General features: G+C 45.7%; 10 protein-coding genes across 30 annotated transcripts; 6 read left to right on the forward strand and 4 right to left on the reverse strand.

Annotated features, from left to right (window-relative positions):
* Positions 1–15,079: 15,079 nt before the first annotated feature.
* Positions 15,080–47,192, forward strand: jarid2b (jumonji and AT-rich interaction domain containing 2b). 2 transcript variants are annotated; one of them, XM_061267019.1, is made up of 19 exons: positions 15,080–15,664; positions 29,237–29,363; positions 30,488–30,602; positions 34,502–34,758; positions 38,325–38,552; positions 38,704–38,897; positions 39,598–40,924; positions 41,325–41,545; positions 41,623–41,895; positions 42,152–42,244; positions 42,323–42,441; positions 42,527–42,597; positions 42,794–42,908; positions 42,992–43,097; positions 44,333–44,515; positions 44,608–44,738; positions 44,822–44,990; positions 45,383–45,490; positions 45,564–47,192. In XM_061267019.1, the coding sequence occupies exons 1-19, from the start codon at positions 15,617–15,619 to the stop codon at positions 45,792–45,794; spliced, it is 4,116 nt and encodes a 1,371-aa protein (XP_061123003.1). In that variant the 5' UTR covers positions 15,080–15,616; the 3' UTR covers positions 45,795–47,192. The 2 variants fall into 2 exon arrangements, with proteins under 2 accessions (XP_061123003.1, XP_061123004.1); XM_061267020.1 differs by lacking the exon at positions 15,080–15,664 and adding an exon at positions 20,239–26,095.
* A 6,163-nt stretch (positions 47,193–53,355) lies between these two features.
* Positions 53,356–55,099, forward strand: LOC133144732 (nuclear transport factor 2-like). Of its 2 annotated transcripts, none has more exons than XM_061267630.1 (5): positions 53,356–53,497; positions 54,016–54,136; positions 54,205–54,276; positions 54,371–54,469; positions 54,830–55,099. In XM_061267630.1, exons 2-5 carry the CDS (start codon positions 54,032–54,034, stop codon positions 54,917–54,919), a joined length of 366 nt encoding a protein of 121 aa, XP_061123614.1. In that variant the 5' UTR covers positions 53,356–53,497; positions 54,016–54,031; the 3' UTR covers positions 54,920–55,099. The 2 variants fall into 2 exon arrangements, with proteins under 2 accessions (XP_061123614.1, XP_061123613.1); XM_061267629.1 differs by having other exon boundaries at positions 53,357–53,497; positions 54,797–55,099.
* Positions 55,100–65,684: 10,585 nt separating this feature from the next.
* LOC133144104 (protein LYRIC-like) lies at positions 65,685–77,061 on the forward strand. 5 transcript variants are annotated; one of them, XR_009710597.1, is made up of 11 exons: positions 65,686–66,132; positions 66,544–66,648; positions 68,825–68,936; positions 69,016–69,174; positions 69,255–69,494; positions 69,579–69,644; positions 69,808–69,905; positions 71,192–71,285; positions 71,472–71,544; positions 71,618–71,669; positions 76,879–77,061. XR_009710597.1 is itself a non-coding variant. In XM_061266525.1 (10 exons), exons 1-9 carry the CDS (start codon positions 65,779–65,781, stop codon positions 71,495–71,497), a joined length of 1,254 nt encoding a protein of 417 aa, XP_061122509.1. In that variant the 5' UTR covers positions 65,686–65,778; the 3' UTR covers positions 71,498–71,544; positions 71,618–73,596. The 5 variants fall into 5 exon arrangements, 1 of the variants encoding a protein (XP_061122509.1); XR_009710596.1 differs by having other exon boundaries at positions 65,685–66,132; positions 71,192–71,544; XM_061266525.1 differs by lacking the exon at positions 76,879–77,061 and having other exon boundaries at positions 71,618–73,596.
* A 58-nt stretch (positions 77,062–77,119) lies between these two features.
* fabp4a (fatty acid binding protein 4a) lies at positions 77,120–78,058 on the reverse strand. Its single transcript, XM_061266526.1, has 4 exons — positions 77,899–78,058; positions 77,613–77,788; positions 77,434–77,535; positions 77,120–77,319 (listed from the first exon to the last, which is right to left on the reverse strand). Exons 1-4 carry the CDS (start codon positions 77,969–77,971, stop codon positions 77,266–77,268), a joined length of 405 nt encoding a protein of 134 aa, XP_061122510.1. The 5' UTR covers positions 77,972–78,058; the 3' UTR covers positions 77,120–77,265.
* Positions 78,059–78,673: 615 nt separating this feature from the next.
* mrpl53 (mitochondrial ribosomal protein L53) lies at positions 78,674–89,045 on the reverse strand. 3 transcript variants are annotated; one of them, XM_061266527.1, is made up of 4 exons: positions 88,925–89,045; positions 88,512–88,624; positions 87,018–87,106; positions 86,835–86,925 (listed from the first exon to the last, which is right to left on the reverse strand). In XM_061266527.1, exons 1-4 carry the CDS (start codon positions 89,017–89,019, stop codon positions 86,863–86,865), a joined length of 360 nt encoding a protein of 119 aa, XP_061122511.1. In that variant the 5' UTR covers positions 89,020–89,045; the 3' UTR covers positions 86,835–86,862. The 3 variants fall into 3 exon arrangements, with proteins under 3 accessions (XP_061122512.1, XP_061122513.1, XP_061122511.1); XM_061266528.1 differs by lacking the exons at positions 86,835–86,925; positions 87,018–87,106 and adding an exon at positions 78,674–78,852 and having other exon boundaries at positions 88,925–89,034; XM_061266529.1 differs by lacking the exons at positions 86,835–86,925; positions 87,018–87,106 and adding an exon at positions 78,674–78,880 and having other exon boundaries at positions 88,925–89,034.
* Positions 89,046–91,722: 2,677 nt separating this feature from the next.
* pag1 (phosphoprotein membrane anchor with glycosphingolipid microdomains 1) lies at positions 91,723–123,010 on the forward strand. Of its 7 annotated transcripts, XM_061266631.1 has the most exons (9): positions 91,723–91,934; positions 92,331–92,410; positions 107,757–107,953; positions 110,257–110,482; positions 110,602–110,656; positions 111,150–111,246; positions 111,322–111,494; positions 111,793–112,185; positions 121,061–123,010. In XM_061266631.1, exons 4-9 carry the CDS (start codon positions 110,301–110,303, stop codon positions 121,358–121,360), a joined length of 1,200 nt encoding a protein of 399 aa, XP_061122615.1. In that variant the 5' UTR covers positions 91,723–91,934; positions 92,331–92,410; positions 107,757–107,953; positions 110,257–110,300; the 3' UTR covers positions 121,361–123,010. The 7 variants fall into 7 exon arrangements, with proteins under 7 accessions (XP_061122615.1, XP_061122616.1, XP_061122614.1 ...); XM_061266632.1 differs by lacking the exon at positions 107,757–107,953; XM_061266630.1 differs by lacking the exon at positions 92,331–92,410.
* A 973-nt stretch (positions 123,011–123,983) lies between these two features.
* Positions 123,984–204,695, forward strand: znf704 (zinc finger protein 704). 4 transcript variants are annotated; one of them, XR_009710601.1, is made up of 10 exons: positions 123,984–124,895; positions 141,546–141,700; positions 185,747–185,850; positions 186,016–186,284; positions 188,935–189,035; positions 189,104–189,386; positions 189,464–189,631; positions 189,696–189,787; positions 189,874–190,081; positions 202,969–204,695. XR_009710601.1 is itself a non-coding variant. In XM_061266626.1 (9 exons), exons 1-9 carry the CDS (start codon positions 124,620–124,622, stop codon positions 189,986–189,988), a joined length of 1,563 nt encoding a protein of 520 aa, XP_061122610.1. In that variant the 5' UTR covers positions 123,985–124,619; the 3' UTR covers positions 189,989–201,157. The 4 variants fall into 4 exon arrangements, 2 of the variants coding, with proteins under 2 accessions (XP_061122610.1, XP_061122611.1); XR_009710600.1 differs by lacking the exon at positions 202,969–204,695 and adding an exon at positions 194,739–201,157; XM_061266626.1 differs by lacking the exon at positions 202,969–204,695 and having other exon boundaries at positions 123,985–124,895; positions 189,874–201,157.
* An 858-nt stretch (positions 204,696–205,553) lies between these two features.
* Positions 205,554–210,050, forward strand: LOC133144152 (voltage-dependent calcium channel gamma-4 subunit-like). The gene is made up of 5 exons (XM_061266628.1): positions 205,554–205,689; positions 206,142–206,399; positions 206,583–206,666; positions 207,327–207,467; positions 207,539–210,050. The coding sequence occupies exons 1-5, from the start codon at positions 205,659–205,661 to the stop codon at positions 208,330–208,332; spliced, it is 1,308 nt and encodes a 435-aa protein (XP_061122612.1). The 5' UTR covers positions 205,554–205,658; the 3' UTR covers positions 208,333–210,050.
* Positions 210,051–210,223: 173 nt separating this feature from the next.
* LOC133144154 (voltage-dependent calcium channel gamma-6 subunit-like) lies at positions 210,224–232,242 on the reverse strand. Of its 4 annotated transcripts, none has more exons than XM_061266639.1 (7): positions 232,040–232,242; positions 229,320–229,762; positions 229,140–229,250; positions 228,974–229,049; positions 211,757–211,846; positions 211,544–211,681; positions 210,224–211,458 (listed from the first exon to the last, which is right to left on the reverse strand). In XM_061266639.1, the coding sequence occupies exons 2-7, from the start codon at positions 229,524–229,526 to the stop codon at positions 211,247–211,249; spliced, it is 834 nt and encodes a 277-aa protein (XP_061122623.1). In that variant the 5' UTR covers positions 229,527–229,762; positions 232,040–232,242; the 3' UTR covers positions 210,224–211,246. The 4 variants fall into 4 exon arrangements, with proteins under 4 accessions (XP_061122623.1, XP_061122621.1, XP_061122624.1 ...); XM_061266637.1 differs by having other exon boundaries at positions 228,974–229,082; positions 232,040–232,236; XM_061266640.1 differs by having other exon boundaries at positions 211,757–211,831; positions 232,040–232,235.
* A 5,764-nt stretch (positions 232,243–238,006) lies between these two features.
* LOC133144864 (immunoglobulin A1 protease autotransporter-like) lies at positions 238,007–242,764 on the reverse strand. Its single transcript, XM_061267844.1, has 15 exons — positions 242,673–242,764; positions 242,042–242,133; positions 241,886–241,918; positions 241,786–241,818; positions 240,562–240,597; positions 240,249–240,284; positions 240,152–240,181; positions 240,029–240,070; positions 239,918–239,941; positions 238,998–239,450; positions 238,772–238,897; positions 238,506–238,679; positions 238,380–238,423; positions 238,248–238,274; positions 238,007–238,166 (listed from the first exon to the last, which is right to left on the reverse strand). The coding sequence occupies exons 1-14, from the start codon at positions 242,681–242,683 to the stop codon at positions 238,269–238,271; spliced, it is 1,140 nt and encodes a 379-aa protein (XP_061123828.1). The 5' UTR covers positions 242,684–242,764; the 3' UTR covers positions 238,007–238,166; positions 238,248–238,268.
* Between the last annotated feature and the right edge of the window lie 43,605 nt (positions 242,765–286,369).

Below are 286,369 nucleotides of genomic sequence, written 5' to 3' on the forward strand. Positions count from 1 at the left end.
CGGTTGAAAAATGTAGAAATGAGAAGGGAAAAGGAAATTGGGTGTGAATTTCAAAATAAAAGATGTGAAGTTTTTGGTAAGTGGGAAGTTGTGGAATAGGTAGAAAAATGATGAACAGTTGAAAGTTGGAATGGGTTGAATCGGTTGAAAAATGTAGAAATGAGAAGGGAAAAGGAATTGGGTGTGAATTTCAAAATAAAAGACGTGAAGCTTTTGGTAAGTGGGAAGTTGTGGAATCGGTAGAAAAATAATGAACAGTTGAAAGTTGGAATGGGTTGAATCGGTTGAAAAATGTAGAAATGAGAAGGGGAAAGGAAATTGGGTGTGAATTTCAAAATAAAAGATGTGAAGTTTTTGGTAAGTGGGAAGTTGTGGAATAGGTAGAAAAATGATGAACAGTTGAAAGTTGGAATGGGTTGAATTGGTTGAAAAATGTAGAAATGAGAAGGGAAAAGGAATTGGGTGTGAATTTCAAAATAAAAGACGTGAAGCTTTTGGTAAGTGGGAAGTTGTGGAATCGGTAGAAAAATAGTGAACAGTTGAAAGTTGGAATGGGTTGAATCGGTTGAAAAATGTAGAAATGAGAAGGGAAAAGGAAATTGGGTGTGAATTTCAAAATAAAAGATGTGAAGTTTTTGGTAAGTGGGAAGTTGTGGAATAGGTAGAAAAATGATGAACAGTTGAAAGTTGGAATGGGTTGAATCGGTTGAAAAATGTAGAAATGAGAAGGGAAAAGGAATTGGGTGTGAATTTCAAAATAAAAGATGTGAAGCTTTTGGTAAGTGGGAAGTTGTGGAATCAGTAGAAAAATAATGAACAGTTGAAAGTTGGAATGGGTTGAATCGGTTGAAAAATGTAGAAATTAGAGTAGAAAAACGAAATTTTAGAGAATTTTGGTTGAATTTCAAAATAAAAGATGTGAAGTTTTTGGTAAGTGGGACGTTGTGGAATAGGTAGGCAAAAGATGAACAGTTGAAAGTTGGAACGAGTTGAATCGGTTGAAAAATGTAGAAGTTAGAGGTGAAAAACGAAATTTTGTGAAAATTTGTCGGAATTTTTAACGTGAAAACGTGAAATTTTCGAATTTGGGAATTTTGGGAATGTCGAGAATCCTTCCGAATGTGATTAGAATGTGCTGAATGATGTGAATTTCAAATTGGAACGACGTAAATGTGAAATGTCGAATGTGCCATTAAGAATGAATGGGGAAAAATTTGTCGGAATTTTGGGAATTTTGCGGAATCGGAAAATTTTCGGAACGAGAAAAATACAAGCGCTCGTCGCGTGAATATTTGGAATACGTGAAAAGTGGAATGGAGTGAATCGGATGAATTATGTGGAAGATGAAACGTGTCAAAAAAGTGTGGAGAATAAAAGAGAATAATAATAATAATAGAGAATGGTGTAGAATAACATATGTGTGAAGGCCTTCGCCTTCACACAATAATAATAATAGAGAATGGTGTAGAATAACATATGTGTGAAGGCCTTCGCCTTCACACAATAATAATAATAAAGTAAATGGAGTAGAATAACATATGTGTGAAGGCCTTCGCCTTCACACAACTAGAATTGCAATTTCGGAAGAAATTGCGTGTGAAGGCGAAGGCAGATGTTAATTTACAAACGTTAAGCGTTAAAAATGATGAGCGGGAAGAATACAAAGGGAAAATAGATAATTGTGAAATAAATGGGAAGATGTTACAAATACATGTTACAAAAAGGTACAAATGATAAGCGTTAAAAATGAAACGTTACAAATGTTACAAAAAAGGTACAAATGATAAGCGTTGAAAATGATAAGGGGGAAGAATAAAGAGTAAAATAATTTATGACTCCCAATGTGGGAATCGAACCCACTACAGGAAACTGGCTCGGGTTGACATTTCCATTGTGTTTCCGACTGAGCTAATGAGGATCCTTCCTTCTTGCTGGTTGAATTTGGTTAATGTAATGAATGTGTTTGTTGAATGCGAATGCGTAATCAAAGTGGTGGAAATTGCTTAATGTAATGAATGTTGGATGCGAATGACAAAAGTTACAAATGATAACCGTTGAAAATGATAACCGGGAAGGATAAAGAGTAAAATAAATAATGACGCCCAATGTGGGAATCGAACTGACGCGGGTTTTGATACCACTCGGGAATGATGCTCATGTACTGGAATCACTTGTGTTTCCCACGAGCTAATTGAGTCCCTTACTATGTCGTGGTTGCAATTGGTTAATGTAATGAATGTGTTTGTTGAATGCGAATACGTAATCAAAGTGGTGGAAATTGCTTAATGTAATGAATGTTGAATGCGAATGTTAGTTACAAATGATAAGCGTTGAAAATGATAAGCGGGAAGAATAAAGAGTAAAATAATTAATGACGCCCAATGTGGGAATCGAACCCACTACAGGAAACTGGCTCGGGTTGACATTGCCATTAAGAATGAATGGGGAAATAAAAGGCACAAATTTGCTAATTACTTAAAAACGGTAAATGTTATGAACGCGAAAAATACTGGCAAGCGTGCCATGAATTTTTGGAACGTGTGAAAGGTTGAACGAGGTGAATCGGTTGAAGCATGTGGGAGTAGTTAGATGTCAAAAAAGTGGGAGGAATAAGTTGTTTAATAATAAAGTACAATATCAATGTGTGAAGGCCTTCGCCTTCACACAATAAAGTAAATGGAGTAGAATAACATATGTGTGAAGGCCTTCGCCTTCACACAATAAAACCACCCTTGGAAACCAAGACTTGCCCCTCGTCGTGACTCGGAGCCGCAACAAATGTTTCGGATTTGTGTAGGGTATATTGTGACAGCAAACAAGCAGGTGTTTGAGCAAGCGTCTGATACGAGAGCATTGCGTTTGTATGGAGCGTGTTTGAAGTGAACAGCAGAGACTAAAGGAACAAGGCAAAGTGTTGTGAAATAAAATATTACCCGTAATACGCATTTTGTTATTTGCTGATTGTATTAAACTATCACATTCATTGTCAGTCAAGAAGAGAAGGGGACTTTTCGCATCGGATCCATAGTGCGCATGCGCAGTGATACTGCCTCCGTATGACGTCCAGTCCGCTATGGAGATTAATAACAATATTTGACAATAACACAGGTTTCTGTTCCTGTCTTTGGTAATGTCACCCTGTCTTTTTGTTCCACGTCTTTGTCGGTCAGTCCTGTTGTTGGTTTTGTTAGAGAGTTATGTTAGTTTACCAAGTGTGTGTTTTGAGTTCCTCCAATGAACCCTGGTCCAAGCTGCACTTGGTCGCCCTGCTCCTTTCCACACTCCATCCGTGACAAGATTTTCTTCAAAAATTGTCGTACCATGATTCTCTTAAAAAATATATATAAAAAAAATTAAAAATTAAAAATTTTTTTTTTTAAAGAACTGTACCCATGTATAATAAGCACCCCAGATTTTAGGACAATAAATTAGTTAAATTTTGCGCATTATACATGAAAAAAAGAGTATATCTTTTTCTTTCCAAATCTCTCCAAAACCCATCCATCCATTTTCTATGCCGCCTGTCCCCACGGGGGTCGCGGATGTGCTGGAGCCTTTCCCAGCAGTCATCGGGGAGTATGCAGGGACCCTGGACCGGTTTCCAGCCAATCGCAGGGCACACAGTGACGAACAACCATTCACACTCGCACTCAGACCTAGGGGTAATTTGGAGTGCTCAATCAGCCTACCAAGCATGTGGGAGGAAACCGGAGTGCCTATAGAGAAAATCCACGCGGGTCCAGGGAGAACTTGCAAATTCCACAGAGGGAGGGCCGGAGGTGGAATCGAACCGCCACCCTTCTAACTGTGAGGCGGTAGTGCTAACCAGTGCCCCACCGAGCCGCCTCTCCAAAATCCTGACCATTAATTGTCTGGCTCTTGGTGAACGCACGATTGACGCTCGTGCGTTTATTTCGCTCAAACAGGCGCGCATGTAAAGTGGTGTAATCAATGCAGGAAAAGGCGGCGCAAGCGTACACGCAAGCAACCGCCCGGCCGCCCGTCACGGACGCGCCATTGAGCATAAACTTGCTGACGGATTTCTTTTACAGGCATGTTTGCTGGGGTGATGGAGTGTGCTGTGGAATGTAGGGGTTGCTAACTCTCCCCCATGGGGCAGGGTATTCCCTTTCACACGCTGGTAAAAAAAAAAAAACGAGGGCTGTACGGCGCATGTTCCACTGGTCTATTTTTACTGCGGCAAAATCCAGTGACTCGGCCTCGGTTCAATTTGGACCTGAAATCGAACTTCCAATCGTTGACATGGATGTTTTCTCATAGTGGCTACAAAATTTTCATCTTTTTTCCTTAAACTGCTGAAGTTAAAAGAGCATCACTTGAATTTATTTTTTGTGTAATCATGAGGATTAAGCTGCCGATTGCTAATCCCCACCCCCCACGCCATCCCTTCCTTCCTCAGCACCAAATGCTTTTCATTTGTCATGGACGGATGACGGAGAGGGTGGGGGCGGGGGGTTTACGGTGTCAGTGGGAGGCACTGGCTCGGGGCGCCTTTGAGCCGGTGCCAAGCTCCCGCTTGCATTGTGCTGCCTACAGCTGGACTCTCCCTCCTTCCTCGCTCGCTCCATTCTTCCCTTTCTTTGCCTAGGTCGCCTTTTCTCTTCTGTGGATGGGCTAGTGGGGGGCAAGGGGTGGGTCACTTGTCACGGGGCAAACCTTGGGGGTTTCCATTGCGCGCATGCACACACAAACACACGCCGGCTCACAAAGCCTGTTAGGATCCTGAACTCTCTCCCCCTTTCTGCGTAGCGTCCTATACTTTGCGCTATGCTTACTGTCTACTGTATGCACACTGGCTCGGTTTTGCTCCTCTTATTTATTGTGTTATTTGTTTATTATTTATTCATCACTCATATTATTTATTATTTATTGTTTGTGCCTTCTTGTTTTTATTTTGTGTCGTCTACTTGTATGTCTATTGTGTACTATGTCTCGTCACCGTGGGATAGAGGAAACGGAATTTCGGTTTCTTTGTGTGTTTTGACAAATGAAGGGATTGACAATAAAGCAGACTTTGACTTTGAAAAAAAAAAAAAAAAGACGGGACGCCAAGCGCTTGTCGTCATTTCCTTAACTTCTTCTCCACTCGTCCTTTGTTTCCTCAATGGTAGGACATTTTGCCATCCGTGGTGCTAACAACTTGATTTACTTTCAGCAATATTGTGATTGGCCTTTTAGCCAGCAAGGGACTTTAGCGATCCCTTCGAGACTTTTTGGTCCACTATTTGAGCAAATCATCTGAGAGCTGAGTTGATGACACAGCAGCATGACTTCTATACAACATCATCAAACAGGCCTAGGAAGCAAAATCAGGGGTGACAATGTCATTTGAGGACAAGAGAACGGGCGCCCGCCCGGTCAGCTTCCAATGTAATTGCGACCACAGCGCAAACATGACTTCTGCCGCCATGTGAGCACTCCACTCACGTGTCCTCCAAAGGGGAGCCCCGCGGAATATGCTCCAATACACGTACGTGTGGGTGTGTTGCGGGGGGGCGTGGCGTCGCTGATGGAAATCATGTCCGAAAACGATGACTAAGCAATTTCTTGCGAGGATTGTTTGATACTTCCCTGATACTTACTTTTTTGGGGATTATTGTTTTTGGAATATACCCATACTTGCAGCTGGGATTGGAGTTTGAATGGCCTCAGCTGTGAACCCTGGTGTGTCCCTGTATGTTTGTGACCTTAGTTTGTGTAAAACAGAGATGCTTACAACCTGTTTTGTTGTTTTTGTTGTTTTTTTCTAGATGAGAAAAGAAGGAGGCATGTCTCGGTTTGAGACCAGCTCAGTGGTCTAGGGGTAGAGTGTCCGCCCTGAGACTGGAAGGTTGTGGGTTCAAACCCCGGCCGAGTCATACCAAAGACTATAAAAATGGGACCCATTGCCTCCCTGCTTGGCACTCAGCATTAAGGGTTGGAATTGGGGGGTTAGATCACCAAATGATTCCCGCGCGCGGCACTGCTGCTGCTCACTGCTCCCCACTCCCCCAGGGAATGGATCAAAATCACACGGGGATGGGTTAAATGCAGAGGACAAATTTCACCGCACCCAGATGTGTGCGTGACGATCATTGGGACTTTAAAAAAAAAAAAAGGCACACTTTGAATTGGTTACCACCTCCGTCAGATTACGGCGTGCGCATTTGAGTTGGGCAAACCCAGTAATTAGATTTTCTGGAACAACCATTTTTTTCCCGCCAGTTATTTCCAGAGAGCGACGAATCAAAGGCCGGTGGTCGGGCCATTCGGTTCAATTTCCATATGAATGTGCCGCCATGTTTGGCGGCAGTGGGGGTAGTTTGACAGAAAGAGTGCAGGTTAAGTGTCGGGGCCGAGCGGCTTTATCCAGCAAGCCTTGATTTAGTCTGCAGCCCGGGGCAAAGCTATCATTAGGAGCTCACCGGCCTCGCCACCGCCACTGGGCAAGGATCGCGTGGAGGTGTGGCGGCACGAGACGAGACGGCGGCGCTTGCTATGTGTGTTGAATAGGGGTGTAACGATTCATCGATACACATCGATAAATCGATATAATGCTCTACGATTTATTGGCATCGATGCTAAACGTAAACATCGATTTATATCGCCGTGTTTGACCTCGGACATTAGACGCGATTTTATTTTGAAATCCAGTTCATTGTTGCTTGCTTCCTCTTTCCGGGAGCAGGGAGCAGTGCGCGGCGTTGTGTTGTGAGCAGAGCAGGCACGTGAAAGGGGAGTCGACAACTAGTACGCGGCTCCTGGGCTGGTGCTATGGCTAGTGTCCGAAAAGACGAGGAAATTTGCTCCCCTTTAGGCTTCAAGTCATTCCTTTGGAAGCACTTTGGATTCCAAAGAAAAGATGGCTCAACGGACAAGACACGTGCAGTTTGTAAATCCTGCCATGCGGTGATCAAATATTCAGGGAGCACAAATCTCGCCGCACATTTAAAGAAAAAACACGACATCAAAGTTCAGTGTTAAAATACGCACTTTGTATACTACAATGCTCTTGTAATGTCTTAACTAAAGAGTTTGCAGTACCTTGTTGATTTTGCGTATGAATTGTTATAAATCAGGATATTCTATATTTTTTATTTAGAAAAAAAAAAATCGATCGTAGAGCACTATATCGCGATATATCGTGAATGAATCGCAGCAGGCTTCAAGGTATCGGCAAATATCGTATTGTAGTTCTTTGTATCGATATGATATTGTATCGTGACAAAACCCGCGATTTACACCCCTAGTGTTGAATGCTAACGTTTTTAGGCATGGCTTTATCATGAGAAAAAAACATTTCTCTTTCAAAATTTCGACTACACTAGCGTGTCTTTGAATATTTAAAATAAAATATTTGGATAACATTTTGGCTTTTTGGACACTCGGGATTTTGCAGTCAGGTGCGTGAGACGGAAGGAAATGTCAACAATCTGAGTCAAAGTGGCTCATATTTATAGGTAATGTTTTCTTTTGGGGAGGAACAAAGCGGCTCTGATGGCTGGATTGTCATAACAAAGTTCAACAAACAACAAAGTTCAAAGTTTCAAAGTCTGCTTTATTGTCAACGTCTTCACATACCGAGACACACAAAGAGATCGAAATTACGTTTTCTCTATCCCACGGTGACAAGACATATTACACGATAGACATACAAGTAAACGACGCAATACAAAAAACAAGAAGGCACAAACAATAAATAATAAGAGTAATAATAAATACCGTTTTTTTCCGTGTATTATGCGCCCCCATGTATAATACGCACCCTAAAAATGGCATGCTGATGCTGGAAAAAAGCCTGTACCCATGTATAATACGCACCCAATTTTTATGAATTTAAAAAAAAAAAAAAAAAAAATTATTTTTTATTTTTATTTTTTAAGTCCCAATGATCGTCACACATGCAGGGAGGCAATGGGTCCCATTTTTATAGTCTTTGGTATGGTCTTAACTAGGCTGGATGTAATTTTTTTTGTTGGCGTTGATTTCTCCGACTGCCCGTAAACGCACCACCGCGCTCCGTGCGCGCATGTGAAAAAGGCGTGCGGACGTGAAAAAGGCGGCTCTGTATGGGAGAGACGTTGAAGAGGAATAAAAACACCCTTGGAAACCACAACTTGCCCCTCGTCGTGACTCGGAGCCGCAACAAATGTTTCGGATTTGTGTAGGGTACATTGTGACAGACAGCAAACGAGCAGGTAATCGAGCAAGCGTCTGATATGAGAGCATTGCGGTCGTATGGAGCGTGTTTGAAGTGAACAGCAGAGACGAAAGGAACAAGGCAAAGTGTTGTGAAATAAAATATTACCTATAATACGCATTTTGTTATTTGCTGATTGAAACTGCTAATTAAACTGAATTGAAACTAATAGGAAGAAAACAACTCTCGCTCTTAATATAGCTGACGTGTCTTGCGCATCCGTTCTGCGCATCTGTAATGGCGGCCTCCGTATGACGTCCGGTCCGCGATGGAGATTAAAAAACAAACAATATTTGACAATAACACACCATCAAGGATTGCACCATCGCATCAAACGATGTGTCGTCAATTATGAATTTTACTGACTAAGTGTGTTGGGCAGGATTGCTGAATGCGATGCGCGATTGACAACAAACAAGAAGAAAGGTGATTTCAAGTTTTATTTCGGGGGAGATTTGTCATGTCTCGTCCCCAGTTTTGCTATGTGTCTAGGTTGCCATAGTTTCTGTTCGCGTCGCCCCTCTCTTCCTGTGTCACCTCAATCGATGTAACGTGTTTTGTATTTAAGTCCTGTCTGCCCCTCGCTCACCGTCGGATCATTGCATGTGTTACTGTCATGATGTGGTTTCTGTTCCTGTCTTTGGTAATGTCACCCTGTCTTTTTGTTCCACGACTTTGTCGGTCAGTCCTGTTGTTGGTTTTGTTGTACCATGACTTTCTTTAAAAAATAAATACCGTTTTTTTCCGTGTATAGTGCGCAAAATTTTACTAATTTATTGTCCTAAAATGCGGGGTGCGCATTATACATGGGTACAAAAAAAAAAAAAAAATTTTTTTTTTAATTTTTTTTTTTTTTTTTTTTTTTTTTAAGTCCCAATGATCGTCACACACGCAGGGAGGCAATGGGTCCCATTTTTATAGTCTTTGGTATGGTCTTAACTAGGCTGGATGTAATTTTTTTTGTTGGCGTTGATTTCTCCGACTGCCCGTAAACGCACCACCGCGCTTCGTGCGCGCACGGGACAGCAAACGAGCAGGTGATCGAGCAAGCCTTGTCTGATACGAGAGCATTGCGGTCGCATGGAGCGTGTTTGAAGTGAACAGCAGAGAAGAAAGGCAAAGTGTTGTGAAATAAAATGCACAGAACGGATGCGCAAGACACGTCAGCTATATAAAGAGCGAGAGTTGTTTTCTTCCTATTAGTTTCAATTCACAGTTTAATTAGCAGTTTCAATCAGCAAATAACAAAATGCGTATTACAGGTAATATTTTATTTCACAACACTTTGCCTTGTTCCTTTGGTCTCTGCTGTTCATCCTAAAACACAAAGGCGCTCTTTAAGCAATGCGACAGTGAGCGCCCGGCGCGCTGCGGTTGCGCGACCGCACCAATTAAGCTCCCTGCGCAGTGCGCACTGAGGTCCACTTAAATTTTAGAAAGTACATCAGGACTTTAAAAATATCTTCTAAATTTCAGCGACGGCTCTGTCACAATAATCGGCCAGCCCGGTGCAGTTGGGCGGTCGGCGGCGCGCTACGGTTGAGCGTTCTCTCGCACGCTCTCTCTCTCGCTCTCTCTCGCTCTCGCACACACGCAAACCGGATATCATACGGAGGCCGCCATTACAGATGCGCAGAACGGATGAGCAAGACACGTCAGCTATATAAAGAGCGAGAGTTCAGTTCTCTACCTAAATCCTTATTACAGGTAATATTTTATTTCACAACACTTTGCCTTGTTCCTTTCTTCTCTGCTGTTCACTTCAAACACGCTCCATGCGCACGGAGCGCGGTGGTGCGTTTACGGGCAGTCGGAGAAATCAACGCCAACAAAAAAAATTACATCCAGCCTAGTTAAGACTATACCAAAGACTATAAAAATGGGACCCATTGCCTCCCTGCGTGTGTGACGATCATTGGGTCTTAAAAAAAAAAAAATAATAATAATAAATTTTTTTTTTTTTTTTTTAAAAATCATAAAAATTCGGTGCGTATTATACATGGGTACAAGCTTTTTTCTAGCATCAGCATGCCATTTTTAGGGGTGCGTACTATACATGGGGGCGCACTATACACGGAAAAAACGGTAAATAAATAAAAAAGAAAATTAAAAAATTTTTGTACCCATGTATAATGCGCACCCCAGATTTTAGGACAATAAATTAGTTAAATTTTGCGCACTATACACGGAAAAAAACGGTAAGAGTTTTAAACTTAGCTTGACACGTTGGTTAGCTGTTTACCTGCTTAACTGGAGCCACACAGCGGGGGAACATTGCTGTTCTCGCTCACTTGTTGTTGGCCGCCAGACGCTTGCTAATGGGGGAAGAGATGAATAATATATCATCATGCATCATTTTTCAAGCGCAGGAGCCAAGCACTTTTGGTCAGCGAGCCTCTCCACAATGCGCTCGTGTTTCTCGTTATCAATCACAAAGATAAAAAACCCAAAGACAGACTGGCGACTTTCCGAGGGTATCCTGGTCTCCGCCAGGACCTCTGCCGGGGCCTCCGCCAGGCCCCGCTGCACTGTTCATTAGGACGTGAGTGCCTTTATCTTGACGCTAAGTGCTGCTTCCTGTTTATGTGACTTGTACAGTCCTTTTTTGGGGGGTGTTCTAGTGTTTCCCTCCGAATGTTTTTATTTTTGAATATGGAAGCAATCAGATGACACCTTCTTGCCTCATTTCAGGGAGGTATGAAACTAATTTTTTAAGGTGTTTAAAGATGGCGGAGGGAGGAGGGGCGGGCTTGCTGGGGGGGTCATTAATTCATACGATGCTTTTCCTCTTGGCCGAGCTGAGAACCAATGTTAAATTGAGATAGATTGGCTTTGATGTGCGAGATAACAAAGTGGGATTAACACACGTGTTGTGTTGCGTGAGTAGAAGTTGATTTTTTTTAATTATAATACGTAACGCTTGAGTCAGTCCAGGCTGTTAGAATCCTGAACTCGCTCCCCCTTTCTGCATAGCGTCCTGTACTTTGCGCTATGCTTACTGTCTGCTGTATGCACACTGGCTCAGTTTTGCTCCTCTTATTTATTGGGTTATTTGTTTATTATTTATTCATCACTCATATTATTTATTTATTATTTATTATTTATTATTTATTATTTATTATTTATTATTTATTATTTATTATTTATTATTTATTATTTATTATTTATTATTTATTATTTATTATTGTTTGTGCCTTCTTGTTTCTATTTTGTGTCGTCTACTTGTATGTCTATCGTGTACTATGTCTCGTCACCGTGGGATAGAGGAAACGGAATTTCGGTTTCTTTGTGTGTCTTGACATATGAAGGGATGTCTCTGTGTGCCCTGCGATTGGCTGGCAACCGGTTCAGGGTGTCCCCCGCCTACTCCACGATGACGGCTGGGATAGGCTCCAGCACGCCCGCGACCCCCGTGGGGACTAAGCGGTACAGAAAATGGATGGATGGATGAGTGAAGCAATTTGGGAGTTTAAAACGGGATACAAGCATTTTACACCATCTTTCTAAAAGTGATGAAGTACAATGTGCTGCGGACAGCCCAAAAGCCTGAACGTGCTCGCCGTGTCACATCGCAGGTCATTGCTAGATGTGATCTCACAATGTGTGGGCGTCGTTCAAGATTTTGTAACAAACCAGTCCGAGTCGGTTTCCTTTTCTAGTCCATTGTCGGCCTGCCCAAACAGGTCTAGGCCGGAATGACTAGATGACTCGTGGGGCAAGACCTGCCACAGGTGGGGGAAGAACTACTCTCTCTGGCTGAATAGAGCAGGGACACCTGCACGGGACACAAAAGCTCCCCCAATTCTTCAACACAAACTGGAGCCACAGCAGGGGAACAGCTGGAGTCTGCAGCGGAACCTGGGTGGTCTGACACACAAAGACGATTTTTCCCCACGTTTTGCCCAATCAGTTCCCGTGCCCACTGGAAGCGCACACTTCATTCCAAACCAGACCACGTTTGCACTTGAATTATCCTTGGCAGGATTTTTTTGGACACCTTTTGACCAAAGTTAATAAAAACACAAATGTGACAACCTGCTCACAAAAGACTCCCCCTCCCCCCGTTAGCATATCACACCAACATGTTTAGCATGATAAAAACCAAGGTAAGTCATGCAGGAGGTCCTGCTCATTTGCATAACCCGCCCGCAAGCACACCGTAATTTAGCAACTTCCGCAACGCCTTGTGGCTAATCGGCTGGATGTTTTGTTTTTTGCTTGATTTTCAGATCTGCTTTGATGGTAGTCAAGCGACTTCAACTGGGCGTCGAAACAGGAGCACTATTGGAAAGGGGGCAAGGCAAACCTGCGCAGAGATGTCAGGTGATCACCACGATGTGCGGCTGGTTAGCCAAACACAAGGCTCGGCGCCGGGCGCAAATCAGGCCTGGTCTGTGATCTTCACACGCTTGCACGTTTACCTTCCAGATGGGTCACCTCGTTCACCTTCTATGCCCCCGAGGACACTTTTGAGGTTCGTTAAGGAGTCTCTGCGAAAGGGGGGGGTCCTGCTTGCAGACGCTCCGCTCGCCGTGTCGATCATCGACGGCCTCAGGCCGCAAACGTGCTACTTAAAATTTCATAAGCAAACAAATGAGGGTAAAATTGGAGGAATTAAATTTGACACATGGAAACTTGAGGGTCAAAGCAAAACAAAGCCCACATCGTTTTGGGAATTGTAGATTCTTATTTTTTCTCCATTCAATTTTATTCTTCCACCCACTCTCGAAAACTCCTTCGGGCTTTATCAATCCACAGTGGTGTGAGATATTTAAGCATTCCATCTTTCAACATTAAATGGAGAATTCTTGGCCGCTTATCAATGGGGCCTCCATAACACACACACACACGCACACACACACACGCACACGCACACACGCGCCCATACACACACACGCACACACACATACACACACTCACACACACAAACTGACTGCCCCTCCTCTTGGATAGCTGACATCAATCTCGCCAGCACCGTCTGCTAAGCCTCACTGGGCAATTAAGCACATTGAGAGTGAAAGCTTTAATCAATTCCTGGCTCTTTCCACTACATACACACATACACACTTCCTGAAGCCACACACACTTTTAAATTTGTTGGTGTTGCCTTTTATACCAGTGTCCAAAATAGCACTTTTAAATTTACAAGTCCCTTGAAAGAGCAACAAAAAAACACGAGTCCATCCGGTTGTTGATGTGCGACAAATCGTCAAGTTTATGCAATTATGACTGAAGATTTCAAGGCGTTTTCGAGCTTGTCGCTAGCAAAACAAGGGTGGCCCTCGGCGCTGTCTTGGCCTAGCATTTGCGCTAACAACGCTTCCCTGTCAAGATCCCTCGGCAGCTCATTTCATTGATCGATGCCGCCCCAAATGTCAGCGGCGGCCGGTGGGGCCTGAGACCCTTAAGCAAACCTTCAACCGAGGGACGCGATGCTAGGGGGTGGGTCGGCATTTAAGGGGAGCAAAGGCAGCCTTAGAATCACCCGCGGGCCTCCAGAGGCTGTCGGGACAGACGGACATTGATCGAGGGGTAAAATGAATAATAATTGGACACATTAGGACACTGTAAATAACTCCTGCCTTCAGTTTCAGTCTGCAAATGGCGTGAGGGAGCAGTTCAAAAAATAAATCAGTCTTTCTTTGATGTTTTCTTCCACCTCTTGTGCTCTTCGGTTAGCAAAATTAGCATGAGGGAGCAACTTGGGGGTCAGTAGAGGTCTGGCTTTTAAACCTCGTACCTTGATGCGGGGGGGGACACACGATGCTGGGGGTTGGTTGTGAGTCGAAGTCGGGGCGGGGGTTGGGCTCAATTTCCATGAACACTAAGAAGTCCCTGACTTTCCTTCTTTTGTCCCTTTGTTTCTTGTTCAACTTCTTAAACGGCCGATGTGATTGTGTTTAATGCTGAGAGACAAGCATTCACGCAAGTGCTACAAGTATTTAGCCTGAGTGAAAGCATCGCCGTTCTACTTAGAATTGCGGCAATGTCACGGCGATGCCGAATAAGCGCACTAAACATCCAATCAGATTCCTCAGATCACGCTACATTCGAGATTGCTGGGACGTAAGAAAGCTTACATGGCGCTCACAAGGCTCAACATTCAAAAAGCCATCCAATTTAAACTGAAACAAAAGACACAACTCAAGAGTTCTCAGGGGTTTCATCATTTTGGTCAAGTTGGCTTTGCAAGTAGGGACAAAGTTTTCTGAAAGACACTGTCCAAAGGCCTACTGAGGTTTGAAAGTTTCTGATTCTTTTGTTTTCTGAAATGCGGCATTAGCATTCCTCTAGAGTCGGCAATCAGAATGTTCAGATTTCCTAGTTTTGTGGAATATAGTATTAGTTTTCAGGTAATACCATTCATTATACATACAAGGGAGCCCAGACCCCAGCCACTTTGCCTAGCTCATTCCCAAGCTAGCCGAGACATAGCCTCTCCGGCGTGTGCTGGGTCATCCCCGGGGCCCCCTTCCGGTGGGACATGCCCGTAACACCTCATCAAACTCATTTCGGCTGCTAGTATCACGTTTCGGTCGCTGCCCACAGCTCGTGACCGTTGAGGGTAGGAATGTAGATCAGATGGTAAATCGAGTTTTGCCTTTTGGCTCAGCTCCCCTCTTCACCCCTTCTCTTTTAGGAGCATCCCCTTGTTCCCTGAATTCTCAGATTTGTCAGCTTTTCTGCTGAATGGCATTCAAATTTCTTGGAGAGTGTATCGTGTGGTGAAGGCGTAGTGCAACTTGACCCCACGCACGAACAGCTCAAGAGCTGCATGGGGTCGATTTCGGTGCGGTTTCTCTGCGTGGGGCCGCCTCGGAGACATTTTAAAGTTGCCGCTGCACCCCTCGCGTCGTGATAGGCTGACGCCGGCGAAGAAAGGAGCTGGTCGGATTCGACTCGCCAGTGCCGCTGAAGCAGCTCTCGCGACGACTGCAGCAGCTGCGAAGCTCAGGCGAGAGGACACAAGACGCATTCTTTTTTATTTTTATGTTGTTGGTCTTTTTTTAAGTCACCTTATTTATTGTCTCCCGGAGGAGGGATTGGAACACTAAGGCGGCGGTGGCGGACGATGTTGAAAGAAGAACCAGGAGCCGAGCCTGTGCAGCTGAACGGAACTTATTGTTATGTTGCGATTGTTTGGGCTATGTTACCCCCGAGTGAGTTCGGCTTCGCTCCGTTGTCGGTTCGGAACGGGAACATTCTGCCGGGTTTTAACCCATTTTGAAGGATAAACGCCAAGGAAAACAGGAAGGATTGTGCTTTTTGGGGGAGTTTTTTTCTCTCTCTTCTTCTTCGGGGATTTAAATTTGCTGGTGCTCCTCGGGGGAGAGACATTCATGTGGCCATTCTCTCGTTTCTAGTTTTCCTTTTTGGGGGTGGGGGGGGTGGTAGGGGTGGGGGGAGAGAAAGTGCATGATGAGCAAAGAACGACCCAAAAGGAATATTATCCAGAAGAAATACGTAAGTGCACCTTCAAGTTTGTTGCCTGAAATGCTTCAACTTTCATCTGGAGGCGACGAGGAGGAGGAAGAACGGGGGTGAAGCTTCTAGCAGGCAGCTTGAGCCTTTTTATAAACACGTTTGACTCCATTTGGTGCAAAATTGAAGCATTTCCTCATTGTTAAGTCGTCTTTTGGAGCTTCTAAGGACATTTTTGTCGCAGAGGTCGTTTCGCAAGCGTGCCTGGGTACGACGTGGCCAGTCTTTGTGCGAATTGGCTTCAATTATGTTAAACTGACACAACGTGGCTTAAATTTCGGACCGAAATTGCTTTTTGTGGGCTTGCCCTTCAGCGAAGGGGGAGCCGATGAGCCGAGTCGTCGGCATCGGCGGCATCGGCGGCCATGGCTCACCCCCCGCGCTCACAGTGTTGTCTCACTTTGTGGAGGGTTAAAATGCTGATGAATAATAATAGTGGCTGGCTGAGGGGAGCTTTAATTCCACGGGAGCGTGCATACACACCAGTGTTGTCTTCTGTGGTCCCTTTAATTATCGCCTTCCTCGTCAGAGTGAGCGAGCAAAGGAAAGAGGGTCACGCAGCATTTTTGCTAGCTTTTACACCCCACTTAAACGTGTGTTGCGTCGGGGGGTACAGGGGGCTCATGCCCGTGAACTTCCCACTTTGGTAACCCCTTTGGGCGGGGGTGGAGGTGCTAGTTAATTCTCCAGGTATCGGTGACCTTCTGCTTAGCTAGCTAACATAGAAGCAAACCCTCGCGCGGTTAGCCTGCTAGCGTCCTTTTCCATCTTTTAAAACGGCGACAGAATTGCGTCTTTTGAGCGACAAGTGTTCTTTTTTCGAGGGAGGTGCTTGTTTAAACGATTCGCAATGCAAGGGATCGGGCGAGGGGGCACTTAACATACGTGATGAGAAGCGACCATTTTCTGTTGACGTACAACGCCCCCGACGTGTCGCCGCGACTCTGCTGGCCATTTAAAGTTTGCTGCACACACAAACATTGTCGTTGTTGTGCTACGTTCAGGTGCACGCTCGTTTTCAACAGTCAAAGTTGTCCAGCTTCTCAGCAACAAAACAAACGATATCAGAGGGACGTTTTGTTTTCGGCCTTCCGTAGACTATCATAGTTCAAATGAATGGATTGTTCAAATATTACTGCTTTCAAACAGAAATATGGTGAAATTTCTCTCACAGATCAACCTAGGATGACCAGATTTGGATTTCTGAAAAAGAGGACACCTTTTTTTTGGGGGGGGGGGGGGGTCATTTGTGTCATATGTTATGGCACTAATCACATGGTGACTGTATAGCAATTGCATTTATTGGCCCGAATAACACAAAACATTAGGGGTGTAACGATACATCGATACACATCGATTAATCGATATAATGCTCTACGATTTATTGGCATCGATGCTAAACGTTTGACCTCGGATATTAGACGCGACTTTATTTTGAAATCCAGTTCATTGTTGCTTGCTTCCTTTTTCCGGGAGCAGTGCGCCCGGCGTTGTTGTGTTGTGAGCAGAGCAGGCACGTGAAAGGGGAGTCGACAACTAGTACGCGGCTCCTGGGCTGGTGCTATGGCTAGTGTCCAAAAAGATGAGGAAATTTGCTCCCCTTTAGGCTTCAAGTCATTCGTTTGGAAGCACTTTGGATTCCAAAGAAAAGATGGCTCAACGGACAAGACACGTGCAGTTTGTAAATCCTGCCATGCGGTGATCAAATATTCAGGGAGCACAAATCTCGCCGCACATTTAAAGAAAAAAACACGACATCAAAGTTCAGTGTTAAAATAAGCACTTTGTATACTACAATACTCTGATACTACTGATCCCCCGGTGCCCTGCCTCAATTAGCGTAAGACAATTATGCACGCTCGGCTTAACCATTTCCCCCTCAAACACGAGCCCGCCACCCTCCCTTTGTCCTCCCTCCGGACTCCAATAAACACCATTGCGTCTTTATTGGTAATGAAATCATTGATTAAGCGTAATAAAAGCAAACCAGGCAAAGCTGATCCATTGGAAGGCGCCCCACCTCCATTTTGTCCCCCAGACGGGGGAAGAAAATGACTAGGTTGTGGCCCAGCTTGGTTTTGGTTTTTGTGGCTCCTTGATCACAGCAGAGTGAGTCCTTTGAATGAGGTGGCAGAAGTCTTAGGTGCCATGCAAACGACGTGTGCGATTGGTCATTTGAAAACTCATCTGATGACTTGTACGTTTCAATCATACCGTTGGCGTCATTGTTTTTGCTTAGGGTTTCCTTAACATTGATTGACGGTGGAGGTACCGTTTTTTTCTGTGTATAATGCGCAAAATTTAACTAATTTATTTTCCTAAAACCTGAGGTGCGCATTATACATGGATACAATTTAAAAAAGTTTTTTTTTATATATATATATTTTTTAAGAAAATCATGGTACAACAAAACCAACAACAGGACTGACCGACAAAGACGTGGAACAAAAAGACAGGGTGACATTACCAAAGACAGGAACAGAAACCAAACAGACATCATGACAGTAACACATGCAATGATCCGAGCGAGGGGCAGACAGGACTTAAATACAAAACACGTTACATTGATTGAGGTGACACAGGAAGGGAGGGGCGACGCGAACAGAAACTATGGCAACTTAGACACATAGCAAAACTGGGGACGAGACATGACAAATCTCCCCCGAAATAAAACTTGAAATCACCTTTCTTCTTGTTTGTTGTCAATCGCACATCGCATTCAGCCATCCTGCCCAACACACTTAGTCAGTATAATTCATTTGACGACACATCGTTTGATGCGATGGTGCAATCCTTGATGGTGTGTTATTGTCAAATATTGTTTGTCTTTTAATCTCCATCGCGGACCGGACGTCATACGGAGGCAGTATCACTGCGCATGCGCACTATGGATCCGATGCGCAGAACGGATGCGCAAGACACGTCAGCTATATAAAGAGCGAGAGTTCAGTTTTCTTCCTATTAGTTTCAATTCACAGTTTAATTAGCAGTTTCAATCAGCAAATAACAAAATGGGTATTACAGGTAATATTTTATTTCACAACACTTTGCCTTGTTCCTTTCATCTCTGCTGTTCACTTCAAACACGCTCCATACGAACGCAATGCTTTCGTATCAGACGCTTGCTCGATCACCTGCTCGTTTGCTGTCACAATGTACCCTACACAAATCCGAAACATTTGTTGCGGCTCCGAGTCACGACGAGGGGCAAGTTTTGGTTTCCAAGGGTGGGTTTATTCCTCTTCAACGTCTCTCCCATACTTCACGTCCGCACGCCTTTTTCACATGTCCACACTGATCGCGGTGGTGCCTTTACGGGTAGTCGGAGAAATCAACGGCAACAAAAAAAATTATATCCAGCCTAGTTAAGACCATACCAAAGACTATAAAAATTGCCTCCCTGCGTGTGTGACGATCATTGGGACTTAAAAAAAAATTAAAAATATTGGGTGCGTATTAGGGGTGTAAATCGCGGGTTTCGTCACGATACGATATAATATCGATATAAAGAACTACGATACGATATTTACCGATATCTTAAAGCCTGCTGCGATTCATTCACGATATATCGCGATATAGTGCTCTACGATCGATATTTTTTTTTTTTTAATAAAAAATATAGAACAATATCCTGATTTACAACAATTCATACGCAAAATCAACAAGGTACTGCAAACTCTTTATTTAGGAAATGACAAGAGTATTGTAGTATACAAATTGCTTACTTTAACACTGAACTTTGATGTCGTGTTTTTTCTTTAAATGTGCGGCGAGATTTGTGCTCCCTGAATATTTGATCACCGCATGGCAGGATTTACAAACTGCACGTGTCTTGTCCGTTGAGCCATCTTTTCTTTGGAATCCAAAGTGCTTCCAAACGAATGACTTGAAGCCTAAAGGAGAGCAAATTTCCTCGTCTTTTTGGACACTAGCCATAGCACCAGCCCAGGAGCCGCGTACTAGTTGTCGACTCCCCTTTCACGTGCAGCAACGCCACGCACTGCTCCCGGAAAGAGGAAGCAAGCAACAATGAACTGGATTTCAAAATAAAGTCGCGTCTAATGTCCGAGGTCAAACACGGCGATATAAATCGATGTTTACCTTTAGCATCGATGCCAATAAATCGTAGAGCATTATACATGGGTACAGGCTTTTTTCCAGCATCAACATGCCATTTTTAGGGTGCGTATTATACACGGGGGCGCATTATACACGGAAAAAAACGGTAGTTGTTTATTCCAAAGTATTTTTGTCTGTTTGCAGGATTTTGTTCTTGTGAACTCCTGCCTCCACACCAGTGGCGAACGTTGCATGAGATTTGCGGGCGTCGCTAACGACAATGTCTCGGCTGACAAGTAGCAAGCAGTGTTGATGTGGCGCTGGGAACAGAATGGCGAGAGAAGGCCTTTGCCTTGCTGCCCTTGTCCTGTTTTATGCGCCTTGTTGTCATTGCCACCGCTGAGGCCACTCCTTCCTTTAGGCCCCAGCTGGAGCCTTGCACTCCCAACTTTGCGTGTGAGCGTGCGTGCATGCGCCAGTGTGGTATGAGCACAGCTGCCGCAGACGCCTTTGCAAATGTAAAGAGGCTGTCAGGCTCTGTTTCATCAGGCGCGATGCCGCTGAGGAGGACGATGGGCCAACTGCGAGTGTGAAACCAAAATCGAGCAAGCAGGGCCGGTAGGGTTGATGAGTTGCAAAAGGCCCGGCCCCCTGTGCCACCCTCCCCCTTTTTACCTCCCGGTCAAAAATGAAATGCGGGGCCTCTCAGCGCAGGCTGGTGGGTCAGTGGGTTGTTTTCCTCTCCCCCGAGCCTTGCCTCGCTTCATTGAAGTTTATGTTTCAATGCAAACGTGTGCGCAACATGGCGAGAGGGGCGCTGGTGCTGAAAAGCCCCCAGCCCCCTTTGGTAACCACGGTGACAGTCCCAAACCAAAAGCGGAGCGCTGCGTTATCGCCTGTTCATTTGACTGGGCCGCACTCTTTACGTTCACTGTTGACTCAGCTCGTTTTTGCTGAACTCAGCTAGTGCTTCTGCCGCTTCCATATTTGTGCCTTGCTCTTTGCTAGCATGCATCTCCTGTATTTTTGTGCCTCCAAATGACCTCAAATGAGTAGAAAGTTTTTTTACGTCACTGAGAACGAAGGCTTGTTTTGTTTTCCTGCAAACGTGATGACGGCGCGTCGCCGTTCATTCGCTGACTGCCAAACATTTTCAAGCGGACTTCCCGCTCTTGTGGCTGGAAGAGAAGCTTGCCAGAACTGCCTTTGTAAATGGAACCCAGCAAATGCGGCAACCGGATGATCTTAGTCATTCACCACTTTTACACAGAGATCCTGCGACGTTTTTGTTTAGGCGGCCATTTTGGGGGTGGCTATACGAGCCACCCAACAAAAGCTTGTTGTGCAACGCAGCCTTCTCTCCTTATCGGCCGTATGTGTGCGACTGTTCCAGTCTTTTCCAAACTCGTTTTTACTGACGTGGGCAAAGGTCTTCAATTGCACCTGTGTTTGGGAGATAAAGTGGTTCCGAAAGCAACTTCGGCGGATATAATCACACTGGGCAAATGGTGGTGTGGGTGGGTGTCTTTGTTCAAAGGTGAGCGTGGTAAAATGGTGGCTGAGGTGTGGAAGGACACTTTTTGTGTGCACGTCACACACAACTGTGTGATTTATACGCTGCTGCTCCCGTGGTTGTGGATGGAGATTGGGGGGAGTGTAACAGCTGGTCGGGCCCTGAGAGGCTGTGTGTGTGGCTGTGTTTGCTACAATTCTGTGTGTGTGGGTGTCTGTCTGTGTGTTTACTTCAGCTTAGTATTCACAACGTCTCAAAGACATTTGACTTTGGTCAAAACAATGATTTTCACTCATTTACAGCAAGTAAATTGTACCATCCAAAATGTGTTAGGCACATTGGTTAGTTGCAGCACGTTGCTACAAGGCCAACGCTGCATCACTTGTTGAATTGTCGGCTACATGGAAGTCATTGCCTGATATGAAAGGCGACTAAAAGGACGCTTGAGTTTTTAATCCGACTTTAGCCTCTTTTGACCTTTACGCCCCTCTTGGCAACAAAGCGCTCGCCGTCGTGCCGCATATGTTTACTAAACAGCCCCTACCTTTTCACCTCAACGTCTGCTGCACGTTATTGTGGCACAGGCAGGCGTCGGGCCAATTAAGTCTCGGGGGACGAGGCGACGAGAGGACGGATCGATTTACCGCCGTCTCTCATAAAAACAGCGAGCGTGATGCTAAAACACTGACAGTTCAGACTTTAAGTTTAGCAATGGCATGATCCTTGATGACATCACGGTTTATAACAGAGTCACACTTTCCTTTGCCTCCGCCAGATGACTTTTTGTCTCTTCCTTGTCCATCAGATTAATAGACATTTTTATCAAGAAAAAAAAGTCCATGATGGCAATTATTTTATTCTTGACTTGGGATGATGGTATTTCCTTAGAACGTCCAACAAATTCCAAGAAATGCGGGTGTGCTTGTTGAATGTTTACAACTCACTGCGTCTGCGGAAGTTGCAAGCGTCGTCGCATGAGTCACACAAGCGAGGCCAAGTGGGAAAATAGTACCCTTAAAGGGGGCTTTCCTGTCGTCAATTTGACCGCTGTTTCCGATAATTGTTTCCTTTTGAGCTAAAGCTGCCAACACCAAGACAGCACCTTGTCACGGACGCCCATTCTTTCTACCTTTCCACCAACAATCACATACACACATTGTTTGTACCCTTCCGTCACATCCGACTTGCATTCGCTTATTCCACAGTCGTTTTTACAACACGGTTGTAAAGTCGTCATACATTAGGTTGCGCTCAACCTAAATCAAGCCAAGCCTGCGTGGTGACAGGTTACGGAATTTAATGAAGCCAAATCGGCATATTGAATTAGTGTGACGGATACGAGCAAGGTGGAGAGTCAGCTGCTGATTTTTCCAAGTCATTTCAAAATTATTTTCTCTCATGACTTAAACCACAAAGACTGGTCCAAACATGAAAGCGTCCGTCTTTCTACCCCCTTGGCGCAATACGTAGAGGAGGGGGCAAAGTTATTGAGGTTTTTACCTCGGCGCTGAGAGGTGACAGTCATTCCTTGAATTATTTCTGCACATTGGACTTGGGAGCCCTCGCTACAAGTCCCTAAGCATTGGAAGGCGCCGCCTAAGTCCCCAGCTTTGTCTCACGGCCTTCTTTGCCTACGCTGTAATCTGCAGTCACACCGGCGCACACAGCACGGCTTTCAAAGGCTTAAGATTGTCGCACACGGCCCAATGCGGAGAAACTGGGATAACGCTACGGGGGCTGGATGAGGGCTAGTCGAGTAAATGAAGGCGTTGCACCTGGCCAGCTGCCTGCCGTGAGCGATTCCGCAGGAAGTGATGACAAATGCTGCCTCGCTTCATGCTGAATTCTGCGATTTGGCAATCCCCTCCCTATAAAAGGTGACCTCGGGCAGATCGCTCCTTTCAACGTGCGACATAAGAATTTTAAGCGCCTGATGCTCGGCCGTAGATTTAGGCCCTTCCGTCGGTGCTTTTTCCTGTCTTTCCTGTTGGCTGTCTGCGTTGGCGTCCATTCTCATCTGGCTGCCTACCTGAAGCTTAACCACTTCTGAATGCGGGAAGCTGCCAAAGACGTGACAACTGTCAAATCTCGGCTCGACCGATTGGCCTCGCGTTACGGGAGAGTCCGCTTGAAGGCGGCTAAGCCACGGACGTTCTGGCGTCTCCGGTGTATTGTGTCCCAGAGAAATTCCCCAAAAAACCGCATCCTGTCAAGAGTGAGCTCTGGATTCTGATGGCCCGTCTTTGACGTTTGTTATGCTTTGGCGCCTGGAGTGTACCGTTAAAGCAGCAGCCCGGGAATTCCTCGCAGCACCTCCGCCCGGCACCTCGTAAAAGACTTTAAATTAATCTCTCGCTGCCGTTAAAAAAGCCAATTTGAGATTTATCCTGCCTTTTGGTTTTGAGATGTCACTGGAATGGGAATGTGATTTTTCAAGCGGATTGAATCATGGCGCAGCGTGTCACTCGCCGTCTTGATTAATGGTGGCTGATTCATCTGGCTCTTCTGCTGCCTCCGTTTTGTGTTTGCCTAACATTTTTTCTCGGAAATACCTGGTTGTTTTGATTTCACACGCGACCAAGCTCAGAGCTTACTTGACCTCAACCTGCACTGTAATCTCACACCGTATGGATCCAACCATACCCGTAAATCACCTGAAAGCCCCGCCGCCTTTTGAAACCTGATGACGTTCTGACCGTCAAAACATTCAAAACCGCAGTGCTGCGTGGAAGTGCTGATCCAAAAGTCTGGTTATCCAGCATTTAGACCCCCCCACCCCACTGTCAAAATCGCAGCTCTGTAATACGGGAGGTCTTTTTTGGGGGCTGCAGCATTGCGTCGGGAGGTTGGTAGCCAACAAACCTTGAGCAATTGCTGCGGCGGTATTTGTCGCGTGAGCTCAGCGCTTGGCAAAGAAATAGGTCAGCGGAGGGACCTCGTTCAACCCGAGCTGAGCGAATCGTGTGTGTGCCCTCGTGTTTGTGTGCGCTCGTGTGTAAATAGCGCTTTCAGTGAGAACTTGGCTGAACCCTGCCAAATCTCTGCGGAATCCCAGTCGGCGTCACGGCGAGTTTCAACGTCAGCACTCGACTGACGGCAGGGGGGAGAAAGGCAAGAAGAAAGGGGGACCCATCGCCCTCCAGGTGAGGATCCCGAAATGGAATGGCACACGTAAGCAGGAGAAAGAATTACGCTCACGTGGCCGCTATTGTTAGAGCACTGCAAACATCCTCAACCAATCCGAGGTGGTGTCCCCGCCCCCCCTGCTGTCGATTGTCGGCTCAACTCAGAATGCGATTGGATTGACGGATAATCCGCGGCTCGATGAGGGTGGAGAATAAATAAAATCAAAATATAGGCGGGGAGTGGGGGGCACAGCACTCAGTAGAAGCTGTAAATTTTCCCTCCGATCCGCTGTGGCCTGATATTTTCTTGTCCTGACAAATATTTGCGTGCTGATCCCAGATTTGAAAAATTAACATTTAATCAATCAAAAAGCTTCATTTGGAAAAACATCCCAGAGTGCCGACTCCACAGGCCTACAGCTCTTTGCGAGTGACTAATTCGAGACCTCGCCTTGGCACAGGCTGGAAGCCGAGGTCCCCGAGCCATGTGTTCGTGAAACGAGCACGTATACACAGTCAGATGGGTTTAAAGAGCGAGGCGTGTACGTGTTGAGAACACGCCGTCAAATGTGCCCTGCATATGGTGCACCCCCCACCTCTGTTTTACCCCAATGCGCATTTGTGAGCGCCCAAAAATTCACAGCCAAAAAACTCACAGCCCAAAAACTGAGGAGGAAATATTCCCGTTCTTTGCCTGCCAAGATATTGCTTTTAGCGGGTAGTGTTAAGCGGTAGCGTTGTTTTCCTACATGTCGCCTGGCGTTCCAGCAGCCACACAAACCCCAGTGGGTTTCTTTTCCTCTCCTAAAGAATTCCCCTCTTAAGCGATTAGCATCAAGTGGGAACACGGCAGGATTGACAGTGTGGCTAAACAATGTTGTATGTGGGAAGGCACGACAACACAGAAACATCCTGGCGTTCTCCTCATGTGGTTTGTGTGGAGGCTCTTTGCAAGTCCAATGAATCCCTGCTGCCTCCTTCACCACACAAAGCCACCACTTAGGAAAAACGGGGGGGGGGGTGCGCCAAGAGGCAAAATATTCCAGCCTGGTGCTGGTCCAGCTGCTCACTGGCGAGGCATTGAAGCCGGTGAGCTAACGACAGGAAGAAAGGAGCAGGTGGAACGAGAGATGGAAGGCAGGCCAACAGATGTTTGTGTGTCAAGCTAGCGGGAAGGTTCCCAAATAACTGATGTTGCCTGGTAGCGACTGCTCACTGTACTCGCCGTTTACGGTGGCGTGAAACCCCCTTGGCTTCTAATATGATCAGAATCCAAGACACTTTAACTAATTATTAGCCTTGAATGCTAACATAGTGAGAATGCTAATGTGGCAACAAAGCAGCAGGTGGTGGTGACGTTCCTTTGTCTGGTAATTTCCTTCCCGGTTTGCTTTGCGCTGTATTAATTGGAAGAATGTCGTGGAGCTGGCCGTATGTGCATAAACAACACCTATGCCAGCACCATTGTCAAGACGTTTTACACCTCGATTGATTTAGCCGTCCTCCAAATCACGGCGTCAACACCAAAAGGTTACATTGTCGCAGGCGGTGAAATTGACGTGCCACCACTTGCTATGGCTTTTCAGCAAGCCGCACACTTTTAAGATTCCTGCCATCAGTGACTCAGATGACGACTAAGGCGTTTTTCACCGCCCTCCTCCCCCCTGCTTCGTGGGAAATTTTGATGACTGTTGCGTGGCCACCAACTCTGTTCAGGTAAGTCCCAAGTCCATACGTGAGACAAGGAAACCCCTAGATGTATTTCTCAGACTGGCGGTTTCTGTTAGGGGAACAAAGCAGGCTTGAGTTCAAGTGTTCAAGCTGTTATTATTAGCCTTCCGCTCTTGACTCAGTGGACTGAATGGATCAGAGCTGCGGCCGGTGGGAGGGAGGGATGAGAAAGTAAGGTTTTCCAGTGATCTTTGCACATTAGCTGCATATAAAAACGCTACTTGCGGTTCAGACGGCTTAAGATTCTCGTCGCGGATTGACTCGACTGTCAGTCTGTCTACGAGACGCGCCACGAGAGCTCCATTGTCTTGACGTGAGAAGTTGTTACGCCCCGGCGTGAGTCAGACGTCCTCGTGGTCTCTGCTTGTTAGCTAAACCAACTTCAGATCTCCAGGAGCGGGATAAGTTTCAACATGATTGAATATTCTCTGAAGAAAGAAAAACAAACAGCCAAAGCAGCTTAAGCAGTGCTTCTTCCAAGAATAGTTTTCTGAGCTTCTCTTTGATACCTTCATCATCCTCTGCTTTACTCAAAGTGGAATGATCCACCTCAAGCACAAACTCACACAGCACAGATCCTGATTTTTGTACGGATCCCTTCATCCGGCCAATTTATTCTTTTGCCAAACCTGTAATACCCACCAGTTAGGACGTTACTCGGCACGTCGTCATTATCAAAGCCATAGCAAGCTTGGAAACATTCCAGCAGTGTATTCTGTGTCAACAAAATACCTCGTCGACCAGGGCCACACCAGGGGCTGGACGTTATGAGAAAGGCAGTTTGTTCTTCTTTTTAGTACGCGCCTGACCAGCAATCCGCCGTCCACTCCCGGTTTACACAAATAGATGCTACATTGCACACACTCGGTTGCAACATATATCAACCTTTTGTTCTCTCCTGCTAAATGCACACAAGCACGCACATGCACCTGCTGTGTCCACGCTGACCTTTGCAGCTTCTCTGAACGAGACTTGATTTCTAATCGGAGTTAGTCTCCAGCCGTCCATCAGTTCTCAACTCCGTCTTAATGTAATTAGGTGTCTGCGCCTGCTGCTTTCTCTCTTTTTGTGTTTCTCCTACCCCTACCCCCGTTGGTGGTTCCACGCCATGGGCTCCCCCCCCAAATCCGCAACCCACTTTTCCAATTCTGCTCACTGCGACGCACCGGCTGCTCTCCTTAATCTAGTGCTTCTCAAATAGTGGGGCTATACCTGGGGGGGGGCGCGTGTGACCCTGGGGAACAGGCTTTTTTTTTGGCAGTACTAGAATAAAGTGTAATTGGGCATCTTCACAGCAGAGGGCAGTGGCGCTCTCATTGTTACTTCTGTGACGTTTGCGATAGTGCAACATTTTACGACTTACAAGACAAGTTAGGATAGTCACGGTGGGGAGGGGGGGGGGGGCGCGAATAGTTTTCTTCTTGCTAGGGGGGGGCGTAACAGAAAATGATTGAGAAGCACTGCCTTAATCCAATCTCGCTCGCTCCAAATTCTTGTTCTTTCTTCCTCCCACTGAGAAACATTTCTTACAATATCAAAAGAGCAATATTGTAACGTAATATTATAGATTTTTGAGGTGTTTCCTGATCTCTTCTTGCCGTGTTCGGACTCGCAAAGGCACATTTCTCTTCAGGCGCAGTTGAACGCACTGATTCCGCTCAACTCGGATTCCTTTCTTGTTCAACTTTGGAAAGACGCTTTGGGTCGACGTCAGAAAGCGCCAGCGCCATTGCCGCTGTGATTGCACCCCCATCTGAAATTTGCAGAGTCGTTGAACAAGGACCACGTGACTCCTCCGGTGCAAGGGATCCCTTCCGCTCTTCGTTGTCCTTTTTCTGCCTCTGTCCTCGTCCCATTAAAAGAGGCCCCCGAGCTGTTAGCTGGCCGCTGGACGGGTCCCAGAAGGGAACCGGGGGATGTGAAATGCAAGCGTGTGATTGACAGCTCCTTTTGGAGCTTGAGTGGCTTTTAGGCCCGCCATAAGAAGGTCAACTTTGACTCTGGCCAGCCACCCACGAGACCTCAATCCGAGTCCAGATGGCAAATCTCAAGCGGGAGCATCCGAGGCAAAGTTGCCCCCGAGGGTCTTCCCTCACGGTGGCGAGCTGGCTTCCATGTTAGCAGGGACGCCGCCGTGGCTGATTTTGCATCGCCCAGCCCCGCAGGCCCTTCCTGTCAAGACACCGGGCTAACAAGGTTACGCTCGATCCTGCTTCGGCGGTGACCTCGAATGGGATTGAAATAACGGCTAACGATCAGTGCGCCTGGGCTGCATGTGTTGGCAGGAAGGAAGCGCTTCATTGTCGGCCAGACGTTTGTTGAAACAACATTTCCCCCGCTTCCGTTTACCCGTCCGTCTTTTTTTGTCTTACCTCTGAGTGGAAAAGTCTGTTAGAGTAACGCATTTTGAGAATTGTTTTTTCTTCATGTGGAAAAGCGCACCGCAGTTGGCTTGCAGCCCACATTCCCGCGCCGTGACATCCGCAAGAGTCGGAGGAAGCGGTGCAGCGCTGGCTTATTTTTAGCCCAAACTGCTTGCGTATTCTCACACGTGCGCACACACACGCACGGTCGGTCTTCACGAAGAAATGTTAGCTGGTCATTAAGAGGACAACACAAATTAGTAAGCAAAAAAATCATTTGTTCAGTTGTGAAGGTGAAGTCAGCAGTTTTCATATGGCGCAAAAATAAATGGGTCAATCCTCAAATTGGGCTGAGTGAAATTGTATGAACAGTAAGTGACATGCTGTCATGTGTAGTGGTGCTCCGATCAGCCGCCGAGCATGATTGGTTGATTTCGGTGTACGTGTGTGTGGGGGAGTACTATGCACAGTGCGTGTGTGTAAAAGGAGCCGCACGTAAGGGTAAACAGCCTGATGGGGGAAATATGTCGTTTCTGCTTGTTTGATGTCAAAGTAATGACTTGAGGAAACGAGCTTGCGGCAACGAATGAATAATGCAAAGCCAAATTAGCTGCGAGCGAGCACGCCTCGGTGGCAGCGGCAGTGATGTCAGCACGCCGAGTCGGTGCAAGATGTGAATGTAATGCCATCAAGGGCCAACGTGCTCCGATAAAAATGAACACAAAGTGTCAACATGCAAGTGATCTTGTTTTGTTTTGCGCAGGACGACAGCGATGGTATTCCGTGGTCGGAGGAGCGGCTGATGCGCAAGGTGCTCTACCTGTCCCTCAAGGAATTTCGCAGTACGCAGAAACGGCAGTTGGACAGCCATGCCGACGACAACCGAAACGGTAAGCGACTCTTGGATGCGTGCCGCGGCCACACAACCGTCCCGACAGCGCTCGAGAAAGTTCAAGATTTGTTCTCAAGATCTTAGTGTAGGTGTTAACCCAGGGCACGTTACGTTGGTATTTTTGAGCAGAATGTTATGTGGCCTGCCTGCTAGCCCCCCACTCTTCCTCTTGCTCATCCTGCGACTGTCACTTCCTATCTGACGCTAGCTAGCAACTTTGGGCTCTCTGCACATGATCACCAGCAACTGTGTGATTCTACTTTTATCGCTCTATCAATTTCTATCCCCCCCCAAATCTACGCCGATTTCCTGTCCTCGAATTGGATTGACAGCCTCAGCAGGCACACTGCTCATTGTGTTCCTAAGATGACGCTTGGCCTTTCTGGAGAATTTGAGGTACACGTCACGAGGCGACAAGCTCAGTTAAGCACACATAAATCTGATTAAACTCAAAAGCTATCAGGATGCCACTTAGCGCATCACTTCCTGTACGCCCCCTCCCCCATCCAGCCCGCATTCAGCCCCCATCGCCCGTGCACCACGAGCAGCCTATGTCTCCCACCTTGTCGTAACGTCTCCGGCGCTGCCCCTCACACGGGCGCTCATGTGCAACATGTCATACACGCCTTCAGTGAAGCAAGAGAGGAAGTAATGAAGGGGCCCGTGCCTGCGCCTGCTCGCTTTTTTTGTTTGCCTTCTTCAGGGACGGCAGGCGTCACTCATTTGCTCCCACCCACTACAATTAATGAGCTCGCGCCGGTGCCTTAGTCTTACTCATCTTTCTTCCCGCCCGCAAAGGCGCTCGCCCGATGACTTGGCCATTCCTCACGAGCGCAGACTTGTTTGAGATGGCATCTCCAATGTGCGTGTTCTACCATCGATGCAATTCCAATCAGGACAATAGAAAATCAGTTTCCATCCATTTTAGCTCAAATATGAAAAGAATAAAAGAGTGAAATGTTTAAGAATGAAATTAAATTACAGTTTAGCTAAAATATGAAAAGAATAAAAGAGTGAAATGTTTAAGAATGAAATTAAATTAAATGGATTTTCATTCCAGTGTGCCAAGCAGCGCATGGGTGATCAGGAACAAGTTTGCTAACTTTTTGGCCCTCATTTCAGGCTCCTTAGCCAACGGCTCCGGCTTGATTGCCGGCCACAAAGACGGTGGCTCGCTGCACGCGTCGGGCCTGGGCGAGGGCGGTGACCTCTGCAAGCACGGCCCGGCAAAGAAGAGGTGAGACACTGGCGCTGGCCGTGACAGGTGTGCGTATTGTTGTTTTTGTTACGCACGTTGACAGGCCATCAAGGCGAGGGGGGGGGGGCTGCTGGGGGCACACTAGCAGATGTCCTTGGGTAATGAGGAGCCCATTCAGCAGCACCTGCCCCCTCCGCCACATGATAGTGAAAATGGAGTGCCTCCCGCCCATGAGACGAAGCCACTTGAGGGACATGGCAATTTGTGTGTAGAGCAGAGCATGATAGAAAACACACATCATCAAAAACTTCCCCAAGTTTTTTTTCTTTTTTTTTTTTTTAAATGCAGCTCCTGTCGCCAGCCTAACCTAGTAACGTGAAATTTTGCTTAACTTTTCTATCATGCGTTTACCTCCCAAAAGAAGCCAAACCAAGCATCCTTCAAGTCTTTCACTTTGGTTCCAAGTGGCCATTTTAGGGAGACTGGACAGATGGACTGCTGTAAATTGCATGGGATTTGATTTTGCGGCTCGCTGTCAAACCCGAAGCCCTAATAACTGAGCTCCACAAGGTCCGAGCCTTGTCTCCTGGCCACGTCTGACTAAAGACCAAGTGACCTGGCAGCAAAGCATAAAAAATCCATGGAAGGTGCATTTTGCACACTGGTGCGTTCAGGTTTAGCCGGAGTGCAACCCGCTTCACGTTTTGTTTGCGCATGTGGAGGCTTTTTCCGGCCGATGCTAATAAAACGATGGCCGAAGCAGCGCTTGGCAGCCACAAAATGTGAAGCGGCGAGTAATTTTGACTGCACCAGCAGTTTTTGCACCTGCCAAAGCAGAAGGACAGGTGCGAAAGAGCGTCAACGCTGGCCGGCCGGCCTTTGGCAGTCGACGGCAAGCTTTGGAAGTCTTTGAGAGTCATCGTGTGTTTGCCTTCCCATGCTCCAGACGAGCGCCGCGAAGGGATCTTTTCAACACGAGGGGGGGTTTGCCTGCCGGCTGCCAAAACACCGTCTCAGCCCTTCTGATGTGATTTACTGACTTTTGTTTTGTTTTTTAACCCGCCTCGCTTTCTTTTCTTTTTTTGCACCGTCCGCTGAGCCAACGATTGCATTGCATCGTTGTCGTTTTGCCAACTCGCAAATTACGACGGCGGCCGACTTTGTCTTTGGCTTCGAGGTGATCTTTCGGCAGCGCAGGCTTCTCTGCTCACTTGTTTGAAGCAGCACGAGTGGCAAGTTGCCCCCTCCTAGTAGGACTTTCGTCCTTCTGTGTTCCCACCGCCACTGAAAATCACTTTTGGCTCCCTGCACAGCCAAGACACGCACACACACACGCGCGCATGATTTTGCTCAGCTGCCGCCTCTTGTTTTGTTTCCACTTAATGAATGCCAAGTGCACACACACTCGCTTGTCTAGTGCGAGCAATATCTCTCATCGCTAATGCATCATTTCCATCAAACGCGACGAGGGCCTTAATGCCTCTCTCCATTTACCGGTTTTTTCCATGTATATTGCGCCCCCATGTATAATACGCACCCTAAAAATGGCATGTTGATGCTGGAAAAAAGCCTATACCCATGTATAATACGCACCCAATTTTAAGTTTCTTTTCTTTTTTTTTTTTCTAAAAGTCCCAATGATCGTCACATACGCATCTGGGTGTGGTGAAATTTGTCCTCTGCATTTGACCCATCCCCGTGTGATTTTGATACATCCCCTGGGGGAGAGGGGAGCAGTGAGCAGCAGCGGCGCCGCGCTCGGGAATCATTTGGTGATCTAACCCCCCAATTCCAACCCTTAATGCTGAGTGCCAAGCAGGGAGGCAATGGGTCCCATTTTTATAGTCTTTGGTATGGTCTTAACTAGGCTGGATGTATTTTTTTTGTTGGCGTTGATTTCTCCGACTGCCCGTAAAGGCACCACCGTGATCAGTTTAAAATGAAAAGAGAGGAAAGTGACGTGCGGACATGTGAAAAAGGCGGCTCTGTATGGGAGAGAAGTTGAAGAAGAATAAAAACACCCTTGGAAACCAAAACTTGCCCCTCGTCGTGACTTGGAGCCGCAACAAATGTTTCGGATTTGTGTAGGGTACATTGTGACAGCAAACGAGCAGGTGATCGAGCAAGCGTCTGATACGAGAGTATTGCGGTCGTATGGAGCGGGTTTGAAGTGAACAGCAGAGACGAAAGGAACAAGGCAAAGTGTTGTGAAATAAAATATTACCTATAATACGCATTTTGTTATTTGCTGATTGAAACTGCTAATTAAACTGAATTGAAACTAATAGGAAGAAAACAACTCTCGCTCTTTATATAGCTGACGTGTCTTGCGCATCCGTTCTGCGCATCGGATCCATAGTGCGCATGCGCAGTGATACTGCCTCCGTGTGACGTCCGGTCCGCGATGGAGATTAAAAAACAAACAATATTTGACAATAACACACCATCAAGGATTGCACCATCGCATCAAACGATGTGTCGTCAATTATGAATTTTACTGACTAAGTGTGTTGGGCAGGATGGCTGAATGCGATGCGCGATTGACAACAAACAAGAAGAAAGGTGATTTCAAGTTTTATTTCGGGGGAGATTTGTCATGTCTCGTCCCCAGTTTTGCTATGTGTCTAGGTTGCCATAGTTTCTGTTCGCGTCGCCCCTCTCTTCCTGTGTCACCTCAATCGATGTAACGTGTTTTGTATTTAAGTCCTGTCTGCGCCTCGCTCACCGTCGGATCATTGCATGTGTTACTGTCATGATGTGGTTTCTGTTCCTGTCTTTGGTAATGTCACCCTGTCTTTTTGTTCCACAACTTTGTCGGTCAGTCCTGTTGTTGGTTTTGTTGTACCATGACTTTCTTTAAAAAATAAATAAATAAATAAATAAATAAATACATTTTAAAAAAATTGTACCCATGTATAATGCGCACCCCAGATTTTAGGACAATAAATTAGTTAAATTTTGCGCACTATACACGGAAAAAAACGGTAGTTAAATTTTGCGCATTATACATAGAAAAAAACAGTACTTGAGGTGTGACTTCATGGAAATGGAGTGTGTGAGTTGCCACATTTCATGTTTCTCTATTAGCAGCAGTGGTCACCTCAGAGATGCTGGGGTTGTGTGAATGATTGAGGAGCTCAAAAATCAGCAAAGTGGGACTCGTTGAAACCCGCAGATTAAATGAAAGCCGCGCGTGAGCCGGAGTGGGCTTGGGCGGTTCAAAGTTCACAAAGGTCGGCCGATGTCAGCAAATAAGTGGCACCGACCTTGATGAGCGATGTGTGTCGATCTGGCTCCAATCTTTTTTTTGTCCCGCCCCCTGCATCTCTGCTTTCCCCTCGTCTGTCGCGGCGCCTCTCAGACTCATCCGGCCACGGCAATTGGTCTCATTCGAACACACCCGACTCGGCGACCCGACATCAGGCACTCGCAAGTAATTCTCAAGTAATTGTCAAGAGTTGCTAAGTGCTAATGTTAGCCTAACTTGTAAGTGCGTGCACAGCTCCCACCCGGTGCAACTGTCCTTTCCAGCAGGCTGGAAAATTGTCAAGATTGACACAGCGGCACTCTGTGATTGAAGCCTAATGGGTAGTTTGGCACCTTTTGGCAGGCGGAGGCCGCGGCAAATGCGATGTGTCGGCCCTCCGCTCACGATCGCAGCGTTCCCACTCGTGCGCTTTTCTGCCTGGCGGGCAGAAAATTGATGGAGATGGATCTCATTTCTGCCGCGGTTACGCCGCTCTGCAGCTTGACAAAACCAAATGGAGACCCCGTAAATGTGCCGCAACGGAACATTTATCTAGTTTGGATATTTTTTTTAAACACAGAAAGCGGAATACCACAGAAGAAATCAGAGCAGATGGGAAAAGGAGTTGGCGGAAATCAGGAACATGGATGTGAATTAACGCACACTGGTGTGCTGTTTGTATTTTTTCCAGGCCTCGGCTGCAGGCGCAGAGGAAGTTTGCGCAGTCGCAGCCCAACTCGCCCAGCACCACGCCCGTCAAGGTGGCCGAGCCTGCCGCCGTCAGCGCGGGCCAGGCTGCCCCCATGGCGGGCGTCGCCCCCGCCGCCAACTCTTCCTTGTCGTCCTTATCGCTGTCGCTCGCCGCTTCGTCGCCGTCGTCGTCCATCCAGGACCTGTCTCGACGAAAACCCAAAACCGAGGACTTCCTCACCTTCGTCTGCCTCAGAGGTACAGAAACAATGCTTACACGCTAACAGCTGTTTTTCTACCGGGACTGGTGTTTTGTGTTGTCGCTAGGCGGATTACATGTCTGGTATGATCTTATCACTGATTACATTCTGGTGATGCCAAGATAAAGAACGCAGTGACTCCCACATCAGTCTTTATTCTCATGAGCATCATGCAAATTTGACACTGCTAAGCTATTTACATGTTATTTCTTACTTTCCGTGAATGGCGACAATTGCTCCGAGAGACGACGAACCTGGTTTTTCGGGTATCAAAATTCCCCACCAATTTTCTGTCACCGCCTTTCCCACAGAATCGTAATGAGCGAGCTTTGCATTACTCAAAGTATTGTGGCTGCATGTGCGTGATGTCCTTTGGGAAGATTTCCCCCGTGCGGCTGCCGTCGCTGGGGTTTTCCTGGGGGGCTTGCCGGTAATTGGAGCTGTTTTGTCCTGATGCAGCGGCGGCGTAACGGGAGCGCACCTTCCCAAAGCGGCTGTGTCTGTGTGACACAATGTTTTATCGAGGCCATATGACAAGGATGGGCAAGCGAGTCAACGTGTAACAGCGTACACCTTACATAAGAGAGGCTGCCATTTTGCGCATCAGCGTCAGGTTCAACCAGAACGTTTTTGCCAAATGCGGCCGCCAACCAAGCACGCATTTCTACTGTCAGCTTGACAGTATTTCTACTGTCAGCTCGAGGCCGCAGGCGCTATTTGATTAAAGCCACAGAACGGGTTCTGGTGGGGTACCACCAACGTCACCTTTTGCATGCTGATTCCAAAGTTGAAGTTGGGCTTCAGCATTCTGACAATTCCGGAGCATGTTTTAGCAATACACCTTGATGCTTGCCAATATTACAAGCCCGCGCCGCAGAGCTGTGAAGGCGACGTCCGTCTGCTCAATGACCTTAACCGCTTCTTTGCTCGCTTCGACGCTCAGAACAGCACTTGCCCGCTGAAGGCCACTCCATCTTCACACGGGCTGCCCCTGTGCCTCTCCGCCGACAGCGTGAGGAGGGCGCTTGCTGCTATCAACATCCGTAAGGCGGCGGGCCCTGACAACATCCCGGGTCAAGCGCTGAAGGACTGCGCTGGTGAGCTGACGGGTGTCTTCACGGACATCTTTAACACTTCCCTGCAACAGGCCATCGTCCCGTCGTGTTTCAAAGCTGCCACCATCGTACCTGTGCCGAAGAAACCCGCTCCGTCCTGCTTCAATGACTACCACCCCGTGGCACCTACGCCCATCATCATGAAGTGCTTTGAGCGGCTTGTCATGGAGCACATCCGATCCGTTTCCCCCCCCCACCACTGACCCCTTCCAGTTTGCGTACCGAGCCAAACGGTCCTCTGAGGATGCCATCTGCTCTGCCCTCCACTCGGCCCTCACCCACCTGGAGAGAAGGGACTCGTATGTGAGATTGCTGTTTGTGGACTTCAGTTCTGCCTTCAACACCATTGTGCCACAACGCCTCATAAGCAAACTTGACACGCTGGGCCTCAGTACCTACCTCTGCAACTGGCTACTGGACTTCCTCTGTCAGAGGCCACAGGTAGTACGTGTTGGCGACAAAATCTCCGCCAGCATCACGCTGAGCACAGGGGCCCCCCAAGGCTGCGTGCTCAGTCCGCTGCTCTTCACCCTCCTGACGCATGACTGCACTGCAACCTACAGCGACAACCGTATAGTGAAGTTCGCTGACGACACGACTCTGGTGGGTCTCATCACCAAGGGAGACGAGACTCAATACAGGCTGGAGGTTGACCTTCTGACTACGTGGTGCAGGGACAACAACCTCCTGCTGAACGTCGACAAGACCAAGGAGATTGTTGTTGACTTCCGGAAGGGTCACACCCTACACCTGCCACTGACCATCGACGGTGCTGTGGTGGAGAGAGTGAGCAGCGGCAGGTTCCTGGGGGTGCACATCAGTGAGGATCTCTCCTGGTCCACCAACACCGCGTCACTGGCGAAGAAAGCCCAGCGCCGCCTGTACTTCCTGCGCAAACTCAGCCGAGCGAGCGCTCCTCCGGCCGTCATGACTACATTTTACCGCGGCACCATTGAGAGCGTCCTCTGCAGCTGTATTGCTGTTTGGGGTGGCGGCTGCACTGCCTACAACTTGAAGGCCCTGCAGCGCATAGTGAACACTGCTGGTAAGATTATTGGTGCTTCACTCCCCTCCTTGAAGGACATTTACATCTCCCATCTCACCCGCAAGGCGACCACGATTGTGAGTGATGTGAGTCACCTCGCTCACTCTTTGTTTGATCTTCTGCCCTCTGGGAAGAGGTACAGGAGCCTGCGGTCCCGCACCACCAGACTCTCCAACAGCTTCATACTCCAGGCTGTTAGGATCCTGAACTCACCCCCCCCTTTCTGCGTAGCGTCCTGTACTTTGCGCTATGCTTACTGTCTGCTGTTTCCACACTGGCTCAGTTTTGCTCCTCTTGTTTATTGGGTTATTTGTTTATTATTTATTCATCACTCCTTTTATTTATTTATTTGTTATTTATTGTTTGTGCCTTCTTGTTTTTATTTTGTGTCGTCTACTTGTATGTCTATCGTGTACTGTGTCTCGTCACCGTGGGATAGAGGAAACGGAATTTCGGTTTCTTTGTGTGTCTTGACATATGAAGGGATTGACAATAAAGCTGACTTTGACTTTGACTTTCATATCTTGATTCCCCCCTCCCTGCAAATTTGAATTTCAAATAAGATTTTTTTTTTTTTCCTGCATCTTCTTTCACTTTCCACTGTCACGGCAACTACTCAAAAATTACTGACATGATGTCTTAAAAAGATTTTCCCATTTTTCTTTTCACATTTCTGCCCAGATTTTTTTTTTATCACTATCATCCAATTAAGCGAAGGTAGCCAGAAATAATAGAAGGTTTTTAATCATGCCACCCCCAGTCTCATTAAAAATGACAACCTAATAGACTCAGGCTAAGGATTTGTCCACCACTGCAAGGAGAAAGGATGAAAAGCCGCCGTAATTGCGGGGATTGCGCCGAATGTCCGCCCAAGATTGCAATGAAAGTCTTGTGCTGTTTGTGTGTCTCTCTCTGTGTTGCTACTCGACATCTTGCGGTTGTTTCGGCAACTCTACGGTGCTCAAGCCACAGGCGTGTCTAAACAATGTTAGATAAGACAAATACGTTTGTAAAATTGATGATTGCTGGTCACTGGCAGAGGCAGATGTCGTTAATCAAAAATTGTTGTCAGACAAATTAACTGAAATTGGTCCCTTTGTGGCCACCACTGTTTGCCATTGACCTGCTGACTCCGGGTCAGTGCACTAAATTACAAACATTCAGCTAATGAAGCCAATGATTGGGTCAGCGTGCATGCGTGCGTACGAGAAACAAAAACGAGGCTTAAACACATCTTGTGCGGTTAATATTTAAAATGGACGCACAATCCTCAAAGTCTCGACTCAGCAAGTTTTGCTATTGGGGATTCTGCCCGGCAACCAGTGACCGCTAAAGCAGGAGATGCAATCCAGCCAATCAGATGGTTTGCATGATCGCTCGATGATTTATTGTCCGTTTTGGCAGGTTCGCCGGCGCTGCCCAACAACATGGCATACTTCGGCAGCTCCCAGGAAGAGGAGGAAGACCTTGGGGAGGTGGAGGACGATGCAGACGAGGAGCTGAGGAATGGCGGCATCAGCGCCACGTATTGGCACGGTGTGGCCCGCGGCGGCCAGGCTTCCGCCTCCTCCTCCTGCCAATCCACGCCACGCAAGGGCAAGCCCCTCACACGGCATCCGCTTAACGGCCACAGTAAGGAAGGCGCATACGTACATGATCCATTACAAAAAGAAGATGCGTCCTCACCACTACTATTCTGAGTGTTTTAGAAAAAAGGAACAAACTGAAGTTGTGTCAGGCTGGACTTTTGGCTAACGAGCGCGTCTGTCGTCCCGGCGGGTAGTGTTGAGTGGCCATAGCACGATGCGGGAGAGCCCTCGGCCCAAGGCACCCCCGCCGCCGCTGCTGAGGGAGCGCAGCGAGCGGGCCGAGGCGCGGGAACACGCCCGGAGGTTGCAGCCCAACGCTGCTAACGCTAGCGCCACCGCCGCTAAAGGCCTGGCCACCAGAAGGGCTGCCGCCGATCTCCGCAAGCAGGTCAGACGAGTTGATTATTATCATATGTTGGGTGTTTTTGCATCTCGCGTGTCAATTTGTGCTTGTAGCTTTGTGTCTCTAGCCTCTGTTGTAGTATTTGTGCAGATGTCCATTTTGTGCGTGTTAGTCAGTCGTGTGCACGCCTCGAAAGCATCCCGCTGTTCTCCTCTGTGAAGCGTCTGCGTTCTTTTTCGTGGTCGTCTTTTCCTTGTTCTTCTTTGTGTGCTCTTGCACATGTTCCCAGTCTGCCTGCCAGGTGTCAGCTGGGGATAGCAACACATGATGTCATCAAGACCCGCCTCCTTCTTCCCTTTACTCGTCCAGGACAGCAGAGCCGCCTTGTGGCGGCAGGAATTTCAAGTTTGCTCTGCAAAAAATGTCATCTAGCTTCTGGATTGTCAAAGTTTTTGGGGCCCTTCACAGCGATCAGAATGTGTGGGGACATTTTGGTGTCCAACGTGTGTGTGTGTGTGTGTGTGTGTGTGTGTGTGTGTGTGTGTGTGTGTGTGTGTGTGTGTGTGTGTGTGTGTGCGTGTGCGTGTGTGTGTGTGTGTGTGTGTATTTTTAAAGTGTAGGCAAATCCATATTGTATGATAATGAGGTAATCTCTGACATCCCACTTTTTGTTCTTATATTCATTGTCTTTGGGGCACAACTGACTGGTTCCTAACCATGGCTCCCCGCGCTCCTTCTTGGTCAGGTCTCTAGAGTGAATGGGCTGACGCGTCGGAGCGCCCTGCAGGCGGCCGCCAAGAGGAGTCGCGACTTCCGTCTACCGTCCAAAACTGTGAAGAAGTACACGGCCACCGTGTCCAAGGGCCACGTCACCTACACCAAAGCCAAGCAGAGGGAACTGGACAAGAGAACCAAACTCAGCAGCAGCAGCAACATGGCGAACAATCACAATCAGCACAGCCAGCCAGCAGCCAGCAACGGGCTGACCCACTCAGGAAAAGCAGCTGCAGCAGCGGCCTATCACAGCAATGCAAAAACCCGCAAACAGGTGCTACTAGTCAACGGGCTGCACAGGCGGGCCGCCCGCCTCAACGGGAGGCTGAACGGCCAGCGGCACGAAAACAGCGAGGACGGCGACTTTCCGGGGCGGGAGGGTCTGCGCAACTCCAAGCGGCGCTTGGAGGTGTCGCTGCATTCAGTGGTGGAGGCCAGTGCGCCCAAGGCCGGCCTGGATCCCAAGAAGGCCAAGCTGCAGCCGCAAGCACCACCAGAGACGCGCAGTGGCAAGAAGGCCGTCCCCATGCGCTCGGTCACCCCCACCACGCCGCTCGCTAACGGACGCCTTTCGGAGCCGCCGCCGCCTCCTGAGATGGCTCCGCCCGCGCTCCCGTCCCCCTCGCCCCTCGCACAACAATCCTCTTCCACACCAGCAGAGTCGGTCAACCAGCGACCTAAGCGGGCGTCGGCCGGCAAGCTGATGTTGATCCGACAAGCACAGCAGCAACTGAGCAGGTCTCACAGCCGCGCTGCCGCCGCTTCCTTCCCATCGTCCGGCCACAATCACTCCCACAGCCCCGGGCGCAGCACTACCTCAGAGCCCCGACAGGCCGCCGGCGCTGCCTCACCGCTCGCCAACCGGCCGGCACCACTCGGGCCCCCGCTGACGGGGCGGCCGATTGACCGCGACAAGGAGTGGGAACGTGAGAAGGAGCTGGCGCGGCAGAAGGAGCATGAGCAGGAGAAGGAGTGGGGGTGCCGGCGGAGCCGGCCCGAAGGGTGGGCCGCCCTGGGCGACGTGCCTGTCTTCCTGCCGGAGGCGCGCGAATTCCACGACCCCATGGTCTTCCTGGAAGTCGTGCGGCAGCAGGCGGAAGCTGCCGGTGTGTGCCGCGTGGTGCCGCCGCCCGACTGGAGGCCCGAGTGCAAACTCAGTGAGGAGATGCGCTTCGTCACCACCGTGCAGCGGGTCCACATGTTGGGGCGACGCTGGGGCCCCAACGTGCAGCGACTGGCCTGCATCCGGAAACACCTCAAATCTCAGGGCATCGCCATGGACGAGCCGCCCGTTATCGGTAAGACGCGATTTGCTGTATCCGTTTGTACTTCGAGTCATGTTTGGGAGCGTGCCGAGGCTCGTTAGGGTCCCATAAAGCGGCGGTGAGGAATAGCAAGTGACAGGACAATATGCGGGAAATATTGTCGGGCCGGGGACCATAAGCCAACCACTCCTCCCGCAATCGTTATTGTGGGCTATAAAAAAAAAAAGAGACCTCGTAAAAACACAATGCCGCTGTGGCAATCCAAAGAGCAAACATCGCCCAAACCTTATAAACACTCAGGCTCTTATTTTTTACACTCGCACGGGGGCCAAACGAGTCGGGGAACTGTATACCCAAGCAGGAGTATGGGCAGAGATCGAAGGGGGGGTGGTCTGACTTATGGGCATGCTAATGGTGCGGTTGTGTGGCGCAGGCGGCTGCGAAGTGGACCTGGCGCGCTTCTTCCAGGTGCTGAACGACATGGGTGGCATGCAGCAAGTAATGGACCTGAAGAAGTGGAGCAAGCTGGCCGACCTGCTGCGCATTCCCAAGACGGCGCAGGACCGGCTGGCCAAGCTGCAGGAGGCCTACCTGCAGTACCTGCTGGCCTATGACTCGCTGGGCGCCGACGAGCGCCTCCGGCTGCACGATCAGGTGCCTCGGAAACACCAACGTGCAGATGCCGCTCTTCGCTGGCAGCGAGAACAATTTCAATATTCCTTTCAATCCAGGTGCTGCAGGAGAAGCGTCAGCTGGAGGCGCGGCGTGGCCCCCTGGAGGCTCTGGCAGACTCTGCCGCGCCGGCGCTGCCCCGCTATGAGCCCAAGAACGGGCTGGCGGGCGGCAACGGCGCTGGCAACGGCGTCTACCAGCATCTGAAGGATCTGGAGGCTCAGGTCAAAGCGGGCCGGCGCCGCCTCTTTGCTCAGGAAAATCATGGAGGGCACGTGGCCGAGTGCCGCGACGACGGCGTCCTCGGCGAGCAGCACAAATGCATTTACAAGGTGAGGAACCATGTAGGATCAAAATGTAAGATCCTTTTCTAAAGTTGGCTCAATATTTCTGTCGGCTGTTAATGATCAGCTTTTCCACAGTCACTGCTTTCGTGGTGTGTGGCAACTCGCATTATAGTACTTAAATTTCACATTTCTATTTTACGAGGAGAACGCTTTGTTGTTGTTAGGCGTTGCATTGTCATTTTCCAGAAGTGACGCTTTGGCAACTTTTCTTGCATTGACGCCGAGTGTGAAACTGTTGCAGGGCAAGTCGGTGTCGTTGACTAACTTCTTCCGGATCGCTCGCAACACCATGACCATGTGCTTCAATAAGGAGCCGGCCGCCAGCGAGGTGGAGGTGAGCATTGCCGCCACCACTACCTCCGCATTTGTGGGATCACGTGATCCCAACTGATGAGCGCGCTTGCGGCGGCAGCAAGAGTACTGGCGTATCGTGGAGCAGCGCGACGGCCATGTAGCCGTGCACTGCGGCAAGGTGGACACCATTACGCACGGCAGCGGCTTCCCCACTGGCAAGTCGGAGCCCTTTGCCAAGTGAGTGACAAGCCCCCCCACACACACACACACACACACACACAAAAGACAGTCTGATTTTTGTGTGGCGCCCTCTTGTGTGCAGACACGGGTGGAACTTGACCGTCCTCCCCAACAACTCGGGCTCTGTCCTGAGGCATCTGGGCGCCGTGCCTGGTAGGTGACCAACTCGCTTTCCACAGTTCACACTAAATTCAATTGTTTCATCTGCTCTCGTTTTCTTGTGCTGTCGTTGGCACTGAAATCACATTTATTTTGAAGTCCTGCAAAAATCAGGCGTTACCTGAAAAGATGCTAAATGTGGCTGTACCTCGAGCAAGCTCTGATACCCAGTGTTGTTGTCTGCCCGCAGGGGTGACCGTTCCCTGGCTGAACATTGGCATGGTCTTTTCTACCTCATGCTGGTCTCGAGACCAGAACCACCTTCCATACATAGATTACCTTCACACTGGCGCCGATTGCATTTGGTGGGTGCGGGTGCCAAAGCAACTTGACTCATGCCATCACCACGTCTGCATGCACCCGTGACATGTGGCCAATGTGTGCTCAGGTATTGCGTCCCTGCTGAGGAGAGGTCCAAGCTGGACAAGTTGGTCCACACGCTGCTGCAGGCCAACGGGACGCCCGGACTGGAAATGCTCGAGAAGAACGTCATGGTGGGGGCAGCACGCATGTTTGCCATTTATTCTAAATGTGGCAAACATAATAACAACAAATATCATCTTAAATTGAAATCAGCTGTGCGAGAATTGCCTCATCAAGTTGTATCATTTGAGCGGATACTTTTTCAATCATCATTTCTTGCCCTCAGTTCATAATTAGTTGGATTTAGTTGGAATTAGTTGTTTCCATGGATTCATCTGCAGTAAAATTCATGTGGAATTACTGATTATTTTTATTTTATTTTACTTTTTGGTTCTATTTTTAATGAGCTGAATTTTTTTTAATGAATGAACTGAAATAATGAGTACCGTATTTTGCGCCCTATTAGGCGCAGCGGGTTATAAGGCGCACCTTCAATGAACGGCCCATTTTAAAACTTTGTCCATATATAAGGCACACCGGACTATAAGGCGCATAAAATAGAAGCTATACTGCAACAAAGTGAGGTTGACTAGGGTTGCGGTATGCACCCACTAGCCAATAACCAACGAGCCCTCTGTAAACAATCGCGTTTCTCAAACGATCTCCTATAAAATTATCACAACTGACTAAAGTTCGATCTAACGCATTGGTACTACTTACCTATGTTTCCCTTCCATATCGATCCGTAGATTTACTCGAAACATTAACAGAGCAGCCTATTTTGACATGAAATAGCTTGCTGCGTATAGCAGCTATCGTTATAGCATTAGCCATCCGCAAAATCCCATGAGCCTCAGCTCGCAATATCCCATGAGCCTCAGCAAAGTGTAAACTATCGCGTTTCTCAAACGATCTCCTATTAAATGATCGGAACTGACTAAAGTTTGATCTAACGCATTGGTACTACTTACCTATGTTTCCCTTCCATATCGATCCGTAGATTTACTTGAAACATTAACGAAGTAGCCTATTTGAAATGAAATAGCCTCACGGGTACAACAGCTATTCGGTGACGCCCCCTGACTACAGTTACCGTAATGTTGGGAAGCGATGCGACCTTGTAATTTACTAGTCGTACTAAAACGTACTAAAACATTTCGGCAGAGCACTGTGTACAACCAGTATGGATCAACAAATTCATCAATTGATCCATATATAAGGCGCACCGGACTATAAGGCGCACTGTCGACTTTTGATAAAAATTTAGGTTTTTAAGTGCGCCTTATAGGGCGGAAAATACGGTAGCTTCCAACGTGATGGTACATCCGTCTCAGGTTTTCGATTTTGTTTTACTTTGCTGTCTTAGATCTCGCCAGAGGTGCTGTGCCGTGAGGGCATCCGCGTGCACCGCACGGTGCAGCGCAGCGGCCAGTTTGTGGTCTGCTTCCCGGGTGCCTTCGTGTCCAAAGTGTGCTGCGGCTACAGCGTGTCCGAGACGGTGCACTTTGCCACGCCGCACTGGATCGAGCTGGGCTACCAGGCCGCCAAGGTGGATGCCGTCGGATGTGGCGGAAGGACGGCCGACGGACAGACGGGCGCCACTCGCCACAGCTGAGTAATTTGCGCTTTGGCCCCCGACAGGACCTGAAGTGCCGGCGCATCGCCAAGCCCTTCTCCATGGAGAAGCTGCTCTACCAGATCGCCACATCCGAGTCCAAGCGTGACAACGGGCTCCTGCTCACCACCGTCGCCGCCCTCCTCAAAGACCTCAGGTGGGCCAAGTCCCTCAACAAACATGTGGCTTGTCACATGTTCCCCAAGCACATCATGCCGATTGGGATCGTTGTCTCTGCAGGAACTTGGAGATGCGCCAGCGCTCGGAGCTGTTCTCGGCGGGGCTGCACTCGGCGGCCCGCTACGGTGCTCGTGATGAGGGCCGCAAGAAGCCACGCGGCAAATGGACGACGTTGGAGTCCTCTGAGAGACGCTGCCAGATCTGCCACCACCTCTGCTACCTCTCCATGGTCACCACTTTCATTTTGTCTAGTAATATTTGAACTTGAAGATGCAAAATCTTGCAAATTTCAAGCCCAAACCCAATTTAGCATTTTTTTTAAACTGTCATTTAAAACTTAAACTAAAAATTACAATCTGAAATTGATATTAAAAAAGTAATTATTCTAATTATTATTTGAAATGATCAGATTAAAAAAATCCAATTGAAATGTTTTTTAAATTGCGTTCTTTTATTATTGATACTGCAACTTTGTGAATACAAAGTCAACAATGAAAAATGTATAATTAAAAATTAAATCAGAATAAAGCAAATGGAAAGGAATGAGTATAAAATTAGAGTTGCAATTTGCAGTTGAATAGAACTTTTGAACGAAAACATCCAAATTTGTTGTTTTTGCAGGTGGTGCAGGAGACAGACAATGTGGTGTTCTGCCTCGAGTGTGCGCTGCGCTACGTGGAGAAGCACAAGTCGTGCCGGGGCCTCAAGATGATGTACAGATACGACGAGGTTGGCATCAAATCGTGGCGCGCCATTCCCAAAAGTGGTGCAAATTCAATTGTGTCTTTTTCTTCTGGGTCAGGAGCAAATCAACAACTTGGTGAACCAGGTGTGCGGCCGTGCCATTTTGAAAAGTGGCGGGGGCGTGGCGAGCGGCGGCCCCGTGCCAGCGGTGAGTGGGGGCGAGGCCTGCTGCCGCCCCATCAAAGCCTCGCCGGCCAAGCGCGGCGCACCCCGCAAGCGCGGCGCCGCGGAGGTATCACTGGGCCGCCTGCCATCGGGCCTCCTGCCCAAAGCGGCCGCCGTGTCCTGATGTCGGCCCCGAACACTTCCCGGCGCTCGCTTTGGCTTTTTGTCTGCTTGACGCCCCGCTCCGCCAAATAGAAACCCAAAGTTGTTCCCTCCGATTCCCGATGCAGCTCCTGCAGTATCACTTTGGAAACACCAGGGGGGGCGCTCTAGTAGCGAAAACTTGAAGGACAATAATCTTGCTCTTTTGTCACTATTCTTTTGGAAATTTTCTTTGATTTTTCACCTTCTGTTTTGTGGAGTTTTGGTGAGGAAAACGTGTGCCTCAAAGTAAGGAGATCCGCCTTATTTTTTGGTGCTGTTGCTCTCCGACATACTGTATCATGACAAATTCAAAATGGGCGTCATAACGTAAGCCTTGGACTAGCGCTAACATTGCGGGAAAGCTTTTTTCTCTTGCCCCGCGCCTCCTTTGTTTGGAGATGTGCAATGATCATTCCATTTTTCTTCCAGTCCTTCATTCGACTTCATTTCTCATTTGTAATTTGTGTCTTTTTTTTTTTCCATTTTTAATGGATTATCAAGTAGACCCACTTGTGTCAAATGTGAAAGGTTAGCTATTCTTTTGTTTTTTAATTGCCCCATTCTTTTAATGTTACTCACCAGCATTTTTTTTGTACATAATACATACTTGAGCCCGGTGAGGAAGGATGCCAGGAAAGAGTGATGAAAATTATGAAGAAAAAGCCTTACAATTCCCTTTCTTCATTGGTGTGTGTGCTGACAACAGGGTCGCTCATGTGTGTAAAGAAAAAAAGAGGAAACCCCCCACAAAAAAATCAACGTTTAAGTGCTGCTTATATCGCTAAACAAAAGATGACCCCTCTGCCCATTCCTGAGCCAACTCAGCCTACTTTTCTTCCTTTAGCTTTACTATTTTTAAAAATGGGGAAAAACCCCAGGTGAGAAGTTTTTGTTGTTTTAAGTCAAGTCAAGTTTATTTGTATAGCCCTAAATCACAAGCAGTCTCAAAGGGCTTCACATAGACAGAAATTGACAATTATTCTCAAAGCATCCCCTGATCTTAAGCTCCTTAAGCTTTTCATGTGTCAAACTTTCACTCAGAGAAAGAAAGGTCTCTCTCTCTCTCTCTCTCCACATGTTGCACTGAAAAAAAACGTTGTTTTGTTGTTGGTCATCATCTCGACTACACAGAAGACTGAAACTTTTTTAGGATTATTTAAGGCAAAATGCTGATGTCAATAATGGAATAAAAAAAAAAGGTGGTTAAGTTTTTATTGCCTTAACCTTGTTTGGTTTTTGATACAAACGTCTGAAAGTGCTCGCTGACTAAACGCGAGCCTCTTAATTTATTGGTCCAGAGGCTTGTTGATTTGTTCTTGTTTTTTTCTTTTGCAGTATGTTTTTACCGGAGGTTGAATAAAAATTTGCCAACAATTCACTGGCAAGCCTTTGCACCTTTCTCACAGCCACAACCCGTTTCTCCCCTCATAACTGTATTGACCCAATTGATTTACGTACACCAGATACGGCCTGCCACATCATTTTATGTGGCCCGCAAAGACAAATTGTGCATCGAATTCGTGTCATTACTAGAATTGCAAATTGCCTTCACTTTTGATATATATATATTTTTAAATATATTACTAGGTTTTACTCATCTGATTTGAAAACGAGTTATTTGTCAGTTTGTTTTGTAGCTTTTCCTGTACAGGACTCTCAGAAAATTTGAATAGTGATAAAGTTCTTTATTTTCTGTAATGCAACTAAAAAAACAAAAGTGTCTGGAGTCATTACAAATCAACTGAAATATTGCAAGCCTTTTATTCTTTTAATATTGCTGATTATGGCATACAGCTTAAGAAAACTCAAATATCCTAACTCAAAATATTAGAATATTTCCTCAGACCAAGTTTAAAAAAAAGATTTATAACAACAAAACAAAATCAAACATTTGAAAATGTCCATTAATGCACTCAGTATTTGGTTGGGAATCCTTTTGCACGGATTACTGCAACCAACCCGGCGTGGCATGGAGGCAATCAGCTTGTGGCATTGCTGAGGTGTTATAGATGCCCAGGATGCTTCAATAGCGGCCTTTAGCTCATTTGCATTGTTGGGTCTGGTGTCTTTCAGCTGCTTCTTCACAATACCCCACAAATTCTCTATGGCGTTCAGGTCAGGGGAATTGGCAGGCCAATCGAAGACAGTATTGCCATGGTCAGTACACCATTTACTGGTGGTTTTGGCACTGTGGGCAGGTGCCAGATCATGCTGGAAAATAAAACCATCTCCATAGAGCTTTTCAGCAGACTGAAGCATGTAGTGCTCTAAAATCTACATTTACTCTGGACTTGATGAAACACAGTGGATCAACACCAGCAGCTGACATGGCTCTCCAAACCATCGCTGACTGTGGGAACTTCACACTGGATTTCAAGCAACTTGGATTTTGCTCCTCTCCAGTCTTTCTCCAGACTCTGGCGCCTTGACTTCCAAATTAAATACAAAACTTGCTTTCGTCTGAACCACTTTGGAACTGTCCAGTACTTCTTTTCCATAGCCCAAGTCAGACGCTTCTTCTGTTGTCTTCTGAGTTCAGAAGTGGCTCGACCATGGGAATAACCCTATTGTAGGCCATTTCCCAGATACGTCAGTGAACAGTGGCTTTTGATACCTGGACTCCAGCTTCAGTCCACTGTCTTTGAAGCTCCCCCAAATTCTGGAAGCGACTCTTCTTCACAATGCTGTTAAAGGCTGCGGTCATCTCTCTTAGTTGTGCAGCGTTTCCTGCCACATTTCCCCCTTCCAACAGACTTTTTGTGGATGTGCTTTGAAACTGCACTCTGTGAACAGCTTGCTCTTTGAGAAATTTCTTTTTGTGTCTTACCTTCCTGATGGAGGGTGTCAATGATGGTCCTCTGGACAGCAGTCAGATCAGCAGTCTTCCCCATACTTGTGATTTAGTTTACTGAACCAAGCTAAATGTATTTCAAGGCTCAGGAAACCCTTGCAGGTGTTTCGAGTTAATTAGACGATTCAAGTGATTAGTTGAATATCCTACTAGTATACTTTTTTAGGATAATCTAATATTTTGAGATTGGATATTTGAGTTTTCTTAAACTGTATGCCATAATCAGCAATTTTAAAATTATTAAAGGCTTGCAATATTTCAGTTGATTTGTAATGAATCCAGAATGTCTGACTTTTTTTTTTTTAATTGCATTACAGAAAATAAAGACCTTTATCACAATACCGTTTTTTTCCGTGTATAATGCGCAAAATTTAACTACCGTTTTTACCGTGTATAATGCGCCCCCATGTATGATACGCACCCTAAAAATGGCATGTTGATGCTGGAAAAAAGCCTGTACCCATGTATAATACGCACCCAATTTTTATGATTTTTTTTAAAAAAAATCTTTTTTTTTAAGTCCCAATGATCGTCACACACGCAGGGAGGCAATGGGTCCCATTTTTATAGTCTTTGGTATGGTCTTAACTAGGCTGGATGTAATTTTTTTTGTTGGCGTTGATTTCTCCGACTGCCCGTACAGGCACCACCGCGATCAGTTGCGGACATGTGAAAAAGGTGTGCGGACGTGAAAAAGGCGGCTCTGTATGGGAGAGACGTTGAAGAGGAATAAAAACACCCTTGGTAACCAAAACTTGCCCCTCGTCGTGACTCGGAGCCGCAACAAATGTTTCGGATTTGTGTAGGGTACATTGTGACAGCAAACGAGCAGGTGATCGAGCAAGCGTCTGATATGAGAGCATTGCGGTCGTATGGAGCGTGTTTGAAGTGAACAGCAGAGATGAAAGGAACAAGGCAAAGTGTTGTGAAATAAAATATTACCTGTAATACGCATTTTGTTATTTGCTGATTGAAACTGCTAATTAAACTGTGAATTGAAACTAATAGGAAGAAAACAACTCTCGCTCTTTATATAGCTGACGTGTCTTGCGCATCCGTTCTGCGCATCGGATCCACAGTGCGCATGCGCAGTCATACTGCCTCCGTATGACGTCCGGTCTGCGATGGAGATTAAAAAACAAACAATATTTGACAATAACACACCATCAAGGATTGCACCATCGCATCAAACGATGTGTCGTCAATTATGAATTTTACTGACTAAGTGTGTTGGGCAGGATGGCTGAATGCGATGCGCGATTGACAACAAACAAGAAGAACGGTGATTTCAAGTTTTATTTCGAGGGAGATTTGTCATGTCTCGTCTCCAGTTTTGCTATGTGTCTAGGTTGCCATAGTTTCTGTTCGCGTCGCCCCTCCCTTCCTGTGTCACCTCAATCAATGTAACGTGTTTTGTATTTAAGTCCTGTCTGCCCCTTGCTCGGATCATTGCATGTGTTACTGTCTGGTTTCTGTTCCTGTCTTTGGTAATGTCACCCTGTCTTTTTGTTCCACGTCTTTGTCGGTCAGTCCTGTTGTTGGTTTTGTTGTACCATGATTTTCTTAAAAAATCCAAAAAAAAATTAAAATAAAAAAAAAATTGTACCCATATATAATGCGCACCCCAGATTTTAGGACAATAAATTAGTTAAATTTCGCGCATTATACACGGGAAAAAACGGTAATTTATCGTCCTAAAATCTGGGGTGTGCATTATACATGGGTACTAGGGGTGTAAATCGCGGGTTTGGTCACGATACGATATCATATCGAAACAAAGAACTACGATACGATATTTGCCGATATCTTAAAGCCTGCTGCGATTCATTCCCGATATATCGCGATATAGTGCTCTACGATCGATATATATATTTTTTTTAATAAAAACATTTGTTGCGGCTCCGAGTCACGACGAGGGGCAAGTTTTGGTTTCCAAGGGTGTTTTTATTCCTCTTCAACGTCTCTCCCATACGCCTTTTTCACATGTCCGCACTGATCGCGGTGGTGCCTTTACAGGCAGTCGGAGAAAAAAAAAATTGGGTGCGTATTATACATGGGTACAGGCTTTTTTTCTAGCATCAACATGCCATTTTTAGGGGGCGTATTATACATGGGGGCGCATTATATACGGAAAAAAACGGCATTCAAATTTGTGCGACGTCAAATCGTCAACAAACGTTCGCTTCTCTTCCGGGGGGGCTAATCGGACAAGCGCTTTGTGTGGAAACTGAGAAGTGCTCAAGCTGTTGTGCGGGCCACAATCAATTATGTTTTCAGAATTTGCTGCGGGCCAATAAAAACTGGACCGCGGGCCGTAGTTTGGACACCACTATTCTATGCGAAAATAATGAGTTTGACACTAGGGGTGTAAATCGTGGGTTTTGTCACGATACGATATCATATCGATACAAAGAACTACAATACGCTATTTGCCGATATCTTAAAGCCTGCTGCGATTCATTCACGATATATCACGATATAGTGCTCTACGATCGATATATATATTTTTTTTTAAATAAAAAATATAGAACAATATCCTGATTTATAACAATTCATACGCAAAATCAACAAGGTACTGCAAACTCTTTATTTAGGAAATTACAAGAGTATTGTAGTATCCAAAGTAGGGGTGTAAATCGCGGGTTTTGTCACGATACGATATCATATCGATACAAAGAACTACGATACGATATTTGCCGATATCTTAAAGCCTGCTGCAATTCATTCACGATATATCACGATATAGTAGGGGTGTAAATCGCGGGTTTTGTCACGATACGCTATCATATCGATACAAAGAACTACGATACGATATTTGCCGATATCTTAAAGCCTGCTGCGATTCATTCACGATATATCACGATATAGTGCTCTACGATCGATTTTTTTTTTTAAAATAAAAAATATAGAACAATATCCTGATTTGATAACAATTCATACGCAAAATCAACAAGGTACTGCAAACTCATTATTTAGGAAATTACAAGAGTATTGTAGTATACTAAGTGCTTATTTTAACACTGAACTTTGATGTCGTGTTTTTTCTTTAAATGTGCTGCGAGATTTGTGGTCCCTGAATATTTGATCACCGCATGGCAGGATTTACAAACTGCACGTGTCTTGTCCGTTGACTCGTTGAGTCATCTTTTCTTTGGAATCCAAAGTGCTTCCAAACGAATGACTTGAAGCCTAAAGGGGAGCAAATTTCCTCGGCTTTTTGGACACTAGCCATAGCACCAGCCCAGGAGCCGCGTACTAGTTGTCGACTCCCCTTTCACGTGCCTGCTCTGCTCACAACACAACGCCGCGCACTGCTCCCTGCTCCCGGAAAGAGGAAGCAAGCAACAATGAACTGGATTTCAAAATAAAGTCGCGTCTAATGTCCGAGGTCAAACACGGCGATATAAATCGATGTTTACGTTTAGAATCGATGCCAATAAATCGTAGAGCACTATATCGAATAATCGATGTGTATCGATGAATCGTTACACCCCTATTTGACACCCCTGACGTACATATTTTTTTTCATGTAGAAAAAAAAAGCCTTGATTATTTTCTACGAAAGAAAAGCCTTTCTGTACGTGGTAATTTAAAAAAAAGAAGCCTTTTTTAATTTAATAATTTTGAATTAATCTCTACATCTACACATATGCCACCATGGAGTGGAGACGGATGGATACAAACACGCTTTTATTTAATTATACAAAAAGTAAAGTTTATTGCAACTTGTCATGAGCAAAGCGCAACCTGCAGTACAGTCAGACGATAGCAAGATGTAGCTGTCGCAAGACGTGCCTCTACGCCACGCCAACACCTTCTGGACTGCATCCTTTCCTTCATGACACCCAGTCGCTCAACAAACAAAACGCCACGAGATCGCAAATAGTGGCAGGATTATTTTGCACATTGTGAGAACGAAGTTCATTAAAAAACAGCTTTGACGTTCAGACGTTTCGAAATCACGTCATATCCTCCTTTTAAAAATACTAATTGTATTTCTAGCTTTTTGTTTGTCGGCATATTTGTCTGTTAAAAAAGCGTATTGATTATTATGTTAAGTTTGGCTTGATAGTGAATCAGTGCCTGAGCCTTTTGAGTCAAAAGTTTTGACAGAGAAATGGACCTGATGGGTGTGACGTCACCCTCATTATTGATCACAGTGAGCAATGCCTGATTACTAAAAATAAGAAGTCTCGGGGGGGGGGGTTTTGCTCATATTTATGACATAAAGTATTAAAGTTCTGTACGATGTGATGTCGTTATTTGTGTCGGTTTCTTGTGACTACGTATTTCAAAACGTTTGACGCGTATTAGAAGATCTAGGAAAGTCAATATGGCCCGATCAGATCTTGGGATCAGGTTTGCGCAGGCGTAGAAGCCAGTTGCTATGGCAACATCTGCACACGCGGGCTTCCATTTTACGGTTCCCCGCAATAAACAAAATTAAAAGCTTCCCTCATTCTCCAAAACTAATTATTTTACCGTGAATCCAAGAATGACTTAACATAAAGCACGATATTTCGGACCACGGAAGTCTGTTTTCTGCGTTCGCAATGCATCATGGGATATTTTGTTAAACAGTTTGAAACTGTTTCCTGTAGCGCGGCCGGCCAATCCAGCCAATCACATCCAGTTTGAACGTCACTTGTTCTTTTGAGGAACGAATCAGCGAGCCGCATGAAGTGCGCGTGGTGCTCTTTACGCATTCCCATTGGCCAGTGTGCGACGTCACTGGAAGAAGGCCGAACGGGAGTCGGCCATTTGCCTCGGCCCTCCCTGTTTCACTTTAATGCAGTCCTGGCCCGGCTATAGTCTAAAGTGGCTTAAAACTTGTGAGTACGATATTAGCATCTTAGAAGAGACACTCTTTAACAAAACTTGCATTATACAGTCAAATTCGGTGTATTGTTGGGATTAGTTTTTGGCTAAAATGCGGAAACGTCATGTCATCAAGGCATGAGTTAGCATCCGATGCTAAGAGTTTGGGCTTGTTTTTAGCAATGCTAAATAACCGCTTGAACGGAACAAACGTCTTTCGGGGAAATAACATCTGTCCAGGAAGTTCTAGTGCTTATCCTCATGAGGGTTGCGGTTTTGCTGGAGCCTTAGCCTCCTTCCCAGCTGTTGTAGGGCAAGAGGCGGGGTGTAACACACTGCACACGTGGTAGCTCTTCCATATATGGACCGTCAAATCCGTCATGGTCTCGTTTATTTTTTCTATTATTTCAAGTATGTGATGCAGGTTTTATGTTGAAATCCATTCAAAAGCCAAATGCAGCATCACCCACTGTTTTGCTCTGCACTTGGGTATACTTTTGTCTGTATTTTTTAATCCCCTTCTATTTTGCAGTTCCGGTGTGTCAGTCATGCAAGGGGGGGATATCGACTGTCAAAGAGTTGGTGAAGGTTTTGTGCAGTGGTATTACAACCAGTTTGATCACACCAATAGGATGGAACTGGTCAACCTTTATGTGAGTTTGCACCATCCATGTTGCTCGTCAGTAACTGATTGTGGAACTTCAATGTGGTCATTTCTTAGGCTGAAGGTGCAACTCTGACATGGGAAGGAACCCTCTTCCATGGGAGAGAAGCCATTGCTGGAAAACTGACTGTAAGTATTGGACCTGTTGGTTGAGAGTTCTCATTTTGCATGGACTTCACACCAAAATTGGGAAATGTCTGCTTTTGCATTTGTAACCACACAGGGCATGCCGTTCCAGCAAATTAAGCACATTGTCACAGACCAAGATATCCAGCCCACAGTCGACAGCAGCATCCTCATCATGGTCTTTGGACAGTTAAAGGTAAGCAAGCAGCATTGTGCACAATAGTGCTTAGTCTTGGAAAAAGAAAAGTTGTTCTATCTGCTCAGTACTGTACAGTAGCGCTGTAACTGGCAACTATCATAATCATTTAATCAACTGTCAATTCTTTTGCCAATGAGCTGATGTTTTAATTTCCATTCAAAAACAGGACATTGTATCAACTTGGCCATGCAGAAACAAAATTATTAAAAATGTAGTCGCTGGTTTGGTCTGTTACATGTCAGTAATTCGAAAAGGCCAAAAAGGAGACATCTATTTGAGGGAGGGGTTTAGTTGTCTTGATGCATTTATTTGGTTTGCCTTCAGACGGACAACGATCCACCTTTGGCCTTCCACCAGGTGTTCATGCTGAAGCCACAGAACTGCAACTGGGTGTGCACGAATGACGTATTCCGGCTGGGTATACATAACATAGCCGTGGAGCCTTAATAGCCAACAAGACTTCAAACTAATTCCTCAAAGTCATCCCAATTGCTCATCCTGCCTTCCCCTTCATATGTCCTGTCAGTTTTTCCCAAGAATGGAAAAAAAAAAAAAACATCTGAAGACTGAAATCTTCTGTGTCTTTTGTTCATTTGTTGGCATTGTGCAATAAAATTGGGAAATTTACAGCACTGGTCCTCTCAACCACCTACAACAAAAAGTTTTGGAAGAACTGCTACAACTGACTTGATCTCAAATTTAAAGTTCCAATGATGGTCACACACACACATCTGGGTGTGGTGAAATTTGTCCTCTGCATTTAACCCATCCCCGAAAGAAGAAACACATTAAAGAGTATTAGAAACATTTTATGTTTCATCTGTAACATCTGGAGACACCAGAGCTCTATAGACTTCAAACGGACAAAGTTTGAAGTTGTCGTCTGGCTGTCTGAAATGTTTCTGTTGCATATCTTGCACTGTGCTGTCCGTCTTTTGCCGTCATAAAGGTAATTATTAGGGGTGTAAATCGCGGGTTTTGTCACGATACGATATATCGATACAAAGAACTACGATACGATATTTGCCGATATCTTAAAGCCTGCTGCGATTCATTCCCGATATATCGCGATATAGTGCTCTACGATCGATATATATATATTTTTTAATAAAAAATATAGAACAATATCCTGATTTATAACAATTCATACGCAAAATCAACAAGGTATTGCAAACTCTTTATTTAGGAAATTACAAGAGTATTGTAGTATACAAAGTGCTTATTTTAACAGTGAACTTTGATGTCGTGTTTTTTCTTTAAATGTGCGGCGAGATTCGTGGTCCCTGAATATTTGATCACCGCATGGCAGGATTTACAAACTGCACGTGTCTTGTCCGTTGAGCCATCTTTTCTTTGGAATCCATAGTGCTTCCAAACGAATGACTTGAAGCCTAAAGGGGAGCAAATTTCCTCGTCTTTTTGGACACTAGCCATAGCACCAGCCCAGGAGCCGCGGACTAGTTGTCCCCTCCCCTTTCACGCGCGTGCTCTGCTCACAACACAACAACGCCGGAAAGAGGAAGCAAGCAACAATGAACTGGATTTCAAAATAAAGTCGCGTCTAATGTCCGAGGTCAAACACGGCGATATAAATCGATGTTTACCTTTAGCATCGATACCAATAAATCGTAGAGCATTATATCGATTAATTGATGTGTATCGATGTATCGTTACACCCCTATTCCAAACGAATGACTTGAAGCCTAAAGGGGAACAAATTTCCTCGTCTTTTTGGACACTAGCCATAGCACCAGCCCAGGAGCCGCGTACTAGTTGTCGACTCAGAAGCCTGCGCTCCCGCACCACCAGAACCTCAAACAGCTTTATACTCCAGGCTGTTAGGATCCTGAACTCGCTTCCCCGTTCTGCGTAGCGTCCTGTACTTTTACTGTCTGTATGCACACTGGCTCTTATTTGTTGTGTTATCTGTAAAGTTCTTATGCTCCTTAAATAAGGCTTCAGTTGAAGTTTATGCTAGCTTCAGCTAGTTGTTTATTTAATCACTCCCGTAGTCTCAAGCTAACACTCTTCTTCTACTGCCTGTGCATACATTCCGTCCTACAGAGTTCCCTTGAGGCTATACAGCCCTCTGTGGGTGATCGTCTGCAACCACATATCATTACATCCTCCTTCCAAACAGGCAAACACAACATGACCATATCGTGCAACACAAAATGTCGTCTAACCCATATACTCGATATGATGACAACATACCATTAACTTTTCTGGATCAAATCCAATGAATATCAAACACTGAATTGTTCTTCACATTTACACCACTGTAAAAGTCAATAACACATTTAACATACCAAATTCAGTACAAGTATGAACCTTTTCTTTCTTTTTTTTTTTTTTTAATGTAACAGTGCCTAGTGCAGGGGTGGGCAAACTTTTTGACTCGCGGGCCGAACTGGGTTCTAAATTTGGACCGGAGGGCCGAACCAGGAGCAGATGGACGTAGTGTTTGTGTGAAGTAATATAAGCGACCTGTAAAGGTCATTGCATAAAAGATTTTGGCCTTTAGTAGGTAGTAAAGCATGGATATTCCAAACAAGTTTTTTGAAAACAAATGCATTTATTAACAGCATTAAAAAAAAAAATCACTAAAAAACTGCTATCGGTGGTTCTCATAAAATAAGACACTGTTATTATGAATAACAGTCTCCATCACTTCAGTGCCTGCAGGTCAGATTAATGAAAGATGTTTATCTTATGAGATCACATCAAACGGCAAACATTCTGACCAAATATATCATCTTGAAGAATCGGTGAAAGCATACATCCAAATAAAGTAATCAAAACTGCAACACGGTGAGGGGTATGTGAAAATCAGAGCAGAGTTTTAACTCACAAACATCTGGTAACAGAGGTGAGGACGTCGCGAACGTCGAGCCAAATTGGTCACTCTTTTTTTAACATTCGGCACTCACTTCTTTTCTTCGGGCCACTCATTTTAATGGAAGGATTCCAGGGGAAGGTTTGTGGGTGGCTTTAGCGTAAAACGGTATCTGAAAGCTCAGCGCGCAAATTGCAGGAACGCCGTCGTCACAGCCCTCGCTCTAAATTCGGGGCTGATACAAATAGAGCGCGAGTGCGCCATGTCCGTACTACTGAGTACGTACACGCACTTGTGAGTGTGCACCGAGCTTTCCGACACGGCTTCCGGTAGTAAATGCGCAGGCGAGCGCTTCCCCATCTACTGGGGAAACGCAGTCATTGCAGGCAATATGACCAAAAAAACGTTTTAATAATACAATTTATTCAGGGTTGGCGGGCCGGATTAAACGGTCCCGTGGGCCGGATGTGGCCCGCGGGCCGTAGTTTGCCCACCCCTGGCCTAGTGCCAACAACTTTCTTTCACTTTATATTACCGTATTTTCCGGCCTATAAGGCACACCGGCCTATAAGGCGCACCTTCAATGAATGGCCCATTTTAAAACTTTATCCTTATATAAGGCGCACCGGACTATAAGGCGCACCATTAATGCATCATGTCAGATTTTTAATCCAAATCAAATCATTCTCCATTTTATCTTTTTTATTTCAACTTCAGACGGAAACAAATTACTTTATAATCATAAAATAATGATCCATAGTCTTTTTGAGTCATGATTCATAGTCTTCAGCGGGCCACTTATGATTGATTTCATGACACAATGCTTTGGACCAGTTTAAATTTAGGAATTTGGTCCATATATAAGGCGCACCAGGCTATAAGGCGCACTGTTGGTTTTTGAGAAAAATTGAGGTTTTTAGGTGCGCCTTATAAGGCGGAAAATACGGTAGTTGAACAGTTCACTCTTGTTCTATGAGCCTCCCAGGGGGCTTTCTAGGTCTAGTAGACCTTCTGAGTGTCACAGTCATTGAGGGAGGTGAAGGAGGCTCACTGTGGTGCACATCTGGAGTAGCACCTTCTGGCTGTTCAGCTCCAACCTCCTCAGCTTGATTCTCCATGTCCCGAGTCTTTAACAGACTCCTCCTGTTTCTCCTTAATACCTGGCCATTCTCTGTCTCGACCACAAAAGACCTGGGACCTACTTCACTGAGGACTCTGGCTTTTCTGTCCCAGGACTCAGGACCCTTAATCCTCACAACATCCCTTTCCTGAAGAGGTTCCAGTTGTGTTGCGGTTTTATCATAGTTCATTGTCTGTCTGTACTTGAGTCTCATTCGTTTGTCAGTCAGTCCATCTGTGTTTTTGTTATCATTGTGCCTTGAAATGTGTGGAAGTGTGGTGCGCAGCTTGCGATGCATAAGTAGTTCAGCAGGTGATGCACCACACTCCAGAGCTGCGGACCTGTAGCTTAGCAAAGCCAGGTAAGGGTCAGCTTTACAGTCTTTTGCTTTTTTCAACAGTCTCTTTAGATTTTGCACCCCTTTTTCAGCTTGTCCATTAGCCTGTGGATACAACGGGCTAGAGGTGACATGTTGAAATCCATATACCTGTGCAAACTCACTGAATTCCCCACAGTCATATTGTGGACCATTGTCACTGACAACACATCGCGGAATTCCATGTCTGGCAAAAAAACCTTTCATGTGTGTGATGACAGACTGTGCTGATGTACTGGATAATTGTGCAACTTCTGGATAGTTAGAATAATAGTCTATCACCAGAAGATAGTCCTTGCCATGCAGATGAAACAAATCTGTTCCCACTTTTTGCCATGGTGCAGTGGGTGGGTCTACGATTAGCATCGGCTCTTTTGTTTGTTTGTAATGATGTTTGAGACACGTTTCACACTGCTGTATCATCTCCTCAATGTCTTTGTTGATGCCCGGCCAATAAACTGCTCCTCTTGCTCTCCTTTTGCATTTCTCCACGCCCAGATGTCCCTCATGTATACGCTGAAGCATGTCCTGGCGCATGGATTGTGGGATGACAATCCTGTTTTGTCGCAGTAGCAGCCCATCCGCCACACACAAGTCCGCTCGCACAGGGTAAAACCCTGAGCAGACTCCTCTCGACCATCCATTCTGTAGATGGTGTGAAACTTTCTGCAGCAGAGGATCTTTTGCTGTCTCCTGTACAATTTTCCGTAGCATACCATCTGATGCTGGGAGTGAAGCAGTCACCATGTTTATGTGTGTTTCAGACTCATCAGTCACCGGGGTGACCAGCATGTCACTGTTTGGTGCTGGTGCTCGAGATAAAGCATCTGCCAGTACAATATATTTTCCAGGTGTGTAAATAAGTTCAAAGTCGTAGCGCTGCAATGCCATCATCATGCGCTGAATTCTGGGTGACATGTCGTTAAGGTTCTTTTTTCTGATTGTGATGAGCGGTTTGTGGTCGGTCTCTGCTGTAAAGGTTGGCAGTCCATACACATAACTGTGAAACTTTCCACATCCAAACACCAACCCCAAAGTCTCTTTTTCTATTTGAGCATAGCGCTGCTCGGTCTCTGTCATTGATCAAGTTCTAGACGCATATGCTACAGGTTGCCATATGTCCTCATTCATTTGTAGCAGTGCTGCTCCCAAACCATCTTTTGAGGCATCAGTGGAGATCTTTGTGGGTTTTGACGGGTCAAAGAATGTGAGGACTGGCTCTGTAGTTACAGTTTCCTTTAATTTTTTCCACTCCTTCTCATGTCGATAAGTCCATTCAAATACTGTGTTGTGCTGTAGTAACTCCCTGAGGCATGCCGTCTTAGAGGTAAGATTAGGGATGAACTTGCCCAGGAAGTTGATCATCCCCATGGCTCTCAGGACACCTTTTTTGTCAGTGGGGGCAGGCATATCCAATATGGCTTGCACTTTTGACTGGTCCGGTTCCACACCTTCACTCGTGACTTTGTCTCCCAAAAAAGTCATCTCTTTGACACCAAAGAGACACTTGTCTCTATTCAGTTTTAGTCCATGCTTTTTGACTCTCTGAAAGAGTTTCTCCAGTCTTTCATCATGTTGTTGTCGTGTTTTTCCCCAGACGACCAAGTCATCTATGTAAACTCTGGTGCCGTCCAGACCCTCTATCATGGACTCCATTGCTCTGTGGAAGATCTCTGGCGCTGATTTAATGCCAAATGGGAGTCTTAAGAAACAGTAACGTCCAAATGGTGTGTTAAAGGTGGTGTACTTGCTGCTTTCCGGGTCAAGCCTCAGTTGCCAGAATCCGTGAGAGGCATCTAGTTTACTAAAAAACTTAGCACCAGTCATTTCACTAATGATCTCTTCCCGTTTTGGGATCTGATAATGCTCTCTCTTTATGTTTTCGTTTAAATCTTTGGGATCAAGGCAAACTCTTAAGGCACCTGTGTTCTTCTTTTTGACACACGTGATTGAGTTGACCCAATCTGTGGGTTCTTCCACTCGTTCAATGACCGCCATTTGAGTCATTCTTTCAAGTTCTTTTTTCAAGCCAGCTCTGAGTGATGCTGGCACTCTCCTTGGGGCGTGCACAACAGGCTTGGCATCATCTTTGAGTTGTATTTTGTAAGTGTAAGGTAAAGTCCCATGTCCTTTGAAGACAGAAGAAAACTTCTCCACTATGTTTGCATTTCCCTCACACCGTTTTTGTTCCTGTCCTTTGTCTTGCATGACTACTTTAATGTTGTCAGTATTAATCTGATAGATCCTCTTTACTAGACCTAGATCCTCAGAGGCTTTGCCTCCTAAAAGAGACTCGTGTCCATTTGGCACAATGGTGAATAACAGGTTATGCTGTTTGCCTTTTGCCATTATTTTAAGTCTGCATCCACCTTTTGTCTGTATTGGCTGATTATTATTGGCTTCAGGGGTGTGACTCTTTCTGTGAATTTTTTAGGCTTCTCAGTCAGTGCATTTAAATCTTTCTCACTGATCAAATTAGCTTTAGCCCCAGTGTCAATTTTAAATGTTACAATTGTCCCATTAACTAACAGTGAAGCAGTCCATTTGTCATCTGTTACTGTATTTACAGCCTGATCTGAACCATTAATTCTGGAAGACACTGTCTTAACATCTTCATCGTATGACACCATCTTTATGAAAAATGTGTCACTCAGATCATCACTGTCATCTGATTCTTCCTGCACTGTGTGCACACCCCGTCCCTTCTTAGAGAGACACATTCTGGCAAAATGGTTTTGTCCTTTGCACTTTACACATGTTTTTCCAAAGGCAGGACATTGTCTTGGTCTGTGTCGCTCACCACATCTCTTGCAAGTGAACATCTCCTTGTCCTTGTTTTTATTCCTGGTGTAACTGTTCTTAAATTTGCTCTGTGGCTTTCCTTTCACAAACACAGCGTTCACATCCTCGTTATCTTGGTGCGCAGCTCCGTGAGCAGGCTCCCTGAAAGTCAGTACCTGTTGTCGTGCAAGCTCACTGGCTTGACATATTTTTATGGCACCGCTAAGTGTGAGGTCTGTCTCCCTCAACATTTTCTCCCGGAGCTTCTTTTCATTTGTTCCAAAAACTATTTGATCTCTTATCATAGAGTCTCTGAGTTCTCCAAAATTACAGGACTGAGCTTTGATCTTTAGGTCGGTGAGAAAATTATCAAAAGACTCACCCTGGCGCTGCACACGTGAGCGGAATACGTATCTCTCGTACGTTTCATTCTTCTTTGACATGCAATGCTCGTCAAATTTCTTTAAGACCTCTTCAAAGTTCTCTCCGTCTTCGGGTTGAGCAAACACAAAGGTGTTGAAGACTTCAATTGCCTCTGGGCCGGCGATGGTGAGCAGCATTGCTATTTTTCTTCCCTCCGCTCTTCGATCCACTCCGACCGCGGCGATGTACAGCAGGAACTGCTGCTTGAATGTCCTCCAACTTGCATCTACGTTTCCAGTTAGTTTTAACTGACCTGGCGGTTTTACTGCATCCATTGTGTTGCTTCTTTTTTTTTTTTTTTTTAACCCCGTCCTGGTACCATGTAAAGTTCTTATGCTCCTTAAAATAAGGCTTCAGTTGAACTTTATACTAGCTTCAGCTAGTTGTTTATTTAATCACTCCCGTAGTCTCAAGCTAACACTCTTCTTCTACTGCCTGTGCATACATTCCGTCCTACAGAGTTCCCTTGAGGCTATACAGCCCTCTGTGGGTGATCGTCTGCAACCACATATCATTACATTATCTGTTTATTTATTATTTATTATTACTCTTATTTATTGTTTGTGCCTTCTTGTTTTTTTATATTGCGTCGTTTACTTGTATGTCTATCGTGTAATATGTCTTGTCACCATGGGATAGAGAAAACGTAATTTCGATCGCTTTGTGTGTCTCGGCATGTGAAGACGTTGACAATAAAGCAGACTTTGACTTTACTCCCCTTTCACGTGCCTGCTCTGCTCACAACACAACAACGCCACGCGCACTGCTCCCGGAAAGAGGAAGTAAGCAACAATGAACTGATTTCAAAATAAAGTCGCGTCTAATGTCCGAGGTCAAACACGGCGATATAAATCGATGTTTACGTTTAGCATCGATGCCAATAAATCGTAGAGCATTATATCGATTAATCGATGTGTATCGATGAATCGTTACACCCCTACTTTGTATACTACAATACTCTTGTAATTTCCTAAATAGAGAGTTTGCAGTACCTTGTTGATGTTGCGTATGAATTGTTATAAATCAGGATATTGTTCTATATTTTTTATTTAAAAAAATATACCGTTTTTTTCCGTGTATAGTGCGCCCCCATGTATAATACGCACCCTAAAAATGGCATGCTGATGCTGGAAAAAAGCCTGTACCCATGTATAATACGCACCCAATTTTTATGAATTTTTAAAAAAATTAATTAATTAAAAATTAAAGAGCGCCTTTGTGTTTTAGGATGAACAGCAGAGACCAAAGGAACAAGGCAAAGTGTTGTGAAATAAAATATTACCTGTAATACGCATTTTGTCATTTGCTGATTGAAACTGCTAATTAAACTGTGAATTGAAACTAATAGGAAGAAAACAACTCTCGCTCTTTATATAGCTGACGTGTCTTGCGCATCCGTTCTGTGCATTTTATTTCACAACACTTTGCCTTGTTCCTTTCTTCTCTGCTGTTCACTTCAAACACGCTCCATGCGACCGCAATGCTCTCGTATCAGACGCTTGCTCGATCACCTGCTCGTTTGCTGTCTGTCACAATGTACCCTACACAAATCCGAAACATTTGTTGCGGCTCCGAGTCACGACGAGGGACATGTTTTGGTTTCCAAGGGTGTTTTTATTCCTCTTCAACGTCTCGGTGGTGCGTTTACGGGCAGTCGGAGAAATCAACGCCAACAAAAAAAATTACATCCAGCCTAGTTAAGACCATACCAAAGACTATAAAAGTGGGACCCATTGCCTCCCTACGTGTGTGACGATCATTGGGACTTAAAAAAAAAAAAAAAAATTAGAAAAAAAAAAAATTAAAATTTTTTTGTACCCATGTATAATGCGCACCCCAGATTTTAGGACAATAAATTAGCTAAATTTTGCGCACTATACACGGAAAAAAACGGTATATATCAATCGTAGAGCACTATATCGTGATATAGCGTGAATGAATCGTAGCAGGCTTTAAGATATCGGCAAATATCGTATCGTAGTTCTTTGTATCGATATGATATCGTATCGTGACAAAACCCGCGATTTACACCCCTAGTAATTACAGTTCAAATTCAAATTATTGTCATATTTTTCAAACAGGTTAGACACACTGGACAATGCTGGTTACTTAAAGTTACTTATATCTTGTCTTTTCATGTTACTAAAATCAGATTCTGCGGGTAAAATTGCAATAATAAGGTGACTTGACTTGGACTTGACCTATTTACGGACTTGACTTGACTTGCCCAAGAAAAAAATGACTTGGGACTTACTTGAGACTTGAAGGTTAAGACTTGAGACTCACTTGAGACTTGCACATGTGTGACTTGGTTCCATTTCTGGATAATTCTAGTGGGATACAGTCGGTCATCTATTATTTTTAGGGTGAAGAAATTCTGCTTGGACAAGGAATTGTCCAAATGCTTACTGTCTGCTGTATGCACACTGGCTCAGTTTTGCTCCTCTTATTTATTGTGTTACTGGTTTATTATTTATTCATCACTCATTATTTATTTATTATTTATTGTTTGTGCCTACTTGTATGTCTATCGTGTACTATGTCTCGTCACCGTGGGATAGAGGAAACGGAATTTCGGTTTCTTTGTGTGTCTTGACATATGAAGGGATTGACAATAAAGCAGACTTTGAATTAATATGCACCTCAACATCATAATAATGCAATAGGGGTGTAAATCGCGGGTTTTGTCACGATACGATATCATATCGATACAAAGAACTACGATACGATATTTGCCGATATCTTAAAGCCTGCTGCGATTCATTCACGATATATCGCGATATAGTGCTCTACGATCGATATAATTTTTTTAAAATAAAAAATATAGAACAATATCCTGATTTATAACAATTCATACGCAAAATCAACAAGGTACTGCAAACTCTTTATTTAGGAAATTACAAGAGTATTGTAGTATACAAAGTGCTTATTTTAACACTGAACTTTGATGTCGTGTTTTTTCTTTAAATGTGCGGCGATATTTGTGCTCCCTGAATATTTGATCACCGCATGGCAGGATTTACAAACTGCACGTGTCTTGTCCGTTGAGCCATCTTTTCTTTGGAATCCAAAGTGCTTCCAAACGAATGACTTGAAGCCTAAAGGGGAGCAAATTTCCTCATCTTTTTGGACACTAGCCATAGCACCAGCCCAGGAGTCGCGTACTAGTTGTCGACTCCCCTTTCACGTGCCTGCTCTGCTCACAACACAACAACGCTGCGCACTGCTCCCGGAAAGAGGAAGCAAGCAACAATAAACTGGATTTCAAAATAAAGTCGCGTCTAATGTCCGAGGTCAAACACGATATATATACGGTATACATCGATGTTTACGTTTAGCATCGACGCCAATAAATCGTAGAGCATTATATCGATTAATCGATGTGTATCGATGAATCGTTACACCCCTATAATGCAATGAGTTAATGTGTTGATAAATATGCGACCAATTTAAAATGTGCTTGATGGTATTGTCATTCATAATTCCAACTTTGTAATAGTGCACAAATACAGTATGTTTAGGGGCTTTGAATATGGGGATGACAAAATATGAGTTTCTAAATTTCTGCACCTTCACCTCCTCTCAGTTAATACTCCAGTGCAGACAGTGGCGGTAATGCAACATCAAACCGCACAAAAATACCGCAGAAGAAAAGAAGAAGGAAGCGGAGACCTGACGTCACATTTCTGTTAGCATGCGACTGCTAACAGCTACCAGCTAACTGGCTAACCGCTAGCCGTTCCGGTTTTCCGCTTCATTCGTAGCCCACCATGACTGGAGGAGACTGGCGAGGCTTTGCGCTGGAAGAAGCCGAGTTCCTTTCCGGCCGCCTGAAGGACCTGCTGTCCTACGGGCAAGCATACCTCGGAAGCCACCTGGGCTTGGACTTGGGTATGAAGCCCGAGCTGTTCCCGACCTGGCTCATTCTGACCACGGCCACCGTTAGCGCGCTGCTCTTGCTTGCCGTCACCTGGGCCGCCGTGTGCGGTGGCAGGAGGAGGAAGCGGAGCATCCCGGTGGTCACTTCCAGTGGCGGTGGGCATCCCGTCGCCAAGACCACGGTGACCAAGATGGTTAAATTGGAAGAGACGAAGAAAAGACACTCCAAGAAAGGGGGACAGAAGGTCTGACACTTTGAGTCGTTGAGGAAGAGAGGGTCGGTTAGCTTGTTTAGCTAAATTGAATTGAATTTGTTGATTTGCAACAATAACGAGAACGCCGTTTTGTCTTAATTCAGTAGGCAAGGCATATAGTTGAGCTAATGACATGTCGCGTTCAAAATTATTCCGTTTCGATATCCAAAACCACGAAAAATCCCAATGTATTGCCATTACAGTAATAATTTATTCGCCCAAAATTAATTTGCCTGCTTGATAAACAATTGAAGCTATTTAGTATTACTGCAAATATATTGCTCTCTTAACGCTGCTGTGCCGTTTAACACCCTTGCCAACTATAACCAGAACATCATTTTTAAACTAAAAGTCTAATCATTGTAAAGATGTTTGTAACATGTTTATGTCACATTTCAACAGAAACTTCAACCCAACGGACAGCCTGCTGCTGCTGTGCTAATGCAACAGGATGTGCATCCGGATGTGCTTCGCAAGCTGCACCTGCCTTCTATCAAAACCCGGAAGGTACCGTATTTTTCGGAAAATTACGGTATGTATAAAATAATAATATAAACAACAATTTTATCGAACCATCCGTGTCACTCTAAATCAATAAAGCCATCAGAATCTTCGTCTTCTGTGTCACTTGAAAAAAAAAAAAGGCAAGACGTGGGTTTGGTAACCGGTAGGGGTGTAACGATACATCGATACACATCGATTAATCGATATAATGCTCTACGATTTAATGGCATCGATGCTAAACGTAAACATCGTTTTATATCGCCGTGTTTGACCTCGGACATTAGACGCGACTTTATTTTGAAATCCAGTTCATTGTTGCTTGCTTCCTCTTTCCGGGAGCAGGGAGCAGTGCGCGGCGTTGTGTTGTGAGCAGAGCAGGCACGTGAAAGGGGAGTCGACAACTAGTACGCGGCTCCTGGGCTGGTGCTATGGCTAGTGTCCAAAAAGACGAGAAAATTTGCTCCCCTTTAGGCTTCAAGTCATTCGTTTGGAAGCACTTTGGATTCCAAAGAAAAGATGGCTCAACGAACAAGACACGTGCAGTTTGTAAATCCTGCCATGCGGTGATCAAATATTCAGGGAGCACAAATCTCGCCGCGTATTTAAAGAAAAAACACGACATCAAAGTTCAGTGTTAAAATAAGCACTTTGTATACTGCAATACTCTTGTAATTATTAAATAAAGAGTTTGCAGCACCTTGTTGATTTTGCGTATGAATTGTTATAAATTAGGATATTGTTCTATATTTTTTATTTTAAAAAAAAATCGATCGTAGAGCACTATATCGCGATATATCGTGAATGAATTGCAGCAGGCTTTAAGATATTGGCAAATATCGTATCGTAGTTCTTTGTATCGATATTATATCGTATCGTGACAAAACCCGCAATTTACACCCCTAGTAACCGGCTCTTTATTTCACAAATCAAGAGCTCAACATGTGAGCCAACTAGGGGTGTAACGATTCATCGATACACATCGATTAATCGATATAATGCTCTACGATTTATTGGCATCGATGCTAAACGTAAACATCGATTTATATCGCCGTGTTTGACCTCGGACATTGGACGCGACTTTATTTTAAAATCCAGTTCATTGTTGCTTGCTTCCTCTTTCCGGGAGCAGTGCACGCGTGTTGTGTTGTGAGCAGAGCAGGCACGTGAAAGGGGAGTCGACAACTAGTACCCGGCTCCTGGGCTGGTGCTATGGCTAATGTCCAAAAAGACGAGGAAATTTGCTCCCCTTTAGGCTTCAAGTCATTCGTTTGGAAGCACTTTGGATTCCAAAGAAAAGATGGCTCAACGGACAAGACACGTGCAGTTTGTAAATCCTGCCATGCGGTGATCAAATATTCAGGGAGCACAAATCTCGCCGCACATTTAAAGAAAAAACACGACATCAAAGTTCAGTGTTAAAATAAGCACTTTGTATACTACAATACTCTTGTGATTTCCTAAATAAAGAGTTTGCAGTACCTTGTTGATTTTGCGTATGAATTGTTATAAATCAGGATATTGTTCTATATTTTTTATTTAAAAAAAAAAAAAATCGATCGGAGGGCACTATATCGCGATATATCGTGAATGAATCGCAGCAGGCTTTAAGATATCGGCAAATATCGTATCGTAGTTCTTTGTATCGATATGATATCGTATCGTGACAAAACCCGCGATTTACACCCCTAGAGCCAACACATGCAATGGCCCTGGATCGCTCTTCCGCTCCCCCCCTCTGCTGCCTTCACGGCCTCCCTAGAAAATCGGAAACTACTGAAGTCTAACAACATACACGTTGCTACTCTAAATAAACTACATGTCTAATAACTATAACATAAATAAGTTTATCGAATAATCTGCGTCACTCCAAATCATTAAATCTCCCGACTTCGGAAGTCAGTAAATAGAACTCATTGTCAGTAAGGCTCCAATTATTCCACCGCCATAGTGCGCCCTCATGCACTTTAAAGTGAAAATAACATGTAAAGTGATCAACTATACTAGTAAGTAAAGTGTGAATGATCAAGTAAAAACTAGTGAAAAAAATCACATATAAATCGCCCCCCCCCCCAAATTATGAAAAAAAACCCACGATTTATAGTCCGAAAAATACGGTACATTTACCATCGCCTCTTTTAGCTCAAAAATATGATGCTTTTGTTTGCGTACTTGCCTGCAGGCGCCCAATGCGCAGCTGCCCGCTCAAGTGAAAAAAGACAAGAAGAAAAAGGAGACGAGTGTAAAACTGGCGCAGCAAGTGATTGCGCACGACGGGAAAGAAACTGACGGAGGTAATGGCCACCGACATTGTGAAATAGAAGCGTACACATGTTGCAAAGATATGGCCTGAAACCATTTGTTGGCTGCCAGGCACGTGGGAGACCAAAGTGAGTAACCGCGAGAAGAAGCAGCAGCGGCGAAAGGAAAAGGGTGCAGAGCCCTTGAGTGGCTCAGAGGTGACGCACCCTGCCAAAGGCCATGTGGACTCCACCAGCAATGTGAAAAAGAAGAAAAACAGAGCAGCTAATGGTATGCTCCAGCCGAGGGACATCGATGCTTGTACACTTTGAGGTGGCATGGAAGCCCATTTTTAGAGCTCTTTGTTTCAGAGTTTCAAAACTCCAAATCAGCCGCCAAAGGAGGCAACAGTGTAAACGGCGGAACCTGGACTGACTTTTCCGCCAAGGTCCCACCAACCCAAACGGGCTTCACCGAGATGAGCAAGTGGGGTGCCCCCTACTGCACCGGAACCGAACCCCGGTCCTGGGCCCTGGAGTCACAAGGCGCCAACATGAAATCGGATCTGGACCCAGCGTCTTTGTCTGTGCTACGACTGAACGCGGCCGCAGGTAGGACAGATGACTGACACCTCGTCGCACGTCTCGTCTCAAGGCCGTAGCCCATCCCTCCTGTTGCGTCTGTCTTGTCTCCAGAGCCACTGTCTAAGTGCATGGAGCCGCAATGGATGCATCACGCCGATGGCGAATGGGCGGGAATGAGTGAGTGTGGTCAATCTGTCCTTTTCACACGCTGCAAACCAGAGCAAAATTGACCTATCACGCCTTCACCTAATGTGTAATCTGTACATAAAAGTGCTTGTCAGATACAGTCTTTCGGTATAGCCCCAAACGCTAATGCCAAGTAAACGCGTCTTTGCCACAGAGGGCGAGGACGCCGGCACCGACTGGAACGCCCCCGTCGAGCACTGGGGCAATTATGAGGAGCACCCTGTAGCGAGGGAGCGGACCCCTGCCAACAAGGTCTGACTTTCAGATTCCTCACGATGCCACAATGTCATTTTGCCTTTGAGACGTCCACCCATCTATTATGCACAGACGTATCGGGGAAAATCCACTTCTTTTGCTCTTATATTCATTTTATTGTGTACTTTATAATCTATCCCTCCAGGTGCTGCAGAGATATTTTTATGATCTGTTTGGGGGCTATTTTTTTTACTTTGTTCAGTTTTCTCTTTTTTCTATTACGTATTTTTATCTATTACATCACATCCATTTAGGTGGGACTACCAAAGAAGGTAATGGGTGTGGACAAACGGCTTTGAAAATCCGCCATCTTTATTACTCGGAGAGACTTTAGTAGTCTAAACAACTCAAGGATGCCGAAGTGGAGAGATCATAATATTCCCTTGTTGGATGCATCAATCCACACAACTCCTTGCACCGTCCCCCAGCATCAGAACCTCAAATAAGTGCCTGGTCAAATTTAATTTTTCAAGCAGTGTTCCCATATCTGTGGGAAAGGTCCTGCTTGTTCAAGGATGAGTGTTTCAGAAATCTTTTGTTAGTATAGAGAAGGTTTAAGCGGCAAGCTTGAGATACAAAAATAATAACACAAAAATAATATTGCACTTTCATATTATGTCACTGTCTCTGATGGACTCGTTTTCATGGCATTAGCGTCAGTCTTTCTGCTGATTTTAGAGCTGTGCGCTCTATGTTTTCACTTCTTGTGGGTGTATTTTGAGTTGTTTTATCTGGTGAATTGCATTGAAGGTGCTGTATTATTCTTGGGTGACAATAATGTGTTAAATGCATTTGTTAGCTTCTCACTAACGCTAGTATTAGCTTACTGGTTAGCTTGACTGCAGTGCTTGTTTACAAGACGTGTTCATAGATATTGTGAGGGGATTTATTATGCTACATGCAAAGTATGTATGGACAAGTCTTCTGCGGTTGACATCTTTTAATCAATCAAAAAGTTTGCGGCGCAAGTAAATGCTACCTCGGCTTAAAAATTACAAATATGTCGACTGGAAAAGGAGGGACACATCTTGCGGCCTGGAGGGAGTGGCGTGTGAAGTATCATTTGTATTTAAAGAAGCCGCACCAAAACCGCTTGCTCTGAGCTGCACCTCAGAACAAAGAGAAAAGAAGGACCTGTGATGCTATCAAAACGAGGAATTCAGACAAAAGCATCGCTGTTTGTTCCACTTTATATAAATCGCAACGGAATGAGTAAAACTTAAAACGGAATTTTTTTTAAACGTGATACATAAGCTTTAAGATGTACACCGGTGTTGTCGTAGGCGTCGGCAGGCAAGAAGGAGAGCGAGGCTCCGGCATGGGGTGCTGGAAAGCCCAAGAAGAAGAGGAAAAAGACGACAAGAAGAAGCGGCTCAGGCAAGACTTGTTTTGCTTATGTCGGCACGCCAGATTATGTGACAAAATATTTCCACGTATGCGTGCTTTGGCAAAATTACAAATGTGGTACTGACGTGGTTATGAAATGTCTTACTGTCTCTTTAATGAATTCCAGTCTTGCAGAAAATGTCTTTCATTGAAAGTGTTGTGATTGAACGATATTAGGCGGTAATCATGGCACCCAAACCTGAAGATCTTTCCATCGCTGCCTCCAAAAAGCCGATCATATCATCTTGGGGTAAGTCTGAATTCTTCTTGCAAAATCAAACATGAGCAAATGAGTTTGTTCAAATTAGTTTTGTGTTTGGTAGAGGGACCCGAGCAAAAGGCAGCGCGGCAACAGCAAACAAAGACAAGAAAAAGGTCAGACGGGAAACCTAAAAGTCACCTGACGACTCTTTTTCCAACCTTTGTATGCAAACGATTGTGGAATTTGTCAATATGCAATAATGAGCAGCTTCCTTCTCAATAGGGTTTTAATCCAATTCTTGCTAATATAAGACAAAAATGACTGACGTAATGTGATGTAATGTGGTGAGGAGGAGGTCCTCTGGACTTGAGTCTTATTTGCACAGATTTTGCTGCCCACTGGACTTTTATCATTGAGGTTCCATTCTTTTGAACTTGTTGAACTTTTATTGATTGACTTTCCTGCTGTTTGAACAAATCCATTTACAGTTGCAATTTAAACAATTAACAATTTCGGATCAAATTAAAGCCACAGCAGGATACTTTAATGTGGAAAAATATAAATTCAATGCAATTTAATAGGGGTGTAAATCGCGGGTTTTGTCACGATACATTATAATATCGATACAAAGAACTACGATACGATATTTGCCGATATCTTAAAGCCTGCTGCGATTCATTCACGATATATCGCGATATAGTGCTCTACGATCGATTTTTTTTTTTTTTAAATAAAAAATATAGAACAATATCCTGATTTATAACAATTCATACGCAAAATCAACAAGGTACTGCAAACTCTTTATTTAGGAAATTACAAGAGTATTGCAGTATACAAAGTGCTTATTTTAACACTGAACTTTGATGTCGTGTTTTTTCTTTAAATGTGCGGCGAGATTTGTGCTCCCTGAATATTTGATCACCGCATGGCAGGATTTACAAACTGCACGTGTCTTGTCCGTTGAGCCATATTTTCTTTGGAATCCAAAGTGCTTCCAAACGAATGACTTGAAGCCTAAAGGGGAGAAAATTTCTTCGTCTTTTTGGACATTAGCCATAGCACCAGCCCAGGAGCCGCGTACTAGTTGTCGACTCCCCTTTCACGTGCCTGCTCTGCTCACAACACAACAACGCACTGCTCCCCGCTCCCGGAAAGAGGAAGCAAGCAACAATGAACTGGATTTCAAAATAAAGTCGCGTCTAATGTCCGAGGTCAAACACGGCGATATAAATCGATGTTTACGTTTAGCATCGATGACAATAAATCGTAGAGCATTATATCGATTAATCGATGTGTATCGATGTATCGTTACACCCCTACAATTTAACATTGGAATTTAAATAAACAAAAAGAACAGCACGGGGCCAACAATTTCACACCTTGATTGAAAATCAACAATTAAGATTTAATCAAGCACTTCGATGTGTTAGCGTAGTGTAGAAATGTTTTAACCGAACTAAAAAAATATGAATTGAAAATGTCAATTGCCTTTATTAAACAGCCACTAGGGGATTGCAATGCAAAAAAATGAAGTCACTGTAAAAAGACATTTTAAATCGTTGAATCTTTCAAGTCGACTGTAATCTAAATGAGCGCAAATGCTCATTAAGCGCCATCAAGTGGTGACAAAAGAAATTGATTATCTCCGTTTGTTCCACTCTTGTCACCCTTTGTCATGCTGATAACAACAAATGAGCGATTGTAGCTGCTGATGTGGTCTAAAAAAGAAAATGCTCGCTCCCACCTGTTGGAGGACTTATTTATTATTATTTTTTAATCAGCTTTAAGTGGAACATGAAAAACAACCAGTCGCGGGAATTTGATTCCGTTGCCTTAACCTGTCGTCAGTTGTATGTAAAAGTGCTCCGGCGACCTGTTTTGCTCTTCTGTGTGGTTTCCTTCCAATTGTAACTTTTGATGTCAACTGAGTCTTGCATGACTTTGTAGAAGAATAAGAATTGTGACATTTGTCAATGGAAAGCAGCAAGCAGCTTTGCCTGTTTGGCCATCTGGTGTGTTAAATTGATTTTTTTTTTAAACTAAATAAAAACATGTTTGCATGTTAAAAAAAGAACAAAAATAAATGTAACAAGGCAGGGATGGGGTCTAGATTATTACTAATGTTGAATCCATGTATTTCTATAATTGAATAACTTGTCTGAAAGATATTATTTTTGTTTATTCAGGTGATATAAATGATGTTTGTATGTATCAAAATGTATAATGCTTGATTTTACCCTTGGAAGTTGATGAATATTTCTCTTATTTCCATCAGCGATCAGTTATCTAGTGAAAGAACATATGATTTGTCAGCCGGCAGTTACGATAAAATACAAATGTTATGTTCAGGTCATAACAAAATCCTCCATTGCATCGTTAGCTAGCTGAATGCCTCCTTGACGAGAGGCCTTTGAATGAGCTTCCTGTTGTCACCACTAGAGGTCGGCGAAAGCCAATTCATTCATTTTGTCAAAAGTCAGCCAAGTTTGGACACATGTTCCTTTCTTCATCTTGATTTATATGCTGTAGATCACAAATTTGGTCAATATGCGCCAACTCTGCCCCTTTCTGTCCGCATCCAGCCCTTCGCTCTCGTTCTGCCGTAAATGCTGACCGGGCTTGTGTTGCATTTAAGTGTTCGGTATGCTGTTCGTAAAAAGGATTTTGCCCCCCGCCGCCCCTATGAATGGAGGCAGCGAGGCGGACGTCGATGCGTGGGATCCCGGCGGTCGGCAAACGCTGACCACCGTAAAACATGACCGACCTGCAGGGATTACAGTACAGATGGCTTGGGGGGGACAACACAAGGTGGCCAAAGTTCTCTTTGTTCATTAGTCAGTCAGAGCATTGGTCGGTTTGTCTGTCCGGAGGCACATGTGGTTTGTCAGTCCTTTGGTCATGCCGCACTGATGTCTATGGCGCACATCTGCGCAATCCTTGACGTACTCTCTAAGGAACAACGGCATTCCATCATCACTGTCGCAAACCTGTCTGTTTTGTCTTCACAGGCTCTCTCCAACCACAAATTTCTCCTTGAACGCCTTGTTTTCCCCCCCTTTTTTTTTCTTTTATATTCACAGTTATGTAACCAACAGGTTGGCTAAGAACGTGGGGGTGAACTTAGTGAGTCTCAACAAGTCATTTTTCATCCGCTTTAATAACGTCCAAGTGTCAGAAGCTCGTGGGAATTCTTTGGCCATTGTCCAGGCCGCTTTTCTTGCTTCCTTGTATAAGCAGCCAGGCTCGGCTATAGCTCGACGGGAGGCTCGGGGTTCAAGGAATGCGTGTCGGGCGGGACAAAAGGAGGGTCACTAACATCCCTTTCCTAGCGGCAGGGCATCATGTGATTGTTAATTGCTCAAGCGGGTCAAATCCAGACTTACCTTGTGTCAAAATCCTTTGCCATCTCCAATTAATCCTGAGATGTTACGCCGGGATCAAAGGGATTGGCTGGATTTGGAATTTATTGGCTCATTTCCTACTACCTTGTCATTTTATAGAGATTTATTTTCAGGGGGGGTGCCAGTGGTCAGTCAGTTAGTCAGCCTGTCTATTGGTTGCTCTGTCAATCGGAAGGGTTTTGTCTGTCCATGGGTTGGTTGGTCTGCAGATGGTCAATCTATCAGTCGGCCTCCAATCATTGGTCTGTCTTTGTCTTGGCCAACCTGGCGGTCTGTCTGTCCGTCCATCTGTTTGTCCCGCCCTACCTCCCTCCCTCAAAAAAACAACTCTTTAGAAGTGTTTGCTTTTTTAACCCGCAGTTGTGTGTGTCTGCCATCCAGCTGGATGGCATCCCGTCGATTTTCACACGGGCGTCGGCTCAGTCTTCCCTTCTCGACTCTCGGAGCCCCTCAAGGCCGATAAGTCCTATGAGCTTTAACAAGGGGCCGTTCAAAGACCTGTTTACAAGAGTAAACAATCGCTCATCCTGTGCCTTAATGGCTTCTCAGCCTGCCCGTTATCGCCTAATGCGCACACGTCACCTCACCAAAAAAAAAAAAAAAAAAAAAGTGTGCAGGAGGTCAACCATCCTTTGCTAATAGCGTAGCGGGTCAAGGCCGCCGAGCCGTCTGTAGCGGGAAAGTCCGGACGCCAGAGAAGGAAAATGGGATCATGCCGGAGAAGTTTCACGTTCCAAACAGAAACGGCAAGATCGCGCCATCCCTGGAGAGGAAACTGGGGGAGGTAGACATGATAACAAAACAAACAGCCCTGAAAACAATCTAATGTAGCACAGGAGGTGAAAGAAGTGGGGAAGCAAAACAAATGTAGAAATGAATCACTTGCATTCAAATATCATTTGAAGCTCCGAATGTGGTCATGTTGTTGATTGCTGACTTGTAGAAGTTGCAGACGCCAGATGTTTGGTCCCCTTCATGCTGCGTCCATACAATGCTGACAAATAAACATTTCAGCACACAGGATTTAGGTCAGTCTAATTTATACGCCCGTAGCTTATCTGATTTTTCTTGCATAAACGCAAGATTAGCGAAAGAGGGCCTGAAGGCCATTGTCTTGCATTTGTTTGTGTAGCTTCCCTTGAAAGATTTCCATCATCCTGACAGGGGACAAGAACGCATGCGGTGGGGGGCGCTCTTGTTTTTCTGCCTGGAAAGTTGAGTGGGGCGTTGTGAACTGTCTGTTCTTTCACAATCGGAGAATGTTTTGGCAAGATTTGTACACGTTTTAAGCGTGCAACTGAAGTTGGAAATCATACAAACACTTGGCCTTGGCTGTTTTTAGGTTGCGAAAAGGTCACGTTGTATTGTTCTTAAAGGTCTCGTCAAACTTAAGACAAGGACAACCAGAGGAAGGGCGTCCACGCTCCTGCTCAAGTGGAACTTTCCAGATGTTATGCCGAGGACGTGACCGAGAGCCCTTCAAACGAAAGCAACCCCCCCTTCCCCTTTGCACCACCTCTGGACTGGCTTGAAGTGAGCCTACTGTGCTTTTTATCCGGGGATGGAGCACACACGTGTTTGCAAAGCCTGGCTGGGTTGACGGAAACAACACCAAACGGCTGCCGACAGCCTTGTGACTATTCCATCGCTTCCTGCGCCGCTTCCCTGTTTGCGCGGCAAACCTTCCCAGAAAGCTCCCTCCCGCTTCCAGTAGAGATCAGGTTCAAACATGGGAAGGAAAACAGCAGTCAAAACATTCGGTACGCCTGCTCCGCCGTGTCAGCGCTATTCATTGAACACGTTCCCTTCGGGTATGGTCGCCTTTCCATTGTTCGCAAACGGCGGGCTGCTGTTATGCACAGCACAAATTCAAAGTTGGATTTGTGCAACATGGTTAATGTGACTGACTTCTCTTTCATTTCAGGATGGAGAACAAAATCTGTCTTTGGGACCTCAACTGACCCCTTTTTCATTCCTTCAGCTTGCTCGACATGTGGAACGGGAAATGTTTGAACTCTTGCAAGGAGGGAAAAAAGAAGACATTTCCTCTGTGATGCACCGGCCAGAGCGGATGTTCCTGCTGCCGGAGGGGAATCGGACATCAAGCTCGCTGACCTTTCAAGTGTTTGCTGTTTGAGCCGCGGATGGAGCGCAAGCAATCAAAGGCAGGAAGCCATTTTGGTTCCGTCCAGGCCGATTGTTATCGGTAGTAAAAGGCACACTTTGACAAATGAGCTTTATTGAAATTTGCACAATTTTCAGGATTTTGGAGTAAACACACCAATACAAAACTAGACAAAATGGACACTCATGAAACTGAGCCTGTCATGGGTCCGGCACGGTGGTGCTAGCGGCGGTGGCCACGTCATCACGCCTCCCTCACGTATGTCCTCACTGCCACCACATCTCCCATGATGCACCTCTGCGCAAAAAACAGTGAGCCCAATGAGGTACATCTCTGGAAATTCATTCCATCCTACAAATGCGGATCAACAGTCCAATCACAAGACTCGGATATGCTGAAGCAAATGCTCACCGCTATTAACTTGCCATCAGTGACCTCTCTTTCGATGCGGGTCTCTTTGCTGTCCCAGGTCTGCTTCTGCACGAGTTTGCCGTTCTCCAAGCTGACGACGCTCTGCGCACAAGAGCGAGTCATTCAGGTCAGCGGCCGAAAATCAACAGAGAAAGGCAAGGCGAGTGTGGGATTCGAACCCGCGTCTTCCTGTCGTCAGCGGTGGTCTCTTCGAAGGGCTCGTCGAGCTTGAACTTGATCTCGGACGTCTTGAACGTGCTCTGCGTCTTCATGCTGATGGCGCCCCGGTCGTCCACTGTCACGATCAAGTTGGGCTTGGTACGGTTGCCCACCTGCCGGATGGCGAAGCCGACACCTGCGCGCCACCACGAACACACGGTAGGGGGGGTCCAAAGGGGATTCCATGCACAATGGTGGCTTTGTGTTTAAAAAAATGTACAGTAATCAACAAAGATTTTATCCTACCAATGGCTTTCATGTAGTCGTCAAAGTTCTCGCTGGAAACCATCTTCCACGTCCCGACAAACTTCTCGACCATGGTTACAAAATTCTTTGCTTTTTTGCTGGTATTCCAAACTTGTTTAAGCTCCAAAGTCTGGCAGCGGAGTAAGCGCTCTTGGTATTTATGAGGCACGCAGGTCCAATCAGAAAAGGGGACGGGGGTGCAAAACCCCGCCCCCGGCTTCACTCACCCTTCTTGCTATGAGCATCTTTGCCTAACACTACTAAAAGTCATGACGGGATATTAACTTTTCATGAAAGTCATTGTGGAAAGGTTTTACAAACAAGCGTACGGCATTAACGTAAGCGTTTTGTCCATATAATGTGAAAATAAGGCTCTATTTTTGGGTGGAACAATTGTTTTACAATTCAACATAAAATGAGCTATCACTTAAAGAACTTTGCTTTGAGAAGTGAACTAAAATTTATTGATAAAATTGCTGACTGGAACACGATGCATTTGTTAATGTTACTTGAACCAAACCATCTAGTCAATTCTTGGGTATTTTAGGCGCACAAAAGACACTTGACTGGGTGAAAGGTTTGTTTGGTCATTCTTTTCTGTGCTTCAGAAAAAGCACTTGTGTATTAAAGGTCATCGGTTGCCAAATATCCTCCCTACATAATCTGAGTAAAGATCCCGCCCTGCAACCATTCAGGCAGATTACGTAACATGGCCCTCTGTGGATCGACTTTTTGGAGAGGATTGAAGTTGTACCCACACGGTGGCTTATAAAAATCAGATGATACATGTTTTATTATAAATATCCAGTCCTGTACACAGCAGTATTGTGATTGTTCTTTATTTGGCCGCACCCTTGGCTTGGGGGTCCTTGGACGTGCACCTAGCCTGGAAGGCGCTGAGCATCTCGCTGCTGGTCAGGTTGGCGCCCTTCATCAGCAGCCTCTCGCCATCCACTGAGGAGGAAGACAAAAGCGGGAGGATCTGCTCACAACAATGACACAAAGTCCGGATGGAAAACGGGAAGTGTGAGTAAAAGTCAAGCGGCGCGCACACAATGGGACGGTGAGGCGCTCTTGACCTATAGTAGAGATGCATGTGTTTGCACTCATAAAACGGATGAATGACATGTGGCAGGAGCGGAAGCAAGCAGGCTTTGTTCAACCTCCGTCATACTTAATGCTTTTGCACCATCTTGTGGCATCTTGGTGATGTAACGTAAATTGAGGAGCTGCGCTGAGAATACTGTATTTTTCAGACTAGAAGTTGCATTTTTGTCATAGTTTGGGTGGTGGGGCGACTGACACTGAGGAGCGACTTATGTGAATTTTTTCACAAAATTCAAAAAAGAAAAAAAAAATTGAAACCGCGATGTAGCAAGGGATTACTGTAATTTGAATTTCAAGTGACGTCAGCGCCGCGGCGGTTGTTTACATAAAGGACAAAGATTCGATCACGGGATGACGACGGGCCCCACATACTACCGGCATCATTAGTGGCTTTGTTTGTAAGTGACACGGAGGACGAAGAGTTTGAAGGATTTAATGATTTGGAGTGACACAGAAGGTTTGGAAAAACTATTATGGCTTTTACGCACGCCTGGTCCTACTCTACGGACCTCTCTTTCACCTCCGTGGATGGAAGTCGGGGTCCGGCACTCGGCCGGGTGGCTGTCCGGGAACGGTGGATGGGGCTCGGACATGGCTTTTGCGCACGCCTGTCCTATTCTATGGAGCTCTCTTCCACCTCTGCGGCTGGAAGTGCCACCTCCGGGGATGGAAGCCCACGCCGCCACACGCCTGGAAGTCGACGCTGGTGCTTGGGGCCGTGTGGCGGTGAACTATTTATGTTATAGTTATTTGACAGAGATGGGACCAAGTCACACGTGTGCAAGTCTCAAGTGAGTATCAAGTCTTAACCTTCAAGTAAGTCCCAAGTCATTTTTTCTTGGGCAAGTCAAGTCCTTAAATAGGTCAAGTCCAAGTCAAGTCACTTTATTATTGCAATTTTACCCGCAGAATCTGATTTTAGTAATGTGAAAATCCAAGATATAAGTAACTTTAATTAACCATCATTGTCCAATGTGTCTAACCCAGAGGTGGGCAAACTTTTTGACTCGCGGGCCGAACTAGGTTCTAAATTTGGACCGGAGGGCCGAACCAGGAGCAGATGGACGTAGTGTTTGTGTGAAGTAATAAAAGCGACCTGTAAAGGCCATTGCATAAAAGATTTTGGCCTTTAGTAGGTAGTAAAGCATGGATATTCCAAACGAGTTTTTTGAAAACAACGGCATTTATTAACAGCATAAAAAAAATAAAATTAAAACACTAAAAAACTACTATCAGTGATTCTCATAAAATACGACACTGTTATTATGAACTAGAATTTTGCAATTTCTGGAGAAATTGCGTGTGAAGGCGAAATGTATGAATAACTTCTTCGGGGAATGCTGCCGAACGATGTTGAAACGTGTTGAATTACTTGAAATATGTAGAAAATTTGGAGAGTTTGTGGTGAATTTCAAAATAAAAGATGTAAGATAAGATAATCCTTCATTATTCCCTCAATGGGGAAACTCCTATGTTAGCAGCAGTACACTTAACATATACACACACACACACGCATGCGGGGAAGGGGGTAAAAGATTTTAAATAAGTAGAAGGTATATATAATTAAAAAAATATGGACAGTGTATACAAAATACACAATACACAATATGCAGTGGAGATAAAAAAAAATATTAGATAAAAAAAATAGTGCAAAAAGCAGGTAAAAGAGTGTGAGGTAGATAGATATTGCACATAGTGTGATTGCACATATGGTTATTGCACGTTATTGCATGTTATTTTGTCCGTGAGCTACGGTGATCGGCCTGGTTGTACAGTCTGATGGCAGCAGGGAGGAAGGACCTGCGATGCCTCTCGGTGGTGCATCGTGGGTGACGAAGCCGGTCACTGATGGAGCTCTCCAGGGCTCTGACAGTCTCATGAAGGGGGTGGAAGACATTATCCATGATGGAGGACAGCTTAGCCACCATCCTCCTCTCCCCCACCACCTCCACCCGGTCCAGACTGCAGCCCAGGACAGCGCCGGCTTTCTTCACCACCTTGTCCAGCCTCTTCCTCTCCGCTGCAGTGATGCCGCTGCTCCAGCAGACCACCCCATAAAAAAATGGCGGACGCCACCACAGAGTCATAGAAGGTCCTCAGGAGGCCGTCCCTCACTCCGAAGGACCTCAGTCTGCGCAGCAGGTGGAGTCTGCTTTGGCCCTTCTTGTATAGGGCCTGAGTGTTAACAGTCCAGTCCAGTTTATTGTTCAGGTGAACACCCAGGAACTTGTAAGAGTCCACAATCTCTATGTCCGTTCCCTGGATGTTCACCGGCGAGGGGGAGACTTTGCGCCGGCGGAAGTCCACCACCAGCTCCTTTGTTTTCCCAGAGTTAATCTGGAGGCGGTTCCGCCGGCACCAGTCCACGAATCTGTGATTCAGTTCTCGGTACTCCGTCTCGTCTCCGTTGTTAATGAGACCAACGATGGCGGAGTTGTCCGAGAACTTCTGGAGGTGGCAGGTTGATGTGTGGTGGGTGAAGTCAGCTGTATAGATGGTGAAGAGGAGGGGGGCCAGGACGGTCCCCTGTGGAGCTCCTGTGCTGCCGACCACCGTGTCAGACACACGGCCTCCTGTCCTCACAAACTGCGGTCTGTTTGTGAGGAAGTCCAGGACCCATGATGTCAGCTGCTGGCAGGCTCCAGCATGGTGCAGTTTGTTCCCCAGCAGTTCTGGCTGGATGGTGTTGAAGGCACTGGAGAAATCATAAAACATGATCCTCACAGTGCTTCCAGCCCGCTCCAGGTGAGCCAGGGACCTCTGCATGAGGAAGATGACGGCGTCCTCAACCCTGATGCTCGGCCGGTAGGCGAACTGCAGGGGGTCGGCGGAGGAGCTCACCAGGGTGCGCAGGTGGTGGAGGACCAGCCTCTCCAGGGTCTTCGCCAGGTGGGATGTCAGGGCCACCGGCCGGTAGTGGTTGAAGTCACTGGGGCGAGATGACTTGGGCACTGGTACCACGCAGGACGTCTTCCACAGCTGTGGTACCCTGTGCAACCTCAGGCTCATGTTGAATATGTGCTCCACGATCCCGCACAGTTGCCCGGAGCAGGATCTGAGCAGCCTGGAGGTGATGCCATCTGGACCCGTCGCCTTCTTCACCTTGAGCCTGGCCAGTCCTCTCTCCACCTGGGCTGTGGAGAGCACCATGTTGGTTGGGGGGGGGATTGGGGGTGGGGTGGGGGGGGTTGCAGGGGGGATGGTTGGTGGGTTCGGTGGAGTTGAAAATGGGCTGGGGGGTCTTGGAGGGGGTGTAGCAGGGGGCGGGGTTGAGGTGAGAGTCCTCGGAGCAGAAGAGGCTCCAGTCGGGGGAAGTTGCAGCAGGGCTGGGTGGGTGGGGGGAGGAGTGGATGTTTGTTCAAACCGGTTGAAGAACCGGTTCAGGTCATTCACCCACTCCTGATCCCTGTCCAGCGCAGGTCTGGAGTTGCTACGTCCTGAGATGGTGTTCAGGCTCCTCCAGACCCCGCTGACGTCGTCCCGCTGCAGTTGGTCTTCCATCCTCCTCCTGTAGTTGCTCTTCCCCTCCCTGATCTTCTTCCTCAAGTCCCTCTGCACCGTTTTCAGCAGGTCCCTGTCTCCCGATTTAAAGACCCTCCTTTTGTCCCTGAGCAGGTCTTTGATCTCAGGGGTGATCCAAGGTTTGCTGTTTGCAAAAACTCTGACTGTTTTGGTGGGTATGGTGGAGTCTACACAAAAGTTAATGTAGTCCGTGACACAGCTGGTGAGACCGTCGATGTCATCCCCGTAGTCCTCACAGAACACGTCCCACACCGTGGTCTCAAAACAGTCCTGAAGAGTCTCCAGAGATTCTTCAGACCAGATCTGTCTGGTGTGGGTGACTGCTGGTTGCCTGTGCACCAGAGGCTGATACAGGGGGAGAAGGTGGATCAGATCGTGATCAGATCTTCCAAGGGGGGGGGGGGGGGATGATGTATATGCCTCCTTAAGGTTGGCATAAAAAAGGTCCAGTGTTTTATTTCCTCTGGTACTGCAGGTGGCATATTGGCTGAAAGTTGGAAGCGTGGATGAAGGAGAGGCATGATTGAAGTCCCCGGTAATAAGGAGGAGGGCATGTGGATGCTGTGTTTGCAGCCTGCTTACACTGCTGTGCAGGACATCGCGGGCTGCGTCGGCATTAGCATTTGGGGGGACATACGCAGTTATCGCGATAACGTGCGAGAGTTCCCGCGGCAGGTAGTGTGGCCTCAAGCTAACGGCTAGCAGCTCAAGGTCCGCGCTGCAGAGTTGCTCCTTGATAGTGATGTGCCCAGGGTTACACCATCTATCGTTCACAAACACAGCAAGCCCCCCTCCTTTCCTCTTACCGCTCTCTCGTGTCCTGTCTGCCCTTATCAGGTTGAATCCGTCCAGAGCGACGACAGAGTCCGGTGTTTGCTCCGTTAGCCAGGTTTCCGTGAATAGCAGCATGCTACATTCCCTCTATTCCCGTTGGTGCCGTGCCAGCGCCGTTAGCTCATCCATTTTATTGCAAATGGATCTCACATTCCCGGTGATGATGGTGGGGAGTGTGGGCTTGAAGCGGCGTTTCTTTTTCCGGCACATAACACCCGAGCGTTGTCCTCTTTTCCTCCTCTTCAGCTCGGGGGAAACATTGGGCTTGTAGCCTGTTAGCTTCCCTTGGCTACAGAGGGCTAACAGCTGACCACGGGTGTAAACAATGGAGCGTTTACTGCCTGCTTCGGCGGTTGCTGGGGTGATGAACCAGGTGAAAATTAGATAAAATAAGACGGCCAGCCTCACTGTTTTCGCAAACATGTTTCTGCCCGGTAAAAAGAAAAGCACAGGACTGAAAAAAAAGAAGAGTAAAAAAGAACATATAAAACGAGACAATATACAGACGAGTCGACGGAGCTGCTGCAAACGTGTCGCCACTACCGCGGCGCCAACAAGACAGAAGTTTTTGGTAAGTTGTGGAATAGGTAGAAAAATGATGAACAGTTGAAAGTTGGAATGGGTTGAATCGGTTGAAAAATGTAGAAATGAGAAGGGAAAAAGGAAATATTGGAGAATTGGGTGTGAATTTCAAAATAAAAGATGTGAAGTTTTTGGTAAGTTGTGGAATAGGTAGAAAAATGATGAACAGTTGAAAGTTGGAATGAGTTGAATCGGTTGAAAAATGTAGAAATGAGATGGGAAAAGGGAATTGGGTGTGAATTTCAAAATAAAAGATGTGAAGTTTTTGGTAAGTGGGAAGTTGTGGAATAGGTAGGCAAAAGATAAACAGTTGAAAGTTGGAATGGGTTGAATCGGTTGAAAAATGTAGAAATGAGAAGGGAAAAAGGAAATGGGTGTGAATTTCAAAATAAAAGATGTGAAATTTTTGGTAAGTGGGAAATTGTGGAATAGGTAGAAAAATGATGAACAGTTGAAAGTTGGAATGGGTTGAATCGGTTGAAAAATGTAGAAATGAGAAGGGAAAAAGGAATTGGGAGTGAATTTCAAAATAAAAGATGTGAAGTATTTGGTAAGTTGTGGAATAGGTAGAAAAATGATGAACAGTTGAAAGTTGGAATGGGTTGAAAAATGTTGAAATAAGAGTAGAAAAACGAAATTTTAGAGAATTTTGGTTGAATTTCAAAATAAAAGATGTGAGTTTTTTGGTAAGTGGGAAGTTGTGGAATAGGTAGGAAAAAGATGAACAGTTGAAAGTTGGAACGAGTTGAATCGGTGGAAAAATGTAGAAGTTAGAAGTGAAAAACGAATTTTTATGAAATTTTGCAAAATTTTATGCAAATTTTAAAAGTGAAAACGTGAAAATTTTGAATTTGGCAAGTTTGGGAATGTCCCCAATGTGATTTGAATGTGTTGATTTACGTGAATTTCAAACTGGCACAACGTAAATGTGAAATGTTGAATCTGCCATTAAGAATGAATGGGGCAAAATTCGCCGTAAATTTGTGAATTTTGCGAAAACGGAAATTTTTTGGAAGGAAATTTATGTGAGCAGACGTGCCATGAATATTTGGAATAAGTGAAAAGTGGAACGGAGTGAATCGGTTGAACTATGTGGAACTAGTTAAGCGTCAAAAAAGTGAGCGGATGTCGATTAATAACTAGAATTTGCAATTCCTGAAGGAATTGCGTGTGAAGGTGAAGAAGTTGAATAAATATTTAAGGAATGTTGCAGAATGATGTTGAAACGAGTTGAATCGGTTGAAAAATGTAGAAATGAGAAGGGAAAAAGGAATTGGGTGTGAATTTCAAAATAAAAGATGTGAAGTTTTTGGTAAGTTGTGGAATAGGTAGAAAAATGATGAACAGTTGAAAGTTGGAATGGGTTGAATCGGTTGAAAAATGTAGAAATGAGAAGGGAAAAAGGAATTGGGTGTGAATTTCAAAATAAAAGATGTGAAGTTTTTGGTAAGTGGGAAGTTGTGGAATAGGTAGAAAAATGATGAACAGTTGAAAGTTGGAATGGGTTGAATCGGTTGAAAAATGTAGAAATGAGAAGGGAAAAGGGAATTGTGTGAATTTCAAAATAAAAGATGTGAAGTTTTTGGGAAGTTGTGGAATAGGTAGAAAAATGATGAACAGTTGAAAGTTGGAATGGGTTGAATCGGTTGAAAAATGTAGAAATGAGAAGGGAAAAAGGAATTGGGTGTGAATTTCAAAATAAAAGATGTGCAGTTTTTGGGAAGTTGTGGAATAGGTAGAAAAATGATGAACAGTTGAAAGTTGGAATGGGTTGAATCGGTTGGAAAATGTAGAAATTAGAGTAGAAAAACGAAATTTTAGAGAATCTTGGTTGAATTTCAAAATAAAAGATGTGAAGTTTTTGGTAAGTGGGAAGTTGTGGAATAGGTAGGCAAAAGATGAACAGTTGAAAGTTGGAACGAGTTGAATCGGTGGAAAAATGTAGAAATTAGAGTAGAAAAACGAAATTTTAGAGAATTTTGGTTGAATTTCAAAATAAAAGATGTGAAGTTTTTGGTAAGTGGGAAGTTGTGGAATAGGTAGGCAGAAGATGAACAGTTGAAAGTTGGAACGAGTTGAATCGGTGGAAAAATGTAGAAACTACAAGTGAAAAACGAAATTCTGTGCAAATTTTACAAGTAAAAACGTGAAAATTTTGAATTTGGCAAGTTTGGGAATGTCCCCAATGTGATTTGAACGTGTTCGCCTTCACACAATAACAGTCTCCATCACTTCAGTGCCTGCAGGTCAGATTAATGAAAGATGTTTTATCTTATGAGATCACATCAAACGGCAAACATTCTGACCAAATATATCATCTTGAAGAATCGGCGAAAGCATACATCCAAATAAAGTAATCAAAACGGCAACACGGTGATTTTCAGTGGGAACAGTGTTGTTGGTCTCTCTTTTTTGCTAGTGCGTCATAGTCTGGAGTAAAATTTGTTGTGGCAATTCTTAGGAGAGATCCGAGGTGTTGGTCCGTTTACCTCGATCTGTGACAGGCTTTGTTGACGTTCATGTGGCTGAACCTCACGTCGCATACGTCGAGCCAAATTGGCCACTCTTTTTTAAACCCTCGGCACTGTGTCCACCTTGCTTTTCCTTGGGCGACTCATTTTAATAGAAGGATTCCAGGGGAAGATTTGTGGGTGGCTTTAGCATAAAACTGTATCTGAAAGCTCAGCCCGCGAGTTACAAGAATGCTGTCACAGCCCACGCTCTAAATTCGGGACTGATACAAATAGAGCGCGAGTGCGCCATGTCCGTACTACTGAGTACGTGCACGCACTTGTGAGTGTGCACCAAGCTTTCTGACACGGCTTCCGGTAGTATATGCGCAGGCGAGCGCTTCGCCATCTACTGGGGAAACGCAGTCATTGCAGGCAAAATGACCCCAAAAAAAATCTTTAATACAATTTATTCAGGGTTGGCGGGCCGGATGTGGCCCGCGGGCCGTAGTTTGCCCACCTCTAGTCGAACCTGTTTAAAAAATATGACAATAATTTGTATTTTCACTGTAATTACTGATATTCAGTAAAATACACCAAGGAATCAAACAAAAAAGAAATTACCTCATACAATGGTTGACAGCTAAATCTAAACAAATTAACGTCTGCCGACAGTGTCTGACACATTTGAGTTGCAAATATGAAAAAATAATCTGAAAGAAGAAACACATTAAAGAGCATTAGAAACATTTTGTTTCATCTGTAACATCTGGAGACACCAGAGCTCTATAAACTTCAAACGGACAAATTTTGCAGTTGCCGTCTGGCTGTCCGAAATGTTTCTGTTGCATATCTTGCACTGTGCTGTCCGTCTTTTGCCGTCATAAATGTAATTACGATAGCCAAAGGTGATGACTCGCGGTACCGCTCCCGCTGACATGTTTGTGCATGTCTGATATAAAGGGGCGTGATTCTCCAATAAACACGTTAGGTAGGTAGAGAGGGCACGACTGATTGATTGACAGGGTAGCGATCCAATCATGACAACGCCATTCTCATCCTGCGCTCCTACCGTGTTATCGATATTACTTTTTTAAATGTATTATTAATTTTATATTCAAACTGAAAACAAACTAAATACACTTAAGTCATTCAAGTCATCGTGTCCCAAGTCAAGTCCTGAGTCTTTAAATTCCAAGTCAAGTTTTTTTATTTTTGTCAAGTCACAAGTCATCAAAACAGCGACTTGAGTCGACTCGAGTCCAAGTCACAGTGACTCGAGTCCCCATCTCTGTTATTTGATATATTTTATTCCGTGTCGCAACTTGTATATGATTTTATCGTTACAGTTCAGTAGTTGTTGGCTCATTGAATTCTTGTTTTGTTAAATAAAGAGCCGTTTACCAAACCCACGTCTTTCCTTGTACTTTGTTAACACTACAATATATACTAGATCTGTGGAATAATGACGAGGCTGACGTCAGGGTGCACGCGCGGCGTTGTTGACAAAGGACGAGGAATTTGATCGATGGATTTGTTGATTTGGAGTGACAGACGGTTTGATATTATTGATTATATAATAGTTATTTGATAAATAATTTGTATCTCGTTATATGGGCCTGTGGAATATTTTGAAGTGCAAGCGCCGTCAGCAGTGTGCACCCAGCCGGCATTGTTGACATAAAGGACGATCGATGGATTTAATGAATTGGAGTGATACAGATGGTTTTATAAACGTGTTATTTATGTAATAGTTATTTGAATAACTGAATGTTACGTCAGGCCCGTTCTCAGCTTTTTGTTTGTGTTTACGTCACGTTAGCATACCTATCGTTTAGCCTGTTGCTCGTTCATGTCTGTTCTTGTTGGATTTTGTTGAATAAATTTCCTCTAAAATGCGACTTATACTCCGGAGCGACTTATATGTTTGTTCTTCATGTTATTGTGCATTTTATGGCTATTGCGACGTATTCCGAAGCCACTTTTAGTCCGAAAAATACGGTAATGTTTTATTGTCATTGTGCAACAGGTACACAATGAAATTGGACAAATGTTGTGCCATCGATGGGCAATTCGATTTTCATCCTTTATCATGCAAATAAATGAGCTGACCCTTACCATAAGTGACATCCACAACTGGTTCTGACTTGTCGTGTTTCACCATGGATATCACCTCGCAGTTTGAATTGGTCAATCTGGCCTTCTCCGAACCCACCACGACCAGGAATTCCCTACAGGAGGCGACGAAGACACATTCCAGATGCCTTATATACAGTCCGTTGCATTTTAAACACATCTGGCCTTTGTTAAGCTATCAGTGTAATTTAGCAAACGTTTCTTGCATGCAATAGTTTTTTTCGTCCTGATAAAACGCCTAGGACTAAAAATCGCAAATGACAAACATTTTATTTCCATAGTGTTAAAAGGTGTGGCTAATTAGCAACATGCTAATGCGACGACCCGTGTAAACCGTAAAAGCGACCTTTTAAGCACGGCGTAAAATACACCAAATGAATCGACAGTAGTCCTACCGCGTCGAGCGAACATTAGCTTCGAAAGGACAAAAGTGGATGGCTATTTTCTTCACCACCTTCAACATCACAGTCGCTCGACGGGGGGCCGCCATGTTTGTTTCACCTTTCACCCGGAAATGAAGAGATGCAACGATCGGCGCGTTATTCCTAAGTGGCCGCCGGAGGACGCCACGCGACAAATCAAATCATAGAAAAAAAACGCACAGCCAATTGAGGAAAAGTGAATAATAATATCTTAGGGGAAAATGTTTTTTTTCGGGGTTAATAATACAGAAACGCTGGTTTGTGTTAAATATTTGATTCATTAATTTAGATATATTTCCCCAAAATGGGTTGGTTAAAATGTATTCAAAATTATTGTTCATCATAAACAAAATAATAATTTAAGAATTATATACTTAAAAAATGATTACATAATTTGATTTGATTTTGGGGAAATGTAAAATCAAACATCTTTCTTTGCTGTTTATGTGTGCGTGTGCGCGCGCGCGTGTGTGCGCATGAGTTTGTGTATGTGAAGGAAATGCTGTCTAAATTTAGCTGGTATTTGGTTCCACTGTTGCAGGCGGCGGTCACATTTGGGTTTCAGGAAGAAAGCCAGAGCCACGATAACACATCGGTTTGTTCATCATTTACACTCGGAAAAAAAATGCGCGCAAGAGGAAGTGAAAACTCATTCTGACTTCTCAGTCAGTGCGTAGCCAAGCCGGGGCAAGCCGGGGCAAGCCGGGGCAAGCCGGGGCAAGCCGGGGCAAGCCGGGGCAAGCCGGGGCAAGCCGGGGCAAGCCGGGGCAAGCCGGGGCAAGCCGGGGCAAGCCGGGGCAAGCCGGGGCAAGCCGGGGCAAGCCGGGGCAAGCCGGGGCAGCGCCCCTGTTTGGACTCCCCTGTTAGGACTCCCTGCGCCCTGGTTGAAAAAATTCTAGCTTTTTCGATTCTTCATTTTCATGCCGTTTTTTTCTTTAGGTCTTGCGCGAATGTGCTTACGCTATTTTATGTGCGCGATGTTATCCATTTACCGTTTGCCTCCCGGACCCGGATGTTGTTTTAGCGATCAGCGAACGGCGTGGGTGATGTTCGATTTTTTTTCCTGTGGGCGCGCGCGCCTACTGGAAAAATTCCTGGCTACGCCACTGTTCTCAGTCCATCATCAGATCGCAAAATATAGAACGCACCAGCTGCTCCTTTCAAGTAATGGAATAACATGTTTTTAGTTATTTAAGGTATTTTGCATTGATCACATTCAACATGTTTCAATTAGTTTAATCGTGCCTGTATTTTTTTTTTTAATGGGTAAAGTATGAATGTTAAAATTTAAAATGAAAATTTAAAATTTTACTTGTAAAATAAACGTTAATTTTGTCATAGTCGGCTGATTCTACAATATTAAATATTGACTTTGAGATTAGGCGGCTCGGTGGGGCACGTTCATCTCACAATTAAGGGGGTGCGGGTTCGATTCCACCTCCGGCCTTCCCTGTGTGGAGTTTGCATGTTCTCCCCCGTCTCCGCGTGGGTTTTCTCCGGGCACTCCGGTTTCCTCTCACATCCCAAAAACATGCTTGGGTGGCCAATTGAGCACTCCAAATTGCCCCTAAGTGCGAGTGCGGATGGTTGTTCGTCTCTGTGTGCCTTGCGATTGGCTGGCAACCAGTTCAGGGTGTCCCCCGATGACGGCTGGGATAGGCTCCAGGACGCCCGCGACCCCCGTGGGGACAGAGCGGCACAGAAAATGGATGGATGGACTTTGAGAATAAAACGTTTTATTTAAAAATTACTTATGCCGCAACAGTTTTCATTTTATTCAATATCTTTACATTTAATAATTTGGCTAAAGTTTTTAAACTATTAACGATTTAAACGATTAAACTAATTGGCACATTTAAGATGTGATTTCAAGGTTCTTCTATTAACCTATAAAACACTGCATGGCTTAGCGCCTTCATATCTCATCGACCTAGTTGTTCCTTATGTTCCGTCTCGTAACCTTCGTTCGCAAAACGCTACCCTTTTAGTGACACCGAGGGCCAAGAAAATGTCTGCAGGCTCTAGAGCATGTTCTATTCGGGCTCCAGAGCTTTGGAATGCCCTACCAATGGATATTAGAACTGCTACCTCAGTAGAAACATTTAAGACACGTTTAAAGACACATTTCTATGACATGGCCTTTAACTAACCTGTAGTGGCCGATTCGGCTGGAGTTTGTTTTCTCTCCCTCTCCACCCCCTCCCTCCCCCCTCCCCGGCCGGGGAGGTGGTCAGGTGGCACCCATGCTGACAGCGGCTATCTGGATTCTCGTGGGTCAATTCAGGATGGGGGAACTGCAGCTCAACCTCCTCGTAGACACTGCCAGGACAATTCAGGGCTCCTTTGGCAGCCCTCTGCTCTGACATGGACATCCACTTTTTATTTCATTGATGTTCATGTTGTATCATTTGTGCCTTCTCTGCATCCATTCCAACCTGGTGATCCTGAAAGGGGGATCCTTCCATCTGTGGTCCCTTCTCAAGGTTTCTTATTTTCCCCCAGTAGGGGTTTTTAAGTTTCTCCTTGCCTTTTTGGGAGCTTAAGATCAGGGGATGCTTTGAGAATAACTGTCAATTTCTGTCTATGTGAAGCCCTTTGAGACTGCTTGTGATTTAGGGCTATACAAATAAACTTGACTTGACTTGACTTGACTAAAGTCAATTCTTAATAAATAATTGGGAAAAGAATTGCTTGATTAATTCATTAAAAAAAGGGTTTCGTTTGAGGACTTCATTACCCACAAGACTTTGCGGCGAGCTGCTGGCGGTGCAGCAGCGGGCACACTCGCCGGAAGCATCGGCAGCAGATCCGGCGGCGGCGGGTGGCTTCGAGTTTCTCTTCCACTTGAGAAATGTACGCAATTTGAGGACGGCCACTGACGCATCCTCGATACGACAACGCCTTCATTTTCTACACCGGAAGGCGACATCACGCTCGGGGACGTTTAATGGCAAGCTTCGTGTAACTGCAAGACCCTCGCGAGGTAACCACCGCTACGTGGTTTTTATTTTATTTTTTTTATTTTTTATTTTTTTATTATTATTATTATAAGTTGCATGCCAGTACTTCGAAATAAATTAAAGCGAACGTGCCAAGCTTTCAGCAGTAACTTGTTGCCCGTTTCCTCATTAGGAATGCAAAAAGCGCCGCCAATTACTGTGACATTGAACTCTAGTAGCTTCGCACCGCACTGTTTACATTTTGGCCAAGAATGTGGGCGGAGAACCTATGACACTGGACACATGTTTAGGTACATCTGCATTACTGATAGCAACAGGATAACGTGCGGTGTGTTCTGCTAATGTTTTCAATGCACTTTGATGGGCTATTTCCTCCCTCTAAATAAGATGTCCTCCCCATGTTATTCCGGTGCATGCAGACCTCGGGTTCCCTGCTCCGAACCAGTTTTCCACAAAGGCTGTCGCTGTCTATTGCCACTCTTCAACCTTGTCAACACTGGTAATGCTAGCCAGTATTGTTGTCATTGTCTAGTGCGGTGATCCCCAACCCCCGGTCCGCGGACCAATACCGGTCCGTGGGTCACTTGGTACCGGGCCGCCAAGCCGCACAGAAAATAATCTCTCTCTCTCTCTCTCTCTCTCTCTCTCTCTCTCTCTCTCTCTCTCTCTCTCTCTCTCTCTCTCTCTCTCTCTCTCTCTCTCTCTCTCTCTCTCTCTCTCACTTTCTCACTCTCTCTCTCTCACTTTCTCACTCTCTCTTTATATATATATATCGATACACATCGATTAATCGATATAATGCTCTACGATTTATTGGCATCGATGCTAAACGTAAACATCGATTTATATCGCCGTATTTGACCTCGGACATTAGATGTGACTTTATTTTGAAATCCAGTTCATTGTTGCTTGCTTCCTCTTTCCGAGAGCAGGGAGCAGTGCGCGGCGTTGTTGTGTTGTGAGCAGAGCAGGCACGTGAAAGGGGAGTCGACAACTAGTACGCAGCTCCTGGGCTGGTGCTATGGCTAGTGTCCAAAAAGACGAGGAAATTTGCTCCCCTTTAGGCTTCAAGTCATTCGTTTGGAAGCACTTTGGATTCCAAAGAAAAGATGGCTCAACGGACAAGACACGAGCAGTTTGTAAATCCTGCCATGCGATGATCAAATATTCAGGTGTCACAAATCTCGCCGCACATTTAAAGAAAAAACACGACATCAAAGTTCAGTGTTAAAATAAGCACTTTGTATACTACAATACTCTTGTAATTTCCTAAATAAAGAGTTTGCAGTACCTTGTTGATTTTGCGTATGAATTGTTATAAATCAGGATATTGTTCTATATTTTTTATTTAAAAAAAAAATCGATCATAGAGCACTATATCGTGATATATCGTGAATGAATCGCAGCAGGCTTTAAGATATCGGCAGATATCGTATCGTAGTTCTTTGTATCGATATGATATCGTATCGTGACAAAACCCGCAATTTACACCCCTAATATATAAAAAAATAATAATAATTCCCCTCTCACCCTCCGCGGGTGGTCTCCCACTCCAAGCTCGGGTCCTCTACCAGAGGCCTGGGAGCTTGAGGGTTCTGCGCAGTATTTTGGCTGTTCCTAGCACTGCACTCTTCTGGACTGAGATGGTTGATGTTGTTCCTGGAATCTGCTGTAGCCACTCCTCCAGTTTGGGGGTCACTGCCCCAATGACCACGGGCACCACCGAGGCCTTCACTTTCCAGGCCTTCTCAAGCTCTTCTTTGAGGCCCTGGTATTTCTCTAGCTTCTCAAGTTCTTTTTTCCTGATGTTGCCATCGCTTGGTATTGCTATATCCACTACAACGGCCTTCTTCTGCTGTTTGTCCACCACCACAATGTCCGGTTGGTTCGCCATCACCATCTTGTCAGTCTGGATCTGGAAGTCCCACAGGATCTTGGCTCGCCCGTTCTCTGCCACCTTAGGGGGTGCTTCCCACTTTGAATTTGGGGCTTCCAGTCCATACTCTGCACAGATGTTCCTGTACACTATGCCAGCCACTTGGTTATGACGTTCCATGTATGCTTTCCCTGCTAGCATCTTACACCCTGCTGTTATGTGCTGGACTGTCTCAGGGGCCTCTTTGCACAGCCTACACCTTGGGTCTTGTCTGGTGTGGTAGATCTTGGCCTCTATTGCTCTGGTGTTCAGAGCCTGTTCCTGTGCAGCCATGATGAGTGCCTCTGTGCTGTCCTTCAGTCCAGCTTTTTCCAGCCATTGGTAGGATTTCTTGATGTCAGCCACTTCACTTATCTGCCGATGGTACATCCCATGTAGGGGTTTGTCCTCCCATGATGGTGTCTCTAGCCACTCTTCCTCTGTTTGCCATTGTCTGAGACATTCACTGAGCACGTCATCCGTTCGGGCCTTTTCCTTGATGTACTCATGGATCTTGGCTGTTTCATCCCGAACAGTGGCTCTCACACTCAGTAGTCCTCGGCCTCCTTCTTTACGGCTAGTGTACAGTCTCAGGGTGCTGGACTTATGGTGGAACCCTCCGTGCATGGTTAGGAGCTTCCGTGTCTTGACATCTGTGGTCTGCGTCTCTTCTTTTGGCCAGCTTATTATTCCTGCAGGGTATCTGATGACTGGCAGGGCGTAGCTGTTTATTGCCCGGATCTTGTTCTTGCCATTTAGCTGACTTCTGAGGACTTGCCTTACTCGTTGTAGGTATTTGGCTGTGGCTCCTCTCCTTGTGGCTTCATCGAGGTTGCCATTTGCTTGTGGGATACCAAGGTACTTGTAGCTGTCCTCAATGTCTGTTATTGTTCCTTCTGGGAGTGAGACCCCTTCTGTATGGACTACCTTACCTCTCTTTGTCACCATGCGACCGCACTTCTCTAGTCCGAATGACATTCCAATGTCTGTGCTGTAGATCCTGGTTGTGTGGATCAGTGAATCGATGTCTCGCTTGGTCTTGGCATACAACTTTATGTCATCCATGTATAGGAGGTGACTGATGGTGGCCCCATTTTTGAGTCGGTATCCGTAGCCAGTCTTGTTGATTATTTGGCTGAGGGAGTTCAGACCTATGCAGAACAGCAGTGGGGACAGAGCATCTCCTTGGTATATGCCACATTTGATGGAGACATGTGCAATTGGCTTGTAATTGGCCTCAAGGGTTGTTTTCCACAGTCCCATCGAGTTTGCAATGAAGGCTCTCAGGTTCCTGTTGATGTTGTACAGTTCCAAGCATTCAGTTATCCATGAGTGTGGCATGGAGTCGTAGGCTTTCTTGTAATCAATCCAGGTAGTGCACAGGTTGGTGTGTCGAGTCCTGCAGTCTCGGGCGACTGTTCCGTCAACCAGCAGCTGGTGTTTGGCTCCTCTGGTATTGCTGCCTATGCCTTTCTGTGTTGTGCTCATGTATTGAGCCATGTGTACACTTATCTTAGCCGCTATGATGCCTGACATGATCTTCCATGTTGTAGGGAGACAGGTTATTGGCCGATAGTTGGATGGGACTGTACCCTTTGCGGGATCCTTCAGGATCAGGATTATGCGTCCTTCAGTTAACCATTCGGGGTGAGTTCCAACCTTTAGTAGCTGGTTCATTTGTTCTGCTAGGCGCTCATGGAGTGCAGTGAGCTTCTTAATCCAGTAGGCATGGATCATATCTGGCCCGGGTGCTGTCCAGTTCTTCATCTGAGACTCTCTCTTGGATGTCTGCCACAGTGATGGTAACTGGGTTCTGCTCAGGGTGGTTGCTGTGGTCTTCTCTTAGAGAGACTAGCCATTGTGCCTCACTGTTGTGTGATGTGTCCTTCTCCCATATGCCCTTCCAGTATTGCTCAGTCTCCAGCCTTGGTGGGTCTGTTCTGCTGTTGTTACCCTGCCATTGAGAGTACACTTTTCCTGGTTGGGTTGTGAAGAGCCTGTTTATTCGCCTGGCTTCACTTTCTCTTGTGTATCTCTTTAGGCGACTGGAAAGGGCTAGGAGCCTCTGTTTGGCAGTCTCCAGTGCTTCAGGTACGGTCATCTGGCTGTACTTCTTGGGTGCTGGTTTCTTCATTGCACCTTTCTGGATCTCTGATAGTTGGCTCACGTCTCTCCGCACTGTCTTGATCTTAGCCTCCAACCTTCTTTTCCATGGTGGGTCTTGTATCTCATGCTTGATATTGCTCTTGTAACCAAGCATCTCCAGGATCACTGTTGCTGAAGTGTATATCAACTCATTGGTTAGTGATGGTGGTTGTAGGGATTGCTCTCAGTGCTGCATTCAGATCTTCAACCAGACTTTCTGGTGGTGCTTCACTTAGCCTTTGTAGTTGACGTCGGGGTTGGCCGCTGTTCATCCGAGTCGTGATCTTATCTTTCAGGTCAGTTGCTGTCTTGTTCAGGCTTGCATATCCTCTTGGGGCTGTGTACCCAATTTCTTGGGCAGTTGATGTTGACTCCCCTCTGACCTGGGATTCGGGTTCCCGTTTGTCTTGGCATCTGTGTTGTATCTCGTCAATCTCAAGTTGTGATATCAACTGCCGTTTCTGGATATTGGAGCACTGAGTCACTAGTTGTTTTGTGGTTAGTGTTGAGTGTGGATATCGCTCTTTCCATTCCTCCCACATTCTCTTCATGTACCCCCTCTGACTTGGTTTACTGGAGTAGTAGCACTCCAACAGTGTTAGGTTCTCACATCTCGCCCATTTCCGCCTTGTTCCAGTAGCCCACTTCTCATCTAGGCGCTCTGGTTCCCCAACGCCTGACGCAGACCTTGTTTGGCCGGGCGACGTCTGAGTCGGCATTTTTTGTTGGCGTTGATTTCTCCGACTGCCCGTAAAGGCACCACCGCGATCCGTGCGGACATGTGAAAAAGGCGTGCGGACGTAAAAAAGGCGGCTCTGTATGGGAGAGACGTTGAAGAGGAATAAAAACACCCTTGGAAACCAAAACTTGCCCCTCGTCGCGACTCGGAGCCGCAACAAATGTTTCGGATTTGTGTAGGGTACATTGTGACAGCAAACGAGCAAGTGATCGAGCAAGCGTCTGATACGAGAGCATTGCGGTCGTATGGAGCGTGTTTGAAGGGAACAGCAGAGACGAAAGGAACAAGGCAAAGTGTTGTGAAATAAAATATTACCTGTAATACGCATTTTGTTACTTGCTGATTGAAACTGCTAATCAAACTGTGAATTGAAACTAATAGGAAGAAAACAACTCTTTATATAGCTGACGTGTCTTGCGCATCCGTTCTGCGCATCGGATCCATAGTGCGCATGCGCAGTCATACTGCCTCCGTATGACGTCCGGTCCGCGATGGAGATTAAAAAACAAACAATATTTGACAATAACACACCATCAAGGATTTCACCATCGCATCAAACGATGTGTCGTCAATTATGAATTTTACTGACTAAGTGTGTTGGGCAGGATGGCTGAATGCGATGCGCGATTGACAACAAACAAGAAAAAAGGTGATTTCAAGTTTTATTTCGAGGGAGATTTGTCATGTCTCGTCCCCAGTTTTGCTATGTGTCTAGGTTGCCATAGTTTCTGTTCGCGCCGCCCCTCTCTTCCTGTGTCACCTCAATCAATGTAACGTGTTTTGTATTTAAGTCCTGTCTGCCCCTTGCTCAACGTCGGATGATGTCATGATGTCTGTTTGGTTTCTGTTCCTGTCTTTGGTAATGTCACCCTGTCTTTTTGTTCCACGTCTTTGTCGGTCAGTCCTGTTGTTGGTTTTGTTGTACCATGATTTTCTTAAAAAAAAAAAAAAAAAATTAAAAAAAAAAATTAAATTTTTTTTTTTACCCATGTATAATGCGCACCCCAGATTTTAGGACAACAATTTAGTTAAATTTCGCGCATTATACACGGAAAAAAACGGTAGTCCATTCAAACTTGCGCATCGAGCAGCAATTTCCTCCCATGATGTCTCTCTTCTTCGCTCCTGCAGCCGTATTAGATTCACAGCAAAAAAATATGTTCGTACTCGCCGTAGGCCTACATAAGGATCAATAATGTAAAATAAGGTAATCTGTTTTTCATCAGTTGTCATGGTGACTCGTGGTATCGGGGCTCAATTGATAATGGCTTTTAATAGGAGTTGTGGACGCGTGTAACTAGTGAACATACTCAGAGTTGATTGAACTAACTCAGATCAGCTTTTCTGGAACCGAATACTCAGGGTCTCCCATCTCAGAGTTCAGAGACAGACTCAAAGTATGTTGAACCTGCTTTCTGGAATACTCCCCAGTTTTGCTCCGCTGCCCTATTTGAACACTTAATTTCTCTGTTCAAAAGTCAAAGTCAAAGTCTGCTTTATTGTCAACGTCTTCACATGCCGAGACACACAAAGAGATCGAAATTACGTTTTCTCTATCCCACGGTGACAAGACATATTACACGATAGACATACAAGTAAACAACGCAATATAAAAAACAAGAAGGCACAAACAATAAATAATAAGAGTAATAATAAATAATAAATAAACAGATAACACAACAAATAAGAGGCAGTGTGCATACAGACAGTAAAAGTACAGGACGCTACGCAGAACGGGGAAGCGAGTTCAGGATCCTAACAGCCTGGAGTATGAAGCTGTTTGAGAGTCTGGTGGTGCGGGAGCGCAGGCTTCTGTACCTCTTCCCAGAGGGCAGAAGCTCGAACAAAGAGTGAGCTGGGTGACTCACATCACTCACAATCGTGGTCGCCTTGCGGGTGAGATGGGAGGTGTAAATGTCCTTCAAGGAGGGAAGCGAAGCACCAATAATCTTACCAGCCGTGTTCACTATGCGCTGCAGGGCCTTCAAGTTGTAGTCAGTGCAGCCGCCACCCCAAACAGCAATACAGCTGGAGAGGACGCTCTCAATGGTGCCGCGGTAAAATGTAGTCATGACGGCCGGAGGAGCGCTCGCTCGCCTGAGTTTTCAAAGTCAAAGTCTGCTTTATTGTCAACATCTTCACATGCCTAGACACAGAAAGAGATCGAAATTACGTTTTCCCTATCCCACGGTGACAAAACATATTACACGATAGACATACAAGTAAATAACGCAATATAAAAAACAAGAAGGCACAAACAATAAATAATAAGAGTAACAATAAATAATAAATAAATAGATAACACAACGAATAAAAGCCAGTGTGCATACAGACAGTAAAAGTACAGGACGCTACGCAGAACGGGGAAGCGAGTTCAGGATCCTGACAGCCTGGAGTATGAAGCTGTTTGAGAGTCTGGTGGTGCGGGAGCGCAGGCTTCTGTACCTCTTCCCAGAGGGCAGAAGCTCGAACAAAGAGTGAGCGGGGTGACTCACATCACTCACAATCGTGGTCGCCTTGCGGGTGAGATGGGAGGTGTAAATGTCCTTCAAGGTGGGGAGCGAAGCACCAATAATCTTACCAGCCGTGTTCACTATGCGCTGCAGGGCCTTCAAGTTGTAGTCAGTGCAGCAGCCACCCCAAACAGCAATACAGCTAGAGAGGAGGCTCTCAATGGTGCCGCGGTAAAATGTAGTCATGACGGCCGGAGGGGCGCTCGCTCGCCTGAGTTTCCGCAGGAAGTACAGGCGGCGCTGGGCTTTCTTTGCCAGTGATGCGGTGTTGGTGGACCAGGAGAGATCCTCACTGATGTGCACCCCCAGGAACTTGGCGCTGCTCACTCTCTCCACCACAGCACCGTCGATGGTCAGCGGCAGGTGTTGGGTGTGACCCTTCCGGAAGTCCACAACAACCTCCTTGGTCTTGTCGACGTTCAGCAGGAGGTTGTTGTCCCTGCACCACGTGGTCAGAAGGTCAACCTCCAGCCTGTATTGAGTCTCGTCTCCCTTGGTGATGAGACCTACCAGAGTCGTGTCGTCAGCAAACTTCACTATGTCGCTGTAGGTTGCAGTGCAGTCATGCGTCAGGAGGGTGAAGAGCAGCGGACTGAGCACGCAGCCTTGGGGGGCCCCCGTGCTCAGCGTGATGCTGGCGGAGATTTTGTCGCCAACACGTACTACCTGTGGCCTCTGACAGAGGAAGTCCAGTAGCCAGTTGCAGAGGTAGATACTAAGGCCCAGCGTGTCAAGTTTGCTGATGAGGCGTTGTGGCACAATGGTGTTGAAGGCAGAACTGAAGTCCACAAACAGCAATCTCACATACGAGTCCCTTCTCTCCAGGTGGGTGAGGGCCGAGTGGAGGGCAGAGCAGATGGCATCCTCAGAGGACCGTTTGGCTCGGTACGCAAACTGGAAGGGGTCAATGGTGGGGGGGAGAACGGATCGGATGTGCTTCATGACAAGCCGCTCAAAGCACTTCATGATGATGGGCGTAAGTGCCACGGGGCGGTAGTCATTGAAGCAGGACGGAGCGTGTTTCTTCGGCACAGGTACGTGACAGGTACGGACGATGACTTGCTGCAGGGAAGTGTTAAAGATGTCTGTGAAGACATCCGTCAGCTCACCAGCGCAGTCCTTCAGCGCTCGACCCGGGATGTTTTGATGTAATTTGTGCGTATTGGAAGGAGCGAGTGCTAATCGCGATAGCCGATGTCGTCAAAAGCAACAGTCAGTTTCGGGCTTGATAATCGGTGAACTTCTTCTTCTCATTTCGGCTTTTTCCCTCGGGGGTTGCCACAGCAAACCATCCGTTTGATAATCGGTGAACTTCTTCTTCTCCTTTCGGCTTTTCCCCTCAGGGGTCGCCACAGCCAACCATCTGTTTCCATCTCGAAGACTAGAAAAAAACTGAAACATTTGAACAAAGAGACAAAGTAATTTTGTTTTGCTCACAATGCAAACTCAATCATTTGCCTATGATGAAATGCAATGACTGTAATTGACGCAGCTATTGTGCCTCCGCACCTCACTGCAAAAAGGCAAACCACATCAAGACTTACCTGTCTAAATTGTTACTCCCAAATTGTTTCATATCCAAGAGTAACAGTATGCATTTTCTTTTGGGTATTTGCATCTCTAAAGTTAGCGAGCAACGCAGCCAATCGCGACAGCTCTTACCGTGTTTTTCCATGCATAATATGTAAAAATTAACTAATTTACTGTCCTAAAATCTGGGGTGCGCATTATGCATGGATACAACAATTTTTGAAGAAAATCTCCCTCGACATTAAACTTGAAATCACACCTTGTCAATCGCGCATCACATTCAGCCATCCTGCCCAACACACTTAGGAAGCAAAATTCATGATTGACGACACATTGTTTGATGCGATGGTGCAATCCTTGATGGTGTGTTATTGTCAAATATTAATTGTTTTCCATCTGCATCGCAAACCGGATATCATACGGAGGCCGCCATTACAGATGCGCAGAACAGATGCGCAAGACACGTCAGCCATATAAAGAGCGAGAGTTCAGTTCTCTACCTAAATGCGTATTACAGGTAATATTTTATTTCACAACACTTTGCCTTGTTCCTTTCTTCTCTGCTGCTCACTTCAAACACGCTCCATACGAACACAATGCTCTCGTATCAGACGCTTGCTCGATCACCTGCTCGTTTGCTGTCACAATGTACCCTACACAAATCCGAAACATTTCTTTACTATCGAGTTTGCTACCGCATGCGCAGTGATACTGCCCAGCAGAATAACATCCGGTTGTTCCCAAAGATGATCTTTTTTCTGAAATAATTTTACCTTTACGGACTTACGTAAGAGTCAAAATTTGGGTGCATACTATACATGGGTACAGGCTTTAGTAACTTTAATTAACCATCAATGTCCAATGTGTCTAACCCAGAGGTGGGCAAACTTTTTGACTCGCGGGCCGAACTGGGTTCTAAATTTGGACCGGCGGGCCGAACCAGGAGCAGATGGACGTAGTGTTTGTGTGAAGTAATAAAAGCGACCTGTAAAGGCCATTGCATAAAAGATTTTGGCCTTTAGTAGGTAGTAAAGCATGGATATTCTAAACGAGGTTTTTGAAAACAAATGCATTTATTAACAGCATAAAAAAAAAAAAAACACTAAAAAACTGCGGCTCGGTGGGGCACTTGGTTAGCACGTCCGCCTCGCAGTTAGGAGGGTGCGGGTTCGATTCCACCTCCGGGCCTCCCTGTGTGGAGTTTGCATGTTCTCCCCGGGCCCGCGTGGGTTTTCTCCGGGCACTCCGGTTTCCTCCCGCATCCCAAAAACATGCTTGGTAGGCCGATTGAACACTCCAAATTGTCCCTAGGTGTGAGTGCGAGTGCAAATGGTTGTTTGTCTCTGTGTGCCCTGCGATTGGCTGGCAACCGGTTCAGGGTGTCCCCCGCCTACTGCCCGATGACGCCTGGGATAGGCTCCAGCAAGCCCGCGACCCCCGTGGGGACTAAGCGGTACAGAAAATGGATGGATGGATGGATGGATGGATAAAAAACTGCTATCAGTGATTCTCATAAAATACGACACTGTTATTATGAATAACAGTCTCCATCACTTCAGTGCCTGCAGGTCAGATTAATGAAATATGTTTATTTTATGAGATCACATCAAACGGCAAACATTCTGACCAAATATATCATCTTGAAGAATCGGCAAAAGCATACATCCAAATAAAGTAATCAAAACGCTATCAGCATTAGCCACCCACAAACTACCATGAGCCTCAGCTCGCAGACTCCCATGAGGCTCGGCAAAGTGTCATGGCGGCCCCCTGTAAGCAATCATGTTTCTCAAACTCTCTCCCATAAAAGTGATTGTAACTGACTAAAGACCGACACATTGGTGGTGCTTATTTATGATTCCGTTGCATATTGATCCGTAAACATACTCGAAAATATTAACGGAACAGCCCATTTTGTAACTAAATAGCCTTGCGGGTACAACAGCTATTCAGTGACGCCCCCTGACCACGGTTGCTGTAATGCTGGGAAGCGATGCGACCTTGTAATTTACTAGTCGTACTAAAATGTACAGAAACATCTTGGCAGAGCGCTGTGTACAGCCAGTATGGATCAACTAATTCATCAATTGATCCATATATAAGCCGCTCTGCATTATAAGGTGCACTGTGGTTTTGAATAAATTTTAAGTTAAGTGCGCCTAATAGTGCGAAAAATATGGTAATCTTTTTTTTCCCTTTGCACGATAAAGAAACACAAGTATTTTGGCTACATAGTCATTCAAACGTTAGGTTTTTGCTCTCGGCAGAGGTCAACAAATGGATGCGAAGAAAAGGTTGATAGGCATAACGTTGGGTTTGCATTCAAAGAGAAAAAGGAGTGTGGCCCGCTGCTTTAAAGAATCTCAGCAGACAGGAAATAAGGCGATTAGTCTGTTTTGGGAGACCTCCTGCTGAGTCGGCACCCCCCTCCCCTCTCCTCCCAGGCGTGTAAGAGAGGGAGGGAGGTAAAGTGTCCACGAGCATCCTCAGGCAAAATCCAAAGTGTCCTAATGGGATGGGAAGTGCGCCACCAGCCACACAAACATTTCATTGTGTTACTTGTAAAAGCCTCGCTTCTTTCTGGAGGAGACATTTTCCTCTTCCGTGTCGTTCCTAGCACCTGCCTGGACAGATGCGAGAAAGGAAAGCAAAGCCTCTCTGTCACTCCAGCAGCCTTGAGAGAGTCCGACGGATCCATATTCATTTTATCATTTGCTTGTGTGGAGGCATTCTTGAATAACTCTTAGCATTTTCCTTTGACCCGTGACTTTTGTTTTCCCGCCTGCTCGTCGCTTTACTGTCGGCAGCCGAGATTCTGCTTCATTGTTCCTTTGAATCTGAATCAACGAGCAAACGTCGGCCCGGTGCGATGATATTCGCTTCCGTTGCTGCTTTTGTAAGGCGAACGCAGGAAGAGCCCGTGGGGGAATTCCAACATGGCTTCCCTTCCATGGATGTGCTTGTGGCCTTGTGGCGATAAAAATAACAATGTGACATTTGACTGAGGTGAATGTCTGTCATTAGCAACCCAAGAAAAAAAAGTTCCAAGAAGCCGCGTTGGAAAAGCCCGACACAAAGTACCCACCCCTTTGACGGTATTCGACGCTACCGCCCCCGTGTGGCTATAAACTTGGCACTTTGTAATTCATCTGCGTGTAGACAAACCCAAAGTTATTCATCTGTTTCCTATTTGTCGGGAATAATGTATGCCTGCTGCCGCCATTGTTGTGCAGCTCATCCTCCAGGCCGAATTGCCACCTTCTCTATAAGGAACTTTCTGGGTCGCCAGGCGATTACCCCAGTCTGGGGCGGACGGGGTGCTGCTTGGGCGGGTCGGGGGTTGGCAAATGAGTCGGAGTCGATGGAGCGCGGTTAGCGGGGAGTAATGCCAACGTTCTGACAAGCTACAAATGCTTGAATTCTATGACATGGCTTGAACTGGAGAAAAGTAACGCCTGGGACTGTAGTGGGTCAATAACCCTCCCGCCCCTTAGCATTTTGTGAGTCAAGATTCAAGAGATTCAAGATTCAAGAGTTTTTATTTTTCATGTTTGAGCGTGCCAAACAAGGAATTTGACTTCGGTACATCACAGCCTTTGTTCAACATTCAGGTGTTTAACAAGACTCAGGACATGTGAAAAATGACAAATATCCTCAAACATCCCCTGATCTTAAACTCCCAAGAGGGCAAGGAAAAACTCAAAACTCCAGCTAGGGGAAATGAGAAACCTTGAGAAGAGAGCACAGACGGGAGGGTCCCTCTTCTAGGATGACCAGGCTGCAATGGATGCAGAGAGGACACATAGTACAAACAGTGTACATAGACCAGGGTTGCCCAAACTTTTTCAGTTCGCGAGCTACTTTTATTTATATATAAAAAATCCCCCTCTCACCCTCCGCGGGTGGTTTTTCCACTCCAAGCTCGGGTCCTCTACCAGAGGCCTGGGAGCTTGAGGGTTCTGCGCAGTATTTTGGCTGTTCCTAGCACTGCACTCTTCTGGACTGAGATGTCTGATGTTGTTCCTGGAATCTGCTGTAGCCACTCCTCCAGTTTGGGGGTCACTGCCCCAAGTGCCCCAATGACCACGGGCACCACCGAGGCCTTCACTTTCCAGGCCTTCTCAAGCTCTTCTTTGAGGCCCTGGTATTTCTCTAGCTTCTCAAGTTCTTTTTTCCTGATGTTGCCATCGCTCGGTATTGCTACATCCACTACAACGGCCTTCTTCTGCTGTTTGTCTACCACCACAATGTCCGGTTGGTTCGCCATCACCATCTTGTCAGTCTGGATCTGGAAGTCCCACAGGATCTTGGCTCGCCCGTTCTCTGCCACCTTAGGGGGTGCTTCCCACTTTGACCTTGGGGCTTCCAGTCCATACTCTGCACAGATGTTCCTGTACACTATGCCAGCCACTTGGTTATGACGTTCCATGTATGCTTTCCCTGCTAGCATCTTACACCCTGCTGTTATGTGCTGGACTGTCTCAGGGGCCTCTTTGCACAGCCTACAGGATATATATATATATATATATATATATATATATATATATATATATATATATATATATATATATATATATACCGTTTTTTTCCGTGTATAATGCGCCCCCATGTATAATACGCACCCTAAAAATGGCATGTTGATGCTGGAAAAAAGCCTGTACCCATGTATAATACGCACCCAATTTTATTTTTTTATTTTTTTCGTTTTTTTTTTTTTTTTTTAAGTCCCAATGATCGTCACACACGCAGGGAGGCAATGGGTCCCATTTTTATAGTCTTTGGTATGATCTTAACTAGGCTGGATGTATATTTTTTTTGTTGGCGTTGATTTCTCCAACTGCCCGTAAAGGCACCACCGCGATCAGTGCGGACATGTGAAAAAGGCTGTATGGAATAGGCTCCAGCAAGCCCGCGACCCCCGTGGGGACTAAGCGGTACAGAAAATGGATGGATGGATGGATGGATGGATGGATGGATGGATGGATGGATAAAAAACTGCTATCGGTGATTCTCATAAAATACGACACTGTTATTATGAATAACAGTCTCCATCACTTCAGTGCCTGCAGGTCAGATTAATGAAAGATGTTTATCTTATGAGATCACATCAAACGGCAAACATTCTGACCAAATATATCATCTTGAAGAATCGGTGAAGGCATACATCCAAATAAAGTAATCAAAACAGCAACACGGTGAGGGGTATCTGAAGATCAGACCAGAGTTTTAATTCAAAACACCTGGTAACAGAGGTGAGGAAACGGGAAACACTTCCTTAAAGTAAGCCTTAAGAACTTTACAGGTTAAGATTAGTCGGAAACAGGTGGTGCATCAATGTCCTTGAGCATCCTGCATTGTTTGAAAATGAGAATGGTCGCTAGTTTCAATCCCTGCTATGTGTACAACTCATATTCAAAATGCATTTTTTTACAACAAACTTGAGAGGCTCCCCTTCATTTTCAGTGGGAACAGTGTTGTTGGTCTCCCTTTTTTGCTAGTGCGTCATAGTCTGGAGTAAAATTTGTTGTGGCAATTCTTAGGAGAGATCCGAGGTGTTGGTCCGTTTACCTCGATCTGTGACGGGTTGATGTTGACGTTCATGTGGCTGAACGTCACGTCGCGTACGTCGAGCCAAATTGGCCACTCTCTTTTAAACACTCGGCACTGTGTCCACCTTGCTTTTCCTTGGGCGACTCATTTTAATGGAAGGATTCCAGGGGAAGATTTGTGGGTGGCTTTAGCGCAAAACTGCATCTGAAAGCTCAGCACGCAAATTACAAGAATGCTGTCGTCTAAATTCGGGATTGATACAAATAGAGCGCGAGTGCGCCATGTCCGTACTACTGTGTACGTACACGCACTTGTGAGTGCGCACCGAGCTTTCTGACACGGCTTCCGGTAGTAAATGCGCAGGCGAGCGCTTCCCCATCTACTGGGGAAACGCAGTCATTGCAGGCAAAATGAGCAAAAAAAAAAGTTTAATAATACAATTTGTTCAGGGTTGGCGGGCCGGATTAAACGGTCCCGTGGGCCGGATGTGGCCCGCGGGCCGTAGTTTGCCCACCCCTGGTGTAGAGCGAGAAGAGCAGTGGGGAGAAGACGTACCCCTGAGCGGCGCCAGTGTTGGTGGTCCGAGTGTCAGATGTGATGCTCTCCAGCCTCACACGCAGGTGGAGGCAGCCACCACGAGCTGGATGAGCTTCTGTTGGAGGATGTCAGGAGCGATGGTGTTGAACGCCGAGCTGAAGTCCACAAACAGGATCCCCGCGTACGTTCCTGGGGTGTCCAGGTGGTGCAGGATGTAGTGCAGTCCCATGTTGACCGCATCATCCACCGACCTGTTTGCCCGTGACATCCTTCAGGGGGTTCAGCACTAACCTCTCGAAAGATTTCATGACCACAGATGTCAGAGCGACAGGTCTATAGTCATTCAAACCTGTGATGGGGGGCTTCTTGGCCACTGGAACGATGGTGGCGCTCTTGAAGCACGAGGGCACCTCACACAGCTCCAGGGAACGGTTGAAGATCCGTGAAAAGGTGGGTGCCCGCTGCTCAGCACAGACTTTCAAGCAGGAAGGTGACACACCGTCTGGGCCAGGTGCCTTCCTGATCTTTTGTCTCCGGAACATCTGGCGCACTTCCTCTTCGCGGATCTGGAGTGCGGGCACGGCCTCTGCAAGAGAGAGAGTAGGTGACAAAGGTGATGGTGGTGTGGACAGAGCGGTTGTGGGGGGAGGTGAGTATATAGATTGTGCTGCAGGAGGTCCTGTTGTGCGGGAGGACCGATCAAACCTGCAGTAGAACCTGTTTAGCTGGTTAGCATGCCTTGGGCTCTCCACAGGACGGGGGGGGTTCGTTTCTTGAAGCCCATGATGCTCTGCAGACCTTTCCACACTGTTGAGGGATCAGGATTGGCAGAGAGGTGTCTCTCCAGGCTCCCCCCTTAACACCTCCTGGCTTTCCTGACCTCTCGGTTCAGTGTGATTCTGGTCTGCTTGAACAGGTCCCGGTCGCCGCTCCTGTAGGCCTCCTCCTTGACTTTGCGCAGCCTCCTGAGGTTCAGGACGCTGCAGGGGCAGGACAAACGCCCATTCGCAGAGATGCCACACAAACCAGAGATTAGGCTGTCAAGCTCCACACGAGGATGAAGATGCCAGCCTCCTCTTCCGTCCCCCTAGCAACCACATAACCCGCGGCGACGTAAGTTGAGAATGTTGCCATGGAGATTTGTAGGGTTTGTTTTCCGCATTAGCGTTCTTCCTATAGCACCTTATTCTGTCTCATGGTTACATTTAATAGAGCCACTTGTTGGTGTTACTTTTTTAAAAATGTTTTTTCCTTACTCATTTTTAGCATCATATTCAACCATTTGCATACGATTGTGTTTTTTACTCCATCGGACGTTGTTGCTACTGAAATGATTTCCTTTCTGGTTTGTGTGTACCCTTTTGACATCCTGACATCGATTTGGCCTAGAGCAGGGGTCTCAAACTCCAGTCCTCGGGGGCCGCATTCCTACATGTTTTCCAAGTTTCCCTCGTTAAACACACCTGATTAAATTATCAGGCTCCTGCAGAACGTGAGGATGAACTGATCATTTGGAATGCGGCCCCCGAGGACTGGAGTTTGAGACCCCTGGCCTAGAGGCTCTGGCATGCAGTGAGTATACTTTCTGCCTAAATAAGAGTGCCAGCTGGGAATAGTCATCAAGAACACGCACGATTGATGTTTTTCCCTCTCGGGCGCGTTGTCGTTTTGCCAATGAGGCCAGACAGGTGTTCGGCGTCTTCGCACGGCAGCAATCCCTCACGAATTGCACAATTTATCCTGCCCCCGCATTCAAGTAAATCACTCATGGGAGGATTACGTTTCAAGCAGTTTAAAATAAAACAATAGTTGATAGTGTACCGGCGCCCCCTGCTGGATTCAATCCGCCTCCCACCGCGGCCTTTCTGTGACGCTGATGGCGCTCTGCCTATGTCAAGTTGTTCAAACAAGTCGTTATGGCTGTCAAAGAATGTCCTGGCACTAGAGATGCACCGATCCGACTTTTTCAGTTTCGATACCGATACCGATGCCGTGACTTTGCGTATCGGTCGATACCCGATACCGATCCGATATTATGGTTGACTTAACAAGCTACATAACTCTACATGTGGAACAGAAAAGACCAAAGGCAATGGCATCAGGCAGACTACACAGTTCTTTGCTCTAAATTAGGGGTGTCCAAACTAACGGTCCAGTTTTTATTGGCCCGCAGCAAATTCTGAAAACATAATTGAATATGGCCCGCACAAGAAGCTTGAGCTCAGCTTCTCAGTTTCCACACTAGATGGAGCCCGGCACACAAAGCGTTTAACGTCCCATTAACACCCCCCCGGAAGAGAAGCGAACACGCAGCGTTTGACATCCGATTAGCCCCCCCCCCCCCCATTCGAGAGAGAAGCGAACGCGCAGCCTTTGACGTCCCATTAGCAACCCGAAGAGAAGTGAACGCGCAGGGTTTGACGTCCGCTTAGCAACCCGGGGAAGAGAAGCGAACGTTCGCTCCATGTTTGCGTTTGTTTAGAAAACTCTCGTGGCGTGCGGCACACGTGCTGCTGACGTATGACGTAGCCCGCGTCCTAATAGATTAAGGAAAATATCGGCTCGCAGATCGGCTGCATTTTCCGATACCCGATCCATCTATTTTGTTGATATCGGGGCCGATATCCGATCCAGATATCGGATCGGTGCATCTCTACCTGGCACGCATGACACGCTGCGCCAGGTGGAATTTTGTAAATACAGAAATTGTGCTTTGGATGCGTCAAGAAATCTAAATATGAATACATAAATAAACTACCGTTTTTTCCTATGTATAATGCGCAAAATTTAACTAATTTATTGTCCTAAAATCTGGGGTGCGCATTATACATGGGTACAAAAAAAAGTTTTTTTTTTTTTTTTTTTTTTTATCCGGATATGATACGGAGGCCGCCATTACAGATACGCTTTCTTCTCTGCTGTTCACTTCAAACACGCTCCATACGAATGCTCTCGTGTCAGACGCTTGCTCGATCACCTGCTCGTTTGCTGTCACAATGTACCCTACACAAATCCGAAACATTTCTTCGCTATCGAGTTTGCTAGCGCAGTGATACTGACCGGCAGAATAACATCTGGTTGTTCCCAAAGATGATCTTTTTTCTGAAATAATTTTACGTTTACGGACTTAAGTAGGAGTCAAAATTTGGGTGCGTATTATACATGGGTACAGGCTTTTTTTCCAGCATCGACATGCCATTTTTAGGGTGCTTATTATACATGGGGGCGCATTATACATGGAAAAAAACGGTAAATACTAAAAACAAAATAATTTTATGGTGTCAAATGTTATGCTGTCCAATAAATAAAAATGTTTTTCTCCCTAGCACAACAACAAATATGCACTGTTTGTGTATTTTGTATCTCATTTGAATAGATATGGGGGGAGGAAAAAGCTAAACTGTTGTGTTTTGCAGCTGGCGCCTGTCCAATGCGCTGCGCTGCCCTGATGTGATGCGTCATGGCCCCCTTGCTGAGCGGCGTGTGGTGGGGGCCAGAGGCGGCATTGGTCGGCGCAGGGGGCCAGGCGGTGACCTGGCTGGGCAGAGGTGGCGCCCAGCTGGCCCCACCGGTTGTCCTCAGCACCCTGGTCGCCCTGCTGTTGGTGTCCTTGCTCTTGCTGTTGTGTGCCGGTTGCCGCGAGTGAGTACAACGCAGGATGGGAGATGACGTCTTCTTCACGCACACCTACATCGTCCACCGAGAAGACTCTCCTCGAAAATCGTGATTGAAATACATCCATCCTTTGGTAATCTATGCAGGCCGAAGAGAGCAGCCGTCAGGCATCCTGCAGGCAACAGAGTCCTCATGGATGCTGTGAGTACACTTCAAAATGAAGAAACAAAAAACATTTTCATCTTTTTCTAATTAAAAGTGTACTTTCTAATTAAAAGTGTATTATTAAGAAAAATAGACTGGCTTGTTTAAGCTAGAAGATGACGTTGAGAGTGGAGCTGCAATGACTTTCGCATCCACTGAGTGTCGCTTTTTTCCCCACACAGTCTGTTCTTGCATCCATCCCTGTGCGGAAGGTCAACAAGGACCCAAAAAAGGGAGTCGTCTCCAGTTTTAGCATTAGTCACTTTCGCACAGAGACTCTGCCCAAATTCAGTTCATTGCAGCCATAACAGACCTGACATTTGACTTTGTGTTTGACACAGAAGCCAGCAGAGGAGACAGAACATGTGTAGGAACATGAATCAAGTGAAGCACACGTGGCTGTGGTCTAGTTTTAAGATAACAATCTGATCCTATGAAAGCTCAAACGGCCTTCATGCCATTCGGCCAACGATGTCAATTTCCTTTCCAGGCGTCGGATAAAGAGATGGTCAGCCGGTTGGCCGACAGTCCGGTGACAGATGTTTGCGTCAGCAGCTCTCATGACGGACCTCTCACCTGCGGCATAAGTACGTGACGGCGACTCTGCTCATTCTCGACCAATTGAGAAGCTGCAAACATAATTGCCACATGCATTTGTGAAGTCCTCACAGACACGCAAGCCAGCAGCCCCCAGGCCTCAGAGGAAATAACCTCCGGCCAATTGGAGCGCAGGTCTTCCAAGTGTCCGCAGGGACGCCAGCTGCCCAGCATCCCGCCCAGTGGCCCCCTGTTCAGGCACGCTGTCCCGCCCACCTCGAGGGACAGCACCTACGAGGTCATCCATTTTAAAAAAGTATTCTATTTATGAGAATAAAAACAATAATAATAATAATAATGTGTCAGAGTGTAGCACCTAAATATGTATATTTAAGGAATTATATCTGTTCAGTATGTATTTTGTTTTGTTTCATTTTGTTTTATTTTTACTATATGTTAATTCACAACAGTGTTTTTGGTACCTGCAAAAAAATAGATATGATAGACATGTTGCTCTTTGTGAAATTCATGGCAACCTGGTGCTCAGTAACATTTGCAGTAAAACGTCTCACTTTTTTTTCTTTTTTTAAATTCAGGTGCTGAATGACATGTCGACAGCATCCCGCGACGTCAGCGTCGAGGACTCCCTCTACGAGACAGTCAAGGAGCTCAAAGAACCCCCGAAGAACCTGGGACTCCCCAACGGTACCACTGGCCCATCTCCTGCGAACACCCCCCCTCCTCTGCCCGTCCTCAAAGGCCACGCCGGTAGCCCACACGAGTACGCCTCGGTGGACCGCAACAAGAAGAGCCGCTACAGTGCCAACCTGGAGGCCAAACGGCGGTCCCAAGATGCCGGTGTTCTGTCTCCCAGGCTTGAGGAACCCGAAGATTTGCCGCCGCCGCTACCAGAGAAAGTTCTGGATGAAAACGAGAACCGGCACATGCTGATGAACGGACATGTCGGGCCCGAGCCGCACAATGGGAAGGTGAGTCGGCGTCGGCCGTTTGCGCTTTACAATGCGTGTGTTTGGGTGCGTCTGCTTGCCCACCCCCTGGGCCGATTTGAGATGAACCCCAGCTCTCCTTGCTTTACACTCGTGTGCGACCACCGAGTGATTTGTTTTGTCCAGCCGCTCTCTGTCCCGGTGACAGTTACTCTGGTGCTATGATGGATGACGGCTCGGCTTAGGTGCCGGCGTGGCCGCGCTGTATGTAAATGCCCTCGGGCGGGGGTACGGTAAGTGCACGCATTGTCTCCTGATCGCTATTGAGCAGCATCAAAGGGCAGCCCAGCCTGGCAGTTTCAGACCCCAGCCTCGTCCATGGGCCTTTTAGGAAATGAGGTTGAGCCAACCAATGGGCTCCTGGGACTGCCGGCGTCACAATCCCAGCCTCCACACTCCACAATGTGTGCTTCTCTTTCACCGCCGTTGTCGTTGTTATGAAGTGAGGATAATAAGTGTAAGCATAAATGACATTGCTGGTGACGCATGATGACTTGTCCGGTGAGCTCAGTTTAATCAGATTAGCCTCATTCTCACGTGTCTGCTGTTATCCTACGACAGGGGTGCCCAAACCTTTTCAGCTCGCGAGCTACTTTTGAAATGACCAAGTCACAAAGATCTACCCGCTAAAAAATAATAATTATATATACCGTTTTTTTCCGTGTATAATGCGCCCCCATGTATAATACGCACCCTAAAAATGGCATGTTGATGCTGGAAAAAAGCCTGTACCCATGTATAATACGCACCCAATTTTTAAAAAAAAAAAAAATTAATTTTTTTTTTTTTTTTAAGTCCCAATGATCGTCACACACGCAGGGAGGCAATGGGTCCCATTTTTATAGTCTTTGGTATGGTCTTAAATAGGCTGGATGTATTTTTTTTGTTGGCGTTGATTTCTCCGACTGCCCGTGAAGGCACCACCGCGCTCCGTGCGCACATGTGAAAAAGGCATGCGGACGTGAAAAAGGCGGCTCTGTATGGGAGAGACGTTGAAGAGGAATAAATTGCATGTGTTACTGTCATGATGTCTGTTTGGTTTCTGTTCCTGTCTTTGGTAATGTCACCCTGTCTTTTTGTTCCACGACTTTGTCGATCAGTCCTGTTGTTGGTTTTGTTGTACCATGACTTTCTTAAAAAAAAAAAAAAAAAAAACATTTTTTTTTGTACCCATGTATAATGCGCACCCCAGATTTTAGGACAATAAATTAGTTAAATTTTGCGCATTATACACGGAAAAAAACGGTATATCCATTTTCTGTACCGCTGTGTCCCCACGGGGGTCGCGGGCTTGCTGGAGCCTATCCCAGCTGTCATCGGGCAGTAGGCGGGGGACACTCTGAACCGGTTGCCAGCCAATTGCAGGGCACACAGAGACGAACAACCATCCGCACTCACACCTAGGGCCAATTTGGAGCGCTCAATCGGCCTACCAAGCATGTTTTTTTGGGGATGTGGGAGGAAACCGGAGTGCCCGGAGAAAACCTACGCTGACACGGGGAGAACATGCAAACTCCACACAGGGAGGGCCGGAGGTGAAATCGAACCCGCACCCTCCTTACTGTGAGGCGGAGGTGCTAGCCCAGGGGTGGGCAAACTACGGCCCGCGGGCCACATCCGGCCCACGGGACCGTTTAATCCGGCCCGCCAACCTTGAATAAATTGTATTATTAAACATTGGTTTTGGTCATTTTGCCTGCAATGACTGCGTTTCCTCAGTAGATGGGGAACCGCTCGCCTGCGCATTTACTACCGGAAGCCGTGTCAGAAAGCTCGGTGCACACTCACATAGAGATGCACCGATCCGACTTTTTCAGTTTCGATACCGATACCGATGCCGTGGCTTTGCGTATCGGTCGATACCCGATACCGATCCGATATTATGGTTGACTCAACAAGCTACATACCTCTACATGTGGAACAGAAAAGACTAAAGGCAATGGCATCAGGCATGACTACACAGTTCTTTCCTAAGACAAAATGTAACAAGATAAAGCAGATTAATGCAATGAACTATTTATTTGTAACAAAAATTGTGCAACAGCAGCAATAAAGTGTATCAGCATTTAAATTCAAGGAAATTAGGATACAAACTTCTTAAAAAAAATACAAATGTTGCAGCTGAAACTGCACTGGGCAACTATAGAAAGGGTGATCAAGCACACAGTAACAAAATATTAAAATAAATAGTAAACATGTAAACATTAGGTGCCGTTCCACACCACTCATGACCTGTTGATGCTCTAAATGCTCATTTAAGCAGCAATGAGAAGTGCTCCCTGAAAACAAGCTTTGCTAAGTCGAACACAAAAAAACCCCATTCATAATTATTTCTAAATACTGAAAGTGCAGAGTGGAATTAAAAATAAAATATAGCATCGGGACAAGAGAATAAACAAGTGACTTGGTCAAATACAATAATCAAGCAACGTAAACATGTCTCTACATAGTGCAATCGCACCATTCATGACCTGGTGCTCTGAAACTTGTGCAGTCTCACCCCCTCATTAATGCTCACTTAAGCAGCAATGACAAATTGTTTGTCAAGAAGACAAGCATTTCTGCTCTGTCTGCAGTCAGTCTGTTTCACTTGTCATTCACAGTGTTGGAAACTGTGCTGAACAATCGCTCACTTTCCACACTGGTGCAGGGGGCACAGAGATACTTTTTGGCAGTAGCAGCAAGATCAGGTAGCCGATGTTTGTTGGCTTCCCAGTAATTGTATGGGCTGTCTGATGCAGTGATGGTTTTCTCAGCTAAATATTCATTCAGTTGAACTGCAGGGCTTGAGCTGCTTGCTGCACCTGCATCCTCACTCTCCTCCAGAATTTGCTCAAATGCTTCCATGAAACTGCTCTTGCTTGGAGCTGCTACTGCTTCTGCTGCAGTCTCCATCCGAGGGACCTTCTCTGGTCGCTGTGAAGCCTCCGCTGCTCCTGCTGTGCTGGTTAAGCCCCTGTCTTCAAGCTCCTTCAACAGTGCATCTTTTGCATGCTTGGTAGAGGTCTCACTTGTAAAGTATCTGAAACAGACATAGAACAGCTTAGGCTAAATATGAAAATATTGATCAAATTATTAACCCCATTGTTAACATATGTGATCTGACAGTGAAACTTCAAAGAAGATCAAAATAATATACAAATACTGTAATAACATAATTAGTGTATAAGAAAGCATTTTTTTAATGTTATACTCAAATGCATGTCAAAGCATCTTCACATTCACATGTTAAACACTTTGCAACGTGACCCCAGTGACGGACAGTTTTTCTATGAGTGTACAGTTAATGGGAACGTTCAAATTGGCTCATGTGAATAAATAAACTCTGGTTAGATCGCTGACTAGCTTGAAAGCTAGTTTAGCAGTTTACTAACGTTGCATAGCAACCGCAGGCAGCCGGAAACTACTTTCTTGTAAATGACTTGTAATGTAGGCTAATTGTTATTAAATAAAACCGTTTTTATTGGATTGTGTCTATAACTTTCATATTGCCATACTTGGTATCTGTTATATAAAAGAAATAGCTCACTTCAGACCGTGATATGTTGTGATTATATCACAGCTAATAGCTCACGGCCTGTTGAGTATGTCAGCTTAAAATATCTTACCTGTCCTTTATATATTGGGTCCAACAAAGTGGCCAGGGCGTACAGAGGCTCATCTTCTACTGAGTCAAAACGTTGTTTGACAGCTTGGAGCAGGGTCTTTTTCATCGTTTTAATGCCAGCATCTGCCTCGTCTTCCTTGGTCAGGATGCGCTTGAGGACAGTGATGGCTGGAATGACATCAGCAGTGGAGGCGGTGGATGAGCTTATTTTCCTGGTCAGCTCTTCAAATGGTTCCAAAACAGTGCTAGTTTTCTCCAGCAAGGCCCACTGGTTAGCAGTCAGTGTTGTGGGCAGATCATAATCCACAACATAGGCACCTACTGCGCACTTCTGTTCCAGCAGACTCTGTATCATCAAGTAGGTGCTGTTCCATCTTGTTCTGACGTCTTGTTGTAAGCGTTTAGGTTGCATTTGCATCTGGAGTTGGACGTCATATAGCCGTGAATAAGCAAGTGGAGAATGTTAGAAATGTTTCACAATCTGTCGGCCGTTTGCAATCGCATCGCTCACACTTCGCTGAGACAGTAGCCCCTCGTTAACAACGAGCTGTAGTGTGTGAGCAAAACAGCCCAAGCTGCACACTCCCTTCTTTTCCATGGCCTTTTTCATATTGCTGGCATTGTCCCTGAGAATGACATGCACTTTGTTGAGCGGAATATTCCACTTATCAAGCATTGCCTTAATGGCAGTCGAAATTGTGTCACCGTTGTGTGCTCCGGGGAAGTTTTTAGCTTGCAGCACGCCACTGCGAGGGGTGTGATTCCTGTCTAACCAGTGCACAGTTAAACTCAACATAGACATGGGGCACACCTCCGTGCTCCAGATATCAGTTGTGAAGCTCATGGCATCTACATCTCTTAATTATTGTGACAAGTGTTCGCACACCTTCTCATACATTTCTGACAGTGCGGTCTCAGAAAAATACTTGCGCGATGGCAAATTGTACCGTGGCTCCAGGTGCTCAAGTAAACGTCGGAAGCCCTCGTTTTCAACAACACTCATCGGTTGTCCATCCAAAACCATGAATTCCAGCACTTTCTCGGTAATTCTTGTTGCTTTTGCGCTATTGCCTGGGAATTTCTCCCGTCTTTGCAGTGCATCTGCTAACGTTAACTGCTTTGTAGGTCCACCTCCCGCTCCCTTTGATTTGCTCAACTGCTGGAACTCCTGGTGCTCCGTTGCGTGGTGTTTCTGGAGATGCTTAATTAAATTGGTAGTACTATAACTGGCAGTACTACCACCACCCCTGGCAACATTAGCTTTGCAGATATTACAAACTGCCGTCGAGCTAGTTGGCGTGTTAAGTTTGAAGTACCTCCACACAGCTGACTCTTTCGTTCGCTCCATGTTTGCGTTTGTTTAGAAAACTCTCGTGGCATGGGCACACGTGCTGCTGACGTATGACGTAGCCCGCGTCCCGCGGCACACGTGCTGCTGACGTATGACGTAGCCCGTGTCCCAATAGATTAAGGAAAGGATCGGCTCACAGATCGGCTGCATTTTCCGATACCCGATCCATCAATTTTGTTGATATCGGGGCCGATATCCGATCCAGATATCGGATCGGTGCATCTCTGCACTCACAAGTGCGTGTACGTACTCAGTAGTACGGACATGGCGCACTCGCGCACTATTTGTATCAGTCCCGAAATTAGAGTGTGGGCTGTGACGACAGCATTCTTGTAATTCGCGCGCTGAGCTTTCAGATACAGTTTTACGCTAAAGCCACCCAGAAACCTTCCCCTGGAATCCTTCTATTAAAATGAGTCGCCCAAGGAAAAGCAAGGTGGACACAGTGCCGAGTGTTTAAAAAAGAGTGGCCAATTTGGCTCGACATACGCGACGTGACGTTCAACCACATCAACATCAACCCGTCACAGATCGAGGTAAACGGACCAACACCTCGGATCTCTCCTAAGAATTGCCACAACAAATTTTACTCCAGACTATGACGGAGACCAACAACACTGTTCCTACTGAAAATGAAGGGGAGGCTCTCAAGTTTGTTGTAAAAAAATGCATTTTGAATATGATTTGTACACATAGCAGGGATTGAAACTAGCGACCATTCTCATTTTCAAACAATGCAGGATGCTCAAGGACATTGATGCACTACCTGTTTGCGACTAATCTTAATTTGTAAAGTTCTCAAGGCTTACTTTAAGATAGTGTTTCCCGTTTCCTCGCCTCTGTTACCAGGTGTTTGTGAGTTAAAACTCTGCTCTGATTTTCAGATACCCCTCACTGTGTTGCCGTTTTGATTACTTTATTTGGATGTATGCTTTCACCGATTCTTCAAGATCATGATATATTTGGTCAGAATGTTTGCCGTTTGATGTGATCTCATAAGATAAACATCTTTCATTAATCTGACCTGCAGGCACTGAAGTGATGGAGACTGTTATTCATAATAACAGTGTCGTATTTTATGAGAATCACTGATAGCAGGTTTTTAGTGTTTTTTTTTTTTTTTTTTAATGCTGTAAATGCATTTGTTTTCAAAAAACTTGTTTGGAATATCCACGCTTTACTACCTACTAAAGGCCAAAATCTTTTATGCAATGACCTTTCCAGGTCGCTTATATTACTTCACACAAACACCACGTCCATCTGCTCCTGGTTCGGCCCTCCGGTCCAAATTTAGAACCCAGTTCGGCCCGCGAGTCAAAATGTTTGCCCACCCCTGTGCTAGCCAGTGCACCGGCACGTCCGCCTCACAGTAAGGAGGGTGCGGGTTAGATTTTTTTATATATATATATATATATATATATATATATATATATATATATATATATATATATATATATATATATATATATATATATATATATATATATATATATATATATATATATATATATATATATATATATAATATATATATATATATATATATGTCAACGTGAAAAAAAAGTCCTACTCCCATTCCCTATGAAAGTGATACTTCTTACCAGGGCTGTGGACTCGGTCGGATTTTTGCACCGAGTCCGAGTCCGGCCTCTTGTCCACGAGTCCGAGTCCGGCTGTCCATTTTTTCTGTTAATTCATGTGACTGCTTAGTCTTTATTCAAGGCTAATTTAGATCAAAATCTAAATAATTACAACCGTTTTGTGATGGCTTTGTCTTTATTAAACATATAAACGAATACAATAAACAGATAATTTCAAGTTTTAATCATTAATCACACCATTATAGCTCAGACATTTATCTAAACACAAATAATTAGTGACGACCCCACAACTATCGAAACACATCAGTGATATAAGCTGGGTGACATAATCGTCCTTGACATTGGTACATAATGTAAACATTAGCCTAAGTGCAACTCAACGTGGCCGCATTGATCGTAACTTACGCTCCGTTTCCCCTCCAAATCTAGAGGCAAAACATTGTTCTCTCACTGCTCCCGGGTTCTTCCTTCTTGGCTGCGCGCGGGGCATTGTGGGTCTTGTACGTGCACGCACGCAGGCAGGCAGGCGCGGGCGCGCACGCAACAACTACCGTTTTATTCCATGTATAATGCGCAAAATTTAACTAATTTATTGTCCTAAAATCTGGGGTGCGCATTATACATGGGTACAAAAAAAAAGTTTTTTTTTTTTTTTTTTTTTTTTTTTTTTAATCCGGATATGATACGGAGGCCGCCATTACAGATGCGCTTTCTTCTCTGCTGTTCACTTCAAACACGCTCCATATGAACACAATGCTCTCGTATCAGACGCTTGCTCGATCACCTGCTCGTTTGTTGTCACAATGTACCCTACACAAATCCGAAACATTTCTTCGCTATCGAGTTTGCTAGCGCATGCGCAGTGATACTGACCGGCAGAATAACATCCGGTTGTTCCCAAAGATGATCTTTTTTTCTGAAATAATTTTACGTTTACGGACTTAAGTAGGACTCAAAATTCGGGTGCGTATTATACAGGGTACAGGCTTTTTTCCAGCATCAACATGCCATTTTTAGGGTGCGTATTATACATGGGGGCGCATTATACATGGAAAAAAACTGTAAATTTGTCTTCATAACAAGCAAGCAGGGCTGTGGACAGTATTCCCACGCGCATTCTCAGCAGCATGATGAAAATAAAATTGAACGTATTTTTTTTATTGTCGGACTCGGTGGACTCGGTCAAAATCAGCACCGAGTCCGAGTCCGGCAAAAATGACCGAGTCCGACCGAGTCCCCTAGTCAGAGTCCACAGCCCTGCTTCTTACTATGGCCAGCTGCCCCACTCATTTTTATACCCTTTCTTAAGTTTAAGAGAAAAAACAGGGTTCTGACAATTGGAAGGAACTCGAGAGCTAGCGTGTTTGTGTTGTGTTGTTAGCGCCGTTGTTTGTACACGCGTCAAGTGCAGGAAAAAAAACAACCCAAAAAACATTTTAATATCACGCGATCGACCAATAGTGGCTCGGCGATCGACCGGTCGATCGCGATCAACGTATTGCGCACCCCTGTCCTACAACATCTTACGTGTAAGTTACCAAACAGGATTCCTTCTGCCACAAAGCAAAGTTAACAAACACGGATCCTTTTCTGCTCACAACTGCATTGCTCAAATGCGCTTGACCGCGTTCACCACTTAGCAATGACACGCGTGGCCAGTAGGAGGGGCTCACACTGCCAAATTAGCAGCCAAACGGAAAAGCCTTCAGAGCTGCACGATGTGTGGAAGATCCAAAAAAGTCATCACGTGTTCATAAGTCACGTCGCCTGAAGATGGGCTGATGGGTGACGCCCGGGTCTCGTGTCATCGCTCCATCATCATCCTCACATGCTCCTCCTCTGCCCCCCGGAGCAATTTCCACCTGATGGCGTTGGTTGCTGAGAGACTTTGTGGCCAGAGAATTGTTCTAAATGCTCACTGGGAGGTGCCGTCGAAAAAGGCAGCCCGAAATCCCAAATGCGATCTGTCCGCATGTTTCCCCAGACGGAAGCGCTTTGTTCGAGGCGAGCACCAAACAATGAAAACGATGACAGAAGATCAGACAGCAGGCTCCACGGTGGGGGAACCCACCAGGGGCTCCTCTGCACTCCCCTTTGGTTGAAACGTTGACACATTTTAAGTGGGTTAAACTTTATACAACAAAGTATTGAGAACAAGCAACTAAGTTACCAAATAAGATTCCTGTATGGTTTGCCATCCGCCAACCACAAACGTGCTTCCTTACACACCAACCGGCCGAGTTAGCAGATGTGGCTCCTCGCGCGGCTAATCTGCCAAATGTTGCCTTTGTGTTTTAGTCTGGCGAGCACTCCAACGTGGAACCAACGACAGCGCAGGACGTTAGCGCCAGCCACGACTACAGCAGCATCGGCGAGCTCAAAGGCCTGATTGTGGCCGGGCCGTCCGGGGATCTTTACGCCAGCGTGACGGACGTCTATGCCCGGCCGGTGGGGGGCACTGCCCGGGACGGCGGCGACCCGGGCTATGAAAGCATCCACATCCCCGACACCGGCGGCTCGGACGAGGAGCGCCCCGGAATGGATGGCTCGGAACCAGACTACGAGAGCGTGGGAGACTCAGGTCCGAGTCGTCTTTGACCGACCCATCATCGCCATCCTCCTTCTCTCGTCATCGGTACTATTAGCCACCCGGTAGCAGTAGGAAAAAAATTCAAATGACATCTCAATTCACTCGTTGCATTTCAAAGGAGTTGTGAAGGCTCTTGAAGTATTCGTAGGGGTCCTGACGTGGGCGCGGATTTCGAGATGTCTCAAAGGCCATTCCGGTAAGAACGCCAAACTGCAACCTGACAGTTGTTCCTTTCATATCAAGATCATCTGCATTTTCGAGATTCAAAGTGGCGTCTTAGTGGCAACTTAGGGGTGGCACCATTTCCTTCGGGGGCCACCTGATCAGAGCCAGAGTCAGATTTATTGTCAATTCCTTCATGCCAAGACACACAAAGAATATGCCGACCTTTAAGTTTTGTCACCATTCTGGAGCGGCAACAATAACTTTCAGGGACGTGTCCTCCCCTCCAACTTGGGCCCGCCGCAATTTCTTCTTTGAGCAGCCAGCCTACATGGCAACCCTTTTGAGAGCTCACCCTTCAGCGCCAACACTCCTCAAACGTGACTTTCTCACCTGTCTAGAGATGGCACAGCACACGCCAGCCATGTGTCGTCAATGCGCTTCATTATCAAGTTTTTCCTGCCACTCCCATGTGGGCATCTTCCTGTGAGTTTGTTATTTATTTCTGACGATGTGCCAATGTGAACGCCTGCCTGGCTGCCATAAGAAAACTCCGTTTGGACTTTTTCCCCAGGTTTCCAGCGCTTTTCTTGAAGGAAAATATTTGGTACGTGTTCCCTTGACTTTTTGACAACTTAATTCGTTTGGACAGGATGCTAAATTCAGACGTTATTCTTAGCAATGATCAACGCAGATGATTTCGATGTGATCTTGACCTTATATCGGCTTTGCTTCCTTGATGTTGTCCAAGCGCAAGGTCTACAATCGTGGTACAGTACTTTTTGTTTCTTCTGCACAATTAAGGCTTAGTAGCACAACAATACTTACTAGAAAGCACTATTTTAACCCAGCTTTGCCTACGGCAATATAGTACGCTTGTGTTTATTTGTTTTTTAAATATTGTCATGATAACAAGAGCACTGACGTGCGTGTGCAAATGGCAGCGTCCGATGGTTAGTTACATGCTTTGCGCTAGTAGCCAAACATGTGTGGGGGGAAAAGATGCTACAGTGTAGTGGTACATTTTGTTTTTGTGGTACTTTAATTTAAAAATGAATTGTACTATTTGTTTTTTGTTATGATGTTTTGTGCTATGTACCAGCTCAGTGGCCTAGTGGTAGAGTGTCCACCCTGAGACTGGAAGGTTGTGGGTTCAAAACCTGGCCGGGTCATACCAAAGACTATAAAAATGGGACCCATTGCCTCCCTGCTTGGCACTCACCATTAAGGGTTGGAATTGGGGGGTTAGATCACCAAATGATTCCCGAGCGCGGCACTGCTGCTGCTCACTGCTCCCCTCTCCCCCAGGGGATGGATCAAAATCATATGGGGATGGGTTAAAATTTGTCCTCTGCATTTAACCGTTAAATGCAGAGGACAAATTTCACCACGCCCAGATGTGTGTGTGATGATCATTGGAACTTGAACTTATATGTTTTTTGAATGATTCAACTTGTGGCTATTTGAGTAAATATAAACACGTACGTACAGCCTGACGGGTCTGCTGTCGCGTTAATTAAAGATTAGAATTCTCAAATTTCTGCACATTTTGACCAAAATGTTATTGGTCAGGCGGCTCGGTGGCGCACTGGCTAGCACGTCCGCCTCACAGTAAGGTGGGTGCGGGTTTGATTCCACCTCCGGCCCGCCTTGTGTGGAGTTTGCATGTTCTCCCCGTGTCCGTGTGGGTTTTCTCCGGGCACTCCGGTTTCCTCCCGCATCCCCAAAAACATGCTTGGTAGGACAATTGAGCGCTCCAAATTGCCCCTAGGTGTGAGTGCGTGTGCGGATGGTTGTTCGTCTCTGTGTGCCCTGCGATTGGCTGGCAACCGGTTCAGGGTGTCCCCTGCCTACTGCCCGATGACAGCTGGGATAGGCTCCAGCAAGCCCGCGACCTTATTATTTACTCCTAACTCTGATGTGCAAGTTTCAGTTGTGTGCTGTGACCAGACTGAAGATATTGCCAAAATTTGAGGTCGGATTCTGAAGTGTGAAAAATTTGTGAATGTTGAAGTCCTAATCACAAAGGCTGAGTCACATGACTATCGTGCTGCCGCCTGAAGAGAATCATGTGCCACATTGAGATGCTTTACTGCCATGTGGATGGATGCACGTCCCAAGAATCACTTCCTCAATTTGGTAGATGCACATACTGAAAGCCAATATGACCCTTCAACTCCCTAAAGGCCCCTTTATTTACTTTATTGGGTTGAAACCCCTAGAAAAAATAAGGGCCCTCCGGTGTTTGCCTCTTAAGTGGTAATTTGGTAAATCCCGTGACACATAAGAAGTAGCCTGCACGTTTACAAACTGGGTTAAAGCATAAAGTGTGTATGTCTTCTCCATTTCCCCCCTTTCTCCCCCCTTCCTCCCCCCTTCCTTTTCTCCCGCGCTTCTTCTCCTTCCTTGGGTCATTGTTTTGAATGCAAAGAGAAAGGGGGGCTTATGGAGGCGTGTGCTCCCGTGGCCAATGGCGGAGCGTCTCTACCGCGGGACTGCACATGTTTACGCGCAGAATTCCGCCGGTTGAAGCTACAGCTTAGTCCGGACTGGAGTACGCCGCAACTGGACGCGGAATGCTCCGCATGGGATGTTTTTAAAACAATTTAGGCTCCTGTGAACGAACCTCAGCGAATGGCGTTGAGTGCGAGCCTTGAGCCCGACGATTAGAAGCGAACTCGTCGACGAAAACAAGGTTGCGGGACCGGCTAGTAGCCATTTTTCTCAATCGTATGCACGTAACATTGCGGTTCGGGCGGCTCCGCGTTTTCTCGCCGACTTCCCCCTCAGCTAGCTAAGCAAGCAGCGAAAACAAACAGGTCGAGGCGAGGAAAAAAGAGAAGAGAGAAGATTGGCAGCCGGTTTTGGACGTGGGAAGAATTGTTTGTCTTGTCCTCAGCGTGGAAGTTGGCGAAGACGACGGCGTTCGTTGGAGTGTCGAGTCCGTCGAGTATGTTCCCGCTTCCGGACGTTTTGTCAGGGCTCCCGCCGCTGCCGCCCCTTGACGTTTACCAGCCGAGCCGCTTCATGCTGTAAAAAAGAAAAGATTTTTTTTTCCACCCCCCGCCCCCCTGGTAAATTTGCTTCGGACACCCGCGTAGAAAAATGCACAACCGGCGTCTGGTGAAGCGCTCAGTCCTTGGCAGCCGTGTGTACCCGTCGAGCCCGACCGGCGACGGCGCCCCGGTGACCGGAGAGGTCCAGGCTGTCAAGCAGGAAAGCGCCGAGGACGCGGCGGCCGCGGGGGCTCGGCGCGGCGGGAACACTAGCAGCGTCTACACGGTGCTCCTGCCGGACGGCAGCCTGAAGGAGTTTGCCGAGGACGAGATAACCGCCGCCGGCTTGAACCACGCGAAGGGGCCACTCAAATCCAGCTTGAAGGTGCGTGCAAAGGGGGCGGCCGGGGTTGTTGTTGTGGCTGTTTCAAGCGCACCCTCCGCGGGGCGCGTTGACGGCCAGTGCAAAAAGGCAGGATGTCATGAGGATTTGGTGACGTTCCGCAATGTGGGACAAAAGGGGCTCGACTGCGGGCTTGCGCCGTGTTTTTTTTAGCACTAGCAGGCGCCCGTGCAGAGGCAAACAAACGTCAGCCAGCCGTTTAGACCCCTGCTGGCCTCCGCTTTTTCACATTTGACGCAAAGTTGCAAGCGACGATTCCGTTCTAAGCGTCCCATTTAGCCTAAGATGACGACGAATTCACTCTTATGCACATACTAGTTGTTGTTTTTGTCACATGGCGTGACGTAAACAATGCACAGCAACAGGACATTTGAGCTTGGTTTTCGTGGCTATTGCAACCAATTACTCGTTGTCAGTTGTCCCGTTGAACACCAAATGGCGCACATTTTGCAGTCTAACTGTAAAGACGCGTTTTGCAGTCAGCTGCGTGTGCTTCAGACTGCCACATAACATAAGTGTTTGCCTGTTGATTTTCTTTTTGTCACGTGCCATGATGCAAACAGCCACACACTGGAGCTTGTAATTTCGTCACATTTTATATATAATATGAATGTTATTATTTGAGTTGTCGTTAATCATTAGTTATATCACGGGTCATTACGACGGGTTTGGTGGAGTTTTTACTGCTTCTCTGGCTACGTCAGTGCTTCTCAAATAGTGGGGCGCGCCCCCCTTGGGGGGCGCGGTGCTATTCCTGGGGGGGGCGCGTGTGACCCTGGGGAACAGGCTTTTTTTTTGGCAGTACTAGAATAAAGTGTAATTGCGAATCTTCACAGCAGGGGGCAGTGGCGCTCTCATTGTTACTTCTGTGACGTTTGCGACAGTGCAACATTTTACGACTTACAAGACAAGTTAGGATAGTCACGGTGGGGAAGGGGGGGCGCGAATAGTTTTCTTCTTGCTAGGGGGGGGGCGTAACAGAAAATAATTGAGAAGCACTGGGCTACGTCTTGCCTCATTTGCATACTCACAGTGATTGGATGTTTACGGAGGGACGTGGAGTCCTGACAGCAGATTGTGTGAGGGAGGACACACTGCACCGACATGAGAGAAGAGAGGGGGCTGATTAACGTGTGTTTCTATCAGCGGATTTTTCACTTCTAAAAGTTTGATTCGAGGGGGCAGGACATCTCTTTGAGGGGGCGTTGCCCCGTCTTGCCCCTGCGTAGAGCCGGCACTGGTTTTGCTGTTACGCAACTCACATTTACCCCTTTGTCTTCTCCAACAGCGGTTGGTTGTGTTTTGTGTTAACATGGCACGATGTCAACAATGCCTAATGCAGCCCATTGCTATTTTGACCACGTCTTGTTGACATTTTGACTTATGTGTTTAATTTTAGCACTATTAATTGTCATACAAGGAATAAAAGAGTTAACCACGTTTGCATACAACCTATAGAAAACTACAACTGACACTTGTTACAAATGGGCAAACAGGTCGTCTATTCATTTGAAGCACCCTAAAAGTACTCTTGTCATGATTCACCTAGTTGCAAGGTAGTGTTTCAAGGGTCTCGATTGTAGTCGTCCTGTCTGAGGATTAATACTAGGACCGGGAATTAATTTTATATTTAACTTTTCAAGGTTCTTAAAATAATTATAAGTTGTACCAAACAAAGATCAATGCAGGGGTGGGCAATTCCGGTCCTCGAGGGCCGGTGTCCTGCATGTTTTATAGGTCTCCCTGCTGCAACACACCTGATTCAAATGATCAGGATTGTTATCCAGCTTCTGCAGACCTTGCTAATTATCCGACCATTTGAATCAGGTGTGTTGCAACAGGGTGACATAGAAAACATGCAGGACACCGGCCCTCGAGGACCGGAATTGCCCACCCCTGATCAATAGCGTTACTTTTGAAGGAATGCAAAAATACCGCCTCCTTGTGGCGTTAAAGGCTCACTTCTATCTTATGGAGTGTATGTGGCCTGTTTTTGAGTGAGCGCATGCCGTCAAATTATTTAGCAATATTTTATTTGATTTATAAAATTTGTGCACGTCAAGGAGAAATACAGTCAAACCTCGGTTTTCGAACGTCCCGGTTCTTGAACAAATCGGAATTTGAACGAAAAATTCGAGATTTCTTTGCTTCGGTTGTCGAACAAAGTTCAGATGTTGAATCCTGCGAGATGAGCCGAAAGGACCCGAGAAAACCCGACCACGTGGCCTGGATGCCGACTGACTCCGTTCGTTATTGTATTTTCGTTACTTTGAGGATTGTATCATGCCTCCAAAGAAAGCAAGTGGGAGCAGTAAAGCCATCCTAAAACACAAAGGCGCTCTTAAGGCAATGTGACAATGAGCGCCGGTGCGCTGCGGTTGCGCAATCAGACCAAATTAAGCTCCCTGCGCACTGAGGTCCACTTACATTTTGGAAAGTACATCAGGATTTTAAAAATATTTTCTAAATTTCAGCGACGACTCTGTCACAATCATGGGACCAGTGCGGTGCAGTTGCACGTTCGGCGGTGCGCTGCAGTTGCGCGATCGGACAAAAATGCGCGAATGAAAACTCCAGTCCTCAGGGGCCGAATCCCTACATGTTTTCCAATTTTCCCTCATTAAACACACCCGATTCAATTGATCGGATGGTTTTTGGAACAGCTGCGTGTGGACCAAGGCGGAAGTAATCTGGGGAGAGGACGCTGGCGCTGATTGTTCGCCGCTTCTCCACCAGAATTAGTTTAGTTTTAGTGTTTTTATTTACCGTTTTTTTCCGTGTATAGTGCGCCCCCATGTATAAGAATGGCATGCTGATGCTGGAAAAAAGCTTGTACCCATGTATAATACGCACCCAATTTTTATGATTTTTTTAAAAAAAAATTAAATTTTTTTTTTTTTTTTTAAGTCCCAATGATCGTCACACACGCAGGGAGGCAATGGGTCCCATTTTTATAGTCTTTGGTATGGTCTTAACTAGGCTGGATGTACCGTTTTTTTCCGTGTATAGTGCGCAAAATTTAACTAATTTATTGTCCTAAAATCTGGGGTGCGCATTATACATGGGTACAAAAATTTTTTTTAATTTTTTTTTTAATTATTATTATTATTTTTTATTTATTTTTTTTAAGTCCCAATGATCGTCACACACGCAGGGAGGCAATGGGTCCCATTTTTATAGTCTTTGGTATGGTCTTAACTAGGCTGGATGTAATTTTTTTTGTTGGCGTTGATTTCTCCGACTGCCCGTAAACGCACCACCGCGCACGGGAAAGAGGCGGCTCTGTATGGGAGAGACGTTGAAGAGGAATAAAAACACCCTTGGAAACCAAAACTTGCCCCTCGTCGTGACTCGGAGCCGCAACAAACAGGGCTCGAAACTAACGATTGCCCGATTGCCCGGGGCAAGTAGCGATGGCAGACGGGCAAGTAGAATTTTTTCCTCACTTGCCCGAACTTGCCCTGCCATAATACCATGTTTTCAAGCTGTAAAAAGACGATTTTGTGCATAATTTCTCGCAACTTCTGCCGCTTCTGGTCCGACATTTTGTTTTCTAGGGAGCGGTTAGTTTCTCGTGTAAGTCTGCAATACATTGATAACGGCAAAGCGCTTCGTAATTAAATGCATGCTCTCTCACCCGTCCCTGGCTCTTCTGCGCCTGCGCACCAGCAGAGCTTGTTTCCGGTTGGCGGATACGAAGGCATATGAAGGCAAAACTTATAGTGTTGTCTTTTTTATTGCAAAAATGTGTCGGGCAAGTAAAAATCCACTCCAAAAAAATTCGGGCAAGTAAAATTTTGTTTCGGGCAAGTAAAATTTTCTCCAACTTGCCCGAGGGCAACTTGGGCAAAAAATAAGCTTCGAGCCCTGACAAATGTTTCGGATTTGTATAGGGTACATTGTGAGACAGCAAACGAGCAGGTGATCGAGCAAGCCTTGTCTGATACGAGAGCATTGCGGTCGCATGGAGCGTGTTTGAAGTGAACAGCAGAGAAGAAAGGAACAAGGCAAAGTGTTGTGAAATAAAATATTACCTGTAATACGGATTTAGGTAGAGAACTGAACTCTCGCTCTTTATATAGCTGACGTGTCTTGCGCATCCGTCTGCGCATCTGTAATGGCGGCCTCCGTATGATATCCGGTTTGCGTGTGTGCGAGAGTGAGAGAGAGCGAGAGAGAGAGAGTGCGAGAGAGAACGCTCAACCGTAGCGCGCCGCCGACAGAGCCGTCGCTGAAATTTAGAAGATATTTTTAAAGTCCTGATGTACTTTCTAAAATTTAAGTGGACCTCAGTGCGCACTGCGCAGGGAGCTTAATTTGGTGCGGTCGCACAACCGCAGCGCGCCGGGCGCTCACTGTCGCATTGCTTAAAGAGCGCCTTTGTGTTTTAGGATGAACAGCAGAGACCAAAGGAACAAGGCAAAGTGTTGTGAAATAAAATATTACCTGTAATACGCATTTTGTTATTTGCTGATTGAAACTGCTAATTAAACTGTAAATTGAAACTAATAGGAAGAAAACAACTCTCGCTCTTTATATAGCTGACGTGTCTTGCGCATCCGTTCTGTGCATTTTATTTCACAACACTTTGCCTTGTTCCTTTCTTCTCTGCTGTTCACTTCAAACACGCTCCATGCGACCGCAATGCTCTCGTATCAGACAAGGCTTGCTCGATCACCTGCTCGTTTGCTGTCTCACAATGTACCCTACACAAATCCGAAACATTTGTTGCGGCTCCGAGTCACGACGAGGGGCAAGTTTTGGTTTCCAAGGGTGTTTTTATTCCTCTTCAACGTCTCTCCCATACAGAGCCGCCTCTTTCCCGTGCGCGGTGGTGCGTTTACGGGCAGTCGGAGAAATCAATGCCAACAAAAAAAATTACATCCAGCCTAGTTAAGACCATACCAAAGACTATAAAAATGGGACCCATTGCCTGCCTGCGTGTGTGACGATCATTGGGACTTAAAAAAAAAAAAAAAAAAATTTTTTAAAAATTCATAAAAATTGGGTGCGTATTATACATGGGTACAAGCTTTTTTCCAGCATCAGCATGCCATTTTTAGGGGTGCGTACTATACATGGGGGCGCACTATACACGGAAAAAAACGGTACCGTTTTTTCCGTGTATAGTGCGCATTATTTTACTAATTTATTGTCCTAAAATCTGGGGTGCGTATTATACATGGGTACAAAGAAAAAAATTTTTAATTTTTTTTTTTTTTAATTTTTTTTTTTTTTAATTTTTTTTTTTTTAAATAAAGTCATGGTACAACAAAACCAACAGCAGGACTGACCGACAAAGTCGTGGAACAAAAAGACAGGGTGACATTACCAAAGACAGGAACAGAATGACAGTAACACATGCAATGATCCAACGGTGAGCGAGGGGCAGACAGGACTTAAATACAAAACACGTTACATCGATTGAGGTGACACAGGAAGAGCGGGGTGACACGAACAGAAACTATGGCAACCAAGACACATAGCAAAACTGGGGACGAGACATGACAAATCTCCCCCGAAATAAAACTCACCTTTCTTCTTGTTTGTTGTCAATCGCGCATCGCATTCAGCCATCCTGCCCAACACACTTAGTAAAATTCATAATTGACGACACATCGTTTGATGCGATGGTGCAATCCTCGATGGTGTGTTATTGTCAAATATTGTTTGTTTTTTAATCTCCATCGCGGACCGGACGTCATACGGAGGCCGCCATTACAGATGCGCAGAACGGTTGCGCAAGACACGTCAGCTATATAAAGAGCGAGAGTTCAGTTCTCCACCTATTAGTTTCAATTCACAGTTTAATTAGCAGTTTCAATCAGCAAATAACAAAATGCGTATCACAGGTAATATTTTATTTCACAACACTTTGCCTTGTTCCTTTCGTCTCTGCTGTTCATTTCAAACACGCTCCATACGACCGCAATGCTCTCGTATCAGACAAGGCTTGCTCGATCACCTGCTCGTTTGCTGTCTCACAATGTACCCTACACAAATCCGAAACATTTGTTGCGGCTCCGAGTCACGACGAGGGGCAAGTTTTGGTTTCCAAGGGTGTTTTTATTCCTCTTCAACGTCTCTCCCATACAGAGCCGCCGTGTGCGCACGGAGCGCGGTGGTGCGTTTAGGGGCAGTCGGAGAAATCAACGCCAACAAAAAAAATGACATCCAGCCTAGTTAAGACCATACCAAAGACTTTAAAAATGGGACCCATTGCCTCCCTGCGTGTGTGACGATCTTTGGGACTTAAAAAAAAAAAAAAAAAAAAAAAAAATTAAAAAAAAATCATAAAAATTGGGTGCGTATTATACATGGGTACAAGCTTTTTTCCAGCATCAGCATGCCATTGTTAGGGGTGCGTACTATACATGGGGGCGCACTATACATGGAAAAAAACGGTAATTTTTTTTGTTGGCGTTGATTTCTCCGACTGCCCGTAAACGCACCACCGCGCTCCGTGCGCGCACGGGAAAGAGGCGGCTCTGTATGGGAGAGACGTTGAAGAGGAATAAAAACACCCTTGGAAACCAAAACTTGCCCCTCGTCGTGACTCGGAGCCGCAACAAATGTTTCGGATTTGTGTAGGGTACATTGTGACAGACAGCAAACTAGCAGGTGATCGAGCGAGCGTCTGATACAAGAGCATTGCGGTCGTATGGAGCGTGTTTGAAATGAACAGCAGAGACGAAAGGAACAAGGCAAAGTGTTGTGAAATAAAATATTACCTGTAATACGCATTTTGTTATTTGCTGATTGAAACTGCTAATTAAACTGTGAATTGAAACTAATAGGAAGAAAACATATCTCGCTCTTAATATAGCTGACGTGTCTTGCGCATACGTTCTGCGCATCTGTAATGGCGGCCTCCGTATGACGTCCGGTCCGCGATGGAGATTAAAAACAAACAATATTTGACAATAACACACCATCAAGGATTGCACCATCGCATCAAACGATGTGTCGTCAATTATGGATTTTTTTGACTAAGTGTGTTGGGCACGATGGCTGAATGCGATGCGCGATTGACAACAAACAAGAAGAAAGGTGAGTTTTATTTCGGGGGAGATTTGTCATGTCTCGTCCCCAGTTTTGCTATGTGTCTAGGTTGCCATAGTTTCTGTTCGCGTCGCCCCTCTCTTCCTGTGTCACCTCAATCGATGTAACGTGTTTTGTATTTAAGTCCTGTCTGCCCCTCGCTCACCGTTGGATCATTGCATGTGTTACTGTCATTCTGTTCCTGTCTTTGGTACTGTCACCCTGTCTTTTTGTTCCACGACTTTGTCGGTCAGTCCTGTTGTTGGTTTTGTTGTACCATGACTTTCTTAAAAAAAAAAAAAAAAAAAATTAAAAAAAAAATTAAATTTTTTTTTTTTTTTTGTGCCCATGTATAATACGCACCCCAGATTTTAGGACAATAAATTAGTTAAATTTTGCGCACTATACACGGAAAAAAACGGTATTTATTTTTTAGCCATTATTAAAGTTTAATTTTTAGCTTCTAGTTTTAGTGTGCAGTGCGCCTGGACCGCGGCGAACCTCCACAGAGCCGGCTGCTTACTACGGCGCGGCCACCCCACACCCCCCGCCAAGGCATCCTGGCTAGCCTAGCCAATGGCTAACACTCAAGTTCAGTGTTCTCCAACCGGCACTATGTTAACTTACTCCATCCCCCGCTTGCTGGAGTTGAGTAATCACACCATTCCAGGGTGTGTCTCAGTCATCAAACAACTCGGACTTCTCTGCAGACCACGTTACATCCACAGAAGCACCCGTCGTAACTTTGTTTTCTCCCAACCCGTCCATAACACTGTCCCATTCATCTGCTCCTCCTCCGCCCGACACCCCGTCGCATGTACAACACGTCATAAGATACCTGGCGCACTTGGATCTTATTGTAGCAACCATGCGGGGCTGCGGTACTCCAGGTGGCCTGGAAAACATGGTGGGGACTTCACTCCTACACAGAGCGGACTCCGACACAAGACGAACACTGGGTTGCCGGGAAAACACGGAGTGTTAATTTCTCCAGCACGGAACAGACCCCAACACGGAGTGGATTTTGTTAGGGTGGTGCTCACTCTAACTTATTTTGCAAGAACCACACAGGAGTCAAGCAAGTCATTTTAGACACCTGCAGGCGGAGAGTTCACTCGTCGCTGTGCTTACAGCGATGGTCGAATGAAGTCTGACTCAGGCCTCGTCAGGTGCTTATTTATTGAGAGAAACAGAGTGGGGTTGAAAGTGGGGGTGTGGGAACATACAGGATAGGGTGGAGACGCTCCCCTGCTGACCAAAGCATAGCAGGGGGCCTTTTACGACCTTCTGTAAACAAAGCAACTTTGATTGCTTCCTCTGCGTCTAGTCCAGGGGTGGGCAAACTACGGCCCGCGGGCCACATCCGGCCCACGGGACCGTTTAATCCGGCCCGCCAACCCTGAACAAATTGTATTATTAAACTTTTTTTTTTGGTCATTTTGCCTGCAATGACTGCGTTTTCCCAGTAGATGGCGAAGCGCTCGCCTGCGCATTTACTACCGGAAGCCGTGTCAGAAAGCTCGGTGCACACTCACAAGTGCGTGTACGTACTCCGTAGTACGGACTTGGCGCACTCTCGCTCTATTCGTATCAGTCCCGAATTTAGAGCGTGGGCTTTGACGACATCATTCTCATAATTCGCGCGCTGAGCTTTCAGATGCAGTTTTGCGCTAAAGCCACCCACAAACCTTCCCCTGGAATCCTTCCGTTAAAATGAGTGGCCCGAAAAAAAGAAGTGAGTGCCGAATGTTAAAAAAGAGTGGACAATTTGGCTCGACGTACGCGACGTGACGTTCAGCCACATCAACATCAACCCGTCACAGATCAAGGTAAACGGACCAACACCTCGGATCTCGCCTAAGAATTGCCACAACAAATTTTACTCCAGACTATGACGCACTAGCAAAAAAGGGAGACCAACAACACTGTTCCCACTGAAAATGAACGGGAGGCTCTCAAGTTTATTGTAAAAAAATGCATTTTGAATATGATTTGTACACATAGCAGGGATTGAAACTAGCGACCATTCTCATTTTCAAACAATGCAGGATGCTCAAGGACATTGATGCACCACCTATTTGCGACTAATCTTAACCTGTAAAGTTCTCAAGGCTTACTTTAAGGAGGTCTTTCCCGTTTCCTCACCTCTGTTACCAGGTGTTTGCGAGTTAAAACTCTGCTCTGATTTTCAGATACCCCTCACCGTGTTGCTGTTTTGATTACTTTATTTGGATGTATGCTTTCACCGATTCTTCAAGATGATATATTTGGTCAGAATGTTTGCCGTTTGATGTGATCTCATAAGATAAACATCTTTCATTAATCTGACCTGCAGGCACTGAAGTGATGGAGATTGTTATTCATAATAACAGTGTCGTATTTTATGAGAATCACTGATAGCAGTTTTTTAGTGAATTATTATTTTTTTAATGCTGTTAATAAATGCATTTGTTTTCAAAAAAAATGTTTGGAATATCCATGCTTTACTACCTACTAAAGGCCAAGATCTTTTATGCAATGACCTTTACAGGTCGCTTATATGACTTCACACAACGCCTACGTCCATCTGCTCCTTGTCCGGCCCTCCGGTCCAAATTTAGAACCCAGTTCGGCCCGCGAGTCAAAAAGTTTGCCCACCCCTGGTCTAGTCAATCAGTTGAAAGGATCTTAGCACTTTGGTAAACTAATTTTGTCTAGACAGGACAAACTAGTTAAATTATTACAGGTTGCATTCCAACATAATCATACGATGAAGATATTCTGCAAACCCTAACAGATTTCACTCCCACACAGAGTGGACTGCACTGCATGTGGCACAGAAAACGTGGAGTGGATTTCTCTCTACTTCGCCCCCTACCTAAACACAGCCCCACAGCCACAACACCACAACATCCAAGCCCTCACCCGTAAATCATCATTTATTCACGACCTCATCCTGGACAAAGGCCTAGACATAATGTGCCTGACTGAGACCTGGCAACCACCGGATGTCTATCAATCCCTCAATGAAGCCTGTCCCTCTGGTTATAGATACATAACTAAACCTCGCAGCACTGGCCGTGGCGGTGGCCTGGCTGTACTCCACCGTCTTGATCTAGAGCTGTCCCCCCCCCCTCTACCTGATCACTCCTAATTCGAATCCCTTGCATTCAAATGTAAACCTCCATATCCTATCACAGTTTTACTTATTTACCGCCCTCCTAAACCAAACTCCTCTTTCCTTCCAGAACTACATGATCTACTCACTACCCTCTGTACCTCCACTTCCTCTAATCTAATCATATTGGGTGATGTTAACATCCATGTCGACACCCCCTCCCGCCCCCCTGCCTCTGATCTGTTGCAACTATTGGATTCTTTACACCTCACCCAACATGTAAATGTCCCCACACATGACAAAGGGCATACACTTGACCTTGTAATTTCCTCATCGGCCATAAGCAACCTGCAAGTTCACGAGGTCGGTGTGTCTGACCACAAACTTATTCAAATGGAACTTCCTTTCCCACGCCCCCACTCCAAACCCAAGCGGCAAATCTCATTCAGAAATTTCAAAAACATCAACCAAGACACTATAGCACAGGACCTCCAGTTTCTCTCCTCCTCCTCTGCAACCTTTACATCGGTCAGCAAGGCAGTGGACCATTACAATAACTCTTTGGCCATATTTCTAAGTATCCACGCCCCCCAAAAAACCAAAACAGTCACTTTTTCACGCTCAGCCCCCTGGTACACCAGTGAGCTGCGTCTGTTGAAGTCAACTGGGCGCATCCTGGAGCGTCGTCTTAAAGCCTCAGGACTGACCGTGCACAAACAGGCCTACAAAGAACACCAGAAGGCCTACTCAAAAGCCCTTGGGACTGCACGCGCCCAGTTCTATTCCAATATCATAAACAATACCCCTGGAAATTCAAAACAACTCTTTTCAACCATCAACCACTTTCTCAAACCCCATCACACCACTCCAACAGAATCCTCAGAGGTAGTGTCCAATGACTTTATGACCTTTTTTACCGCTAAGGTTGACAACATCCGCACCCAGCTCCTCTCCTCTTCTGGCCCCACCACTTCACCTCCTCCCCCCTTCCTTCCACCCGGGACAGTCCAGCCTCTCCGCTGCTTCTCCCCTATCTTGCAGTCGGAGGTAGAGGACATCATCAAAAAGATGAAACCCTCCACATGTGCCTTGGACCCTTCCCCCACAGGCCTCATTAAACAACAAACCTCAGCCATTAGTCCCCTAATAACCAATGTCATCAGCCTCTCACTCCAGTCTGGCTCTGTACCCCCTGCACTGAAGACCCTCACTTGACCCGGACAACCTTGCCAACTACAGACCAATATCTAACCTCCCGTTCCTCTCCAAGGTTCTGGAAAAAGTGGTAGCTGCCCAACTTCACACTCATCTTACCCGCAATAACATCGCTGAGAAATTTCAATCCGGGTTTCGCTCTGGCCACAGCACTGAAACAGCACTTGTTAGGGTCACCAACGACCTTCTCATGGCTGCCGATGCAGGCTCCCCGTCACTTCTCATCCTGTTGGATCTGTCCGCTGCATTTGACACTGTCCACCACAATATCCTCCTTAACCAACTTCACTCCACTGGATTGTCTGGCACTGCTCTAACCTGGCTTCAGTCCTACCTCTCGAACCGGACCGAGTACGTTCCCCTGAGAGGGGAAAAAATCTGACACTCACACTGTCACCTCCGGTGTCCCCCAGGCATCTGTACTCGGTCCTACCCTCTTCACTCTCTACATACTACCCCTTGGCAATATAATCAGGAAGTTCGGCATCTCATATCATTGTTATGCGGACGACACCCAGCTATACCTCAAACTTGACCCCCCGCCCTCCATAACCCAGCCTTCTCCATCTCCCTCATCCATCCTCTCCCTGTGTCTGGAGGAGATAAAGGCGTGGACGAATCTCAGCTTCCTGCAAGTTAACAGTGACAAAACCCAAGCCATGTTAATTGGCACTCCCCATCAAATCCATACCTGCCCAATAACAAGCATCTTATTCGCCGGTCTCACTATTCCCCTCTCAGCCACTGTCACCAACCTGGGTATGAAACTGGACCCTCAACTCATCCTAGAGTCACACATAAAACACATCTGCAAAACCTCCTTCTTTTACCTCAGAAATATTTCCAAACTCCGCACCACACTTACCATGACGGATGCTGAGAAACTTGTCCACGCCTTTGTCTCCTCAAGGCTAGACTATTGTAACGCACTCCTCATCGGGATCCCTAGCAAGAGCCTCCAGAGCCTTCAGTACATTCAAAACAGCGCTGCTAGGATCCTGGTGAGGGTACGGAAAAGCAATCACATCACACCCATCCTCCGTTCTCTGCACTGGCTCCCCATCAAATTCCGAATTGATTATAAGATCGCCCTCCTCACTCACCATTGTATCCTCGGACATGCTCCCCCATACCTCAAAGAACTCCTTGCCCCAAAACCTGCCACCCGAAGCCTCCGCTCATCCAATTCACACCTTCTCCACGTTCCTAAAACCAAGCTGCGCACCATGGGCGACCGGGCCTTCTGCCATACAGCCCCTACACTGTGGAACTCCCTCCCCGACCACCTAAGAGCACCCCAATCCACTGACTCTTTCAAAACGGGATTTAAAAATCACCTCTTAGCATTTCCGTAATTTCTCTCACATCTTGGTTGTCGTCCAGTTGTTTTATACTTGTCCTTGTTTTGTTTTCTTGTTTTTTATCTGCCATGTAGCACTTTGAGATTCCCCCGAATATAAAGTGAGTTATAAATATAATTGTGTGAAGGCGAAGGCCTTCACACATATGTTATTCTACTCCATTCACTTTATTATTATTATATTCTATTCCTTGTCCCGCTTCTTCTTCCACATTTTTCATCCGATTCACTCCATTCCACTTTTGACGTATTCCAAATATTCTCGACGTGAGCGCTTGTTCCGAAGATTTTCCGTTTTCGCAAAATTCCCAAAATTCCGACAAATTTTTCCCCATTCATTCTTAATGGCACATTCGACATTTCACAAAATTTCGTTTTTCACCTCTAATTTCTACAATTTTCAACCGATTCAACCCATTCCAACTTTCAACTGTTCATCTTTTGCCTACCTATTCCACAACTTCCCACTTCACATCTTTTATTTTGAAATTCAACCAAAATTCTCTAAAATTTCGTTTTTCTACTCTAATTTCTACATTTTTCAATCGATTCAACCCATTCCAACTTTCAACTGTTCATCATTTTTCTACATATTCCACAACTTCCCACTTATCAAAAACTTCACATCTTTTATTTTGAAATTCACACCCAATTCTCCAATATTTCCTTTTTCCCTTCTCATTTCTACATTTTTCAACCGATTCAACCCATTCCAACTTTCAACTGTTCATCATTTTTCTACCTATTCCACAACTTACCAAAAACTTCACATCTTTTATTTTGAAATTCACACCCAATTCTCCAATATCTCCTTTTTCCCTTCTCATTTCTACATTTTTCAACCGATTCAACCCATTCCAACTTTCAACTGTTCATCATTTTTCTACCTATTCCACAACTTCCCAAAAACTTCACATCTTTTATTTTGAAATTCACACCCAATTCTCCTATATTTCCTTTCCCCTTCTCATTTCTACATTTTTCAACCGATTCAACCCATTCCAACTTTCAACTATTCATCATTTTTCTACCTATTCCACAATTTACCAAAAACTTCACATCTTTTATTTTGAAATTCACCACAAATTCTCCAAATTTTCTACATTTCTCAAGTAATTCAACACGTTTCAACATCATTCGGCAGCATTCCCCGAAGAAGTTATTCATACATTTCGCCTTCACACGCAATTTCTCCAGAAATTGCAAAATTCTAGTTTATTATTATTATTATGATCGGGCTCCTGTAGAACGTGAGGACAAACTAATCATTTGTACGGCGTACTTATGAGGCGTGTTTTTGCTCAAAGCCCCAAATTGTTCAACTTTAGCTTCATTGTGTTTACGTTTGTAACCTCAGGAAACAAAATAGCCCATGTGTCTGTTTCCATGTGTGTCATGTCCACAGTGGTTAGCCGTGCACAATGGACACAAGTGTCCCTCCGAGGTCAAAAACAAGCCGTAAAATGAACAGAGGCTTGTGTGTGTGCGCTCTGTGTGTGTGTCAAGTTGCTTTTTTAAACAGGGACGTTCGTTGCGGGTGTACGCTGGCCGCCACCTGGGCGCAGCTGTGCCGCCCAACAAAGCGGGCAACCCCGGGTCGGCAGCAGGTGGCATCCTCTGAGGAATCCTAGCGCTTGGCACCGTGCCTGCATTGCCAAGCAAACCAGGAGGGCGTGTGCGTGCATGCACGCGTGCGCGTTCATAGCCACTTGTTGACAGCATGCTTGTGATTTGGCAGCGTGACAAAAGAGGCGTGACGATTGCAATGGGTGGTGGGAGATTGTCTTTGTTCAGGAGCAGCAATGAGTCGCGTATGGAAGGGATGCTGTGGCTTTTATTGAGAATACCGTTTTTTTCCGTGTATAGTGCGCAATATTTTACTAATTTATTGTCCTAAAATCTGGGGTGCGTATTATACATGGGTACAAAGAAAAAAATTTTTAATTTTTTTTTTTTTTAATTTTTTTTTTTTTTTTTTTTTTTTTTTTTTAAAATAAAGTCATGGTACAACAAAACCAACAACAGGACTGACCGACAAAGTCGTGGAACAAAAAGACAGGGTGACATTACCAAAGACAGGAACAGAATGACAGTAACACATGCAATGATCCAACGGTGAGCGAGGGGCAGACAGGACTTAAATACAAAACACGTTACATCGATTGAGGTGACACAGGAAGAGCGGGGTGACACGAACAGAAACTATGGCAACCTAGACACATAGCAAAACTGGGGACGAGACATGACAAATCTCCCCCGAAATAAAACTCACCTTTCTTCTTGTTTGTTGTCAATCGCGCATCGCATTCAGCCATCCTGCCCAACACACTTAGTAAAATCCATAATTGACGACACATCGTTTGATGCGATGGTGCAATCCTCGATGGTGTGTTATTGTCAAATATTGTTTGTTTTTTAATCTCCATCGCGGACCGGACGTCATACGGAGGCCGCCATTACAGATGCGCAGAACGGTTGCGCAAGACACGTCAGCTATATAAAGAGCGAGAGTTCAGTTCTCCACCTATTAGTTTCAATTCACAGTTTAATTAGCAGTTTCAATCAGCAAATAACAAAATGCGTATTACAGGTAATATTTTATTTCACAACACTTTGCCTTGTTCCTTTCGTCTCTGCTGTTCATTTCAAACACGCTCCATACGACCGCAATGCTCTTGTATCAGACGCTCGCTCGATCACCTGCTAGTTTGCCGTCTGTCACAATGTACCCTACACAAATCCGAAACATTTGTTGCGGCTCCGAGTCACGACGAGGGGCAAGTTTTGGTTTCCAAGGTTGTTTTTATTCCTCTTCAACGTATCTCCCATACAGAGCCGCCTCATTCCCCTGCGCACGGAGCGCGGTGGTGCGTTTAGGGGCAGTCGGAGAAATCAACGCCAACAAAAAAAATGACATCCAGCCTAGTTAAGACCATACCAAAGACTTTAAAAATGGGACCCATTGCCTCCCTGCGTGTGTGACGATCTTTGGGACTTAAAAAAAAAAAAAAAAAAAAAAAATTTTAAAAAAAATTCATAAAAATTGGGTGCGTATTATACATGGGTACAAGCTTTTTTCCAGGAATCAGCATGCCATTGTTAGGGGTGCGTACTATACATGGGGGCGCACTATACACGGAAAAAAACGGTAGCTTGTGTTGCTTCTCACAGATTTAAACAATGAGAAAATGTTTAACTGGCCCATCCTTAACAAAATACAACCGAAAACAAGAAAATGTCGGGCGCCGTCACACAAGTGGGACTCAAGGAGAACATTTTGTAATGGCGTGTCATCACAGAAATTAGATACAAGTCGAGAAAATGTAAGGCATTGTCCATCATCTCAGAATTTAAAAAGTACAACTTTGAAAAAACGTCTCGCTCGGTGGTTCATCATCAATAAGGTCAAACTCTGTGAGAAAATGTCCATCAAAATGTGTCCATTATCGGCAAAGTCAAAGGAGACTATGTGCTTGTCGTCCACTTGAGAATTGGCTCACATGTGGAGAGTAGAAGGAAAGTTCTCAGACAATTTCCTGTGTGGGGAATGTCACAAGCCGCATGGAACAAAGGAGCAGGAGCATCAGCCATCTTGCTGCTGCGAAGAGCCGCCGTTTGTAGCTCCACGTTGCGTTGAAAGGCTTTTGAAGGTGCAAAGGTGCCATGATAGGTTGCGCTTACAACTACAGACGTATTGGCCCTCATTCACACTGTCCTTGCTTAAGGCGGATTGGGAATTAGCGGGCGACCCAGACATCTGCTTTGCCACCTTGCACAATGCTTATTTTGGTATTTCTGCCCGTTTGCCTTTGAATCCTTGCAAATCTGACGTGCACTTGAGAAGCCCTCGCTCCGTCGAGACCTGACTGTCTGTGTTTCCCCCTCCATACCCCCGACCCACAAACACCCACCCACTCAGAGCTCTGTTAACGGGCACAAGGTGGACGACCCCGAGGCAACGGAGGGCGACCGCCACGAGACAAACGGCAAACGAATGGATGCTTGCCGCTCGGTGTCCCTGCTGGAGCAAAAGCGCAAGGTTGTCTCTTCCAGCATCGACGTCCCGCACGCCAGGTAGGCCCTCATTTGGCTTTGCGGTTGCAGGAAAGAACTCAAGAAAATGTCAAAAATTGTGTCTTTGATCCTGTATCTGTCTTTGTGCATATGTGTGTGTGTTGACACGAGTGTGATTTCTCATCGGGGGGAGGTCACACGAGCAAAGTTCAGCAAAGGTTTATGGCATGGTTGTGTCAGCAAGAGCGTATGACATCCACTTTCATCATCATCTGCTCCTCACGGCCACAGATGGTTTTCGTTTTGCAGCGATGATGTCATTGTACTGTTGTTCCTCAAATAAAGGACCATGCCTTGTGTACGCGCCGTGCTGCCATCGGTTGCCCGATGGTGGATTCCCATCCTTCATAAGAGGCTTCCTTTAGTTCTACATGACACAGTATTATAATCAATTGTTCTTATTCCCTTACATTGTTAACTGCCAATACAATTTGCTAACCAAAACAGCAGCTTCTCGTTGCATTTTCTCAACAGATTTTCTTTCTGATAGATTTTTAATGAAAATCCTGTCGACCTCAATAGGTCCTGTCCGTTCAGTTGGTTCATCATGACTCGCAAATGCCTCCTCCCAAATATTTGTATAAAAGGTGCCGCATGTGGCTATGTGGAAATTGCTCATTGTGGCACATTTCTGATTTGTTTACAGCACATGTACCAGCAGCCCATTTTTTTCTCTACTTTGCTCCAAAGCAAAGGGGCTTCACTATGTTTTCGCAGAAAGCAGGAAGCAGCCAATTGTAACTGGAGCTGAGCGGGGGTATCGCTTTAGCTTTTTGACAAATGGCCTTGCGGTGATTAATTGCTCGAAGGGGCAAGAGAAGTCCTCCTGTTGAAATACAAGACGTTTAAGAGTCGCCGGTAACTTGCCGAACCGGCATGATGAGCACTCTGTTCCGCCAGATCTCTGGCCTCAGATCCCTTTATTGAGGCGATGAATCTTCATCGCCTCGTCGTGTCCAAAATAGTCAAGCGTGGAGCGTCAGGTCTAGAGCCCAAAAGCTCATTGATACCCAAGAGTTGAAATATTATCTAGGGGAATTCCAGAGAGACAGGCTTAAATCTTGACTTTTCTGTCAACACATTTTCATGCATCGTCCAACAAATGTTGCCAGAATCATGTTTTATTTGGTTCGATAGTATATATGCCCATAACAATTTTGTAACGATCAGCCAAATCCACAGCTTGCACAGCAACATCATACGCGAGTGGCTAAATGCTGTCTTTCCGTGCGCTGGCCGCCGAGCAGGAATCGATTGCGCCCTGGATGAGTTTTTCAGAATCGGTAGCATAATACTCTCGTTTTCATTCACTGTCTGCTTCTACCGATGCGTCCATATGATGCGTTTGATTCCTTGCAATGTGGTGTGTGGTGTTTAACTTCTCTAAAGCAGACAATCGTCGATGGTTTACGTCTTTTTCCTATGCGTCATGTCATTGAGGTTTAATTAATAATTAAATCCTCATCCACGCCCTGCAGTTTATAACGCCGATGTTGAGTTAAAAGCATGTCACAGATGTGTTGGCAAGCTATTTGTTGAAAATCTGCCATTTGTTTGACTCCCCATCAAATGAGCATCTGTTCTGCCTCACATCTACATCAATCTTTCCCCAAGAAGACGACAAGAGTGAGAATCTCATTTTACGTGGCAATCCTATAAGAAGCCGCCTTTGGTGTCTTTTCCTTGTGAACGGGCAGCTGACCAGAACTGTAAATAAAAGAAGAGCTCGGGCAGGAAATTTAAAGGCTAATTCATCATCTGCCGGGCTCGTAACCTAGCTCCAGCACTTGCCCAGCAACCAAACAAAGGAACAAAGACTCACTTCCCATGATGATGATGATGATGATGATGAAGGATTTTTATGAGCATGGCTTACCTTTTCCGTCAAGTGCTGAAGCCTTTTCAGATTTTTAATTTTTTTATTTTATTTTTTTTACATACACATTTTGTGACTGTGACGTGCCAGTATTATTTTGTCCACATGGGCTCACCATTCTCACGTTCTACTCTCGTATCTGTGACTTTGTGTGTGTATGGCTTTAAATAGCCGAGCCTGGCCTGACGTGGGTGGCAACAAATGAGAGGGTCAGGTTGGCTGGCTGTTAAGTGGCTTAATCTCTTCTGTCTTTCATTTCCTGTGGGGAAAACGTCATGGCTGAGATTTTGCTTCAGCTCCTTTACTTGTTATTATTTTGATTCAGAGCGCCGGTTGAAATTGATCAGGACACGTTTATCTCTGGGCTTTGGTTCAGGCACAGGTGTGTTGTCCTGCCAAAACAGAGGGCTCCTGTCCCAACTTTGGGTCTCTGGGTGTGTGTGTATGTGTGTGTGTGCGCGTGCGTGTTGGCAACGACAGCCCGTGAGTCCAAAAGGGATGTGTTTACCACTGCTGGCTCCCTCTCGGCCTTGCAAAGAGGCCTCTGTTATTTTCTTTTGAGAAACGAAACACCGCCGCTCGCGGTTAGCGTCGGAGTTCCTTTTTTTCTTTCACTCTTTCACTCTCTCTTGACATTAGAGCTATGTATGATGTAATCTGTTGCCAATCTGCAGTAATGAAGGCGTAATTGCCCGAACTGCCCGCCCCTGGACAGTAAATAGTTGCCCAAAAAACTTCTGGTCCACCAAAATCATAGAATTTCAATAGAAAGAAGTGAGTGCTTTTCGTAGTCAACATTCACTGCAGATTGTCGACCAAACAAAGGACGGCCGCCGTCGCGCTCGTCCTGTCTTTCACCGTCAGCGCTTTTCTCGGCTCATTTCCTCTCCCTCGCCTTCTTTGTCCTGTGCGCTATACTGGCGCCACACACGCCACAGCGTAGAATCACGCCTGGCGTCGCACACGGAACGGCATTCTGAATGCGATAGGCGCTCATTTGCATGCAGTGCTGTGCTTTACCTGCGGCAGTTGGCTTGTCATTAGATATGCAAATGTGTCAATGTCAAGGAAGAATGCTGTCAAACCCCACTGCTTTCGATGTTGCTGATTACTGGTCCAGCATTCATGTAACATCTTTTTCAGGCGCACCTCTCCCTTTCATCTCAGCCACTTCTTTACTGCCGCAAAGGATGGGAGAATGCGAGGGTTGGGGGGGGGGGTCCTCTCATATTTACCTCTGGAGCTGAGGACGCTTAGCCTCTTCATTTACTCGCTTGACTGAATCTCTTCTCTTTGTTTAGCTGGCCGCCGCATCGTATAGATCGAGCTTGCCGCCTGCTAAATGAAAACCAGTTAATGGCATCTGGTGGGAGGATAAGTGGTTGCGGGGTGTTTGCTGATGATTTGTGCCAAAAGTCGCCGTGATTGTCATTGCCGCTGCCTTTGTTGGACATGCCATAGTGACGCGTATGCCATCAGAACTTGCGTCCGCGTGAACTTTTCTCCTCACCTGCGGGTCCGTTGTGTGTGTGTGTGTGCATGTGTGTGTGTGCGGGCGCGTGTGTGTGTTTGTACTTGCGGCATTGTGAGGACCGGCATGAGTAAATAGACCAACACCGTGAGGACATTTTAGCGAAGTGAGGACATTTTGTCATGCTCTAAATCAGGGGTCACAAACACGGTCCCCGCGGGTACCAGGTCGCCCGTGAGGATCGCATGAGTCGCCCGCAGGACTCTTCTAAAATTAGCTCAAATAGGGGCACTTGTCAGTGAGCTGCATCTATTTATTTGACAGTCAAACCTTGGTTTCCGAACGTCCCGGTTCTCGAACAAATCGGAATTTGGACAAAAAATTCGTTTTTTTTTTTTTTTTTTTTTCCGCTTCTGTTGTTGAACAAAATTCGGAGGTCGAACCTCGCCAGATGAGCCGGGAGGACCCGAGAAAACCCGACCGCGCGACCTGGATACCGACTGACTCCGTAGTTATTGTATTTTTGTTACTTTGAGGATTGTACTAACCCCTCATCATGCCTCCAAAGAAAGCAAGTGGGAGCAGTAAAGCCATCCTAAAACACAAAGACGCTCTTAAAGCAATGCGACAGTGAGCGCCCGGCACGCTGCGGTTGCGCGATTGGACCAAATTAAGTTCCCTGCGCACCGAGGTCTACTTAAATTTTGGAAAGTACATCAGGACTATAAAAATATTTTCTAAATTTCAGCGAGGGCTCTGTCACAATAATGCGACCAGCGCGGTGCAGTTGCGCGGTCGGCGACCCGCTACGGTTGCGCGTTCGGTGGTGCGCTGCAGTTGCGCAATTGGACAAAAATGCGCAGATGAAGAAATGCTTTAAAAAAAGGCGTTTTTTTAGTCTTAGAACGGGCAATTTTTTTTTTCCATTATTTGTAATGGGAAAAATAATTCGGAATTCGACCCATTTGCTTCTCGAACTGCCTTCTGGAACGGATTGTGGTCGAAAACCGAGGTTTGACTGTATTTTTGCTATTCTTGTTAAAATCACACATGTGAACTGGAAATGACAATAATAACACATATAGTGAAAGCTAAATTGAGCAAATTGGCTATTTCAGAAGTGTGTGTCAAACTGGTAGCCCTTTTCCTTAATCAGTACCCAGGAAGTAGCTCTTGGTTTAAAAAAGGTTGGTGACGCCTGCTCCAAATCAACTCCAAAAGGTAAAGAAAAGCCACCCTATGATTTTCCTGAGAAGTCCTCAGAATGACCTAAAGGAGAAATTCTCGCCAGAATTTCACACACATTTTGCTCTCCACTGCTCATAATAATAATAATTCATTAAATTTGTATAGCGCTTTTGAAAAACCCAAAGACGCTTACAGGGAACAAGGCAAAGACATACATGAGGGGAGGGGGACGGGGAAGAAACAATCGGATAAAATTAAGAAGAGGAAACCAGTTATGGGTAGGGGAGGTCATGAGCTTGGGAGAAGAGGTAAGTTTTTAGACGGGACTGAAATATGGGGAGTGTGGGTGAGTCACAGACAGACTGAGGGAGAGAGTTCCAGAGTCGGGGTGATGTGTAGGAGAAGGCTCTGTCACCGAAGGATTTGAGTCTAGATTTTGGGACTGTCAGACGTGAAGTATTGGAGGATCGGAGGGGACGGTTGGGGCAGTAGGGGACAAGGAGGTCGGATAGGTAAGTGGGAGCCAGGTGGTGAAGGGCTTTGAAGGTGAGGAGGAGTATCTTGAAGATGATACACTCCTTCATGGGGAGCCAGTAAAGAGAGCGGAGAACAGGAGTGATGTGTTCACGGGACCGGGTGTGGGTAAGGAGGCGGGCAGCAGAGTTTTGGACTAGTTGAAGGCTATGGAGTGAATGAGCATTGATTCCAGTGAGAAGGGAGTTGCAGTAGTCAAGCCGGGATGAGATGAAGGCGTGGATGAGGGATTCGGCGGCAGGGAGAGAGAGGCAGTGCCAGATTTTGGCGATGCGTCGGAGGTGGAAGTAGGAGGTCTTGACAACTGAGCTAACATGAGGGTGGAAGGACAGTGTGGGGTCAAAAATAACGCCAATGTTGCGTGCCAGAGGGGAGGGAGTGATGCTTGAGGAGTCAATGGTGAGTTTGATGGATCCAGTTTTATTAAGGGAGGATTTAGTGCCTATGAGGAGGAGCTCTGTTTTGTCACTCTTGAGTTTGAGAAAGTTGTGGGTCAGCCATGTTTTTATTGTAGAGATGGTTAGGGTTAGGGTTAGGAGGAGGATGGAATGGTTCACAGCAGGGCTGTGGACTCGGTTCGGACTCGGACTCGGTCGGACTCGGTCATTTTTGCCGGACTCGGACTCGGTGCTGATTTTGAGTCCACCGAGTCCGACAATGAAAAAAAAGAGGCAAGACGCAGCCAGAGAGTGTCAGGTTACAGTCAGGACGGTAGGAGTGGGAAGAAGCAGTAAAAACTCCACCAAACTCGTCGTAATGACCCGTGATCTATGTCATATCCTTACTATTTTCCAGGTTCTTAGATAGCAAGAATAGGTTGGACAACGACGTGAATGATAACTGCTTTATTCCTTACTTACAGTGCGTTCACAGGGCGTACCACAACAACACAGAATGCGCCGATCCCACTTCCGGGGTTTTTCTACTACGGAATTTGAGTTAGCCCAAAATACACAACATCCCTTCCCCTCTTACAATGAACGTGCTATATGTGCTATATAACAATATTTATTATTCATTGTTACTCTTATTTATTGTTTGTGCCTTCTTGTTTTTTATATTGCGTTGTTTACTTGTGTGTCTATCGTGTAATATGTCTTGTCACCGAGGGATAGGGAAAACGTAATTTCGATGTCTTTGTGTGTCTCGGCATGTGAAGATGTTGACAATAAAGCAGACTTTGACTTTGATATGCATGAACAACATAGTCTTATGCACCTATAACTTGACATCTTCAAGATCTATCAAGAACTACCATTAAACAATTATCATATATGGTCCAGACAATTATGACAATAATATTCCCATGAAACCTTAACTTTGGGTGAGGGTGGACTACCTCGAATTATACCGAATTATAGCGAAAAACCGATGTCGTACGGTGTCGTACGGCGTCAGCGCCATGTTTTCAATAAAAACATAAAGAACTCACGTTTGCGTCAGTCAATTTTTATTTTTATAAAGGATTATTCTCATTTGATGTCTTTAAATTCATCCGCGTTCTGCCATTGAAGCGGGGTGCATTCAAAGACCAGTGGTACAGACGGAAACGTTTTGTGATCAAATTTTTCATAACGAGAATGATTTGAGTGAATTGATTTGAATGAATAATTGAGAAGAAATTTCAGTTCTGAAGGCTCCTTTTGTCCCAAGCAAAGTGACAGATGGTGGGGAGGGGGGATAAAGATTGTAAAATCAATTCACTCAAATCATTCTCCTTATGAAAGATTTGATCACAAAACGTGTGTGGCTTTTTCTTAAATGAACACGTTTGACATTGCTATCGTGTCAGCTTTTAATTATATTGCGCTGTCATGTTAAAGCAAATTAATAAATGCTACAATATTAATTTGCTTTGAAAATACCTGAGTAATAAAATAAAATGGATGGATGGATGAATGATGATCACAATTAAGTATAAAGTCTCTGTAATATATACTCCTTGTAGCCTGTAGCCAAAAAGAGGAGTTTGTTGGCATCGAGGTTTATGCAAAGAGCTCACGTAATTATATTGTTGCGTTTTGGTGAAGTGACTGAGTGTTCCGTCTGTACGACTGGTCTTTGAATGCACCCCGCTTCAATGGCAGAACGCGGATGAATTTAAAGACATCAAATGAGAATAATCCTTTATAAAAATTAAAATTGACTGACGCAAACGTGAGTTCTTCATGTTTTTATTGAAAACAACATAGTGCTGACGCCGTACGACATGGGTTTTCTGCTTTCCAAATAAGGGGTCGTCACTAATTATTTGTGTTTAGATAAATGTCTGAGCTATAATGGTGTAATTAATGATTAAAACTTGAAAGTATCTGTTTATTGTATTCGTTTATATGTTTAATAAAGACAAAGCCATCACAAAACTGTTGTAATTATTTAGATTTTGATCTAAATTAGCCTTGAATAAAGACTAAGCAGTCACATGAATTAACAGAAAAAATGGACAGCCGGACTCGGACTCATGGTCAAGAGGCCGGACTCGGACTCGGTGCAAAAATCCGACCGAGTCCACAGCCCTGGTTCACAGTGTCAAAGGCTGCGCTAAGGTCAAGTAGTAGTAGGATGTTGAGGGCACCAGAGTCTGCAGAAATGAGGAGATCGTTGGTGACTTTAACTAGAGCTGTTTCGGTGCTGTGAAGTGGGCGGAATACGGACTGGAAGGGTTCATAGAGGTTGTTGGACTAGAGATGGGTGTGGAGTTGGGTGGAGACAATGCGTTCAAGGGTTTTGGAAAGGAATAAAAGGTTGGAGATGGGACGGTAATTGGAGAGGTTGAGTGGGTACAAGGTGGGCTTTTTGAGGATGGGGATGATGGCTGCAAATTTATAGACAGTGGGAAAGTGGCCAAGGGATAGAGACTGATTAAAAAGGGTAGTGAGGTGGGGGAGGAGGACAGGGATGCAGGCCTTAGTTAAGGTCGTTGGAAGCGGGTCGAGAGAGCAGGTGGTTGTCTTGGATGCGGTAATGATGTCTAGGATAGTGGAGGAGTCGACAAGGGAGAAGGCAGTGAGAGAGGGGAAGGGCGGGAGGTCAGGAAGGGGGGGCAGGAGATTTGGGGGAGGAGGAGGAGTTATTGATGGTGTTGGTCAGAGAACTGTTGATTTGGGCGATTTTGTTGTTAAAGTTGACAAGGAAGGAGTTACAGAGGGCGGGTGAGGAGGGTGGCTTGGTGACCGGTGGCTGGAGCAATTTGTTTACGGTAGAGAACAGTATGCGGGGGTTCCGGTTGGTGTTATTAATGAGAGATGAGAAGTAAGCAGATTTGGCAGCAAGAAGAGCATCACGATAGGAGGAGATGTGTTGTTTGAAGGTTTCGGCATGGACGGGGAGGCGGGTTCTTTTGTAGAGGCGTTCGAGTTGACGGACAGTTTGTTTCATGGAGCAGAGTTCCGAGGTGTACCAAGGGGCAGAGTTAGTGAATGTAACAGAGGAAGTTTTCCAGGGGGCTAGGGAATCGAGGGAGTCAGAAAGGGTGTTGTTGAGCGTGGTGGCAAGGTCATCAGGGGAGGAAGAAATGGGGTCGGAGGGAAGGGCAGAGGATAAGAGCTGGCAAAGCGTGATTGGGTTTACAGTCTTGATGTTGCGGTAGGAGATGGTGCGTTTTGTGGAATTATGAGGCGAGGGTAGAGGGGCGGAGAAGAGGATGCAAAGATAATCTGACAGTGGAAAGGTGAGAGGACGGGGGTTGGATGTGAGTGGAAAGGAGGAGCATACTATATCCAGGGTGTGGCCTTTGGTGTGGGTGGGGAAGTTGATGTGCTGGGTGAAATGAAAGCAGTCCAGAAGGGAGATCAAGTCAGACGTCAGTGGAGCAGTTGGCTGGTCGATGTGGATGTTGAAGTCACCGATGAGTAGGAGGCGATAGGAGACTGAGGATACAATGGTGAGGAGTTCAGAGAGTTCAGAAAGAAAAGACGGATGTGACTTTGGGGGGCGGTAGATAAGAACAGCAGTAGTAGAGTTGGGGAGGGAAAAAGCGAGATATTCAAAGGATGAAATAGATGGGAGTTTGAGGTCCAATTCAGTGATGGGTAGGGACCGCTTATGGAGGACAGCAATACCACTTCCTCGCCCAGAGAGGCGGGGTTTGGCGATGTAGCTGTAGTTAGACGGAGTGGCTTGGTTGAGAGTAAAATAGTCCAGGGGGTGTTGCCATGTTTCACAGAGAAGGAGCAGATCCAAATTATTGTCCAATAGCAGTTCGAAAATAACTAGTGATTTGTTGGCGAGGGAGCGACAGTTCAGCAGTGCGAGGGAGATGGATGAAGGAGCGGGGGTGGGGGAGCGGAGATTGTTGAGGTTGACAGTACGGGAGGTGGGGGTGACGGAGGGGGGCGAGAGGTAGTCCAGAAAGAGGGGATGGGTGAGCCATCACCGAAATGTCGGTTAAAAGATAGTCCGGAGCTACGGTGGATGTAGCGGCGACGGCGGAGGATTCCAGCCTTGCTGGCAGCTGAGGCAGCAGCAGCAGCAGCAGCAGGGAGACGATTATTGTTGAGATGATGAAGATCAGCAGCAGTGTAGACAAATGGACGAGAAGTTGGTGGAATGGAAGCACGGAGTAGCAGAAGTGATAATTCATGGAGGAGATGAGACGTGACAGCAGCTGGGAATAATCCAGATAAAATGGTAGAAATGGCTAGTAGCTGGTTAGCTAGAAGTTGGTAGGCAGTGAGATGCATGGAAGCAGCAGTGGACCGAGTCGTGATGTTGGTGGAGTGAGTGGTGGTGTTGGTCACTCCCAACTGTACCCGTGCAAACGGCACGCCCCAGTGTGTCATGGCGGCACACAGCCGAGCCACGACCGGCGAGCTCGCAGCGAGCGGGTGCTCCCCCCGAGGACGCCAGCCAAGTGGCCAGAAAGTTGGGTTGAAGCCGTTTGCCGAGCCAAGAGCAAGCAGCTACAGGCTCAGAGCTGGGAGGTAGGAGGGTCCGGCGGTGGGTTGGCTAGCTGGCTAGCGTAGCTTGTAGTCAGAGGGAGCGGGATCAGAGAGGTGTGAGCAAAGCTCCAGAGATACGCGGTGGGCAGGTGAAAAGGTGAGAAAAAGAAAAGAAAAAACGGGCACACTTAAAACAGGAAACACAAAACAGACAGGGGACAAACAAATAGCGGACGCGGTTCGTGGTAGAAACGTCAGTCAACAATCCAGACGCCAGCGTTGCTCTTACCCGGAAGACAAGTATGCAAAGTCATGGTCGGAATCTGGTACTGCACCTAATTTTATTTACCTTTTCCTCTCTTGCTCCACCTCTGGTCAAAGTCGGTACTGCAACATATTATTCCAAAATGGTTAGGCATCGGGCTAATCCCCTCTTGCTGTACTGAAAGCCATTATTGAAAAATACTATTTATATTAATTTGCGTACACATTTAGTTTTTTTTATAAAATAATAATAATAAATTCAAATATTATTGATATATCATCGATTTGATTCAAAATACAAGATTTTGGTGGTTATTTTAATACGTTTCACCACCCTTACTACTATGTCTTAGACTACAAAGTATTTACTGTTCTAAATGAACTACTGTAATTTTCGGATTATAAATCGCTCCGGAGTATAAATCGCATCAGCCATAAAATGCCCAAAAAAGTGAAAAAAAAACATATACAAGTCGCTCCGGAGTATAAGTCTCATTTTGGGGGGCAATTTATTCGACAAAATCCAACACCAAGAACAGTCATGAACGAGCAACAACAGGCTAAACGATAGGTATGCTAACGTGACATAAACACAAACTAAGAGCTGAGAACGGCCCTGACGTAAAATTCAGAGTTATTCAAAAAACTATTACATAAAGAACACGTTAATAAAACCATTTGCGTCACTCCAATTCATTAAATCCATCAATCGTCCTTTGTCAACAATGCGTGCGCGCCGCTGACGGCTCTTGCACTTCAGAATATTCCACAGGCCCATATAACGATATATAAATTATATATCAAATAACTATTATATAAGCAATAATGTTATCAAACCATCTGTGCACTCTAAATCATTAAATCCATCGATCGAACTCCTCGTCCTTTGTCAACAACGCCGCGCGTGCGCCCTGACGTCAGTCTCGTCGTTATTCCACAGATCTACTATATAGCGTTAACAAAGTTCAAGGAAAGACGTGGGTTTGGTAAACGGCTCTTTATTTAACAAAACAAACTTACAGGCGTGTGGCGGCGTGGACTTCCAGCCACGGAAGTGGAAGAGAGCTCCATAGAATAGGACCGGGCGTGCGTAAAAGTCATGACCGAGCCCCTTCCACCGTCCCCGGACAGCCACCTGGCTGAGCGCCGGCCCTCGACTTCCATCCACGGAGGTGAAAGACAGCTCGGTAGAGTAGGACCGGGCGTGCGTAAAAGCATTGTCCGAGCCCCATCCACCGTCCCTGGACAGCCACCCGGCCGAGCGCCGGCCCCCGACTTCAATCCACGGAAGTGAAAGAGAGCTCCGTCGAGTCAATCTTTGTCCTTTATGTAAACAACCGCCGCGCTGCTGACGCGACCGCGACGCGTCAGCAGCGCGACCACGACGCCGCGTCAGCAGCGCGACCGCGACGCCGCGTCAGCAGCGCGACGCAGCGTCAGCAGCGCGACCGCGACGCCGCGTCAGCAGCGCGACGGTTGTTTACATACGTAAAGGACAAAGATTGACTCGACGGAGCTGCTGCTGACGCGACGTCGCGCTGCTGACGTCACTTGAAAGTCAAATTACAGTAATCCCTTGCTACATTGCGGTTAGTTTAGCGCGGTTTCACCTTTTTTTTTTTTGAAATTTAAAAAAACAACAACATATATAAGTCGCTCCTGAGTATAAGTCGCCCCCCGACCCAAACTATGAAAAAAACCGCGACTTATAGTCCGAAAATTACGGTATTCATTAATTCTCTCAACCGCCTGTCATCACTATCCCAGCAGTCAGCGGGCAGTAGGAGGGAGACTATATAAACTATATGACATAAACTCGTATACCAAATATTTCACAGCACAAATGTCCATCTTACAGTACTACAATTGTAAATACACTTATGATGTCCACAATGTGATTGGTTAAACGACCTTAGCTTAATGAAAAATTAAAAAATAACTTAAAATCAAAAGTGATCATTTCATAATTAATGTTGTTGCTTACTTTTGTTCAAGAGAAACATTAAGAACACAAATGACCTGTTGTATGTAACCATTAGCATCTTTTCTAGCAAACAATATGCCTGAAAAACATGATTAAAAAGTATTTCATCAATCTCTCCCCCTCCCTTCGCTCTCTTTTTCGCGCTCTCTTTGGGGTGGATGGTGTCGAATTTCACTCCACGTGTTCGTTCTCATTAATAGCCAATACTCTTGCAGAGCTCAACTATGTTACTGCCCCTCAATTCAATTGGCTCTGGTGACTAAAATGTGTATTCAGCAGTGGCAGGCCGTGAATTTCACACCTTTAGTAGTGCTCCAGCTGAATCTGAAACTCGTCTGAATGAATAGATTATTTAGTTTTGATTTTTGAATGTTGCTCACAAGCATCCGCTGATCGTCACATGCAAACTCGTCAAAGCTCTATATTGGATTCCTAAAGTTAAGTGGAGAATCACATGACCTCAAGACTTAACCGCTACTATTACCAGACCAGGCCTCAAAATGCTGTGTCCAGTAATTGTATAGACCTATCTCCTCACAGGTATCACCCACAGCTATCATTGGAAAATGGCTGCATCAGCCCTGAGAAGTCCTCTCTCTCCATGGACGTATGATTTGTGTGTGCATGACCAAAATGGAGTTATGGCCAATTTATACTCCCATGGGCTTTTTAAACAAGTAACAAAGCCATAATAATAGAGCCCATGTTTGATAGAACAAGGGGACCCAGATGACCAGAATATGCATTTAATTATCACGACATCGAGTACGTGTGTAGCTCTTTATTCATGCCCCTATGCCACCGCCGTCAAGCATAGCTTGCTTTGCTGTCGGGGTAAAAAACTGACCAAACAATTGCAGCTTGAACCATTATTTGAGTTCCAACAAGAAGGCCTTACACCAACTACACCCAGACAACTGCCCACAACCGGCGTGCAGGTCCGCAGCTGGCGAGTAGAAGACGCTAGACCAGGGGTGTCAGGATCCTTTCCTCGGGGGCCGAATCCCTACATGTTTTCCAAGTTTCCCTCGTTAAACACACCTGATTCAATTAATCAGGCTCCTGCTGAAAGTGAGGACGAATTGGTCATTTGAATCAGGTGTGTTTAACAAGGGAAACTTGGAAAACATGTAGGGATTCGGCCCCCGAGGAAAGGAGTTTGACACCCCTGCGCTAGAAAGACCTGTGAATGGGGACAGGCTGGAGTCAGGCCAGGCAGCGAGAGAACAGGTCGAAGAAAAATAGGCGAGCAAAAACAGAGCGACAACGGGTCAGATTGTGGAGCGGCAAGTGCAGACAGGTGAGGAACAGGATGGGACTCATGTGAACACACTGGCAAGGCACAAGGCAGATACAAGACCATCTGACAAGAAAGCGACTGGCAAACAGCGTTTAAATACAAGTGGAGATTGGTATAAACTAGGTGCAGGTGTGTACAATGAGCAGCGCGTGATCGCAGAGTGGGTGGGCCGGGGCTAAAGTGGCGCAGAACAGGGAGACGTTACATTTGCAGCTGCAGCAGCAATCTGAATGTAAAACCACTTCTCCGTGGCAACTGGTGACAAATCAATCACAATTTAATTGACTTTTTTTTTTATTTTTATTTATTATTTTTTTTTATAAAGTCCTAATGATCGTCACACACACATCTGGGTGTGGTGAAATTTGTCCTCCGCATTTAACCCATCCCCATGTGATTTTGATCCATCCCCTGGGGGAGAGGGGAGCAGTGAGCAGCAGCGGTGCCGCGCTCGGGAATCATTTGGTGATCTAACCCCCCAATTCCAACCCTTAATGCTGAGTGCCAAGCAGGGAGGCAATGGGTCCCATTTTTATAGTCTTTGGTATGACCCGGCCGGGGTTTGAACCCACAACCTTCCAGCCTCAGGGCGGACACTCTACCACATGGCCACTGAGCTTGTAGGATGTAGCCCCAATATGTACCGTAAATTTCGGAGTATAAGCCCCGACTTTTTTTCTCAGATTTTGAACCCTGCGGCTTATAGTCCGGTGCGTCTTATATAGGATTTTTTTCCGTGATTTTTGTGATGACTTGATCACTTCTATACACTCGTAAAAAAGCTGTGGACCGCTGTTGTGCGGCACCGCTTTGCTGGGCGGAGGGATGTATGACACGGTCACTGGGGAGAAAAGTGGTGTGTCGATCGCATGTCCATCCGCCAGGCAAATAGTGCCGTATAAGTCACACAAAGAAGAGACAGAACGAGATCAAGACAGACATTACTGAAAGGAAGCTTTTGTGCATAAACCGTCATTATGGGGGGCTTATATAGGATTTTTTCCGTGATTTTTGTGATGACTTGATCACTTTTATACGCTTGTAAAAAGGCTGTGGACCGCTGTTGTGCGGCACCGCTTTGCTGCGCGGAGGGATATATGACATGGTCACTGGGGAGAAGAGTGGTGTGTTGATCGCATGTCCATCCGCCAGGCAAATAGTGCCGTAAAATTTACACAAAGATGAGACAGAACGAGATCAAGACGGACAATACTGAAAGGAAGCTTTTATACACAAACCGTCATTATGGGGGGCTTATATATGATTTTTTCCATGATTTTTGTGACTACTTGATCACTTTTATACACTTGTAAAAAGGCTGTGGACTGCTGTTGTGCAGCACCACTTTGCTGGGCGGAAGGATACCGTTTTTTTCCGTGTATAGTGCGCCCCCATGTATAGTACGCACCCCTAAAAATGGCATGCTGATGCTGGAAAAAAGCTTGTACCCATGTATAATACGCACCCAATTTTTATGAATTTTTTTAAAAAAAATTCTTTTTTTTTTTTTTTTTTTTAAGTCCCAATGATCGTCACACACGCAGGGAGGCAATGGGTCCCATTTTTATAGTCTTTGGTATGGTCTTAACTAGGCTGGATGTAATTTTTTTTGTTGGCGTTAATTTCTCCGACTGCCCGTAAACGCACCACCGCGCTCCGTGCGCGCACGGGACAGCAAACGAGCAGGTGATCGAGCAAGCGTCTGATACGAGAGCATTGCGGTCGCATGGAGCGTGTTTGAGGTGAACAGCAGAGAAGAAAGGAACAAGGCAAAGTGTTGTGAAATAAAATATTACCTGTAATACGGATTTTGGTAGAGAACTGAACTCTCGCTCTTTATATAGCTGACGTGTCTTGCGCATCCGTCTGCGCATCTGTAATGGCGGCCTCCGTATGATATCCGGTTTGCGTGTGTGCGAGAGTGAGAGAGAGCGAGAGAGAGCGAGAGAGAGAGAGCGCGAGAGAGAACGCTCAACCGTAGCGCGCCGCCGACCGAGCCGTCAGACAGAGCCGTCGCTGAAATTTAGAAGATATTTTTAAAGTCCTGATGTACTTTCTAAAATTTAAGTGGACCTCAGTGCGCACTGCGCAGGGAGCTTAATTTGGTGCAGCGCGCCGGGCGCTCACTGTCGCATTGCTTAAAGAGCGCCTTTGTGTTTTAGGATGAACAGCAGAGACCAAAGGAACGAGGCAAAGTGTTGTGAAATAAAATATTACCTGTAATACGCATTTTGTTATTTGCTGATTGAAACTGCTAATTAAACTGTGAATTGAAACTAATAGGAAGAAAACAACTCTCGCTCTTTATATAGCTGACGTGTCTTGCGCATCCGTTCTGTGCATTTTCAGGGCTCGAAGCTTATTTTTTGCCCAAGTTGCCCTCGGGCAAGTTGGAGAAAATTTTACTTGCCCGAAACAAAATTTTACTTGCCCGAATTTTTTTGGAGTGGATTTTTACTTGCCCGACACGGAAACAAGCTCTGCTGGTGCGCAGGCGCAGAAGAGCCAGGGACGAGGGAGCATGCATTTAATTACGAAGCGCTTTGCCGTTATCAATGTATTGCAGACTTACACGAGAAACTAACCGCTCCCTAGAGAACAAAATGTCGGACCAGAAGCGGCAGAAGTTGCGAGAAATTATGCACAAAATCGTCTTTTTACAGCTTGAAAACATGGTATTATGGCAGGGCAAGTTCGGGCAAGTAAGGAAAAATTCTACTTGCCCGTCTGCCATCGCTACTTGCCCCGGGCAATCGGGCAATCGTTAGTTTCGAGCCCTGATTTTATTTCACAACACTTTGCCTTTCTTCTTTGCTGTTCACTTCAAACACGCTCCATGCGACCGCAATGCTCTCGTATCAGACGCTTGCTTGATCACCTGCTCGTTTGCTGTCCCGTGCGCGCACGGAGCGCGGTGGTGCGTTTACGGGCAGTCGGAGAAATCAACGCCAACAAAAAAAATTACATCCAGCCTAGTTAAGACCATACCAGAGACTATAAAAATGGGACCCATTGCCTCCCTACGTGTGTGACGATCATTGGGACTTAAAAAAAAAAAAAGAAAAAAAAAAAAATTTAAAAAAAAAAAATTTAAAAATTTTTTGTACCCATGTATAATGCGCACCCCAGATTTTAGGACAATAAATTAGTTAAATTTTGCGCACTATACACGGAAAAAAACGGTATATGACATGGTAACTGGGGAGAAAAGTGGTGTGTTGATCGCATGTTCATCCGCCAAGCAATAGTCCCGTAAAATTTACACAAAGATGAGACAGAACGAGATCAAGACGGACATTACTGAAAGGAAGCTTTTATACACAAACCGTCATTATGGGGGACAAAAGAAATGCATATGATGCCGCATTTAAGCTAAAGGCAGTCGATGTTGATGACATTGTGTTGCGTCACCCTTTTCTTTATTTCATGGTCCGTCTACTCTGGAGCTATACATGTCGCTCGCTAGTTTAATGTAATTTAGCGCTTCGTGCATGAATAAAATTAGCATGAACAGACCCTCATCATGGAAAATGCTAGAAGAAATGCATAAAACCGACGACGAAAGAGATACTGAGAAAGTGCGTGGGAAAGGATAACTAACGCTATTCCAATCGGAAGACTTCGATGGTTTCAATGCACAGGAGGAAGATGAAGACGATGAAGCTCTTTTTTTTACTTTTACTTGTATGCTTTTTTAATCAGCCCTGTTAGTGCTGTGCTACCGTGTTGCTGTTGTGTTACCGCCGCGTCTCAGTGACTTTTACCGATATGTTTTATTTAATGAAACCCTATTAGTGCTGTGTTACTTCCGTGTTGCTGCGGTATTACTCCCGCGTCACAGGCAGTGTTTGGAAAGAAATGTTAAGGTATGTCATTAAAACTTTAAAAAAGCTTCTGTGTCCAGTCTGTCTTTGTTAATAACTCGCGTGCACACTTCCGTGTTGCTGCGGTACTACTGCTGCGTCACAGGCAATGTTTAGAAAGACATGCTAAAGTATGTTATTAAAACTTTAAAAAGGCTTTCTGTGTACTGTCCTTCTTTGTAAAAAACTTTGTAAAACTGTAATATTTGATTGCCAATTACAAAAGATAAGAAAAGCCTTTGACAGTTTCTAATGTTCAAAGCGTGTTGCAGACTGGTTGCAGCGTCAATCACGATGCAACGCCACAGTTGACGTCCGCCCGAGTATATAGAGGCCTTCAGTCAGGGTTTAGTCAGGTTCTGAAACAAACTATGAGGTGCTAGAGAGCTGTGCCATTGAACTGAGTTCAGAGACAAAAATGGACAGACCGATCCAATTCTCACTTATGTGTCAGTGCTCCCTTCAAGCTTTCCAGAACACTTTGTCCCTGCCATTCCAATCATGAGTTATAGCTCAGTTTAGTTTTGAAAGGTCAATGGTCAACCTGTCAAATCTCTCTGTTTTAAGGCCTGGCTGCAAAAAATGGAGGCTGTATCTGTGACATTCAACCCACATCCACCAGTTTCTTGCTTCGTACTTATTACCAGCTCAGTGACCTAGTGGTAGAGTGTCCGCCCTGAGACTGGAAGGTTGTGGGTTCAAACCCCGGCCGGGTCATACCAAAGACTATAAAAATAGGACCCATTGCCTCCCTGCTTGGCACTCAGCATTAAGGGTTGGAATTGGGGGGTTAGATCACCAACTGATTCCCGAGCGCGGCATCGCTGCTGCTCACTGCTCCCCTCTCCCCCAGGGGCTGGATTAAAATTACATGGAGATGGGTTAAATGCAGAGGACAAATTTAACCACACCCATGTGTGTGACGAGCATTGGGACTTTAACTTACATTTTGGACAACATACAGATATATAATAGACAACAACAACAAGGTACAACACACAACAAACATACGACAAGCAATAGACAGCCTCAGTATTCTGGTTACACTGGATTTGATGTAAAGTAGATTTGCTATTAATAACAACTAATAAATTAACAACAGGACACAGGTGTTCATGCGATTTATAATCAGCACATTAAACATACATTGATAGGAGTTGATTTTTTAGATTTGCCTTGAAGATGGATATGGATTGCAACCTTTTTAGTGTTTCATCAAGCTCATTCCAAATCTGTGGCCCTCTGCACACAATACTAAAGCTTGTAGATTTTAGTTTCCGTTTTTTCCCAATGATTAGATTGCTATTCCTGGTGGTGTGGGTGTAGCTGGGAGTACAGATTGGGATGAGTTGACAGAGTTTATGGTTTCGTTTATGGACAGTCTGATACATGACGCAAGCATTCTGGAAATAGTTATGTTCAACAAGCCTCAGAAGATTGTGTTGGTGGAAGATTGTTTTAGTGGGGGCGTTAAACTCAGACCATGTTATGGCACGTATGACCTGTTTCTGAAGTATCGCCAGCTTTTTAAGATGGGTTGGAAATGTGTTACACCATATAATATTGCAGTATTTTAAATGAGGTTCAAATAAGGATTTGTACAGAATAAGAAGTGGAGTGAGTGGGAGATAATGTCTCAATTTGAAGAACAAAGCCCCATATTTAGACAGTTTGATTGTGAGATCTTCAATATGTTTTTTAAAGTTCAAGAACTCGGCAATGTGGATCCCCAGGAATTTAGTAGAGCTGACTCTTTCAATGTTTTGTCCGTTGATTTTTATGCAAATTTGGTCAATGTCCTTTTTTTTTATGGGAGCGGAATACGATGTGGTATGTTTTACTTACATTTAGGGAGAGTTTGTTGCATTTAAACCATGTGTTTATTTTCACTAACTCACTATTTATAATTTGTTCAAGTGTATTTGGATTTTTGTGGTAAAGAAACAAGGTTGTATCGTCAACAAATAATACTTTATGTAGTATGGGTGAAGTATTAACTTCATTAATCTAATTAAATTAAATGTTTGGTACGCTCAAACATGGCAAATAAAAACTCTTGAATCTTGAAGTACTTTGAACTAATTATCCAATCAGAGCTCGACAAGCAAAGTGAATGTCAGGTTTAATTCGCTGACTGAATCACTATTAAGAGAAGAGCAATAGCAAACAAACCACAAGTGAGACAGAATATTAAGTCTTTTCTCGCGAGGAGTGCAGTACAGATAGCTTACAACAATCTCACTACACTGAATATCTGTATACAATCCCGCTCTTTTTATTTGGATTTGCCCTACCCACAATCGTGAGACAAAGGTCCCTAAGGAAGGGAGAAAGCCCGTGGGCTTTGCCTCGTAAGCAAAAAATCACCAGGTGTTACATACTGATAAGAACATGTTAGAAAAGGAGTTTGAGTTGAGAAGAGAAAGCCCTTGATCTCTAGTCAAAACATAGCAAGGGATGTTTTACGACCTTGTGTAGGATGAGACAAGCTAGGTTATTTATTACTGGATACGCACCAACATAATCTTACAATCAAGATAGTTTGGAAAACCCTGACTTTAATGGTCACTTGGAGGTTCATCTGGGGTGCAAGACAGCAATGAGGCATGTTGTCTAACAAAGTGGTCTTTGTTAGAAAGGAACTGTCTCGGTAGATGTCTTCTTTTTGCTGAGTTGTCAGCTGCGTCCTGTCTGACCCAGCTGTAACCTCTCTCCTGACCCAGCCATAACTTTTCTCTTCTCTGGTACATCATAAAAACAGCAAGGCCAAACAGCAAGCATATATTGCAGTAATATTGCGGTAAAGCATTGATTAGAGAACGCATGATAACATATATATACATTTTCCTAACAATCCGTATCCAAGACTGCCGATGGGCTATAAGCATGTGCACAATTTAACATGGAGTTTCCTCACTGTTGCTGCTTCTGTGCCCATCCCCCACTGCGCCAAATACGCAGAGGTAATAATCCAATCAGAGCTCGAGGAACGAAGCATCCAACAGACGCAACCTGTCTGGACGGTGCGACGATTCAAGATTCAAGAATTACTATGCTGGAACGCTCATTTTAACATGGAAGCATTTAAAAGAAGACGCAGACGTTTACGCGGTCGCCGAAAGGGTGAAGACAGATTTGAAAATGCTTTGGTAAGTATTTCATGTTGTTGTTTGTTTAGCTTAGTTTGGTAATGTTTAGTTTGGTTTAGCTTAGATGTGGCCGCGTGCATTCAAGGTTCAAAATAATACTGTCAGGGATGAGAATGTTCCGCGGATCCGCGGTTTTCCGTGTATTTTTCCGTCAAAAGTATCATTTTCGTGAATCGTGTTAATCCGTTGAGAAAATGTCGACCATATATGGGGGAGGGGCGGCCGGGCTACATTAGCCTCGGCGACTCGCTAGCATTCGCTCGGCATATATATATATATATATATATATATATATATATATATATATATATATATATATATATATATATATATCAAATATATATATTTATATATATTAGGGATGCACCAAAATAAAAATTCTTGGCTGAAACCGAAAACCAAAAATGAGGAAACCAACGCCGAAAACCGAAACACCGAAAGAAATGATTGCCAGTTATTAGAACCACAGCATTTATGGATTAATTTATATTATATTATATTATATTATATTATATTATATTATATTATATTATATTATATTATATTATATTATATTATATTATATTATATTATATTATATTATATTATATTATATTATTATCTTATATTATATTATTTATATATTTATATTTTATTTATATAGCATTTATTTTCAGCATTGCATGTTTTGCAAATTACTATCCGTGGGTCTTTCTCTGAGATAGTGAAATCAGTCCACACCGCAGACATGCTGGCTCTTATCCCGTTTTGCCGCGTGCTGGCTGCGTTGTTTGCTCACGTCATCACAAGTTTCGACCGTGTTGTTTCGGTGATTTAGGTCTTTCGGCCAAAAACCGAAAATGCACTTTTGGGTCATTTCCGGCCGAAAACCTTCGGTGGCCGAATTTCCGGTGCATCCCTAATATATATATATATATATATATATATATATATATATATATATATATATATATATATATATATATATATATATATATATATATATATATATATATATATATATATACACACACACACACACTTTGTGTTTTCTACATTTGCCATTCTCATCCCTGCACTGTAAATCACTGTTCCCCCCCCACTCTTACCCTACGCAACTAAAACGGACTCCCATACTTATTTTTATTTTTTTAAACGATAGCTAGTCTTCGGTGTGTCTTGTGTACGGGAAGAAATTGACTGAAGGCTGAGGTCGGAGGAGGTACAAATGTTTTGGTGTATTGATATTAATTACCGTATTTTCCGGCCTATAAGGCGCACCGGACTATAAGGCGCACCTTCAATGAATGGCCCATTTTAAAACTTTATCCTTATATAAGGCGCACCGGACTATAAGGCGCACCATTAATGCATCATGTCAGACTTTTAATCCAAATCAAATCATTCTCCATTTTATCTTTTTCATTTCAACTTCAGACGGAACAAATTACTTTATAATCATAAAATAATGATCCATAGTCTTTTTGAGTCATGATTCATAGTCTTCAGCAGGCCACTTATGATTGATTTCATGACACAATGCTTTGGGCCAGTTTAAATTTAGGAATTTGGTCCATATATAAGGCGCACCGGACTATAAGGCGCACTGTTGGTTTTTGAGAAAATTTTAGGTTTTTAGGTGCGCCTTATAGGGCGGAAAATACGATACTTGAGTGTCTACTACAGTTGTCAATTACATACAGTGTCACAAATGCACTGTTACTGTCATTATTTATACTTAATAATAATGCCAATTATGTCAATTTTATGCTTTATTCATCAAATGGGATTACATTTAAATCTAAGATCCACACTGTTGCGCTTCACAACACCATTTGTCTGTCCTAAGTACGTCTCCTCCACCACACTTAACTCAGTGCAAATTTAGAATGACTTGTAAATTTGTAAAATTAATGGCATTTTTCACAGGTGGAAAGGTGCCTCATTTAATTGCAACAGGGTCACCTGTAAAGAGAAAATGGCAGATGACACGAAGATGAAATGATGAAGATGGTGGTGCTGAGGAAGATGCTGGGAGCGACAATCCCAATCAAGCCACTGAAGACAAAGGTAACGCTAAAATGTTACGTTCACAACACAGATCTTAATACTCAATTCAGATTTTTGTGTAAAATTCGATTTATTTTATATTTCTTGGTCTTGTCTTTCTGTGCACTACATATCTTGATCATCTGTATTTTTTTAATTTAATTTCAAAGTCAAAGTCTGCTTTATTGTCAACATCTTCACATGCCGAGACACACAGAGATCGAAATTACGTTTTCCCTATCCCACGGTGACAAGACATATTACACAATAGACATACAAGTAAACGACGCAATATAAAAAACAAGAAGGCACAAACAATAAATAATAAGAGTAACAATAAATAATAAATAAATAGATAACACAACAAATTCATTTCATTTCATTGTAAAAGTAGGTTTTCTAATTTCAAAAGGTTTTGAAAGGGTACATTGTGACAGCAAATGAGCAGGTGATTGAGCAAGTGTCTGATACGAGAGCATTGTGTTCGTATGGAGCGTGTTTGAAGTGAACACCAGAGAAGAAAGCGCATCTGTAATGGCGGCCTCCATATCATATCCGGATAAAAAAAAAAAAAAGTTTTTTTTGTACCCATGTATAATGCGCACCCCAGATTATAGGACAATAAATTAGTTAAATTTTGCGCATTATACATGGATATAAACGGTAGTTTATATATCGTTGTATGGACCTGTGGAATAATTTGAACTGCGGCGCGGCACACGGCATTGTTGACAAAGAACGATCGATGGATTTAATAAATTGGAGTGACACAGATGGTTTTATAAACGTGTTATTTATGTAATAGTTTTTTTAAAATAACTGGATGTTACATCAGGCTCATTCTCAGCTCCTCGTTTGTGTTTGTCACGTTAGCATACCGTATCGTTTAGCCCAGGGGTGGGCAAACTACGGCCCGCGGGCCACATCCGGCCCACGGGACCGTTTAATCCGGCCCGCCAACCCTGAACAAATTGTATTATTAAACTTTTTTTTTTTGGTCATTCTGCCTGCAATGACTGCGTTTTCCCAGTAGATGGCGAAGCGCTCGCCTGCGCATTTACTACCGGAAGCCGTGTCAGAAAGCTCGGTGCACACTCACAAGTGCGTGTACGTACTCAGTAGTACGGACTTGGCGCACTCTCGCTCTATTCGTATCAGTCCCGAATTTAGAGCGTGAGCTTTGACGACAGCATTCTTATAATTCGCGCGCTGAGCTTTCAGATGCAGTTTTGCGCTAAAGCCACCCACAAACCTTCCCCTGGAATCCTTCCATTAAAATGAGTGGCCCGAAAAAAAGAAGTGAGTGCCGAATGTTAAAAAAGAGTGGACAATTTGGCTCGACGTACGCGACGTGACGTTCAGCCACATCAACATCAACCCGTCACAGATCAAGGTAAACGGACCAACACCTCGGATCTCGCCTAAGAATTGCCACAACAAATTTTACTCCAGACTATGACGCACTAGCAAAAAAGGGAGACCAACAACACTGTTCCCACTGAAAATGAACGGGAGGCTCTCAAGTTTATTGTAAAAAAATGCATTTTGAATATGATTTGTACACATAGCAGGGATTGAAACTAGCGACCATTCTCATTTTCAAACAATGCAGGATGCTCAAGGACATTGATGCACCACCTATTTGCGACAAATCTTAACCTGTAAAGTTCTTAAGGCTTACTTTAAGGAGGTGTTTCCCGTTTCCTCACCTCTGTTACCAGGTGTTTGCGAGTTAAAACTCTGCTCTGATTTTCAGATACCCCTCACCGTGTTGCTGTTTTGATTACTTTATTTGGATGTATGCTTTCACCGATTCTTCAAGATGATATATTTGGTCAGAATGTTTGCCGTTTGATGTGATCTCATAAAATAAACATCTTTCATTAATCTGACCTGCAGGCACTGAAGTGATGGAGATTGTCATTCATAATAACAGTGTCGTATTTTATGAGAATCACTGATAGCAGTTTTTTAGTGAATTTTTTTTTTTTTAATGCTGTTAATAAATGCATTTGTTTTCAAAACAATTGTTTGGAATATCCATGCTTTACTACCTACTAAAGGCCAAGATCTTTTATGCAATGACCTTTACAGGTCGCTTATATGACTTCACACAACGCCTACGTCCATCTGCTCCTTGTCCGGCCCTCCGGTCCAAATTTAGAACCCAGTTCGGCCCGCGAGTCCAAAAGTTTGCCCACCCCTGGTTTAGCTTGTTGTTGCTCGTTCATGTCTGTTCTTGGTGTTGGATTTTGTCGAATAAATTGCCCCCCAAAATGCGACTTATACACCGGAGCGATTTATATATGTTTTTTTTCACTTTTTGGGGCATTTTATGGCTGGTGTGACTTATACTCCGGAGCGACTTATAGTCCGAAAATTACGGTACCTGTGTGGCAATAATGTAATATTGAAATTGCCATGATATTGCCATGGTCATGTTTATTATGTTAAAAGCAGCACTTTTTTGTTTTGTTTGTAAAAGATCATTACTTTTTTACCTGTTTCAGCTGAAATACAGACAATGATACTTTATGCTGGTGAGCCATTAAGAACACAATAAAATTACTGGCCAAGCCTTTTTCTTTCACTGCTGTTATGAAACAGCAATATATTTTGCCCCCAATATCACATAAACAAACATGTTGTATCTGTCTGTCTGTCTTTGTTTAATTGTTTTAATGTATGCTCCATCAGATGGAGACCAGCTGTCTACCACAAGCTTTGCAGTTCAGAGGCCAGAACTTTAACACAAGTGAAGCGTCTTGGAACTAACCTTAGTATTAACGTTCATGGTATTAATGGCATTTTTCACAGGTGGAGAGGTGCCTCATTTAACTGCAACAAGGTCACCTGTAAAAAGAAGATGGCAGACTATATGAAGACGCTCATGAAGATGCTGGGAGCGACAGTCCCAATCAAGACACTAAAGACACAGGTAATGCTAAAATGTTACATTCACAACACAGATATTAATGCGCAATTCAGATTTTTGTGTAAAATGCGATTTATTTTATTTATTTTTTGTGTGTAACCTCAATCATTCTGGTGTGTTATTAACATATCGTCCCCAAAGTGACCCATATGCGCCGGAAAGACATTGGTTGGAATGTAGAATTTGTTTAAGGAAATTTGGCATAGCAAGCAGATGCCACGCACTTATCTTTTTACTATTTTATACCCACAGAGAAGCAATTTGGGAAGAATTGAAAGTTCAGTATTTAGGTATGAGACGAGGTTATCTGATTGCATTTTATAGAGACCTGACTGATGATGACGTCATGCCATTTTCTTGTGTAATACATAAATAAATCCACCCATCCATCCATCTTCTTCCGCTTATCCGGGGTCGGGTCGCGGGGGCAGCAGCTTCAGGAGGGACTCCCAGACTTCCCTCTCCCCAGCCACTTCATCTAGCGGATCCCGGGGTATCCCAAGGCGTTCCCAGGCCAGCTGAGAGACATGGTCTCTCCAGCGCGTCTTGGGTCATCCCCGGGGTCTCCTACCGGTGGGACATGCCCGGAACACCTCCCTAGGGAGGCGTCCAGGAGGCATCCTGATGAGATCCCCGAGCCACCTCATCTGGCTCCTCTCAACGTGGAGGAGTAGCGATTCTACTCCTAGTCTCTCCCGGATGACCGAACTTCTCACCCTATCTCTAAGGGAGAGCCTGGACAAAACGGAGAAAACTCATTTCGGCCGCTTGTACCCGGGATCTCGTTCTTTCGGTCACAACCCATAGCTCGTGATCATAGGTGAGGGTAGGAGTGTAAATCGACCGGTAACTTGAGAGCTTTGCCCTTTGGCTCAGCTCTCTCTTTACCACGACAGACCGGTACAGAGTCCGCATTACCGCCGACGCTGCACTGAGCCGCCTGTCGATCTCGCGCTCCATCCTCCCCTCACTCGTGAACAAAACCCCAAGATACTTAAACTCATCCACTTGGGCAGGATCTCATCCCCGATCCGGGGAGGGCATTCCACCTTTTTCCGATCGAGGACCATGGACTCGGATTTGGAGGTGCTGACCCTCATGCCGACCGCTTTACACTCAGCTGCGAACCGCTCCAGTGAGAGCTGGAGATCACGGCCTGAAGAAGCCAACAGCACCACGTCGTCTGCAAAAAGCAGAGACGCAATGCTAAAGTCCCCAAACCGGACACCCTTTTGTCTGCGCCTAGAAATTCTGTCCATAATAATTATGAACAGAATCAATGACAAAGGGCAGCCTTGGCGGAGTCCAATCCTCACTGGGAACGAATCCGACTTACTGCCGGAAATACGGCCCAAAGTCTGGCATCGGTGATACAGGGACCGAACCGCCCTTATCAGTTGGCTCGGTACCCTGTACTCCCGAAACACCCCCCACAGAACCTCCCGAGGGACACGGTCGAACGCCTTCTCCAAGTCCACAAAACACATGTGGACTGGTTGGGCGAACTCCCATGCACCCTCGAGGATCCTGCTGAGGGTGAAGAGCTGGTCCACTGTTCCACGGCCAGGACGAAAGCCACACTGTTCCTCCTGAATCCGAGGTTCGACCTCCTGACGGACCCTCCTCTCCAGCACCCCTGAATAGATCTTACCAGCGAGGCTGAGGAGGGTAATTCCCCTGTAATTGGAACACACCCTCCGGTCCCCCTTCTTAAAGAGGGGAACCACCCTGTCTGCCAATCCAGAGGCACTGTCCCCGATGTCCACGTGATGTTGTAGAGACGTGTCAGCCATGACAGCCCCACAACATCCAGAGCCCTTAAGAAATCCGGGCGTATCTCATCCACCGCCGGGGCCTTGCCACCGAGGAGTTTTTTAACTACCTCAGTGACTTCAACCCCAGAGATTGGAGAGTCCGCCTCAGAGTCCCCAGGCCCTGCTTCCACAATGGAAGGCGTGTAGGTGGAATTGAGGAGGTCACACGACGTCCCGAGTCAAGGTCAGCAGCACGCCATCTCCACTGTAAACAGTGTTGACGTTGCATTGCTTCCCCCTCCTGAGACGCCGGATGGTGGACCAGAATTTCCTCAAAGCCGTCCGGGAGTCATTCTCCATCGCCTCGCCAAACTCCTCCCACGCTCGGGTTTTTGCCTCAGCAACCGCCGAAGCCGCGTTCCGCTTGGCCATCCGGTACCTGTCAGCTGCCTCCGGAGTCTCGCAGGCCAAAGCGGCCCGATAGGACTCCTTCTTCAGCTTGACGGCATCCCTTACCGTCGATGTCCACCAGCGGGTTCGGGGATTGCTGCCACCACAGGCACCAATGACCTTACGGCCACAGCTCCGGTCGGCCGCCTCAACAATGGAGGCGCGGAACAAGGTCCACTCAGACTCAATGTCCCCCGCCTCCCCTGGGACGTAGGAAAAGCTCTGCCGGAGGTGGGAGTTGAAGCTCTTCCTGACAGGGGATTCCGCCAGACGTTCCCAGCAGACCCTCACACAGCGTTTGGGTCTGCCAGGTGGGACCGGCATCTTCCCCCACCATCGGAGCCAACCCACCACCAGGTGGTGATCAGTTAACAGCTCCGCCCCTCTCTTCGCCCGAGTGTCCAAAATATGCGGCCGCAAAGCCGATGAGACGACTACAAAGTCGATCATCGAACTGCGGCCTAGGGTGTCCTGGTGCCAAGTGCACACATGGACACCCTTATGTTTGAACATGGTGTTCATTATAGAAAATCCGTGTCGAGCACAGAAGTCCATTAATAGAACACCGCTCGGGTTCAGATCGGGGGGGCCGTTCCTCCCAATCACTGTCATTGCCCACATGAGCATTGAAGTCACCCAGTAGAACGATGGAGTCCCCAGAAGGAGCGCTCTCCAGCACTTCCTCCAGGGACTCCAAGAAGGGTGGGTACTCTGAGCTGCCGTTTGGTGCATAGACACAAATAACAGTCAGGACCCGTCCCCCCCACCCGAAGGCGGAGGGAGGGTACCCTCTCGTTCGCCGGGGTGAACCCCAATGTGCAGGCGCCCAGCTAGGGGGCAATAAGTATACCCACACCTGCTCGACGCCTCTCACCGTGGGCCACTTGATGGTACAGGTTTCAAGCGTGATTCAGTCAAACTAAGTAAATATATTGGAACCTCAGTTAACAAACTCCTCTTATAGCAAACAATCTTGATTTTTAGCAAACAGCTACGTAACCTTCTGTGAGGAAAAGGAAGCGGCCTGGAAAGACAAAACTGGATGTTTGTCACACCAAAAACACGTGTGATGAAGCACACCTTTCTATTCTCTGTTCTCCCTCTATGCAATAAGTGATTTATTTAGCACTTGGTTGTGTTCTTTAACAGATGAAGAGGAAGGGAAATGGTGTTCTAGGAGGCAAAAGAAAATCGTAAATAAACGAAAGCGTCAAGACGATGTTGACTTGGGTGAGTTCAGGCAATAAAACCTTGCGTGAAAAGAAAAGTACCTAATGAAGGCAGTGTTGTTCTTTCTCATTATTCTATACTAACATATCTTTCGCAGAGGGTGAGGACAGACCGACAACTAGCACCAGATTTCTGGGGAAGGGCCAAAAGAAGACTGTTGTTTCAAGAGAAGGGACTGAAAATGGTAAGGTCAGTTTACCTGGAAATTTCACCTTTTTTATCTATCTCAAGGAGCGGCCAATTGCACATCACAGTTGCCAGGTGAGCTGTGATTGATTCTGACCCTGGCAACTGAGTGGCAAAATGGCCACCCCTTGATATGAATAAAAACAAGTGGAGTTTACCTGTTTGATTTATTTGCCATGAATTAAACATTACCGTGCATAATGCGCAAAATTTAATTAATTTATTGTCCTAAAATCTGGGGTGCGCATTATGCATGGGTACGATTTTTGAAGAAAATCTCCCTCGAAATAAAACTTGAAATCACACCTTGTCAATCGCGCATCACATTCAGCCATCCTGCCCAACACACTTAGTCAGTAAAATTCATAATTGACAACACATCGTTTGATGCGAAGGTGCAATCTTTGATGGTGTGTTATTGTCAAATATTGTTTGTTTTTTAATCTCCATCGCAAACCGGATATCATATGGGGGCCACCATTACAGTATGCGCAGAACGGATGCCCAAGACACGTCAGCTATATAAAGAGCGAGAGTTCAGTTCTCTACCTATTAGTTTCAATTCACAGTTTAATTTGCAGTTTCAATCAGCAAATAACAAAATGCGTATTACAGGTAATATTTTATTTCACAACACTTTGCCTTGTTCCTTTCTTCTCTGCTGTTCACTTCAAACACGCTCCATACGAACACAATGCTCTCGTATCAGACGCTTGGTCGATCACCTGCTCGTTTGCTGTCACAATGTACCCTACACAAATACGAAACATTTGTTGCGGCTCCGAGTCACGACTAGTGCATGCTAGTGCATGCGCAGTGATACTGACCGGCAGAATAACATCCGGTTGTTCCCAAAGATGATCTTTCTTCTGAAATAATTTTACGTTTACGGACTTAAAGTCAAAATTTGGGTGCGTATTATACATGGGTACAGGCTTTTTTCCAGCATCGACATGCCATTTTTAAGTTGCATATTGTGCACGTGGGCGCATTATGCACGGAAAAAAATGGTAATCATAAAACAGTTTTTTTTAAATGGGGGGCTGACTCCCCCTTTAAAACAGCACTAGGTAACCTTCTAGCCTTCGTAAAATGTTTTCACAACTTTTCTGATAGTATTTCGACTTACAACTACCGTATTTTTCGCACCAAAAGGCGCACTGGATTATAAGGCGCACCCTCAATGTATTTTCTATTTTAGAAATTATTTCATATATAGGGCGCATCGGATTAAAAGGCGCATGAAATAGAAGCTATACTGCAACAAACTGATGTTGACTAGGGTTGCAGTATGCATTCACTAGCCAATAACCTATGAGCCCTCTGTAAACAATCGCGTTTCTCAAACAATCTCCTATAAAATGATCAGAACTGACTAAAGTTCGATCTAACACTGGTACTGCTTACCTATGTTTCCCTTCCATATCAATCCGTAAATTTACTCAAAACATTAACAGAGCAGCCTATTTTGACATGAAATAGCCTTGTGCGTATACCAGCTATTATTATAGCATTAGCCACCCGCAAACTCCCATGAGCCTCAGCTCGCAGAACCCCCATGAGCCTCATCAAAGTGTAAACAATCGCGTTTCTCAAACAATCTCCTTTAAAATGATCGGAACTGACGAAAGTTTGATCTAACACATTGATACTGCTTACCTATGTTTCCCTTCCATATCAATCCTTAGATTTACTCGAAACATTAATGGAGCAGCCTATTTTGAAATGAAATAGCCTCGCGGGTACAACAGCTATTCGGTGACGCCCCTTGACTACAGTTGCCGTAATGTTGGGAAGCGATGCGACCTTGTAATATACTAGTCGTACTAAAACGTACTGAAACATTTTGGCAGAGCACTGTGTACAACCAGTATGGATCAACAAATTCATCAATTGATCCATATATAAGGCGCTCTGCATTATAAGGCGCACTGTAATCTTTTTGAGTAAAATGTAAGTTTTTAAGTGTGCCTAATAGTGCGGAAAATACGGTAGTTGACTGACTCCACTGTCATGGCCTGAGGACGGTTTGTATCACTTTCACCTCCACTAAACAAGTCTGAGGACTGTGTTTGGAACAATGCCACGCAAACAATCGTCCCGTGAGGTTGGGAGGCTGCGGATGCTGTGAGAATATGGTACAAAACCAAAGTTAAACATTTCTTATTTTCAACATTGTCATATGACATTGTTTTGCTGCAACTAGATTCATTACCTCATCGCTATTAGGGGTGTAAATCGCGGGTTTTGTCACGATACGATATCATATCGATACAAAGAACCACGATACGATATTTGCCTGCTGTGATTCATTCACGATACATCACGATATAGTGCTCTACCATCGATATAGAACAATATCCTGATTTATAACAATTCATACGCAAAATCATTTACCATTTTTTCCATGTATAATGCGCTAAATTTAACTGATTTATTGTCCTAAAATCTGGGGTGCGCATTATACATGGGTACAATTTTATTTTTATTTTTTTAAAGAAAATCATGGTACAACAATTTTTGAAAAAAATCTTGTCACGGATGGAGTGTGGAAAGGAGCGGGGCGACCAAGTGCAGCTTGGACCAGGGTTTATTGGAGGAACTCAAAACACAGACTTGGTAAACTAATTGTGATAAATAACTGGAACATCACTCAAATATTGGTGATCCCGTTGAGAGTCTCACATATTTCTTCGCTATCGAGTTTGCTACTGCATGCGCAGTGATACTGACCGGCAGAATAACATCCGGTTGTTACCAAAGATGATCTTTTTTCTGAAATAATTTTACGTTTACGGACTTAAGTAACCTGGCCGGGTCATACCAAAGACTATAAAAATGGGACCCATTGCCTCTCTGCTTGGCACTCAGCATTAAGGGTTGGAATTGGGGGGTTCGATCACCAAATGATTCTACTGCTTTTGTCCACCGGCACCGCCAAAATTGACCAAACTTGAAAGTTACCTTGTGCTATTTTAAGTCAACAGAACTGTTTTAAGGTAGCTGCCTCAACGTGTTTTATAATTACTGTTGTGAATCAAGTCGACTTGGTTTTTAAAAATTATTTTTCAAATTATTCATCCAGTTGTAAAACTTAAATAAAGTCTCAGTTTAATCAACTCAACCTCTAATAAACCTTTTGGGTTTTTTTTCATAGATGCCGCAGAAATAGAAGTCACAAAACAAGGTAAGAGACCCTGGACTGACCCGGAGAGGACTGCATTCGAGCAATATCTTGCTAAGTTCATTGCACTGAAGAAGGTTCCAGGAAAGGAGGTCTGCCTTATGTGCATTAGCAAGGGGTCTCCAGTTCTCAGTAAGCAAACGTGGAAAGACGTGAAATTTTTTGTATACAACAAAATTGTTAAAATCAAGAGATTTGCATTTCAAATCACTAAAGCACACCAGAGGAAACAATAAGAGGGTATTTTTTTTTCATTTCATGTTTCATAGGCATTGTTGTTGTTCTGAAGATGCCATCAATATTTTAATATGAAGTAGGAGTGGAATGGCTCAGATGGAAAAAATAAATAAATAAAATAAAATAAAAAAATGGCTGCGTATTATACATGGGTACAGGCTTTTTTCCAGCATCAACATGCCATTTTTAGGGTGCGTATTATACATGGGGGCGCATTATACATTGTAATTACAAATTTTAACTTAGAAATTTCAAGTAAACTTTACAATTAAAATTTACTCTATTTTTTTTCTAGAGTTAGTGACTGGTGTTGAGTAGGAACTGACAATTTGTTGCCTTTCAGGAAGCTGTCTCAAATATTTAATTTTGTATTGCTCTTGCTGTTTTTTAGTAAACTGCTGCGTTCTAAAGAGGTGCAATATATTATCTAATGCACTTTGAATGAGCGTCTCGTATGTGGTTGGCAATAATGAAAGAAAAATAATCAAGCATTATCAGTTTGACCTATCACTGTTCATTGTAGATTGAGTCTGCCATGTTTTTTTCCACACAAGAACCGAATGGCTTTCTGAAAAACAAGCATCAGTGTCACAAGTTGACACAAAATACAAAATGTTGGTTTACAAATTGAAATATTAGATGTTTTTGTTGCCTGTAAAATTTAACTAATATTCTATGGTTTACCTTTTGACAGCTAAACTGCCTATAAAACAAACATGAAACCCTCCACATGTGCCCTGGACCCTTTCCCCACAGCCCTCATTAAACAACAAACCTCAGCCATTAGTCCCCTGATAACCAATGTCATCAACCTCTCACTCCAGTCTGGCTCTGTACCCCCTGCACTGAAGACTGCCATTATTACCCCCCTGCTCAAAAAACCCTCACTTGACCCGGACAACCTTGCCAACTACAGACCAATATCTAACCTCCCGTTCCTCTCCAAGGTTCTGGAAAAAGTGGTAGCTGCCCAACTTCACACTCATCTTACCCGCAATAACATCGCTGAGAAATTTCAATCCGGGTTTCGCTCTGGCCACAGCACTGAAACAGCACTTGTTTGGACTTAAAACTCACCTCTTTACCTTAGCATTTCCGTAATTTCTCTCATATCTTGGTTGTCGTCCAGTTGTTTTAACCTTGTCCTTGTTTTGTTTTCGTGTTTTTTATCTGCCATGTAGCACTTTGAGATTCCCCCGAATGTAAAGTGCGTTATAAATATAATTTATTATTATTATTATTATTACTTTAAATCATTAAAAAAAGCTCCACTTTCCGGTCCTCATTCTTCCGGTTAAAAACTTTTTCTTCAATCTTAGTGTTTTGTGTAATTTAAAGGGGTGTGTGTATTGGACAAGGGCGCCACCCTGAGTCCAGAAATGCTTTTCATTTGTTGCTATCTCAAGCAGAAAGGGTGGTCCTCACTTGGTAGGCCCTTTTACCCGGTCCTCACAATATATCATGTACACAGGATTTCTGTGTGTGTGCGCGTGTGTGTGCGTGCGTGCGTGCGTGTCAGAGGCAAGTTGCCAAGGAAGACCTCCACTACGGTGCATATAGGACATCCACGTGTCTTGATTTGCCCCATAGCGTGTATAGTAGAAATGTAGGCCACACAGGGCTTATGAAAAGCGTGTGTGTGTGTGCGTGCGTGCATGTCAATTATCTCAAGGTAAAGTGCAATGATGAGAGGGGACGATCATTTCTACCTTATCTGGCTTGCTCAAGAGGGTTAGTTTGTGTGTGTGAGTGCATGCGCGTGCGGTAAAAAATAATACCTTAATACTGCCGTGCTCGAGTCATCTAACTGTCACCCGCATACTGAAGGCAAGAAAGAAGACAAAAGGGAGAAGGAGACAAGAAGAGTTGCTAAAGTAGAGGAAGAAGCAAAAGGATGAGGTCAGGTAGGGGGTGGCAAAAAGAGAGGCGACTGAACGAGGAGATGCAAGCAGAAACATATCTTTTTCAACTACCGTAATTTTCGGACTATGAGTCGCGTTTTCTTTTTTTTATAATTTGGGTGGGGGGGCGACTTATAATGAGGAGCGACTTATATGTGAATTTTTTCAAACATTTTCAAAAAAAAACAAAAAACAAGTGAAACCGCGATGTAGGAAGGGATTACTGTAATTTGAATTTCAAGTGACGTCAGCGGCGCGGCGTGGCGCGGCGGTTGTTTACAAAAAGGACAAAGATTGATCACGGGATGACGAAGGGCCCCACGTACTACCGGCATCATTAGCAGCTTTGTTTCTAAGTGACACGGAGGACGAAGAGTTTAAAGGATTTAAGGATTTGGAGTGACACAGAAGGTCGCGTACGTCGAGCCAAATTGGCCACTCTCTTTTAAACGCTCGGCACTGTGTCCACCTTGCTTTTCCTTGGGCGACTCATTTTAATGGAAGGATTCCAGGGGAAGGTTTGTGGGTGGCTTTAGCGCAAAACTGCATCTGAAAGCTCAGCGCGCGAATTACAAGAATGCTGTCGTCACAGCCCACGCTCTAAACTCCCTAAAGTCCCGAGACTGATACAAATAGAGCGCAGGTGCGCCATGTGCGTACTACTGAGTACGTACACGCACTTGTGAGTGTGCACCGAGCTTTCTGACACGGCTTCCGGTAGTAAATGCGCAGGCGAGCGCTTCCCCATCTACTAGGGAAACGCAGTCATTGCAGGCAAAATGACCAACAAAAAAAAAAGTTTAATAATACAATTTGTTCATGGTTGGCCCACGGGACCGTTTAATCCGGCCCGCGGGCCGTAGTTTGATGACCACTGGTTTAGCCCATAGGTCGGCAACCCATGGCTCCGGAGCCACATGTGGCTCTTTCATCCTTCTGTTGTGGCTCCCTGTGACTTTGGAAAATAATGAGTACCGTAAATTCCGGACTATAAGCCACGACTTTTTTCCAAAATTTTGAACCCTGCGGCTTATAGTCAGGTGCGGCTTATATAAGGATCTTTTTTGTGATTTTTGTGATGACTTGATCACTTTTATACACTGCGGTATCTTGAAGAAAAAAACAACAACAAAAATACTATTTTGAAACACTACTATGGCTGCTGCTTATTCTGGCTGTGTTGCTTGTGACTATTATGAGCTTTAGTAGGAATGCACGCTAGGTGACCTGCGTCAAAGGGCTCTAAACCCTTCATCACAGGCAATGTTTAGAAAGACATGTTAAAGTATGTTATAAAAACTTTAAAAAGGCTTTCTGTGAACGGTCTTTCTTTGTAAAAAAAAACGTGTGTGCACGTGCGGCTTATAGTCCGGTGCGGCTTATATAAGAAAAAAACTAAAATATCCCCCAATTTTAGCTGGTGCGGTTTATAGTCCGATGCGGCTTATAGTCCGGAATTCACGGTATTTTATAAAAATTAAATTTTATTTTAGTTTGTTCATTTTAAAATATAATGCTGAATTCGAAGATTATGGTAAACTTGTAACGATGTGCGACATTCGAATTCCTGGCGTCCCTCACGTCTGGCAGCCGGCGTTTTTCCAGCACACTACCAGCGTGATAACTATATATTAAGTGAAGTAGTCCTTTTTTTAATTCAGGAGGACAATTGGCTGCACACTCCAGTACACGCAACGGGACAGAAGCAGACTGCGCATTTTTTTGGTTTGCATTGTTCGTTCCGTGCTGGTGGATAATATTTGGATAGGTTTGGGGTTTTATCTAGTAAAAAAGAGGACAACTGACTGCAGGCTGTTTGCATTTTTTGTTCAGTGGGTTGGGTAAGTTTGGATTTTTATTTCTTAAATACGAGGACTCAAACATTTTATTTGAAATTAAGCATCAACCAAGTGTAAAATGCTTTTTATTACATGCAGAAATAAAATTCTGTATTCTCTGCAGCAGTTTGTTGATTTCATTTTCATAAATACAATAGTTTTTTGTACATAGCATAATATATACGTACATGCGTAATATATATAATGATGTCAAAATGGGTTGTGGCCCTGGGTGCTTTTTTTTCCGTTGGGGGGCGGTCCCAAATGGCTCTTTGAGTAAAAAAGGTTGCCGACCCCTGGTTTAGCCTGTTGTTGCTCGTTCATGTCTGTTCTTGGTGTTGGATTTTGTTGAATAAATTTCCCCCCAAAATGCGACTTGTACTCTAGAGCGACTTGTGTTTTTTTTCACGTTACGCTAATGCGACCTATATTCTGGAGCAACTTTTAGTCCGAAAATTATGGTATACAAAAAATATGGAGGAGAGAATGTATGACAAGAGGAGACAAAGAAAAGACAGTCTGGAAGAGACAAAAGGAGAGTCAATGAGTCAAACAATGGCGTTCGTCAACAGAATTGATGAAGACGCGTGCGCTGTTGACAATGGTGTCATTACACGTCCCCCCTCATCCACTTTCCGGTCACCCAACGGATCACTAAATCAACCCTGATCGATTGCCTTTCATATGCGTGTGAGTGCAGGGCTCGAAACTAACGATTGCCCGATTGCCCGGGGCAAGTAGCGATGGCAGACGGGCAAGTAGAATTTTTCCTCACTTGCCCGAACTTGCCCTGCCATAATACCATGTTTTCAAGCTGTAAAAAGACGATTTTGTGCATAATTTCTCGCAACTTCTGCCGCTTCTGGTCCGACATTTTGTTTTCTAGGGAGCGGTTAGTTTCTCGTGTAAGTCTGCAATACATTGATAACGGCAAAGCGCTTCGTAATTAAATGCATGCTCCCTCACCCGTCCCTGGCTCTTCTGCGCCTGCGCACCAGCAGAGCTTGTTTCCGGTTGGCGGATGCCTTTTGGGCGAGGGAGGAGGGGCAGAGGGCCAGGAGGGCAGAATACATGGAAAGGCAGGGGGCCAGGAGGGACTGAATGAATTTTGGTACTACAGTAGACTAGTGTGGTTTAATTGCATCAAAAGTTCTACACTGTATTAAAACAGGCTGCAGGCACAATATGATGGAATAAAAACATATGAAGGCAAAACTTATAGTGTTGTCTTTTTTATTGCAAAAATGTGTCGGGCAAGTAAAAATCCACTCCAAAAAAATTCGGGCAAGTAAAATGTTGTTTCGGGCAAGTAAAATTTTCTCCAACTTGCCCGAGGGCAACTTAGGCAAAAAATAAGCTTCGAGCCCTGGAGTGTACAACCAATCAGCAGAGATCGGACCAAGTCACACGTGTGCAAGTCTCAAGTAAGTCTCAAGTAAGTCCCAAGTCATTTTTTTCTTGGGCAAGTCAAGTCCTTGAATAGGTCAAGTCCAAGTTAAGTCCTTAAATAGGTCAAATCCAAGTCAAGTCACCTTATTATTGCAATTTTACCCGCAGAATCTGATTTTAGTAGTGAAAAGACAAGATATCAGTAACTTTACGTAACCATCATTGTCCAATGTGTCTAACCTGTTTAAAAATATGACTACCGTTTTTTTCCGTGTATAGTGCGCAAAATTTAACTAATTTATTGTCCTAAAATCTGGGGTGCGCATTATACATGGGTACAAAAATTGTTTTTTATTTTTATTTTTTTTTTTTTTTAAGTCCCAATGATCGTCACACACGCAGGGAGGCAATGGGTCCCATTTTTATAGTCTTTGGTATGGTCTTAACTAGGCTGGATGTAATTTTTTTTGTTGGCGTTGATTTCTCCGACTGCCCGTAAACGCACCACCGCGCACGGGAAAGAGGCGGCTCTGTATGGGAGAGATGTTGAAGAGGAATAAAAACACCCTTGGAAACCAAAACTTGCCCCTCGTCGTGACTCGGAGCCGCAACAAATGTTTCGGATTTGTGTAGGGTACATTGTGAGACAGCAAACGAGCAGGTGATCGAGCAAGCCTTGTCTGATACGAGAGCATTGCGGTCGCATGGAGCGAAGCATTAGAAACATTTTGTTTCATCTGTAACATCTGGAGACACCAGAGCTCTATAAACTTCAATTTTCAACATTGTCAGAAAAAATAACAGCTTGTTCTTGGAAAAATATTCCCTCACAAGCGAGGATACAACATTCAACTTTGTAGAATTTCACTTGTCTCTGTCTGTCTGCAGAGTATATCAATAGGTCATTCCCTTTTTCAATTTATTGCACTTGCAAAATATTAAAGTCGAGAGGGTCCTTTCTGCAAGCCGAGCACGATGTGGCCCCATGGCTGAAGACTCTTTCTACTGGGGCACTTGAGGATGGCACTGAAAGAGCTCTTGATGCAACAGGAAAAAGTTCAGGGAGGATACTCCTATTTGCATTCCAAAAAGACAGACAAGCCTGTCCACAACAAAGACCAAGATAGTTATTTAGTTCGATGATCGACTTTGTAGTCGTGTCATCGGATTTGCGGCCGCATGTTTTGGACACTCGGGCGAAGAGAGGGGCGGAGCTGTCAACTGATCACCACCTGGTGGTGGGTTGGCTCCGATGGTGGGGGAAGATGCCGGTCCGACCTGGCAGACCCAAACGTTCTGTGAGGGTCTGCTGGGAACGTCTGGCGGAATCCCCTGTCAGGAAGAGCTTCAACTCCCACCTCCAGCAGAACTTTTCCCACGTCCCGGGGGAGGCGGGGGACATTGAGTCCGAGTGGACCTTGTTCCGCGCCTCCATTGTTGAGGCGGCCGACCGGAGCTGTGGCCGTAAGGTCATTGGTGCCTGTCGTGGCGGCAATCCCCGAACCCGCTGGTGGACACCGGCGGTAAGGGATGCCGTCAAGCTGAAGAAGGAGTCCTATCGGGCCGTTTTGGCCTGCGGGACTCCCGAGGCAGCTGACAGGTACCGGATGGCCAAGCGGAACGCGGCTTCGGCGGTTGCTGAGGCAAAAACCCGGGCGTGGGAGGAGTTTGGCGAGGCCATGGAGAATGACTTCCGGACGGCTTCGAGGAAATTCTGGTCCACCATCCGGCGTCTCAGGAGGGGCAAGCAGTGCAACGTCAACACTGTTTACAGTGGAGATGGCGTGCTGCTGACCTCGACTCGGGACGTCGTGTGTCGGTGGGGAGAATACTTCGAAGACCTCCTCAATTCCACCGACACGCCTTCCATTGTGGAGGCAGGGCCTGGGGACTCTGAGGCGGACTCTCCAATCTCTGGGGTTGAAGTCACTGAGGTAGTTAAAAAACTCCTCGGTGGCAAGGCCCCGGGGGTGGATGAGATCCGCCCGGATTTCTTAAGGGCTCTGGATGCTGTGGGGCTGTCATGGCTGACACGTCTCTACAGCATCGCGTGGACATCGGGGACAGTGCCTCTGGATTGGCAGACTGGGGTGGTGGTTCCCCTCTTTGAGAAGGGGGACCGGAGGGTGTGTTCCAATTACAGGGGAATTACACTCCTCAGCCTCCCTGGTAAGGTCTATTCAGGGGTGCTGGAGAGGAGGGTCCGTCGGGAGGTCGAACCTCGGATTCAGGAGGAACAGTGTGGCTTTCGTCCTGGCCGTGGAACAATGGACCAGCTCTTCACCCTCAGCAGGATCCTCGAGGGTGCATGGGAGTTCGCCCAACCAGTCCACATGTGTTTTGTGGACTTGGAGAAGGCGTTCGACCATGTCCCTCGGGAGGTCCTGTGGGGGGTGCTTCGGGAGTACGGGGTACCGAGCCAACTGATAAGGGCGGTTCGGTCCCTGTATCACCGATGCCAGAGTTTGGTCCGCATTTCCGGCAGTAAGTCGGATTCGTTCCCAGTGAGGGTTGGACTCCGCCAAGGCTGCCCTTTGTCACCGATTCTGTTTATAATTTTTATGGACAGAATTTCTAGGCGCAGCCGAGGCATTGAGGGTGTCCGGTTTGGGGACCTCAGCATCGCGTCTCTGCTTTTTGCAGACGACGTGGTGCTGTTGGCTTCTTCAGGCTGTGATCTCCAGCTCTCACTGGAGCGGTTTGCAGCCGAGTGCGAAGCGGTTGGGATGAGGGTCAGCACCTCCAAATCCGAGTCCATGGTCCTCGATCGGAAAAGGGTGGAATGCCCTCTCCGGATCGGGGATGAGATCCTGCCCCAAGTGGAGGAGTTTAAGTATCTTGGGGTCTTGTTCACGAGTGAGGGGAGGATGGAGCGCGAGATCGACAGGCGGATCGGTGCAGCGTCGGCAGTAATGCGGACTCTGTACCGATCCGTCGTGGTAAAGAGAGAGCTGAGCCAAAAGGCAAAGCTCTCAATTTACCGGTCGATTTACGCTCCTACCCTCACCTATGGTCACGAGCTATGGGCCGTGACCGAAAGAACGAGATCCCGGCTACAAGCGGGCGAAATGAGTTTTCTCCGCAGGATGTCCGGGCTCTCCCTTAGAGATAGGGTGAGAAGTTCGGTCATCCGGGAGAGACTCGGAGTAGAGTCGCTACTCCTCCACGTTGAGAGGAGCCAGATGAGGTGGCTCGGGCATCTCATCAGGATGCCTCCTGGACGCCTCCCTGGGGAGGTGTTCCGGGCATGTCCCACCGGTAGGAGACCCCGGGGACGACCCAGGACGCGCTGGAGAGACTATGTCTCTCAGCTGGCCTGGGAACGCCTTGGGATCCCCCGGGATGAGTTAGATGAAGTGGCTGGGGAGAGGGAAGTCTGGGAGTCCCTCCTGAAGCTGCTGCCCCCGCGACCCGACCCCGGATAAGCGGAAAAAGATGGATGGATGGATGGATAGTTATTTAGTTGTGTCTCTGGACTGCTGGTTGTGTTCTGCTTGTGACGTTTTCTGTCCTGTGAGAATAACCCAGTGCTCTCTTCCTGCTGGTCCTCAACCTCTTGGAACCCAGGACTCTGGGTGGGGTGTTGTGGGACCTCCTGTAGAATCAGATCTAATAAAAACAAAGACAAAAAACAAGTTAATTTAACATAAAAGGGCAAGTGCAAAAACAAGCCCATGAATGTTAGAAAGTGAACTTCCTCATTCATTATTTCACAGCTCAGTTTGATACCGTTGCAAAAAAAGCTCTAAACATTTATTATATTATTTATACAAATGTTTTGTGAATCTAAATCTTTTAATGTCCATAGTTTGATCATGGTGACACAAAAACATGCCTAACTGTGAAGCATGTTAAAAAATAAATACATTCACTGACCTTTCACCATGTCAGCAATGTCATTGTTTGTGTCATCAGGGACAAGCACATCATGCTGAAGCCACATCATGAAGAAAGCTTGGTCCAGGACAGCAGCTCTGATGTAGAGCGGGTCTGCAAATGGCAGCTCTTCTCCTGGTGCCGCTGATAACCTTTTTACATTAACAAAGATCCCCTGGAATGTTTTCTTGAGAGAGCACTGCAGGCCATGGACCATGCTTCCCAGGAAGCGCACTTGCAGTTTCAGTTTCTCCAAGTGGTGGTTTAGTGATAAAACACAGGGGAGGGCAGAGCTGACCGTCACAATCTTCTCTCCTTGAGTAAGGTCGGTGGACTCAGCAAATAGCTGTAGTACATCGCAAAGCTCCTTCATCAGATTCCATTCCCTTACTGAGAAGACCAGCGCGTTGTGGCCTGTGCGCTGAACGTTCCTGATGAGTGAATGAGAGCACTTCTTTGACTTGGCGGAAAGTTGAATTCCACCGTGTGTTCACAGCTGCACGGATCCCTCGCTGCCCAAACTTATCTTCAAATGCATCTTTAAAGGTGCTAGATGTATGCAGGAGAGAGCTCAGTTTGGAGCATTTTGCAAAAGTGCTGTTCATGATGTGTACATCCTTGAGGCCATCACCAACAGTTAACTGCAGCATATGGGCAAAGCATTGCTGACGTCTGGGGCTTCCTCTGTTGAGCATCTGGTCCACAGTCTCCCATTCACCTCTGGATAGGTCTTCCCACAACTCTGCGTCATCCAGATTGTCATCATCAGTGACTTCACCATCTTGCTCTTTTGGAAAACACACTGTAAATGCTCGCTTCATATTTGCGGCATTGTCACAAATAACAAAGTCAAGTTTTTGTCTGATATCCGTTCTCCTGTGTGAGGTCCTTTGAATCTATTGCAGGCAAGCAAGTACTAATTCAGCTGAACCCCCTCAGATGTTGCCAATACATGGCCACTGACTCCCAAAAAGCCACGCATTCTCCTGTCTGACCAAATATCCACTGTAACTGATACATGGTCTGCATCAGCAAGACACACTTTTATTTTCTCCCGAGTCTCCGCAACGAGGGATTCTATCTTTAAAGTTATTGTCCTACGACAGACAGGCTGGTACTTGGAGTCAATCACAGACAGGAAGTGTCGGAAATGTCCATTCTTCGTGATTGACCGAGGCATGCTACATCCAATCACCAGGTCTGTGAGAATGGCATTTGTTATGGCCTTCTGTCTTGGATGGTTTGGAGAATATGCTTCCTGCGGACGAGACTGGAGGAACTGGGAAATTGCAGGTTTCGCTGCATCAGTGCAGGCGTTTCTCATCTTTTCGTATTCTGCATACCTGTGAAACAAAAGCATAAATATGAATGGGATGTACTGTATGGTCTGACAGACATGCAAAATAATTGTGTATTAAAACCAAAACATCGAAAAGGCGGTGTCACAATTATGTAATTATTTAAAGCCTGAGCTTGAGTGATAATTACTGAATGTTCACATGGAAATAAGTGAAATAAGCGAGTCTAAGGTTCACGCTACAGCACCGGCATCCTTCCTCGCCAACTATTTGTGTACTTTACTGTAGTTGCTGTTGCAGCCTTTTTATGGTAAAAAAAAAAGTTCTTTGAGGCTTAACTGTAGTTTTTATTTATTAACTTGCTCCATATTAAATCATATATACTTAATTCAGTTTCATCATCATATTCATTGAATTAAAGCTATATATACACACCCATTTAGATAAATTAAAAGCACTTACTTGGCAGAATGGCTCTTTAATGACGGACAAAGTTGGAAGTTGTCGTGTGGCTGTCCGAAATGTTTTTGTTACATATTTCGCACTGTGCTGTCCGTCTTTTGCCGTCATAAAAATAATTGCGATAGCCGAACGCTATAACTCGTGGTGCCTCTCCCGCCGACATGTTTGCGCACGTCTGATATAAAGGGGCGTGATTCTCCAATTAACACGTTCGGTAGGTAGAGAGGGCATGACTGATTGATTGACAGGGTAGTGATCCAATCATGACAACGCCATTCTCAGCCTGCGCTCCTATCGTGTTATCGATATTATTTTTTTAAATGTATTAATTTTATATTCAAACTGAAAACATAAACTAAATAACACTGAAGTCATTCAAGTCGTGTCTCAAGGCAAGTCCCAAGTCTTTAACTTCCAAGTCGAGTCTCAAGTTTTTTCGTTTTTGTCAAGTCATAAGTCATCAAAACAGCGACTTGAGTCGACTTGAGTCCAAGTCACAGTGACTGAAGTCCCCATCTCTGCCAATCAGCAATCAAAGATTCTGTCCACATAGACCGCCCAAGGTCCCAAAGTAGCTTGTTTACGAGTAATAAATGCACGTAATTCCGGCTAACTTGCTAGCGGTTATATCTAAAAGCGAAATGATCTTGTTTAGCATGTCATGCGCACGGCCAAAGATGAAGCACAAAACTTTGTAACTGACATTGTAGGCAATTAACATGTTAGCAATTTAGCTTTGAGTTTATTTTTTAACTTTTTGTTTATACAGGCGATCAGAGGAGGAAGTGGACATGGACAAGGTGACAGCCGCCATGGTCCTCACCAGCCTCTCCACCAGCCCGCTGGTCAGGAGTCCGCCCGTCAAAGTCAATGGTAAGCTAACAGTGGTTTGCAGTAAGTATCAAGCAGCAGTATCAAGTGAGGTATTACTAATAAGATCCCTGCACAGGATTATCTGACATTATCTGATTGACATTAGCCTTCCCCTATATTTGTGTCATGTGGTCGCTCTGCAATGTTGTGTTGCAACCCCCACAGAGGCTCTTAGTGGCTCGTGGAAGGAGAACGGCTCTACGGGTCTTTTCACTCCATCCAGCAATGGCTCGTCGGGCGGCTACTGGAGCTGGTCGGCACCCAGCGACCAGTCCAACCCGTCCACACCGTCGCCGCCCCTCTCGGCTGACAGCTTCAAACCCTTCCGGGTGCCCAGCGGAGTGCCCCCTAACACGGGGACCGAGGACCCCAGCCTGGAGGAGACGGACGGCAGCAGCCTGCTCTTTGACGAGCCCATACCACGCAAGCGCAAGGTGGGCCATTGGTCGATCAATTACAGGGATGAGAATTTTCCGTGGATCCACAGATTTCCGTGTTTTTTCCGTCGAAAGTATTTTTGTGAATCGTGTAAATCCGTTGAGCAAATTATTTTTTTACATATGGGGGGGAGCGGCCGGCCTACTGGCCGGGCAACGTTTGCCTCGGCGACTCGCGAGCATTGCCCTGCCCGCCGCAGGGCATATATATATATATATTAGGGGTGTAACGATTCATCGATACACATCGATTAATCGATATAATGCTCGACGATTTATTGGCATCGATGCTAAAGGTAAACATCGATTTATATCGCCGTGTTTGACCTCGGACATTAGACGCGACTTTATTTTGAAATCCAGTTCATTGTTGCTTGCTTCCTCTTTCCGGAGACAGTGCGCGCGTGTTGTGTTGTGAGCAGAGCACGCACGTGAAAGGGTCGTCGACAACTAGTACGCGGCTCCTGGGCTGGTGCTATGGCTAGTGTCAAAAAAGACGAGGAAATTTGGTCCCCTTTAGGCTTCAAGTCATTCGTCTGGAAGCACTTTGGATTCCAAAGAAAAGATGGCTCAACGGACAAGACACGTGGAGTTTGTAAATCCTGCCATGCGGTGATCAAATATTCAGGGACCACAAGTCTCACCGCACATTTAAAGAAAAAACACGACATCAAAGTTCAGTGTTAAAATAAGCACTTTGTATACTACAATACTCTTGTAATTTCCTAAATAAAGAGTTTGCAGTACCTTGTTGATTTTGCGTATGAATTGTTATAAATCAGGATATTGTTCTAGTCAAGTCAAGTTTATTTGTATAGCCCTAAATCACAAGCAGTCTCAAAGGGCTTCACATAGACAGAAATTGACAATTATTCTCAAAGCATCCCCTGATCTTAAGCTCCCAAAAGGGCAAGGAAAAACTTAAAAACCCCTACTGGGGGAAAATAAGAAACCTTGAGAAGGGACCACAGATGGAAGGATCCCCCTTTCAGGATCACCAGGTTGGAATGGATGCAGAGAGGGCACAAATGATACAACATGAACATTAATGAAATAAAAAGTGGATGTCCATGTCAGACCAGAGGGCTGCCGAAGGAGCCCTCAATTGTCCTGGCAGTGTCTACGAGGAGGTTGAGCTGCAGTTCCCCCATCCTGAATTAACCCACGAGAATCCAGATAGCCGCTGTCAGCATGGGTGCCACCTAACCACCTCCCCGGCCGGGGAGGGAGGGAGTGGAGAGGGAGAAAAAACAAACTCCAGCCGAATCGGCCACTACAGGTTAGTTAAAGGCCATGTCATAGAAATGTGTCTTTAGACGTGTCTTAAATGTTTCTACTGAGGTAGCAGTTCTAATATCCATTGGTAGGGCATTCCAAAGCTCTGGAGCCCGAATAGAAAATGCTCTAGAGCCTGCAGACATTTTCTTGGCCCTCGGTGCCACTAAAAGGGTAGCGTTTTGCGAACGAAGGTTACGAGACGGAACATAAGGAACAACTAGGTCGACGAGATATGAAGGCGCTAAGCCATGCAGTGATTTATAGGTTAATAGAAGAACCTTGAAATCACATCTTAAATGGACCGGGAGCCAATGTAAGTTGGCTAGTATTGGGGTAATGTGATCAAATTTTCTTGTCCGAGAGAGCAGCCTTGCAGCAGCATTTTGTACTAACTGTAGACTTTTGATGCGGGACTTAGGAAGACCCGATAATAGTACATTACAGTAGTCCAGGCGCGACGTGACGAACGCATGAATAATAGTTTCTGCATCACCGGTCGAGAGGATCGGACGAATCTTTGCAATATTACGAAGGTGAAAAAACGCAATTCTGGTTATATTCTTAATGTGTTTTTGAAAGGAGAGAGTTTGGTCAAATATTACCCCGAGATTAGTTACAGTGTCGCTTTGAGTGATAGTACGGTTATCTATAGTTATAGCGGTTTCCTTGAATAAGTGTTGATAACGAGTTGGCCCAATTATCAACATCTCAGTTTTATCTGGGTTAAGACGAAGGAAGTTGAAAGACATCCATTGCTTGATCTCCGCAAGGCACGCCTCAAGATTACAACAATCCCGCGGATCTGTCATCGATAACGGCATATATAATTGGGTGTCATCCGCATAGCATTGAGAACTAATATTATATTTACGTATTATGTCGCCAAGCGGAATCATATAAATATTAAAAAGAATTGGTCCGAGAACCGATCCCTGTGGGACACCACACGTAACATTATAGAGCTCCGAGGACGGATTTTTTATTAAAAAAAATATATATATATCGATCGTAGAGCACTATATCGCGATATATTGTGAATGAACCGCAGCAGGCTTTAAGATATCGGCAAATATCGTATCGTAGTTCTTTGTATCGATATGATATCGTATCGTGACAAAACCTGCGATTTACACCCCTAATATATATATATGTACACACCCCCGCTGCTTTTCCGTGCTTTTTCACATTTGCCATTCTCATCCCTGCAATTTGTAGTGTTGGCAGGACAACCTGTTAATGACAATGCTAAGCCAGTAACCAGCTAACGTAACCAACTGTCTGAAGAAAACTTTTAACGTCAGCTGTAAGACCACCCAGCCAACTAGTTCGCCTTTGATGATAACTGGGCAGGCCATATTGTCCTGTGCAGAATTCTATGAAGGTGATGTTCAAGTGCCTGTGGAAGAACTGCGGCAAAGTCCTGAGCACTGCCGCCGGAATCCAGAGGCACATTCGCACCATCCACCTCGGGTGCGTAGCCACATCCTGTCGGCTGAGCTAATTTCCTCTTTGCTATAGTCCCGCTTTGTCACTTCCAGCCGCAGCTGCGACTCGGACTGCAGCGACGGTGAGGAAGACTTCTACTACACCGAGATCAAGCTCAACACGGACACGGTGGCTGAGGGCCTGAGCAGCCTGTCGCCGGTGTCGCCCTCCGTCCTGATCCCGCCTCCCCAGCCGGATGCCCACGGGGCCGCGCCCGTGCCCCTGTCCCCATTGCCGCCTCCCTGGATCAAGGAGCCTCACTCAGGCAGTGTTACGCCGCTCAGCCGCTCTGCGCCCAGCGCGCTCTACCTCATCCATGCCGATCACGCCTACCAGGTGAGGATGCCTCCCCACTCCCTCTTCAGCTGTTCGTTGTTGCCCCTCCCCTTTAACCACTTGACCGCCACCTTCAGGCCACGCCTCCGATGTCCATCCCGCCCAATGGGGCCACCAACCCGGCGGCCTCCTACAGCTTCACACCCACCAATGGCTCAGGCTTCAGCATCTCTTGGCAATCACCGCCCCTTGCTTTCACCGGCAACAGGGTCATGAAACACACGTGCACACAAACACCAGCAGCGGTAGTATGTGCTGATACCGTTTGATTGTGGCATTTTTAGAGTTGAGTGTTTGCGCTACCTGCAGGTGTCACCCAGTAAGAGTCAGGGCTTCGCCGACCAGCGTTCCCAAACCATCACTGTCCTTTCATCCCCGCCCAGAGCCACAGCCGCCCTCAGGTACTCAGGGAAAAAATGTTCATCATCCCAAGTTCTTACATGCATTTAATTCAAATGTTTTTTTTTGTCTCCTGCTTCTGTTGCAGTCGTAAAGTGCGCAGCGAAGGCAAGAAGTGTCGCAAAGTATACGGGATGGAGAACCGCGACATGTGGTGCACTGCCTGCCGCTGGAAGAAAGCCTGCCAGAGATTCACAGACTAGACGGACGTCAGAGCGGCCTAAACAGTGCGGGGAGCATCGCAACGGTCCCTTGAGCTCCGCCTTTGCCCGCAAAGCCCCCATTCCTCCATTCCAGTAGGTGTGCCGATCCTGGATGACTTTGTCGTCATACCCAAAGTGCAGCTAAAAAAAATGGTGCGAGGAAAAATGACATTTCTGGTGTTTTTCATTTTGTTTTTTTGCTTTTTGTTCTTTTTGAAGATGCGCTGCAAAAACACGAGCTTTTTCTGACTCTGACGTCAAACGTCTCTGCTAGCTAAGTTAAAGAAAAGCGGGAACAGCGTGACATTGTCATGGTTTTCTTATTTCATTTTGAGCAACTTGTCCAGAACATTTCTTGCCTGCATCCTGCCCCCTTTTTCAAACGGAAACCAAGAAACATCCAGATAAACCAGACTAGTTTTGTCACAAACTTTACAACGAGGAACTAATTTTTATTCCCTCAAATGCTGAAGAGAATTCGGGGAACACCTTGAAGGAACAAAGTTATCATCATTTTCATCTCTTGTTTTACCTCGGTCAGTTTTTTGTGAACATCCAAGCGATTGCCAACCTGGCCCTCCATGTACGTTCTGTTGAGTGATTTAAACCCAAGGAACCAAATCCCAAAAAAAGAGCAGCTTTTGTCAGAAATGATTCAAAACAAGAAGTTGATGGGAAACTTCCCCACAAACGTTAAAACGAAAAAGCTAGAGAGCACCCAAAGGAGCAGGGTGAGGTAGGTCTTCATTGTCTTGAGCTTTTGTTTTCCATTTGTCAGTACTTTTCCATCACCAGCATCATACTTTCATGCAAACTTTGGCTTTTCTAAACAGAACGTCCAAGCCAAGACAAACAAAAAATGAAAAAGTTGGGAACATCAATGGGGAACATCATATCAGCGTTATGGTCTAAATTCCTCGTTTTATGTCATGGTTTGTTTTGGGTTTTTTTCAGCAATTTGTTGCCCCAAGAGACCATTTGAACAACATAGTTGGACAGTCTCAACCGGAGGTTTCTCCTTTGTTTGTTTGATCAAGTATGGAATTTTTGGATTTTCACGTGAAAACTTTGGAAACAAAAGCTTATTTCATTTGTTAGCATTTTGTTTCCGTTCCGTGATTACTCGTGTTGGTTTTTTTCTTTTCCGATCGACGAACAACCGCCTTAAACGCATTCTGTCCGATGCCTCAATTGGACATTAGCCTTTATGTCGCTTTCAAAATTAGTTAAAATTGTCGTGCTTCTTCTATACAATTTGGTCAAACCAAATATTCACAGCTCTTTTGTTTGTCAACATAGTACCGTATTTTTCGGAATATACGTCGCATTAGCCATAAAATGCACAATAAAGTGAAAAAAAACATATACAAGTCGCTCTGGAGTATAAGTTGCATTTTGGGGGAAATCTATTTGACAAAATCAAACACCAAGAACAGACATGAATGAGCAACAACAGGCTAAACGATACGTATGCTAACGTGACATAAACACAAACGAAGAGCTGAGAACAAGCCTGACGTAACATTCAGTTATTCAAATAACTATTACATAAATAACACGTTTATTACACCACATTACAGTGGAGCCTCGGTTTTCAAACGTCCCGGTTCTCGAACAAATCGATATTCGAACAAGAAATTCGAGATTCTTGTCGGACAAAATTCGGTCGTCGAACCTATCGAGATGAGCCGAAAGGACCCTCATGCCAACTGACTCCATTCGTTATTACGTTCTCGTTACTCTGAGGATTGCATCAAGTCTAATCATGCCTCCAAAGGAAGCAAGTAAAGCCATCCTAAAACCCAAAGACGCTCCTAAAGCAATCCGACACTGAGCGTGATGCGTTTGCGCAATCGGACCAAATAAACTCCCTGGGCACTGAGGTCCAAATTAAATTTTGGAAAGTACATTAGGGCTTTAAAAATATTTTCTAAATTTTAGCGACCGCTCTGTCACAATAATGCGACCAGCGTGGTGCAGTTGCGCGGTCAGCGGTGCGCAACGGTTGGGCGATCTGACAAAATTAAGCCCCCTGAGCACTGATGTCCACTCAAATTTTAGAAAGTACAGCAGGACTTCAAACATATTTTCTAAATTTCAGCGACGCCCCTGTCACAATAATGCGACCAGCGCCGTGCAGTTGCGCGGTCGGCGACGGGCTACGGTTGTGCGTTCGACGGTGCGCTGCAGTTGCGCGATTGGACAAAAATGCGCAAATGAAAAAATGCTTAAAAAAGGCGGATTTTTTGGTTTGGAACGGATTCATTTTTTTCCCATTATTTGTAATGGGAAGATATAATTCGGAATTCGAAGGATTCACTTCTCGAACAGCCTTCTGGAACGGATTGTGTTCGAAAACCGAGGCTCCACTGTATAATAACTATCATATACCGTTTTTTTCCGTGTATAATGCGCCTCCATGTATAATACGCACCCTAAAAATGGCATGTTGATGCTGGAAAAAAGCCTGTACCCATGTAAAATACGCACCCAATTTTTCTGATTTTTTTTAAATTTATTTTTATTTATTTTTAAGTCCCAATGATCGTCACACACGCAGCGAGGCAATGGGTCCCATTTTTATAGTCTTTGGTATGGTCTTAACTAGGCTGGATGTAATTTTTTTTGTTGGCGTTGATTTCTCCGATCAGTGCGCACATGTGAAAAAGGCGTGCGGACGTGAAAAAGGTGGCTCTGTATGGGAGAGACGTTGAAGAGGAATAAAAACACCCTTGGAAACCAAAACTTGCCCCTCGTCGTGACTCGGAGCCGCAACAAATGTTTCGGATATGTGTAGGGTACATTGTGACAGAAAACGAGCAGGTGATCGAGCAAGCGTCTGATACGAGAGCATTGCGGTCGTATGGAGCGTGTTTGAAGTGAACAGCAGAGACGAAAGGAACAAGGCAAAGTGTTGTGAAATAAAATATTACCTGTAATACGCATTTTGTTATTTGCTGATTGAAACTGCTAATTAAACTGTGAATTGAAACTAATAGGAAGAAAACAACTCTCGCTCTTTATATAGCTGACGTGTCTTGCGCAGTCATACTGCCTCCGTATGACGTCCGGTCCGCGATGGAGGTTAAAAAACAAAAAATATTTGACAATAACACACCATCAAGGATTGCACCATCGCATCAAACGATGTGTCGTCAATTATGAATTTTACTGACTAAGTGTGTTGGGCAGGATGCTGAATGCGATGCGCGATTGACAACAAACAAGAAGAAAGGTGATTTCAAGTTTTATTTCGAGGGAGATTTGTCATGTCTCGTCCCCAGTTTTGCTATGTGTCTAGGTTGCCATAGTTTCTGTTCGCGTCGCCCCTCCCTTCCTGTGTCACCTCAATCAATGTAACGTGTTTTGTATTTAAGTCCTGTCTGCCCCTCGCTCACCGTCGGATCATTGCATGTGTTACTGTCATGATGTCTGTTTGGTTTCTATTCCTGTCTTTGGTAATGTCACCCTGTCTTATTTGTTCCACGTCTTTGTCGGTCAGTCCTGTTGTTGGTTTTGTTGTACCATGATTTTCTAAAAAAAATAAAATAATTAAAAAAAAAATTGTACCCATGTATAATGCGCACCCCAGATTTTAGGACAATAAATTAGTTAAATTTCGTGCATTATACATGGAAAAAAACGGTAAACAACAATATTACCAAACCGTCTGTCACTCCAAATAATTAAATCCATCGATCAAATTAATAATAATAATGACAAGGCTGACGTCATTATTCCACAGATCTAGTATATGACTATATTGTAGCGTTAACTAGGTACCAGGAAAGACGTGGGTTTGGTAAACTGCTCTTTATTCAACAAAACAAGACTTCAACGAGCCAACAATTACTGAACTGTAACGATAAAACCATATACAAGTTGCTACACGAAATAAAATATATCAAATAACTATAACATAAATAGTTCACGGCCACACGGCCCCAAGCACCGGCGTGGACTTCCAGGCGTGTGGCGGTGTGGACTTCCATCCCCGGAGGTGGCACTTCCAGCCTCCGTAGATTAGGACCGGGCATGCGTAGGAGCAGTGTCCGACCCCCATCCACCGTCCCCGGACAGCCAGCTGCCGCGCGCTGGCCTCCGACTTCCAGCCGCGGAGGTGGAAAAGAGCTCCGTATAATAGGACCGGGCGTGCGTAAAAGCCATGTCCGAGGCCCATCCACCGTCCCCGGGCAGCCATTCGGCCGAGCGCCGGCTCCCGACTTCCATCCACGGAAGTGAAAGAGAGCTCCGTAGAGTAGGGCCAGACGTGCGTAAAAGCCTTAATAGATTTTCAAACCTTCTGTGTCACTCCAAATCAAACTCTTCGTCCTCCGTGTCACAAAGCCGCTAATGATGCCGGTAGTACGTGGGGCCCTTCGTCATCTTCATGATCCCGTGATCGAATCTTTGTCCTTTATGTAAACAACCGTCGCCCCGCTGACGTCACTTGCCGTTCAAATTAAAGTAATCCCTTGCTACATCGCGGTTCGTTTCTTGCGGTATCACTTTTTTTTTTCTCAATTTTGAAAATTTGTGAAAGAATTCACATATAAGTCACTTCTCAGTATAAGTCGCCCCCCCACCCAAACTATGAAAGAAAACGCGACTTATTGTCCGAAAAATATGGTATGTCATGATTCCGCGATAACAAATAAAAATGAAACATTACTAGTTTTGACTTTTATGCCATTCCATTTAAATGCATCGTATTTTGTTTTCTTTTTGTTTGTTTCTATGTTCTTGCTAGGTTGATTGGCATCTCAAAGGATGGCCCGCTAAATTGTGGGCTCAAACCAGAGCTCGGTGCTACGTTAGCCGCTAACCTGCCAGATACAATTCACATACTTGGACTGTAAAAATGACTGGAATCCATCTTATTAAGATGGAAGCGCTACTCCATTGACATTGACATTTTGTACAAATTTTTGCTACTGTAGATGTAGAACGTGAAAATAAAAACCACCTGACTTAAATTTTATTCAATCTATACCTCTTGGCGTTACTTTCATCAAGTGTAAAGGGTATCGTTTTGATTGCCGTTTTAGTTTGTTTTAACCCAATAAGTTCTGAGAGAAGTACAAGTCAATTTTTTTCTTCATAGTTAATTATGTAAAATACGACATTTTTCGCTAGACTTTACTAGCCCAAGGGGGGGGGGGGTTAACAGACAGTACGGGGTGGCACTTGAGGCCGTTCCCCTTTTATTCATAAAGTAATGTTTGCGATGTTAGCTAACATAAATTTCAGATTCACGAATGTGCCTTGATTGAACTTGCAGAGTGGATGTCTCTGGAATGCAGTGCGACTGTTTCCAAGTCGGGTTTTTATTTTCTGGAAGCCGTCGGGACTTTTCTATTACATTTTTCTGTGTTGTTGTTTTACGACAATGTTATGTGCTGTGTTTTTGATAGTATAAGTATATTATGTTAAATTCACATACTGCTTGTGTGTTTCCCCTTCTTGACAAGGGCTTGTACATAATTATGGTGTAATTATTATGCGAATTTCTTTTTCATAAATTGTTGGAAAAGTCTCATAGCACGTCACACAGCCAATCAGATCGTCCGCCTTAATGCAAAACCGTAAAGGACGATAACGACGGCATACTGGCAGACATTATTCGTGATTTTAAACAGAAATGCAGCTTGTGAATATGCAGCGCGGACGATCTCATTGACCAACTCTGCAATCATGACCTCAAGAATTCAACACAAGTGGTGTAAATACGCTAATAGTATTGATTCCCCGAAAATAATTGCCTATGTCGCATGTGCATGTCTAACATGTTGAAATTAGTTAAGACGTTGTGATGTGTTGTCCATGTTTCAGATTCGAGAACAAAACGTGTCAATCATGTGTCAAATGTTTGCCACGTTACAAATATTCTAATTTATGACCAAATCACTGTTTCATACAGTTGCCAATATTTGGACGTAACAAGCAATTGTTGTTGTTTTTAACCAAAATCATCAAAATTATGTCAGAAATTTTGGCAATGTTCCAAAGACCCCAGTTTCATCTTTCAAAACAATGAATATGTTTGCATAGGTTCATAGAGTAAAAGTTATTTTGTATATTTGTTGATCGGACTAAATTTAACATGACACCAATTTTTTTATTAAAAATATTTTGGTAGTTTATCTTATTTTAGCATAGACAGAATTATGTTTGTTCGTTTCTTGCAAAGGCATCAATGTCTTTATCAAAAACTTCTACTTCCATCTTTCAAAACTGACATTTGCAAACACGATGCGAGTATAGGCTAGGTATTAGGGGTGTAACGATTCATCGATACTAGAGATGCACCGATCCGACTTTTTCAGTTCCGATACCGATGCCGTGGCTTTGCGTATCGGTCGATACCCGATACCGATCCGATATTATGGTTGACTTAACAAGCTACATAACTCTACATGTGGAACAGAAAAGACCAAAGGCAATGGCATCAGGCAGACTACACAGTTCTTTGCTCTAAATTAGGGGTGTCCAAACTAACGGTCCAGTTTTTATTGGCCCGCAGCAAATTCTGAAAACATAATTGGATATGGCCCGCACAAGAAGCTTGAGCTCAGCTTCTCAGTTTCCACACTAGATGGAGCCCGCCACACAAAGCGTTTGACGTCCCATTAACACCCCCCCGGAAGAGAAGCGAACACGCAGCGTTTGACATCCGATTAGCCTCCGCCCCCACCTCCCCCCCCCCCCCATTCGGGAGAGAAGCGAACGCGCAGCCTTTGACGTCCCATTAGCAACCCGAAGAGAAGCGAACGCGCAGGGTTTGACGTCCGCTTAGCAACCCGGGGAAGAGAAGCGAACGTTCGCTCCATGTTTGCGTTTGTTTAGAAAACTCTCGTGGCATGCGGCACACGTGCTGCTGACGTATGACGTAGCCCGCGTCCCAATAGATTAAGGAAAGTATCGGCTCACAGATCGGCTGTATTTTCCGATACCCGATCCATCTATTTTGTTGATATCGGGGCCGATATCCGATCCAGATATCGGATCGGTGCATCTCTAATCGATACACATCGATACATCGATATAATGCTCTACGATTTATTGGCATCAATGCTAAACGTAAACATCGTTTTATATCGCCGTGTTTGACGCGACTTTATTTTGAAATCCAGTTCATTGTTGCTTGCTTCCTCTTTCCGGGAGCGCACTGCGCGTGTTGTGTTGTGAGCAGAGCACGCACGTGAAAGGGGAGTCGACAACTAGTACGCGGCTCCTGGGCTGGTGCTATGGCTAGTGTCCAAAAAGACGAGGAAATTTGCTCCCCTTTAGGCTTCAATTCATTCGTTTGGAAGCACTTTGGATTCCAAAGAAAATATGGCTCAACGGACAAGACACGTGCAGTTTGTAAATCCTGCCATGCGGTGATCAAATATGCAGGGAGCACAAATCTCGCCGCACATTTACAGGGCTCGAAGCTTATTTTTTGCCCAAGTTGCCCTCGGGCAAGTTGGAGAAAATTTTACTTGCCCGAAACAAAATTTTACTTGCCCAAATTTTTTTGGAGTGGATTTTTACTTGCCCGACACATTTTTTCAATAAAAAAGACAACACTATAAGTTTTGCCTTCATATGTTTTTATTCCATCATATTGTGCCTGCAGCCTGTTTTAATACAGTGTAGAACTTTTGATGCAATTAAACCACACTAGTCTACTGTAGTACCAAAATTCAACCGGAAACAAGCTCTGCTGGTGCGCAGGCGCAGAAGAGCCAGGGACGGGTGAGGGAGCATGCATTTAATTACGAAGCGCTTTGCCGTTATCAATGTATTGCAGACTTACACGAGGAACTAACCGCTCCCTAGAAAACAAAATGTCGGACCAGAAGCGGCAGAAGTTGCGAGAAATTATGCACAAAATCGTCTTTTTACAGCTTGAAAACATGGTATTATGGCAGGGCAAGTTCGGGCAAGTGAGGAAAAATTCTACTTGCCCGTCTGCCATCGCTACTTGCCCCGGGCAATCGAGCAATCGTTAGTTTCGAGCCCTGATTTAAAGAAAAAACACGACATCAAAGTTCAGTGTTAAAATACGCACTTTGTATACTACAATGCTCTTATAATTTCCTAAATAAAGAGTTTGCAGTACCTTGTTGATTTTGCGTATGAATTGTTATAAATCAGGATATTGTTCTATATTTTTTATTTAAAAATAATAATAATATCGATCGTAGAGCACTATATCGCGATATATCGTGAATGAATCGCAGCAGGCTTTAAGATATCGGCAAATATCGTATCGTAGTTCTTTGTATCGATATGATATCGCATCGTGACAAAACCCGCGATTTACACCCCTACTAGGTATAGTCACTTTGTTCCTTTTCCATAAGACATCAACTCCAAAGCTTCAATTCTTATTGGACATAAAAGCTCACTTTGTGATGTTTTGATGAGTTTGCTTCAAAAACTAAAATTTGGTGAGGAATCATGTTTGTGGCTAAGGACTTCAGTTGCTGAGCTTGTACACCGAACTGGGTGGCAAAAATATGAATGATACGTAGGTTTTTAGCAAAGAAAATTGAGAATACTAGCATAGTTAATCAAAAGGCTCTTTTTCCTGTTTTTAAGAATTTGATATAAAACATGACCATATATATATATATATATACACAATCATGTTAAGCATCAAAGCTAATCTCATGAAGCTAAGATGTTACTTTCCATGGTTTTCTTGGTTACTCGTGATAAACCTCCACTTGAAGCATTTGCAATATAAACAAAAATGTATATATCAAAATATATATGTTGTATCTCATATAGTACTCTATTCAATAGAGTCTATTGCATCCAGGTTGTTTCTTTTTAAGATCATACTCAAATTAAATGTAAAGATGAATTTATACACACTGACTGTTAAATCATGCCATACACACGCGCTGTATAATTGTTTTTTGACACTTGTGTTGGTTCTGGTGCTGTACAATTTTGGGTTTGTTTTTAATTACATGTGAAGGGATTTTAACAAAATTATTAGTTTGGTTTCTTTGCTGGCATTGTTTGTTAAAAGTGGTGTCACCAGTATGTGTGTGTGTTTTTTTTTTTTTTCAATAATAATAATAATATATATCATTGGATGGTGCCTTTCTGACACTCAAGAACACCTTATATCAGGGGTGCCCAAACTTTTTCAGCTCGCGAGCTACTTTTGAAATCAACTCAGTGGCCTAGTGGTTAGAGTGTCCGCCCTCAGACTGGAAGGTTGTGGGTTCAAACCAGGTCATACCAAAGACTGTAAAAATGGGACCCATTGCCTCCCTGCTTGGCACTCAGCATTAAGGGTTGGAATTGGGGGTTAGAAGGAGTGGAGCTCTTTACAAGCCCTAGGATTCGTCTCCCTTTTTGCACAGTTATTGATATAATAATATGTGCTAAACAATAAACTAACTAAAAGAAATGACCAAGTCACAAAGATCTACCCACTAAAAAATAATGTTTTTGTATATATATATATATATATATATATTAGGGGTGTAACATCACATCGATTAATCGATATAATGCTCTACAATTTATTGGCATCGATGCTAAAGGTAAACATCGATTTATATCGCCGTGTTTGACCTCGGACATTAGACGCGACTTTATTTTGAAATCCAGTTCATTGTTGCTTGCTTCCTCTTTCCGGGAGCAGTGCGCCCGGCGTTGTTGTGTTGTGAGCAGAGCACAAACGTGAAAGGGGAGTCGCCAACTAGTACGCGGCTCCTGGGCTGGTGCTATGGCTAGTGTCCAAAAAGACGAGGACATTTGCTCCCCTTTAGGCTTCAAGTCATTCGTTTGGAAGCACTTTGGATTCCAAAGAAAAGATGGCTCAACGGACAAGACACGTGCAGTTTGTAAATCCTGCCATGCGGTGATCAAATATTCAGGGAGCACAAATCTCGCCGCACATTTAAAGAAAAAACACAACATCAAAGTTCAGTGTTAAAATAAGCACTTTGTATACTACAATACTCTTGTAATTTCCTAAATAAAGAGTTTGCAGTACCTCTTTGATTTTGCGTATGAATTGTTATAAATCAGGATATTATTCGATATTTTTTATTTAAAAAAAAAAACTATATTGATCGTAGAGCACTATATCGTGATATATCGTGAATGAATCGCAGCAGGCTTTACGATATCGGCAAATATCGTATCGTAGTTCTTTGTATCGATATTATATCGTATCGTGACAAAACCCGCGACTGCGTGTGTGACGATCATTGGGACTTAAAAAAAAAACAATTAAAAAAAAAAAAAATTAATTAAAAAATTGGGTGCGTATTATACATGGGTACAGGCTTTTTTCCAGCATCAGCATGCCATTTTTAGGGTGCGTATTATACATGGGGGCGCATTATACACGGAAAAAAACGGTAAACAATTTCTTCCAGATAACTACAGTAAATTAGTCATTTTAATTAAATCTGTACAACAGGTTGGTGGACGATTCGGTCAACATGGGGCTGCACTACATCCTGCGCCACCTAGACCGGACCACCAGCACTGGCGCACCCCTGGGGTGTGTACTTTCCCCACTGCCCTTCTCTCTCTACACCAGGGGTGTCAAACTAATTTTTTTCACAGGCCGCATTGTTGTCATAGCTTCTTTCGGAGGGCCATTATGACTGTCAACCCAAATAAATGTATGAGCACCTCATATTATATACAGTAAAAGCTACAAAACAAACTGACAAATACCATTTTTTTCCATGTATAATGCGCCCCCATGTATAATACGTACCCTAAAAACGGCATGTCAATGCTGGAAAAAAAGCCTGTACCCATGTATAATACGCACCCAAATTTTTTATTTATTTATTTTTTATTTTTTAAGTCCCAGTGATTGTCACACTGCGGACATGTGAAAAAGGCGGCTCTGTATGGGAGAGAAGTTGAAGAAGAATAAAACACCCTTGGAAACCAAAACTTGCCCCTCGTCGTGACTCGGAGCCGCAACAAATGTTTCAGATTTGTGTAGGGTACCGTAATTTTCGGACTATAAATCGCGGGTTTTTTCATAGTTTGGGTGGGGGGGGCGACTTATACTCAGGAGCGACTTATATATGTTTTTCTTTTCAAAGATTTTCAAAAAAAAAAAGTGGAACCGCAATGTAGCAAGGGATTACTGTAATTTGAATTTCAAGTGACGACAGCAGCGCAACGTCGCATCAGCAGCAGCTCGTCGAGTCAATCTTTGTCCTTTATGTAAACAACCGCCGCGCTGCTGACGCAGCGTCGCAACAACACGTGAGCAACAACAGGCTAAACGATAGGTTATGCTAACGTGACATAAACACAAACTAAGAGCTGAGAACGGCCCTGACATAAAATTCAGAGTTATTAAAAAAACTATTACATAAATAACACATTAATAAAACCATCTCCAATTCATTAAATCCATCAATCGTCCTTTGTCAACAATGCGTGCGCGCCGCTGACGGCTCTTGCACTTCAAAATATTCCACAGGCCCATGATATATAGATTATATATCAAATAACTATTATATAAGCAATCATGTTATCAAACCATCTGTGCACTCTAAATCATTAAATCCATCGATCGAATTCCTCTTCTTTGTCAACATCGCCGCGCGTGCGCCCTGACGTCAGCCTCGTCGTTATTCCACAGGTCTACTATATAACTATATTGTAGCGTTAACAAAGTTCAAGGAAAGACGTGGGTTTGGTAAACGGCTCTTTATTTAACAAAACAAACTTACAGGCGTGTGGTGAAAGACAGCTCGGTAGAGTAGGACCGGGCGTGCGTAAAAGCATTGTCCGAGCCTCATCCACCGCCCCTGGACGAGTCAATCTTTGTCCTTTATGTAAACAACCGCCGAGCTGCTGACGCGCGACCGCGACGTCGCGTTGCGCTGCTAACGGCAGCATGCCCATTTCCCGTGACTCACCCAAGATGGTGGACAGGTCTGCACGTCGTCAACCAGCTAAAGCGATCATCTAGTGTTTCTATGTATCTCTATGAAGCCAAATCCCAAAGTAGTAGTAGAAGAAGAAGGCGAGGCTGACGTCAGGGCGCACGCGCGGCGATGTTGACAAAGGACGAGGAATTTGATCGAGCGACTTATATATGGTTTTTTTTCGCTTTTTTGGGCATTTTATGGCTGGTGCGACTTATACTCCGATGGGACTTTTAGTCCGAAAATTACGGTATATTGTGACAGCAAACGAGCAGGTGATCGAGCAAGCGTCTGATACGAGAGCATTGCGTTTGTATGGAGCGTGTTTGAAGTGAACAGCAGAGACAAAAGGAACAAGGCAAAGTGTTGTGAAATAAAATATTACCTGTAATACGCATTTTGTTATTTGCTGATTGTATTAAACTATCACATTCATTTTCAGTCAAGAAGATGACTATTCGCAGTGATACTGCCTCCGTATGACGTCCAGTCCGCGATGGAGATTAAAAAACAAACAATATTTGACAATAACACAGGTTTCTGTTCCTGTCTTTGGTAATGTCACCCTGTCTTTTTGTTCCACGTCTTTGTCAGTCAGTCCTGTTGTTGGTTTTGTTAGAGAGTTATGTTAGTTTACCAAGTGTGTGTTTTGAGTTCCTCCAATGAACCCTGGTCCAAGCTGCACTTGGTCGCCCTGCTCCTTTCCATACTCCATCCGTGACAAGATTTTCTTCAAAAATTGTTGTACCATGATTTTCTTACAAAACAAATTGTACCCATGTATAATGTGCACCCCAGGTTTTAGGACAATAAATTAGTTAAGTTTTGCACATTATTCATGGAAAAAAACGGTAACTCATTTTCGAATCGAGTAAAAACTGGTCAAATATTAAAAAATATATATATTAAAAGTGAAGACAATTTGCAATTCTAGTAATGACACACAAATTTGATGCACAATTTGTCTTCGCGGGCCACATAAAATGATGTGGCGGGCCGTATCTGGCCCCCGGGCCTTGAGTTTGATACCTGTGCTCTACACCAACGATTGCTTCTCAGGAGACCCTTCTGTGAACCTCGTGAAGTGTGCGACCGACACCACTCTCATCGGACTGATCCGGGACGGTGACGAGACTACGTACAGACAGGAGATAGAGCGGCTGGTCCACTGATGCAGCCAAAACCACCTGGAACTGAATCGGCTCAAGACCGTGGAGATGACAGTGGACTTTAGGAGAGAGCCTTTGCGACTTCCACCCCTTACCATCCTCAGTAATGCTATTCCCACCACAGACACCTTCAAATTCCTGGGATCCACAATCTCCCGGGACCTGAATGGACCGGCCACATAGACTCTGTCTGGAAGAAGGCCCAGCAGAGGTTGTACTTTCTGAGACACCTCAGGTGAACCATGATATAGCGAGGGATGACTGTAATAACAAGAGTTCTAAAAATATATTTACAGTATGTATACTTTAGCTACATCTACATATGTTACACATACGTATCATTTATATTATTTATACATTATTTTCTGTATGTCATTGATACTATTACCGTTTTTTTCCGTGTATAGTGCGCCCCCATGTATAGTACGCACCCCTAACAATGGCATGCTGATGCTGGAAAAAAGCTTGTACCCATGTATAATACGCACCCAATTTTTATGAAGTTTTTAAAAAAGAATTGTAATTTTTATTTTTATTTTTTTTTAAGTCCCAAAGATCGTCACACACGCAGGGAGGCAATGGGTCCCATTTTTAAAGTCTTTGGTATGGTCTTAACTAGGCTGGATGTCATTTTTTTTGTTGGCGTTGATTTCTCCGACTGCCCCTAAACGCACCACCGCGCTCCGTGCGCAGGGGAAAGAGGCGGCTCTGTATGGGAGAGACGTTGAAGAGGAATAAAAACAACCTTGGAAACCAAAACTTGCCCCTCGTCGTGACTCGGAGCCGCAACAAATGTTTCGGATTTGTGTAGGGTACATTGTGACAGACGGCAAACTCGCAGGTGATCGAGCGAGCGTCTGATACAAGAGCATTGCGGTCGTATGGAGCGTGTTTGAAATGAACAGCAGAGACGAAAGGAACAAGGCAAAGTGTTGTGAAATAAAATATTACCTGTAATACGCATTTTGTTATTTGCTGATTGAAACTGCTAATTAAACTGTGAATTGAAACTAATAGATGGAGAACTGAACTCTCGCTCTTTATATAGCTGACGTGTCTTGCGCAACCGTTCTGCGCATCTGTAATGGCGGCCTCCGTATGACGTCCGGTCCGCGATGGAGATTAAAAAACAAACAATATTTGACAATAACACACCATCGAGGATTGCACCATCGCATCAAACGATGTGTCGTCAATTATGAATTTTACTAAGTGTGTTGGGCAGGATGGCTGAATGCGATGCGCGATTGACAACAAACAAGAAGAAAGGTGAGTTTTATTTCGGGGGAGATTTGTCATGTCTCGTCCCCAGTTTTGCTATGTGTCTAAGTTGCCATAGTTTCTGTTCGTGTCACCCCGCTCTTCCTGTGTCACCTCAATCGATGTAACGTGTTTTGTATTTAAGTCCTGTCTGCCCCTCGCTCACCGTTGGATCATTGCATGTGTTACTGTCATTCTGTTCCTGTCTTTGGTAATGTCACCCTGTCTTTTTGTTCCATGACTTTGTCGGTCAGTCCTGTTGTTGGTTTTGTTGTACCATGACTTTATTTAAAAAAAAAAAAAAAATTAAAAAAAAAAAAATTTAAAATTTTTTTCTTTGTACCCATGTATAATACGCACCCCAGATTTTAGGACAATAAATTAGTAAAATATTGCGCACTATACACGGAAAAAAACGGTAATATAATATTTAGATGTTTAAAACTATTATTTAATGTTCTAATGATAACATATGCACTTATATGGTTTAATATACATTTATTGACACACAAAAAAATTCTGTACGTTAAAAATGAGAAGGTGACAGTACTTCGCGGATTTTCACCTATCGCGGGTGGTCTTGGAACCAATTATTTGCGATAAATGAAGGATTACTGTATACCTGCCTTTTTTCCATTTGTGTTCCGTGCTGTGCTTGTGTTTTCGTTGTAGTAATAAGTGAAAATCAAACATATATTACACTTTTGCGTAATCGTTCCAGATAAACGAAAAAGCTGTCTTTTGATTTTAGTCTTTTCATTCAAATATCAAATAATCAATAAATGAGATAACCTGTCGCTTTTCAATTTTAAATGCCAGCTTCCAAACGTGCAATGCCCAAAAGACACGGACCGACATGGACCGTACATGTGTACACCACTTGACACCCCCCCCCCCCCCCACGCACACTCACTCACTCATTCTCCAAGGTCGACTTCAGAATCACAGTTGCCATGGTGATGGGAGTGCGAACGACCACTCACTCGCATGGTTCTCTCTTTCTCACTCTATCTCTCTCAAATCGCCGTCGTCTTTCCAACAGGGAAGGAAAGCAAGTGCCTCTTCTCCATCCTTTTCTTCAACTTTGTTTCACGTTGCTTCTTTACATTTTGACTGACACCCTACCCTCCCTCTGTCCTCCCTTCTTTCTTTTCTCCGCCGATGCTGAGTGAGAGCGTCCGGTAAGGAGGCGCGATTGGAAAGCAGAAGACAGGACGGGGAAAAAAAGAAAGGAAGAGAGCATGGAGGAGATCAAGAGCAGCTGAAAGACGCCAAGCAACAGCTCAGCAACCAACAATCACAAGTCGATCACGACATAGCATGGAGGCAAAAGGCAGGAACGTGCTCACAGGTAACACACGCACACACACACAAACTAAAACACGCACTCAGACATTCACACACACTAATAGACGATGACTCACACATACTACACATTCTGAAGCGCACGCTCACATGTTAATACACGACCACAGGCAGACGCACTTCACGCACATACATAGAAACACATGTAACACACACACATATCACGCGGAAACACGGGCCCTGCAAGCACCCACACGCACCGATGTTGACAGACATACACAAAAACGTACATAGACAGTGTACGTGACATCCATCCACATTCGCTTCCGAAAGTGTGTCAGTGCACTATTTTGTGCGACTGTTTTGTGTGAATGTGAGCAGAAGACTACTCACAATTTCATTCGGGATCAATCAAGTATTTAAAGTCTTAAAAATGACATAGCTCACACACGTATGTGATGATGATTGATGATGATGTTGATGAGGGCTGGTCCTTAGAGCCCAGCTTCTTGGGGCGTCCGGCCCTGGCATGGTGCGAGCGCGGCATCCAGGTGCTGCTGACCAGCATGGGGGCCTTCGCCGCCTTCGCCCTGATGACGGTGGCCATCGGCACCGACTACTGGCTGTACGCCCGAGCATTCATCTGCAACAGCACCACCAATTCGTCGTCGTCGGTGCAGGACGAGGGCGCCAGAGACAAGAAGGACCCCGGCGCCCTGACGCACTCCGGACTCTGGAGGATCTGCTGCCTCGAGGGTAGCGCCGTTTTCCGCTTGCCTTTGTTACGTGGGCGTATTATTGTACTGTAGGCGTGCGTTTGTGCGTGTACATGCACGTGTATAAGTGCGTGCGCGCCCACTGTTGCCGTGATTGATGACATGTTGGAAGATGAGCCGTCCGGCCACATCTGATTGATCTGTTGCACTTCTTGGTTGTCAGGCTTGAAGCGAGGCGTGTGCTCGCAGATCAACCATTTCCCAGACGACGCTGACTACGACCAAGACGCTGCCGAGTATCTGCTGCGTGAGTGACACATCCGCAGTGCGCACTCGCGCACACACAAAGAGCAGAGGATGCGCAAAGGACAGAAGGGGCTGGTGGGCGGACATCAATGCACAAATGCCATAGTCGGCGTCTGCGTGTCAGGTGGGGAGTCTGGGGGTGTGGGGGCGCACATGCACCATCTCTAAAAAGTGCTAAGGAATTATTTTCAGCAGTGCTGGGAAGACGATGGTCTTGTTCTGCCGTTTTGTCACTGAAGGGATGCCATTTTGTGAGACACACCAAACGTGTTGACATGTTAAATGTGAGGAGGATGGAGCACGATGTCATTCTTCCTCTTCCTGCGGCACATCACTGCGTCACTGTGGAATTTGTAGCTCAGGCAGTCGAGCGGGTCAGTCAGAAACCGAATGGTCAATGGTTTGAACCCAGCTCTGTCTGAACCACGTGTCGTTGTGTTCTTGGGCAAGAGACTTCACACACTTTGCTTCAGGGACTACAAAGGAAGAATATCCCCTTGGCTAATGCATCTACAGAAAAGTTGATTGATACACTCTGTCCCTGTCAAATAAACAAACAAACTTTGTGCGCCACCACCTCCAAGAGCATCCACTAACAACTGAGTGTGTGTGCGTGTGTGTGTCCGCGCGTGCGTTTGTTGTGTGTTGTGTGCGCACACAGGTGTAGTGCGCGCGTCAAGCATGTTCCCCATCCTGAGCGCCGTGCTGCTTCTGCTGGGCGGCGTGTGTGTGGCCTCCAGCAGCTTCTACAAAAGCAAACGAACCATCATCCTGGGAGGAGGAATTCTCTTTGTAGCGGCAGGTCGGGAGCACACCAACATGTGCAGGACACACACGTGAGCCTTTGTGACCTGCTTACTCTTTTGTCGGTAGGCCTGAGCAACATCATTGGCGTGATTGTTTACATCTCGGCGGCACTCAGCGACATCTCGCCCAAGAAGGACGAGGACAAGAAGTGGCACTACTCGTATGGATGGTCCTTCTACTTCGGTGGGTTGTCCTTCATCTTGGCTGAGATGGTGGGGGTCCTGGCCGTCAACATCTACATCGAGAAGAACAAAGAGCTGCGGTGTCGCTCCCGCGTCGACCTCTTCAAGAGCACCACGCACGCAATGCTGCGTCTGCCCAGCTATCGCTTCCGCCGGCGCTCGCACTCCAGCTCACGCTCCACCGACCCGCCTCGTTCAGGGGAGACCTCACCCGTGGGGGCCAAGACCTTCAGCCTGCCCCCGTCTGCACCCCCCTTCTCCGTGGCCACCTTACCCAACCCTCACCATGGCGGAGGCGGCGACATATCCATGTACACCCTGTCCAGGGACGCCAAGCTGGGCAGCCTGGGTGGCGGTGCACCGCCCCTCTACGGCACCATGGACCGCGCCACGCTCTACCAACTGCACAACTACTTCCCCAAGGACGGCGGCAGCGGCGGCGGCACGCTCCCGTCGCACTCCAAATCCAACCTGGCAACCGCCGCCCAGAACGCCGCCCCCCTGAGCAGCGCCACCTCTGCGGCGGGCAGCGGTGCTCCCGCAGCCGGCGCTGCGCCAATGTCCGCCGCCACCATGGATCGGGACAGAGGCAACGTGGGGACACTGGACCGTCTGACGGCCAAACGGGACCGCGACAGCAACTCGGACACGCTCAACAGGAAGACCACACCTGTTTAAAAAGTGATTGACCGAGCAGGAGCAAGGAGGCCTTTAAAATCCTGTCCTGACTTTTGGAACACACAGCAGCCATAAGTATTTCAACATCTGACACATGGACTAAAACAGCCACACACATTACGAGCGCAAGACGAGACCGCTGTGTCCGCCTACTTTCTTTTCCCCTTCTCTCAGGAACACAACAGCGATTGAACATTACACGACGAAGATGACGTTATCGCACATGGTCTTGGTGTTGATGACATCACACTTGTTTGCAAAATTATCAACGGGCCGATTGATAGTTGAGGCAGTTTTTGCCTTGGCACCCCATTCAAGCCTCAAACGGAAAACGTTGTCCTCACTTGAAATGCCGAGCACTACGTGATAATCGTATTGATCGTATTCTTCAAGACCGTCTTGGTACCTTCCAAGGACTTTCTTGTTTTTGGTATTTGAAACAAGTAAGGGACTTAAATTTAATTTCTTTGACATATTCTGTTGTACTTTTGTCAAAACTTTTTTTGATGGGCTGGTATTTAAAAACTTGTAATTTGTGGTCTCAGTGGAGTTATGTTGCCAGGTGATTGACTTTTTAATGAGCTCATATTCAACTTCAACTCAATGTGATGGATTAGGGCTATGTACACATGACAAAGTATGTGTACATATATTGACACATACACACACATACACACACACACACACATATATACATTTATTAATGTGCGTCAGTGCCAAGAAGGGGAGCTTGCTTGTCGTTTGAGCTTCCCAGTACGTTTTGAGTCAATCTGATTCATTTCAAAGAGACACCAGGAAAAAAATCTATCAGCGCCATTTCTCAGCCACTTTGGCTGAAAGAATGAAAGGAAGCAATACAACTCTGAATAGCGCTAGGATGTCATCATCGGCATCGCAGTCTCGAAAGACCATAGATTTCTTGTGTCTGGAGGTTAGGTGTTCTTTGCACAGCGTCTGCTGTTGCTGGTGAGTTCCTCTCCAGTGCGCAAGAAGCCTGGGCAAGTCTTATGGAAGCCTTGAGTTTCCCAGGCATCAGGGCTTCCCTCTCGGCCTTCCTGTTGTCGTCCAAAGGAACAGTGAACCGATACATTTGGCATCAGGTTGGCTGCAGGAGTTGCCAGAACAATGCTTTTTTAAAGCATGAGTCTGCCTAACGGAGTCCGAGATGGGTTTCCTGTCAGGGTTTGCTCCCTTAGCCTTTTCGTTCCAGACGATACCCACAAGGCAGCGGGGGTGCTATTTCTCCCATAGCTGGGACAGTGGTTAGCGGGCCTCAGGACATCCACGCGCCGGTGGGCCTGTACGTCACGCCTAGGGGCCCACTGTTGCTCCCCCGATCGATCCCCTGCAATTTGGCCTGGGGCCGTGAGGCACCTAGTTACCATGTGTGGCCATGAGGAGGCATGCAGAAGTCTTGACGGTGGAGAGGCCATGTACCGGCTGAGGAGACTTATGCACTCAGCTCCTCTTTTTGCCCCCGGAGACAGGGGGCTAGCCGGCGGCAGTAGCTGAAAGCAGAAGGTAGCAAGCAGGAAGAAGCATGCAACATGCACTAACTACAAGCACTACTACTCCAACACCACTGCACTTCGCATCACAACGCCCTGTGTGCAAGCACACACACACACTAACACGCTAGGATGAATATTGAAAGAAATGTATAAATCTACATATATACAAGTCTACCGTTGATATTCAATAAAGTTGTTCAGGAACAATGTGTCATTTACACTTCATTTGCCGTAAGTCCAATCGGGGTCAAGCAAGGATCACCAACTTTGGTCCTCGTTTTACATGTCTACCTCCTCCAACAAATACAAGTGATCACGAATTATCACCAATTGTCATCTGGAATACTCTGTTTTGTTGTGGAAAGAATTTTGAAACACGCTTTCGTCTTGTACACATTTATGATCGTCTTATACACAGACACGCTACAAAGATGACGCCGAACACAGCAAAACCAAATTGGTGCCGAAACGCATCCAATATACACAAAAGTGTGTTTATGTATTTGATATCTAAGACTTCGAAGACTTTCTGTTCTCTCCATCAGCTCGCTAGCAATGCAAGCAAGTCCGGTCGAACTCGCAAATGACGAGCTTCCAATTTCAGACGCCGGACGACTGAAGCGAGGCAGGATCGTTTGCGTGCTTAAGACTTTTTTACAGAGGCGAGCGTGGAAGTGCATCGTCTTGCCTCCCATTTGTCAGATGTGGCGAGCAGAAACAGTAGCAAATCAATGGCCGTGTCCAAATTCAAAGGCGGACCCAGCAAGCGATTGCAAAAGTAGTCCCGAGAAAATGTTTTACTCGCAAGAAAAGGTTTGAGTTCTGAGATGAGAAGATCGGCTTTCCCTACACTGCGAGTGTCACTTTAGGCCCACTAATCCTCAACTCAACTTTCCTGGTAAACTATTGTGTTCTTTGTACAACACAGAACTCACCCCACCCAACTTGTAGTCATGCGTCAGTAAGCTCACGAGTAGCTACGAGACAACATCGAGTGCTTCACTAGTAGTTGGAGGGTGCAAAGTTTTTCCTCACTAGCACCAAGCCCAAAAGGTGCGCCAGGACATGGACTCCAAATGAATCTATTGGAGAATGAAGGATGCTACTTGTGCGTGACACATGCCGACGGTTGGGCCTCGTCATGCAGCAGAGGTGACACTTCATTGAGGTTGAGTAGGCCAAAAGCGCCATTGGTAGTGCAGGAAAAGCTCATGTGGTTCTACTAGAGCACTGAATTGTCTGTCGAGTGAGGGAGGAGATGGGAGGCGTGTAAAGGTCTGTCAAATGAACAATTCAGCACTAGTAGAAAATGGAATCAATGCGCTTTTGGAGTATGTCGACCGTGGTGACGTCTACGCCAAGGCGGCTGCGGCGATGCCACGTGCGGTAGCGCCACCCCGCCACTAGCTGGCGGCGCTGTGGCACCTCTGCCAGGAGCTGAAAGGAAGCGCCAGCAGCAGGAAGAGAAGCCCGCCCAAAATCAAGATGGCACCGGCGGAGCCCACGCACGACACAGACCAGGAGAAGTTGTGGTGCAGCGGCACCAAGTGGTCGCTGGCCAGGAGGGACCATACCGACTGCTGGAAAACCAGCAGGGACAGCAGCGCCAGCACTCCTGAGGGGGAGAGAGGGGGCACAAAAACACAAGATGCAGTGCCGCACGCAGAGCAGACAACGGCTCTGTCCTGCGCCGCCCTTACCAGAAAGGACGAAGCAGATAGAGGCGGGCTTGAGGAAGAAGACTATTTCCTTGCTGAGTGCCATGGTGATGCAGATGGCGCCCATCACCATCAGCACCACGCTGAAAAGAGACAACATGGCCGATGCCATGCTCAGGCCTGCCACAAAAAAGGGAAGCTGTCACCAAAAGGCAGGCCGGGATGAGGCCTTTCAATTGGCGCATCCTGACTGACTTTTGTGCGTGGTCTTGTGGAACATGACGGTGTTCTCGCCCGTTGTGAAGAACTTGAAGTACGTGCAGTTAGACTCTGAAAGAAACACACCTCAAAAACGTGATCCAAATCGAATATTTGAATGATTTTCTGGAAATATTCAAACTAAAGTAATTTTTGGACTATAAATCGCGGTTTTGGGCGGGGGGGGCGACTTATAATAAGGAGCGACATACCGTTTTTTTCCATGTATAATGCGCCCCCATGTATAATACGCACCCTAAAAATGGCATGCTGATGCTGGAAAAAAGCCTGTACCCATGTATAATACGCACCCAATTTTTAAATTTATTTTATTTTTTTAAAAAAATTTTTTTTTTAAGTCCCAATGATCGTCACACACGCAGGGAGGCAATGGGTCCCATTTTTATAGTCTTTGGTATGGTCTTAACTAGGCTGGATGTAATTTTTTTGTTGGCGTTGATTTCTCCGACTGCCCATAAACGCACCACCGCGCTCCGTGCGCGCATGTGAAAAAGGCGCGCGGACGTGAAAAAGGCGGCTCTGTATGGGAGAGACGTTTAAGAGGAATAAAAACACCCTTGGAAACCAAAACTTGCTCCTCGTCGTGACTCGGAGCCGCAACAAATGTTTCGGATTTGTGTAGGGTACATCGTGACAGACAGCAAACGAGCAGGTGATCGAGCAAGCGTCTGATACGAGAGCATTGCGGTCGTATGGAGCGTTTTTGAAGTGAACAGCAGAGACGAAAGGAACAAGGCAAAGTGTTGTGAAATAAAATATTACATGTAATACGCATTTTGTTATTTGCTGATTGAAACTGCTAATTAAACTGTGAATTGAAACTAATAGGAAGAAAACAACTCTCGCTCTTTATATAGCTGACGTGTCTTGCGCATCCGTTCTGCGCATCTGTAATGGCGGCCTCCGTATGACGTCCGGTCCGCGATGGAGATTAAAAAACAAACAATATTTGACAATAACACACCATCAAGGATTGCACCATCGCATCAAACGATGTGTCGTCAATTATGAATTTTACTAAGTGTGTTGGGCAGGATGGCTGAATGCGATGCGCGATTGACAACAAACAAGAAGAAAGGTGATTTCAAGTTTTATTTCGGGGGAGATTTGTCATGTCTCCTCCCCAGTTTTGCTATGTGTCTAGGTTGCCATAGTTTCTGTTCGCGCCGCCCCTCTCTTCCTGTGTCACCTCAATCGATGTAACGTGTTTTGTATTTAAGTCCTGTCTGCCCCTCGCTCACCGTCGGATCATTGCATGTGTTACTGTCATGATGTGGTTTCTGTTCCTGTCTTTGGTAATGTCACCCTGTCTTTTTGTTCCACAACTTTGTCGGTCAGTCCTGTTGTTGGTTTTGTTGTACCATGACTTTCTTTAAAAAAAAAAAAAAAATTTTGTACCCATGTATAATGCGCACCCCAGATTTTAGGACAATAAATTAGTTAAATTTTGCGCACTATACATGGAAAAAAACGGTATGTGTTTTCCACTCCGTGAGTCGTCACCTTATCGTGGTGGAGGGGTTTGCGTGCCCCTATGATCCTAGAAGCCATGTTGTCTGGGGCTTCATGCCCCTGGTAGGGTCACCCATGGCAAACGGGTCCTAGGTGAGGGGCCAGACAAAGCACGGCTCACAATAGCCCCTTATGATGAAAACAATTAATGGATCTCGTTTTCCCTCGCCCGGACGCGGGTCACCGTGGAGCCAGGCCTGGAGGCGGGGCTCGAAGGCGAGCGTCTGGTTGCCGGGCCTTCGCCCATGGGGCCCGGCCGGGCTCAGCCCGAAAAGGAAACATGGGTCCCCCTTCCCATGGGCTCACCACCTGTGGGAGCGGCCAAAGGGGTTGGGTGCATTGCAAGCTGGGCGGCGGCCAAAGGCAGGGACCTTGGCGGTCTGATACCCGGTTGGCTCTTGGGACATGGAATGTCACCTCTCTGGCTGGAAAGGAGCCCGAGCTGGTGTGCGAGGCAGAAAAGTTCCGACTAGATATTTTTTGGGTTCCGGTACAAGCCCTCTCGAGAGGAGCTGGACTCTCTTCCACTCTGGAGTTGCCCACGGTGAGAGCCGTTGAGCAGGTGCGGGTATACTTATTGCCCCCCGGCTGGGCGCCTGCACATTGGGGTTCACCCTGGTGAACGAGAGGGTAGCCTCCCTCCGCCTTCGGGTGGGGGGACGAGTCCTGACTGTTGTTTGTGTCTATGCTTCAAACGGCAGCTCAAAGTACCCACCCTTTTTGGAGTCCCTGGAGGAGGTGCTGGAGAGCGCTCCTTCTGGGGACTCCATCGTTCTATTGGGTGACTTCAATGCTCACGTGGGCAATGACAGTGAGACCTGGAAGGGCGTGATTGGGAGGAACGGCCCCCCCGATCTGAACTCGAGCGGTGTTCTATTATTAGACTTCTGTGCTCGACACGGATTTTCTATAATGAAGACCATTGTTAGGGTTTGCAGAATATCTTCATCGTATGATTATGTTGGAATGTAACCTGTAATAATTTAACTAGCTGCAGAGGAAGCAATCAAAGTTGCTTTGTTTACAGAACGTCGTAAAAGGTCCCCTGCTATGCTTTGATCAGCAGGGGACCGTCTTCACCTTATCCTGTGTGTTCCCACACCCCCACTTTCAACCCCACTCTGTTTCTCTCAATAAATAAGCACCTGACGAGGCCTGAGTCAGACTTCATTCGACCATCGCTGTAAGCACAGCGACGAGTGAACTCTCCGCCTGCAGGTGTCTAAAATGACTAACTTGACTCCAGTGTGGTTCTTGCAAAATAGGTTAGAGTGAGCACCATCCTAACATTTTGGTGCCGAAACCCGGGACCCTCATACCCGCCATCTGGCTGACGGAGGAGGACGTGCTGCATTGTCGACAAGCCAGCGTCCTTTAGGGGGACCTGGAAAAGAAAGTCCTGGGAAGAGAATTTCTTCGCTGGGCCAGCATCTTAGGTCTGCCTTCGTCTGCCAGAGGTGGATTGACGGGTTCCCGCAATGCAATGGACCAGGGGTCAGGTAAGTTAAAAAGTTGTGTGGTTGTGAAACGCGTAAAGGGTGCACGGGAGACAGCTTGGGTTCAAGTCCCAGTGGAAGGAACGGGCTAAGAAAAAACAGAGCTTCTTTTTCTTAATTGAAGGAGGGCGTAGATTCTTTTTTTTGTCCGTTCTTCCAAGCTGTGTTAGAGGGTTTTACACCCATACGGGAGACAGCTTGGGTTCAAGTCCCAGAGGAAGGAACAGGCTAAGAAACACGGAGCTTCTTTTTTGTTAGTCAAAGAAGAGTGTAGATTTTTCTTTGTACGTTTTTCCGGCCAAAGGACAGCTTGGGTTCAAGTCCCAGTGGAAGGAACGGGCTAAGAAAAAACAGAGCTTCTTTTTCTTAATTGAAGGAGGGCGTAGATTCTTTTTTTTGTCCGTTCTTCCAAGCTGTGTTGGAGGGTTTTACACCCATCTTGGATAGGCCTAGGTATAAAAAGCGTTGGTGTTTGTGCGGTTGAGAGAGTGCGACTGGTAGGATAAATTGACTGCAGAGAGAATTTGGTGAGAGGTCAATTTAAACCTGCATTGAGGATCCTCAAAGAAAAGAAAAAAAAGAAATAAAAAATAATTGTATAAACCTAAAATACCAAATTAAGATGGGAAGCAAAACCGGTAAATCCCTAGCTCTTGAAGAGGACGAGAAGTTCATGGCAAGTAAATGTCTTAATTGTATGCAATACATGCCGAAGTGGAAGAAAAAGTATGGAGTAGAAGGGAAGTTGAAAGTTGAAGTGTGGAAGATAGTGGTTGATGTTTTGAGTTTTGATGGAGGAGAGTGTAGATAGGATGACAAAGGGACAGAAAAAGAAAAGGAAAGAGAGAGAGTTGAATTGTGCTAGAATGTGGTTGAAAGCTTCACAAGAGAGAAGAGAACAAATTCAAGAGACAAAAAATGGAAAGATAAAAAGTGACGAGACCACCATTCAATTAAGATTTGGAAAAGAATTCTGGATGCACAGTGGCATCCCATTTGATGATGCAGCTGAGAGTGCTTATCTGCAACATCTTAGAAATGCGCTCCTCACTGTTTCACCCCCCGACTTAGGCAACTGGGTGAGGAAACACTTGGTGGAAGCAGGCACTGCTTGCGTTGTGACGATTGAGAAAGGCAAATGTTCTGATGTATTTCATCTAGATGATGGTAATGATCTAGATGAAGATACAACGATCTTCTTCCGAAGCTCCCAAAAGGGCAGAGGAAGAGTTAGAGACCAACAAGGCCGCAGGCCGCCATTCAATTCAAACTCCAGCTCAAATTTGGACTGTTGGAACTGTGGGAAACGGGGCCACTTGGCGAGAGCGTGTCGTCGTGCAAAACAATACCAATCAAAGGGTGGAGGAAGAGGCAGAGGAAAAGCCAAATTTTCAACATGTCAAGCCCCCCCCCCCCCCCCTTTTGACCGCTCATGCTAGTACGGAGACATTGTATGCTACATTTAGTGGAAATTATTGATTGGTTGTGTTGTAAGATTATGCAAACTTCTATATGTAAGATAAATCTGAGAGATTGAGTTCTTTGAATATGAAAACAAAGAGAAAATCCTGATTAATTTGCAAGCAGTTTTTTTTTTGTGTTGATTTTTTTTGGATTGGTGGATTGTTCTATCAGGAACCTTGAGTTGAAAATGGTATGTGAATGTTGTGTGGAGTGCTTGGATGAATTGGGACCAATGTGATAGAAAGACTCCTTTTTGGAGACTGTGTGTGAGATGCAAATAAGCATTGATGACTGAATGCCCGACTGAAGGGAAAATACAGGTTGAATGGTTGAAGTTATTGGAGAATACTATGGAAAATGAGTTGAGCGACTTTGAGTAAGTTAGATGCTAGAAAGGAAAGAAGGAAAAAAAAAAAAACCAAATACAAACAAAAGAAAAATAAAGGTTGCTTTTGACAAGAGTTGCAAAAGAACAGACGAAGAACAGTCCTTGACCCGGCATTTGCGTTTGGCGGTCGTCAATGTGGTTCCAAGACCTGCGTCTTGTGGTTTGTCATTTGTAACGTTTGGCTGTTGTGATCCTCCCGAACAGACATAAGTGATTTGTGCTTTTGTTGTTTGTTGTAATTGTTTAGTGGGAGGACTGCTGGAGCTTGCTCCTACGGTGTCTCACCTGTGCCTTCCTGCCTTCCATTGTCTCCACTTAGACTGGACTGTGGAGGGGGGAGTGTGGTATTGTGGTGTGAAAAGGGTGTAGGAGTGGTGATTGATATTGTAATTTGATTGTGGGGGAGACTGATGTAGGTGTGGGGCTCTGGACTCTGCGGGTAGCTGTTTGCTGGGTTGGCGGGGGATGGGGGACGACGGCATTGGTTTTTCCCAGTACTGGCCAGGCTGGGATAAATCAGTATGAAAATGCCGGGCCCCCTCCTCTTGCTTCCCTTGCTGTGGCTGCGCGCGGAGTAGGGTCGTACCCAATCCAGGGGTGTGCTGAGTGCGTGGTGGCAAGTGATATTGAAGTAGGGTGATGCTTAGGGAAGGTGTGACAATAGTTGCACGAAGGATAAAAGTACTACCAAAACGTCAAAAAAGGGGATGGCGTTTGCGCAGCGTTGTTTGTTGGTATTGTTTGTGAGCTGTGTCTCTGCTGTTTTTGTGTTGTCTGTGTGTTGTGTTATGTGTTAAAAGGATGAAATTCGTTAATATAGGTGCACTAAAGAATTTATTTATCTGTAGTCTATTTGATTTGCACCGCAAAACAAAACCGATTTTGTTAAGATAGGAAGGAAAAATAGAAAAGCGAGCAATTTGTTTATGGGCAGAAACTGGTCCACGCTCCTTTAATGCCTAGCCTTGGTTAGACAAAATTTGAGAGATGGAAAGAACTTGCTTTCTGTAATTAGATGATGTACAATTATGAAATACCGACATTTCAAAGCTAAATTTAAAATTTGAGAATAAGAGAGCGATTGAGTTAGTTAAAGTTATGAAACTACAACAGTTAACTATTATATTACTTTACCAGCAGTTATTTTTTTTATTTTTTTTTTATTTATTTTTTTATTCGATTGGTGGATTGGGTTGTTACGTTGAGAAAGGAAAAGAAACGATACAAATGGGCAGCTGTATTGAGCCATGGTGTTGTCACGTGCCGTTGACACCTGGCTCAACAGGGGGGGATGGAAGGGCAGTTCAGTCAGCTTTATACAACATATGAATTTGATTCATATTCAAAACGTTTATAAACAAATTTTTTAGAGCTTGTTTAACATGTGCTTAACACAATCCACAGGGTTATAATGCCTGGTCATAATAGATCCATTCTCAAAATTGATTGAATTGGCTTCAAAATAAACACTGAATGCCTTAACAGTGGCAGAAGGGTTATGTAAAGAAATAATAGTTTGTCAACAACTGCTGTAGATGTTAAAGAATGGAATCAATATCTCGAAAATGAATGTGGATAGTTGGTTTACTGATTGTGAAATGTGCGACAGAGTGTTCTATATAATATCCGTTGAATGGAAGAAAAAGAAAAGAAACCATTGCTTTTAGAGACTGTAGTCAACCAAAATTATATATGTACCGACATGCCAAGATCTGGGAAAAAGCTGGAAAAAACAAAAACATAATGTCTTTAAATTTGAGAGGCGACGATGATCTGACTGAAATCGATGCAATTAGAGTCCCCAGAGGAGTTCCTGATTAATAAGAATTAATTGACCAAATTGAAGCGGGATGGGAGTCCTCCATTTGCTGCTGGTGGACGATGAACAAGAACGTTGACAGGATAAATTACATCCATTGCAACATGCAGAAATTGGGCAAACGGACACAAGTGGTACTTGAGGCAGTGCACGAACAGCTAGCCACGCCTTCCCTAAGGTTAATCCAGAACCGCAATGCTCTTGTTATGTTGTTGTCTGGGAAAGGAAGGGTCTGCGCAATGTTCAGGGAACAATGCTGCACCTTCATCCAGAATGACACCGCCCCTGATGGGAGCCTGACGAAGATGATTGCAAACTTGCAATCCCTCAACAGGAGGATGAAAGAGCACAACAAGTGGATGACTGCTTTTGGGAAGTATAAAGCCCTTGTGTCCTCAATTACTGCTATACTCACCTTGTGTGGATGTTGTTGTATTCCATGTCTCCATGCTCTGTTTAATCGTCTTATCACTACAGCAATCTCGCCCATGGACGACGAGATGGCCCGGGTATGCCTAATGTCTGAACGGCAGCATGTTGATGATAACGATGATGATGATGCAGTTTTTGCACTTGAGTTTACAGACTTTTTCCCAGATCTGTGTGTTTCCGAATAATGATGTCGCAACATTTATCCCCTTTGGTGGAAATATTTGTGCGCATACTTGTGATCCGACAACTGGAAATCAAGAGAAGTGGTTGTTTTTGGTAATGTAAAAATTTAGCAAATGTGTGATAAACAGGAGGGAAATGTTGGAATAATTTAAGTAAAGCCTTGTCATTTATTAGTTTATGGCTTTCCTTTCATCTAGGTTCTTTCTCTTTTAGTGACAGGGAAGTCTTTTGATCTCTGTCAGCCATATGTAACCTTCCTGTCCTTATGTTAGCTGTGTGTTTTTGTTCCTGTAAGAGGCCTTCACTAACAATGAGCAGAGCTTATTTGCATAGGCAAAATGTTCTTATTTGGTTGAAAGAAACTCCATTCCTTTTAGTTAACTGTAGGTTTGGTTCATAGATTGTTGTTGATCAGGATTGATTTTCTTTGTTAAGTGTTAAACACACTTTGAAGTAGTTGCGTACAAGTTATCCTATATTTACTCAATGTTTGTTTAAGGAACTGCATACCTTAATTTACCTAACATTTGTTTTAGTGTTTAGGACGAGTTACTTATTGTTATTGTGTATTAATTTACTAAGTAGATAAAGTCTAGCCAAGGTCTAGTTGCATTGTTCCACAGGAAAGTGGCAATTGAAGTTATCTGATCTCACTCGCGGACAACTCGGCCAACAACTGGAGAAGAACAGATGGACAAACTCTGCGGGGGTCACGGGCCGACAATGAAGTGCTAGTTCACACCACACTACATTCCATAGCTAATCAACGTTGCTACAGACACAATCTTCCCTCCCTTTGGTGTAGCAACACCTCTGTAACCAGGGCAACCAAAACAGTGATGAGAGGAGCAGAAGAAACATCTCAAATGACTAATGCAAAGGTTGCAGAAAAGGTGCTGTTTTTTGCTGTTTTCCGGACGTGCTGCTGTCCTTTCGGTGGCGGATCCAGGTCCAGATCACCCCAACGTTCTGGCTGAAGGTCCCAAGAAGGAGGGGGACGGAGCCTGCGTCGACTGGACCCTATAAATTGGTGGAGCGCATCTCACATGCCGTCCGGCTGGCCGGCAAAGGAGGATCGTGGTATCATCTGTCCCAGTGCGCCCCAGTGAAGGGTTCCTGCAAGGAACCAGACCAGCCATCGACAGTCCCCGCCCCAGTTCATACAGAGGCAGAATAATCCTCTTCCCCCTTGGTGGCCAGGTAGTCCACCCTGAGCCACTGAAGACAACGACCACGCAGCAGACATTCCCAAGTTCTCCCCGGACGGAGCAGATCTGCGAAGGGGGCGAGAATCGTGCTCACCCTCCACCAGTGGGCGTGCCAAGCCCCCAACGACTGAACAATCGCGAGCAATTTTTATCTTGATTGATAACATTCTGGTCGCCTAAGGTAGAGGGACCGTGTAACTCTTTTCCTGCATTTAATCTGGCCGCAGGTTTTTAAAATTACACACACAATTTGGACTGGAGTATTGAGGAAAAACCTCATCTTCACTGGAAGTTATTGCTTTCATTGTATTTTCTTACTTATGTTTGATTGTTCGGGTTTGACATAATCATATGATAAAACAGGAGGGATATGTTAGGGTTTGCAGAATATCTTCATCGTATGATTATGTTGGAATGTAACCTGCAATAATTTAACTAGCTTGTCCTGTCTAGACAAAAGTAGTTGACCAAAGTGGTAAGATCTTTTCAACTTATTGACTAGCTGCAGAGGAAGCAATCAAAGTTCCTTTGTTTACAGAACGTCGTAAAAGGTCCCCTGCTATGCTTTGATCAGCAGGGGACCGTCTTCACCTTATCCTGTGTGTTCCCACACCCCCACTTTCAACCCCACTCTGTTTCTCTCAATAAATAAGCACCTGACGAGGCCTGAGTCAGACTTCATTCGACCATCGCTGTAAGCACAGCGACGAGTGAACTCTCCGCCTGCAGGTGTCTGAAATGACTAACTTGACTCCAGTGTGGTTCTTGCAAAATAAGTTAGAGTGAGCACCACCCTAACAACCATGTTCAAACATAAGGGTGTCCACGTGTGCACTTGGCACCAGGACACCCTAGGCCGCAGTTCAATGATCGACTTTGTAGTCGTCTCATCGGATTTCAAAGTCAAAAGTCAAAGTCAGCTTTATTGTCAATCGCTTCACATGTCAAGACACACAAAGAAACCGAAATTACGTTTCCTCTATCCCACGGTGATGAGACATAGTACACGATAGACATACAAGTAAACGACACAAAATAAAAACAAGAAGGCACAAACAATAAATACCGTTTTTTTCCGTGTATAGTGCGCCCCCATGTATAGTACGCACCCCTAAAAATGGCATGCTGATGCTGGAAAAAAGCTTGTACCCATGTATAATACGCACCCAATTTTTATGAATTTTTTTAAAAAAAAATTTTTAATTTCTTTTTTTTTTTTTTTTTTAAGTCCCAATGATCGTCACACACGCAGGGAGGCAATGGGTCCCATTTTTATAGTCTTTGGTATGGTCTTAACTAGGCTGGATGTAATTTTTTTGTTGGCGTTGATTTCTCCAACTGCCCGTAAACGCACCACCGCGCACGGGAAAGAGGCGGCTCTGTATGGGAGAGACGTTGAAGAGGAATAAAAACACCCTTGGAAACCAAAACTTGCCCCGTGTCGTGACTCGGAGCCGCAACAAATGTTTCGGATTTGTGTAGGGTACATTGTGAGACAGCAAACGAGCAGGTGATCGAGCAAGCCTTGTCTGATACGAGAGCATTGCGGTCGCATGGAGCGTGTTTGAAGTGAACAGCAGAGAAGAAAGGAACAAGGCAAAGTGTTGTGAAATAAAATGCACAGAACGGATGCGCAAGACACGTCAGCTATATAAAGAGCGAGAGTTGTTTTCTTCCTATTAGTTTCAATTCACAGTTTAATTAGCAGTTTCAATCAGCAAATAACAAAATGCGTATTACAGGTAATATTTTATTTCACAACACTTTGCCTTGTTCCTTTGGTCTCTGCTGTTCATCCTAAAACACAAAGGCGCTCTTTAAGCAATGCGACAGTGAGCGCCCGGCGCGCTGCACCAAATTAAGCTCCCTGCGCAGTGCGCACTGAGGTCCACTTAAATTTTAGAAAGTACATCAGGACTTTAAAAATATCTTCTAAATTTCAGCGACGGCTCTGTCTGACAGCTCGGTCGGCGGCGCGCTACGGTTGAGCGTTCTCTCTCGCGCTCTCTCTCTCTCGCTCTCTCTCGCTCTCTCTCACTCTCGCACACACGCAAACCGGATATCATACGGAGGCCGCCATTACAGATGCGCAGACGGATGCGCAAGACACGTCAGCTATATAAAGAGCGAGAGTTCAGTTCTCTACCTAAATCCGTATTACAGGTAATATTTTATTTCACAACACTTTGCCTTGTTCCTTTCTTCTCTGCTGTTCACTTCAAACACGCTCCATGCGACCGCAATGCTCTCGTATCAGACAAGGCTTGCTCGATCACCTGCTCGTTTGCTGTCTCACAATGTACCCTACACAAATCCGAAACATTTGTTGCGGCTCCGAGTCACGACGAGGGGCAAGTTTTGGTTTCCAAGGGTGTTTTTATTCCTCTTCAACGTCTCTCCCATACAGAGCCGCCTCTTTCCCGTGCGCGGTGGTGCGTTTACGGGCAGTCGGAGAAATCAACGCCAACAAAAAAAATTACATCCAGCCTAGTTAAGACCATACCAAAGACTATAAAAATGGGACCCATTGCCTCCCTGCGTGTGTGACGATCATTAGGACTTAAAAAGAAAAAAAAAAAAAAAGAAAATAAAAAATTTTTTTTGTACCCATGTATAATGCGCACCCCAGATTTTAGGACAATAAATTAGTTAAATTTTGCGCACTATACACGGAAAAAAACGGTAATAAGAGTGATGAATAAATAATAAATAAACAAATAACACAATAAATAAGAGAAGCAAAAAATTTGCGGCCACATGTTTTGGACACTCGGGCGAAGAGAGGGGGGGAGCTGTCAACTGATCACCACCTGGTGGTGGGTTGGCTCTGACGGTGGGGGAAGATGCCGGTCCGACCTGGCAGATCCAAACTTTCTGTGAGGGTCTGCTGGGAACGTCTGGCGGAATCCCCTGTCAGGAAGAGCTTCAACTCCCACCATAGCTTTTCCCACGTCCCAGGGGAGGCGGGGGACATTGAGTCTGAGTGGACCTCAATTGTTGAGGCGGCCGAGCGGAGCTGTGTCCGTAAGGTCATTGGTGCCTGTCGTGGCGGCAATCTAAGAACCCGCTGGTGGACAACATGGCTCCTAGGATCATAGGGGCACGCAAACCCCTCCACCACGATAAGGTGACGACTCACGGAGGGGAAAACACATATAAGTCGCTCCTTATTATAAGTCGCCCCCCCCACCCAAACCGTCGGTAAGGGTTGCCGTCAAGCTGAAGAAGGAGTACTATCGGGCCATTTTGGCCTGCGGGACTCTGGAGGCAGCTGACAGGTACCGGATGGCCAAGCGGAACGCGGCTTTAGCGGTTGCTGAGGCAAAAACCCGGGCATGGGAGGAGTTTGGCGAGGCCATGGAGAATGACTTCCGTACGGCTTCGAGGAAATTCAGGTCCACCATCCGGCGTCTCAGGAGGGGGAAGCAGTGCAACGTCAACACTGTTTACAGTGGAGATGGCGTGCTGCTGACCTCGACTCGGGACGTCGTGTGTCGGTGGGGAGAATACTTCGAAGACCTCCTCAATTCCACCGACACGCCTTCCATTGTGGAACCAGGGCCTGGGGACTCTGAGGCGGACTCTCCAATCTCTGGGGTTGAAGTCACTGAGGTAGTTTAAAAAACTCCTCGGTGGCAATGCCCAGGGGGTGGATGAGATACGCCCGGATTTCTTAATGGGTCTGGATGTTGTGGGGCTGTCATGGCTGACATGTCTCTACAGTAGGGGTGTAACGATACATCGATACACATCGATTAATCGATATAATGCTCTACGATTTATTGGTATCGATGCTAAAGGTAAACATCGATTTATATCGCCGTGTTTGACCTCGGACATTAGACGCGACTTTATTTTGAAATCCAGTTCATTGTTGCTTGCTTCCTCTTTCCGGGAGCAGTGCGCGCGTGTTGTGTTGTGAGGAGAGCACGCACGTAAAAGGGGAGGCGACAACTAGTACGCGGCTCCTGGGCTGGTGCTATGGCTAGTGTCCAAAAAGACGAGGAAATTTGCTCCCCTTTAGGCTTCAAGTCATTCGTTTGGAAGCACTTTGGATTCCAAAGAAAAGATGGCTCGACGGACAAGACACGTGCAGTTTGTAAATCCTGCCATGCGGTGATCAAATATTCAGGGAGCACAAATCTCGCCGCACATTTAAAGAAAAAACACGACATCAAAGTTAAGTGTTTAAGTAAGCAATTTGTATACAACAATACTCTTGTAATTTCCTAAATAAAGAGTTTGCAGTACCTTGTTGATTTTGCGTATGAATTGTTATAAATCAGGATATTGTTCTATATTTTTTATTAAAAAAAAAAATATCGATCGTAGAGCACTATATCGCGATATATCGTGAATGAATCGCAGCAGGCTTTAAGATATCGGCAAATATCGTATCGAAGTTCTTTATATCGATATTATATCGTATCGTGACAAAACCCGCGATTTACACCCCTACTCTACAGCATCGCGTGGACATCGGGGACAGTGCCTCTGGATTGGCAGACTGGGGTGGTGGTTCCCCTCTTTAAGAAGGGGGACCGGAGGGTGTGTTCCAATTACAGGGGAAGTACACTCCTCAGCCTCCTTGGTAAGGTCTATTCAGGGGTGCTGGAGAGGAAGGTCCGTTGGGAGGTCGAACCTTGGATTCAGGACAAACAGTGTGGCTTTCGTCCTGGCCGTGGAACAGTGGACCAGCTCTTCACCCTCAGCAGGATCCTTGAGGGTGCATGGGAGTTCGCCCAACCAGTCCACATGTGTTTTGTGGACTTGGAGAAGGCGTTCGACCGTGTCCCTCGGGAGGTTCTGTGGGGGGTGCTTCGGAAATACGGGGTACCGAGCCAACTGATAAGGGCGGTTCGGTCCCTGTATCACCGATGCCAGACTTTGGTCCGCATTTCCGGCAGTAAGTCGGATTCGTTCCCAGTGAGGGTTGAAGTCTGCCTAGGCTGCCCTTTGTCACCGATTCTGTTCATAATTTTTATGGACAGAATTTCAAGGCGCAGCCGAGGCGTTGAGGGTGTCCGGTTTGGGGACCTCAGCATCGCGTCTCTGCTTTTTGCAGACGACGTGGTGCTGTTGGCTTCTTCAGGCCGTGATCTCCAGCTCTCACTGGAGCGGTTCGCAGCCGAGTGTGAAGCGGTCGGGATGAGGGTCAGCACCTCCAAATCCGAGTCCATGGTCCTCGATTGGAAAAGGGTGGAATGCCCTCTCCGGATCGGGGATGAGATCCTGCCCCAAGTGGAGGAGTTTACGTATCTTGGGGTCTTGTTCACGAGTGAGGGGAGGATGGAGCGCGAGATCGACAGGCGGATCGGTGCAGCGTCGGCAGTAATGCGGACTCTGTACCGGTCCGTCGTGGTAAAGAGAGAGCTGAGCCAAAAGGCAAAGCTCTCAATTTACCGGTCGATTTACGCTCCTACCCTCACCTATGGTAACGAGCTATGGGTCGTGACCGAAAGAACGAGATCCCGGATACAAGCGGCCAAAATGAGTTTTCCCCGCAGGATGTCCGGGCTCTCCCTTAGAGATAGGGTGAGAAGTTCGGTCATCCGGGAGAGACTCGGAGTAGAGTCGCTACTCCTCCACGTTGAGAGATGAGGTGGCTCGAGCATCTCATGAGGATGCCTCCTGGACGCCTCCCTGGGGAGGTGTTCCGGGCATGTCCCACTGGTAGGAGACCCCGGGGACGATCCAGGACGCGCTGGAGAGACTATGTCTCTCAGCTGGCCTGGGAACGCCTTGGGATCCCCCGGGATCCGCTAGATGAAGTGGCTAGAGAGAGGGAAGTCTGGGAGTCCCTCCTGAAGCTGCTGCCCCCGCGACCCGACCCCGGATAAGCAGAAGAAGATGGATGGATATGTTTTTTTCCCCCCCCCCAAAAAAAAGTGAAGCCGCGATAAACGAACCGCGATGTAGCAAGGGATTACTGTAATTTGAATTCCAAGTGACGTTAGCAGCGCGTGGCGGCGCGGCGGTTGTTTACAAAAAGGACAAAGATTGATCACGGGATGACGAGGATGACGAAGGGCCCCACGTACTACTGGCATCATTAGCGGCTTTGTTTCTAAGTGACACGGAGGACGAAGAGTTTGAAGGATATAGAGCAGGGGTGTCCAAACCTTTTGCAAGGAGGGCCAGATTTAGTAAAGTGAAGGGGCCCGGGGGCCAATAGTTTTTTCAGACATTTTTTAACTACAAAAATGTCATGCAAATACACACTGTTATAAAACAAATTTCATTGTCACAATAGTCTTTATTTTTCAAATGACAGAATAACCAAATATAAGCCATTCAGGCAGATGTGAACAACTCTAAAAACACAAATTCTGCTTTTCATTCATATCTGAAGAATCAGATAACATTGAACAAACTGTTTGAAATACCTTACATTTACATGAGTTTAAATGTAAATGGTCGCGACCCGACCCCGGATAAGCGGAAGAAGATGGATGGATGGATGAGTTTAAAATTGGCACGTTCACTTAAGCTTTGATCGTGACTTTTCCCTAATCAAGTGGCCTGTTATTTAAGAAAAAACAAAAATTAGGTAAACCTGAAACCTGTGTACCTAATGGAGTGTCCGAGTGACGTCACAGATCCAACAGCCAATCAGGAGGTACACCTAAAAATGGGTGTGTACCTAATCGAGTGTCCAAGTGACGTCACAGATCCATCAGCCAATCAGGATCAGTGTCCACCTTTCTTTTCTTCGGGCCACTCATTTTAATGGAAGGATTCCAGGGGAAGGTTTGCGGGTGGCATTAGCGTAAAACTGTATCTGAAAACGAGAATATTGACGTCACAGCCGACACTCGAAATTCGCCACTGATAGATGAAATTACTACGTACTACTGAGTACGCACACGCACTTGTGAGTGTGTACCGAGCTTTCTGACACGGCTCCCGGGGGCTAATGCGCGGACATTATACTCTTTCATCACAGCAACATCTTCATTACAAATCAAAGAGACACACTCTCTGTTGATTTCTTTGAAGAAATACTCATTTTCCCAACGTGTTTGAAATATTCTACACTCACTTGGTATTTTGCGTTTCTTCGGTGCAGCCATTTCTGGGGACTCGCGGTAAAAGTTTTTCTTCGCTTGATTTCATTTGTGTGGCGGGCTCCATCTAGTGTCGAAACTGAGAAGTGCAACAGAGTTGAGCTCAAGCTTCTTGTGCGGGCCATATTCAATTATGTTTTCAGAATTTGCTGCGGGCCAATAAAAACTGGCCGTAGTTTGGACACCCCTGATTTAGAGTGACACAGAAGGTTTGAAAAACTATTACCGTTTTTTTCCATGTATAATGCGCCCCCATGTATAATACGCACCCTAAAAATGGCATGTTGATGCTGGAAAAAAGCCTGTACCCATGTATAATACGCAACCAAATTTGGACTCCTACTTAAGTCCGTAAACGTAAAATTATTTCAGAAAAAAGATCATCTTTGGGAACAACCGGATGTTATTCTGCCGGTCAGTATCACTGCGCATGCGCTAGCAAACTCAATAGCGAAGAAATGTTTCGGATTTGTGTAGGGTACATTGTGAAAGCAAACAAGCAGGTGATTGAGCAAGCGTCTGATACGAGAGCATTGTGTTCGTATGGAGCGTGTTTGAAGTGAACAGCAGAGAAGAAAGCGCATCTGTAATGGCGGCCTCCGTATGATATCCGGATTAAAATAAAAAAAAAAGAATTGTACCCATGTATAATGCGCACCCCAGGTTTTAGGACAATAAATTTGTTAAATTAATTAAAAATTAAATACGAGCTCTCTTTCACCTCCGTGGATAGAAGTCGGGAGCCGGCGCTCGGCCGGGTGGCTGTCCGGGGACGGTGGATGGGGCTTGGTCATGGCTTTTACGCATGCCCGGTCCTATTCTATGGATCTCTCTTCTACCTCCGTGGACGCCGCCACACGCCTGGAAGTTTGTTTGTTAAATAAAGAGCCGTTTACCAAACCCACGTCTTTCCTTGTACTTTGTTAACGCTACAATCTAGTTATATACTAGATCTGTGGAATAACGACGAGGCTGACGTCAGGGCGCACGCGGGGCGTTGTTGACAAAGGACGAGGAATTTGATCGATGGATTTAATGATTTAGAGTGCACAGATGGTTTGATAAGATTATTGCTTATATAATAGTTATTTGATATCTAATTTATATATCGTTATCTGGGCCTGTGGAATATTTTGAAGTGCAAGCGCCGTCAGCGGCGCGCACCCATTGTTGACAAAGGACGATCGATGGATTTAATGAATTGGAGTGACACAGATGGTTTTATAAACGTGTTATTTATGTAATAGTTTTTTTTATAACTCTGAATGTTACGTCAGGCAAGTTCTCAGCTCTTCGTTTGTGTTTATGTCACGTTAGCATACCTATCGTTTAGCTTGTTGTTGCTCGTTCATGTCTGTTCTTGGTGTTGGATTTTGTCGAATAAATTGTCCCCCAAAATGCGACTTATACTCCGGAGCGACTTATATGTTTTGTTTCACTTTTTTGGTCATTTTATGGCTGATGCGACTTGTACTCCGGAGCGACTTTTAGTCCGAAAATTACGGTATTCAAAATACATTTTACAAAAAAAGAAAAAAAATCTAAATTACATCATCAAAAGAGATTAATTCTCCCCAGAAATTAAAAGGGCCAAAGTTGTTTTCAGGCGCGAAAGCGCACGTACCTCCAGGCAGCTCGGCGGGCCCACAGCTCTCCCTGTCGGGCTCGATGTCAGCCACCCACAGCGTCTTGCTGCAAGCCTTCCACAGGCCGAAATGCATGGCCGGACATGTCTGGGCATACAAAGTCAGGCTACCAAACACAACTCCCACCAACTCCCCTGGGCTCACCTGGTTACCGTAGAAACTCTTGGGTGGCGCCAGCTCCACCCAAAACTCGGTTCCCACGCCCAGCACGGTCAAGATGACGCCCACGATAGCCACGAAGAATGCCAGCTTAATCTGCACGCAGTGCACACCACATCTTTCAACAACTAGAAAGAAAAGCCAAGTGGCCAAACGGCAACGTACCTTGCCTTCCTGTGCCTCTGTCATGGCGTGGTGTCCGGCCCTGCGGCGTTTGTTGCTGCCGAATGTGCTGCGTCCACTCATGAGGCCCGCCAGGCCGCCCGTGCCTTGGGCTCCCCCGCCGCCGCCCACGACTCCCACCGAGTGGGCAGCGACCGGGCCTGCCGCACGGCCCTCCTCGTCCGTCACCAGGAAGGTTGACCACATCATCAAAGCCAAAATTTGAAAGTAACTCTCAAAAGGCAAAAAATTATCAAAATATCAAAAAACAAATCACAAAAAAAAAGCAAAAGACTGCGCGAAGGAAAAAGGTCGTTTACAAAAACGTCAGCATATGCGTCATACAGCGGACGTGCGCCTTTTGGTGAGGACAAAAAGGTAGCTCGAGCAAAACAATCATGGTGACCAAATCTTGAAGGGAACCTTCAGCAACAGACGGATGCTCCCTGGAAGACAAAACACAAGAAAGGTTACGTTTATCCAACGGGAAGACGTCTAACCAACCCAGAGTATCAATTAGTAGCAAATGAGCCGAGGCGAGAAGCGGGCAGTCGCTGCGGCTTCTGGTGTGTCTCCCGAGCGAGCTAATTTGAGGAAGTTATGCCAGCGGAACGTCTCATCTCAACAAGCTGAAATCAAAAGCGGAGGGGCGCTATTTCGGGAGTGCGTGGCTGCGCTGCCTCGGTGGTCAGCGACCTGTCCTCCCGCGACCACTTCACAACTTTCTGCAGCCGGGAAAAGAAAAAGCCAAAACCATCACCGTGGCAAAAAGGAACATCGTCTGTCATTTCAACGTTTCAACGAAGAGGCGGTCTACACCAGGGGTGCCCAAACCTTTTCCGCTCGCGAGCTACTTTTGAAATGACCAAGTCACAAAGATCTACCCCCTAAAAAAAAAAAGTTGTATATATAGTATATCAAAGTCAAAGTCACAGTCAGCTTTATTGTCAATCTCTTCATATGTCAAGACACACAAAGAAACCGAAATTACGTTTTCTCTATCCCACGGTGTATACACGATAGACATGCAAGTAAACGACACAATATAAAAACAAGAAGGCACAAACAATAAATAATAAGAATGATGAATAAATAATAAATAAACAGATAACACAATAAATAAGAGGAGCAAAACGGAGCCAGTGTGCATACAGCAGACAGTAAGCGTAGCGCAAAAGTACAGCATAGTATATATATGTATACATATATATATATATATTAGGGGTGTAAATCGCGGGTTTTGTCACGATACAATATCATATCGATACAAAGAACTACAATACGATATTTGCCGATATCTTAAAGCCTGCTGCGATTCATTCACGATATATCACGATATAGTGCTCTATGATCGATTTTTTTTTTTAAATAAAAAATATAGAACAATATCCTGATTTATAACAATTCATACGCAAAATCAACAAGGTACTGCAAACTCTTTATTTAGGAAATTACAAGAGTATTGTAGTATACAAAGTGCTTATTTTAACACTGAACTTTGATGTCGTGTTTTTTCTTTAAATATAAATATAGAGATTTGTGGTCCCTGAATATTTGATCAAAACATTTTAATATCACGCGATCAACCAATAGTGGCTTGGCGATCGACCGGTCGATCGCGATCGACGTATTGGGCACCCCTGGTCTACACTATGAACTGTACATCGGCTAATCACAGGCCACATACAGACAAAAAATGGAGCGGTCGACCGGTCAACGACAAGCATTGGATCGATCGCCAGTGAGTTGTATGGAAACCCAGATTATTTGTGTTAGCAGCAACAGACACTCAAACTGGAAAACCAACAACAGCACGTTATTGAAATCAAAGCAAAATCAAAGTCAAAAAGTCAAAGTCTGCTTTATTGTCAATCTCTTCACATGTCAAGACACACAAAGAAACCGAAATTACGTTTTCTCTATCCCACGGTGACAAGACACGATAGACATACAAGTAAACGACACAATATAAAAACAAGAAGGCACAAACAATTAATAATAAGAGTGATGAATAAATAATAAATAAATAGATAACACAATAAATAAGAGGAGCAAAATGGAGCCAGTGTGCATACAGCAGACAGTAAGCATAGCGCAAAAGTACAGGACGCTACGCAGAAAGGGGAAGCGAGTTCAGGATCCTAACAGCCTGGAGTACGAAGCTGCTTAGCCAAAGTCCATCTAGCAAAAGTTGTCTTATGTTTGCGTTTTTGTCAATGGATAGCATGGACGGGCTTTGAAGTGGGCGTCCTGCACTATTCATGGAAAAGGAGGAAGGTCTTTTGCAACTCGGACTTGACTTCATGACAATCGTGGGTGAGCTTTCGTTTGAGCGCCAAAACGTGACTTAACGATGACAAAGCGGCTTTCAAAACAACAACTGGGGAAAGCGAACAAACCCGCTCTGAAAACTCATTTGAAAAATAAAGCCCCAAAGTATTGCAAGCCGGAGTGGTCGCCGGGCAACACCAGGGTACCGGTCATCAACCAAGGTCAGGGGCACATCGAGATGAGACCTCAGGTGACTGGTTGTCGGGCATCGTTGCCGCAAAACTCTCCGGAAGCCAACATGTGCTCAGAGAGGCGCGTGTTTTTTTGCGCCACGCCAACATGCCAAGGGAACGCGGAAGCCGTATTCCAGTGCAGAACCCTCAAATGTCATGCACCCTTGCAAAGCACGGCCAATCCACTTCACGGCCATTCCACTTCACGCACTCGCTTACCTGAGGTGGAAGCGCGTCGGCATGACAAAGAGGAAGCCGGCGATTAGAGCGACGGTGGTCGGCGGCGGCGGCAAACGCCCCGTGACGTGGCTCAAAATATCCATATCAAGCGCTCGCTTGCTCCAAATATAGGCCAGCGGAAAGACACCCCGTGGGAGCCATCTGGAACGCCGCCGCCACGGCCCCCCGCAGGCCAACCGCCACCTCGTTGCGATATGAGCCGTTTGGTCAATTTTTCCACTTTGACTTTCGAGCAAATATTTCAATACAAGAGACCAGACTCTGCCGTTTTTAAGGTACAAGCCAGGATGATTCTTTTATCAAGTCAGTCGCTCTTTTATGAGTTAGTTTTGTTTTTTCACTGACTGGGTAGCAAAAACTTTGGTCCCGGAACGACTTGGACTCTTATTTCGGGGCGCCGATGAAGTCTCAAGCCCGTACAATTTGCAATATAGAAACGTCATTTCTGCATTTTTCTTTTTTGGCTACTAGAATCTCAAACTTTCAATATTGCTGGTGTCACACATACATACACTACAGTGACTTTGTTAGCGCTTCTTGAAGTTCATCTGATACAAGTGCAAGGCAGCACATTTATCGGAATCTAATTTGCAGGGTCGGAATTACGTCACAAAGTGGGGACAAAGTATTTAGTTGAAGTCATGTGACCCCCCATGTGTTTACACTAATCGCATAACGTTCATTGTGTTCCCTCGTAAGCACTCACAACGAAACAATGATGTCAACAAGCTGCTGAACTGCTTTGTGGGCGTCTGAGCGAGAGGGGGTTGTATGTGTGTGCGTGCGTGTGTGTGCGTAAGTCTATTTCTGCCGCCCACCTGTTAATGACATCAGAACTGACCCCAGTGGGGGATGCAGGAGGCGGCTAGTGTGTGTCGAGAAGTGTGAGGTGGCGTGTAGTAGCTGATCCAAGCGAGACTTGAACCTAGGGTGTTGGTTTTCAATTAAGCGTTTTTTGAATTAGGGTTTCAAAGCCTGATAGGAGGTTTTCTGTAATATTTTAATACAATAATATAGTACCGTTTTTTTCCGTGTATAGTGCGCAAAATTTAACTAATTTATTGTCCTAAAATCTGGGGTGCGCATTATACATGGGTACAAAAAAAAAAAAAAAAATTTTTTTTTTTTTTTAATTTTTTTTTTTTTTAAGTCCCAATGATCGTCACACACGCAGGGAGGCAATGGGTCCCATTTTTATAGTCTTTGGTATGGTCTTAACTAGGCTGGATGTAATTTTTTTTGTTGGCGTTGATTTCTCCGACTGCCCGTAAACGCACCACCGCGCTTCGTGCGCGCACGGGACAGCAAACGAGCAGGTGATCGAGCAAGCGTCTGATACGAGAGCATTGCGGTCGCATGGAGCGTGTTTGAAGTGAACAGCAGAGAAGAAAGGCAAAGTGTTGTGAAATAAAATGCACAGAACGGATGCGCAAGACACGTCAGCTCTATAAAGAGCGAGAGTTGTTTTCTTCCTATTAGTTTCAATTCACAGTTTAATTAGCAGTTTCAATCAGCAAATAACAAAACGCGTATTACAGGTAATATTTTATTTCACAACACTTTGCCTTGTTCCTTTGGTCTCTGCTGTTCATCCTAAAACACAAAGGCGCTCTTTAAGCAATGCGACAGTGAGCGCCCGGCGCGCTGCGGTTGCGCGACCGCACCAAATTAAGCTCCCTGCGCAGTGCGCACTGAGGTCCACTTAAATTTTAGAAAGTACATCAGGACTTTAAAAATATCTTCTAAATTTCAGCGACGGCTCTGTCACAATAATCGACCAGCCCGGTGCAGTTGGGCGGTCGGCGGCGCGCTACGGTTGAGCGTTCTCTCGCGAGCTCTCTCTCTCTCGCTCTCGCACACACGCAAACCGGATATCATACGGAGGCCGCCATTACAGATGCGCAGAACGGATGAGCAAGACACGTCAGCTATATAAAGAGCGAGAGTTCAGTTCTCTACCTAAATCCGTATTACAGGTAATATTTTATTTCACAACACTTTGCCTTGTTCCTTTCTTCTCTGCTGTTCACTTCAAACACGCTCCATGCGCACGGAGCGCGGTGGTGCGTTTACGGGCAGTCGGAGAAATCAACGCCAACAAAGAAAATTACATCCAGCCTAGTTAAGACCATACCAAAGACTATAAAAATGGGACCCATTGCCTCCCTGCGTGTGTGACGATCATTGGGACTTTAAAAAAAAAAAAAAAAAAATTAAATTTTTTTTTTTTTAAAATTCATAAAAATTGGGTGCGTATTATACATGGGTACAAGCTTTTTTCCAGCATCAGCATGCCATTTTTAGGGGTGCGTACTATACATGGGGGCGCACTATACACGGAAAAAAACGGTAATATAGTATTTGTCACGCTCCTGCATCACCTGCCACTCGGCCACTCCCCAATCAGCTGAATCACCCACACCTGGCAGTCTCTCTATTTAAACCCTGTCATCCGGTCACTCATTGTCAGTTCGTTCTTGTATGGTACCCATTTGCTCCCTGAGCTTTATGCCTGTCAGCCTGCGTTTCCATAAGCTGACCGACCACGCTCCGATCGCCGCCTGCCCCGACTACTTGCTCACCACGACTACGCGGTGCACACTTCTGCACAGCCACGCCAGCCACATCGCGAGTCCAGCGCTCCACTTCCCCTTTTCTCCTTTTCAATGAAGGATTGTGCTGCATTTGGTCGCCCTGTCTCTGTTCCTGACAGTATTACAGAAAACTTCCTATTTTAAGTCAAAAGTTAAGCTAGGACGAGTGGAGATAAGATTTTTTTCCAGTTTGGTATTACAGCAAGCAAATCAGTGGCGTAGCCAAGCCGGGGCGAGCTGGGGCGGCACCCCGGTTAGGACTCCCTGCGCCCTGGTTGAAAAAAATCTAGCTTTTTCGATTCTTCATTTTCATGCCGTTTTTTTCTTTCGGTCTTGCGCGAATGTGCTTGCGCTATTCTATGTGCGCGATGTTATCCATTCACCGTTTGCCTCCCGGACCCGGATGTTGTATTAGCGAACGGCGTGGGTGATGTTCGATTTTTTTTTTTCCTGTGGGCGCGCGCCCCTACTGGAAAAATTCCTGGCTACGCCACTGAACCAAATCCTAACTCCGTTTAGGAATCTTATCTTAGGACATCTTATCTTTGGACATCCTATCTTATCATGAGTTAGGAATCCTAAGTAACAAATTTAAACATCTATTGATTGACTTTCATGTCTGTTGCTTCGTAATTGATGCTATTGTGTCGCTCAAGTGTTGTCTTGTCAACAATAACTACAGAGAGAGAGAGAGAGAGAGAGAGAGAGAGAGAGAGAGAGAGAGAGAGAGAGAGAGAGAGAGAGAGAGAGAGAGAGAGAGAGAGAGAGAGAGAGAGAGAGAGAGAGAGAGAGAGAGAGAGAGAGAGAGAGAGAGAGAGAGAGAGAGAGAGAGAGAGAGAGAGAGAGATCGAGAGAGATCGAGAGAGAGAGAGAGAGAGAGAGAGAGAGAGAGAGAGAATACAGAACAATATCCTGATTTATAACAATTCATACGCAAAATCAACAAGGTACTGCAAACTCTTCATTTAGGAAATTACAAGAGTATTGTAGTATACAAAGTGCTTATTTTAACACTGAACTTTGATGTCGTGTTTTTTCTTTAAATGTGCGGCGAGATTTGTGGACCCTGAATATTTGATCACCGCATGGCAGGATTTACAAACTGCACGTGTCTTGTCCGTTGAGCCATCTTTTCTTTGGAATCCAAAGTGCTTCCAAACGAATGACATGAAGCCTAAAGGAGAGCAAATTTCCTCGTTCGTCTTTTTGGACACTAGCCATAGCACCAGCCCAGGAGCCGCGTACTAGTTGTCGACTCCCCTTTCACGTGCCTGCTCTGCTCACAACACAACAACGCCGCGCGCACTGCTCCCGGAAAGAGGAAGCGAGCAACAATGAACTGGATTTCAAAATAAAGTCGCGTCTAATGTCCGAGGTCAAACACGGCGATATAAATCGATGTTTACGTTTAGCATCGATGCCAATAAATCGTAGAGCATTATATCGATTAATCGATGTGTATCGATGAATCGTTACACCCCTAATATATATATATATATGTTTTTATAAGTGTAAATATGTTTTTGTTATTGTATATATGCTGTTTTGTGTTATTCGGGCCAAAAAAATATGACACAAATGACCCCCCCACCCAAAAAATCACCCAGACAAAGAGCAAGGAACGTGCCAAATAGGCAAAGGGAGTCAGGTGTGCAAGGACCGCTGAGCTAACGAGTGGCATCACTAGACGGACTGACAAAGCGGAGTTGCACTGGCTTCGCTAATATAGTCCACCAAATGAGCCAGTGACAGGTGACGGCGATTATGTTGATTGGAGGGGGCGTGGCCGAGTGGCATGTGACGCAGGCACGTGACAATTTAGGCCTTTCTGTTCTTGTCCTCATCCCTCAAAAACACCACTTAGGACAGCAAAGGGGGTTATCCTAAAGTTAGGACAAATTGTTTAAGATTTTTCTGTAATACACTTTTCTTATCTTGAGATAGGATGCACAAACTATGCTAGGAAACACTGTTCTGTAATACGCCTCTCCTAAATACGGTCCAGTGGCATGTGACGCAGGCACGTGACAATTTAGGCCTTTCTGTTCTTGTCCTCATCCCTCAAAAACACCACTTAGGACAGCAAAGGGGGTTATCCTAAAGTTAGGACAAATTGTTTAAGATTTTTCTGTAATACACTTTTCTTATCTTGAGATAGGATGCACAAACCATGCTAGGAAACACTGTTCTGTAATACGCCTCTCCTAAATACGGTCCTAGAGTGCCGTTGCCACGGCAACTAGACAGATATGATAAAATTCTCAAGTTGGGACGTTTCTGTAATATGCCCCCTGAGTTTCAAATATGGTTAAAGGTTTCAAGTAAAAGATTAGAATTTGTAAAATAAAAGTCTGAGCTTGGATTAGGACTTTCAAACAAGTCTGTGTATGTGTGTGCGTGTGTACGTGTGTGTGTGTGTGTGTGGGTGTGGACGGCTAGTAGACGTGCAGTGGCAAGGGTTGTCCATCAGAAGGCACCAACTTCAACTTGAAGTGCAGCGCCGGCTTGACGACACTCACCATGGTCCAACCGTCCGCAACGGGGCCTGCAATGTATGACATTTGGTTAACGTGGGAGCAAGAAATCCTTCAGCGTGACAGCACGGTAGGCCTCACTGAGTGCCCACATTCCAAAAACATTTTAACAAAGCATGTTAACTTCGTTGAAGACAAGGAAATTGCACACAAGTGGGAGTGTGTGGCTTTGCGTGGCGCCGGCACATGTCCTGCATGAGCCTGCTTGGTAACCAGTCCAATTGTGTGCCATCGGGCCGATGTTTTGTTCCGAGCAGGGCAGTTGAGGTCGAGCCAGTTTGGGGGGAGCGAGCACACGACTGTTGGCCCAAAGTTGAGTTGTTGAGTCGGGGAATGCGCTCTCCATTCGGAATGAACCAGCCCCTGCGGCAGCCCGCCAAATCACTCCCGCACGACGCGTATCAGATTTGTCAAACATGCTTCACGCAAAATACAATATGCTGCAGTGTGTGCACTTATCTTGACAGCCGGCGGCTGTCTGAAACCAGGAAATTGATTTTTCCACTACACGTGAAAAGCTTCTTTGCGTTTCATGCGCTGTACTTTGCGAAATCACCACGTCACCGGCTGAAACCAGACACTTATTTGTGGATTGAGCAGCACTGCAAGCTGGCCTAGTTCAGCGAGATGGAAACGCCAGGGAGGCAGTGCGGTGCAGTGCCGGGCATAGGAGAGGGGTGGCTTCACCGCATCACCTCCCGGCTCATTTAAAAAGTGGCTAGAGCTGAACTCCACAGGATCTCAAGCTTGAACCGGGCTTGGGCCAGCCATCAGTGCTTTGGCAATGGTCACTTTGAAGAACAAGGACGCGTGACTATTCCAACTTTATTGGCCAATATTGACTACGATCGCGACACGATAGACGCGTATGTACATGTTCATTCGGGACACTTGAAAAGGCCTCAAAGACACAAGCCATCCATATGGGAAGTCATCACGGTCAAGGTATGCCAGGCAGTCCCACGCTTATGCTTTCTTCTGCAAACACAAAGCGTACTCGTCATATACGATGACGGTGCTATTTGAAGTCTATTCCCATCTTGAGAACGACGAGCTCACCCTCTTAGTCGGTGCTCAAAGTCACTCCTGGATAAAGAAAAAGACAAGTCGAATATTCAGGATCAATGCCTTCTCATCATCTTTCTTGTGGATTTCAAAGTTCAAGTGTCACATGAGAGCACTTAGCTTTACCCTGAGGTGGGAGGGTGTCACGTCCGACTTCTCGACAAGAGTTGCTGTCGTGAAAATAGCCACAAACGAGCAAGGTCAGAGTATGATTTGAAGTTGGATAACCTAATTTTGGCACGTTTTTGTCACCCTCAGTGGAGTCAAAGATTTGGGAGCTCTCTTTGGGGTGTTGATCATTATGCCCCGCCTTGATGTCGTCCACGCCAAGCTCAGCGTCCGCCGTGCCAAGATTTGCATCAGATCCCTTGTCATCCTTGGAAGAGGTTTCATCTTCCTCTCTGATCTCCTCCTCCTCCATCGCGTCTGACTTGTCAGAAAAGTTCATTTGTGCTATCTGGTTTTTTTTCTGTGCCCGAATGTCCATCCCGCCGTCCAGACCTCGGCTCCCACCTCACCTCCGTCCTCCAAGTCGAATGCAGCCATCGGGTCAAGCCCATTGCCGCCGTCGTCAATAGTATCCCCTGGCTCAGAATCACTGCTCGTCTTCTTTTCACTGTCCTTGCCCGCCTCTGAACTTGACTCTGATGACAGAAGGTAGCAGAATCTTTATCTTGCACAGCACAGCATGTCAATAACTCGATCTGGTTTAGGGTATCAGTTGATGATAAACTAGCAACTGACCCATTTCCAATTGGGAGAATTTCACAGAGTAGAGCAATTCCGTCAACTCTTGGGACTCTGTTAATTCTGATGATTCCTTGGGCTCTGCTGAATCAGCAGACTCTGGCGACTCCGCAGACTCAAATGATTCTGCTGACTCAGCTGACTCTGCAGACTTAGCTGATTCAGCTGACTCTGATGATACAGCAGATTCTAGTGATGCCACAGACTCTGCTGATTCTGCAGACTTGTGTGATTCTGCGGACTCTTGCAGAGCCACAGACTTTGATGACTCTGTGGACTTTTGTATAGTCACAGACTCTGATGACTCTCTGGACTCTTGTAGATCTGCTGACTCTGATGACTCTGCAGACTCTTGTATATCCACGAACTCTGATGTCTCTGTGGACTCTGCGGACTCTTGTATATCCGGAGACTCTGATGACTCTTGTATATCCACAGACTCTGATGACTCTGCGGACCCATGTGATTTTATGTAACCTGCAGATTCAGCAGACTCTGCAACTGTCCAAAAACAGACCATTTTTTCCACGACTGTCCTCATTTTGTGTTTAAGTGTAAAAGGTTCCAGTGGTTTACAGACTTGACTAGACAAAGTAGATGTTACACTAGTACTTTTGCTTTCTGTAACTGACACAGCAGGGACTTCAGCAGCTCCATCTGTAGAGATATGGCGAGTTGGCATGTTGATGTCAGAAGCATAGACCAACGAGTCAGTACTCCACACATGTGAGCATGCCTACACGTTTGGCTAGGCTTTTTCCAAAGGGCCCTTGGTAAAAGTTCTTGGAAGTTGCCCAAGCAGTCTTGATGTGAGCACACACACTGACTTGAAAGATCAAACGTCGTTAATGTTGTTTCTGTTTTACCCGTCAAGAAAGGATTTCTGCCTGACCCAGCTGAAGGAGACAAAGCGCTACCTGAATCCGGAGCATCAGATGCACCTGTGGACATAAATGGGACACTTGGTCAAGTCACAAAAGAAGCACATAAGGAGTGGGCGTGATACAGGTGACTTTGAAGAATCAGACCTTCATGGTCCATTCGGTAAAGATCCTCATTGTTTGGTTGTGCTGATGGACACAAAAATAATGGCCGGATTCGTTTGAACCACTCGACAAGTAGGTGACGATGACGACAACCTCAGACTTTACCTTGGGCTTGTCCTTGGGAGTCGTCGCCATCTGTGGACACAAACCTTCTTAGTGAACAGCAGCAAAGACACCCAAAGCCATCCAAAAGCACTCTAACCTGGAGAAGTAGATGTGTCGCCGGACTCAGCGGCAGCTGCAAGAGATACAGATGACATTGCCAAGGTTTGGACCATCTACTCTTAATGCTATTTGCTTGTGAGCCTTTGTTTCAACGCTCGGTTACCAAAGGGAAAGCCGATGGAAGAACACCTGAGATACACGCGGATGTGGCCAATGCTAAAACCACGTGACACACATCAGCAGAGATCGTTTTTAAATTTGCGTTTGGATGAGGCTCCGCCACCGCGGGCAGAAAGCAACATGTTGGCGGGGGGGGGGGGGGCATCCATCTCAAGTTGAGGTGTGCCTACCTGGCAGTGACGTCACCGCTTGTCTTGTCGCTTTTCCTGCAAGACCAAAACATAGTGGACACTCGGTACATGTTCAAATGAAGATGTCTGTCTAAGTTACGGGATGACAATTGGAAGTGAACCAGCCATTTGGCCGGGCGTCACCCGTGACTCGTCCCTGTGACTCCTCCCCGTTCTAACGTAGCGCCTTGCGATCATGTGACGACTCCATGCGTAGCAGTCGAGTGAAACGTTTGTCGTGGCGTATTGCTCTGTTGTTTTACTAATGTTATTTGTATCGGGAGAAGTCCGACACCAATAATAATAACGCGGCATGGTGGTGCATTGGTTAGCACGTCCACCTCACAGTTAGGAGGATGCGGGTTCGATTCCGCCTCCGGCCGTCCCTGTGTGGAGTTTGCATGTTCTCTCCGGGCCCGCGCGGGTTTTCTCCGGGCACTCCGGTTTCCTCCCACATCCCAGAAACATGTAAGGTAGGCTGATTGACCACTCCAAAATTGCCTGTAGCTGTGAATGCGAGTGCAAATGGTTGTTCGTCTCTGTGTCTCTGCGATTGGTTGGCGACCGATTTAGAAAATGGATGAATGGTTGGAAGGATAGCTAGTTAATGATGACAATAATTATATCCATCCATTTTCTGTACCACCTAGTCCCCACGGGGGTCGCGGATGTGCTGGAGCCTATCCCAGCCGTCATCGGGCAGTAGGCGGGGGACACCCCGAACCGGTTGCCAGCCAATCGCAGTGCACACAGAGACAAACAACCATTCGCACTCACACTTAGGGACAATTTGAAGTGCTCAATCAGCCTACCAAGCATGTTTTTGGGATGTGGGAGGAAACCGGAGTGCCCGGAGAGAACATGCAAACTCCACACAGGGACGGCCAGAAGCGGAATCGAACCCGCAGCCTCCTAACTGTGAGGTGGACGTGCTACCCAGTGCGCCACCGAGCCCCTCAATAATAATAATAAATTAAAATCATATTACATTGTAGTTGCAAGACAAGTCCATTTATTTACAAAAACTCTATTTAATACTTTCACCAAAAATTACAGCTAAGAAGTACAGCTAAGGCACCGGATTGATAAGCAGTACCATTAAGAGTAGTAGTATGGCTAAAATCTTATTTATAGCTATTCCTATTCAAGACAACAACCCCATCTGTCTTGTGTTTCTCACTTCGAGGCATGTGTGTGTGTGTGTTGCATCCAAATGCAAATTACCATCAAGGGGAGCAAGCAGCGCTGCACTTTTGTCTGCAACATAAATCACATTTCCTTGTACAATTGTTGGCATTGTAACATCATCAAGAGAATAGAATACCTTTATTCCCGTTGTACAACGAATTGGAATGGCCTCAAAATCAACGAAAAAAACGGTTCAGCCAACGGCTTGTCGTTTGGACCGCCAGTCAAGTGATGAGCATGACTTGTCTACAAAGGCCACCACGCTAGTGACGTGGCATGAGTCGTCTCTTACCAGGAAGTGCAAGTGGAGCAGACAGGCTCAGCGCGGCAAGAGTTACCAGCGGGAGCAGTGTCGGGAGCACTGTCGGAAGCGGTGTGACGCGCCTGCAACACGCACGCACGCAGGTACGCATAAAGAACACTATTGTGATGCGTGCACACACATACAGGACACGCCACTGAGGCTCACATAATGAACATGGTTACGCATGGGCACAACATGGTCAAGCACACACAATGAACGCCATTGTAATACGCGCACACACGTGGTAGAAGCAGACACGATGAACATCGAAAGACGCTCAGATGCAGAACAAGCTCGGAAAACATCCCAAATAAACAAGGCAGCCTTTGAGTCAAAATGTAAGCCCAGCGTGCAGTCTACGCGTCTATTGCCGTTTCAAAAGTGGACCATAAGACGGACAAGGCGAGCTCGAGGCCTTCGACGTAGAGAGATCACGTCGAGAAACTAAAAAAGCATTTGTCTTTTGGAAGCCGCCATCGGTTGTCTTCCGTCCCGTCCCGGTCCAAAAGCCCAACCCAGCTGACCTGGATGATTGTTAGCGCGCTGCTCCTGATTTTGCAGGCAAGTTGACAAAGGTAGGACCTTGCATCAGCTCAATAAGTTGACCAAGTCAACTCACCGTGGGAACATTTTTCCTGAAGGCGCAGACGATTTCAGTGGGTCGCAGCTCCAATTTCACACGAGCTCAACTGGAAGCTTGCAGAAGACACGGGAAGCTTTTATGGGCTGGCTTCGGCCCTGGCCCCGCCTCATCCCGCTCCACCCATCCGAGCACCTGCGTGCCGGCCGGAGACTAGACTGGAGGAAAGACGGTACCGGAAGACCAGAGGCGACATGAGACCGAGTCGAGTCCCGAGTCGGAGATGGGACGCAACAAGAGTAAAACGCAAGAGGTGAGAAGACTGCACGACAGGACTCAACACCAGTTAAGGACAAGTTGTAGTCATCGAGCAAGCGTGCTAAAATGCAACGTTTGGACGTTTTTGAGCTCATTCACGGTCACCAAAACAACCATGTGGTCTAAGTGTGTGAATTGTTTGTCAAAACAACATCATAAACGTCATTGCAAGTCCAAAGCTGCATGAGGTCGTTGTTCTCGAGTAATCGCAACCATTTTCCGTGCTCGTGATTCTCTTGCAAGAGTCAGAACAGAGCCACACAAACAGAAAATTGCAAAGTTGGATTATTTTATTGTCAAGCTTGAAGCGTTGCCACGGCCGAGCGAGTATGCGAGAGGGTGCGCTCGTTGCCCTTCTTCACACGGGACGACAAGCCTGCTTTGGCTTTCCTTTTGGACGCTCCATTCCTTGTTGCCACTTTGGCTCGAGGACGCACATCCGGACCGTTGGCAGCGCCACCAATACTACCCACCTTGGAGGCCGGGATTGGACCTTTAGCCGGAGGAGAGCTCAAGTTCTCCTTGGGCGCGTTGTCCGGACCCTCGTAATCTGAAAAAAACGTCAAGCATTTTGCCAGATGATTGAATGAGTCGCCAATAGCATTCAGCTTTGTCCGGCGCCACTCCTTGAACTCGGAAAGGAAATGAACAACGGCAGAAGGAATTCTCCGGCTTTTCACAGCTAAATTCACTCCGAATCTACGTCTACTGAAATGTGCCTGAAGTGACGCGGCAAATTAGCAACGACAGCTGCTGAGGTGAGGGCAGCGCTCGCCTCGTCTCAATCGTCTGCCGAGTGGAAAATGGGGCACAAAAGACACTTTGGAGAGGATCTGACCTTCTTCCACTTGGGCGCCATTGTCTGTCGGCGTTGCAGCTTCTGGAAAGCAAATCAAGAATTATCACGTGGTCCAAGAAAGGAAGTGACGTGCGGACAAATGGCGGGACACCATTCCCAGCTGTCTGCTCAAATGGAACGTACCGACAAGCTGATTGGCTTCGGGAGCTGCAGAGAAACAAAAGAGTCGATGATGTGTGCGTGGGCGAGAGCCAAACTTTGTCTCCCCCCACAGCCAATCATCTGCCCTCCTTCCGCTCTATTGGCGGCAAATGTGGAGATATTTCACTCACCTGTGTAAAGTTCATCGGACGCCGAGTCTGAGGAGCAGAGACATATCGAGCAATGAGAAAGACAGAAGCCTGTCGACAACTGGGACCGGTTGTCAACTGACCATCGGCGCCCATGTCTCCATGCGCCAGTACCGCCAACGTGGCCGCCCAGAGGAGGACCGGGAGCACGTTTCTGCAGGCCACATGAACCTTGTCAAGCTTCCACTCGTAGCTGTTGCCAACCTGCCTGGCCGCGGCTGCTCCCTTGCTTTCTGTGTGTCGCGCTGCAGTACGCTGACTTTTGTCTTTGGAAGGCTTCCTTTGGGTGGCTTCGCTCCTGAGGGAGATTGCTAACCGTGAACCCGCAAAGATCCTGCCGTGTGTGGCTGGAGAGTTGCATTGTGGGAGGGCGCACCTACCTGCTCAGCATGCTGAGGTCACAAAGGTCCCCCGCTTCTCTCCTGATCACAAATGGTCTGACTTGCCGTGCTGCCGCTTATATATCTACCCAAATGTCACCGAGCGCGAGAGCGCGCCAGCGAGCGAGTGTCAGATTCCTGCGTCAAGAACATCGACTTTGTCTTTGCTTCAAATGTAATAATTTCATGACAGCCGCGTAATTAATTTCTTCATGCGGATGGTGTCGTACTTTGGACGGAAGGGGGCACAGACTTTTTACCTGTCTCGCAGGCGAAACGGACCTCGGCTGTTTCTGATTTGCATCTGGGTCTCTGGTGCGCCCGCTGCCTTGCCCGTCAAAACGCTCATGGCCGCGCAGGCCTTGACCACACTGCCGTGACAACACGCTGTGAAATTCTGCCTGTTGTTGACCACATGCAGCAAACACAACCATTGAGGGAGTTGTTTTTGCGCACACACACACACATACTAAAAAAGTCACCCCTTGTTCCCCAGGGTTGAATTACGATCCACTCTTATCTGGAAGAACAATTGGAGCAGAACCACCTGGAACCTAAAACGTCGCAGACGCAAGAAGGGTCCACAGTGATGGGCCACTTGGCATTCTCGCATGGCTTCACTTGTCACGTTTTTGCTCATTCAAAGGCCTTCCGAACAGGTTTAGCTGTGTTGAGTCTATCCTAAAAGAGCAGAACTTTCATAGTTGTTGCTCTTTACGCACGCACTCACTTTCATTCTCTGTGGGAATTTTGCTGGTAGGTCAAATGTACTGTGGTGGGAGGGAGGGCGACATCTGGTATTTCAGTGTCAAGGGCTCTTCTGTTTGAACAGTTTTTTTTAGTGTAAACTGAGTCCGAAAGTACTTTTGGCCTATTGTGCGTCTCTGAAACCGTGTAAGGTCAAACCTTGCAAGTCAGCCACCATCCTTCGCCTGTCCCGCGCTGATTGCAAATCAAGTGTTTTTTTTAGCTTTTGCCATGTAAGTGGCGGAGCTAGAAGGCGGCACAGACGCAGCGGCATGGCGCTCCTCAGCTGTTGGCAGTTTTGTAACTTTTTTTTTTAACTTTTCTTGTAACATTTTTAGTACTCATGTGCAATACAGCAGAGCGGCACTGTTGTCGGTCGCATTAAACACCTGCCCGCAAAAGAACTTCATTCTCTTGAACACGATTCCCCCGGGGATTCGGCGGCCGCCAAGTGCGGCCGGCTTTGCTGTACCCGCTGCTGGAGTGGCGCGGGTGGCGCGGACATGGAAGGCGGAAGCGGGGCGCAGGAGGAGGACTAGCAGCCAAGCTAAAAGCTGGCCCGTGCAGGCCAGTCATCCCCAGCCATTTCTTGCTGACGCCCGGTCGATGACCAACAGGATGGACGAGCGGAGCACATCTCATAACGGAGTGCTGTGTCTGGTTGGCGCGGAGTCCTGGCTGGACCATTGCATCCCAGACGCGGCTATTGAGCTAGAGGGCCCTGCTGTCTTCAGAGCCGACCAAACAACAGACCTTTTTTTGAGACCGCTTTTTAAAATCGAGAACTTCAAGATTGAGCAACAGCTTTTTTCATCAGGCTGTTAAAATCATCACCCCACCTCTGCTCATCCCTTGCGAAGACTGACCTAAGATTGCATTTTATCTGTATTTTATGTTGTTTTATATACATGTATGTGCATGACCTGCCATGAGGAGCTGTCAAAATGATTTTCACAGTTAACACTGCGTTAACAGTGACAATAAAATAATTCAATTCAATTCACGTGTTTTGCCTTTCCAGTGTAAAAGTGTCGCAAGCCAACCCGCAAATGTTCTTGAACAAAATGCGTCCCATCAATGTTGTGACACCAGAGTCTGGCGTCACACTGACAACTGTTTGTGGGATGTGTGTGAAGGAAGAGAGTGAGCGGAGGCTTTGTGGCCGTTTGTCTACCGTCGATCATCGGAGACATAAAGTATGGCTGCGGATCAAGAGGTTTGTACGGCTTCGTGCACCAACTGCACCCTTCTCTTAGAGAGGTTGTCCCTGCTAGAGGGACGTGTCCGCCAGCTAGAGCAAAATAGTGTGATAACAGTAGATCTGGTGGACACAGAGGCGGACTGTAGTCAGCCCGCTAGCCCAGTTAGCATTAGCCCAAAGCGGCTTGCTAATCACGATGAGCCAGGTAAGACGCATAGCCAAAGTCATCTCGGTCTACTGGCCCTCGCACTTTGGTCATAGGTGACACCATTACCCGAAATATTACGCTTAAAAATCCAGCCACGGTAATGTGTATTCCTGGGGGCAGAGCACCCGACATAGAAGCAAATCTTAGGGAGTTGACTCGCAATAGGCCGAGTCAACAGCGTAGTTCCAACAACACTAGCTACTCGGACATAGTGATACACGTCGGCACCAATGATGATAGGATGAGACTAGGGGTGTAACGATTAATCGATACACATCGATTAATCGATATAATGCTCTACGATTTATTGGCATCGATGCTAAACGTAAACATCGATTTATATCGCTGTGTTTGACCTCGGACATTAGACGCGACTTTATTTTGAAATCCAGTTCATTGTTGCATACTTCCTCTTTCCGGGAGCAGTGCGCGCGGCGTTGTTGTGTTGTGAGCAGAGCAGGCACGTGAAAGGGGAGTCAAAGTCAAAGTCTGCTTTATTGTCAACGTCTTCACATGCCGAGACACACAAAGAGATCGAAATTACGTTTTCTCTATCCCACGGTGACAAGACATATTACACGATAGACATACAAGTAAACGACGCAATATAAAAAAACAAGAAGGCACAAACAATAAATAAGAGTAATAATAAGATAACACAACAAATAAGAGCCAGTGTGCATACAGACAGTAAAAGTACAGGACGCTACGCAGAACGGGGAAGCGAGTTCAGGATCCTAACAGCCTTGAGTATAAAGCTGTTTGAGAGTCTGGTGGTGCGGGAGCGCAGGCTTCTGAGTCGACAACTAGTACGCGGCTCCTGGGCTGGTGCTATGGCTAGTGTCCAAAAAGACGAGGAAATTTGCTCCCCTTTAGGCTTCAAGTCATTCGTTTGGAAGCACTTTGGATTCCAAAGAAAAGATGGCTCAACGGACAAGACACGTGCAGTTTGTAAATCCTGCCATGCGGTGATCAAATATTCAGGGACCACGAATCTCGCCGCACATTTAAAGAAAAAACACGACATCAAAGTTCAGTGTTAAAATAAGCACTTTGTATACTACAATACTCTTGTAATTTCCTAAATAAAGAGTTTGCAGTACCTTGTTGATTTTGCGTGTGAATTGTTATAAATCAGGATATTGTTCTATATTTTTTATTTAAAAAAAAATAAAATATTGATCGTAGAGCACTATATCGCGATATATCGGGAATGAATCGCAGCAAGCTTTAAGATATCGGCAAATATCGTATCGTAGTTCTTTGTATCGATATGATATCGTATCGTGACAAAACCCGCGATTTACACCCCTAGATGAGACAATTAGAGATCACAAAGAAAAACATGGCGAGAACTTGTGATCTTGCCAAAAAGATGAGTCGGCATCGAGTATTTGTCTCTGGCCCCCTGCCTGGGAGAGGCACTGATAAGAAGTTTAGTAGATTAGTCTCCCTTAATCGATGGATGGCTGGGTTCTGTAAAAAGCAGGGACTGTATTTTATAGATAACTGGTCCTCCTTCTGGGGCCGCCCCGACCTGCTAAGGAAGGACGGCCTTCATCCTAACCGTGAAGGCGCCTTCACTCATTACTGTTTGAGCCACTCATGACAGGTTACTTTAGAGCAGGCCGGGGCACAGGTGATTAGACCACCTGTTAGGATGGGTTTGGAGTCTGTTAAGTTAAAGTTAACTAGCGCTAGGCTAGACTTCCAGCATGCACATAGCTCCTTGTGTAGACTAGAGCGTCACAGTTTGAATAGTGCTACAGTACACGTGAACACACTTTCTACTGGGGTAGTAGACAAATCCAATCACTCCACCCCGACTGGTATCGCTGATGAAACGGTGCCTGTTTCAGATCATTTTACATGTGTAACAAATATTTACTATCAAATTCCCACGGTAGCATCATCTCACCGCGCTAATGAAACATTTGAGAGGTGATGTCATGCCTAGAGAACACAATCTTACTCGCATTTGATTTAAAAATCCTTCGATAGATACGAACCCTGATCGACCGATTACACTTAAACTCGGTTTTATGAATATTAGATCACTTCATATGAAAGCAGTTCTTGTTAATGACCTCATCACGGAACATAATCTAAACGTTTTTGGTCTTTGCGAGACCTGGTTAAAACCTAATGAACTGCTGCCGCTTAACGAGGCCTCGCCTCCCAAATTTTGTGAGCTCGCATGTGGCGCGTCCTCGCGTTGTGGGATGTCGCCCTCATCTCAAATTCCGAGCTTAGAATCAGGCCTCAATCGATTAACGTATTTAAAACATTTGAAGTTCTCACTCTCTGATCCACCGCTTTACCGTCATTTTATCTTGCGGTTATTTACCGTCCACCCGGGGCTTATTCTGGCTTCCGGGATGAATTTTTAGAATTCGTGGCTGATCTAGTGACAAATGCGGATACTATAATAATCATGGGCGATTTCAATATCCACATGAATTTACCGTCAGAGGCACTTACTTCGGCGTTTCAGACTTTAACTGATACATTTGGTTTTACGCAAGCCGTACAAGCAGCAATGCATAAGAATGGAAATACCTTAGATCTGGTATTATCCCGAGGACTTGCAACCTCAAATATAACAGTACTGCCATACACTACTGTTTTGTCTGATCATTACTTAATAAAATTTGAAATTTTAGTTCTTTGTCAAAGACAAGAGAGCAATCAGAATTATAGCAGCCGTAATATTAACTCCATGACTGCAACTGTGCTATCTGAGTTACTGTCGCCGGCAACAGCCATATTTCTCACATATATCGGCTCTATTGATAATCTTAGAAATGAATTCAATGCGACATTGTTAAATGGCATTGACTCTGTGGCGCCGCTACGTCTGAAAACTCGCCGTAGATTGCCTACTCCGTGGTTCACAGATGAAACACGTATGCTTAAGCAATTATGTAGAGAGCATGAGCGCAGATGGCGTTTAACCAAAGTTGAGGTTTTCCATCAGGCATGGCAGGACAGCCTCCTGAAGTTTAAAGATGCGCTTATCTTAGCTAAAACTCTGTATATTTGGCAAGTCTTTAATCTCAATAAAAACAATCCTAAATACCGTTTTTTTCCGTGTATAATGCGCCCCCATGTATAGTACGCACCCTAAAAATGGCATGTTGATGCTGGAAAAAAGCCTGTACCCATGTATAATACGCACCCAAATTATTATTATTATTATTTTTGTTTTCGTTTGTTTTTTTAAGTCCCAATGATCGTCACACTCGCAGGGAGGCAATGGGTCCCATTTTTATAGTCTTTGGTATGGTCTTAAATAAGCTGGATGTATTTTTTTTTGTTGCCGTTGATTTCTCCGACTGCCCGTAAAGGCACCACCGCGATCAGATGAAAAGAGGAAAGTGACGTGCGGCTCTGTATGGGAGAGAAGTTGAAGAGGAATAAAAACACCCTTGGAAACCAAAACTTGCCCCTCGTTGTGACTCGGAGCCGCAACAAATGTTTCGGATTTGTGTAGGGTACATTGTGACAGCAAACGAGCAGGTGATCGAGCAAGCGTCTGACACGAGAGCATTGCGTTCATATGGAGCGTGTTTGAAGTGAACAGCAGAGACGAAAGGAACAAGGCAAAGTGTTGTGAAATAAAATATTACCTGTAATACGCATTTTGTTATTTGCTGATTGAAACTGCTAATTAAACTGTGAATTGAAACTAATAGGAAGAAAACTGAACTCTCGCTCTTTTTATAGCTGACGTGTCTTGCGCATCCGTTCTGCGCATCGGATCCATAGTGCGCATGCGCAGTGATACTGCCTCCGTATGACGTCCGGTCCGCGATGGAGATTAAAAAACAAACAATATTTGACAATAACACACCATCAAGGATTGCACCATCGCATCAAACGATGTGTCGTCATTGACGACTCGTCAATTATGAATTTTACTGACTAAGTGTGTTGGGCAGGATGGCTGAATGTGATGCGCGATTGACAACAAACAAAAAGAAAGGTCATTTCAAGTTTTATTTCGAGGGAGATTTGTCATGTCTCGTCCCCAGTTTTGCTATGTGTCTAGGTTGCCATAGTTTCTGTTTGCGTCGCCCCTCCCTTCCTGTGTCACCTTAATCCAGTGCTTCTCAATTATTTTCTGTTACGCCCCCCCCTAGCAAGAAGAAATCTATTCGCGCCCCCCCTCCCCACCGTGACTATCCTAACTTGTCTTGTAAGTCGTAAAATGTTGCACTGTCGCAAACGTGACAGAAGTAACAATGAGAGCGCCACTGCCCCCTGCTGTAGTAAACGCGCAATTACACTTTATTCTAGTACTGCCAAAAAAAAAGCCTGTTCCCCAGGGTCACACGCGCCCCCCCAGGAATAGCACCGCGCCCCCCAAGGGGGGCGCGCCCCACTATTTGAGAAGCACTGCCTTAATCAATGTAACGTATTTTGTATTTAAGTCCTGTCTGCCCCTCGCTCACCGTTGGATGATTGCATGTGTTACTGTCATGATGTCTGTTTGGTTTCTGTCCCTGTCTTTGGTAATGTCACCCTGTCTTTTTGTTCCATGACTTTGTCGGTCAGTCCTGTTGTTGGTTTTGTTGTACCATGATTTTCTTAAAAAAATAAAAAATTAAAAATTAAAAAAAATTGTACCCATGTACCATGTAATCTGCGCACCCCAGATTTTAGGACAATAAATTAGTTAAATTTTGCGCATTATACACGGAAAAAAACGGTACAACAATCCCTCACCGCACTCACATTCCAACATCAGTGGAGACAATGGAAGACAGAACGGCACAGGTGAGGCACCACAGGAGCAAACACTCACAAAAAGACAAAAAACGGTTACAAAAATGCCGGTAGAGACGCAGCGGCCAAAGGTTTACACGTAAATTATACATCCACATTCACATAATGCCGGGAGTAACGCAGCGGCTAAATGTCCACACATACACGTTCAAAAAATGCCGGGAGAAACGCAGCGGCTAAATGACCACACATAGTACATGTTCAAAAAATGCCGGCAGAAACACAGCGGCTAAATGACCACACATACACATTCCAAAAAATGCAGAGAGAAACGCAGCGGCTAAATGTCCACACACACACATTAAAAAAATGCCAGGAGAAAAGCAGTGGCTAAATGACCACACATACACATTCAAAAAATGCCGGGGGAAACACAGCGGCTAAATGACCACACATACACATTCAAAAAATGACGGGAGAAACGCAGCGGCTAAATGACCGATATACATCACAAATGCAAATCTCGGCAATCACATCGAGACTGCCGGGAAACTCACAACGGCCAAAAGTACAATAATATCAAATCACAAACGCAAATCTCCAAAACCGCATCGAGACTGCCAAATACCGGGAAACTCGCAACGGCCAAAAGTACAATGATATCAAATCACAAACGCAAATCTCGGAAACCACATCGAGACCGCCAAACACAAACGCCGGGAAACTCGCAACGGCCAAAGGTTTATAACAAAACAAGACGAAAAACGAGACACACACAACAACATAACATACAGTTCAACAAAGGAACAACTCCCCTCCACACACATCCGCCTTATTTTACCAGGAGAACAAGTTAATGTACATAAACCCATTCAACTCACGGCAAAATACGCTTGGTGTCAGACAAGGCAATACCATTACGGTGCAGAGGTCCCAGTTTGTGAAGGAAAACATCCTGTTACCTTTTTAAGGCGGACCTCCGGACCGGAGCGGCAAGCCTCACCTGAAAGCGGCCAAAACATGGTCAACTCGACAAACCCTAGGTCGGGGTCACCATCTGTTGCATGTTGTGAGTGATGTTTGATGTTGAGCCAGGAAAAACAAAGATGTGTATAGAGTATTTTGGCAATACTTTATTGGCAAGATCTTAGGTTGCTTAATGGCGGCCAGTGCACATGGCAAGGCGGCGCATGAAACAACAACTTCCTTCTTCAGGTCAGCTTGTTTTATACTTTATATGTCCGGAAAGGCGGAAAAATGTCACATGACCATTTGGTATCTGTTAGTGTGGGGGGTGTCACCCTTCTGTGTGTGTGCGTGTGTGTGTCTGTGTGTGTGTTTGTGTGTGTGTTTATACAGTTCTATGTGTTGTATTCGTGTTCTGATTGAGCAGTTATGTTTATATAAAGTTGTATTCGTGTTCTGATTGAGCAGTTATGTTTATATAAACTAATGAAAAGAATTGCACACATATGAACATTTAAACGTACATGAGATTGTCTCACCTAACAGAATATGTACACATTGCTGTTGCTCTCTCTTCACAAAGCAACTAGTCATGTAGCAAAAACGAAGGACTAGCAGGCAAGCTACAACTTAAGTCCAAGCTTGAAATCGGTTGATAATGAAATAGACAAACTTTGCAGGACAAAACAACAGGTCTTACTGATAAACCTTGAAGACTCAGCTTATAGCAGCGTTCCTTTGTCTTTTTCTATTTTGTGTTTAGAAGCAACAGGCTCAAACTCAACGTGCACTTGTGCTGCACACTTCTTCTTCTTCTTGTTATTTTTACGGTGGCGCACTATTTATCCACGTGTCTGCCCTTAGCGTTTCGAACGAAGCAATTCACTTCACACGGATTATTGTTTTTTTAAAACAAAGCAATACAACTTCTGTACATTATTTGTCCAACTTATAGCTGGTTTAGGGTTTAATATTTCATATTTGATGTTGGGGACAAGTGGTATTGATGGATGGATGGATGGATGGATGGGTTGATTTAACATTGGTTATAGAAATAACCACACTTCACACAGATCAATGGTTGTTTAAAACAAAGCATCACAACTTCTGTACATTATGTGTAGAACTTACAGAATGGTTTAGGGTTTAATATTTTATATTTGATGGATTTAATTTTGTCGTATATTTTAGGTTATTCCATAGCCCCAATGACACGGCTCAATGGTTGTTTAAAACAAAGCAACACAACTTGCTTTGGATTTAATATGATCATATTTGATGGATTTAATTTTGTCATCTATTTTAGCTAAAATAGATGACAAATTAAATAATTAATAATTAATAAATAATTATTAATAATTACTTAATAATTATTATAATTATTAAATATTATAATAATTATTTTACTCTGATCCACTTGAGCTATGTTTTGGGCGTACACGATATAATGTATTTAATTCAATCCCCCACATCAGACAATTTACAAGTAGACGTATGGTTAAAATTTAAAATGATTGTTTCAAATTCTGTACATTATTTATGCAACTTACAGCTGGTCCAGAGTTTTATATTTTGAAATATGTCTATTTTAGGTCATTCCATAGCCTTAATATCAGGAAAAAGGAGCGTTAAAAGAAAAAGGCGCTCGGTCGATCTCAGATCAGTTGTCAAGAAAAGGCGGGGGAGACGGAGGACATATTTTCTCTTAAAATGGCCCTTCTACATTGTAAAAGTCAAGAGGGGATGCTATCAAGTTTGGATTTATTTTGTCCTCCCATGACGCAACTCTCCATCGAAGACAGTTCTTATGTGGAATTTCTCCCATTATCCACCATTGTGGACCAGGGGCAAATCAAATTTTTTATACCCGGGGACGGGTCAAAATATTTTGATTTATCCGACACATTACACACCTGCGTTTAAAAGTAACACGTAGAGATGGGACGAATCTACCGCCGCAAGAGCAAGTCGGCATTGTGAATTTCCCGATAAACACAATTTTTAGTCAATTAGATGTTTCGCTGGGCGGGCGGCTAATCTCACAATCTAGCGCCACACACGCCTATCGGTCCATCATTGAGTTATTGTTAAACTTTTCAAACGATTCTTTGGAGTCACAATTCACAGCAGGAATGTTTGCAAAGGATACAAGAGGCCGTATGGATTCTATCGCATTCAAAGGGAGGGGGGGCAATGAGGGTTTAGCTAGACGCGCGCAGCTGATAGCACGGTCACGTGAATTACACCTAACAGGTCCGCTTCATGGAGATATTTTCTTTTCTGAACGCCATCTATTGAATAATGTGGATCTGCGCCTGAAGTTAACTAGAGCTCCTGATGATTTTTGTCCCATGAGCGCTCCAGACAGTATGAAGATACTAGGAGCATCACTGTTTGTGAAAAAAGTAACAGTCTCACCAGCCGTAGCAATAGGCCATGCTGCAGCTTTACAGAAAGACAACGCATTGTATCCATTAACCAGAATCAATATGAAGACATTCTGCATACCTCAAAACTTGCGGATTTGTCATCAAGACAATCTCTTTCTCAGACATATCCCTAAACAAATTGTATTAGCTTTGGTAAATCATAACAGCTTAATGGGACGGAGAGATTTAAATCCGTTTAATTTTTTTCATCATAACAGAGTACTTGGCGCTTAGCCATGAAGGTCGACAAATACCTGCCAAAGCTTTTAAGCCCCATTTCAAAGCTGGGATATGTACACGTGAATTTCATAATTTATACTCAGTGACAGGGCGTTTTTTGAAAGATTTACCTCTATGTATCAATCAACAGGATTTCAGTCAAGGCTGCTCACTTTTTGTTTTCAATCTAAGTCAGGCAGATGACTCCGGGGCTTTGTAAATAACGGTGTTTTACAACTAGATTTACGTTTTCGTAACCCGCTCCCGCACACAGCCACGCTTATTGTATATGCGGCTTATGATTCCCTTATTGAGATTAATGCCAAGAGGGAAGTATTACATTTTTACGCCCGATTAGGCTTCCAGGGCCGCGGCTAAAATTTTTTAACAGATTCTGGAGCTTTTTGCGGACCTCCAGCTGGAGCTCCAGGGCCGCTCCGCCTAACTTTTTACGCCCGATTAGGCTGCCAGGGCCGTGGCTAAGCATTTTTAACAGATTATGGAGTTTTTTGCGGACCTCCAGCTGGAGCTCCAGGGCCGCCCCGCCAGAGGCGTAGCCAGGAATTTTTCCAGTAGGGGCACACGCCCACAGGAAAAAAAATCTAACATCACCCACGGCGTTCGCTGATCGCTAAAACAACATCCGGGTCCGGGAGGCAAACGGTGAATGGATAACATCGCGCACATAGCATAGCGCAAGCACATTCGCGCAAGACCGAAAGAAAAGAACGGCATGAAAATGAAGACTCGAAAAAGCTCGTTTTTTTTCAACCGGGGCGCAGGGAGTCCTAACCGGGGCGCCGCCACTCCTCCAAGGCAAACTTGACGGCTCCCGGTTGCCGATGTCATAGTTCCGCTCCGAGGCCGAGAAGCGGCAAGAAAAAAAGCGCACGGGTGAGGGCGATCGTCCTGGCAGGTACATTGGGACACCACTGCCCCAACACCCACGTTCGAGGCCTCCACCTCGACCACGAACTGCCGGTCAGGATCGGGGACTCGGAAGATGGGAGCGGACGTGAACCTTTTCTTGAGCTCCTGAAACGCCTGTTCTGCCCGTTCCGTCCATTTGTACGGGGAGGCGGGGCTGGTGAGGGCGGTGAGGGGCGCGGCCACCGTGCTGTACCCAAGGATGAAACGGCGATAGAAGTTTGCAAACCCCAAGAATTGTTGCAGCCGCTTGCGTGTCTCGGGGACAGGCCATGACGTGACCGCTTGCACTTTCCCTGGGTCCATCTCGACGGATCCCTCGCACACCACGTAGCCGAGGAACTTGACAGAGGAGGCGTGGAACTAGCATTTCTCTGCCTTCACGTAGAGCGAATTTTCCAGGAGGCGGCGTAGCACCGTCCGAACATGCTTGATGTGTTCAGGGAGCGAGCGGGAGAAGATGAGGATGTCGTCCAAATAAACGAACACGAATTTGTCCAGCATGTCTCGTAGCACGTTGTTTATTAAGGACTGGAAAACCGCTGGGGCATTGGTGAGCCAAAACGGAACCACCAAGTAATCGTAGGGGCCGCTCGGGGTGTTGAAAGCCGTCTTCCACTCGTCTCCCTCCCGGATGCGGATCAGGTGGTAGGCGTTGCGAAGATCCAGCTTAGTGAAGACGGTGGCACCCTGAAGGCACTCGAAGGCGGAAGAAAGAAGAGGCAGAGGGTATCGGTTCTTAACGGTTATCTCGTTTATTCTCCGGTAGTCGACGCACGGGCGGAGCGTGCCCTCCTTCTTCTCCACAAAGAAGAACCCCGCTCCCGCAGGTGATGAGGACGGCCGTATGATGCCGGCCGCCAGGGACTCGCGGATGTATTCCTCCATGGCCCGGCGCTCAGGAGCGGACAGGGAGTAGACACGTCCCTTGGGGGGGAAGGTGCCGGGCAGCAGGTCGATGGCGCAATCGTAAGACCGGTGGGGAGGAAGGGAAGGGGCTTTACTAAAAACTTCTTTGATTTCGTGATAAACCGCCGGTACGGTGGAGATGTCGGGGCAGTACCTAGGCGGGGTTCCACCGAGCGGGCTGGTGGCCACCCTCAGGCACGTCCGATGGCAGCGTTTGCTCCACTGCCGAACCACCCCCACCTCCCAATCCAGTACCGGGTTGTGCTGCCGCAGCCAAGGGTGCACCAGGATGAGCTGCTGTCCTGGGAGGGGAATAAGGAAAAACTGGATGGTCTCGTGGTGATTGCCGGAGAGCAGCACCTTGACTGGTTCTGTCACGAAAACCACCTCGCCGATCAGGCGGCCATCGATGGCGCGTGCGGGAATGGGCGGGCTCAGAGGCAGGAAGTTGATCCCCCACTGACATGCCAGGCGAATGTCCATGATGTTACGCTCCGCCCCGGAGTCCACCAGGGCAGCCACGTTCTGGTCGCCCGCCGCGAGCTGGACACGTGCCTGTAACGTGAGCGTACTGGAACTGGGAGAGCCGGTGCTGGTCGAGCTCACGCGGATCCCCCGCCGAGTCCATCGCGCCCCACAGGTTTCGCGGGCGATCGTAGGACACCAGTTCGCCCTTCATGTACTCGGCGAAACCGTTGAGGAATGTGCTGACTCCATTTCAACCTGGTGATCCTGAAAGGGGGATCCTTCCATCTGTGGTCCCTTCTCAAGGTTTCTCATTTTCCCCCTGCTAGGGGTTTTTAAGTTTTTCCTTGCCCTTTTGGGAGCTTTAGATCAGGGGATGCTTTGAGAATAATTGTCAATTTCTGTCTATGTGAAGCCCTTTGAGACTGCTTGTGATTTAGGGCTATACAAATAAACTTGACTTGCTGACGAGCACCAGCTCGTTCCACCCGCTGCTGCCGGCCAGGGTCTGGAAGTTGAGGGCGTAATCTGCGACCGATCGGCTACCTTGACGCAGCGTCACCAGTTCCTCGGCGGTGTCTTCGGCGGCAGAGCCCAGGTCGAACAGGCAGAGCAGTTCCTCCGCGAATGCGTCGAACGTGTCACAAGCCGGGGCCCCCCTCTCGTATTCGGCCAGTCCCCACAGCCGCGCCTTGTCCGTGAGGTGGGTTAGGGCAAACCCGACTCTGGCAGACTCCGATGCAAACGTGACGGGCTGGAGACCAAACATTATACGGCAGTTAGTCACGAACGCCCTCACGTGTTTGGGATCTCCGCTCAATTTTTCGATGTTGCCGAGGCAGGGCTCCGGAACGTCCACGAGCCTCCTGGCCTCGGTCGACAGGCGGGGCAGGGCGGGGGTGCCGTGACAGCCGGGGGCGCAGCCACCGACGAACTCTGGAGGGCTTGGGCCATCTCCTGCTGCTGTTGCTGTTGCCGTTGGCCCACCTTGATCAGATTCCGGATGTTGGCGGAGAGGCTGCTAATGGCGGTCTCGGCTCGCTCCAGTCGGGCCAATGCCGTCTCTTCGTTCGCTGGCTGCATAGTGTTGGTCCGTCTGTACTGTAAGGAATTGGACAGTACAGCCAAGTGCGTAGCGATGGAGACTTTAATGCGGGCGGGGGCTAAGGTGGGAGTAGCTGGAGCTGGATCGGCGATCAGGCTGGGAAAAACAAGCTGTTCTGCTCTATCTTTGATTCTTCAAGGACGTCAGTTTGTCGTGGACCGGAGAGCGAAGCAATATCACGGGACAGACGGACACTCGGGTCTGCGCTGGCGGGGTTGATATAGCGCTGTTCATGAGCCTGTGGCAGGTGGCGGCGATTCCGCTGATAGGGGGGCGTTGGCCTGTCACAGGTGGCGCCGGTACGTGACAACTACTCCAAACTGAATAGAACACAAGAAAAACTGTTCTGATCAACAACAATCTATGAACCAAACCTACAGTTAACTAAAAGGAATTAAGTTTCTTTGAACCAAATAAGAATATTTCGCCTATGCAAATAAGCTTTGCTCATTGTTAGTAAAGGCCTCTTACAGGAACAAAAAAATACAGACAACATAAGGACAGGAAAGATACATATGGCTGACAGGGATCAAAAGACATCCCTGTCACTAAAGAGGAAGAACCTAGATAAAAGGACAGTCATAAACTCGTAAAGACAAGGCCTCCAGGTCTGGCAGGCCAAGGCTTCACTTAAATTATTCCAACACTGTAGTTCTTGTCCCTGTTATAAAAGACAAGGTTGGGAAAGTAGGATGTATTGCTAACTGTAGACCAATAGCTCTAGCTAGTATACTCTCCAAAGGCTTAGAAAATTTACTTCTTGACAGATTAAGTGTATATATAACTACTGTATTTTTCGGACTAAAAGTCGCTCCGGAATATACGGCACATTAGCCATAAAATGCACAATAAAGTGAAAAAAAAAATATATATATATAAGTCACTCCGGAGTATAAGTCGCATTTGGGGAAAAATAATCAGAAAAATACAACACCAAGAACAGACATGAACGAGCAACAACAGGCTAAATGATAGGTATACTAATGTGACATAAACACAAACGAAGAGCTGAGGAAGGGCCTGACATAACATTCAGAGTTATTCAAATAACTATTACATAAATAACAGGTTTATGTAACTATCTGTGTCACTCCAATTCATTAAATCCATTGATCGTCCTTTATGGAAACGATGCCACGTATGTGCCACGCCTGTCACGTACTGGCGCCACCTGCGACAGGACCACGCCCACCCCATCAGCGGAATCGCCGCCACCTGCCACAGCCGCATGGACAGCGCTATATTAAAGCCGCCAGCGCAGACCCGATTGTCCGTCTGTCCCGAGATGTTGTGTCGCTCTCCGGTCCACGACGATCTGACGTCAGGGAAGAATTCGAGGAAACAGAAGAACCGCTTGTTCGTCGAAGCAGATCGCCGATCCAGCTCCGGCTCCAGCTTCGCCCACTTTACCCCACAATAAACCTCTTTATCGTCACGCTGTACTCTCCACTCCCTTACAGTACAGACGGACCATCGCTATGCAGCCAGCGGACGATGAGACAGCATTCGCCCGGCTGGAGCGAGCCGAGACCGCCATTGGCAGCCTATCCGCCGATATCCGGAATCTAATCGGGGTGGGCCAATGGCAACAGCAGCAGGAGATGGCCCAAGCCCTCCAGAGGTTGTCGGTGGCTGCGCCCCCGGCTGTCGCGGCACCCCCGCCCCGCCCGTCGACCGAGGCCGGGAGGCTCGCGGACGTTCCGGAGCCCCGCCTCGGCAACATTGAACGATTCAGCGGAGATCCCAAGCACGTGAGGGCGTTCGTAACTAACTGCCGTATAATGTTTGATCTCCAGCCCGTCACGTTTGCATCGGAGGCTGCAAGAGTCAGGTTCGCCCTAACCCACCTCACGGACAAGGCGCGGCTGTGGGGGCTGGCCAAATACGAGAGGGGGGCCCCGGCTTGTGACACGTTCGACGCATTCGCGGAGGAATTGCTCTGCTTGTTCGACCTGGGCTCTGCCGCCGAAGACGCCGCCGAGGAACTGGCGACGCTGCGTCAAGGTAGCCGATCGGTCGCAGATTACGCCCTCAAGTTCCGAACCCTGGCTGGAAGCAGCGGGTGGAACGAGCCGGTGCTCGTCAGCACATTCCTCCACGGTCTCGCGGAGTACATGAAGGACAAGCTAGTTTCCCGCGATCGGCCGCGAACCCTGAAGGACGCAATGAACTTGGCGGCCCGAGTAGACCGGCGGATCCGGATGCGGCGGCGCGACCGGGAGCGGAGGTCCCTGCGAAACCCGCCAACCGCACCACCCGCCGAGCCCATGGATCTGGGTGGGGGATCCGCGTGAGCTCGACCAGCACAGGCTCTTTCAGTTCCAGTACGCTCACGTTACAGGCACGTGTCCAGCTCGCGGCGGGCGACCGGAACGTGGCGGCCCTGGTGGATTCCGGGGCGGAGGGTAACCTCATGGATAGTCGCCTGGCACGCCAGTGGGGGATTAACTTCCTGCCTCTGAGCCCGCCCATTCCCGCACACGCCATCGACCGCCGTCTGATTGGCGAGGTGGCCTTCGTGACTGAGCCAGTCAAGGTACTGCTCTCCGGCAATCCAGTTTTTTCTCCTTCCGCTCCCAGGACAGCAGCTCATCCTGGGGCACCCTTGGCTGCGGCAGCACAACCCGGTGCTGGACTGGGAGGTGGGGGTGGTTTGGCAGTGGAGCGAACGCTGCCATCGGACGTGCCTGAGGGCAGCCATCAGCCCGCTCGGTGGAGCCCCGCCCAGGTACAGCCCCGACATCTCCACCGTACCGGCGGTCTATCACGAACTCAAAGAAGTTTTTAGTAAGGCCAGGGCCACCTCCCTTCCTCCCCACCGGTCTTACGATTGCGCCATCGACCTGCTGCCCGGCACCTTCCCCCCCAAGGGACGCGTCTACTCACTGTCCGCTCCTGAGCGCCGGGCCATGGAGGAATACATCCGGGAGTCCCTGCCGGCCGGCATCATGCGGCCGTCCTCATCACCTGCGGGAGCGGGGTTCTTCGTGGAGAAGAAGGAGGGCACGCTCCGCCCGTGCATCGACTACCGGGGAATAAACGTGATAACCGTTAAGAACCGATACCCCCTGCCTCGTCTGTCTTCCGCCTTCGAGAGCCTTCAGGGTGCCACCGTCTTCACTAAGCTGGACCTTCGCAACGCCTACCACCTGATCCGCATCCGGGAAGGAGACGAGTGGAAGACGGCCTTTAACACCCCGAGCGGCCACTACGAGTACTTGGTGGTTCCGTTTGGGCTCACCAACGCCCCAGCGGTTTTCCAGTCCTTAATAAACGACGTGCTACGAGACATGCTGGACAAGTTCGTGTTCGTTTATTTGGACGACATCCTCATCTTCTCCCGCTTGCTCCCTTAACACATCAAGCATGTTCGGACGGTGCTACGCCCCCTCCTGGAAAACTTGCTCTACGTGAAGGCAGAGAAGTGCGAGTTCCACACCTCCTCTGTCAAGTTCCTCGGCTACGTGGTGCGTGAGGGATCAGTCGAGATGGACCCAGAGAAAGTGCAAGCGGTCACGTCATGGCCTGTCTCCGAGACACGCAAGCGGCTGCAACAATTCTTGGGGTTTGCAAACTTCTATCGCCGCTTCATCCGTGGGTACAGCACGGTGGCCGCGCCCCTCACCGCCCTCACCAGCCCCGCCTCCCCGTACAAATGGACGGAACGGGCAGAACAGGCGTTTCAGGAGCTCAAGAGGAGGTTCACGTCCGCTCCCATCCTCCGAGTCCCCGATCCTGACCGGCAGTTCGTGGTCGAGGTGGACGCCTCGAACGTGGGTGTTGGGGCGGTGCTGTCCCAACGCAGCTGCCAGGACGATCGCCTCCACCCGTGCGCCTTTTTTTCGCACCGCTTGTCGGCCTCGGAGCGGAACTACGACATCGGGAACCGGGAGCTCCTCGCCATCAAAATGGCCTTGGAGGAGTGGCGGCATTGGCTGGAGGGCGCCACCACGCCGTTCATCGTCTGGACCGACCACCGCAACCTGTAGTACCTGAGATCGGTCAAGAGGCTGAACGCGAGACAAGCAAGGTGGGCTCTGTTCTTTGACCGGTTTGAGTTCTCTCTCTCCTACAGGCCGGGTTCCCGCAACGCGAAGGCGGATGCCCTGTCGCGTTCGTTTCCTGGCGGGGAGGAGGAACGGGGTCCGCCTCCCGCTATTCTCCCGAGCTCGGTGCGGGTAGCGGCGCTGTCATGGAAGATTGAACGCCAGGTGGAAGCCGCATCACGCGACCAACCCGGTCCCAGAAACTGCCCGGAAGGTCGCCTGATCGTCCCTGAGGGCCTGCGCTCGTCCGTGCTGCAATGGGCACACGACTCACGCCTGGCCTGTCATCCCGGAGCTGCGCGCACGAGGTACGTGGTGGCGCAGCGTTTCTGGTGGCCCACCTGGCAGGTGGACACCAGCGATTACGTCAGAACCTGTTCAATATGTAACCGCTATAAGACCTCCACCCGTCCTCCGGCCGGGCTACTTCAGCCCTTGCCGGTTCCCCGGCGTCCCTGGTCTCACCTGTCCATCGACTTTGTCACGGGCCTTCCCCCCTCGGAGGGGAACACGGTGGTCCTCACGATGGTGGACCGGTTCAGCAAAATGACGCACTTCATTCCCATGCCTAAGCTTCCGTCCACGAGGCAGACTGCGTCCATCATGGTGCGGGAGGTGTTTCGTCACCACGGCCTCCCACAGAACATCGTGTCGGACCGTGGCCCGCAGTTCGCGTCCACCTTCTGGGCGGAGTTCTGCCGACTTCTCGGCGCTACGGCCAGCCTCTCGTCGGGTTTTCACCCTCAGTCCAACGGTCAAGCGGAGCGTCTGAACCAGGAGCTAGGTAGGTCCCTCCGATGCATGGCCGCCGGGGACCAGCGTGGGTGGGTCCAACAGCTGCCTTGGGTGGAGTACGCCCACAACTCCCTCCCCAGCTCGGCTACGGGACTGTCGCCCTTCCACCGCGTCTTCGGGTACCAGCCACCCTTGTTCGCCCACCAGGAACGTGAAGCGGCGTGCCTGTCGGCCCAGGCTTGTGTCCGCCGTTGTCGTCGTGCCTGGGCGAGAGCCCGGACCGCTCTTCTCCGCTCTGTTTCAGGCTACGCCCGCCAGGCAAACAAGCGCCGGTCGCCGGCCCCGGAGTACAGAGTGGGCCAGCGGGTGTGGCTCTCGACGCAGGATTTGCCGCAGCGAGAGGGGTCCTGCAAGCTGGCACCGCGCTTTGTTGGGCCGTTTCCCATCCAGAAAGTGATCAGGCCGTCCGCCGTCCGTCTCCGGAGTCCATGAAGGTACACCCCACGTTCCACGTGTCCGGTGTGCGGCCCGTTTTTGAGAGCGCATTGGCATCGGCGCCCGTGGCCGCCGCCCCAGCTCGTCGAGGGGGGCCCGGCTTACGCCGTCTGCTCCCTGCTCCGATCGCGGCGGCGCAGTCGTGGCTTCCAATACCTGGTGGATTGGGAGGGCTATGACGACGCCCACCGCTCCTGGGTCCCGAGCCGCTGGATCCTCGACCGTTCGGTCATCGTGGAGTTCCATCGCCGTCACCCGGACCAACCGGGCCCCCGGCGCGAACGGCCGAGGACGGTTGAGGGGCCCAAAGGTAAGCGCCCGAGGCGGCCTTGTCCGCCGGTGCTGGAGCCCTCTGCCCCCGCGTCCGTCGATCCTGCGTCCGTCGATCCTGCGTCCGACGAGGAATCGGACGTTTCGACGGAGTACTAACCCCCCCGCCTGGTCGTCCGGGGGGTTGCCTTCCTCTGCCTTCTGAATTTTTTGTGTTTTAGTGCTCTGGGGACGTACTGGCGCCACCTGCGACAGGACCACGCCCCCCCCATGAGCGGAATCGCCGCCACCTGCCACAGCCGCATGGACAGCGCTATATAAAAGCCGCCAGCGCACACCCGATTGTCCGTCTGTCCCAAAATGTTATGTCGCTCTCCGGTCCACGACGATCTGACGTCAGGGAAGAATTCGAGGAAACAGAAGAACCGCTTGTTCGTCGAAGCAGATCGCCGATCCAGCTCCGGCTAAAGCTTCGCCCACCTTACCCCCCACCCGCAATAAACCTCTTTATCGTCACGCACTTGGCTGTACTCTCCGCTCCCTTACAGCGCTGCTGAGGTCTAAATATTCTAAATATTCCACAGGCCCATATAACGATATATAAAGTATATATCAAATAACTATCATATAAACAACAATATTATCAAACCATCTGTGTCAATCCAAATCATTAAATCCATCGATCAAATTCCTCGTCCTTTGTCAACACCGCGCGTGCGCCGCTGCTGTCAGCCTCGTCATTATTCCACAGATTAGTATATAACAATATTGTTTAGCGTTAACAAAGTACCAGGAAAGACGTGGGTTTGGTAAACGGCTCATTATTTAACAAAAAAAAAGAGTTCAACGAGCTAACAACTACTGAACTGTAACGATACAAACATATACAAGTTGCTACAGTAAATAAAATATATCAAATAACTATAACATAAATAGTTCACCACCACACGGCCCCAAGCACCGGCATCGAGTTCCAGGCGTGTGGCGGCGTGGACTTCCATCCCCGGAGGTGGCACTCCCAGCCACGGAGGTGGAAGAGAGCGCCATAGAATAGGACCGGGCGTGCGTAAAAGCCCTGTCCGAGCCCCATCCACCGTCCCCGGACAGCCACCCGGCCGAGCGCCGGCCCCCGACCTTCATCCACGGAGGTGAAAGATAGCTCCATAGAGTAGGACCGGGCGTGCGTAAAACCCATAATAGTTTTTCAAACCTTCTGTGTCACTCCAAATCATTAAATCCTTCAAACTTTTTGTCCTCCGTGTCACTTAGAAAGCAAAGCCACTAAAGATGCCGGTAGTACATGGGGCCCTTCGTCATCTTTGTCATCCCGTGATCGAACCCTTTGTCCTTTCAGTAAACAACCGCTGACGTCACTTGCAGTTCAAACTCTCGGGTGCTTTAGAGTGCCGAGTTTATCACTGCGCATGAAGAAATGGCCACCTACAGAGTTTGGTTTATGTTTTATGAGCATTTTTAATTTTATTGCTTAAATCGCATTTTCTCGGCGAGCTGAGCACTTTTTCTGAATTGTGCCGCTCCCGTCACTCTGGTTAGGTTGGCATAGAAAAAAACGCTCTCGGGTGCTTTAGAGTGCCGAGTTTATCACTGCGCATGAAGAAATTACCACCTACAACGTTTGGTTTATGTTTTATAAGCATTTTTAATTTTATTGCTTAAATGGCATTTTCTCAACGAGCTGAGCACTTTTTCTGAATGGTGCGTCTCCCGTCACTCTGGTTACGTTGGCATAGAAAAAAGCGCTCTCGGGTGATTTAGAGTGCCGAGTTTATCACTGCGCATGAAGAAATGACCACCTACAACGTTTGGTTTATGTTTTATAAGCATTTTTAATTTTATTGCTTAAATCGCATTTTCTCGGCGAGCTGAGCACGTTTTCTGAATGGTGCGTCTCCCGTCACTCTGGTTACGTTGGCATAGAAAAAAGCGCTCTCGGGTGATTTAGAGTGCCGAGTTTATCACTGCGCATGAAGAAATGACCACCTACAACGTTTGGTTTATGTTTTATAAGCATTTTTAATTTTATTGCTTAAATCGCATTTTCTCGGCGAGCTGAGCACGTTTTCTGAATGGTGCATCTCCCGTCACTCTGGTTACGTTGGCATAGAAAAAAGCGCTCTCGGGTGCTTCAGAGTGCCGAGTTTATCACTGCGCATGAAGAAATGACCACCTGCAACGCTTGGTTTATGTTTTATAAGCATTTTTAATTTTATTGCTTAAATCGCATTTTCTCGACGAGCTGAGCACTTTTTCTGAATTGTGCCGCTCCCGTCACTCTGGTTAGGTTGGCATAGAAAAAAACGCTCTCGGGTGCTTTAGAGTGCCGAGTTTATCACTGCGCATGAAGAAATGACCACCTACAACGTTTGGTTTATGTTTTATAAGCAATTTTAATTTTATTGCTTAAATCGCATTTTCTCGACGAGCTGAGCACTTTTTCTGAATTGTGCCGCTCCCGTCACTCTGGTTAGGCTGGCATAGAAAAAAACGCTCTCAGGTGCTTTAGAGTGCCGGGTTTATCACTGCGCATGAAGAAATGACCACCTACAACGTTTGGTTTATGTTTTATAAGCATTTTTAATTTTATTGCTTAAATCGCATTTTCTCGACGAGCTGAGCACTTTTTCTGAATTGTGCCGCTCCCGTCACTCTGGTTAGGTTGGCATAGAAAAAAACGCTCTCGGGTGCTTTAGAGTGCCGAGTTTATCACTGCGCATGAAGAAATGACCACCTACAACGTTTGGTTTATGTTTTATAAGCATTTTTAATTTTATTGCTTAAATCGCATTTTCTCGACGAGCTGAGCACTTTTTCTGAATTGTGCCGCTCCCGTCACTCTGGTTAGGTTGGCATAGAAAAAAACGCTCTCGGGTGCTTTAGAGTGCCGAGTTTATCACTGCGCATGAAGAAATGGCCACCTACAACGTTTGGTTTATGTTTTATAAGAATTTTTAATTTTATTGCTGTTGGAATAATTTAAGTAAAGCCTTGTCATTTATTAGTTTATGGCTTTCCTTTCATCTAGGTTCTTTCTCTTTTAGTGACAGGGAAGTCTTTTGATCTCTGTCAGCCATATGTAACCTTCCTGTCCTTATGTTATCTGTGTGTTTTTGTTTCTGTAAGAAGCCTTCACTAACAATGAGCAGAGCTTATTTGCATAGGCGAAATGTTCTTATTTGGTTGAAAGAAACTTCATTCTTTTTAGTTAACTGTAGGTTTGGTTCATAGAGGGTTACAAGTTATCCCATATTTACTCAATGTTTGTTAAAGTGTTTAGGACAAGTCACTCATTCTTATTGCGTGTTAATTTACTAAGTAGATAAAGTCTAGCCATGGTTTAGTTGCATTGTTCCACAGGAGTTATCTGATCTCGCTCGGGGACGACTCGGCCAACAACTGGAGGAGAACAGATGGGCAAACTCTGCGGGGGTCACGGGCCGACAATGAAGTGCTAATTCACACCACACTACATTCTTTTGCTAATCAGCGTTGCTACAGACACAATCTCCCCTCCCTTTAGTGTAGCAACGCCTCTGTAACCAGGGAAACCAAAACATTAAATAGAGGAGCACGTGGAGGGAGAACTCAGAATTGATGGAGATTGTAACCGAGTTTCCTCTCTCTATCGTTCTCCTCGCGAGTAAACCTGTTCTGGTTCTTTTCTCCTCTTCCTTCCAGTGTGTGGTTTAATGTCTGATGGTATTTAGACCTAACATTTATTTGGTCCTTCGAGCCGGATGCCAAAACACCTGAGGATTCCAGCGGGCAGCAGCGGAGATCCAGAAAGACTGCGCGTGGCAGGACCTCCCTAGGTGGGGTCCTAGAATCCTTTTCAAGGGCTGGCTGTCTGCTCCGCCAGCTGGAGTCCAAAGGTTGAAGGCAATCCGAGGTGCAGAGGTGAGGAGAACCAGAGGGTGAGTTTGTTTTGTTTTTTAAAAGAATGAGCGGCCGAGGGCTCGTCGTGCTCTATAAAAGTCCTAGGACAGAACGGAGAGGTCCGTTCTAAAGGTACCAAAACGGAGAGGTCCGTTGAAATAAAAGGACAGAGGTGTCCAAGAAAAGTTACAAAACGGAGAGGTCCGTTCTAACGGTAACAAAATGGAGAGGTCCGTTTAAATAAAAGGACAGAGGTGTCCGGCGGAGAGGTCCGTTTAAAAGGGTTAGCGTAGTCCGCGGGAAACAGGAAGTTAAACCGAAAGTCACGCAATACTGTATGATTGAGAGTGTGAATGGGAATACGTATCACTAGATATAGTATTCCATATTAAAGCAGTGGGGAACACATAACGTGGTTCTGTGGACGCAGTAGGCAAGGATTCTCCACCAGCCACCAGAACGCTGGTAGAAGTGAGAATCACCACAGGATCTTTTCGTTATCCCACTGGAAACACCCGACTTTAGAAACCCCTATGGTTTTACAGTTGGGACCAAATTGATTAAAATGGGGAACGAGAAGAGTAAAACTAAAATCCGAGATACTCTCAAATGTAACGATTCGAAAATAATTGAAAGGCAGGATCTCGACCAACTTAGAAATTTCGATAAATGGGTTAAAAAATATAAATTTGAGGGACAACTAAAAACAACCAAATTATTAGGACTTAGAGGTGCCATAAACGAAACAACAAAAAGAAATGTTAAAGAAATTAAAGAAGGCATCTGATGATGGAGAGAGAGAGAGAAAGAGAAAGAGAAAGAGAAAGAGAAAGAGAAAGAGAAAGAGAGAAAGAGAAAGAGAAAGAGAAGAGAGAAAGAGAAGAGAGAAAGAGAAGAGAGAAAGAGAAGAGAGAAAGACAGAGAGAGAGAGAGAGAGACAGAGAGAGAGAGACAGAGAGAGAGAGACAGAGAGAGAGAGAGAGAGACAGAGAGAGAGAGACAGAGAGAGAGAGAGAGCTCAGAAAGCACTGTATTGCAGGTAGGAAGATGATGAGACTGGGCCTAACAGTAGGCAGGCAAGAGAAAACCAAAATTTACAGAGAGTTAGAGAAGAAGGGGGATGTCTAGAGAAAGTAGAGAAGCATGTAGAGAAAACACATGCTACAAATTCAAAACTAAAGATCATAGCAGGAGGTATACATAAATCACACCCTCCATGCGGAAAGAGTAGTAATAGACAAACAAAAACGAAAACAAATGAAAGCTTCAAAAGACACTTTTCCGGTAGACCAATAGAATGCTGGAGTTGCGGGGAAAACGTCACATGGCACGCGACTGCACAAATGAACAAAGGCAGTTATGACTAGGCCAAAATCAAATCAGATTTCCATGTAATGAAGTGGGAACCTGGCTGCCAAAATCAAAGAGAAATTAGCTTAAATATACAGGAGATATTTGTGTTAAAAGGATAAGGTAATATAAAGTAACACTTAAGTTAAAATTTGCAAAATAAATGGAAAGGAATTACAAATAGCTTTTAAAAGTAAAATAGAGAATAAATCTGACAAGTAATACGAGCAAAAAGGTGTTCTTGGTGCGTTCATCCTTTTGTGCTGGTGTGTGTGTGCGTGTGCGCGCAGAGGATCCTCATGAATGGGTGTGCGTGTGAGTGCGAGTGAGAGGTGTGTTCTATGGAAGAAATCAGTCATGGAGAATGTTCTGGAGGCTGTTGAGCAATAATAGGGAAATTGAGAAGTGGATGATGGTGTGTTTAAGGTGGTTGGAGAAACTAAGATGAGCAGTGTGTGGAAGTAGAGAAAATAAGACGTGTTTGGCAGGAAGTGACTAGAATGGTGGCTTGATAGGACGAGGATAAAAGACAGCAAATGTTGTGTAGAAGACTGAAAGATGTTGAAGGTGAACATGATGGGGGAGGGCAACAGCAAAGTTGGCCTGCCCTTTGAGAAGGTGAAACTGATAAGCGGGCCTGCGCTTGCGCGTAGCCGCGGGGCGGGGCTGTCCGCATGGGCCTGTGCTATGCTCGTGTGGGTGGTGGGCCGGCATCATGATTGTTGCAGGAAATGGCCAGCCTGTGACTAATCAACATTGATGCTGCGCCCCCCCCTCGCACGAGGGGTGCTATGGCTGCGGACGAAGCAGAGAAAGTGTGCGTTTCTCAGAGAATGTTTGAATATTTGGAGCAGGGTGATGCTTAAGGACATGACAATGTTTGCATTAAGGATGAAAGGCACTGATGAAAAAAAAAAAAAAAAAGAGTATAACCAAAATGTCAGAGGAGGATGACGTTTGCGCAGCGTTGTTTGTTGGTATTGTTTGTGAGTTGTGTCTCTACTGTTTTTGTGTTGTCTGTGTACTGTAGGTGTTATGTGTTAAAAGGGGGAAATTGGCTAATATAGGTGCAAAAAATTTCCTACACTGTAGTCTATCTGACTTGCACCGCAAAACAAAAACGATTTTGTAAAAATAGGAAGTAAAAAAAAAGCAAGCAATTAGTTTATGGGCAGAAACTATATTAATAAAACTTAATTAAAAACTAGCATTAAGGCTAGGAATTAATGCCTAGCCTTGATGAAACAAATTTTGAGAGATGGGAAGAACTTGCTTTCTGGAAGTGGATGAAGAAAAATGATAAAATAATGACATTTCGAAGCTAAATTTAAAGGGAATAGTCAATTGGTTGTGTCAAGACTTTTAAGTTTTTACATTTGAGAATAAGAGAGCGATCGAGTTGAAGTTAAGAAACAACAACAATTAACTATTATACTAATTTACTGACGGTTATTTTGTTGATTTTTATCTTTTCCAATTAGTGGATTGGTTTGACACCTTGAGGGAGGAAAGATTAGGATGTGGAACACGGGTTGAGACAACCAGTTACACACGCAAAACATGTGTGCACTGGGACACTGAGAAGCGTTTTGAAAGGTGTGTCAAATTAAATGAAGATGAAATCATATGTAGTAATACAACACTTTACTACATATGGATTCTCTAAATCGTACAATTGAGTAAAATAAAACATACATTTTGATTTTTGTTCAAATTACTAAGATTCTTGTGATAAACGATGAGAAACTGATTGAAAAGAAACTACAAGAAACTACAACTAAGCTAGTTGTGGAAGCAGTCCAATTGCCACGACAAATAGCTATATGCACGTGTGCAGGGCACGCACGAGACTGATAAGGTGTCAAGACGTAACAAGCTTGCAGACGGAACTGCATAGCTGTAGTGCAAAAGACGCTTCAAATTTATGCACAGAAGAAGCAGATTAAATTACTGAAATATTTTTAAAGATGTGCAGCAACAAAATCCATCGACTGAAATTCAATTATGGACGAAAAGAGGATCAATAGTGGAGAATGGTATCTATAAATGACCAGGAGACTGACCTATCCTCCAAAAAACCTATACAAGTGGGCAGCAATATTGAGCCATGGTTGTGTGTCGCATGGCTCAAGAGGAGGGATAATGGGGCAGCTTTATACATCATGTGAATTTGATTCATATTCAAAACAGTTAAACAGTTATAAAAAATTTTTTTGGAAGAGCTTGTTTAACATGTGCTTAACGCAATCCACAGGGTTATAGTGCCTGGTCATAATAGATGCATTCTAAAAATGGATTGAATTGGCTTCAAAATAAACACTGAATGCCTTAACAGTGGCAAAAACGTTATGTAAAGAAATAATAGTTTGTCAACAACTGCTGTAGATGTTAAAGAATGGAATCAATATCTCGAAAATGAATGTGGATAGTTTGTTTACTGATTGTGAAATGTGCGACAGAGTGTTCTATATAATATCCGTTGAATGGAAGAAAAAGAAAAGAAACCATTGCTTTTAGAGAATGTAGTCAACCAAAATTGTATATGTATCGACATGCCAAGATCTGGGAAAAAGCTGGAAAAAACAAAAATATAATGTCTTTAAATTTGAGAGGCGACGATGATCTGACTAAAATTGATGCAATTAAAGTCCCCAGAGGAGTTCCTGATTAATAAGAATTAATTGACCAAATTGAAGCGGGATGGGAGTCCTCCATTTGCTGCTGGTGGACGATGAACAAGAACGTTGACAGGATAAATTACATCCATTGCAACATGCAGAAATTGGGCAAACGGACACAAGCGGGACTTGAGGCAGTGCACGAACAGCTAGCCACGCCTTCCCTAAGGTTAATCCAGAACCGCAATGCTCTTGTTATGTTTTTGTCTGGGAAAGGAAGGGTCTGCGCAATGTTCAGGGAACACCTTCATCCAGAATGACACCGCCCCTGATGGGAGCCTGACGAAGATGATTGCAAACTTGCAATCCCTCAACACGAGGATGAAAGAGCACAACAAGTGGATGACTGCTTTTGGGAAGTATAAAGCCCTTGTGTCCTCAATTACTGCTATACTCACCTTGTGTGGATGTTGTTGTATTCCATGTCCCCGCGCTCTGTTTAATCGTCTTATCACTACAGCAATCTCGCCCATGGACGACGAGATGGCTTGGGTATGCCTAATGTCTGAACGCCAGCATGTTGATGATAACGATGATGATGATGCATTTTTTGCACTTGAGTTCACAGACTTCTTCCCAGATCTGGGTGTTTCCGAATGATAATATCGCAACATTTATCCTTCTTTGGTGTAAACTTATTTGTGCTCATACTAGTGATCCGACAGCCGAAAATCGATAGAAGTGGTTGTTTTTGGTGATGTAATTATTAGGGGTGTAACGATACATCGATACACATCGATTAATCGATATAATGCTCTACGATTTATTGGTATCGATGCTAAAGGTAAACATCGATTTATATCGCCGTGTTTGACCTCGGACATTAGACGCGACTTTATTTTGAAATCCAGTTCATTGTTGCTTGCTTCCTCTTTCCGGCGTTGTTGTGTTGTGAGCAGAGCACGCGCGTGAAAGGGGAGGGGACAACTAGTCCGCGGCTCCTGGGCTGGTGCTATGGCTAGTGTCCAAAAAGACGAGGAAATTTGCTCCCCTTTAGGCTTCAAGTCATTCGTTTGGAAGCACTTTGGATTCCAAAGAAAAGATGGCTCAACGGACAAGACACGTGCAGTTTGTAAATCCTGCCATGCGGTGATCAAATATTCAGGGAGCACAAATCTCGCCGCACATTTAAAGAAAAAACACGACATCAACGTTCAGTGTTAAAGTAAGCAATTTGTATACTACAATACTCTTGTAATTTCCTAAATAAAGAGTTTGCAGTGCCTTGTTGATTTCGCGTATGAATTGTTATAAATCAGGATATTGTTATATATTTTTTACTAAAAAAAAAAAAAAATCGATCGTAGAGCACTATATCGCGATATATCGTGAATGAATCGCAGCAGGCTTTAAGATATCGGCAAATATCGTATCGTAGTTCTTTATATCGATATTATATCGTATCGTGACAAAACCCGCGATTTACACCCCTAGTAATTATTGAGCAAATATGTGATAAACAGGAGGGAAATGTTGGAATAATTTAAGTAAAGCCTTGTCATTTATTAGTTTATGGCTTTCCTTTCATCTAGGTTCTTTCTCTTTTAGTGACAGGGAAGTCTTTTGATCTCTGTCAGCCATATGTAACCTTCCTGTCCTTATGTTATCTGTGTGTTTTTGTTTCTGTAAGAAGCCTTCACTAACAATGAGCAGAGCTTATTTGCATAGGCGCAATGTTCTTATTTGGTTGAAAGAAACTTCATTCCTTTTAGTTAACTGTAGGTTTGGTTCATAGATGGTTACAAGTTATCCCATATTTACTCAATGTTTGTTAAAGTGTTTAGGACAAGTCACTCATTCTTATTGCGTGTTAATTTACTAAGTAGATAAAGTCTAGCCAAGGTTTAGTTGCATTGTTCCACAGGAGTTATCTGATCTTGCTCGCGAACGACTCGGCCATGACAACTGTAGAAGAACAGATGGACAAACTCTGCGGGGGTCACGGGCCGACAATGAAGTGCGAATTCACACCACACTACATTCCTTAGCTAATCAGCGTTGCTACAGACACAATCTCCCCTCCCTTTAGTGTAGCAACGCCTCTGTAACCAGGGAAACCAAAACATTAAATAGAGGAGCACGTGGAGGGAGAACTCAGAATTGATGGAGATTGTAACCGAGTTTCCTCTCTCTATCGTTCTCCTCGCGAGTAAACCTGTTCTGGTTCTTTTCTCCTCTTCCTTCCAGTGTGTGGTTTAATGTCTGATGGTATTTAGACCTAACAATTGCTTAAATCGCATTTTCTCGACGAGCTGAGCACGTTTTCTGAATTGTGCCACTCCCGTCACTCTGGTTAGGTTGGCATAGAAAAAAACGCTCTCGGGTGCTTTAGAGTGCCGAGTTTATCACTGCGCATGAAGAAATGACCACCTACAACGTTTGGTTTATGTTTTATAAGCATTTTTAATTTTATTGCTTAAATCGCATTTTCTCGACGAGCTGAGCACTTTTTCTGAATTGTGCCGCTCCCGTCACTCTGGTTAGGTTGGCATAGAAAAAAGCGCTCTCGGGTGCTTCAGAGTGCCGAGTTTATCACTGTGCATGAAGAAATGACCACCTGCAACGTTTGGTTTATGTTTTATAAGCATTTTTAATTTTATTGCTTAAATCGCATTTTCTCGAGAACCTGAGCACTTTTTCTGAATTGTGCCGCTCCCGTCACTCTGGTTAGGTTGGCATAGAAAAAAACGCTCTCGGGTGCTTTAGAGTGCCGAGTTTATCACTGCGCATGAGGAAATGACCACCTACAACGTTTGGTTTATGTTTTATAAGCATTTTTAATTTTATTGCTTAAATCGCATTTTCTCGACGAGCTGAGCACTTTTTCTGAATGGTGCGTCTCCCGTCACTCTGGTTACGTTGGCATAGAAAAAAGCGCTCTCGGGTGATTTAGAGTGCCGAGTTTATCACTGCGCATGAAGAAATGACCACCTACAACGTTTGGTTTATGTTTTATAAGCATTTTTAATTTTATTGCTTAAATCGCATTTTCTCGGCGAGCTGAGCACGTTTTCTGAATGGTGCGTCTCCCGTCACTCTGGTTACGTTGGCATAGAAAAAAGCGTCTCGGGTGCTTCAGAGTGCCGAGTTTATCACTGCGCATGAAGAAATGACCACCTGCAACGTTTGGTTTATGTTTTATAAGCATTTTTAATTTTATTGCTTAAATCGCATTTTCTCGACGAGCTGAGCACTTTTTCTGAATTGTGCCGCTCCCGTCACTCTGGTTAGGTTGGCATAGAAAAAAACGCTCTCGGGTGCTTTAGAGTGCCGAGTTTATCACTGCGCATGAAGAAATGACCACCTACAACGTTTGGTTTATGTTTTATAAGCAATTTTAATTTTATTGCTTAAATCGCATTTTCTCGACGAGCTGAGCACTTTTTCTGAATTGTGCCGCTCCCGTCACTCTGGTTAGGTTGGCATAGAAAAAAACGCTCTCGGGTGCTTTAGAGTGCCGAGTTTATCACTGCGCATGAAGAAATGACCACCTACAACGTTTGGTTTATGTTTTATAAGCATTTTTAATTTTATTGCTTAAATCGCATTTTCTCGGCGAGCTGAGCACGTTTTCTGAATGGTGGCATAGAAAAAAGCGCTCTCGGGTGCTTCAGAGTGCCGAGTTTATCACTGCGCATGAAGAAATGACCACCTGCAACGTTTGGTTTATGTTTTATAAGCATTTTTAATTTTATTGCTTAAATCGCATTTTCTCGACGAGCTGAGCACTTTTTCTGAATTGTGCCGCTCCCGTCACTCTGGTTAGGTTGGAATAGAAAAAAACGCTCTCGGGTGCTTTAGAGTGCCGAGTTTATCACTGCGCATGAAGAAATTACCACCTACAACGTTTGGTTTATGTTTTATAAGCATTTTTAATTTTATTGCTTAAATCGCATTTTCTCGGCGAGCTGAGCACGTTTTCTGAATGGTGCGTCTCCCGTCACTCTGGTTACGTTGGCATAGAAAAAAGCGCTCTCGGGTGCTTCAGAGTGCAGAGTTTATCACTGTGCATGAAGAAATGACCACCTGCAACGTTTGGTTTATGTTTTATAAGCATTTTTAATTTTATTGCTTAAATCGCATTTTCTCGACGAGCTGAGCACTTTTTCTGAATTGTGCCGCTCCCGTCACTCTGGTTAGGTTGGCATAGAAAAAAAACGCTCTCGGGTGCTTTAGAGTGCCGAGTTTATCACTGCGTATGAAGAAATGACCACCTACAACGTTTGGTTTATGTTTTATAAGCATTTTTAATTTTACTGCTTAAATCGCATTTTCTCGACGAGCTGAGCACTTTTTCTGAATTGTGCCGCTCCCGTCACTCTGGTTAGGTTGGCATAGAAAAAAACGCTCTCGGGTGCTTTAGAGTGCCGAGTTTATCACTGCGCATGAAGAAATGACCACCTACAACGTTTGGTTTATGTTTTATAAGCATTTTTAATTTTATTGCTTAAATCGCATTTTCTCGACGAGCTGAGCACTTTTTCTGAATTGTGCCGCTCCCGTTACTCTGGTTAGGTTGGCATAGAAAAAAACGCTCTCGGGTGCTTTAGAGTGCCGAGTTCATCACTGCGCATGAAGAAATTACCACCTACAACGTTTGGTTTATGTTTTATAAGCATTTTTAATTTTATTGCTTAAATCGCATTTTCTCGGCGAGCTGAGCACGTTTTCTGAATGGTGCGTCTCCCGTCACTCTGGTTACGTTGGCATAGAAAAAAGCGCTCTCGGGTGCTTCAAAGTGCCGAGTTTATCACTGTGCATGAAGAAATGACCACCTGCAACGTTTGGTTTATGTTTTATAAGCATTTTTAATTTTATTGCTTAAATCGCATTTTCTCGACGAGCTGAGCACTTTTTCTGAATTGTGCCGCTCCCGTCACTCTGGTTAGGTTGGCATAGAAAAAAACGCTCTCGGGTGCTTTAGAGTGCCGAGTTTATCACTGCGCATGAAGAAATGACCACCTACAACGTTTGGTTTATGTTTTATAAGCATTTTTAATTTTATTGCTTAAATCGCATTTTCTCGACGAGCTGAGCACTTTTTCTGAATTGTGCCGCTCCCGTCACTCTGGTTAGGTTGGCATAGAAAAAAACGCTCTCGGGTGCTTTAGAGTGCCGAGTTTATCACTGCGCATGAAGAAATGACCACCTACAACGTTTGGTTTATGTTTTATTAGCATTTTTAATTTTATTGCTTAAATCGCATTTTCTCGACGAGCTGAGCACTTTTTCTGAATTGTGCCGCTCCCGTCACTCTGGTTAGGTTGGCATAGAAAAAAACGCTCTCGGGTGCTTTAGAGTGCCGAGTTTATCACTGCGCATGAAGAAATGACCACCTACAACGTTTGGTTTATGTTTTATAAGCATTTTTAATTTTATTGCTTAAATCGCATTTTCTCGACGAGCTGAGCACTTTTTCTGAATTGTGCCGCTCCCGTCACTCTGGTTAGGTTGGCATAGAAAAAAAACGCTCTCGGGTGCTTTAGAGTGCCGAGTTTATCACTGTGCATGAAGAAATGACGTTTTCTGAATGGTGCCTCTCAAAGTCAAAGTTAGCTTTATTGTCAATCTCTTCACATGCCATATGGTTTTATGGAGCAGCTCACAAGCAGTATAGATAGGAATAGGTAAATGCCAAAAACAATGAGGTTCTAGTGAGACTTGAACTCTGGTCACTGGGGTGAGAGCCCAGAGAACTAACCACTACACTATGGAACGCACGACATCGTTACATGGAAATTACGTATATGGTTTTATGGAGCAGCTCACAAGCCAGATAGGAATAGGTAAATGCTAAAATAGTAGCGGTTCCACTGAGACTTGAACTCTGGTCGGTGGAGTAAGTGTACAGAGCACTAACCACTACAGTATGGAAACCACACTATCACTTCATGGAAGTTACCTATACGGTTTTATGGAGCAGCTCACAAGCAAATGGTATAGTTAGGAATAGGTAAATGCCAAAACAGTTGGGGTTCCACTGAGAATTGAACTCAGGTCGTTGGGGTGAGAGTCCAGAGCACTTTCCACGACACTACAGAACACTTTTTCTTTTGGCATTTACGTAGTCCTATCTATACTGCTTGTGAGCTGCTCCATAAAACAATATACGTGAATTCCATGAACTATTGCCGTACGTTCCAAATTGTACTGGTTAGTGCTCTGGATTCCCACCCTAGTGACCGGAGTTCAAGTCTCAGTGGAATCTCAACTATTTGGGCATTTACCTATTCCTATACAATTTGCGTGTGAGCTGCTCCATAAAACCATATACGTAACTTCCATAAAGTAATTTCGTGGGTGCCATACTGTAGTGGTTTGTGCTGTGGACTCTCACCCCAGCAAACTGAGTTCAAGTCTCAGTGGAACTTCAACTATTTTGGCATTTACCTATTCCTATCAACACAATTTGCTTGTGAGCTGCTCTATAAAACCATATAGGTAACTTCCAAGGATTAATGGTGTGGGTTCCATACTGTATTGGTTAGTGCTCTGGACCCTCACCCCAGCGCCCTGAGTTCAAGTCTCAGTGGAACCTCAACCATTTTGGCATTTACCTATTCCTATCTATGCTAGTTGCTTGTGAGCTGCTCCATAAAACCATATAGGTAACTTACATGCACTAATGGTGTGGGTTCCATACTGTAGTGGTTAGTGCTCTGGACTCTCACCCCAGCAACCTGAGTTCAAGTCTCAGTGGAACCTCAACTATTTTGGAATTTACCTATTCCTATCTTTGCTTGTAAGCTCCTCCATAAAACCATATACGTAACTTCCATGCAATATAGGTGTAGGTTCCATAGTGTAGTGGTTAGTGATCTGTGCTCGCACACTGGCACCCTGAGTTCAAGTCCCAGCTAGAGCAAGGATTAGGGTTAGAGTAAGAGCTATAATGGGGCTAGGGTTGGGGTTAGAGCTAGCGCTAGGGTTAGTGTAAGAGCTACGGTTCATGTAAGAGCTAGGATTACGATTAGAGTAAGAGCTAGAGTTAGGGCTAGAGCTCTGGTTAAGATGGCATAGAAAAAGCACTCTCGGGTGCTTCAGCGTGCCGTGTTTATCACTGCGCATGAAGAAATAACCACGTACAACGTTTGGTTTATGTTTTATAAGCATTTTTAATTTTATTGCTTAAATCACATTTTCTCGACGAGCTGAGTACTTTTTCTGAATGGTGCGTCGCCCGTCACTCTAGTTAGGTTGGCACAGAAAAAAACGCTTTTGGGTGCTTCAGAGTTGCGAGTTTATCACTGCGCAAGAAGAATTGACCACCTAAAACGTTTGGTTTATGTTTTATAAGCATTTTTAATTTCATTCCTTAAATCGCATTTTCTCGACGAGCTGAGCACGTTTTCTGAATGGTGCCTCTCCCGTCACTCTGGTTAGGTTGGTGTAGTGTATTATTATTATGATATCATGCAATGTTCATCTCACTAGTAAGCCCAAGTATGACCAGGGCATGTTCGGGTCAGGTTCGTGTGGGATTGTTTGGGGCTTGGTCCAGGAAGGTAGACTCATTGGCGCCAGACACATCTGGCTTCCATTAACAACTGCTAAGATACACACGATGTAGAGATGGGGGGGGCAACGGCGGGGTCATAGGTCAGCCAACAGCCCCATCTGCGCGCTCCCGCGTGGAGGGAAGCGCAAGAGTATAAGGTTTAGGACGAGGGTAGACAAAGGGACTCGACATCTTGGCTAGGGCGCGAGACACTTCTCTCTGACATCGGTTGAATAAAATCTTTCCCCAATCAGCCGTGTGTGACTGAAGTTTTCCTTCCCCAAGCAAGCCACTTTTTCACCATCTTGTTTGGAAGACCAGCTGACCATCGAAGAGAATTCACCACATTTTTGGCGTCACGAACTGTTCTCTTGTCCTTCGGGGAGCCCTCGCCCGCCTGGGTGCGAGCATCGAGCGTCTGGCCGGCAGGCTGAGTTTGAGGTGAGAAGCTTCCACTCACAGTATCGCAATGTGCTCGTGCCTGGTGTGGGGGGGGATGGAGTGGCTCCTAAGCGGGACAGTTAACGGGCCTGGTGTGCCAGTGGCTGGCAAAAAGGGGGGGGGGATTGGTCTCCCCTAGCTGGATGTCGACGAGATGTGGATTTTGAAAGGGGGGAGTAGCCCCAATAGAAAAATGACAATGTTCAATAAAAATAGAAAAAAGAAAAAAGGCAAATAAAAATGGGAAAATAGCATAAAACTTAATGGGGAATGTGCACAACAGTGTGAGTGACATGTCTGGTGTGAATGATGAATGAGGAAGAAAATGCTCCGAGAGAGGGCACGTGAAACAGGACAGGATGTCTTAGACATTACTGATCGGCTGTCACGAGAGAATAATAATAGAAAGTCCCATAAAACGTGGACTTTGTTTTGGCTACAGATCCGATGGAGGATGGAAATTTTAGCTGTGTGATTGAGGCGGAAACACAGGTACGATTGAACACTGTGTGCGACAAGAGACGGGCACCACCAAGCCACCGGAGGCACAATTCCCGGGGTCGTGCTGGGACGTTGAGATCACACTCAGTGTAGTTGAGATCACACTCAATGTGGCTGAGATGTTCGGTGGGGGCATTTGTCTCTATATATAGGTCGCACGAAAAAGGGAGGCTTGATGCAGACCGCAATTGGCAAACCGGAGGAGTGCGCAGCATTGGCATCCGTAACTGTGTGAACGAATGTGGGAAATTTACCGGCTGGGTCTGGGACCAGGGTGCCGAGAAGAATGATGCGCGCAGACCACGTTATTTGAGCACTGATCAGATTAGGAGTTTGTGCGGGTTGCAAGGTTCCCCCGGCTGACAGCTGGTGCGTTAGCCGCTTAGAGAGATACTCTTCGGGCAACTTACCGGGGCGAACCGGTGCGCTGCGGTTGTACCCAAGTCGTCACGGTCCGATTCCGATTGGCGAGGCGCACTGTAATAGCACACACTCCTGTCAAAGTCTGATAAAATTTACGGCTTGAAGCAGACCGCAATTGGCAGAGCGGAGGAGTGCGCAGCCGATAGAAATTGGAAAACGTGGAAAAAGAGGCCTCAGGGGGTTTGATTTTGGTATACCATGTAAGAAAAGTAATTTGTGTGCACACTGAAGTTAAAAATCTGCAGTATAAGGGGAAATGCAAAGCGCTCTTAGGGGAAACAAAGACAAGAAGTGCAAAGGGCTTGTTTGTAAGTGCACCTGCGCACGGTAAGAAGACACAGAATGACCAAACCGCATGGAAGCGGTTAGTGAGAAGCTACATGAGAGATGGATTCGAATCCCTTTGTCTGTGTTCTATGTTTGTGCGTAATGTCTGTGAAGTCTCTGTCAGTTGTCGTCGTTCGTCTGAGCTGTGTGCGCGCTTGGTGTATGGGGTGCGCGTGCGTGCGGATGCGTGTGAGTGTGTGAGCTCTGCGTGCGCGCGGTGTGTATTGAGCGGGCGTGCGTGCGCGCGGATGGGTGTGTGCACGCGCGGTTGTGTGCGCGCTCGGTTTGTGTGTGTTCATGTGCACACGCATGGGGGAAGGGAGACGGCATGCATCAGAGAATGTTCAAGAAAGGAGGGGGCCCTGGGTGCTCCAAGGCGCGGAATGGTGCTATGTCGGCAAAGGTGGGGGCCGGCGAGACGCGCGGGCCTGGCCAGCCCGTGGCGTCAACATTGATACGCTGAGGGCGCTTGTCCGAGGGCGCTGTGCTGAGGAGCCCGCAAAGGCGAGGCTGGGTCCCCCCGGTAGAGGTTAATGTCGATGAGAACTGAGACAAGACGAGGGGAGATCAAATGTTGATGAGCAAAGGGTGCATGATCAACAGCGAACGTGCATGATTGAAACTGAAACATCACTGGCACTAATGTTTAACAGTTTGCAAATAGGCAAGAGAGAGACATGCTTGCAATACTCATTGAAATAATAATGTAAATGTACCTGTGTGTCTTAAGAAAGGAGTTGGGCCGTGGCAGCAGTGATTTATGGCAGGACGCCACACATTCGGCCCAAGACCGATAGGTGGAGGGAGAAAGTGAAGAAAAGGGGGGGGGTTCGCTCGTAAATTAAGAGGGAGCCTGTTGAGGGCGGCCAGCGCCCCTAGTCCATCTGACAACTAATGAGAAAGTGAGTGATTACGTTAACTTGAACAAGATTGACCAAACAAATATGAGACGGTGGACGCGCACGTCTCCTCCCAGAGGACAAAGAGACACGGACAGAACTCCCAGGTCGTCTGAGGAAAAGCTTCGTGGAGCGCTGCCCCCAAATTCTTCACTAATTTACGTCAGGACGCCACAAATGCGGCCAGAGACAGATAGAAAGAGGGAGTGAGAGAAGAAAGGGGGGGCTAACTCGTAAATAATGAGGAGATATTGGGAGTAATCTGTTGGTCCTTTCTTTAAGACCCTTTAAATCATTTCCTGGAGTAGATAGGTTAGCAACACGAGAGATTTAGAGGTTCGACAGAAAGACAGTTAAAAGACAATAACATTTTTGATTTGAACAATTGCAGGCTAACAGGAGCATGAGAGAGGACAGCTGAGAAGCGGGATCCACTTTGATCGAGGAGATTGGAAATTCACAGCACCATATTCTAAGTCGCATTTTGAGCAAGCATGACACAGGTAATAACGTGTGAGAGATCAAGACATAGATCAGGGCTAGTTGTGGGACGCAGACCTCTGAGTTAATTTTGAATAATGATACTGAAGAAACAATGTACTGTCCCATTAAATTGGAACTATAGACAAAACCTAGCTCGACAATAGGATGAGTTGCAGGACTTACAATATAAAGACGACATTGCCGTTACTAGGAGAATTCGACTTTCGGTAAACAAACGTTACTAGTGAATGGATGGCAGCAGCTACATTTGGAGATAGTCTTACAAGTTTGATGTCCCAGTCTGTCACTCTCAGTGCCAGGATCCCTGAAAACTCGATCCCGAGACTCCGCCTGCAGCCGTGGACGACTACAAAACGGTGCCTGGCTTTGAGGCACCTTTGACCTTTGGCAAGGACAAAGAAAGACTGTTGTTGTGCTTGGAGGGGGCAAGTACACTCCGGAGAAAAGACGACATCCTCGGGGACGAGAAAAGACAGTGAGAAGTGGAGGAACTCACAATGTTGAAGAAAAAAATGGACATTTGAACAATGGACTCATTCGAGAGTGATGGATGTGTTGGCTCTGAAGCAACAACAAAAGAACACCATCTTGAGAGGGTGAGGTGCGGCAAATGGACTTGAAATGTCAGACGGCCAAATCGCACTCCTTGCCGTGGCGGTGCTAAACTTCGTGGGGCTTGGGGTAGAGTGGACAGGAGCTTCATTGTGCACTGGGTTTGACAGAACTGAGGAGATTTGATAAAGGATTGAATAATGCGTAGAGCTACAGAGAGAAGCATCATGGTCAGAGATGGAACAGATTTGAATAAAACAAATAGGCTAAAACGGTGAGGAACAAGACCAAGATCTGATGTTTTGGCTCGTCAGGCATAAGAAGTAGAAATCGAGTTAGATAAATTTTAGAATGGGACATCTAGACTAAAGTGGATTCAGTCAAGAGGAAGCTGGGACACTAGATGTACCTACTCAATACGATAGAAGTTTGTTGCACCATAGTGGAGGTTGGGTAGTCAGAAAGTTGGATCCGTTAAATTTTTGACTTTCACACATTCATGCATAGGAGTCGCACAAGGCCACAGGTAACAAGATAATGACTGAGATAGGGCTCAAATTCAACTGCACCCACACGGCAATGTAGAAGCAGGAGAGCGGAGTAAGGGATTATATGCTAAACAGTCCGCTGTAGGGTTACCAATAGGAGATTCTGTCAAAAGAACTACTAAGAGGTGGAGGCGAAGATAATAGGAGGACATAGATATTCGAAGGTTTGATAAGGGCAAACTCCATTGTCAAAGATCGAATTGGAGCAAGTAGGAATTTGCCATTTTAACAGGGATTGACAGCAAGAGAAATTGAGGATAGAAGATCTGGACAGCAATGATGTAAATTACATTAAAAACTGCTCATTCGAGGGAGAAGGCTCGGCGCTCCCTGTGTGGAGCTGCAGCTTTGCAGAAGGGGGGCAGACCGCGCGAGTGAGTGGATGAAAGGAGTGGTGATAGGCGACCACAAGGAAGTAGGGAGAGGTGTTGGATGGTGCGACAGGCAGGAGTTTTAGGAAGAAGAAGAAAAAAAAAACAAAGAGGGGGGGAGTGAGACTCGCCAAGAGGGGCAATAAAGAGAAGCAGACTGAGAAACAGTTTTGAGAAAGACAACGGGAAAAAAAAGGGGGAGAGCAAAATGATGACGTAAAAAGCCAGAGAGAATAGTCTGACCCATCTTTATTGAATTTAATTTGGATAAGTAATAGAGATCGAGTTTGTAGGACCAATACGAGGGTATGGAGGCTCCCTCAAAATGCGGGTCCCACAGTTAGTCCCTCAGATAGACATATGTGACAATTTGCGATGAATCTGATGGGCGAGTTTATGGAAAATTTAATTGGAGATTTTACAATAGGTCATGTTGACGAGTATGTCCGAATGTGAAGAGTCACTATTAGGAGTCAATATTTGCCTGCACACTAACATACTAACTTTGCTTGGTTTGGGGGGAGAGCTGAGTGATAGAGACGGATGAGTGTGTCTGTGAGTGTGTGGATGGGTGAGTGCGCATGTGATCATCTACGGCTGTGTGTGCGCAGTATGATTGGCCAGAGAGGTCTGAAGTTGGGGTGATGTGTTTCCCATTGAGGATAAAATTCCTCTCACCTGAAGGGGTGGTACAGATCGGAGGGACTGGAACTGGTAAGTGATGAGCTCTGACCGGAACCATGGTTCAATGATCAATCAGGGGCACCATCAACAACAAAACGGTTCGATTAGAGTGCCGAGTTTATCACTGCGCATGAAGAAATTACCACCTACAACGTTTGGTTTATGTTTTATAAGCATTTTTAATTTTATTGCTTAAATCGCATTTTCTCGGCGAGCTGAGCACGTTTTCTGAATGGTGCGTCTCCCGTCACTCTGGTTACGTTGGCATAGAAAAAAGCGCTCTCGGGTGCTTCAGAGTGCAGAGTTTATCACTGTGCATGAAGAAATGACCACCTGCAACGTTTGGTTTATGTTTTATAAGCATTTTTAATTTTATTGCTTAAATCGCATTTTCTCGACGAGCTGAGCACTTTTTCTGAATTGTGCCGCTCCCGTCACTCTGGTTAGGTTGGCATAGAAAAAAAACGCTCTCGGGTGCTTTAGAGTGCCGAGTTTATCACTGCGTATGAAGAAATGACCACCTACAACGTTTGGTTTATGTTTTATAAGCATTTTTAATTTTACTGCTTAAATCGCATTTTCTCGACGAGCTGAGCACTTTTTCTGAATTGTGCCGCTCCCGTCACTCTGGTTAGGTTGGCATAGAAAAAAACGCTCTCGGGTGCTTTAGAGTGCCGAGTTTATCACTGCGCATGAAGAAATGACCACCTACAACGTTTGGTTTATGTTTTATAAGCATTTTTAATTTTATTGCTTAAATCGCATTTTCTCGACGAGCTGAGCACTTTTTCTGAATTGTGCCGCTCCCGTTACTCTGGTTAGGTTGGCATAGAAAAAAACGCTCTCGGGTGCTTTAGAGTGCCGAGTTCATCACTGCGCATGAAGAAATTACCACCTACAACGTTTGGTTTATGTTTTATAAGCATTTTTAATTTTATTGCTTAAATCGCATTTTCTCGGCGAGCTGAGCACGTTTTCTGAATGGTGCGTCTCCCGTCACTCTGGTTACGTTGGCATAGAAAAAAGCGCTCTCGGGTGCTTCAAAGTGCCGAGTTTATCACTGTGCATGAAGAAATGACCACCTGCAACGTTTGGTTTATGTTTTATAAGCATTTTTAATTTTATTGCTTAAATCGCATTTTCTCGACGAGCTGAGCACTTTTTCTGAATTGTGCCGCTCCCGTCACTCTGGTTAGGTTGGCATAGAAAAAAACGCTCTCGGGTGCTTTAGAGTGCCGAGTTTATCACTGCGCATGAAGAAATGACCACCTACAACGTTTGGTTTATGTTTTATAAGCATTTTTAATTTTATTGCTTAAATCGCATTTTCTCGACGAGCTGAGCACTTTTTCTGAATTGTGCCGCTCCCGTCACTCTGGTTAGGTTGGCATAGAAAAAAACGCTCTCGGGTGCTTTAGAGTGCCGAGTTTATCACTGCGCATGAAGAAATGACCACCTACAACGTTTGGTTTATGTTTTATAAGCATTTTTAATTTTATTGCTTAAATCGCATTTTCTCGACGAGCTGAGCACTTTTTCTGAATTGTGCCGCTCCCGTCACTCTGGTTAGGTTGGCATAGAAAAAAACGCTCTCGGGTGCTTTAGAGTGCCGAGTTTATCACTGCGCATGAAGAAATGACCACCTACAACGTTTGGTTTATGTTTTATAAGCATTTTTAATTTTATTGCTTAAATCGCATTTTCTCGACGAGCTGAGCACTTTTTCTGAATTGTGCCGCTCCCGTCACTCTGGTTAGGTTGGCATAGAA

Source organism: Syngnathus typhle, linkage group LG20 (genome assembly GCF_033458585.1).
Source record: "Syngnathus typhle isolate RoL2023-S1 ecotype Sweden linkage group LG20, RoL_Styp_1.0, whole genome shotgun sequence".
In the NCBI taxonomy this organism is placed as follows: domain Eukaryota; kingdom Metazoa; phylum Chordata; class Actinopteri; order Syngnathiformes; family Syngnathidae; genus Syngnathus; species Syngnathus typhle.

Excerpts from the sequence above, each read along its gene's own strand:
- pag1 (XM_061266631.1), top strand. The coding sequence starts at position 110,301 with ATGGCCCCCTTGCTGAGCGGCGTGTGGTGGGGGCCAGAGGCGGCATTG. Across the intron at positions 111,247-111,321 it reads ACCTCTCACCTGCGGCATAA|TCCTCACAGACACGCAAGCC; the intron begins GTACGTGACGGC and ends GCATTTGTGAAG. Across the intron at positions 111,495-111,792 it reads CGAGGGACAGCACCTACGAG|GTGCTGAATGACATGTCGAC; the intron begins GTCATCCATTTT and ends TTTTAAATTCAG.
- mrpl53 (XM_061266527.1), bottom strand. The coding sequence starts at position 89,019 with ATGGCGGCCCCCCGTCGAGCGACTGTGATGTTGAAGGTGGTGAAGAAA. Across the intron at positions 88,625-88,924 it reads GCTAATGTTCGCTCGACGCG|GGAATTCCTGGTCGTGGTGG; the intron begins GTAGGACTACTG and ends CGCCTCCTGTAG. Across the intron at positions 87,107-88,511 it reads AGTTGTGGATGTCACTTATG|ATTATTTTTTCATATTTGCA; the intron begins GTAAGGGTCAGC and ends TTCTTCTTTCAG.
- znf704 (XM_061266626.1), top strand. The coding sequence starts at position 124,620 with ATGCACAACCGGCGTCTGGTGAAGCGCTCAGTCCTTGGCAGCCGTGTG. Across the intron at positions 185,851-186,015 it reads TCCGCCCGTCAAAGTCAATG|AGGCTCTTAGTGGCTCGTGG; the intron begins GTAAGCTAACAG and ends CAACCCCCACAG. Across the intron at positions 189,788-189,873 it reads AGAGCCACAGCCGCCCTCAG|TCGTAAAGTGCGCAGCGAAG; the intron begins GTACTCAGGGAA and ends CTTCTGTTGCAG.
- LOC133144864 (XM_061267844.1), bottom strand. Across the intron at positions 239,942-240,028 it reads TTACCGAATGGACCATGAAG|GTGCATCTGATGCTCCGGAT; the intron begins GTCTGATTCTTC and ends TTATGTCCACAG. Across the intron at positions 238,898-238,997 it reads ATTCTCCCAATTGGAAATGG|AGTCAAGTTCAGAGGCGGGC; the intron begins GTCAGTTGCTAG and ends TTCTGTCATCAG.
- LOC133144152 (XM_061266628.1), top strand. The coding sequence starts at position 205,659 with ATGGAGGCAAAAGGCAGGAACGTGCTCACAG. Across the intron at positions 205,690-206,141 it reads AGGCAGGAACGTGCTCACAG|AGCCCAGCTTCTTGGGGCGT; the intron begins GTAACACACGCA and ends GCTGGTCCTTAG. Across the intron at positions 207,468-207,538 it reads AATTCTCTTTGTAGCGGCAG|GCCTGAGCAACATCATTGGC; the intron begins GTCGGGAGCACA and ends TTTTGTCGGTAG.
- fabp4a (XM_061266526.1), bottom strand. The coding sequence starts at position 77,971 with ATGGTCGAGAAGTTTGTCGGGACGTGGAAGATGGTTTCCAGCGAGAAC. Across the intron at positions 77,536-77,612 it reads CTGACGACAGGAAGACGCGG|AGCGTCGTCAGCTTGGAGAA; the intron begins GTTCGAATCCCA and ends TCTTGTGCGCAG. Across the intron at positions 77,320-77,433 it reads CTGATGGCAAGTTAATAGCG|AGGTGCATCATGGGAGATGT; the intron begins GTGAGCATTTGC and ends TTTTTTGCGCAG.
- LOC133144154 (XM_061266637.1), bottom strand. The coding sequence starts at position 229,526 with ATGATGTGGTCAACCTTCCTGGTGACGGACGAGGAGGGCCGTGCGGCA. Across the intron at positions 211,847-228,973 it reads GCCCGCCGAGCTGCCTGGAG|GTGTGTTTCTTTCAGAGTCT; the intron begins GTACGTGCGCTT and ends CACGTTTTTGAG. Across the intron at positions 211,459-211,543 it reads TATCTGCTTCGTCCTTTCTG|GAGTGCTGGCGCTGCTGTCC; the intron begins GTAAGGGCGGCG and ends TCTCCCCCTCAG.
- jarid2b (XM_061267019.1), top strand. The coding sequence starts at position 15,617 with ATGATGAGCAAAGAACGACCCAAAAGGAATATTATCCAGAAGAAATAC. Across the intron at positions 15,665-29,236 it reads ATATTATCCAGAAGAAATAC|GACGACAGCGATGGTATTCC; the intron begins GTAAGTGCACCT and ends TGTTTTGCGCAG. Across the intron at positions 41,546-41,622 it reads GCCTCCGGCTGCACGATCAG|GTGCTGCAGGAGAAGCGTCA; the intron begins GTGCCTCGGAAA and ends CTTTCAATCCAG.
- LOC133144732 (XM_061267629.1), top strand. The coding sequence starts at position 54,032 with ATGCAAGGGGGGGATATCGACTGTCAAAGAGTTGGTGAAGGTTTTGTG. Across the intron at positions 54,137-54,204 it reads TGGAACTGGTCAACCTTTAT|GCTGAAGGTGCAACTCTGAC; the intron begins GTGAGTTTGCAC and ends GTCATTTCTTAG. Across the intron at positions 54,470-54,796 it reads TGGTCTTTGGACAGTTAAAG|ACGGACAACGATCCACCTTT; the intron begins GTAAGCAAGCAG and ends GTTTGCCTTCAG.
- LOC133144104 (XM_061266525.1), top strand. The coding sequence starts at position 65,779 with ATGACTGGAGGAGACTGGCGAGGCTTTGCGCTGGAAGAAGCCGAGTTC. Across the intron at positions 69,906-71,191 it reads AGCGGACCCCTGCCAACAAG|GCGTCGGCAGGCAAGAAGGA; the intron begins GTCTGACTTTCA and ends GTGTTGTCGTAG. Across the intron at positions 71,286-71,471 it reads GACAAGAAGAAGCGGCTCAG|GCGGTAATCATGGCACCCAA; the intron begins GCAAGACTTGTT and ends GAACGATATTAG.